This window comes from Gopherus flavomarginatus, chromosome 1 (genome assembly GCF_025201925.1).
Source record: "Gopherus flavomarginatus isolate rGopFla2 chromosome 1, rGopFla2.mat.asm, whole genome shotgun sequence".
NCBI lineage: Eukaryota > Metazoa > Chordata > Testudines > Testudinidae > Gopherus > Gopherus flavomarginatus.
In genome coordinates this window covers 6906411-7141911 of record NC_066617.1, presented here as the reverse complement: position 1 = coordinate 7141911, position 235501 = coordinate 6906411, and the positions used below count along the sequence as shown (strand labels likewise).

Genomic DNA, 235501 nt, shown 5'->3' with positions numbered 1-235501 from the left:
ATGATACTAGGGGCTCTAGGGTGGACAAGTCTCTCCTCGCACTATCCATGGAGGGCACCAAACCTGAGCGGCACTGCAACCCTGTGTGCCCGCTCGAAATAACTCTTGCTCAAATTTGGCCTGGTCACACCGTCATTTGGGAGGGGATCCCTCTGAAATGGGGGGCCCAGGGGAACCTGTTCCTTTTGTTCTCCCAAGCTCCTCCCCCAGGGTGCCCTGGCATTAAGGTCAGAGACAGATGTGTGGTGCCCCTAATTCACTAACCGATGTGCAGGTCCCTCATAGTCTGCAATTTGCCACAGAATTACTCTCCAGAACACAAACTTCCACTGGGAAAAAAATCTCCTGGCTGCAAAGGAAACCTCCCTGCCATGACCCATATGTGAGCGATGCAGGGTTACCTTCTGGAGTTTGCAGGCAGCCTGAAACAATAGAAAGGCTCCACAAGGGTCTCATTTAAGCCCTTCATGAAAGGGAAACAATATGTAGAATCAGCAAGCTTGGGCACCATTGTGCTTTTCAGTTAGGAGGGCTTTGGAGACGTCTGCTTTATAGCTGCTTTATAGGGGCAGGGATGGGCTGCACAAGCCTGCCTTATATGTCAGCCTAATCGTAGGGAAGGAAAAATTGATGTCGTGATTAAGGATGTCACTGAGGCTGAGAACTTAGCAAGAATGAAAGAGGGACTGGGCATTTATATGGCTAGCAAGAACATGCACTTGGGTGGCAGGTATATGAGGCCAGGGGAAGCTAAGCCTCCCCAACCAGGATGTGGTGCACCGCCCTTTGGAGGCGCGCCGGCCTGCCATCTTTGGAGTGATGCCACTGAAAGGGTGCCCAGGCCGTGGCCCTGGCTGCGCCCTGCCCTGAGGCCCTGCTCCTGCTCATCGTCTTCCCCAATGGCCCCGCCCCTGCTGCTCCTCTTCCCGCCCCCGCTCCGCCTCTTTCCCCTGAGACTCCGCCCTCACTCTGTCTCTTGCTGTCCCCACTCCACCTCTTCCGCCGAGGCCCCCGCTGTCCACACCTCTCCGCCCACAGCGGGTGGGTGGAGAAGGCCCTCAGGGAAGGGGACAAAGAGGTGCAAGCAGCAGGCAGGAGGGGCCTCAGGGGAGGGGGCACGATGGGGGTGGAGCTTGGGTGGGGCCTTGGGGGAGGAGGCTGAGCAGGAGCAGGCTTCCCCAAATGCATCAGTCACATGCCGTCTATGAATATGCAGTTAGAATAGTTCGTACTAAAAGGAAGAGTTTATGAAGAGCTATAAAACCTCCTGTTTCTGGGTTTAAACCAGTCACCACTGAAATTAGGCCCTCTGAGTGCAGGTGTGGTGTATTGAAAACTGTTAAAATTACATGCTATCACTTTAATCTCTAGGGGGTTTCCTGGTCCTGCTGGCAGGCTGGGGTGGGCCCTGTAGGGAAGTATATGGCCTGGGTCTGGTTCTTCAGTCAGCCTGAAGAAGAGCCAGACAGGAGCAAAGTGGATTGAGTAGTGCCTCTCAGCCTTGGGAAGCAACCTGCTTTGTCTTTCTCTGCGTTTGGTTGTTGTGTGTTAGAGTGCTAGCTTCTTAGAAACAGTGTCACACTGCAACCTTTTGGGAAAAGTACGTATGTCTTGTTTCTAACTTTCTATGTGGGTGCTGCAATCATAACACAGGGGGGTTTGCACTTTCCCTTGATGCATCTGGAATTTAGCGCCTAAAATCTCCCAGTTTGGCTTCAGTAGCCTCTGGGAGATAGAGCCTGATTCCGGGAGACGCCCGGTGAAACCGGGAGGATTGGCAACCCTATAACTCAATCTGGGGTGATGACTCACAAAGAGACCTGGGCATGGGATATTCTTCATCAGTAATAAGAGCTTCCTAATTGAAAAAAAAGTGTGTTAATATCTAGTGCAAGGCTGAATCCTTTATTTAATGTGACACTGACCCCCATGCATTGGCTTAACCACCTGCCCTCTGCCGCTGTTGTTCATGATGTGTTAGATTAATAGGGATTGTCCCGGATGTGCTCCATGATTTTCATTAGAGCCAGCCATGTTTCTTCAGCTGTTGGGATGATCCGGCTGGCTGGCAGGAGGAAGCCGTAGCGGCCGGTGTCTCGCAGTTCGAAGGTGTAGGAGTACTTGATCCCATTGTCGTAGCTCCAGTCGATAGTGGTGCCATCAGCGTGGTCTGGAAGAAACAGAACCCAGGACATAGCGTTGGAACCAAAATTGACATGTGAACAAAGTGGGAAAATTCAGGCTCTGCTTGCACAAGGTATAAAGGGTTTGCAAGAAATGATTGCTCTGATCCTGCAGCGGTGTGTGCAATGCTTTGCCTTCATCTGCTCACAACAGACCTGGCCTGGCACAGGTATCCACGGTACTTGCGGGTTGCAAGTCTTGGTCTTGGTCTCAGGTCCCCCTGAATATGTGCAATCTACAAACATTCAGTTCCAATGTGAACAGAAAGCCACATGCCTTGGAACTGCTCTGGTTCATTCCCCCCCTCAATGCAGTGTTTTGCAATTGGAAGTCACCTATGTGCACATGGTCCCAGCACTAATTCTGATTCCTGGTGGTTCAGTAGTCCCAGAATTCACGGGTACAACCACAGTTAAGGCATGTGCCGTGGGCAGGCAGTTCACAATAGTTCCATCCGAGGTAACGTTGCTGGGAACCATGCATCATTATTTATTTGGTGACGGAAAGTGAAGAAGAACATGGGTCTTCTTCTGCCCAGCCCTGCCTGAATGACAAACCACTTACAGATGGTGTCGATCGTGCTCCCATAGGTGTATTTAGTCCCATGTAATGCAGCTAAGGCAGCCACTGCCTCTCTGGCTAGATCGTTCTGCAGACAAGAGAGTAAGAGGTGAAAGGCTGGGAGGTTCTTGAATACTTCTCTCCCTTCATGGAATAGCAGCAGTCACACACATTTAGTGAATGAGAATAGTCTATTTAAATCCCCCGCCCCCCAGATGAGGGAGGGGCCACAGAACCCAGAATTGAATTGAATATGGGGACAAAAAATGAACAAACAGGGATGGGGGTGCAGGCCCTAGAGTCAAAACGAGGGACACCGAGCAGGTAACCTCGGACAATGCCCACTGCTCCCAGAAGGAGTCCAGGGAGTCAGTGGATGGCACCCAGAGGAAATCTAGCCCTGAAGACCAAAGTCCTCCATCTGTCCTTAGAAGAGGTGCATCACAGACAGCTTCTCCCACCCTGCCCTGTCCAAGTGGCTCAGACCCAGCTCCACAAAAGTATTTAGGCACCTGATTTCCATTAAGTTAGGAGCCTAAAAACCTTTGTGGATCTGGGCCTGAGTGTCGAGCTGGAGGGGGAGTGGGGTGGGCCACCCCTCTGGCAGAGAGGTAAGCTCAGCCTCCAGGTCCGTTTGTTCTGTTGCCAGGCTGATGAAAGTGCAACCATGCTGGTGCTTTTGATGACAGGGATTCCTGTCCATTAGGAAGAGGCTGAGAGCGTCAACCCATTTCAGAATCAGCTTCCAGACAGCCGCGAGCTTCACTCACCCCCAGGTTCCAGCTTTGAAGCTGGGCGCAATGGGTACGTCTGCACTTCAGCCTGGAGGTGCAATTCCCAGCTTGGGTAGCCGTATGAGTGCTAGCTCTGCTGGGGCCTGGCACCCTAAAAATAGCAGTGTGACAATGGCAGCATAGGCCAGCCCCTGAGTAGATACCTTGGATCTCGGACAGGACCACTGTGGCCACACTGCTGTTTTAACGTGCTTGCTCAATCAAAGTTCACATGTACCTGTCGCCCCAAGATGGGAATTACACCTCCCAACTGCAGTGTAGTTGTACCTTGTATCCATCCAATCCCCGGAGCCACCAGGTCCTAGCACACAGCTGTTTTAGCCCTCTCATTACTTGCTCATGAGAGTTGTTCTTACCAGTTCCTGGTGGTCAGGAACAGGCTTTGTCTTGTAGCCATAGGGGAACAACAACAGCTGGGAATAGCTGTGGATGGAGAGCAAGGCTTTCACATTGCCATGGCTCAGGACAAAGTCCACAATGGATATCACTTCGCTCTCAGAGTGAGGGTAGGGTCCGTGGTACTTTTCTGCACAGGGATTGCTACTGGAAGCAGGTCCTGTGATGAAATACATGTGGTGGCAAATGAAAAGGCAGCAGATCTGTGAAAAATGGGCATTTGCATGAGTTAGTAAAACATTCGTTTTTCTAAGGGGAAAAAAACACCAACAGAATTGAAGATTATTTCCTCAGTAATAAATGGGACAAGTCCCAGGTTTCTAACTGATATTTGCAAACAATCCGGAGTCTGTTTCACTTCCTTAGCCAATGTTCCAGGGTTTTAAAGAGACTGCGCAGTGATGATTCACCTCTAACATAACAGAACTAAACTCCCTTCAGAAAATAGGAATTAATAAGATTATCTGAGTCCTGCAAAATAAAACAATATTGCGTTAGTCACCAGCAGTGGTAGAACTGTGATACTAAAGTAGTGATCTGAGTAAGTCCTATGTAGCATATACTAGTACGTGGCTTTAAGAATAAACTGATTAGAGAACCCATTTTCTAGGGTTGCCAGGTGTCCGGTTTTCTACCAGAAAGTTCGGTCAAAAGGGGACCTGTGCAGTCTCCGGTCTGTACTGCTGACTGGACACCAAAAATCCGGTTACCACAGTAACCTGCCTCCTCCGCCGGGAGGGCAGGAAGAGTACCTGCTGCTGGAGGAGCTCAGCTGATGGAGAGAAGCTTAATCTGAGGAACTGGCTCCCAGCTCCAGTGGAGAGATAGATAGTGGTGCTGCCAGGGGGAGGGATCCTGACAGTGTTTGAGTAGCGGGGCTGGCAGCTGGGCTCAGTGCCCATGATGGTATGGAGGGGCTTCTCAGCCTCCCAGAGCCACAGCTCTTTCCGGCCCCTCGCTCTGGGGATTGACCCCCACACACACTCCTCTGTACCCCAATTGGGTGGGCAGGCTCCTTGTCAGCTCCTCCCAGCTGGGTCTGCAGGTGGCAGGTGAGTCCCGGGGAAGTGGGAAGCAAGGGAGCAATGGGGGAGGGAGGCAGGGAGTGACCGGAGGGACCTGCAGTGACCAGTTTTGAAAAATTGGAAAGTTGGCAATCCTAATTATCAGAGGCGCCATCTTTCTGAGTTGCTGGGGGGTGCTCGAGCCCTGCTCCACCACAGGCCCCACCTCTACTCTATTCCTTTCCTCAGCCCCCCACCCTGCCCCACCTGTCCCCACCCCATTCCCCCCCAGAGTATGCCCCACCCTCACTTCTCCTCCTGCGCCTCCTGCAAGCTGCTGAACAGCTGATCTGCGGCGGGTGGGAGGTGCTGGAAGGTGAGAGAGAGGAGCTGATGTGGGGGGCTGCCGGTGGGAGCTGAGCACCCACTATTTTTTTCCATGGGTGCTCCAGCCCCGCAGCACTCACAGAGTCGGCACCTGTGCTAATAATGACTTCCTGTCAGACAGAAAGCTGAGCAGATGATTCCATTTCCTGAACAGAGCAGAACTTACTACTCCACTGAAACAGAGAATAATAAACACCTATTTCATGTCTTTAATATAAGGAGTCTTGTGAGCTCTAATGATAATCCCAAAGCATGTCCTGCATTGAGTGCAGGGGACTAGACTACAGGACCTCTCAAGGTCCCCTCCTGTCCTATGGTTCTATGACTCTATGTGCTCACAATAAAAAGACAGACATTAGGGATTAATAACTATCTGACGTGCTCATGGCCATTCTGTACCTCCGAAGCCTGCATCCCAGTTCCTGTTGGGGTCCACGCCACGGCAGGAAGATCCAGCATTGATGGACCTGGTCTTCTACCACATGCGGTTCTAAAAGCAAGGGGGACCGTGTGGTTAGATTAATGGAAAGATGCTAACAGTTGGGTCTCAAGTAGAGTGAAAAATTGGAATGAGGGTGGGGGGGTAATAGGAACCTATATAAGAAAAAGACTCCAAAATCGGGACCGTCCCTATAAAATCAGGACATCTGGTCATTCTAGTCTCAAGTCATTTTCACCTTTGCTCAGTTATTACCCAACAGAGGCAGAAGGGTGCAAAGTTTGCCAGTTAAACCAATGGGATGCAGTTTGGACTGTAAAATAGCTACCTCACTGCGGGGCACTAGCCTCAGAGAGGCTGCAGCCAGAGCTCTTTCTGGAGCAGCCCCAAATATTTTTGACTGACATCCCAAATAAACTGGGATCACCCCTTGTTTAAAGCAGGGTTGGGCAAAGCGTAGCCCACAGGCCTAATTTGGCTCAGTTGCTTTTCTGCACAGCCCATGCTCAGACTTCATCTCAACATGCAGAAACCACGGAGAGGGCTGCATGAAGTGGGAAGGAGATACACAGGGCCTGCAGATGGGTCGTTGACTCAGTGCAGTACCACAGAGATGTCCACCCTGCCCAAAAAAACCACAATGCCCCAAGCAGGGTCTGAGATGGCTGGTGCCTGAAAGCAGCCCTGCATGTACTCACCATGCAGACAAGACGTGAGAGCTCCTCTTCCCTCCACTCCTTCCCCTAGAGGCACTCACTGTGCTGTGTGTACAAGCAAACCCGTCAGGACTGGTGACTATCTCGAAGAAGATGTCTACAGTGTCCAGGATGGCAGTCAGCGAGACATCCTTGCCATATTCAGTGGCTATCTGCATAGAGAGAAGGTCTGAATTACCCTGAATTCCCATTTCTCATAGGGTGAAGTCCTAAGAACTAACCGGGGTTGATCTATTGAGGGTAACAGTACAAAACAGAGTGATTATATGAGAGTCGGCATAACATTAGGAGAATGGTGTGACGGTGCACTCTATATGATTTTATGAAAATATGCTAATGTAATTGGAATATGCTTCGTGTAAAAGGTCTCTTGTAAGGTATCATTACAAAGCTTATAATCTGCTGAGTGTGATCATCCCATTTGTATAAATGTACCACGCCTGTATCTGAAACTAGAAATATGAAATATAACTCTGAGGGCCTATTGTAATTAGGCAAAGTTTGGGCCATTAATGGTGGTTTGGATTCTTGATGATTCCCATTAACCAGAACATTTGCCTGCAGATGGCTCTGTTTTACCTGTAAGTCTTCCTGTATATGTGTGTGCTGGCAAGTACATAATGAAGTCTTGCAGTGACATGTGATCATGTCACCTGAACTGGAATCCATCTTTAACCTAGTGCTTTTCCATTGAGAAGGAGAGGGGGCAGGGAACCCAGAGAGGGACAAAGGATTCCCACCTTATGCAGAAGATAAATAAGTGAGTGGAACAGAGAAAAGAGGCAGCCAGCATGAGAAATCCCCTAGCTACCACCTGAGCAGGAACAAGGGCTATACCAGGGGAAAGGATTGAGCCCAGATTAGGAGAGCTTCCAGTCTGTGAAAGAAACATATTGAAACATCTCTGAGGGTGAGATCTTATCAGTAGCCAGTCGTATTACTGTATTAGGCTTAGATTTGAGTGTTTTATTATATTATTTTACTTGGTAATTCACTCTGTTCTGTTTGTTACTACTTGGAACTACTTAAATCCTACTTCCTGTATTTAATAAAATCACTTTTTACTTATTAATTAACTCAGAGTATGTATTAATACCTGGGGGGGGAACAGCTGTGCATATCTCTCTATCAGTGTTATAGAGGGTGAACAATTTATGAGCTTACCCTGTATAAACTTTATACAGGGTAAAATGGAGTTATTTGGGGTTTGGACCCCACTGGGAGTTGGACATCTGAATGTTAAAGACAAGAACACTTCTGTAAGCTGCTTTCAATCAACCCTACAGCTGTTAGGGGACGTGATTCAGACCTGGGTCTGGGTTTGCAGCTAGCAGTGCCAAGCTGGCAGGGCAGGAAAGCATCGGCAGAAGTAGTCTTGGCACATCAGTTGGCAGCTCCCAAGGCGGGTTCTGTGAGCCAACCCATCACAAATGGCAGAACCATTGTCTGGAACTGTTGTCTGGAAGCTGACATAAGAACGGCCATACTGGGTCAGACCAAAGGTCCATCTAGCCCAGTATCCTGTCTTCCGACAGTGGCCAGGCGCCCCGGAAGGAATGAACAGAACAGGGAATCATCCAGTGATCCATCCCCTGTCACTCATTCCCAGCTTCAGACAAATTCACATCAGAAATTAGTCATACATTTTTAACAGTGATGGGGACTAACCACTGGGACAAGCTACCGAGGGAAGTGGTGGATTTTCCGTCTCTTGATATCTTCAGTCAGTACTGGTTGCCTTTGTGGAAGAGACGATTTATCTAAACACGAGTTATGCTTTAGTCCAGCACAAGCTTTTGGACTCAGTACAGGGGCAGCTTTACAGCCTGTGATATACAGGAGGCCAGATGAGATGATCTAATAGTCTCTTCTGGCATTATTCTCTATTAATCTATTAATTAGCTGATGGGTCTCAGTCCACTTTCTAGTGGACAAAGGTCCCCATTGCCAAATCACCAACATGTGCTAATTGACCCATTTGTCTGCCATCTCAGCAAAGAGATCAAGTGGGATATGGAGAGTGAACGAGATGGCAGTTCAGTTATGTCCTCCCACCCCTAGAGATTGGTCCCATACAGCTCTGTCATTGTGAAGAGTTTATGAATCTGCTGTGTTCTCACTGGCCCTCAGACTGACTCTGCCATCTCTCAACTCGTTGGGCATTAGATATATTTAGTATTACTAGTATCCATAATCCCACCGGGTATAAATAATCCTGTCGCTGTGCCAGGGGGCTGTTCTAGATGACCTGTTAAGGTACCTTCCAGCCCTACATGTCTATGGTTCTATGATTACCTTGTTGGCAGTCCACACTCCGGTCGCCTGGGTGATCCACTCTCAAGAGTGAATGCCAGTATCAATCCAGATTGCAAAACGGTTAATGCCTCCTGTGCTGAACTGCAGGAGAAGTCAGCAAACAAAACATGTCTATATTAACCACAGTCTAGGCATCAGCTAGTACGTACACTTATGCATATGTGTTACTTACAGAGTCAGGCATTTGCTCTGATAGTGTATATGGCTATAATTTGATATCTGGCTGGTGAGATTTTATGGAACCAGGTATCAGAGAATCCCTCCCTCTCTGGATTGCTGGTGCAGTTTCTTCTGAGCTCGACTGGATTAATCTCTCAGTAAAAGTCAGCTGTAATTTTAATAACTTTTCCCTAGTCTCCTGATGATTATTAAACCCAGAGATTCTTTTATTGATTCAAGGTCTTAAATCATATCTGACATTGATCACTTTGGTTTTAAGAAAAAGTGCTTCAGCAGCCCGTTATGTCTCTCCATTGCTCCTCATTATATACCATCCATTGCTGCTCCCCCTTACCCTATTAAAGATTTATCCTGTGGACAGACTGCTCCAGAAGGTATGTAAAGTTAACTGTCTGCCCCTGCTAGAAATTCTTAAACTGTGCTAGTGGGATATTTAAGTGAGGGGAAGGATGGATGTACCATCCACTGTGTGGTATGAATACGTTTTCCTGCAGCTATTGGTGCCAATTCAGCAAAGCACTGAACTACGTGCTTAACTTTAAGCAAGTGCATAGGCTCTGTTGACTCATTCTGAGGGGCTTTGTTGTCATACTGAATGATTAACGTTACGTGCACTACCTACCTTTAGCACATAAAGAGGTCGCTTTTCATAGCTCTGCCCAATCTGAATTTTGCTAACCAGGTCTGAATTTTCAGCCACAAGGTTGTCCATCCAGCTGTAGATCTAAAAGGAAGAGTTGTCAGTGCATGCCTGTTAAACTGGTCTTGTGGGTTTCTGTGACAGAATACACCCCTGCATTCACACCTTACACACCACTGCAATTATCTTTGTCTAAGGTATGCCTTGTAAGGTATAATTGGAAAACTCATAATTTGCTGGCCAGTATTATCCTGATAAAATATGTGTGACAATATTGTATGTGACGTTATAAAGATTTCCCTGTATGATGTCCAAAACTCACAGAGCATCAAACTGGTCAAACAGGCCTGTCTTGACCAAAGGAGTGTATGTTTGCCTTAATTTGCATTTAAACAGTAAACAGAATCATCAAGCAGGAAGGAAAAACAAAGGAAGCTCAAACAAGTGGGAAAAAACAGCAGGGAACATCCTTCCACAAGGACTCACTGTCTCCTAGTTCCCAGCTGAAAATGTTTTTCAGGTGTGGGACTGAAACTATAAAAGGAGGGACAAACACCCCGAGACATACCCTCCTCCCTGCCCATCGCATTCTCTTCCCTTGAGAAGGCAAAAGGAAACAGCCTTTGGACTGGGGGCCCTGACCTGAAGAGTTTGGCCAGTAACCTTGCTGGAAGCACTTGGTGAGAATTTTTGCTTGAATCTAACATAGTTTGTTAAATTAGGCACTAGCTAGCGTTTTATCTTTATTTTTCGTGTCACCATTCCTAACTGTTATGCCTCATTACTTGTACTTGTTTAAAATCTATCTCTTTGTATTTAATAAACCTGTTTTACCTAATCCAAGGTGTTTAAGATGAAGTACAATCATAAAATATTATGGTTAGAAGAGACCTGAGGAGGTCATCTAGTCCAACCCCCTACTCAAAGTAGGGCCCATCCCCAGACAGATTTTTAACCTAGCTCCCAAAGTGGCCCCTTCAAGGATTGAACTCACAGCCCTGGGGTTAGTAAACCGCTGCTCAAACCACTGAGCTGTCCAAGTACCTGAGTAAGGCTATGTTTGACAATTTGCTGGTATACTGTGCCCTTAATGGAATAATGGGCTTAAAATATTTCTACTGTGCAGGAGAGGGGTGGGCAATACAGGACATACATTTATGGGCAAAAATCTGGGTCTGGGGATGTGTTGGGGTCATCCTGCAGTATAACGCAGGCTGGTGAGGGCTAAAGTGTGGCTGGCAGGCTGCAGTTGCACATAGACACTCAGGGTGTGACTTCCATGTTGGAAGGCTGTTTGTGAGCAGCCCAGGTGAGAGCTATTTCAGCAAGGCATTGTAAGGCATGCAAGGCTGCAGGGCAGGGGTGACACAGCCCCCCACTGGGTTGAACTGTACCCTGGTATGTCACCGTTTTCATTCTTTGTTCTCAGGAAACACAGGGGTTCTTAGCGTTTGTGTGATGGGCAGCAGGTGGCTACAACCGTTGAGACCCTGGTCTTTTACACATTGAGGGTCTTTCACTAGACTGGATTTGCCTTGCCTCTTATACCTGGATGCCAAAAGCCCCCCTACCCCACTGTGTTAATTCCCCTGGGTCCTCCTACACAGCAACATGGGAGCCCATTTGAAGGATTCCGGGAGGCCTCTGAGGACCACTATATGACAATTGTTGAGAACACCTTATATCACACAAGGTTCCATCAGCCACCATGAAGCTGGTGCTCTAATTACACCTGAACTTTGGATTCACAGATGAGGAGAAATGGGTCTCCCAGCAGAGAAGGTAACTTCTGGGAGAATAAGTAGCTAGATACAAAGGCAGAAAGGAATGATGGTTGGGTCTCCTGGCTGGAAGTTTTGCTTCCAGTCTCGGGAGAAGGGACCTAGAAGAAGAGGATCTCTTCAGGGTAACCCTCCCTGAGAGGATCTCCCAACAAAATTCTTCACTAAATGCTTACAGCAGGATGCCGTATTTATAGTCACAGAACCGGCCACAATATGGCCTGACCATCCGAGCACATTCTCTGAAGGAAGTGAAGAGAACACACTGCAAAGGAAAGTGCCTCTTCAATCGTGTGGTAGGAGGAGAAGCTGAAACTGTTGCTGCTTCTCTCAAACTTCCTGGACACCATCATGGCCTCTTTTTCCTCATCCAGTAATTCCTTTTAAAAAAAACCACAGCCACATACAGAGAAGAGGGGAGCATTTGTATGTTTTTCCAAGAAACATATTATGGCCACATATATACAGGGAACTGAACCTGAGCCCTTCAGCATTAGAGGCACAAACCATTATCAGTTAAGCTCACAGATCATCACCTTGAAGTTTGTCTAGTAAGCTGTTATAGTCAGTGAGGTCAACCACTAGTGGGCGCTATCAGATGCACTAAACTAGTACGTGTATATACAAAGAACAACTTTAAACGTTCAGTTTAAAATTCAGTGTTAAATTGCCCTTCAGATCAAATCTCCGCTCTACAAAAAAGTGTTAGCGAATGTAATGCTCGTGAAAAGTGCTGGAGAATGAAGGCCGCCACATATCAACAGAGCAAGAACAGCAGGGGCAGCAGCTTCCCTCCCAATATCCTGGGGATGTACTCTAGCCTCTGGAACTGGAGGGGCTAGTTTAAGGGCTGAGATGGTAGTTCCTTCTCATTCACTCCTTGTCCTCTTTGCTGAACACCCTCCACTCCCAAAGGGGACACTTCATTCCAGCAGCAGTGAAGTTTTTTTTGTGATGCGGACACCTGTCTAGTGACGAGATTCGGTTTTTCCAACTCATTATTTTTCTTATTCTGTCTGTCTTTCCTCACCTAACTCACACCGAGTTCAGACCCAGGGTGGTGATGTTACTTTCTTGCACATGGCATATATGCTGCCAGAGTCCTCACCTGCATGTCATCTACAGTGATTGTGTACGGAATGGTGTTAGACTCCAGGAAGACTTTGACTGCTTGGAGGTTATGGAAGGGGACTCTCGCATCCACTGGGAGACCAGGCTGGGCAGGACTAAGCCACTAGTCAATCTGATTTAGAAAAGAAAAGCAAAGTTAGCTTCATCCAAGGCTCTGTATTGCTCTACCTAGAGCTCTCCAGACACTGCTGAACAATACAAGTGAATTTAGTTAACACAGCCAGTTATGTTAGTTAATGATACCTTGTATTTATATAGTGCCTTTTATCCTTAAGGATCCCAAAGTGGTGTGTGTGTACACACACACACACACACGAATGACTTCAGCTGCCACTGAGATGCAGCCACCTCTAAGGTGGAACATGGCAGCTTTTTAACAGAACACAGCAACACTATTAGAGCTAGGTGAATTACTGATTGCAAATAACGTATTCATTTACTTTAGCCCTTTTTTTCTAATTGCAAATTGCTCATGAACAGATCAAGATTTTTACAAATTTATTCCTTATTCACTATTATTCGATGGATGTTTTATATAAACATATCTCAGCCTATGAGTCACTTCTGAATCATTTGCTGTGAAGGTTGCTTTGAATAGTTACTATTTGTGACCTAAATTGTTTTGAATGGCCATACAGGCCACGCGGTGTTGTTTCTGTTCCCTGATAGGATTTATTTAACTCTTCAGATCAGGTTTCCAGTGCAAATGCTCATAGTTCCAAATTTAAAACCTGCTTTGTACGAATATTCTGCAATATTTGCTCACAGATTGCTGCTTCAGCCAGTAAATTTTCCACTACAATAGTCTCAGAAAACCAACATGAAAAAGGGTCAACACAGAAGAAGCAAATAGATTCTAAAATTCAGAATAATTTGGGCATCATTAGTCCAGCTCTAAACACTGCACAACAATTGGGGTTTTAAAGTGCAGAAGAATAAATAGCATCAGAGGGGTCGCTGTGTTAGTCTGGATCTGTAAAAGCAGCAAAGAGTCCTGTGGCACCTTATACATTAACAGACGTATTGGAGCATGAGCTTTTGTGGGTGAATACCCACTTCGTAGGATGCATGTAGTGGACTGTACCATCCGACGAAGAATAAATAATATCTCAGTTAAGCGAGGGAATTCGAGATCGCAGAATTGAATTCCCTGATAAAACACTGGTATTAGTTCCCCAGCTCTTGAGAAAAGTGACAACGAGGCTTTAGTAATCACAAATGGCCAGGATCTCCACTTTAAATCTGTAAAACAGCACTTGCTACATCATGTTGTCCTTAATTGTACGCTCAGGCATTGGATTGGGACATTGATAGAGGGGGCAAGGCTGCTGTCTACAGAATCACCAACTTCCAGGAATGCTCTGGCTTTTCTAGGGATGCCTCTTATTCACATATGAGCAAGTTCTGACCCTCCTACCACTTGACAGTATGTAGAAGTAAGATTTTATGTTTGTATTTTATATAATTTAGAAAGAAGGATAAAGAATAATAATGTAACATGTATTAAATATATTGATGTATGGTTTGATTATATCCTGCCAGCCACCCTTTTAGAATAGCAGAAAGGAATGTCCTAATCGGCCATTGGTAGAGATACATCAGCCAGAATCTGTGTCTGTGCAGTGACAAACCTTTGAGGGTCACCAATTTGTTGGAAGTTTAGCATTTTAAAATCAGTAAAAGAATGCCATGATTGTTTTTCTTCTGCATTGCAATTTGATGATCCTGTTCAAAATGTTCTGTGTACATTAATTTTGTTTTGTGTGTGAATGAGGAATGTGTGTGTAAAGAGATAAGTGTGAAGGCCATTGCTGAATCAGATGTACGAGGGAGGAACCAGAGACGAAGGCAAGGGTGCCAGGAGGTTGCCACACCAGCCTATTGAAATGTCAGAGGAGGGCAGATCGACGACTCTAGAGGTGAGACAGGCACCTATCAATGGGGACAAGATAGCTGTGAACAAAATCAGCATGGGGTAACTCCCTGAGGAACTTGATGAAAGGATGAGAAGGACAAATTAAGAAAACAAGGACTCGTCAAACAACAATTGATTATAGTATGATGGTGCAAAACTCATTGGTCCCAATGAAGGAAAATCACTATATAAACAAGGTGCCTTGCCATGAAACTTTGGATTCATCCTGCCAAGACTACCTTGGAACATCGTGTCACGACCGACAGAACCCAGCTCCTCCCCACCCATGATCAATCTAGCTGGCCACTAGGTTGATCCGGACTCTGGACTGGTAACTATAACATCGACTGGCAGGACAGTGTGTGTGTGTGTGTGTGTGTGTGTGTGTGTGTGTGTGTCGTGTGCTTGAATGAATATGCTGATTGCTGTATCTTCAATAAAGGTGACGTATCGCCTTTTCCCCTGAAAAAGATCCCTTGTGCTTCTTATAAGTTCTTACCTGAAGGTCTTCCAGCTCCCCCAGTTCCCTGAATAATGCAATCTGCTCTTCGTTGCTGGCCCTGATGCGGAGAACCTGATCTCTGGTGAAGACAAAGCAACAAAAACAGACAGAAGGTATTTGAGAATGATGACAACGAGCCAGCAACAGATCAGATGGGCTAACAGCAAAGATACCAGAGTGGTGTGCTGAAGTTTACCGTGGAATTTGATGTGAAGAGGTCTGGAGGCTTAGGAGTTAAGGCATGTACAGAAGTTTTAAAATGTTACAAGCAGATTAGGAGTCTGGCATGAGGACCAAGAGGGCTGTGATGGGAAAGAGAACAGTTGCTGGGGGTACCTGTTGTATTAATTTAGATGGAATAAATGGGCCAAAGGTGTTGAAATAACCTCATCACTGTCCAATGTTAACAGTGTTAAACAAAGTTTGAAGTTTGGTATACAGAGACTTCAGTCTGCTTATTACCGGGCAGGCCCGCAGACAGCAATTCTGGGCCCCTGGGGCCAGTGCCAGGGCCATCCTTGGGGGGGGGCTTGGGGCGGAAGTGACGAATCCATCACTTTCGGGAGCAACCGAGCTGTCCAATCGCACTGGCCAACAGGGACCCACAAAGCGCGGGGCCTGGAGCAGACGCATGCGCCTAGGAGCCCTGTGGCCCACCCGGGCCCTTTTAAAATGCCTGGGCCCACGGGCAGTGGACCTGTTACTCAGTAGGCAAACACATAATTAAAAATCCATTTCACCTTGTAATAAAGATACAGAAAATAAGGGAAAACAGTTAAAGCCTTGGAAATGTAAAGTATTAAGTAAGACTTTCATTTTAACAACATCCCTTGTTCCCTTCCCATTTAGCTGGAGAGAGTTTTTAGAAAGAAAATCCCCCTTGTTAGACAGTCTCCTAGATGGTATCAAAGATGATGATAACTGTCCTTTTGAGGAAAGGAGAAGTTAGTTGAGATGGGCTGTGGTTGAGATATTGTTGCTCTTGTTAAAGCCCATTTCATCTCAGGTGGTGTTTGGGATTCAACCAGTAGAGGTGGAGATGTCATCTGGGTCCTCTCTCTGGCCCCAGCTGGTCAGGACATCCCTCAGGATTAGGATGATGAAGGCCCAGGGTCCCAGAGGTTGCAGCCATGATGGTGAAGCTTGCTCCAGTAGCCAATTTTTCTCTCTAAGTCTTTCTTTAAGGTCCCACAAAGGGCATGGTGGGCAGAATAGCTCATCGCCCTCATTGTGTCCATCAATTAGGCCTAGTTTCCAACACAACTATTTTGGTTCGCTGGTATCTGGTCCTACATTTTACTTGTTTACCAAGCAAGATCTTCGCACAGTCCTTGAGTTATATTGGGGGAGGCCTGTTTGTTTGGACTAATTCAGTCTGTCTCCCTTCCATACCTTTTCCCATCAACTTTCTTTGTTACTAGTTATTGTGACATTTATGAACTTACATTCAGTTTTTATAGTTGAGCTCACAATTTGGGTAAATTTCTAAGAAAAGTGATCACAACATACCCTGATGGCCCAGGACTGATACAGTTTGAATGGGCATTGAAATCTTTGCTTTTGTCATGAGACCTTCCCAGAAAGCTAGAAAGTATCTATCAGATGGCTGACGTCTACTAGGATTCAGGGACAACAGAGTTAATCACAAATCAGCCATCGTAACTTTGCTTGCCTAGAATATTTTGAGAGTTATTTCAGATTATCTTTAAAGGGCATGTAGAAAAAACAGGCTGATTCAAAACAGCGAATGAGATCTCATGACGCATAGACGTCATGATAAATTAAACCATGTCTTCCTAATAATCTCCCATGGGAAAGTGATGGAAACCTCATTGTTCCAGATATTTAAAACTGGACTTTGTGAAACACTGGAGATTACATAGAAGGGAATAATTATGCCTCCACCAGGAGATGGACTAGTTTATCTAAGGTTGTTTTCATGGGTCTTTTTCATTTCTAATTTCTATTATCCTAAAAGAAGATATTAGCTCCAAATTGTTCTTAGAGGATCTCAGTTCCAAATTAAATCTGAATGACATGGCCAGGAGACAGGTATTTTAGAAAACACCTCCCCACTCCAGCATTGCGTGTGCAAAACACATAAGAAGAGCCTTTGAGTATGTATACTTTTCTTTACATGAAAATGCAAACCTGGGTATTGCCATCAGAAGAACCATTAGAAGGGTCCTTCAGGCTTCAGAGGCCATGTGGACAGATCTTCGCTTCTTCAGTTTCCCAGAAGTCTGTATTCAGTCCTTACTCATACAATGCTCCCACTGAAGTCCTGAGGTAGGCCTGCCATATTTGGCCAAGAAAAATTAGAGGTGAAAAAGACCTAATGGGTCATCTAATCTATTGCCTATTCAATCTATAGCAAGTACAAAATTGTTCCCTTCATTAAGAGTCAGAAACATTATCTGATAATCCTCCACCCAAAGCCTTTTTCCAGCTCATAACTATCAGAGGGAGGTGTGGGGGAAACTCATGTCATTGTCCTTTTTTAGTGCTGGGGAAAGCTGTCCAATATATATCCCTGGAGATTTCAATTGTCTGTTTACCTCCAGGAAAAATACAGCACAGGCCAGGGGAGTGCAGACATCCATATATTGTTCTGTCAGTATGCTTCAGACAGGACTTGGAGGTTCCATTTCTATGGGGAAAGGATAGTGGATTCTCCATGGTGCCTTCAGTTCTTGGCTTTTTTGATGAGACCAACAGGGCAGTGTGGACACCTGCCCACTAGGAAATAGAGTGAGACCACAAAGACCACGAAGTAGTCATCAGGAAATAAACATTTCCTACACAGGCTGGTTCGGGCATACGGATAAATGCTTCCAAGCTCATAATCAATCCTCTGAACCATCCAGTCCCCTGAGTCCCTCTGTACTCACCCCACAAAGAGCTTTTGGCTGAAGGCAGCAGCAAAAAGAACACCAAAAACCAGAAGCCCCCTCATGATCAGCAATGAAAGATTGTTACTCAGCCCCACTTCCTATATATTGTGGTTTTTCAACTATACTTTCTCAAGGACCCTTCCTTTCAGGGGCTGTTATTCGTGTCCATTCTGAGCACAGAGGCAGAGGTAATGCTGCAAACAAATTAATCAAAACCATTTCCCAGGGACGGATGTGTTTGTTTGTTTGGAGAGGAAAATGAAGCATGTGACTCGCACACCTGAGCCAACAAACACCTTTCTTGGACTTTGTGACAAGCTCTTCTAAAACAAGCTTTGCATGATGTAACTGTTGCATATTCTCTAACCAGTCATCACCGTGGGTATTTACAATGATATTTTTGAGACAGTGCAAGGTCAGTCCATTCCCTGAGGTGCTATTTCTTCTAACTCCCATCAGTAGGGGCAGGACTTCAGGCTGAGTGCCCAGACAGTTCTTCATGCTCAAGAACCGAAGTCTGGTGACTTGAAATTGATGTGATAACAAATCCCTCGCCACCTAAGACTTCATGGGTGTCATTGTGCTGCACACACACTGTAACAACATCACACCCACCTAGAAGTTCATCATTGTCACTGTGGCCACTTGGACCTTCACGGCCAAGGCAGGGATAGAACTCACGTCAAGAGTATCCTGCTCCAAAAAAAAAGGCTCAGGTTGCTGCTACTCAAGGATCTCTGTTAACAGTAGAAGGTTTGTGACACAGAGCTGAACAGTTCAGATTACATTCCCAGAGCAGAGTTTCTCAATGACCCATCTGTGGACCTGTGCTGGTCCCTGAGATCTCCCTGACACAGTTTAGAAAGGTAGCAAGACGGACCCTGGTCAGTGTCTAATTTGTAATGAAAGAGGTGCTGGGCACAAGCAATTTTTTTACATTCAGAACTGATGCAGCAGGCCCAGATGTGCTGGGGCTATGAACTGCCAAGCCTAGAGGTGCCAGCACTCCACCCTGGCAAGCCCTGGCACAAATGAAGCACTGTCCCTCGTATCAAAAAGGATGAGAAACACCTCACAAGAGGGTGGTGGCAAGCGCGCACGTACACACACACACACACACACACACACACACATTCACCAGTCCTTTACAATACTTGTTTACAAGAGTTACTTGGAAGATTTAAAAGTGAAGCTGTTGTGAAAAATGACAGTGTAAAAATGGCACCTTCTTATCACTTGTATTACTGCCACAGTAGGAGCCCAAACATGGACAAGGACCACACTGCTAGGCGCTGTACAAGCACAGGATACACAAGTGGGAGAAGGACAGATACACCTGTGACGTTATTGACATGAACTGTGACCGTATAGATCATTGTTACTACCAGGGTCCTATAGTTGCACCAGACCTTGTACAGAGGAGGTCAAGTGGGGTGTCTGTGGAAAGGTTGTAATTTGCTGGTTATGATTATGCTGTTTGTATGCATCATTTTTGTATTTGAAGTTATGAATATTGGCTAGGTACTGGTATCTCAATGTGTTTGATTCTAAGTAGCCTCAATGAAGCATTTGGTCAGCTTCTTGAGAAAGGACTATTCTCAGTAAGTGCCCAATCAGGATACACTTAATTGACAATGGACTTTGGGAGACACCAATCCAAATCTGAGCTTTCCTGGAAACATTCAAACTAACATGTAAACAATGGCGTCGGCCTACAAAAAGCTGAATCAGTCATAGACATGTGACTTGCCCAGGTGCCTACAAACTCCATCTTGTTGCTGTGACTTTGCACAGAAGAACAAAGGGATTTCTGTGCACAAGAAAGAGTATATAAGAGGCCCTGGAAGCCTCTCCATTTTGACTTCTGCTGGCTCAAGAGATGGCCTCTCCACCCTAAAGAGATGCCTGAAAGAAACTGGAACAAAGGACAGTAACTACAGGGGTGTGAGTGATTGCTGGACCCAGACTAGGAAGGAGTCTAGTCTGTGAAAGAAGCTTATTGGAACATCTCTGAGAGTGAGATTTACCTGTATTCAGTTTCCTACTATAGTAGCCTTCGCCTTGCATGATTTTGTTTTATTTTGCTTAGTAACTTACCTTGTTCTGTCTGTTGTTACTTGGAAACACTTAAATCCTACTTTTTATATATAATAAAATCAATGTTGCTTATTAATTAACCCAAAGTAAGTAATTAATACCTGGGAGAGCAAACAGCTGTGCATATCTCTCTGTCAGTGTTACAGAGAGCGGACAATTTATAAGTTTAATCCGTATAAGATTTATACAGAGTAAAACAGATTTATTTGGGGTTTGGATCCCATTGGGAACTGGGTATCTGGGTGCTGGAGACAGGAGCTTCTTAAGCTGTTTTCAATTATGTGCAGCTTTGGGGCGCATGGCTCAGACCCTGGGTCTGTGTTGGAGCAGACTGGCATGTCTGGCTCAAGCAGTCAGGGTTCTGGAGGCCGAAAATGGCAAAGAAAACAGGCTCAGAGGTAGTCTCAGCACATCAGGTGGCAGTTCCAAGAGGGTCTCTGTGACCCAGCCCATCACAACACCTTAAGAACACAACCAGGCTTGGAGATTGCACTACTAGCCAAGCAGAGAGATGAGCCTAATTTAGCCACAACTTGATGGGCAAAAAATCCTTTACCAATCCAGTAGTGAATCCCTTTATCTGTCTATCTAATGTGCCACCTGATTAATTTCCAGGCACTGGTCTTATGTCCCTTAAGTCTGAATAAATATTACATTCTTCCACAAAACATGAATTTGTCTTCCCAGTCAATGTGGGAAGGGAGTGAGTAACCCACCAGCTGCTAGGAACGTTGGAGGACGCGCAGATAAGCCTGCTACATGTTGATTGACAAATCGTTACACCAGAGGAAGAAAACACTAATCTCTGGTCCTTAATGTGGCTTGGATCCATGACCATGAGCTGCCCTCAGATTGTTCTCAAGCCAGGAGAAATCAGCTTGAATTAAACAGGGCCCCCACCAAGCAACTGCTCCAAATGAGTTTGAGGTGGGAGCAGAGCATGCAGTGTGCCAGTCATATGGCTTAGTTATGTTACTGGTGTCCAGGACAATTTCAGCTCTGATGAAAGGGGTTGCAACTCCACTGACGTCAATGTGGTTGCATGTGCCAAGATCTATCCCTCCATTTTTAGTCCTCCCATTTGGATTGAAGGGACACTGTCATATAACAAACAGATTTCCTTCCCTGCACTACTAACAACACTGGAGAACAATAACACGTAACAAATTTTTAAGAGCTAATTTACTTTTTATCATTTCTGCTCTTTGTTTAGTTGTTACATTTCACTCAAAAACCGATGGATACGTTTCGTTCTCAGACTCTTGTGCACTCGCACAATGCTCCAGTGTAGATAGACACTTACAGTGACACTAAGGCAATTAGCAAGTGGAAGACACTGGAGCTTCAACACAAAATGCACAAGCCCCTCTGGCACTTGAGTTGAAGGAGTAATTCCATTGGTGGTGAAGTAAGAAGCTCTTATTCTTGATGTGTGTTTGCCACTAGAGGGTCACACACACATACACACACACACACTAGTCCAGTGTATTGCATAAGAGTATATATTTATTTTAAAAGAAAACTATTTCCGCTGGATTTTATTTTAAATTTCATTGAAATGTCGCCATTGGCCTTAGGTTTTGTAAAAGCTTGATTTAATATCATCAAAATGCTAAATCGCATTTGGGGAATGTGGCTTTTTATACCCAGTTCTCACCAGAGAGGATAAATTAGGGCATAAGACCATAAACAGAAGATTTCTCATTTGTCTTTCTGATAGGACATAAATCCACCCTGCAACCACATGGAACAGTTAAAGGGCCACTGTTGTGTTCCATAAGAGAACAAATGTTAGCAGCATTGTCTTGTCACATCCCTACAGAGGATATTTACATTCTGGCCTCTTGCAATTTTGGTTGAAGAAGAGTTTGTTTTCCCACTTAAGCTCTTGTGCAGTGTCATTGGAGCTGATAAATGTGTGCATTCTTTCAACCCCAGAACAGCCGTATTTCTTCTTTATATGCATTCTGTAAAGTCTCTGCGGGGGCCCATTTCTTCTAGGTAAGAGGTTACAGAAATATAAGGGATGGTTGTGCAAAAAGGTTTGATTTAACTCTAAATACCTGTAATCACATGGAGAGACCCACACGTCTGGAAGCTTGTATAAGTGTTTATTTTTTCAGTACTGAGTGTGGTGGTATCTCTGCACAGATCTGGGCTTCATCGTGCACTCTGGCTCTTTTCAACTTCTGTAGAGATTTGGGGATTTTTATTTTCTTTGCTTCATTTATTATCTCAGAAGGCTGGGAGAGCTAGCTCCACATTCCTGTCATGATTATAGATGTGAAGGGCTAGATTCTAGGCTGTATTTCTGGAAAGGTGTTGCTCATGAACAGAATGTAAATATACCACCTTTGTACCCTCCGCATTCTGAGCTGCTGACGAGACTAAGTTGTAAGTGAAAGCAAGCGTTTCTGCTTCTCTGACTTACAGCAGCTTCCCCAGGGGTGCCTATGGTCTGCACAGAAACCCGGAATCCCCAGTAGCACTCAGTGATACGGCTACTCCCCCTCTCATCCCTGACACCATCCCCTTGTGCCTCTAACCTGCCCCCGCCCTGGGACTTATGAGGGGGAATAGCATTTCAGTGATGGATAAGTGATATTACCCACACCACATCTTCAAACCTGGTGCCTAAAGTTAGGTCCCCAAATCTAAATGTAGGCCCCTGAATAAGTGGAGGCCAATTATAAGTGCGCAGCAGCACTGAAAATCAGGCAGTGTTTATAACTGGGACCCCAAAGGTAGAAGATACTTTTGAAAATGTGGCCCTTAGCCTTTATGAGCCTCAGTTTCCCAAGTGTAACAAGGGTGTTGTGAGGATTGATTAGATGGTTGCAACGAATAAGTGCTAATCCCTGCTGACATTCAGTTCAAATATAAGGTCCTTGTTAGATCTGTCTGGGATACTAACTGCAGTGCTCGTTTCTGTCTCATAGACAGGATACCAGCAGGACAGATGGTGCCAGGTCTGCAGAATCGCAGTTCTGAACACAGGTGAAGGAAGTTAGTTTTATTTTCATTGCAAAAGAAGAAACTTTGAGGAAAACTAAGAAAGGTCAGGCGAAAAGTACAAACCAGATTGTCAACATGGATAGGAAGGCAGTTTAATACCGGTACCGGGGATTTAGCAATTGGGAGACATGAGCTAAAAATTCAGATACTGGGAATAACTGATAAAGGCTTGGATTGAAGTTGTTTCACACAGAGACAGATTTGCTGGAACCCAGACCAGGATGCTGTGCCACACGCACAGCCCATCGAACATATGTTTCCTCCTCTCCAAGGCAAATAATTCCCATCTTCGCTGAACCCACAAGCAGCCTCCTCCTGCCACATTGTAACTGTCCCACCACACTCCTGTCTCCACCCCAGTGCAGGTCCCCGCACTGGCCTCTTCACCTAGCTGGTAAATGGCCTGTATTTTTGCCTGACTGGGCACAATTACCAATAATTATGGCAGTCACATTTTTTCACCCTATTCTGATGGAACCCTGGGGGAGGTATCGCCTTCCTCTGCAGCATGGGACCTGCGTCACTTGCAGAGTTAAACTAGTGTAAACGGTGGATTCTCTGTAACTTGAAGCCTTTAAACTATGATTTGAGGACATCAGTAACTCAGGCAGAGGTTAGGGGTCTGTTACAGGAGTGGGTGGGCGAGGTTCTACGATGTGCAGGAGGTCAGATGAGATGAACCTAATGGTCCTTTCTGACCTTGAAGTCTACAAGTTTACTCTTGATTTAATCACAGGCTGCTACCTGTGTTTCTTTCTGAAGAACCACAAAAGGGTCTGTACAGAATATTGGCCTGGTCCTAACATTTTGAAACTGTGTAAGAATGGAAAAGCAAAGGCGGGGACAAGAGATGTGCAGCAAGGAACCTTTACAGACAGATGCATCTCACAGTAGTTGGACTGAATATACTACTACATTAGTACAAAGGAATCAGATTTGGGGTTTGTTTCCTAAATTACTGTTGGCTTCATTCTTTTTATACTGTTGATTTGCCTCCCTACTTCTATGACTGATTGTCTCGCACATGCTCCATGATCTTTAGCAGACCTAGCCAGGTCTCTTCTGCAGTAGGGATGATTTGACTAGCTGGCAGAAGGAAGCCATAGCGACCTGTGTCTCGCAACTCAAAGGCAAAGGAGTATTTGATGCCATAATCATAGGACCAGTCAATGCTGCCTCCACTGGCTTGGTCTGAAAAAGAGACAGAAACCACACTGAGTGAGCTGGCTTGTGTCCAGATGCACCAGCGCTGGCTAGTAGATGGAGTCCCCTGGATATGAGCATGCTTAGTATCTTTCAGGATTGGGTCCTATATGAGGAAGTAAAGGAGCTTACTAGGCTGGGTGTGCACTACTCAGATGGCACTGAATTTCTGGGAGTGGGCCCTATTAAGGTAACATTGGTGTGGGTCAGACATTAGCTCAGCCTGTGGGAGATCCGTTGGCAATTAGTGAGGGATCCCATTGACCCATCAGTACAAGGATGGACCTTCTAGTGGGATGAAGTCCCCACCTTGAGGAAGGAGGAGTGGACCCTTCCCTCTCTACAGCCCATCAAACGCAGAACTGCTCAATACTTACAGATAGTTGAGCAAATGGTCCCAACTTTATACGTCGTGCCATACAGTGAAGCCAGAGCACTGGCAGCTGCTTTCCCCACGGTATCCTAGAGGGATCACGGAAGAGTCAGGAAGAAGTCAGATTAGGAAGATTAAACATTCAAACTAAAACGAGAGAGTTTCTACCCCAAGCTTCATTTAAGAAAATATCCAAATTGGTTTAGAGCCGACCCTCACCCACCAAAAATTAGTTGTACTGAATCTATTAATGTCTGAATTGCTGTATAGCTGGACACTAGCTACAGCATCCACTATGTTTACAATATTTTGGGAGGTATCCTGGCTGGCAATGGCCCATACTATGTGCTTTAGAGGAAAGTGCAAGAAAGCCCTGTGGATAATTATAGTATAATCTCCCGACTGGGAAAGTTTCTTCCAAATTCCCATGAGTTAGTGGCTGGTGTATGGTTTGACGCATACGGGGTGTGTAGTTCTTAAAAATATTTATATTGTTATTATTTTATCCTATCTAATGTAATTGTGGATGTTCTCATACTTAAAGAGAACCAGAAAGTTGGGACTAGACCTAATGTGTGTGAGAGTCCTGTGTTGGGAACAGGCTGGTGAGACACCACCTGTTCACACAAGTAGTGATTTCTGTTTTAAAGATATTGTCTTCTTCTTCCTTGCATTAATCCCATCAAATAGAGTCCACTCTATAAGTCCTCTCCCTCCAAAATGATCTGTTCAATGTCCAACGAAAAGCTCATGCTCCAATACGTCTGTTAGTCTATAAGGTGCCACAGGACTCTTTGCTGCTTTTACTGATCCAGACTCTGATACTGTTCAAAGTCCTATCCTTTGTCACACCACCTGCTAACAAATCTTTCTTTATAACATCCCATCACTTCTTGTGTCAGCCTCTCTGTCTTTTTCTTTCAGTCTTGATCTGTTGGGCCTCTCCTACCCAGATTGCTGTCAGGACCAAATCGTCTGAGCCTGATACAATCTGTTTTACAAAACCGGTTTATGTAAAATCGGAATAATCCTGTAGTGTAGATGTACCCTAAGAAAAAGACCCCAAAATCAGGACTGTCTCTATAAAATCGGGACATCTGATCATCCTAGAGATGCCTTTCATATTTTGAGTGTTAGCCAAGTATTAAAATGCCATTTTAAAGACAATAATCATGGGCTAAATTCTCCCCTCACATGGACCAGAGCAACTCCATTAAATTCAATGTGGCTTCTCAAGTGTGATTGAATGAGACTCTGGCCCCCATACACTATCTTTAAAATCTGATCCTTCCCTCCTTCACTGTTTCGCTTATGGTTGTGACTTTGAACACATCTCTAACATGTGCATTCTTCAGGTGGTCTTTCTTGCTTGCACCACTCATCCATCCAGGGGCAGCTCCAGGCACCAGCACGTCAAGCGCGTGCCTGGGGTGGCAAGCCACAGGGAGAGTTCTAACAGTTACCGCAAGGGCAGCACGCAGGTTGCCTTCGGCGGCATGGCTGCGGAGGGTTCGCTGGTCCCACGGCTTCTGCGGACCTCCTGCAGACAAGCAGCCGAAGGCAGCCTGCCTGCCTTGGTTGGGGTGGCAAAATACCTAGAGCCGCCCCTGCATCCTTCTCAACATTCGTATAACAGTGGAACCAATCATTTGCTCATGTTTCTTCTTTGTTGCCCAACACTCAGTGACATACGTTAAAACTGGACGGACCAACGTTTTATAGACTTTGCCTCTTAATCTTACTGGTATCTTCCTGTCATGTACTACACCACTTATCTCTCTCCATTTGATCCTAGCTCTAATTTCATCCTCCATTTCCCCATTTTCCTGGATTCTGGAACCCAGATACTTGAAACTTTGCATTTTTGGTATTGTCTGACCGTCTAGTTTCAAGGATAATTCTTCAGTGTTTACTTGATTGAAATTACATGCCATATACTCCGATTTTCCTCTGCTTGTTTTGAGCCCATGCCTTGCTGTGAGGGAGTGCACGCGGCCACATTAAGCACATTAATTTGGCGGTGTGCGTCCATGGTCCGAGGCTAGCGTCGATTTCCGGAGCATTGCACTGTGGGTAGCTATTCCGTAGCTATCCATAGTTCCCGCAGTCTTCCCCGCCCCTTAGAATTCTGAGTTGAGAGCCCAGTGGCTGATGGGACAAAAATCATTGTCACGGGTGGTTCTGGGTAAATGTCGTCAGTCATTCCTTCCTCCGGGAAAGCAACGGCAGACATTCATTTTGTGCCCTTTTTCCCTGGATTGCCCTGGCAGACGCCATAGCACGGCAACCATGGAGCCCGTTCAGCTTTTTTTTACTGTCACCGTATGTGTACTGGATGCCGCTGACAGAGGCGATACTGCAGCGCTACACAGCAGCATTCATTTGCCTTTGCATGATAGCAGAGACGGTTATCAGTCATTCTGTACTGTCTGCTGCCATTGTAAATTGGCAATGAGATGACGGCTATCTGTCGTTCTGTATCGTCTGCTGCTGTCATGGGTACCCTTGGCTGAGGTCGGCCAGGGGCGCAAAGACAAAAATGGGAATGACCCCCCAGGTCATTCCCTCCTTCATGGTATCTAAAAATAGAGTCAGTCCTGCCTAGAATATGGGGCAAGTGTACTAGAGAACCAGTGTATCAGAGAACCAGAGAGCACAGCCGCTCCGTGTCAGAGCCCGCAGAAATGATGAGCTGCATGCCATTCTAGGGGGTGTCCCTGCAGCAACCCCACCCGTTGCTTCCCTCCTCCCCAAACCTTCCTGGGCTACCGTGGTAGTGTCCCCCCCATTTGTGTCATGAAGTAATAAAGAATGCAGGAATAAGAAACAGTGACTTGTTAGTGAGATAAAATGAGGGGGAGGCAGCCTCCAGCTACTATGACAGTCCAGGCAGGACATTAAGTGGTGCGGGGGAGAAGAGCTCAGCATCCCGCTGCTATAATAGTCCAGGCAGTACAGAATCTTTTCTTTACACATGAAAGTGGGGGGGCTGATGGAGCTCAGCCCCCAGTTGCTATGATGAGGACGGTTACCAGCCGTTCTGTACCATCTACTGGGAATGACCAGAAATCATTCCTATTTTTACCCAGGCGCCCTCCGCTAGCCTCACCTGAGGCTAGCCAGGAGCACTCACGGGCTGATTATGACGACAGATAGCAGTCATATTGTACTGTCTGCAACCGGGCAGTGGAGGGGAGCGGATACTGCTCTTCACTGCCACAGCATCGCATCTATCAGCAGCATTCAGTAGACATAGGGTGACATTGAAAAAAGTCAAGAAACGATTTCTTTCCCTTTTCTTTCGCGTGGTGGGGGGAGGGAGTAAATTGACGAGATATACCCTGAGCCATCCCAGACAATGTGTTTGACCCTACGGGCATTGGGAGCTCAGCCAAGAATGCAAACACTTTTCGGAGACTGCTGGGGACTGTGGGATAGCTGGAGTCATCAGTACCCCCTCCCTCCCTCCATGAGCATCCATTTGATTCTTTGGCTTTCCGTTACACTTGTCACACAGCACTGTGCTGTGAACTCTGTATCATAGCCTGGAGATTTTTTTCAAATGCTTTGTCATTTCGTCTTCTGTAACGGAGCTCTAATAGAACAGATTTGTTTCCCCATACAGCGATCAGATCCAGTATCTCCTGTACGATCCACGCTGGAGCTCTTTTTGGATTTGGGACTGCATGGCCACCCGTGCTGATCAGAGCTCCACGCTGGGCAAACAGGAAATGCAATTCAAAAGTTTGTGGGGCTTTTCCTGTTTACCTGGCCAGTGCATCCGAGTTCAGATTGTTGTCCAGAGCGGTCACAATGGTGCACTGTGGGAGACCGCCCGGAGGTCAATACCATCGATTTGCGGTCACACTAACCCTAATCCAATATGGTAATGCCGATTTTAGCGCTACTCCTCTCGTTGGGGAGGAGTACAGAAACCGATTTAACGAGCCCTTTATATTGATATAAAGGGCCTCGTTGTGTGGATGGGTACAGCGTTAATCGGTTTAACACTGCTAAAATCGGTTTAAACATGTAGTGTAGACCAGGCATCTTATAGGCTCCTGTTATCTCCCACCCCCGTCCCAATTTTTCACATTTGCTGTCTGGTCAACCTAGGCAATTCAGTCAGGACAGAGGAAGGCTTAGGGTCAAGAAGCTGCTATATCTCACCAGCTCATTGTAGTCAGCAGGGTTGGTGCACTTATACCCAAAGGGGAACAACAGAAGCTGAGAGTAGCTGTGAAGGGTGAGGAAGGCCTTGATCTTCCCATGGCTCTTGATAAAGTTTACGACATTTTTTACTTCCACTTCTGAGTTGGCGCTGGGTCCATGGTAAGACTCAGAGCAAGGGTTGGTACTGGCTCCAGGGCCTGTTGGTGCAAGTGAGGATCAAAGGTAAATCTGTAAAACTATAACTCAAGGGAATTCAATGCAGATTGACACAAAGATGAAGATGCCTAATACTGTACAGTGAAAACTCTAGCAACAGATCTTTTCTCAGGGACAAGGCCTGACATACTGATAGATGATAGAAAAGTATTTCAAGAGAGTGAAAATTAGAAAAAGACAGATTGATAGATAACTCATGCCTTCTTTTGCTCCCTGACAATCAGTCAAGAAATTACTCTTATGAAATATGATTACTGTCAGCTTTTACTATTTTATTTCTGAATCTCTTATGATGCTGGCTTCTACATCCATTGGGCCAGATTCTGATCTCGGTAACCCCATTGTAAACCCAGAGTACTTCCACTGGCTTCAGTAGAGTTACCCTGGATTTACATTAGTATAATAGAGATCAGAATCTGATACATTAACTTTTGAGTATATAACATGTGAGCTGATAGACTTTTTTCTTCCAAGCTGATGCAGCAATGTAAGTTAATAATAACATGGGAAATTGAAAATAATTATAGACTCATAGACTTTAGGGTCAGAAGGGACCAATATGATCATCTAGTCTGACCTCCTGCACAAAGCAGGCCACAGAATCCTACCCATCCACTTCTATAACAAACCCCTAACCTATGTCTGAGTTATTGAAGTCTTCAGATTGTGGTTTGAAGACCTCAAGCTGCAGAGAATCCAAGTTGATCTTTTCCATCTTATTTTATTAAAAAAAAAAAAACCATATGGAATTTTTCCAGGCCTTTACCTGACTGTCTAGAGGCCAATAGTAGAGGGAGTCAGTGATTGATGTGACATCCTCAGCAGTGCATGCTGGGAGGGATGTCACATTGATGAAGGAGACATTGATCCAAGCAGAGCTAGACCATATTGAAACCTAAGCAAAAAATCCTTTGAACTAGTAAATGTGTTAGATGCCCTGTTTAGCCTGACATACTCTGGGCATTCAGCCCTATAATGGTGCAGATGCCTATATTTTGCATATCACTTTTAAAAAGTCCTAGATTGTTCCCTTATGACTAGGTACATGCAGGAGCGCTGCCAGCTTTTTTGGCACCCTAGGCGGCGGAAGGTCCCACCCCCGAAATGGTGCCCATGGCAGAGGTGGCAGAAGGTCCTGCCCCCGAAATACCGCCGCCGCCGGGGGCAGCCGAACATCCGGCCGCCATGGTCGCCATCCCCCAAATGTTAGCGCCCTAGGCAACCACCTAGATCGCCTAATGGATTGAGCTGGCCCTGGGTACATGGAAGGGAAACAGCTTCGGTAGTGACAACTGTAGATGAAAACTCTTCTTTTACCTCCAAAGCCTGCATCCCAGTTCCTATTTGGATCAACTCCAATGCACAGGCTCCCAGAATTCTTAGAACGTGTCTTCCGCCACATACGATTCTTAAATAAAGAAACATAATGGGTTCAAAAGGAGGAAAGCTTGGTGATTTCATTAAAGTTTCCAGTCAGAAATCGTTACCATTCATCTATAAGTGAAGCTCAGACTAGATTATGACAATTGGCCCTTCTGACCTTGCAATCTATGAATCCATAAGTGCAAGAGAGAAACCTAATGTGACTTCTGCTAGACTGGCAAGGGGGATGGACCAAGGGAAGCACTGGTGAATATGCAGGAGGGAACAATGATGAATTAGATGGCTCAGTAGGTCTCTGTGGTGACCCTATCCTATTGTGATTTACCTTTACAAGGCTAAATATGTATCAGCTGAATGTGTTTTTCTAAAACAAAACTTTCCATTCTTTGATGGCATGGCAGATCACTGCCCAGCGTCCAGAAGTGGCTGATTCTGTTTGGGAACGTAATCACACCGTGGTTACTCACGTTGGTATGAGTGAATGCATATCCATCAGGGTTTGTGACAACCAGCAGGAAAATGTCCATTCTGTTTAAAAGGGAGGTGATGGATGGATTGTTCCCATACTCAGATGCAATCTAAGCAGAGACAAAATACATTCCAAAATGCTTATTGGAGTCGCTTCTTCTCCAAATGCTCGTACCGTAATAGTTATGTACTGGGGTTGGGGTTAAGCAGGGTTGGGGTGTACAATACAGCTGCATTTCTCTGGTGACTTAGTCATTTTACGCAAAACGTATGCTCTCATTTTAAAATAATTTAATTTTTTGGCCTTTTTGTTGGCAAAGATAACCTTCCCAGTGCGACTCTTTCTTTCCAAGACCGCAGACTGAAACAATAGCTCTGAGGGGTGTGAACCACCCTTATTCATTTCAGTGGAATGTGAGCCCTGAAACTTGATGACAAATAAGATACTTTAAAAGGTCCTGTCTTGTTGGTATGTCATCTATTGTATTGGTGTGACTGTCTCTAAACAATATGTAATTGTACAGGTGTAGGGTAGTGGTGACAGCATAGCATTGGGAGTCATGACTCCTGGATACTATTCTCAGTTCTGTCAGTGATTTCACTGTGAGACCTTGGGCAAGTCATTTAACGTCTCTGTGCCTCAATTTCCCGTTAGTTATGAGACTAGTAAGACTGACCTACCACAAAGAGGAGGTATCAGACTGAATAAATTGCTGTAAAGCCATCTGAGATCTTTAGATAAAAAGTGCTACAGACAAGTAAAGCATTATTAATTGCATAAAAATCAATATAATTGATTCTGGGTTATGTTAGATCATTATAGAATACTTGCCATTGCTAATACTGTACCTAATTCTGGCTGGGTTACAATACATGCTCAAAGTAGAAAGAAAATAAATATTTATCTACAAAAGAACATCTAGGGCCTGATTCTCTCCTGCCTTGCATGCCATGTAATTATTTATTCCTGTGCAAAATGAGTGCAAAATCACTGTAACACACTGAGAAGTCAGAATGGAGAATCAAGCCCTTGATCTGTGTAAAATATACTGCAGATTTATGAATAAGCTGTTTTCTCACAGTAGGTGTTGTTTTTTCTTTCAGAGGCAATAATGAATTAATGTCTCAATGTAGTGACAAGAGTCAGTGTGTTGCTGGAAGTGCAGATGAGACATAAAACTGAATTACTGACATTTGCTGTTAAAGATCCCATGTGACTTTTTGCAAGAGTAGGGCTATTAAATTTGATGTCCTGACCAAATTGCATTTTTCTGACCTAAAATTTCCCTTACAGTTTAATTGTTTGCAGCATTTTTCACTACCTGTTTTAAATTTCAGTGCAGTGTTAAACAGCTGCCACTTTCCACCCAGAAGTGGGTGTATTTCATGGATGGGTGAAGCAATCCCTATAAACCTTGGTTGGCAAAGTATATACAGTAGACCATTCTGGTATCTTTTCATGAAAGGTGCTGTATATAGGCAATGTATTCTTTTAAATGTTTTATCAATCAATAATAGTCAGGAGCCATCCCAGGAGAAAAGAAAGTCAATTCACTAACCTTTTGAGCTGTCCACAATGCAGTTGCCTGGGTGATCCATTCTCGGGAGTGGATACCGGCATCGAGCCAAATGGCAGGACGGTTGGTTCCTCCAGTGCTGAACTGCAAAATGAAAAAAACTTTAAAAACACTCACTAGAGCGAGTTCTCTCACTTCCACTCCCACTCTTTTTTCCATCTGAAATATCGGAAATAATGGGAAAGCAATGGGTCAGAATGGCATAAAACTGGTGTAATGGAGTGGAGAATCAGACCCCGTGATGGGATATTTGCCTTAATGCTGCTGGTAATCCTGCCAGATTTACCAGTTCATTGACCTAACATTGTCATTTGCAGTTTTTGCTACAGCATCTGCTCCCTGTCTCCTCTGTTTCTGATGAGGAAGCCGCTGTGTACACACAACATATCTTCACCAGCCCCCAAATGTGCTCATTTTTCCTATCTGTTATTAAGTTAGCCAGGATTCTCCAAAAATTAAGGGTATGTATCATTATTCTAAATGAGCATCTTTGGCACAGTGCCACCTAAGAGCTAAGTAAGTGACTCAATCTCACCCAAGACAGTGGCTTTCCCATTTGGACCAACGTAAATTGAACAAAGCCAATATCTGGAATGCGTCAGGGTTTTTTTTCTATTTTTGCAAACCAAGGCTCCAGTTTTTCAAAGGTACTGAAGTCCCTGAGGCATAAACACAAGGTTCTGATTATTTGCAGTGATTAAAGATCCCATAATACTTTTTTTGCAAGAATCAGGGTGTTGGCCCAGCGTCCTGGCCAAATTCAAATGTGGATAATTCCATAAAGCTGCTTTCTGCAGTATCACCTTGGCAAAGTTATTTTTAAAAGGGGTTGCTCGGTTCTGCTGAACAGCTGTCCCATTAACGACCGGCGGTGGCGGCAGCTTAGTGGTGGATGGAGTGATTTCTCTCTTTAGATGCTCTGGGATGTTTTGGACAGACAGGTGCTAGAGAAATGTAAAGTTGTTGTTAAATGCACAGGAACAATACCTTGAGAATGTACATGGGTCGCTTTTCATAAGACTTTCCAATCTCCTGTTTGCTCACAAGGCTGGGATACTCAGCTGCAAGATCATCCAATGCTGCATAAATCTAAAATTTAAAATAATGACAGAATTTATATGCTATCAAATATTTTTATGCTAATCCTTGTGTTGATGCGAGAGATTTCTCCTCTGTAATGCTCGCTGCCTGCAGTCTGCCTGTATTTCTCCACCTTACTTTCCATTTACTTTCCACCGTCACAAAACACCTCTCTTCTCTCTTGCCTGTACAGCTTCATTATTCTCTCCTTCAGCTATTATCTATCTCTGATCTGGAATTATCTAATTCTGCAAAGCATTTTGGGGTGCAGTTTATAAAAAAGACCCTACACAAAAACAATTTGGACCATATATTTCTGAGAAGGGGATCCCCTCATTCTTCACCCCTTTACTTCCCAATTTTTGCCCTCAAAAGCTCTGCATAACGGCAGACCTTTCTTAGCTGAGAAGGGCTAGAATTGGTTTCCTCTAAAGCCCCCCAACGTTGCTCTGTGTGTAGGTCAGAAAAGAGGGTTCCCTGTAGGGTATTATTTGATGCCATTCTCCCAAAGCAGGGACCTGAGTCCTCACTCCTTGGTATTGGGATAACACTAGCTCCAGACTGATCGTTAGAGCAACGTGGAAGATGGTCTGGCATCTCTGACACTGAACTCGCACACTATTGGTCACAACCAATGTCACATGGAAGAAAGTTGTATAAAATCACTTTGCTGGTGCACTTAGAGAGTCTATCTCTGTTCTCATTCATGCCAAGGTAAATCTGCAGTTACTCCACAGAAGTCAATAGAGTTACACTGGTAAAAAAAACAAAAAACAAAACAGCGTGAGATCCAAATCAGACATATTTTAATTTGATGAGACCGTACACTAAGCATTTTTATTATCTAAAATAAGTGTGACATTCAATAGCTGTACATCAAGACACAGGAGGCCACATAATGCAGCAAAATAGGACCTGCAAGACATTGCTCCATCTAGTCTGGTACCCCGGTTCCTGTAGCAGCAAAACAGACCATGCATACAACCAGACCTAGCCTAACAATGTGGGAGCCCAGCGCTGGAATGGAGATGCTGCAGGCCTGGATTAAAGTACATTGATTGAGCTATGTGTGGGCCCCAGACTGGAATAACAAGGGTAACAAAATGAGAAGTATTGGCAGACCTGTGTGGAGAGGTTTGTTGAGCACTTGCTTGTAATATTCCTACCTTTTAGCAACTGAAAGTAATCCCTCAGTGTGATGAGTCCTAAATAAACTCATTATAAAACACAACTGACCTACTTGTAATGGTATGAGATATTAAAACCACTGCGGAGAATGCAGAAAGGAAGCCAAGAAGGAATGCAACATACAGTACTTATAAAGAATGTTTGAGTGGAGGTAACATGCAAAAGCAAGACAGAATTAAATAATCTCTCTCCCAAAGAGCTGAATTTGAAATACTTACAGATTCTAAGGGGTGGTAAGCTCCATAGTTGAAATTACTGGTGCCACGTTCCCTTCGTTGATTGTTGACCATCTCTTGTTTTTCTTCCTCTACTATGACCTAAACCAAGCAATTCAAATCTGTGAGGAAGGCCAACTTCTTCGTTAGGATTTTAATCAAGTGTCAGAATTGGGAAATGAAGTGGCGCACCCCACACAAGCTCTGCCCCCAGTGTCAGACTCCAGACTCAACTGCAGAACAGCTGGATGTTTCCACTAAACTCATCGGCAGTGAAATAGGTAACACTGTTGGCATTTAAATGGTCAACATTAAGCTGAATGAGGATAGTGTCAGAATTCCTGAAAAAGGAACAAGGTTGCTACTGCAAAGAGTTAACAGTGATTTAGCTGGTCTGTTGGAAATACTGCTTGTCAAGAGTCCCACAGTTCAATGCCCAAGAGATATGTTTTTCTCACACTGTGATGTAGGGTTCTAGTAACTTGAGGGGAGCCAATGCCGTTCTTGGAAAATGTAGTCAGATTTTTAATAGCTAAATACAGGGTCTACAAAGAATAGTAAAAGGAAGCCTATCCATGTGGAAGGAAGAACTTAAAATAGACCCTGCATCACTGATCTGGTACCTGTTGTGAGATCTGTAGTTGGCTTTCACAAGATTTAGGGAAACCTGCATTGGTACAGGTAGGCTTATGAGAGATAGGAATCTTTAGTGCTGTTTACTACTTCTACTATAAATAACATCAATGAGCATAAATGCAGGGATTAGGGAGGTAAATCACACATCAGTGAAGTACTTTTGTCTACCTGCAGGTCTTCAAGCAGGATAGAGTACTCAATGTGGTGGGACTCCAGGAAGACTTTGACCGATTGGAGACTGGAAAAGGGGACTCGAATATCCACAGGAAGTGCTGGATTTGAGGGGTGTAGCCAGAAATCAAGCTGAAGAGAAGATAAACAATACAGATTAGGGAATCATTTCAGAAAAATGGACTTTGGGGAACATCTCTCAAGAAGCACCGAAAATCTCTAACTCCCCCAAATTGGGATAACGCCTTTGGTTTTGCACCATTTCACACTTTAGCATATTCTATTATCTGAGACTCTCAAATTACTATATAAACAATCATCACTGGGCTTCACAACACCCTTGCAACATACAAGTATTACTGTCCTCACTTCACAAATACGGTAACAGAGGCTCTTGGAAAGACAAAAGCTGGCATTTTCATTGACTGCAACAGCACTTCAGCAGCAGAAGTGACAGGAGATTTAGTACCAAATCTGTTATGACTGTCTTGTATTTTCCCCTTACCAGCTATAGTTTCAAGAAATGCTCCATATATAGATGATTATATGATACTATGTACATTGCTTTTGCTTCTTTTATAGTGTTGCATATTTTATCTTGCATGTATATAATACAAATAAATAAAATAGATTAATTTTAAGAGACGTTCTCATCAATGGTGATAAAATCTATAATGCCTAGTGTTTTACATCACGCTTATCTTCCTCATAAGACAACACATACATTAATTAATTATCATAATGCCAGTAGAAGACCAGTAATAAATATTATCATCCCTGTTTTAAAAGGAAGAAACTGAAACACAGAAGTTTAAAGTGACTTGCTTGGGTCAGGTGCAATCAGACACAGGATTAGAACTCAGGAGTTCCTGTTTCCAGGATGGGGCTAAGACTACTGCATCATGCCTCTTATATTGAGCATGAACCAACAACGTGACACTGTTGTGAAAAAGACTAAATATCATGCTGGGGTAAATTAACAGAAGTATCATATGTAACAATGGGAGGTAATTGTTCCACTCGGCTCAGCACGGTGAGGTCTCAGCTAGAGTGCTGTGTTCAGTTCTGGGCCCCACGCTTTAAAAAAGATGTGAACAAATTGGAGAGAGTCCAGAGGGGAGTGACAAAAAAAGATAAAACCTCACCTATGAGGAAAGGTAAAAAAAAAAACCTGGGCTTTTATTTAGTCTTGAGAAAAGAAGACCGAGTGAGGGGGGGACCTGATTACAGTCTTTAAATATGTGAAGACCTGTTGCAAAGAGGACGGTTATTAATTGTTCTCCATGTCCACTGAAGGTAGGACAGGAAGTAATCAGATTAATCTGCAGGAAGGGAGATTTAGGTTAGATATTACGAAAAACCTTCTAATTATACGAGTAGTTAACACTGGACCAAGGACGGTTGTGGAATCCCGATCATTGGAACTTTTAAAGGATAAGTTAGACAAACACTTGTCAGGGATGTTGGTCCTGCCTCAGTGCAGAGGGCTGGACTACACCTCCCAAGGTCCCCTCCAGCCCTACATTTTTATTATTCTAGCCTATTATTGTTATTATTTATTTATGACAGTTCCCACATTGTGACAAGCAATTTCCAAACCAAAAAAAAGGAGGCACAATCACTGCCCTGGAGAACTCACAATCTGAAAGATTAACAAATGCCTGTAGGAAGTGTAATGACACACCTGAAGATGCTCCAGTGTTTCTAACAGCTGTAGTTTGTTAATCTCTTCTTCACTGTTTGCCTTCACCCGAAGAACCTGGTCACTACCAAAAATGAAATAAATCTTATCAAATGGGTTTATGGAAAATAGATTTTGTCAGATTAATTTGCTGCTATTTTTTGATGAGATTACACATGTGGCTGATAATGGTAATATTGTGTTGAGGTTATATATTTAGATTTCTGTAAGGCATTAGACTTGGCACTGCATGATATTTTGATTAAAAAATTAGCATGATACAAAATCACATATTAAATGGATTAAAAACTGGCTAGCTAATAGGTTTCAAATTGTAACTGTAAACAGGAAATCAACACTGATATTTTAGTGGGGTCCAGCAAGGATCAGTTCTTGGACCCATGGTATTGAATAGTTTTATCAATGACCTGGAAGAAAATATTCATTACTGATAAAGTTTGCAGACGACACAAAGATGTGGGTAGTGGTAAGGTATGAAGAGGACAGGACACTGAAACAAAGCAATCTGGAATGCTTAGTGAGCTGAGGGCAATTAAACAATATATTTGTATTACAGCCAGTTGTAGGTCATATGACTAGGAACAAAGAATGCAGCCCATACTTACAGGATGTGGGATTCTATCCTGGGAAGCAATGACTTTATAACAGATTTGGGGGCCATGATCAGCTAAACATGAGCTCCCAGCATGATGCTAAAAGAGCTGTGATTCTTGACTATATAAACAGGGAACTATTGAGTGGGAATCGGGAGGTTTATATTACCTTTGTATTATTTGGCACTGAAGCGACCGCTACTGGATACTATGTCCAATTCTGGCGTTCACAATTCAAGGAGTTTGAAAAATTGGAAAGGCTTCAAAGATGAGTCATGAGAATGATTAAGGAATTGGAAAACATACCTTACAGTGAAAGACTCCAGGAGTTCAATATATTTAGCTTACCAAATAAAAGATTAAGAAGTGAACTGATCACAGTTTATAAGTACTGACGTGGAGAAGAGACATATGATAACAGAGGGCTCGTCAGTCTAGTATACAAAGGAATAACAATATTGGATGAATGGAAATTGAGTTAGACAAATTCAGACTAGAAGCAAGGTGTAATTGTTTAACAGTGAGAGTATTTAACCCTTGGAGCAACTTACTAAGGGTTGTGGTAGATTCTCCATCAATGGACATTTTAAAATAAAGACTGGACCTTTTTCTAAAATATTTGCTGTACTTCAGTCACAGCTATGTGACTTGAAGCATGAATTAATTGGCCTGTGTTATGCAGGAGAAGAGACTAGATGATCACAATGAAACCTTCTGGCCTTGGAGTCTATGAATCTATTAAATCAACTCTACAGTTTGATGTTACATGTAATGCAGTTCTCCATTCTTGTCTCCAGCGTCAAAAGACAAGCGTCCCAAAGGGCAATAATCTCATAAAAACTCAGTGCTGACAAGGTTCCAGGATGGACCAAAAGAGAGTCATTTTGTATTTATTTTATTTAATCTTTCTGTATCTCCCTTCTCCTCTTTGTATGTAATCTGTCTTCTTAAATTGTAAGATTTTCTGGGGCAAGGATTGTATCTTTGAATGTGTTTTATAACACCCAGAACAATGGGTCTCTGACTGGAGCCACTAGAAGCTACTGTACTATAAATATTAAATCATAATAATAATCATAGAGGCCAGTACACGTTCCCGTGTAGCTCTGCTGTTACATCTGGAAGGTCTGCATCTCTGATAGTGCAAACCTGCCAGCTGAGTTGTGCTCTTATCTTAGCTAGTAATTACTTTTTTCTATTGTCCATTGGCTTCCAGTCATACAGTAGAAGCTTATATAGAACATATACAGCAGGGAAAACAGCTGCGGAGCAAGTTTCCCTTGCTAATATACCTCATTTTAAATCTGTGGGACCACCCTTAATGTGAGAGAGAAGTATCCAGCAATCCTTGGCCATTCTACTTAGACTGTCAAAAAAGTTGCAAATTATGTGTTAATTAAACAGGCTTTTCTGATGTATGGATGTTTGTTCACTGGGATCTGGTGTCTATTTCCCACATTCTAGCAGATATCCATCAGATTTTGTATTGTATTCTAGTCAAGTTCTTATACACTTAATGAGATTAAAAGGCAACAAACTTAAAGCACATATTTTAATGCAATGTGTGAATAAACCTGTTGTAACCTCCCGCTGTAAGATATTATAATACAAATTGCTTAGTAAGGTTCTGAAAAAGATTACACATTTATACCAAAAAAAAGAGAGAGAGAGAGAGAAAAGAATCTGCAGGGACACTACCTCGGATAAAAATTATCAGAGGCTATCAATCTTCATGCTTGAGGAACACAGGTGAAGCTGAGCTGTGCAAAACTTTGGGATTGGAAGGAACAACCTTGCCCAGGATTGGGGTTAAACTCAGACTATTTTGCAAGGTTCATGAACGTTTGGAGCTACTCTTGGTCCACTTTTTAGTGAATTTGGGGCCAGATGAGGGTTTTGAATCAAAACCATGTGAAACTGGGTGGTTTCAACTAAGTTTCACTTTTCATTTTTGGGCTTCCTCAAACTTCAGAGCAAATCTAAAGGGATTGTAAACAAGAGATGGGTTTCAATCAGAACCCTGAATCTCAGAACCCCTGTGCTTTGGGCAAGTTTGGATCTGGAGCCTGATTTTAGTTTTCCTTATGGGAACCAATTTCTATAATGAGCCAAACCAAACTCATGGGTCCAAACATTCTCAAACTTTGTGGTGAGATTCAGATCCACTTCCAGATCCATACTTTTGAGGCTGATCCCTAGCTCTATAAGCTGAAGCAAAATTCCAGGTAAACCTTAATGTTGGGGACATTTGAATCAATCCACACCCCAAACTTTGTAGCATGATCCCAACTCTCTTGTGATCAAGCTAAGGAAATTGTTTCCTCAGACCCCTGAGAACCAAACTGCTGTTCCCTCTACAACGCTAGATGTACTGTATAATTAAGTGCATTACGATTTTAGTCCTTCCTCTGGATCACTGGATGTCAAAACAGCTTCATGATCCCTCTCAATAAAAGATCTGAGATACACAGAAAAAGCCAAGGTGATATTTTGTGAAAACTAATTAGCTAATGAAAAGCAAAGTATGTGCCCAAAACTTTTTAATTAAGGTACTCAGAGATAAAAAGGTTTTAGAATAACATGGTCTTTGAATCAGAGATCTTCTATTAAAATGTAACTCACCCAACAAATGTTTCTAGGCACCAGGAAGCCCCAGCAAGGGCACTGAAGAACAAAATCAGCCTCATGTTTGAAGGGTTAGCCAGAAACAGAAGACCGATGATCTAGCAAGCAAGGCCATATTTATATATGGGGCCTGACATGGCCCCCCTCTTCAACTAGAGTGGTATCTGAATCCCATATGATTGAATTCCCACATATATCAAAACTCTCTAAGTAGTTGGGCAGATAAGGATGTAATTTCTCCTCTAAGGGTACTTTGCACTCTGATGTTGTGATAATTGGGACCTGGCTGGGCCAAATTCAGCAAAGCTAGCACAGGAAGGTGTCAAGTTCAAAGCTTTGCCGGCAACGCTGTATGTGCCCTAGAGAGGAGATTCAGCCCTCAAGAAGGAGATGGTGTTTCCCCCAGTGGTGCTGGAGGCAGCCTTAACGCCTGTTGGAAATGCACAGGAGCTCTACTGCCATATGCTCTGCCCAGTCTGGCCCTACCCCCTTTCACAAGTATGGCTCACTTCTGTATTGCAGTGGCTCTGTTCCTGTAACTACGATTGTTGCCATTTTGCCCTGTCACTCCCTGGTACTCAGCAGAAGTTGCTTGGTTCCTCAATGAATTTGTCCCACTATACTTAAGATGGAGGAACTCCTCTGTTACACCTGCTGTGGAAAGAGATGTCTTCACTAGGCCATGCCAAGGCAATGATATTTATATTTTTAAATAAACACACGCTTATACATACATTAGCCAGCACATTGTGCTGGGTACATTTATTGTCTGTAGCCAAGTTTTATTGAAATGAGTCATTTCCTTGAACCCTCCCACACTGTGTTTTCACACAGGTTCTGTCTACCTAGTGCAGTGGCTTCAAGCAAACGAAAACCCACATATAGCTCAAATGAAGGCAGGTCACGTGGTGGTACCCCTGGAGGAATTCTTTCCTAATGAACTGCTCTTCCCATGAGGAGGTGGCATGGGATTAAAGAAATGCTGGGATAGCCATTTTCTCGTCCTCTTGGCTTTGCAGTGAAGGCAGGGTTGTTCCCTGATCCAGTGGCTCCCTGTATTCCTTTGCTTTAGTAGTTCTGTCTTTCTCTGCTTAAGGCTAGCTGTGGTGGGGATATATTCTGTTTCACCTTCCTTCCCCGAGGATGCCCCTGAATCCAAGTCCTCGGTATTTATGTCTGAGAAGTCACTATCACAGACAGTCTGCTGGCTGAGCTTTGAGACGAACCTTGCTTGCTTGCTTTCTAAGTAGGCCCAGGCTGCGGCCACCTCTGAATAGAAGGCAGGATCAGCAGACTGGCAGGTATGCTTTTTGTTTTGCCCATTGAAGAACTTGCTGAGGAAATCCCAGACGTTGAAGCTGCTGTGACGCATGCAGACAGAGTCCCTGGGAACTAACAGAAGAAAAATAGCTTAGCAGCACTGTAATCCATAGTGATCCTTACTCCCTGGTGGTAGTGCCTTCAGGTTCTCTTTCCTTTGAAGGGCTAGGAAGGCTGATAGAGAGCAGGCAAACCTGATATAAAAATACATCCTCACAGGCAGCAGTGGGAAAAGCTTACATCAGTGGATACAGACCACATCCATATAGCTAAAAAAACCCCAAACATGGTAGGCCATGCCTCCCTTGAGGAACCTCCCTTATGTCTAATCCTAACCTGACCTGCTTTAGTTTAAGGCCACTGCTTCTTGTAATAGGTTCTTAGTCAACTTAGAAAATAGGTCTCCCCTTTATGAGGTTCCCCTTCACTTTCTCAGACAAAGGAGAGCCTAAGGCAGAGATCCTGTCTGTATTCATGTAAACTAGCTGTGCTATACCATCACCTCCACATATCCAAACAGAAGTTTGTAGGACAGCAGCAGTCAAGGACACATAGCAGCATGGCAAGGAAGCATTGTGCAAATACATGGCCAAAACATGGACCGCTTTGGCCTCCAATGGATCATGGGTTATGAGGGCTGAATCCAGTCTGTTCCAGGAGGAGTAAACCCTCCTTCTCTCCCTCCAAAGGATAGGCATCACTAGAGCCTGGAACTCACTAGTGAATTTCCTGTTTCCAAAAGGAGAATACCCTGGGTAGGGGGTAATTTGACCCTTAGGTCATATCCTTTAAGTATTTGTACAGAATTAATAGAATGATCCTACCTTCTCTTCTTACTTTATTCCTTTAAAAACTGGGCAAGAGAACCTGTGGCTCCTTAGAGCAATATTATAGCTCCCGTCATGGCCCATGTTACATACCACATGGATTCAGAGCCTGCTAATCTGTGCTGCCAGACATTAACCAGTCTCACATGGTTGGCAGGCCAGCAACCACTCTCATTTTGTACTGGTGAAGATGTTGTGCATGAACAGAGGAGAAGGCAGGATATCTAATCATTGCATAACACTGGCAGTGACAAAGCAGAGATACGGGGATGATCTTGAAGAGTAACATGGATAGGTAAAAGTAAAGGCTTAGATGCATCTTGTATACCAAATTTGATTAGATTTGTCTCATTCCTCATTTCTTACTTGCCAGGCAGTCTGACTGTGTGTACTCAGGTGGCGCAGTCTATAGTAGCTGGCTACATGTAAACTTGGCAATTCCTGCATCAGGGAAGCATTGTTTAGCATGGAGGGCGGAGTATCATGTAAGTTGAACAACAGCCTATGTGTAATAAAACAATTAATCCTGCACAAGCAGTGTCTGCCTCCCTTTTCCCCAGGGGTTTGACTGCCACATTCACACTAGCCCTGAGTTACAATTATTTAAATCCTTTTACATCAGACCGTCCAATCTGTTGATCATCATTTTTGCATTTATTTATATTCTGTTTTGTCACTATCTTTTTAAATGGTGAGCTACCCAAAGCTGTACACGCTGGATCAAATTCAGCTCTGTTCATGCTGGAGTTCATGTGAAGTTCATACTGTTCAGTGGAGTTATTCTGGATTTACACATATGTAAATGAGAGAATTTTTCACATTATTCTATATGGGGCCTTACTGATGCTTCATACAGAAGAATTATTATCCCCTTACAACTAAAAACGCTTCTTTTTAGAGACCACATTTACTTTTTAATCCTCGGTCCACTCTCTCTCTTTTTAAAACCCCTTTGATAGCCTAACAGAACTCAAATTTACCTTCTGATTTGCTAGTCCCTTTGCCAGAAGGTAGTCCTTTATCTCGGCGTTTCTGGAGAATCTGTGTTTCAAGAAAACATAAATATATATCGTATTGAGTTTGCTATTTAGAAGGATTTTAAATAATTTCTACTCAGTGGATACTGCAACAACGTACAACACTGTTTCTTAAGTGGGCTAGTGAAAGATGTCATCCTGACTGTCCTGGAGAATAAAGTTGACTATTCATATAGAATACATATAGCAATGGCAGCAGCAGGGCAATGTGGAGAAGCTTGCACTGCTGCTGAGCCTCTATACTGACTTGGAAGAAACCTTCCAGTGGTGGGAGGAGTGTTCAGTGTCTTTGGCCTTTGTGCTGAGACTGCCAATAAGTGATAATGAACTTTGTGGTGAGAACATTTGTCCACTGGAAACTGGACTGAAACCCCACATTTATTTCTTATGGGCCACCAGATAGTCTTTGAGTGGCAACATCTTTCACTTGAGTTGGACTTGTACCAATGATGGGGAGGTAAAAGACTCTGTCCATTACCACTCCTCTAAGCCATCCAGTTCAGTCCCTTGTAGCACAATTTATTATTAGTAACTGGTGATTAACAAATAATTATTACAAATAACACACTGGTTTTAAAATAGATAGAGGCATTCTACTGTCCCCAATGCAGCTTTCATTCACCTGCATCTTCTTTGCACAGCCTCTTTGAAAAGTGCTGAGTAAGAATGAGTAGGAACTTCAGGATTTGGCCCATTATATGTAAAGAGTCATCATCAGCACCACTGGAAGAACCCTCATTCTGACCTCATTTGCACCATTTGCTGGGTGCTCGTTTTACACCATTGTAACAACACTGACTTCCAAGGAGATACTTTTGATTTTTACAGAGGGGTAAGCAAAATTAGAATCAGGATCTTCAACTTCCTAGTGGTCCCCTAGTTTATTGTGTGTCTGAAATTATAAGCTCCTTGGAGCAAAGACCATGTTTTCTCTTTGCCTTGGAGGATGCCAAGCACACTGATGGAGCATAGTAATTAATAATAATATCTTTTTACATTGTAAACTCTGTGGACAGGGATAGGGTTTTTTTTTTTTTTTTTTGTTATTTATGCATACAGGGTCTAGCATAATAGGGTCCTGATCCTTGACTGGGGCTTCAAAGCACTGTCAAGGTAAAATCAATTTAAAAAATAATACTCTTACCCAAATATAAGCGTGGTTGATGAGAGTTATAGCCAAAATGCCAATACAGTATGAAAGCAGGATTTGCCCCACAACCCCACAAAAGTCTTCATCATCCCCGTCACACTCCCTGTAATCTGGTTCTTGACTGGCGATAGCCTCTACAGGGCCAGTATGTAAATAAAGCCACCAAAAATAGAGAAAAGGGAATCCCATTGAGTTTAGTTGATTAAGACACAGCATAATGTCGTTTCTCTATTAGGAAATGGGATGAAAGAGATCAGGGTGGATTCAAATGCACCATGTGGTACCTTGGTAACCTATTGTTGACATGTATTTGTTCAAGAGCTATCACAAGAAGTGGTTAGAACATGTTGATGACATCATTCTTGGAACCATAGTAACACGGATGTGTAATCTAAGCACAAAGAAGACCTATTGTATTATGTTGTGAAGTTGCATTTGCTCCAAACTTTATGTGTTTACGTTTTTAGACCTGTTCCTCTGAAGTGCCGGGTGCCTTCAACTCCATTTGAAGTTCATGGGAGCTCAGGAAAATCAGTGCCTTCTAGGATTGGGCCCCTAATGTTGCACGAAAATTCTGTTTCCATTTTTATGTTTCTGTTGCTTTTGTTCTGAAGTTTGGGAAACGGACCAAAGATTGAAGGGCTTCCAGAAAAACTGAAACCCTTTGATCACACACTGGCCTGATGGGCTGGCTCTATAGCTCCATCCTTCACTCCCTTCTTCTCTTTCCTCCCTTCCCCAGGACAATAGTCTTTTCTTACTATGTGCCTGTTGTGGGCACCCACTGCTCCTGTCTTTGGGTGACTGGCACAGCTGCTACTGCTAAATATGTGTCTGAAGGCCAGCTGCAGTTCTGGGTTCCCCCTACACTGTTCCTCTCTCTGTTGCTGCTCCCCTTATGGTCCCAGTCTTCCGCTCCCACCCAGTCTTCTCACCTCAAAATGTTGTTGTGACAGAATCGCCAGGGTGCAACCTGGGACTGTGCCCCCTTAACTCACTAATCCGGGTTGTCCCTGTCAATAACTTACTGGTGACAAGCAGCAAACCCCGCCAGATGCTGTTACCGCTTAGTACAACCACATATGCAGCCCCATACCCAGCCAGATTGTATGAATGCTCCCAGAGCCACTCACAAATCATGCAAAGGCACCAGCCAAATCCTCCCAGCTCCCAGCCTGTACTACCAGTGTCATAAACAGATAGCTAAGGGTTAATGTCTCTTACACCTGGAAAGGAGTAACCTGAAACACCTGACCAGAGAACCAATCAGGAAACAAGACTTTTTCAAATCTGGGTGGAGGTAAGTTTGTGTGTGAGTCCTTTGTTCTGGTCTTGTGCCTGTCTCTATCTCGGCTATGGGAAGGATTTTTCTATCTCCTGCTTTCTAATCTTCTGTTTCCCATTGTAAGTACAAAAGATAAAATAGTGATTTATAGGGTTTTTATTTTTTATTTACATGTGTGTACTTGCTGGAATGTGTTAAATTGTATTCTTTTAAATAAGGCTGTTTATTCAAATTTCTTTTAAGCAATTGACCCTGTATTTGTCACCTTAATACAGAGAGACCATTTTTATGTATTTTTCTTTCTTTTTATATAAAGCTTTCTTTTTAAGACCTGTTGAAGTTTTTCTTTAGTGGGGGACTCCAGGGAATTGAGTTGCAGCTCAGCAGGGAATTGGTGGGAGGAAGAAGTCAGGGGGAAATCTGTGTGTGTTAGATTTACTAGCCTGACTTTGCATTCCCTCTGGGTGAAGAGGGAAGTACTTGTGTTTTCCAGGACTGGAAATAGAGAGGGTGGAATCCCTCTGTTTAGATTCACGGAGCTTGCTTCTGTGTATCTCTCCAGGAACCCAGGGAGGGAACATCTGGAAGGGAGAAGGGAAGGGAAATGGCTTATTCCCCTTTGTTGTGAGACTCAAGGAATTTGGGTCTTGGGGTCCCCAGGGAAGGTTTTTTGGGGGACCAGAGTGCCCCAAAACACTCTAATTTTTTGGGTGGCGGCAGCTTTACCAGGTCCAAGCTAGTAACTAAGCTTGGAGGTTTTCATGCTAACCCCCATATTTTGGACGCTAAGGTCCAAATCTGGGAATAGGTTATGACAACCAGAATATACTATCTTGCAACTCCTCAAGACCCTTTCTTGAGCAATTCAAGTTTATTAATTGATTCATCATTTCATGAATGGAAAGCGGACAAGCACCAGCCTTTGTAACCTGAGCAGATTTACCAAGCACTTCAGTCAACCTACTGATAAGGTTAAACAGTAGAATAAGTTTATTGATTACAGAAGATGGATTTTAAGTGATTATAAATTATAGGCAAAACTCAAGAGTAATTACCAAAGGAAAATAGAAGATAAGCACACAGTCTAAATTCTCAACCTTACTAAACTAGGCAATATCTGAACTAATCTGTTTTTCTCACCCCGCTGGATACTGCAGGTTGGTTACAGTCTTTCATATGCAGGCTCTCCCTGTTAGCCTGGGAACCAGTCTCCTCAGGTCCAGTATTCTCCCATTGCCTTCAGTGTAGGTGGGAGAGGAGAAAGGATAAACTATGCAGCCTCTGTCCCATTTTATATCCTCATTCCATGTGCTTGGAGAACATAAATCCAAGCATATCTAGGCATTGCTGAGCCACCAGACAAGGTTGGGCAATTGCCCTGTTGTGGTCTTGCACAAGTGAGTCACTGAATTGTAACTCCCTTGCTGGACAATGGCTGTTGTTGCTGGTTTGACACCTGCCCAGGTGTGGGTTACTTCCCTTCTTGTTGTCTCTGGGGAGCTAATATCTGAGCGATTCCGCAACTCACAGCATATTTTAGTGACTACCTGTAGCGGGTGATGACTCATCGGCGTGGAGCCTCCTGCTGGTCATCTCAGGAATTAGTTCTTCCTCAGCAGATATCTTCACAGCAGTTGAGTCACTGCAGCAACTAGAGAGGTATCTGATCCTAGAAACTAGAGAAGCCACCAGTAGTCATCACTGTCTGACAGAGCAGAAGGACCTTGAGATGATCGAGAGGGAATTGTGGTGGTGTGTAAATCTAATCTTATTTACAATCCAAGAATGTATGAATTCTGCCTGTAAATAAAAGTGGATACCTGTGGTTTGTATGAAATCTTCCCCTCCCTAGATCAGCACTTAATTGTATGTTAGTGTAAATAGTTAAGTATAATATGTTGAATTGATGAAATGTTATAGGTTATATTAATATATTAAGTGGTTATATTGTCATATGTTATAAAGTCTGTGTCTTTGTTGCGGTGCCACTTCAATCTTTTAATTGTAACTTTTATTATACTTATTTCTATGCTTTCCTGATGTATCTAACATTGTAATTATTTTTCTAAATAAATATTATTTTTGTTTTCAAAGAAATTACTGCTTGTGTGCCTATTCGTGATCGGAGGGCTGTATCCTTGTCCTTTCAAGGGTCAGCAAGACTAGCTTACTCTGGGGCGCCCTCTGCATATCAGAGAGAAGCAACCTGGTAATATCCTGGAAATTTCTTTAGGGCAGACCACAACCTTGGTTATCAGGTTGGATAAATTATAAATTAAGGTTTAAAATCAAAAGCTTTATTTTTAGGTAACATCACTGGCTTAATATAATTAGATCCAAATTTTCTGGTAACACTGTGAGGTGGCAAAATTTAAAGACAATACAAAACTACTCAAGATCATTAAGTCCAAAGCTAATTGCAAAGGGATCTCACAAAACTGGGTGACTCGGTGACAAAATGGCAGATAAAATTCAATGTTGATAAATGCAAAATAATGTACGTTGGAAAACATAATCCCAATTATACATATCAAATGATAGGGTCTAAATTAGCTGTCACTACTCAAGAAAGAGATCTTGGAGTCTTCATGGATAGTTCTTGGAAAAATATCCACTCCATGTGCAGCAGCAGTCAAAAAAGTGAATAGAATGTTAGGAACCATTAGGAAAGGGACAGATAATAAAACAAAAAATATAATGCCACCATATAAATACATGGTACAGGCATACCGTGAGTGTGCAGTTCTGGTCATCTCATCTCAAAAAAGATATATGAGAACAGAACTGAGAAAACTACAAAGAAGGGCAACAAAAATGATTAGAGACATGGAATAGCTTACATACAAGGAAACATTAAAAGGACTGGGACTGTTTAACTTAGGAAAGAGATAACTGGGGTGGGCTGTAAGAGAGGTCTATAAAACCATAAACGGTGAGGAGAAAGTGAATAGGGAAGTGTTATTTACCACTTCACATAACACAAGAACGAGGGGCTCACTCAAGGAAATTAATAGGTAGCAGGATTAAAATAAACATAAGGAAGTACTTCTTCATACAGTGCAGTCAACCTGTGAAACTTCTTGCCCCAGATGTTGTGAAGGCCAAAAGTATAACTGGATTCAAAAAACAATGAGAAGTTCATGGAGGATAGGTCCATCAGTAGCTGCAAGCCAAGATGATGAGGGATGCAACCCCATGCTCTGGGTGTCCCTAACCTCTGACTGCCAGAAGCTGGGACTGGATAGATCACTCAATAACTGCCCCATTCTCTTCATTCCCTCTGAAGCATCTGGCATTGGCCACTGATGGAAGACAGGATGCTGGGCTAGATAGACCATTGCTAAATGACCCAGCATGGCCATTCTTATGTCGTGTTCCTATGCCAGTGCTTCACTAATGTCATGTGGATGTGTCACCATGTGGTATAGGACCATTACAGCCAGGTGCCCAACATATCACTAACATCATGCTGACACGTCACCATGCGGCACTGAACCGTTACAGCCAAGTGCCAATGCGCCACTGTTATGCTGATGTCACCATGTGGTGCTGTTATCGTTATGGTCAGGTGCCAATGTGCCATTGTGACACTGACATATCATCATGCGGCGCGGCATGGTTACGACCTGGTGCCAATGTGCCTCTGTCACGCTGATGTGTCACCTTGTGGCACTGTAAAATTATGGCCAGGTGCCAATGCGCCTCTGTCACACTGATGGGTCACAGTGTGGCGCTGTACCATTATGGCCAGGTGCCAATGGGCCTCTGTCATGCTGACATGTCACCTTCTGGTGCTGTACCATTATGGCCAGGTGGCAATGGGCCTCTGTCACGCTGACGTGTCACCTTCTGGCGCTGTACCATTATGGCCAGGTGGCAATTGGCCTCTGTCACGCTGATGTGTCACCTTTTGGTGCTGTACCATTATGGCCAGGTGGCAATGGGCCTCTGTCATGCTGACGTGTCACCTTCTGGTGCTGTACCATTATGGCCAGGTGCCAATGGGCCTCTGTCATGCTGACGTGTCACCTTCTGGCGCTGTACCATTATGGCCAGGTCAGGTGGCAATGGGCCTCTGTCACGCTGACGTGTCACCATGTGGTGCTGTAGTACAGTTCCAGCCAGGCGCCAATGCTTCAGTCACACTGACGTGTCCCCGGGTGGCACAGTTCTGTTACAGTCACACGCCAATGCCTCGCTGACGTATCACCGTGTGGCACCACACTGTTAGAGCCAGGCACACTGTCACCCTGACGTGTCACCATGCGGCACGTTACCATGACAGCCAGGCACCAATGCACCCGTCATGCTGACGTGTCACTGTCAGGGTTGCCAAGGCTGATTGAAGCTTTTCTGGGAGGGTTTTTTTCCAACGTGCCGTAATGTCATTTGTTTAACTTTCCCGTTAAAATCTCCTGGCCCGCTTCCAACAGTCCCCGGGAGATGGATGCCGATTCCGGGAGGCTCACTCCAGGCCAATCCTGGAGGGTTGGCAACCCTACCGGGCGGGACGCACGCGCCCGCGCCTCCTCCCGCCACAGGATCGGGCATGAGAGGTGGCGGGGGCGCTAGTGGATGGGGGCACTGCCGGCTCGCGCGGCCTCCCCGCCCGCCTCCATCGCGCCTCATACACGCTCCCGCCAAAACCCCACAGCAGAGAGGCAAGGGGGAGGGGAGGAGCAACGGCTGACAGCGCGAGTGCGCCGTCTCCCCGTCCCCATGGCAACAGGCCCCTCCCTCTCCTTTGGGAAGGCTTCGCTTCCGGCCGGCGGCTGCGCGTGGTCGGCGCATGCCCAGTGACAGCCTGATGCCGCCGACTCCTCACGCGGGCGGGGTGAGTGTGGGAATACGGGGGCTCCCGGCCCCCTTCATGCCCCGGGGCGGTGGGGTGCGAGCCCCGCCCGCCTCCTCCGTTGGGGAGCACGAGCCGGCTGCTCACGGAGGGGGAGGGGCTCTGCCCCCCAGTGCCGCCGCGGCTGGGTCGGTTCCGTGCCCCTCCCCCACGGGGAGCGCTGGGTGGGCCCCGCGTGCGGCCCCTCCCGCGCGTGGCGATAGGGGGGGCACCGGCCACGCCCCCTCCAGCGAGTGCGGGTCCGCCAGTGGGGCTGGGTCCGCCCCTCGCGAGGGTCCGTGCCTGGCACTGGTGCCCCTTGGCAGCAGCAGCCGTTAACGTCCCTAGTGTAGACACTGCCTCTGTGCTGGGCACCCCCAGTAAAGTGGGGCTGATCTGCTGCCAAAGGGCACCAGCCGTTAACGTCTCTAGTGTAGACACAGCCTCTGTGCTGGGCACCCCCAGTAAAGTGGGGCTGATCTGCTGCCAAAGGGCACCAGCCGTTAACGTCTCTAGTGTAGACACAGCCTCTGTGCAGGGCACCCCCAGTAAAGTGGGGCTGATCTGCTGCCAAAGGGCACCAGCCGTTAACGTCCCTAGTGTAGACACAGCCTCTGTGCAGGGCACCCCCAGTAAAGTGGGGCTGATCTGCTGCCAAAGGGCACCAGCCGTTAACGTCTCTAGTGTAGACACAGCCTCTGTGCAGGGCACCCCCAGTAAAGTGGGGCTGATCTGCTACCAAAGGGCACCAGCCGTTAACGTCTCTAGTGTAGACACAGCCTCTGTGCTGGGCACCCCCAGTAAAGTGGGGCTGATCTGCTGCCAAAGGGCACCAGCCGTTAACGTCTCTAGTGTAGACACAGCCTCTGTGCAGGGCACCCCCAGTAAAGTGGGGCTGATCTGCTGCCAAAGGGCACCAGCCGTTAACGTCCCTAGTGTAGACACAGCCTCTGTGCAGGGCACCCCCAGTAAAGTGGGGCTGATCTGCTGCCAAAGGGCACCAGCCGTTAACGTCTCTAGTGTAGACACAGCCTCTGTGCAGGGCACCCCCAGTAAAGTGGGGCTGATCTGCTGCCAAAGGGCACCAGCCGTTACCGTCCCTAGTGTAGACACAGCCTCTGTGCAGGGCACCCCCAGTAAAGTGGGGCTGATCTGCTGCCAAAGGGCACCAGCCGTTAACGTCCCTAGTGTAGACACAGCCTCTGTGCAGGGCACCCCCAGTAAAGTGGGGCTGATCTGCTGCCAAAGGGCACCAGCCGTTAACGTCTCTAGTGTAGACACAGCCTCTGTGCTGGGCACCCCCAGTAAAGTGGGGCTGATCTGCTGCCAAAGGGCACCAGCCGTTACCGTCCCTAGTGTAGACACAGCCTCTGTGCAGGGCACCCCCAGTAAAGTGGGGCTGATCTGCTGCCAAAGGGCACCAGCCGTTAACGTCCCTAGTGTAGACACAGCCTCTGTGCAGGGCACCCCCAGTAAAGTGGGGCTGATCTGCTGCCAAAGGGCACCAGCCGTTAACGTCCCTAGTGTAGACACAGCCTCTGTGCTGGGCACCCCCAGTAAAGTGGGGCTGATCTGCTGCCAAAGGGCACCAGCCGTTAACGTCCCTAGTGTAGACACAGCCTCTGTGCAGGGCACCCCCAGTAAAGTGGGGCTGACCTGCTGCCAAAGGGCACCAGCCGTTAACGTCCCTAGTGTAGACACAGCCTCTGCATGCATCCGGCGAAGTGGGTATTCACCCACGAAAGCTCATGCTCCAAAACGTCTGTTAGTCTATAAGGTGCCACAGGACTCTCTGCTGCTTTTACAGATCCAGACTAATACGGCTACCCCTCTGATACTCAATGTCCCTAGTGTAGATACAGCCGTGTAGTACAGAGGGGCCCAATTGATCTGCACATCCCAAGGGTGTCCTGCAGATTGGCCAACTCTGGGAAATGGGAAGCACTGTCCTACAGTTATGTGTATGACTGTAGATAATGTTCAGGAGTTCCAGTCATGGACCAAGGCCCCGTTATGTTAGGTGCTGTGTAAACAGAACAAAAAGACAGTCTCTGCCCCAAAGAATTTACAGTCTAAAGCCTGATCTACACTGAAAACTTAAGTTGACCTAGCTATATTGCTCAAAGAAAATGTAGGTAAACTGACTTAAGTCCTATGGTAGATGCTGCTAGGTTGGCAGAAGATTTGTTCTGTCAACCTAGTTACTGCCTCTCAGTGAAGTGCATTTACTACAGTGATGGAAAAAGCCCTTATGTGGCTGTAGCAAGTGTGTGAGACGAGATAATACATAGATACAGACAGACCGGGGAGTATGAGGAAACAGAGAGTTAGGGGAACACTTAAAAGTTTAGTCAACTGAGCAGCATTGCTCAGAGGTGAAAAATCCACACCCCTGAGCAATGTAGGTAAGCAGACCTAACCACTGGTGTAGACAGTGCTAGGTCAACCTAGCTACTGCCTTTCAGGAAGGGGATTAACTATGGTCATGGGAAAACCCCTCCCGTCACTCTACTGCATGGCTACGCTGAAACTTGTAGTTGTGCTGCTGTAGTGTTTCAAGTGTAGACCAACCCTGAGACAAAATTGGTCAGTGTGATGTACAGTGGCCTCAGCATGGCAGCAGCCTAACTTGTCAAGTGTTTGGTAGGCATCATGGCAAAGGAGAGTTTGAAGGAGAACAATGAAATAGCTTTGAAGACAGGGCCGGTGCAACCATTTAGTGACCTAAGTGATTGCCTAGGGCGCTAGGATTTGGGGGGGGCGCCATTTTCTTCAGCAGCGACTGCGGCGGCCAGATCTTTGGCCGCCCCGGTCACTGACGGCATTTAGGTGGAGGGAGCTGGGACAGGGGGGTGCGGGGAGGGCCGCCTGCAGCAAGTAAGGGGGGGGCAGCATGCAGGGGAACTTCCCGCCCCAGCTCACCCTTGCCCTGCCTCCTCCCCGAGCATGCCGTCGCTGCTTCACTTCTCCCACGTCCCAGGCTTGTCGTGCCTAAGCTGATTGGCGCCGCAAGCCTGGGAGGCAGGAGAAGTGAAGCCGCCATGGTGTGCTTGGGGAGGAGGCAGAGCAGGGGTGAGCTGGGGCGGGGAGGGAGTCTCCGGGTTGAGGGGTGGGGAGCTGCCATAAGGGGGGGGGGCGACTCAGGGCAGGAGTACGGGGGGGAGAGGGCGCAAGGTGGAAGTTTCGCCTAGGGTGCAAAACATCCTTACACCATCCCTGTTTGAGGATGTTTATTCAGAATTCTTCCCAAGCATTAGGGGCAGCATGGGAGAAAGTGTGAAGCTGCTTATCTGAAATGTTCATGTATTTTACCATTAAGATGCAACTAATCTGATTCATTGGTATGTGATAACAGTTCAGTGAATGCATTTGTCCCAGTTTCTACATGTTATATACTCCGTCTTTGAATGGGAGCATAACAAATATTTAAGCAGGCAATTGTAGGAGGGAAGGTTAACTTTAGTGGAGGGTTATGGGTGTTAATTATGCTTAGTTAGATTTTCAAAGTATAGCAGTAATATCATGCGCAGACATAGTGAGCTATGGAGACGGTCAGGGTGGATTTAATTTAAATCATGGAAGACTCGAGTTAATCATGGTTTTCCACATAGAAGTGCATTCTTGTTGGTTGTTATAACCTTAATACATATTCTTCACAACTCAAGATGTGGGCTTCCTTTTAGAAGGTACACGCGATACATTTTTAAACAATGATTTATTTTGAAAACTTTTCAGATTAGTTTTAAAGCTATATCAGAAAATGAATGATTGTTTGGTTATTTCATTTACCAAAGGTAATTGAAGCAGATATTTATGAAGTCATTGGGAGGTGAACTATCTCCAATTTAAGAGATAAATCATTAATATTTGGAGGATTTTTTTGCCATGCTGTATTAGGAGGAGAACATCACCAGACAGACATTTAAATTGTTTTATTTAACTAAAGCAACGTTAAGTATTCTGGATTTTTTTTCTTCAGCAGCAAACATATATTTTAACAAAACAAGCTTATGTCCCTTGCTTCTCACATTTATCTCCAAACCTCTTCTCCTTGTCCAGGTCTATTCTACCCTCAACCATCTTCTATTCATTGAACTTTTTGAAACTTTGCACTTTTAGAGAGAGGTAAGGGATTGACTCTGTGTACACAAATTTGTAGAGGGACAACAGAGTTGAGGTCTGTTATTTCTCACCTCTATATATTATTTTATTTATTTATTTAAAAACATTTTTGCTGTTAACGAGCATGTTGCCTCTGGAGACACAAATCCAGAGTTTGAGAACTGCAAAACTAAGCATCTCTCATGGTATCATAGCATCGAGTCCCATTGGGTAGATAGAAAGATTAACCTAAATAATCTGTACAGAAGCCTGTGGAACCCCATAAAATTGGGTCCCTAATCCGTGAACTACTGAAACTCATTTACAAAACTTTCCTTAAACATGACATGAATATATTGTCTCATACTATAGAATTAGAATGTATAATCCCTATTCCGTGATGAGGTATCTTTGAGCTATAATGTATCTAGATACTTTTTGAGGAAAATAAACCTATTTTATAAAAAAATCCAATTTTAAATAAAAAAAATCAGATCTAAAAAAAAATCATTGATTTTTATCCACCGTGGAGGTGGTATTTTAGCGTACTAGCCAGTTCTCAGTCCAGCAGTGTATGTATAGTAGTACTTATTAAAGTGAAAGGGAAGTGTCCGTACAGGAGGACTGCAGGATCTTACAAAGTCTCTCATCCCTATGACTCTACACAGACTAGAAGAGAAAAAAATCTTGCCTATCACTTACTAAAGGACAGTAGCTTTCAAAAATGTACTGAATGGTTACTTAATCCATGTGACTCCCCCCATCCCCCATGTTTTATCCACAAAAGCTGGGGGTAAAGGTTTTTTTTAAGCATGTCTGTAATGTGAAAAATATGAACTTCCAGGAATTTGATAGTCTGAACTTGATTCTGCTTTGTTACCTAGTACATATTAGGACTAACTCTATTATAAAACTGGAGAGAGATGAGAATCTGGCCCTCCGTCCTGTGTGGGTAGATTTTTCCTTCCCCATGCCCAAATGGTAAAAGTAGCTCAGTGTTAATTATGGTCCTAATGAGTAGAGAATGCTCACAGAAGGAGTTATGTTAAAAAAAAGCTCCCCTCCGCCCTCCACCCCACAAAAAAGGACTGAATGCTATTTACTATTAAATATTAATCTGTAACTAGAAATTAACTCCCTAAATGCAATTTCCTAGGGACTGTTTAACATTTCTTTAGTCTGGTGCTGAAGGAGAGCAACACTATATAAATATCTTCATTCTTGTCTTTCACTATGCTTCTCTCTTTATAGATGATGCAGGGGGAACAGAGTCCAGTTACTTCCCTCATTGATAGAACCATCAAGATGAGGAAAGAGACTGAAGCCAGGAAAGTGGTTTTGGCTTGGGGACTCCTTAATGTGTCAGTTGCAGGCATGATTTATACTGAAATGTAAGTTCCCTAACAGTTTTAAAATGTAATCAATAAAAGGATGTCATTATGTTCCTAGATATTTCCATGTACCGTGGGTCAGAGAGATGCCAACTCAATTTTTTTTCTCTTTCAGGACTGGAAAACTGATAAGTTCATATTATAACATTACATACTGGCCACTGTGGTATATAGGTAAGTGATTGTACTTTGTGATGGTTTACTTATGTGAGGAAAGAGCATCTAAATTCAATCCTTTTGTTTTCTTTATGTCGGTATTTGAAAATTTTTAACCCACTTTTTGATCATACAGAAATCGGACTTGACTTTCCATGTCCAGTTTGGATCTGTCTGGGATTATCTCCTGTGACAAACTTGCAGCAAAAAAGGCTTATCTCTTATCTTAGATCAAGTTGCATGTGTGTTGAGGCTTTATATGGTGCTATAGGTGTGCTTTACATTTCATGTAGTAGTTAGACAAAGCTCTTTTTTTCAAGACACTTACCATCTAAATGAGAGAGGTGAAACTAACAAAGGATGAAAATGAAGGGTGGGAATAGACATGTAAGAGATCAGTGATAGCAAACCTTCGAACAGGCTGGGTTTGAGAGGGGGAGTTATAGGTTGTTCCGAACCTGGGGATGATATGAAAATGAAAGTATGTCGCAGCTTTAGGAGAAATTGCTTCACATTCATTAAACTCAGTGATGTGTCATCATGTCATGCATGTTGATATGTAAATATAACACTATTTAAACTAAACATAAATTAAACTAACTTGAGTATTGACTTCTAGCCCTTTAGGCAAATGGTGGAGTTACACTTGTAACCTTTAGAGATGTCAGCTGGTCTCGATTCCAAAATTTACTTCCTCTAAAGAATGTGAAGCTTATAAAGCAGCCCTTTCTTTGTTTGTGATTTTTTTTTAATTCACTTGTATGATTAAAATATTAGTCTTAAGTATATTAAACCTGTCTCCAGAGTTCTTGCATAATATATGTGCCAGACCATCTTTGCTAATAGCTGTTGATCCTCCATTAACTTATCTAATTTTTTTTAATCCTGTTACACTTTTGGTCTTCACAACATCCTATAGAAACGAGTTACACAAGTTGACTGTGCATTGTGTGAAGAAGTACTTCCTTCTGTTTGTTTTAAACTTGCTGCCTATTAATTTAACTGGGTGACCCTTTATCCTTGCATTATGTGAATGGGTAAATAGCGCTTCCCTGTTCACCTTCTCCATACCATTCATGATTTTACAGTTTTCTATCATATCCCCTCCCCATAGTCGTCTCTTTTCTAAACTGAACAGTCCCAGTCTTTTTAATTTGCCCTCATATGGAAGCTGTTCCATACCCCCTACTCATTTTTGTTGCCTTTCTCTGTACCTTGGCCAATTCTAAAATACATTTTTTGAGATCAGGCAACCAGAACTGCAAGTAGCATTTAAGGAGTGGGTGTATTATGGATTAATATAGTGGCATTATGATGTTTTCTGTTTTATCTGTTCCTTTGCTAATGGTTCCTAACGTTCTGTTAGGGTTTTTTTTGGATGCCATTGCACATTGAGTGGATATTTTCAGAGAACTATCCATGATGACTCCAAGATCTTTCTTGAGCGGTAACAGTTTATTTAGACCTCATCACTTAGGGTTATGTTTTCCAGTGTGCATTACTTTGAACTCATTGACAGTTAATTTCATCCACTGTTTTGTCGCCTAGTCACCCAGTTTAGTTAAAAGTACCCGTTAAAACTATTAAAATTATTTTGGTTAGCCATTTTAATCTTCAAGTTCACAGTCTACGTTTTACATCCCTATTTTGGACTTAACTGTCTTGAGTAGTTTTGTATTGTCTGCAAATTTTGCCACCTCACAGGTCACCCATTTTTCCAGATCATTTACAAATATGTTGAACAGCACAGGATCCTTGGGGGACCCTGCTGCTTACCTCTCTTCATTGTGAAAACTGATTATTTATTACTACCATTTGTTTCCATCTTTTAGCCAGTTACTGGTCTATGAAAGGACCTCCCTTATCCCTTGATTGCTTATTTTGCTTAAAAGCTTTTGGTGAGGGATCTTGTCAGGCTTTATGAAAGTCCATGGACACTATATCCACTAGATCACCCTTGTCCACATGCTTGTTGACCTCCTGAAAGAATTCTAAATAGATTGGGGACGTATGATTTCCCAGTATAAAAGCCCTATTGACTCTTCCCTAGCATATAGTGTTCATCTCTCTGTCAGATCATTTTGTTGTTTGCTATAATTTCAACCAATTTGCCTGGCATAGAGGTTAGGCTTACTGGTCTGTAATTGCCAGGATTGCCTCTGGATCCTTTTTTAAAAATCAGCATTACATGAGCTATCCTCCAGTTATCTGGTACTGAAACTGATTTGAGTGATAGGTTACATACCACAGTAGTAGTTCCGCTATTTCATATTTGAATTCCTTCAGAACTCTTGGGTGATTACCATTGGGTCCTGGTGACTTACTATTGTTTAATTTATCAATTTGTTCCAAACCTCCTCTTCTGACAACTCAGTCTGGGACAGTTCTTCAGTCTTGTCACTTAGTTAGAATGACTTGAATGTGGGGTTCTCCCTCATATCCTCTGCAGTTAGGACTGATGCAAAGAATTAATTTAGCTTCTCAGCAACAGCCTTGTCTTCCATGAGTGCTCCTTTAGCACCTTGATTGTCCAGATTGTCCAGTGCTCCTTTAGCACCTTGATTGTCACCATTTGGCAGGCTTCCTGCTTGTACTTTAGTAAACTTTTTTTTTAATTTAGTTTTGGTGAATAATTCATCTTTCCAAAATGGTACAAAGAATATACAGTAACTTTTACCATGGTATTGTTCATCTCAGCAGAGTGGGAAAACAACATGAGAGTCAAAGAGACATGGTGGAGAGGTAATATCTGGACCTCTGTAAGCTCAAAAGCTTTTATTGGACCAACAGAAATTGGTCCAATAAAAGATATTACCTCACCTTGTCTCTTTAATATCCTGTGACCAACAGGGCTACAACAACACTGCATACAGCATAAGATGTTAACAGTTATTGATTTTTGTAAATGGTGAGCAATTTAAGAACACTCTAAAATATAAAGAACTAACTTGTTAAAATAATGTGTGTTGGGTTTTTTTGTTCTAGAACTTGCACTTGCATCTTTGTTCAGTCTGAATGCCTTATTTGATTTCTGGAGGTATTTCAAATACACAGTTGCACCAACTAGCTTAGTTATGAGTCCTGGACAGCAGACCCTTCTTGGGCTTCAGAATGCATGTAAGTCTGACAATTATCTCTGGCAGCACTCTTTAAAATGGTGTCTACAAATGAGTTTGTAAATATTTAACTTTCTGAACAGATTGTCATAGGTCTCAACCTGGCATGGGCCTCCAAACAAACACAAATGTCTAGAAAAAGAAAAGAGATGCAGTCAATAACTTCTGAAGGGTAGGAGTGTTGATTCAGAGAGCATTTTGATTGACTTCACCTTACTGCTCCCTGCAGATGGGGTAACTAGGTGAAGTGGAATGAAAATTCAGACGATCAAGAAGTTACTTGATTACTGTGTACCAGTAACTTCATGAAAGAAAGTATTGAGTGATAAAGGGCCCTTTACTTCAGCAGAGAAAGGCATAACAAGAACCTATGGTTGGAAGCTGAAGCCAGACAGAGTTAACTTAGAAATAGGGAACACATTTTTAACAGTGAGGGTGACTGACTTTGGAACCAACTAGGAAGTGGTGGATTCTCCCTCTCTTGATGTCTTTAAATCAAGACAGAATGCCTTTCTGGAAGATATTCTTCAGTCAAACACAAGTAGGGGTTCTCAAATGGGGGGTTGTGACCTGTCAGGGTGTCGCAAGGTTATTATATGGAGGGTCACGAGCTGCCAGCCTCCACCCCAAACCCTGTTTCACCTCCAGCATTTATAATAGTGTTAAATATATATATATATTTTTAAAAGTGTTAATTTGTAAGGGGGGGGGTCGCACTCGGAGGCTTGCTGTGTGAAAGGGGTCACGAGTACAAAAGTTTGAGAACCACTGGCATGGGGATACTTGGGTTACATGATACGGCCAGTGTGAGGAGGTCAAACTAGATGATCGCACGTACCCTTCTGTCCTTAATCTATGGATTTGTATCACTGCTTCCAACATCTGAAAATGAATGCATATATCTGAACGGTTCATAATGTCTCTTTCATCTTTGTACCAAATGTGGAATGTCAGTACACTACTATCACACTCAACCAATCTGACCTCTGATTGCAGAAAAATGCCATCAGGGTGGAGGGACTTCATAGGAAAGCATCAATAAAGATCAGGAGCATAGAAGAACATCAGTAACGATTGTGGCATAGTGTGATTGATTTATGTGCAAAGATTAAAACAAGTATGTGTAACTTGACTAAACTATGAAGGGAACGTATCAGTCCGTGAGTATTCAAACTCTTTGGAGATGATATGTATAGGTAGGGTTAATAAAATGAAGTTAAAAAGGGAAACTTGCCCAAAGAACCTGACTGAAGCTCCTTACTAGAGACATTTTATATTAGATATGCCTATAATAGTGCTCTGGGCAAAGCACTCTCTTGCTGTTGTATCTAGGTACAGTACAAGGGTTTTAAAACAGCAGGGTCCATCCATAAGGAACAACCTCATAAAGAGTAGGAAATGTTCCTGCATTGACCGTAGGGAAGGACTGGATGTGACTTAATAGGTCTCTCATTATGTGTGTTACTATTATTTGTGTATACTGCTATGTTTGTAATAGTAAAGTGTCTAGAGGTCCTAGCTGAAATCAGGACCCTGTTGAGCTAGACTGTATATAAACACATAGTAAGATAATCCCTGCCCTGAAGTGGTTTCAGTCCAAATAGGTAGGATAGAGGGTGGAAGAAAGAGAGTATTCTTATTCCCACTTTGCAGATGGAGAACTGAGGCACAGAGGTGTAGTGACTCACCCAAGGTCACACACTGTATCTGTGGCAGAATTTAACCCAAGTCTTCTGAGTGGCAGTGCAGTTCCTGAACCACAAGATCATTCTTTTAGTCTGTCACAGCTCTGATTTCTGTGCTCGTGACTTGGCTGCTGAATTTTATGGCTCTGAGATTTCTTTCAAATCTCCTTTTCTGGTCTCAGTGTAGGATTTTCTTAAGATAGTAAAGAAATAAAATAACAATTAAGAAAAATGATCCAGACTGCTGCTCCTTAAGCCCTAATTCTGCTTTTTTCTTTTTTTTATTTTAATTACAGCAGTACAAACAACTCCACCCCGTGAGCTAGTGACAAAGCAAGTCCCTTCTTCAACACCTTCTCCTCCAATCCTGGGTCAGAGCGTGCTGAGTTACAGCCCATCTCGCTCACCTAATACCAGCCCAAAGTTTGCCTCTGGTTGCATGACTGGGTACAGCCCCCAGCTACAGGCTTTGTCAGGCAGCAGCGGTTCTTATAGCACTGCTGTGACCTACTCACCAAACAGCAACTACAGTAAGGTAATAGCCTTGATAACCCAATGTAACAAGTTGGAATTTGCTTATTAGATTGCTTGTATTGTGCCCTACACTGCAGAACCTGATTCTCCAGTAGTTTGCACCTTGTGTATTTATTTACACTTTTTGCACAGCAGATGTAAAATTTTACCCAACAGGAATTCTCCAATCTCCCACTGGTGATAGATTTTATTCACTTTGCACCACCTGGCGGGTGATGCAGTAGGAATTTAAATAAACCAGCCAGCAACTGAAACATACTAAAGCCAAATTGATGTCTAGTTTAGCAATGCAGTAACAAGTTGGATAAATACATTAATTTTGTTTACAAATTGAACCTAATAAGTAGAATTCCAGCTTTACAAAATAACACAATCCTCACTCTATTCCCCACAGGTATCCAGCTTCAGTCCCTCCCCTGGGGGCTCACCATACCCCACCAGCATTGGACCAGTGGAAAGCAGCGGGCTGAGGTCTCGGTACCGTTCTTCGCCAACTGTGTATAACTCCCCTATTGGCAAAGAAGACTATATGACAGACCTAAAGTCCCTGGACAGCTTCCTTCAAAGTGAAGAAGAGAAGCAACATCGAGTTCAGCTGGGTAAGTAAGTAGCTCTGTTTGGTCTAAAAGTTGTTGGTTTTTTTAAGTGCATTTGTGGGATGGTATTCCAGTTCCTCTCATATAAGTAGACACAGATGTGCCAATCTTAATGAAATGGACTTAAGTCATTTGCACAGTATCCACCCTGTAGAAGGCTGATGCAGAACAAGTTAAGTCTTTTACTGAATAGTCTAAGTGAGATGTCAAGCAGAGCTCCATGATTTCTACAGCCCTTTGCAACACAGAAGCCTTGGGGAAGCTTTCCAGAGAATAAAGCCTTGTGGTATAGATAGAAATGTACCGCTGTTGACACTCTGGAGACAACTCATGAATGTCTATAAATGACAAACTATATCTGTATAGGACTTACTGGCCTACAGTAAAGAGCCAGGGCCTTCATCTTGACGAGGTGTGGCCTGTGGAGAAGGCATCTCTGATCAAGATGCCAAGTAATCTGCAGATGACCTGTGTCCTGAAAAGACACTTTTTATTATTGAGATGACTGTGACTGATGATATTTTACATAGACTGAGTTTGGCATTTGGGTTCATAGCAACTTGTGGATGGCGTCCCTCCTGTCAAAGCGTAAATGCTGTGACTTGTCATCTGTACAGGAACCTTGCACTGCTTAAAAACTGTTTGCAATCAACATGGAGTAATTATTTGTTTACTGAATGGATAATTTCAGGGAGTTCAGATTCCAGCTCTCCTTCCAGCAGTCCGAGTCTTTGGAACTACAGCCGTTCCATGGGAGACTATGCACAGATGCTGAGGAAGTTCCAGTACCAGCTGGCCTGCAGGTCCCAAGCCCCATCAGCACACAAAGATGAAGCTGATCTGAGCTCTAAGCAGGCTGCAGAAGAGGTAAATAGAAAACTCAAGGGAATCGGGACAGAAAAAGATACAGTTGTGAATTTTGCAATCTTTTGCAAGGATTTGGATGTGTCTTCCATTCACATTACTGGAAAGAGCGGATAAATCCCATAGCATTGAATTGCCTTCATATAATTTAGAAAAATATTTTCTTGCTACAAATTTATATTCCAAACTTCAATCTGAACTAGTTTGTTGTACATTACCTTCACCAGTAGAGGGCAATTATAGATTTGTTTGGGGTAAAAAAGTGACTTCTGACCAAACACTTCTGGATATATCTGCTGTATAGAATTTTATAGTTTTAGTATTTATTTTGTGAGCAGTGGTGGGAAACAGTAAACACAGATTTAACCTTTTCCTGTCTTAACCAATTTCTCACAAACACCTTAATTATGTAGTAATATATAACAATTCTAGATAGAGTAGTTCAGTCTGGAGTTCAAAAACTGGTAGTTTGACTGCGTTCTTGGACTTAGTGATGTTGAAAAATCCTCTCTTCTGTCATTTTATACTATGGATAAAGGTGTTTGTAACAGTAACAATTAACTGCATCTAGTGGATTTCAAGCAGCTGAACATATATTGAAAATCCTCCTTTGCGCTTATACATGCTCAGTGGATTTTGTGAGGCACATGGAGAAGAGTACCGCACATCTGACTTTAGTGTGGCCAATAGGAGTAGCTCTTAACTTGCCTGTCTTTTAATTAAATGTTACCCCTTTTCTCTACCCTGCACATTGATTTAGTGTAACTTTCCATTAACTTAAACCTTTTCTAGAAATCCTACTAGCTTAGACCAGTTTTATCCGAATACAAATAGCTATAGGTACCAAAATAGTGCATCTGGACTTGGTGTGTTAAACTAACTGGTATATAGTCCTCATGAAATGCCCTGTGAGAGATGAACATTCTAAAACCTAGCTGGGCCTTATGATGGGCACGCTGTAATTAGTATCCATAAAATGGCTTGGCCTCCAAAAGCCACATTGTGTTCAGCTGGGTTCCTATATCTTTGCAATAAGTCTCTTAAACTACTTAACTTTTTACCTAGGTTTGGTTGAGGGTGATAACGAATCGACAACTACTCAATCATGTGGACTCATGGACAGCTAAGTTCAGAAATGTAAGTCCTATCATTGTTCTTTAGAGTCTAATATTTGAGTATCCTGTCCTTATTTCTGCAGAACTCAGAACTAGAAAATACATGAGTACATCATCATTTGCCTCAGCCTTAATGGAACTGAGTTACGGTATAAACTTGGTAGTGTGTAATACTTCCTTAATGATCTTTGATTTGTAACAGAACTCTTGCTTTTTGATCTAATTGTATTATATTAGAATGGTGGGAGAGGGGAGAAATTGAGTTGCCACATGTGTACCTAAGGTTATAGAAAGAACTACAGAGTGTATTTGAAGATTAGCATATGGCTGTGTAACTAGCAACTAACACAAAGCACGCTCACAAAGGACCATATTAAGTTTACACGTTCAACCTTAACTCGTGCACTTGCTGACTTTTGTGCTATGACATCCTGGAAACTTCAAATTGTAAAGTTCATACCAGTGAAAATGGGTAGACTTGTTTTTCCCTTTTCCGCGACTCAACCCGCTGACTCTGTTTTCCTCAAACATTTCAAAATAACTCACCTGGGCTGAACTGAAGCATGGAAAATCCCATCCACAAGGTTAAAATTTTCCAGAAGGTCTGAACAGCTGAAAAGTTAGAATGAAAATCCTGACGTAAGAACTGTTTGTTGTTTCTGCTATTGCTAATGCAGACCTGACTACACTTCAAGGTAAAAGTATTAGGTAATCAAATAACAAACTACTCCAACACACCGTTTGTTGGAGTTCATGGCGCTCCCCAGGCATGTTTGTTTGTTAAGCCAATAATATCCATGAAAAGCTCAAGTGTTCACAAATAATATATTTCTGTCGGCATCCTTCTTCCTTAAAATAGACTGTGGGAATTATGGACACATGCAAGCATAAATTAACTGTTTGTGGATGACTTACTGCTCTTCATACCATTACTCCCCTCACCATCCAAAAAGTCTGTATCATGGTCTAGAAATGTTGTCTAGAACTCACTCATTGAACTCTTTTAATAGTCATTCAAATGCTACCATAACCTGATAGTCTGTTTACTTAATAACTTTGTATATCTCTTCTGCTTCCTTAAATGTTTGTTGTTCACCTTTTTTACTTCGCAGTCATAACAGTAATTCAGATACTGATTAGGGTATAGTACCACTTCACATAGACTTCCTGTTGCTTCTTATCTTTTTAATTGTCTGCCTTTCTCTGCTCTTCTAGTGGATTAACGAGACTATTTTAGTGCCACTTGTGCAAGAGATTGATTCTGTGAGCACTCAGCTGAGAAGAATGGGGTGTCCAGAGTTGCAGATTGGAGGTACTGTATGGAGATACTGTTATAGATTTAGTTCAGTTCTCATTAGTACCTGTGCTCAGGATGAAAACTTCAAGACAGAAAAGGGTATTCTTTGCAACGTTAAGAACTAGAAACAGGTGTTTTTTTATGAGAGAGAGCTTGGATTATACAGCAACTTCCACACGTTCAGAATTGCAGAAAACACAGGAACCTTGTTACAGCTGCATCAGCGAGAGGACTATGTTCATTCCAGCTGAGCCTCCTGAGGCAAATCCCTTAATAAGACGATAACCTGGTATTTGATCTCTAACTGTTAGACGCTCTTATAGCTGCTAGCCTGGATTCTATCTTCAGTTAAACTAGTGTTTAATCTGAAGTAATTCCACTTATTTGCATTGTTACATCAAACTGAGCGCAGAATTTGGCCTTCTATTTTGTAGGTTGCTTAAGCTTTAATCTCTCCTTAAAACCACTTCTGCTGTGACACGTATGAGAAATTAACCAACTAATAATGGCTAGATGGAGAGGAAGTTAGGAATCTGCTATATACTTAGTCAAATGGAACACTAGAAAGTTTGTCGTATCCCCTTTTTCCACCAGTATAAGTGTCTTTTGTCTCATAGGAGGCAAGGTTTTCAGGACAGGGACTGTCTTCCTGTATGTGTGGTGCCTAGCATGTTTTGTATGCTGTGATGATGTAAATAATACAGGCTCAATCTTTCTCTCAGTGAAGTAAACATAGGAGTAAACTTCTCTAGGATCAGAATTTGGTATTTGGCAACATCAGTAATGATGTAGTGTGCCAACTATTCCTAGGACCCAGCTTCTCAGAGTGCAACAGGCAAGCAAGCTGAACAGAATGTGTCACTTCTTTGTAATAGTCTGTTAATGAGCTTCTGAGTAGGTGAGGATGTTCAATGTTCTGCTATGGCCTTAGATCAGATGTGCTGGTGCTCTTTTGTATTGCAGAAGCCAGTATTAGTAGTCTGAAACAAGCCGCTCTTGTTAAAGCTCCACTCATCCCCACGCTGAACACTATAGTGCAGTACCTGGACCTTACACCGAACCAGGAATATTTGGTTGAAAGGATCAAAGGTAAATGGTCATCATGCACACTTAAAATGTGCTTCATTACAGTTCTCATGTGTCAAGTGTTAGTGATGTTGAACACTGTCAACAAGACCTTTGAACTTGTGTATTTCCACTACTTGAAAAGCAGCCCCTCCTTCATACCTGCAGAGACCCAAGTATTTGTAATTTTCTACTCTTGTTTAAAGTGACTTAATGATGTGGGATCTTAATGTATTTACAGTACTCTTAAAACAAAAGCTTTGTCACCTTTTGAATGTGTTCTGGAAGCTTATTGTTGGATTTAATCAATCTCTTCTCTTACTACTTTATCACTCCCTGATTTAATTCCAAATAAAAATGAGTTTTAGGATTTAAATCTTTTTTTAAATCCTGCTGGTGATTTTTAAAGTTTGCTTTGCAAGTGTTTCTTGCATGCATTTCTCATGTATACAGCACCATAAATATGCATGATGTCTGAAACAGACATAACAGATTTCCTTCTTCCACTTCCATTTCCAACCTTGCCCCAAAATAACTTCATATAAACTCTGTTGCCTTTAGAACTTTCTCAGGGAGGATGCATGAGCTCATTCCGATGGAACAGAGGAGGAGACTTCAAGGGCCGTAAATGGGATACTGATTTGCCCACTGATTCTGCTGTAAGTTTGCATAGTTGTGTTTGATGAGACTTAAAATGCATTATTTTTCAGTGCTAGTAGTAGGATACAGCTTGTGAATCTCTTGAGGAACATGATCCAAATCCTGCATACCTCATTTACCCAAGTAATCCCATTGCACTCAGTGAGATTACTTGATAGAATTATGCAAACCAGATCTAGCCCTATATAGATCACAAAAATAATGTTGTTGTGTATCTTAATCTTATGTCACTCTTATTTAGACATAATTAAAATGCCTCTTTAATAGCTGTAGTGGATGTGGCCTGACTTGCTCTAACCTCTCTACTGAAGTTGTTTTTCTACACTTGGACACAATTAAGTAATCATCTGCATTCAAATGAATCTTTTCTATAAAATAATTCCTAATACAGGAACAAATTATTAAATGACTTCACCTTGATTAAATGTCTAATTTCAGTTCTCCAAAGCAGATTGCAAAGTGAACAGACATGAAAGAATAATAAACATGGATTGAGTGGCCTTGCGCCCATTTAAATGAATATTGTTTGCTGTGAAATCCTAAATGACTAACTCCGAGGAGTAAATAATCTAGTTAGAGAGAGACTTTCAGTGTGGCTCAGCCGAGCAACCTGAGAGACCAGAAGACAAGTGTTTCTCACCAGAAACAGTAACATGTACTTGAAAATAGTGAATTAAAATATTACTTCCGTTGTCAGAAAACTAACACAACATAGATACAAAGAATAAGGACACATAGCTGAGTTAAACAATTCTGAGGATTTATTTTTCTTGCTGTCTCTGCAAGAAAAGATAGCTGAAGTCCTGCCTTGAGTCAAGTGGTAACTTACCAGTTCTTAAGGGAAAGCACTCAGTCATGGGGTAGAACACCACATCTTGTAATTGAGCCTTTTTTCCCCCTCCCACAAACTGCCAGATGAGATGCCATTGGAGACTATATTGAATATCTAAATACTAATAAGACAAGACAACTTCTCACAAATCAGGGGTTAACAGAAGCTTAGGATGAATGAGTTACTAGTTTAAAATGTATTCAATGTACATTGAGGAAATGTTAAAATTGAAAACTTCAGGACAAAAGTCAACAAATGCAAAATTGCAGTTTATGCAATATGAATGTTACAGTAAGAACCTTAATATTGACTATACATTTAACACTAACATACAGTAGGTAGAGTTTCATTTTATCTGCTTGCCACTCTGTACTGGTTCTAGCACTCTTCCCCGTATATAGGGCGTACTTGTTCAGACTGAGAGAGGTGGGCTTAAGTTTTACAAAAACGTCAATGTGTGAGTATACTGTTTGCTAAACCATGGTTGGTTTGAATCTGTCAATCTCAATCAAACCTTTCAAGTTAATGGGGGAGGAGGGAAGGAATTAAAATAAATATTCTGGTTTGGGGCCCATGTTCACTACTAAATTCTGCAACTTTGCTTTGAGTTGCAGAGATAAAAACACTTCATGTCTGAGCCTCGGTATAGCCTATGACATAGAGCCATCTCTGGAAGGGAATGGGTACGCCGCATTGTGGCTGACATCTTTTTGTTCAGCTGACAGATGAGTCTTGACTTGTCAACATCTTACGTAAATATTCTGGCCAATTTCAAGCATTGGGCCACCAAGGAAAGTGGTTAAAGCACTCCACTGCTTTGTCCCTTTTTAAATTTACTGGCGGTCAGTCAAAGCTGCAATAGGTTCACTGTCCCTTGGATTCTGTAACGAGTATCTGAGACAGTTAAAGATTAACCTCTTTATTGTAGCAGTTGGTTCTACAATCTGTCTAATGGGCACTAAATTCTGATTTATTTTTTTCTTCAGATCATTATGCATGTGTTCTGCACTTACCTGGACTCCAGGCTGCCTCCTCACCCAAAGTATCCTGATGGCAAAACATTTACCTCGCAACACTTCATTCAAACACCAGATAAGCCAGGTATTGGCATCCTTGGTCCCTTTGTTTGCTCGGATGGACTGCTTGGCTCATGTCCTTTATGTCCATATTACTACTTAAATTTCTGTTCATAGATGTTTCAAATGAGAATGTGATTTGCATCCACCAGAGCACCATCAACCCTCCCCACTATGAGCTTATCTACCAGTGCCAAGTCTACAATCTACCCAAGGTATGAACATGGTGCTTTTCTTCTGATACCTCAAGAAAGCTACATACATTCTGAAAACTCTGATGTTGATTGGTTAGCTTTTTTGAGCAGTCAGGTTTATTGACTGGGAAATTGTCTTTGAATATAGCAAAGGTCAGTGCAATGTACAAGGCAACATGTTACCTTGATCTAGTCATAGCTCTTGGCATGTAAGTTGCTACTGAATAACACCATTACCATAAAGAGCCTCAGTAGAGTACCGAAGGCAGTATCTTCCCCTTGTTGCATGTTCTTTTGGTAAGTTACTAGTGTTTAAAATAAATAAATGAAGACCCCAGAGGTCTGTGTTAATTCTTCAGTGCCACAGATCTTGTGTCTCTTACCAGCAAAAGTCTGTTGGAAAAATTACCATTCTCAGAATCAAAAGGTTAAATTGATGCTGTTGGATCCCTGGTCAAACCTTGAGCCCTAGTTTCAGAAATGATCGTCAATTCCTCTAATCCTTAAAAGAGCTGGAAGGTCATAATCCAGCCTAACAAATTTTCTCTTTTTTGCATTTGTCCAGCTGGAGGATGTAAGCAGTGTCCCAAAACTAACTTAAGTCCTGGAGGTTCATTATGGTGAAGAAGACCATAATATTATTCCTTTGGTAATGGTTTCTCTTCTATAGCAGTTTTCAGGTCAGCATAGAAACTCCATAATGACATCTTGCTAGTGAGGTGCAGCCACTTCTGGTGTGGAGTATGACAGCTGTTTAACAGTGCAAAGCAACATTACACAAAAACTTCGGACAGAAAGTGAAGGGTTTTCTTTTAAATAAGAAATTATGCAGAACTTTCAGACTGAATATTTTATGTATGTATTAATCTTCACCCTCTTTCCTTCCCGTGCATTCAGGGCAGAAACAACATGTTCCATACCTTGCTTATGTTCCTGTGCATCATAAAGACAAAAGAATCTGGGATGCTCGGGTAGGTATAGAGTGCCATGAATCCCTGCATGTAGTACAGGCTGAGAACAGTAACATTCCCTGTTGTAAATAAGCAGTTTAGCTTCATGTAGACTGATCTTTCTTGGAAGGTGGTAAGATGATAGGGAATAGCCAGCATGGATTTGTAAAGAACAAATCGTGTCAAACCAATCTGATAGCTTTCTTTGATAGGATAACGAGCCTTGTGGATAAGGCAGAAGCGGTGGATGTGATATACCTAGACTTTAGTAAGGCATTTGATACGGTCTCGCATGATATTCTTATAGATACACTAGGAAAGTACAATTTAGATGGGGCTACTATAAGGTGGGTGCATAACTGGCTGGATAACCGTACTCAGAGAGTAGTTATTAATGGCTCCTAATCCTGCTGGAAAGGTATCACAAGTGGGGTTCTGCAGGGGTCTGTTTTGGGACCGGCTCTCTTCAATATCTTCATCAACGACTTAGAAGTTGGCATAGAAAGTACGCTTATTAAGTTTGCAGACGATCCCAAACTGGGAGGGATTGCAACTGCTTTGGAGGACAGGGTCAAAATTCAAAATGATCTGGACAAATTGGAGAAATGGTCTGAGGTAAACCGGATGAAGTTCAATAAAGACAAATGCAAAGTGCTCCACTTAGGAAGGAACAATCAGTTTCACACATACAAAATGGGAAGAGACTGTCTAGGAAGGAGTATGGCAGAAAGAGATCTAGGGGTCATTGTGGACCACAAGCTAAATATGAGTCAACAGTGTGATACTGTTGCAAAAAAAGCAAACGTGATTCTGGGATGCATTAACAGGTGTATTGTAAACAAGACACGAGAAGTCATTCTTCCACTCTACTCTGCGCTGGTTAGGCCTCAACTGGAGTATTGTGTCCAGTTCTGGACACCGCATTTCAAGAAAGATGTGGAGAAATTGGAGAGGGTCCAGAGAAGAGCAACAAGAATGATTAAAGGTCTAGAGAACATGACCTATGAAGGAAGGCTGAAAGAATTGGATTTATTTAGTTTGGAAAAAAGAAGACTGAGAGGGGCCATGATAGCAGTTTTCAGGTATCTAAAAGGGTGTCATCAGGAGGAGGGAGAAAACTTGTTCACCTTAGCCTCCAATGATAGAACAAGAAGCAATGGGCTTAAACTGCAGCAAGGGAGATTTAGGCTGGACATCAGGAAAAAGTTCCTAACTGTCCGGGTAGTTAAACACTGGAATAAATTGCCTAGGGAGGTTGTGGAATCTCCATCTCTGCAGATATTTAAGAGTAGATTAGATAAATGTCTATCAGGGATGGTCTAGACAGTATTTGGTCCTGCCATGAGGGCAGGGGACTGGACTCGATGACCTCTTGAGGTCCCTTCCAGTCCTAGAGTCTATGAATTGTAAATTCCTGTAGAAACCGTCTGTATTCACTATATGGCAATTTCTTGCTGGTCTGCGAACATCCTATTTCTTTCACTCCCCCCAACACTCTCTTTTGGCTGCCTCCTACACTCTTATGTTAAATAACTTAAAACTTGCCATTTGCATTTCTAACAGAAATACAGAACGTTATTCTTTCTCCTCAAGCCCGAGACAGGGACGTGAGGGCCCTTTTCTCCTTATGAACTAAGATATAAATCTGCCTTAAAAAACTGACTCTACTTTCACTTTCCAGTAACAGCGAAAAGTTTTCATTTCAAGATGAGCTCTTCAAACACAAGAGCTTTACTCTGAACTTCCATGGGGAAAATCAAGCTCCTCAGTTCCTAAGAAGACTAATTCAGGGCAGCAAATGTGGACTGACAATTAAATGCACTTAAAAAAAAAAGTACTATGGGGAATCATGCACCCTTATGTCCTACAGAAATCTGGGATAGGGGCACTTAAATTATGGGAGTTCTAAGGAGTATCAAATTGATTAAGCAAAGAAAATTAGAACACTAAAATGAAATGCAAATTTGTTTTTAAAAGCTCCTTGTACTTATATAAGCCTCTAGGTGCATAAAAAGAGTTGAATTTTTTTGCAGGCTGACAATCTTTTGGAGTGCAAACTGTGGAATATTGGCCTCTTTAGTCACTGCCTGGCTAGATCCTAGCTTGAAATCCACTGTCATCGGAAATATAGATATAAGTAGATGCCATCATTAGCCACTAATCTTTGCTTTTGGAGCAGTATAAGAAATTTTGAATATGCGTATTGGGCAACTGTGCCTACATTGGCATAAAAGTGAAGTCCAGACTTTCCCATTTAATTCCTGTGGGATTGTACTCTGTTCATAGTGAAGGACAACTCCTAAATAGAAGGAACCTTTGGCAGGGATTGAAAGAACTGCTGGAGTCAGGGGCTTGCAACCTGACCTGGCAACTTTCTTTTATAACAAAACTTTGCTTTAAATGTAGGTTTGTGCTTATTGTTATTTTATTATTGACTTTGTCTTTGCAGGCGGGTAAATCTTGGCTTATCAGGAGTGAATGTTCTGTGGATCTTGGGAGACTAGTACATCATGGTTCACTGAGGATGGCCTCCACCTTCACATAGTGAGAAACAATTGTGCATCTCTGAGATAACTAAGTAGCTTATTACACTTGTGCCTTGAACATAAACCTACATCAATGTATTAGTGTGATATCCTTGTGAACATAGGATACGTTTACATTCAATACACTGTTTGCATGAGAACATGCTTCCAGCATTGAAATACTCCTATCAACTTTTATTGCGCAAAGACGTCTGTTTACAGCTTCCCACCTTCACATGCCCTACTTTAGAAGCCTTCACCAGTCTTCTGGCTGAGTTGCCCTCCAGAGGCCATCATTGCTGATACTTGAATTAGAAGCAGCTCAATGTTACCCCCACCAGCTTGGGAAATGAATTGTGAACCCATCTCATCTACATGGCAGGGTAGAATACTACAGTGCAACTTGGACTGCCCTCCTAAGGTTGTACACTGCTGCTTGGTACTTATTACTTAAGTGCTGCCACTTGAAAAATCAGTCACTGCAAGTGTGGCCAAGTACAAGATCCACATGCACTAGGAAACGCTGCATAACCAGGTTTCTCTTTGGCTTATGCAGAAAGCTTGTGGCTAACCATCATTGGAGTGCAAGTGTAGTGGGATTTTGTGGCACCACCACACTTTTAAAGTGGCTGCACTGAAGGTGTAAGTGAAAGAAAACTTCAGACCCTACACACCAGTTAGGGTATATTCTTATGGACCTTTTTTAAAAAAACAAAATTACCCAATATCTTTTAAACTTGAGTGTGTTTGGGGCAACAGAACGTTGCTGATGTCTTGACTGCAACTGAAGTCTTGCCCTAATGTCATTTATTTTTTTTTAAAGTTCTAACATTAGTATTTCTGGTATTAATCCCCTATTTTAGAGTTGTTCGAGCTGTAAAAAAATTTACTCTAAAATGGAACATAGCTTCAGTGTTTCTGCATAAGAACAAATTTTACACTTAAATCAGGATGTCCGAGGAGTCCAAAGGGACATCCTCTCCTCCACCTCCATGTAGCCCCATATTGCTGTGAATTTCTTTATAACCAAGGACAAACAGATGCAACTTGACCAGCGTTAGTCATTGGAGGGAGTTGAGGCTCTGCTGTTTTTTCCTGCCTGGGGCAGATAGCAATGACCCAGAAGCAAGAATCAAATGTATGACTTGAACTCCTATCCTCTATGGGAGGCACGTCACTTTAGATCCTCAGACCAGCCAACACTTTATTTTGAGAAGAGACCTGTTCTGCTCTTTACTACAAGTATATATAATGATGGGGTGTCCCTGGATAACCTAACGTGTTTTTTTTACAGTTATATAAGCAATTGCTCTGCAATGTAGACTAGTTGCTCCTTGGAAAAAAATGAGTTACACTTGTTTTAAACAAAATGGATTCCTACATGTATGCCAAGGTTTTTTCCTATAGGGATGAAGGATCCATGGCAAATTGTGGTAACCAGGGAATTTTAAAAATGTGTGTTTATAGGTTCTTTTTTAAAAAAAAAAATATTGTGGGGGCAATTTCAGAAGGGTAATGTTAAGGGTCCTCCTGTTTCTCTGTCTCCTGTCGTAAGGCATGAGGTTAAAGCCGGGTGGCCTACTTAATTTTACCCTTTCAACCCACAATGATCAGAACACTGAGACCTTAATGTCACTGTGTTAAACTGCTAACGATGATGCTCTGTGGAGTCCTGCTAAAAGTATTCCTCCAGGATTCAAAAAAAGAGCTGGCTGGTTAGACTTGTGAAGAATACACGATTTGTATTAGTTTTACAATGACTACACTCTTTCTTTTGTACTGTTTTCAGTTTTTTTACTGAACTGTGGATTGCATACCTAGACAAGAGCAGGTGGGGAGGGGTTTGGAAATGTGTCCTTTTTAATATGCTCAGCACAATTACCATTCATTATCTCAGTTAGACTTTTTTTTAATGAATGAGCTGAACTTACTACCATTGTCTGTCAGAACTGTATCTTATTCAAGATACAACTTCCCCAAGGGGAGGTATGAATTTTTCCTTGAGATCAGGCTGTTAACAATGGTTAATTTGGTGCCTGTATTAAATGGGTTCATTTGGTTAAACATTTGTGTGTGGTTTTGTGCAGTAACAAATGGCATATTTTGTTATCCAAATATCTGTTTACACACGCCATATCATCTAGTTTGAGACTTATTTCCACATTATACAATTCATTGTCAGGTTTGCATGATAGTTCATCTGTAGCAATGAGTAACAGTAATGTGGCATGTTTTGCTTAGGATAGGTGGCAAAGAACTGATAAAATTACTATTTGAGTGGCATTTATTTAAGGTAGGAAGGAAAGTGGTTTAGTCTGGTAACAATCATTCTCATGTTGGTGCTTGCCATTCTCATTGAAGCTCAAGGGTATCTGAAGGCAGACAGTAGATCTGTTTTCCATCCTGAAGACTGCACATATCTCGTGAGACAGCCCAGCAGCAGGAAATTCAACCATTACAGTTCTAAAACCTCTAGTACTAAAATATATCACATGCTTCTTCCTTTCTGATCTTTCAAATTGTTTGGGAATGGAAGAGAGAAATAAACATAATTGCTGATGCTTCTTAAAAAAAAGAAGAAAGCTGCAGAGTTCAAAATTTACTTGGGTTTTTGGTCTGAAATCTGAACAAAGTTAGCTAATAAGTTCTTCAGGAGTAATATCTTATCCAAGGGCTACTCTTTCCTTGAAACCAACATAATATCTAGTATTAAAATTATATATATATGCAAACTCAATATTAGTGATCAGACTATAGAAGAAAGCTCAACCAAATTTTGTTTAATTGTTTGGAGCCTGCCAGTGTTCCACTGAAAGTGCCTACTGTCCTGAGTGCAAATATTATGTAGGCAGCGTAGCCTAGTCCTCTACCCCAGTGGCTCTCAACCTTTCCAGACTACAGTACTCCTTTCAGGAGTCTCATTTGTTTTGTTTACCCCAAGTTTCACTTCACTTAAAAACTAGTTGCTTACAAAAGCATGCGTAAAAATATAAAAGTGTCACAGCGCACTTACTGAAAAATTGCTTACTTTCTCATTTTTACCATATAATTATAAAATAACTCAATTGGAATATAAATATTGTACTCAGTGTATAGTATATAGAGCAGTGTAAACAGGTCAGTGTATGAAATTTTAGTTTGTATTGACTTCGCTGGTGCTTTTTATATAGCCTGTTATAAAACTAGGCAAATAGCTAGATGAGTTGATATACCCCCAGAAGACCTCTGTGTACCCCCAGGAGCATGCATTCCCCTGGTTGAGAACCACTGATCTAGCCAATGGAGGGTTCCAATTAAAAGGTGACGTATGATAGTAAAAAGCTGAGATTGCTAATAAAATTCTGATAGCCTTAATTACAAACATGATCTCAGTTCAGTTCTTAGAGAATGAGTGTTCATGTGACCACTTGTTGGCAACCTCAGAAGAGAGACCAACAAATGAATTGCTATGGAGAGTGAACGCCTCTTACCCCTAAATGAGGTCCCCCTAAAGCAGGATTCACACATGCCGGTGGGGCAGTATGAGGGAAGCTCACTCTGCTTATTTTGTCTCCTGTGTGGCTAAAGAGAGGGCTCAGGCCCCAGTGATCTCAAGCCAACACCTTTCAGCAGCACTAACTTTCCATTATTGCTTTTAAATAATATTTATAATTAAAATAAAGCTCACCTTTACAAAATCTAACTGGAACATAGGCTTTTCTCCAGTAGCTGAAGAGCATTTCTCTTGCTACATGGATGATTCCAATGTCAACTACCTGTTTTGCTTGCTTCTATAGCTGTCCTTTGTGCATTCTTCCCACTGTCCTATGTCAGTGAGGCTCCGCAAGACCATTACCAGGTCATTTACTTCAAGTCACTTCTCAAGACCCACAACTTGATGCCAACAACTAACTGCTAATAATGACTGGTTTGAGACATGAGATGGTTAATACATGTTTCAAGTGCCTTCCTAGAGTGTGAGCTCTTTGGAGAACAGGCACTGTTTCTTGGATGCTTGAAAACCCACCTACCCATCAAATAAGGCATCTCTATTGCTTGCAATGGTGCAAGGTTTTGCATTAAATGTTAGTAATGCCTTCTACTCTTGGAGGAGATACTCAAATTCTCCAAAGGTACTGAGTTTCAACTACTATGTTTCAAAATGTATTTACTTTGTGTCATCATAGTCTGTCAATGATTGTTTTACATTTTAAAAGCATTTTGTTCACTTCTTCCTAAACCTTTCCATAGCCTTTGTTACTGACTTGAGAACGTAAGAATGGCCATAATGGGTCAGACCGATAGTCCATCTGTCCCAGCATCCTGTCTTCTGATGGGTCAATGCCAGATGCTTCAGAGGGACCAGCACAGGCCAATTATCGAGTGATTCATCCCCTGTCGTCCAGTTCCAGTATCTGGCAGTCAGAAGCTTAGGAACACCCAGAGTATAGGGTTGTACCTCTGACCATGTTGACTAATACCCACTGATGGACCTATCACCCATGAATTTCTTATCCTTTTTTGAACCCAGTTATACTTCTGGCCTTTGCAACATCCCTGGCAATGAATTCCAAAGGTTGAATGTGTGTTATACGAAGAACTTATGTTTGTTTTAAACCTGCTCCCTATTAATTTCATTGAGTGACCCCTGGTTCTTGTGTTACGTGAATGGATAAATAACACTTTTTCTCCACACCACTCATGATTTCATAGACCGCTGTCATATTCTCCCTCGGTTGTCTCTTTTCCCAAGCTGAACAGTTCCAGGTTTTTTTAATTTCTCCTCGTATGGAATCTGTTCCGTATCCTTATTTTTATTTCCCTTCTCTGTACCTTTTCCAGTTCTAACACATCTTCTTTTTTGAGATTGGGTGACCGGAACTGCACGTTGTATTCAAAGTGTGAGCATACTATGGATTTATATAATGGCATTATATTTACTGTATCTATCCCTTGCCTAATGGTTCCCAACATTGTTTGCTTTCTTTGCTGCTGCATGTTGAGCAGATGTTTTCAAAGAACTATCCACAGTGACTCCAATATTTTTCTTGAGTGATAACAGCTAAATTAGACCCCATCATTTTGTATTTATAGTTGGGATTATGTTTTCCAATGTGTATTACTCTGTATTTATCAGTATTGAATTTTATCTGCCATTTTGTTGCCCAGTCACCCAGTTTTTATGAGATCCTTTCGTAACTCTTTCCAATCAGCTTTAGACTTAACTATCTTGAGTAATTTTGTATCATCTGCAAACTTTGCCACCTGTTTACCTCTTTTTCCAGATCATTTATGAATATGTTGAACAGCACTGATCCTAGTACAGATCTTTGGAAGACCCTGCTATTTACCTTTCTCTGTTGTGGAAACTGACCATTTATTCCTACCCTTTGTTTCCTGTTTTTTAGCCAGTTACTGTTCCATGAAGAGGACCTTCCCTCTTATCCCATGAGTGCTTACTTTGCTTAAGAGCCTTTGGTGAGGACCTTACCACTGTGGCTTAACCACCATGTAAAAGAAGCAGTGGAAGATAAAAAGGCATCTTTTAAAAAGTAGAAGTCAAATCCTAGTGAGGTAAATAGAAAGGAGCATAAACACTGCCAAATTAAGTGTAAAATGTAGTAAGAAAATCCAAAACAACCAGTGGGGCCCCTGGACAATCGAGCTACAAAAGGAGCATTTAAAGATGATAAAGTCACTGTGGAGAAACTAAATGAATTCTTTGCTTCAGTCTTCACAGCTGAGGATGTTAGGGAGATTCCTAAACCTGAGCCAGCTTTTGTAAGTGACAAATCTGAGGAATTGTCACAGATTCAGGTGTCACTAGAGGAGAATTTGGAATTAATTGATAAACTTAACAGTAACAAGTCACCGGGACCACTGAAAGAACTCAAAAGTGCAATTGCGGAACTACTAACTATGGTTTGTAACCTGTCCTTTAAATCAGCTTCCATACCTTATGACTAGAAGATAGCTAATGTAACACCAGTATTTAAAAAGAGCTCTAGAGGTGATCTCGGCAATTACAGACTGGTAAGTCTAATATTGGTACCAGGCAAATTAGTTGAAACAGTTGTAAAGAATAAAATTCAGACACATAGAAGAACATAAATTGTTGGGCAAAAGTCAACATGGTTTCTGTAAAGGGAAATCATGTCTTACTAATCTCTTAGAGTTCTCTGAAGGGGTCAACAACCATGTGGACAAGGGGGATCCAGTGGACATAGTGTACTTAGATTTCTAGAAAGCCTTTGACAAGGTCCCTTACCAAAGGCTCTTATGTAAATTAAGCTGTCATGGGATAAGAGGGAAGATCCTTTCATGGATTGAGAACTGGTTAAAAGGGAACAAAGGGTAGGAATAAATGGTAAATTTTCAGAATGGAGAGGAGTAACTAGTGGTGTTCCCCAAAGGTCAGTCCTAGGACTAATCCTATTCAACTTCTTAATAAATGATCTGGAGAAAGGGGTAAACAGTGAGGTGGCAAAGTCTGCAGATGATACTAAACTGCTCAAGATAATTAAGACCAAAGCAGACTGTGAAGAACTTCAAAAAGATCTCACAAAACTAAGTGATTGGGCAACAAAATAGCAAATGAAATTTAATGTGGATAAATTTAAAGTAATACACATTGGGGAAAAATAACCAACTATACATACAATATGATGGGGGCTAATTTAGCTGCAACTAATCAGGAAAAAGATCTTGGCATCAGAGGCAGTCCAAAAAGCAAACAGGACGTCAGGAATCATTAAAAAGGGGATAGAGAATAAGATAGAGAATAACTTATTGCCCTTATATAAATAGATGGTATGCCTACATCTGGAATACTGTGTACAGATGTGGTCTCATTTCAAAAAGATATACTGGCACTAGAAAAGGTTCAGAGAAGGGCAACTAAAATGAGCAGGGGTTTGGAACGGGTCCCATATGAGGAGAGATTAAAGAGGCTAGGACTTTTCAGCTTGCAAAAGAGGAGACTAAAGGGGGATATGATAGAGGTGTATAAAATCATGAGTGATGTGGAGAAAGTGGATAAGGAAAAGTTATTTACTTGTTGCCATAATATAAGAACTAGGGGCCATCATATGAAATTAATGGGCAGCAGGTTTAAAACAAAAAGAAGTTCTTATTCACACAGGGCACAGTCAGTTGGTGGAACTGTTTGCCTGAGGAGGTTGTGAAGGCTAGGACTATAACAGGGTTTAAAAGAGAACTGGATAAATTCATGGAGGTTAAGTCCATTAATGGCTATTAGCCAGGATGAATAAGGAATGGTGTCCCTAGCCTCTTGTTTGTCAGAGGGTGGTGATGGACGGCAGGCGAGAGAGATCACTCGATCATTGCCTGTTAGGTTCACTCCCTCTGGGGCACCTGGCATTGGCCACTGTCGGCAGACAAGATACTGGGCTGGATGGACCTTTGGTCTGACCCAGTACGGCCATTCTTATGTTCTGTCAAAGGCTTTCTGAAAATCCAAGTACACTGTATCCACTGGATCAGCCTTGTCCACATACTTGTTGACTCCCTCAAAGAATTCTAATGGATTGGTGAAGTATGATTTCCCTTTACAAAAGCAGTGTTGACTCTTCCAACATATTGCGTTCATCTTCGTGTCTGATAATTCTGTTGACTATAATGTCAACCAGTTTGCCTATTACTGAAATTACGCTTGCCAGCCTGAAATTGCCAGGGTTGCCTCCGGAGCCTTTTTTAAAAAATTGGTGTTACCTTAGCTAGCCTCCAATCATTTGATACAGATGCTGATTTAAGCAATAATTTACATACCACAGTTAAGCCTTGTCTACGCTACAGAGTTTTGTCAACAAAACAGTGGAGGAAAGGTTCCTGGGCACAGAGCTGCTTTGTTCCTTCCCCCAGTGTAGGAAACTTTCCCAAGTCAATTGGCAATCACATGTGCAGTGACTAAAGTGGCACACAGACGACCAGCGTAGGGACCCAGTCTGAAGCCGCACCCATCTAAGAGATGCACTCTTTCATCCTTACCCTCAGGAGTGAGAGATCAGGTATAATGACCCCCGCCTGTTGAAAATGGTGGCAGAATTTGCAATTTTGTCCCTAGCTGCCTGCAACGATCCCCTTAAAAAAACACCTCGACCCATCTTGAGGCCTCCGTAGGCTGAGCTTACCATGTTTAGGGCATTGGCCGAGCTCTGTGCTTGCCACGTGCCATTGAAAAACTGATTCATAAAAAGAGGTGTTACTGTGCTGTGAGTGCCCTAACAATCATGTTTGTTTATTCTTTCTTGTGCTTCTGGAGATGTGGCCTTCGGTGAACCCCTTACACAGTGTTGAAGCACCTCCACCAGATAAGGAAGCGACTGAGGAGGAGCAGAGAGGACATGTTTTGACAGGTGCCCTAATCCTTGGAGAATGATGAACAAGAACTCAGGGCATGGAGAGAGACTTTAAAAAGACAAATATAAAATAGGACAGAAAGGAGAGCTAGGAGTGAATTTTAATAGGCCAGGAGCGGATGATAAAAGTAATGGAAGACCAAATGGAGATGTTGAAGTCCCTAATTACAATGGAGGCTGAATTCATGTGTGCTTACCTCCTCCCCCCTCGCAGCCAATACTGAACTGCTTGCCATGCTCTCCCCAAACTCCTCCCACACATTCCTTCCAGCATCCCAGCCTGTCTTGCTACTTCATTCACTCCAGCCCTTTGGACAGTTTCCAAAATGATAGCTGGACTTACACAAAGCTATGAGAGCCTTCCCTGCCCTTCACTATTATTTCCCTTCCCCCCAAGCATTTAGTGTGTGTTATTATTTTGTATTTAATAAAAACATACTCTCTGAAAGAATCTTTGTCTCCTACACATGGTGGTTGCTGCTTAAATTAATACATAGTGGCAATTGGATCATTTGCAGACTACAGATCACTGTCAGGAATAATTAAAATTGTCATGCAAGGCAGCAAGTTAACAAAGCATGGCAGAGAGCTGTATGACTGGTGTTTATTGTCAAAATGGACCCACAAGGCCTCCCTGATTCAAATAGTCCCACCCCCTTTTGCCCTTCTAAGAGCCCTGGTAACTGGCTCCTCAAAATCAGCTGCTAGGCAATCTGCCTCTGTGTTTCAGGCTGGGGGAAACTTTTCACCCTTAGTTTCACAAATATTGCAGAGCGCATGTGTAGGTCTAACCTGCCATAAAGGCAGCACCAGCATGCTTTTAATCTGCCAAATACACATTCTATGGTCATTTTGCACCTGCTCAGCCTATTGCTGAAGCGTTACTTGCTGCTGTTTAGGTTCCCGGATAAGGTTTCAGGAGCCATGGGAGTAAGGGGTAGGCTGAGTCTCCCAGGATCGCTATGTGCATTTCAACATCTCCCATTGGCATTTTCTGGTCTGGAAAGAAAGTCCCTACTTGCAACTTTCTGTATAGGCCAGTGTTCCTGAAGATGCATGTGTCATGCACCTTCCCTGACCACCTCACGTTGATGTCAGTGAAATGCTCACGGTGATCAACAAGTGCCTGCAATACCATAGAGAAGTACCCCTTTCTTTTTAGATACTCTGTTGCAACACAGTCCAGGGCCAAAATAGGGATATGCATGACATTTGTGCCCCACTGCAGTTAGGGAATCCCATTGCTGCAAAACCATCCACTGTTTCATGGACATTTCCAAGAGTCACAGTCCTTCATGGCAGGATGTGATTAATGGCCCTGCACCCTTGCATTAACGCAGCCCCAGTAGTGGACTTTCATGACTGCAAACTGATTTGTGACTGATCAATAGCAGTCTGGAGTTGCCAGCTTCCACCCGGCAATCACCACATGCTTCTCCACTGAGAGGGCAGCTCTCATTTTGGTGTCCTGCCACAGTGATGTGGCGAGCTCCGCGCACAGTCCCAGGAAGGTGGTTTTCCGCATCTGAAAATTCTGCAGCCACTGATCGTCATCCCAGGACTGCATAACAATGCAATCCAACCACTCAATGCTTGTTTCCCAAGCCCCAAAGTGACAGTTCACTGTGTGCAACTGCTCCATGAATGCCAAAAGTAATCTGGTGGTGTTTCTTTCCGTGGCATGCAGCAGGTCGGGCAGCTCTGATTCCTGTTCATATTGGGTGCTCATGATATGCTGCATGACCAGCTGCAATGTGTTTATAACAGTGACACAACAGTAAAGAGCAGTGCAGGAGCCATCCTTTCAGACAAAGAGGGCGGGCACACCGTAAATGGGCTGTTGAAAAATGCCACCAAACAGTCAGAAACCCATGGAATGATGGGACAGAAAAAGTGGCATCATGGGATATTGAGCCCGCACCCATGATGCGAGTTGCACAGTGGGATAGCTACCCACAGTGCACTGCTCTCACCGTCAGTACTAGAGCACCAACTGTGGACATGCTCCACTGATAGAAGGAACATTGTGTGAACATGCACAAGTGATGTAATTACCCCGCTCTTTGTTCGGCGTAGCTCGCATTGACAAAACTCGGTAGTGTAGACAAGGCCCTAATTGCTTTTTCAAATTCTTTTCTGCCTGCCTAACTATACTTTTACACTGGACTTGCCAGAGTTTATGCTCCTTTCTATTTTCCTCAGCAGGATTTGACTTCCAATTTTTAAAGGATGCCTTTTTGCCTCTAACCGCCTCTTTTACTCTGTTTAGCCATGGTGGCATTTTTTGGTCCTCCTATTTTTTTTTTATTTGAGGCATACATTTAATTTGAGCATCTATTACAGTGTTTTTAAACTGTAACAGGTGTGGGTCCGAGCAGAGCACTGTCACATGCAGTTGCAAACGAGCCCTTCATACACAAATGCCCAGTGTTTTGTGCACACGTGTGACTCAGTCCTTTGCAAGAAGAGAGCTGGGTGGCTGCTAATAATCCATCTGTTTTTACTCCAAATATAGGCTTCCTTTTAAGGATGCAGGGCTGGCTGTATTTTTCACCAGCCAGTTTCTTGTACTACAATTAGAACAGCTCGAGAGTATGCAAACACCTGTGTTCATATTGCATTTCAACCACTAACTTTTTTCAAATAGCTTTCTACTGCTAACCTGCCACTTCATCTCTTTAGCAGTGGTTTTCACACATAGGGTACGTCTACACTACAGGGTAATTTCAAATTAACTTAAACCGGTTTTATAAAACAGATATTATAAAATGGATTGCACGCAGCCACACTAGGCACATTAATTCAGCGGTGTGCGTCCATGGTCCAAGGCTAGCATCGATTTCCGGAGCGTTGCACTGTGGGTAGCTAACCAATAATAACAATAACAATAACTTAATTTGCGGCCACATTAACCCTAAATCGATATGTTAATATCGATTTTAGCGTTACTCCTCTCGTTGGGGAGGATTACAGAAATCGATTTAAAGAGCCCTTTAAATCGATATAAAGTGTATTGTAGTGTGGATGGGTACAGCGTTAAATCGATTTAACGCTGTTAAAATCGGTTTAACTGCTTAGTGTGGACCAGGCCATAGTCTCATTTTAGGATTATAGCTGGAGAGCGGTCTTTATGAAGCTTTAAAATACTTGACCGGGACTTGACTCTTCCTTCTTTAATGTCATATGCTGAGGATTAGTCATTTTCCCCCAGGTGAAGTAACTGATTTCCTTACCCAAGTCTTGCACTAGTCTCGTGAACATTTAGGCCATGTCTACACTAGCAAACCACTGTAAGATTGCGCGTGTAGCCACTCCATGCTGACTGCGGGGAGCTCTCTCACTGCCATCATAAAACCAGATCAACTTGTCTCAATGAGCAGCGGTAGCTATACTGGCGCGAGAAGCTATTTTGGTGGTAGTCTGCACAGTGGCTTTTTTTCACACCTCTGAGCTACTAAGTTTTGCTGATATAAGTGGTAGTGTAGCTCTGGAGTTTTAGGCCATGTCTAGCAACTCTCCTAATCACCATGCTGGAAAAACTAATAACTTGTTCCTCCCAAGCTAGTGGAAGTGTAGGGAGTTTGCAGGACTGACTTTTCATTTACTGACTTGATGTGCGACGATCTTGAATATATTTGCTGCATCCATGTGTATTTTCTGGGTACATTTGGAACTGTCTCATCAACAAAATGCGCGGAATGTCACTTACAGTGGAGTCAGCACAAGCTACAGGGAGCACCTATAATCTAATCTGAATGAATTTATATGAACTAGCTGTGGGCAATAGTAGCATACATCATTTGATGGCTGGCTTAGTGGCGATCTGAACATTGCCAATGGGATGGAATAGCTACCGTAGTCTTCCCTCTCTTAACATCTGATTCCGTGCTCCATCTTGTCCTGTTTAAGAATAAAAAACAAGGTAGGCACTAATTAAAATGCAGTTTGCATAGAGAGCCATTTTTATTGGCCAAGGGTACGTGTTATTCTAGGCTTCTTAGAGCGTTGTTAGTGACACGTGTAACATGGTCACCAAAAGTGCCTGCCATTAGGAGCAAGCCTCTTAGCTGATTGCATGAGTCACCTTTTGGAACCAGTTCTGCTTTCTTAAGAAAAAAGCTTGTGAATTTGGCAGGTTACCGGCTGCTCTAAAGTCTTACTAGCTCAGAGAGATTCAGCTGGGGCTGAAGACTTGCCTGTGGCTCTCAGAGAGTCCACAGGCTGAGTTTATCCATTGACTTTAGGGGCATTATACCAGCGAATTTGGCCCCATCAGTTTGATCTGAACTCTGATCATAGAGAGGGCTGCCGGCAGAAAGGATCCTTCAATGCAGAGGACTTCCTAGCAGTGTAGGGCAAGCTCCCAACTGGTGTTGCAGAGAGCCACAAAATAATCGTGCACTGCCTTAGGCCCGCTACTGCTAACAACTAATGGAGCCTCTCCTTAGCTCAAGTGATAGGCACCTGTGTGTTTGGAACAGGAGCATCTATGTCCTCTCCTTGCAGTCACTGCGACGTTCCAGGTGGCTTAGTGTGCAAAATAAAGAACCGATCATGTCCTTGATGGCCATATGTTCATTAGAGTCCTGATGCCCCTCGCTAAAACCAATTGAGATAAGAATTTCCACTAAATAGACAACTTTGCCTCCAATACATTGATTGCTCTGCTGTCATGTTCTGCCCCTTTCTGTTATCCTTTCTCTTGTCTGTTCAGATTGTAAACTCTTCTGACTGTCTCATTGTGACTGGAAGGATGAATTCAAACTGGAACAGGTACAGAGAAGGGCTGCTAGGATGATCCGAGGAATGGAAAACCTGTCTTATGAAAGGAGATTCAAAGAGCTTGGCTTGTTTAGCCTAACCAGAAGAAGGCTGAAGGGAGATATGATTGCTCTCTATAACTATATCAGAGGGATAAATAGCAGGGAGGGAGAGGAATTATTTAAGCTCAGTACCAATGTGGACATAAGAACAAATGGATATAAACTGGCCACCAGGAAGTCTAGACATGAAATTAGATGAAGATTTCTAACCATCAGAGGAATGAAGTTCTGGAACAGCCTTCCAAGGGGAGTAGTGGGGGCAAAAGACATATCTGGCTTCAAGACTAAGCTTGATAAGTTTATGGAGGGGATGGTATGATGGGATAGACTAATTTGGGCAATTAATTGATCTTTGACTATTAGTGATATATATGCGCAATGGCCTGTGATGGGATGTTAGATGGGGTGGGATCTGAGTTACTACAGAGAATTCTTTCCTAGGTGTCTGGCCGGTGAGTCTTGCCCACATTCTCAGGGTTTAGCTGATCGCCTTATTTGGGGTTGGGAAGGAATTTTCCTTCAGGGCAGATCGGCAGGGGTCCTGGGGGGTTTTCGCCTTCCTCTGCAGTGTGGGGCACGGGTCACTTGCTGGAGGATTCTCTGCACCCTGAAGTCTTTACACCATGATTTGAGGACTTCAATAGCTCAGACATAGGTTAGGGGTTTGATACAGGAGTGGGTGGATGAGATTCTGAGGGCTGCATTGTGCAGGAGGTCAGACTAGATGATCATAATGGTCCCTTCTGACCTTAAAATCTGTGACTCTCTGACAGGGGTCCCGGGGGGCCATGCTGAAATTGCTCAATCAGGGCAAACTGCAAAGAATGGGGCAATCCCCAAAACCGGTGGTGGTTATTCTACTTAGATTCGCCAAACCAGCAACAAAACAGCTTCTACAACACCTTGCTGCTTACCCAGATGCCAAAACACAGTCCCATTCAAGCAATCCAGCCTCAGGCTCCCACCCACCCAGACAGCCAAGACAAATATAAGGATTACTGAAAATCTTCATCATATAAAAAGTTCTACCAATCCCAAAGGATTGGACACATTACCCACCAAATGAAAAAATATTTCAGATTTTACCCAAATACATGCTTCCCAGTGGTGGTGGTGGTGGAGGGGGGGGGTGTTAGCCCCTGCTCCTTCTCTTCCTGCCAGGCCAGAAACTGGAGCTGGCCAGGAGGAAGAGCTGCCCAGGAAGCCCAGGCTGCCCCAGGGACCCTCCACCTGCCCTGGGTGGCATGTCTTGTGGGGCAGAGGTATGGGCCGGCGACTGTTCTCCACCCAGGGCAAGTGGAGAGTGCAGGGCTCCCCCAGCATCCTGGGTGGCTCTGGCTTCCTGGTCTAGCGGGGCGGGGGGGCGGGGGTGTGTGTGTCAGGCAGTAAAGGAGGAGCAGGGGACATGGCCACAGAGAAGGGTGGGACCTATGGGCAGTGGGTGAACCATGGGCTTGGGGAGGCTAGCCCCCACTCCAGCCTGCCCCTTCTGCCCAAGGCCCTTCCCTTCCCACCCGTGCCGAGCTGCCAGAGCACCTCCAGCCCCAGAGCGCTGGGCAGGCAGTGCGGTCCCCTGCCCCGGAGCGCTGCAGCCCCAGTCCCAACCCCCCCAAGCAAAGGGCAGGCAACTGCAGCCACCCCCAAGTCCTGGACCCCAGGCCAGCCAACCTCGCCTGCTTCCCAGGAGAGTAGCCGCCTGCCCGGGCTGGTGCCAAGGGGAAAGCGGCAAGCAGGAGGGGACCTCGGGGTGGAGCGGGGACAGGGTGGGCCATGTGGGGCTGTTTGGGGGGAGACAGCATTCCCCAGCCTATTATACGTGCCACCCATGCATGGGGCTTCTTCACGTGTCCTGCTTTGCTTTCGGAAAAGGTGGTCACTCCATTTCTAAATAAAATTAAGCCTCAGTCATGATCATGAGCAGGGTCGGCTTTATGAAGGGTGCGGCCCGATTTGAATACCCAGTGGCGGCCCAGGACTTCGGCAGCACTTCGGCGGCAGGGGTCCACACCCCTTGCAGCTCTGTGCGCCCAGCCGGAGGGGGGGGGAAGCAGGGTCTGTGCACCCCTTGCACCACCGTGCACCCGGCGGGGGGGGGGGTGCAGGGTAAATACACCCCTTGCAGCACCATGCACCCAGCGGGGGGGGGAGGTGCAGGGTAAATATACCCCTTGCAGCACCGTGCGCCTGGCGGGGGGAGGGTGCAGGATAAATACACCCCTTGCAGCACCATGCGCCTGGCGGGGGGAGGGTGCAGGATAAATACACCCCTTGCAGCACCGTGCGCCTGGCGGGGGGAGGGTGCAGGATAAATACACCCCTTGCAGCACCATGCGCCTGGCGGGGGGGAGGTGCAGGGTAAATACACCTCTTGCCGCACGGTGCATCTGGCGAGGGGGTGTGTGCAGGATAAATACACCCTTGCAGCACCGTGCACCCGGCGGGGGGTGCAGGGTAAATACACCCCTTGCAGCACCGTGCACCTGGCAGGGGGTACAGAGTAAATACACCCCTTGCAGCACCGTGCACCCGGCGGGGGGTGCAGGGTAAATACACCCCTTGCAGCACCGTGCACCCGGCGGGGGGAGGTGCAGGGTAAATACACCCCTTGCAGCACCGTGCACCCGGCGGGGGGGGGGGTGCAGGGTAAATACACCCCTTGCAGCACCGTGCACCCGGCGGGGGGGGACAGGGTCCATGCACCCCTAGGACTCCGCACCTCGGCGGGCCGAGCTGGGTGCAGACATTCCCTCCCCCCACCCCGCTCATTCCGGGGATGGGGGGGCGGTGCCAGGCGCATGCTCCGCGCTGTCCTTTAAATCCCCAGCTGCGGGCCCGGCGGCCGCACGTGCCGATCCCCGCGGGAGCCGCTACAGCTGCTGCCGCCTCCGCCTCCTTCCCGGCGCCCGCGCTGCCATGTCCAGCGGGTCGGACCCCGGCCGCCGCCGGCGCTACACCCACGACACCTTCGGTGAGCGGCGGGGGTTTGGGGGCCAGCCGCGGGGAGCCCCCCGGCTGCAGCCCGCGCTGGGGCGGAGCGAGCCCCGGGCTCCGAGCCGCGCTCAGGTGCCGCGAGTGAGGCTGCCCCCGAGGGGGGGAGCCCGGCCCCCAGCGCACCTGCTGCCTGGGACTCTGCCTCGGCCGCAGGCAGGGGAGCAGCCTCCTGTTCCCGGGTGCGTGCGAACAGGGGTGCTGCAGGCCGGGCCCGGGCGGCTGAGGCCAAGCCAGACTGAATCTTGGCTCCAGTGATGCCGCCCAGACCCTCCCCTGGGCAGAGCAAGGGGGAAAGCAGCTGGCTCTAGTCTCCCCCCCCCCTCCCCCAATTCTCTGGCTTGTTTCTATTTCCTGCCCAGCATCGGTAATGTATAAATAAATCACTGCGCCATAGAAAAGTTACTGATGCTGGATTCACTCAGGTCCCCAATCTACTGAGTGTCTGTGGCTTTACAGACCCTGACACTGAATAACAACCTCTGAAATCCAGTGAGAAGTTCTAGGATGTGTCAATTCCCAGCAGTGTGCTGGATGCTCCTGCTGCCTCCTGCTAGTGTAGGAGAGCCATGAGCTGAGGCTGTTTGTGCAGGGGGTGCATAAGCCTTCCTGGAATATAAAACTTGGGCTAACTCAGCGAGTGTATCTTGCTGTGTGTTTTGAGTGAAACATGTTTGCTTCCGGTAGCATTCCCGCCCCAGGTGCAAGGGCTGGGCCTAGTCCTGGAAAGCTCAGTCTATGGCCTGTCCGCCCTGGTTGGGGAACAACGAACAACTTGGGTGTGCTGCTTGCTGTGAATCTAGTCTAAGCAGAACTGTCTGTAAGAGAAACTTAAATATTCTCCAGTTAGACTTAAGGATGAGTGCAGAAGTATTGCCAACCTAAAACAGCCAACAATCATGGCATTGGCTTAAGAATCCTGAGATTTTTAAAATATTTTGTAGTTATTAAATTACCTTCTGGTTCTCTTGTGTGCCCTGCCCCCCCTAGTCTCTAGGATGCACACGCTCCACATTTGCAAAGTTTTCTCTGCAGCCATAAGGACTAGAAACTTAAATGCAAGCTGATATTTTCATGCAATAGCATGATTCCAGCAGCTGGGCCTTTAAGGAAAAAAATCTAAAAATGGTGAGACTGTCAATAATGTGGTGAGAGTTGGCAATGCTGGTGGAAAAATAAGCTTAGAGTCCTAAAATTCTTTCAGTTCCGTTGTCTAACCCATTCACAAGTAAGCTTTAAATGTGTGGCTTTATCTTGGAAGGGCCCTTCTTTGTCTGGCTAAGCTGTGCTATTGTATTAGTGCCTGAAAGAATCGGTTATAAAGCATGAATAGCTCTGACTCAGAAGACCAGATGTGTAGTCAGATTTTATTAGGCTGAAGGCAGAGGCGGGTATGGCTTAGGGGGACGGATTAGCATGGCACAATATAGTGCTAGGCGCTACGCTACGAAGGCCAGTCACGCAATATTTCTGTGTGTAGAGGTATTCTGGGGTCTCAGGGCAGGTTTAGACATTGCTAACTTTGAGGTCTCCTTTTCTAATATCTAAAGGTAGGTAGGTGGGGTGAATGCTGGAAATGAGCCTGATCTGCCCTTTGACGGCCCTGGAAACTGCTTTTACCTAGCACTTTTCACCAACAAACGGGGTGGGGGAAGGGGAGGAGGATTGATCCCCTAAACAGAAAGGGGAAACGGAAGCAATTTGAAAGCAATATGCTGTTGGAGGTCACCCATGGGTTAAACCAGCTGCAGGCTCTGTCTCTGAAGCCCCAGGACCTTATCCCTCTAACTGGTGTGTAACCTTGATGGTATAATTGATTAGGTTGGTGAAGATCATGTGAAGCCACTTCCCAACCAGCCCTGTGAGCTGTGTTTTGTCATCCTGGCTGTCACCTGATACACTCTCCGCCAACAAACAGTCCCAGTGTGAAACTTTGCTGGAAATTTTGCGTTGCTTGAATCTGTCCTCTGCTCTGGTGGCAGCAAGAGTTGAATTTTCCCCGCCCTAGAACAGATCTATCTAGGCCAAACTTGCCAACGTCTGAAGGAAAACAAGGGGGTGGGGGTTATAACCTCTGTGGGGAGAGGTGGAAAGTGGGGGGGGGGGCTCCCTTTCCTTGCCCAGAGGTAACCTTCTGATTACCCTTGTCTAGAGACAGCCAATCCACCATTGCCTCTAACCCAGCAGGAAGCAAACATTCAGTGCAACGCAAATCCTGCCTCCCACTTGAGTTTTCCTCCTCGATGCATCTATTGGCCGCTATGTAAGTCCACAGAGCTGTAAAAATGGGGTGCCTTCCCCAAGGATGCCCTAAGCAAGATGAGCCAGAGAGGATTCAGCACTGGAAAAAGTCCTCAGGTGTTTGTTGTCATGGAGGAGTTTCTCTATCGTCTCTTCCGATTTGGCCTTTCTTCCCACTCTGTCCATGATTTCTCACCTTCAGCATTTCTCTCCCCACCCTGCCTGGTCCTAATAAATACACTCTGCCATTCTGGCATCCATAACTGCTGCTCCCTCTTACAAGCACTGTGCCCGGATGGCGACTGGCTCCTTCGCTCACTCTCCCTTTACTGTATCTGTTTCAGATTTCCCCAAGGAATTTGAGCACCGGATTGACCCTCATCGGCGAGGGTCGCTGTGTGACCGGCACTGTGCTGCCATTAACAACATCCATGGAGACCTTGGGGACATGCATTCAGGATCCCATCAGCACAGCATTATGACCCCCAGGATACTGCCAGGTAAGCGGAGCTGAAAGGGCCGTCTGGAGTGGTGCTGGGGTTACTTCACCGAGTTGGCCTCTGGGGCAATGGGAAAGGATTCTAGATGGCGCCTTTCTCCTTCAGTCCCTGCGAGGAGAGGATGAGGTGGCTGCTGCTCTGTAGATTAGAAATGCGCTCCAACTGAAACTGCAGATTGCCCTGGGAATGCAAGGGAGATTCCCAAGTGCAAAGGGGTCTGTCTGTGACCATCCTCTCCAGCTCTGGGGTCACACACCAGAACCTTGTGGCACTCAGATCGCACCTTTGGTTGAAGGATCTAAGTGCCTGGTACATACAAGTGATGCCTGCCTCTCAGGGCATGAGGAGAGGCAGTCTGCCCTCTCTTAGAGCAGCAGACCTGGGGCATAGAGTGACTTCCAAGTGGATGGGAGAGCTGGGCACAGAACCCAGGAGTCCTGGGCTCTAACTAATAAATGCTTATTGTATGGGTGGATCCCCTGAAATCCTACTGTGGTAGATGGGTTATATTCGCATGGTGATGCTGAGTATAGCTTATCTGTAATAGCAAGAACTTCAGGTTTTCTAACATCAAAGATCTTGAAATAAAACTTCTTGTAATGTATTCCTCTACTGGCAGGTTAACCTAGCACCTACTGGGGGGAGGAGACTACTGGGGGGAGGAGACTGGTCTCTGGTTGCAAAAAACCCCCAGTGCTTAAATAGTGATTGTGAAGAGTGCGAGGCTGGGCCAGAGCAGACTTCAGACAAGGAGTGCTCTCATGACCTGCATCTAGCTAGACAGGAGGAATAATGCTCTCGCCAGGGGACTGCTGTAGGTGGAACATGGTGGCATTCCCTTGACTTCAGTGAACAACGGGGCGCAGCAACGAAAGGGTTAAACAGTTCTATGTCAAAAGCAGTTATTAGAGGCACAGTCTGTGCCAAGAACACTTGGCCATGGCCGCTTTACCTCTCTTCCGCCATTCCTGTGGCCGTACCGTGGGAATGCTGACCCCATTCACGGGGGTGTTTAGGGTGTGCAATTAGCTAATACTACATCTTGGGTACAATCCCTCGCAGTTCTCTCTTGGTAACTTCCTCTGTGGGGCATATTGAATTTGACAGATGCATCATCAGCTCTTTGTCTCTTGTCTGCTTGGTTTAGTGCTTTTCCTTCTCTCTGGTCACAGCAACATCCCGCAAAGTCCCCAGAGTGGGACTGGGCTGGGCTGTCCCTTCTCGTGCGCTCGTGGTGCTGGCTGGAAGGACTGGTTATGAATAGCTTCTGTTGCATGTTTTCCAAAGCACTTGTGACTGTTGGGAATGTGACTGTGTTGAACTGTTTGCCATGGAGGTCCTCAAACATCACCATAGCAAGGAACTGCCTGTCTGAGAGAGGGCTTAGGGACCCCCTCTTCTGCTAGTTCCAGTGACAACTCTGGCAATTCACAGGAAAGTGTTTTATGGGATCGAATTGGGGGGCCTGGAAAATCTACATCCAGAAATATTAAAGGAACAGGCACATGAAATTGCAGGGTTAGAAGAAAAGTGTTGAGTGTCTACCACACATGGTGCTGCTTCTACTCCCCGATTAGGTGGTAAACTTCTTAAACAGGTGGATAGAATAAACTGTACTTGGTAGGATGCCTTTTTAGACTCTCATGATGTGCTGAGACTTGTGGGTTAGAATCACCCACCCAAATACCCATCAGCCGTCTGCCCGGGGTGAAGAACTAATAATTTGACCCTTCAAATAGCAGCAAGAATTGCTGGCGCATTCTTCTTGCTGAGACTTGCAAATTTATTTTGTCTCCGGGTTTTGTCTGTACAGCATGTGGTAGAATGGGGTCCTGGCCATGGCCCCAAAGGTACTATGGTAATACAAATAAATAATATTGTACCAGCTCTGAGCTCCCTACAGGACGGACATGCCTGATCTCTGCAGGATCCTTCCAGGGCAGATCTTGAGCTTCTCCTCACTGATCTCTTGCACAGTGATCTCCACGCCTCCCTGCTGCCAGCACCTGTCTGACGAGGTGCAAATTTGTGACGGCTGCCTGGTGAAAACCACCATCACAGCAGAAAACGAGGTAGAAGCCAACAAACTCTCCAACAACTACAAGGTTTGTTCTGTGTTGTTTCCTTTGGGGTCATGCTTCGGTGACTGAAAGCCAGAATCTCTGAGTGCTGCAAGTTCTCTGCTGGCACATATGTTCTCAAGCTAGGGTGCTTCAGAAAGTGCCTCTCTCTTCTCAGCTGTGGCTACTGGGCTCTTTCCTTCGCGCAGTGCAGCTGTTTGGATTCCCTACAGAAGTGTGGCCCCTGTGTCAGCTGCTTCTGTGAGGAGCCTAGCCTGTAAAAACCCACCCCTGCAACTAGGATCTGGCCCTGGGGTCAGTTCTCTTACTCTGGTGTCTGAGAGGAAGGGTGGCTCCGTGGTTAAAGCACTAGGCCTGGAGATCTGGTATCAATTCCCTGCTCTGCTACAGACTTCTTGTGACATTGGGCAAGTCACTTAACCTTTGTGCCTAAATTCCCTATCTGCTGGAATTATTAATAATTGAAATTAATATGGGAAATCACCAAACACACTGTAACCATAAATTCCTTTATTAAATCCAAAGGCCAAATGTATGTTCTGCGGGTGTTCTATAAAGCCTAATTATTAGTCAACTTATGACATCCAGACAGTAACAAAACCTATTTATGTGCACTTGATCAAGATATTTACAAATGGGCTAAACCCAGGGTTGTTCTGACCCATATTGGTTGGCTCCAGGGTGGTCAGGCAGGTATTAGCAATGAACCCTTTGAGTTTACTTTTTGTATATCCTTCAACAAACAAGTGATGTCACTGCCAATGACTGACTCCAGCTAAAGACCAATCTGAGACCGTTCAACCTGATTTCCAGTCTTAATCCAGATAAGATTTACAACCTCCTTTCCTCCCAAGGTCTTTCTTCCCCTCCTTGCTGTCCACCAGTTTTCCCACTGCACCTGGTGTCACATGGGCTTTAACACTGGGTGTGTGGGTTGGGGGAGGGCCACGCTGGCTCATTAAGACCGATTCTCTTGGTTTGATTTAAAATCATTTGCTGTTAACCCTGTCAGTCAGAGGCCTTTTTAGAAACTGCCCCTTATCTTATTAGTTATTCTTTGAGCCAGACATCCACCCTACTTCATTCCTTCTGGCTTTATAGCTATTACCAAAGAGCTCCCTGCTATTTGCTAGTCAGTGCCTTTCTTTACAACACACACGTTTCCTTACCAAACTCTAGAGAATTCAAGTTAGCTTATTTTAAACGTCTCATTCCCCATCTGTGAAATGGGGTTAACAGCCCTGCCTCGTCAGGGTGATCTGATGGTTCTAAACCTCTGCTCCCCTTATGCCCATGCTGGTGATCTGACCGTAACCCCCAGGGGCCCCGTCTGGCCGATCTGAGGCTGAAAACTGGCCTCCTGCCTAAGTGTCTCTTCTAAATGTTTCTTCTACTGTTAGTGGCCAGGACCTGCATGTTGGGCCTGCTGCTTTGCTATATACCTTTTCTGACTTGCATCACCTGCCTCTCCCCCATAGATCATGTGTTGCAATTATTACTATTTATGCAGGGTATCACTGCAACACTGATTTAACAATATTTTGTGTTAAATCCAAAGGCCAAAAGGTGTTCATACAGTTGCTCTAAACGTGCCTAACTAATAAGCAATTCACTACATGCAAACAGCAACAGAAGCATTTGATCAAGATACTTACAAATGGGCTCAACCCAGGGGGGCTTAGAAACATTTGGCTACCACTTGGTCAGGTGGGTATTTAGCAATGAACCTTTTAAGAGTTCACTTTTCTGTACCTGTTAACAAGTGATGTCATTGCCAATTATTGGGTCTTAACTAAAGCAAGATGAAGGCATTTCTTATTTGGCCAATTTACTGAACCAGGTACCCAGTTAACCAGGTTTTAGTTCTGTTACCTTAGCCTGAACCTTAAATAAGAGAACTGGTTTTTCTAAGGGTCACTACAAGTGTAACACACCTTCTTTCATGACCTCATTCATTTTGGTCACATGCTTTGGGCCTGTTGCTTATGCCAATATCCCACCTCAATTTAAAACCATAGTTTACCCACATTTAACATGGGCCTATATTCCTATATGGGGGGGCCTCTCAAAAGCAACATGCTACACGGGTCACCTTGTATGTGGAAACTGAAGTTGGAGGCGTGTCCTCCTTTTCAGCCATGGGTTGGATGAGTCGGTCAACCCAGGAGCTGTGCAGGACAGTAGCTTCTCCAGATAGTCAGTAACTAAATTCACTTGTCTAGATCAAGGGTTTAGCTGCCCCCAGGCTAATGGACAGTAGGACCGTGCTGAGAGAAGACCTTGGTGGAGCAGACTCCCTTTGTGGAGTTAGGCGCTTGCTTCCGAGGGAGCGTTCTCATCTAACCACGTTGGTGCCTGGCAGTGAAGCAAAGCAGGTCACTTGGTGAGCAAGAATCAAGGACCTTCTGGGCAAGGACTCGCATGACCAGTCACTTCTCTGTTTGAGCACCCCGAAGAGTGCAGACTCTCCAACGAGGAACTTTGGGTGCCTGGGATGTGTGCAAAGGCGATCTCCTTCACAGTGGTGGGTATGGGGGCCACTCTTTTCCTTCCCAGGCTCAGCAGCAATGGTGCTTTCTCTTCCTGGGTGCAGAGAAAAGCCACCCCATTTGCCAGTAAAATACAAAAATATCCTGTATCTGAATCTGGGAATGGCTCAACTCCTCCCAACCCTGCACTGATCACACAATTCTCCCCCTGGGAGAGAGAATGAACCACACGGGACACACTAGTCCTGTTCAATGCCCTGCTGGTAGCTGCCTGGATGCTGTGGTGGGGCATGGGGGTGTGTGAACCTATGTAGAATAGAACAGAAGGGTAGATGCCCTAGGTGTGGCAAAGGTGAGGATCATCAGGGCAAAGGGGGGGAGAGATAGCTCAGTGGTTTGAGCGTTGGCCTGCTAAACCCAGGGTTGTGAGTTCAGTCATTGAAGGGGCCACTTAGGGGTCTGGGGCAAAAATCAGAACTTGGTCCTGCTAGTGAAGGCAGGGGGCTGGACTCCATGACCTTTCAAGGTCCCTTCCAGTTCTAGAAGATAGGTATATCTCCAATTTTTAAAAAACAAAAACCACTTCTTTCCCCTCCTGTCCCCCACATCTTGATAAATGACATAGCTCTGATCAGAGCCTTAACTTTGGTCAGTTTGCCCTTCCATTGAGGAAGCAGTGATCTCCTGATAAAACCTTCTGACTTGCATTAAATTGCAGAATGGGCGAGTCATGCGCCTGAAAACCAACCATTGTTTGTTCTGTAAAATCGTAATTTTCTCACCCCCTTTTGCTCATTAATCTGGATTAATTTCAGTTGAACATAATCTAGAGGACCTCAGCAAAGTAACCCTGACTGCTGATCCATGCGTGGGTCTGGAGTTGCTGACGCTGCCTCTGCACTGAATGGGTAAGGTTCATCTGGGAGGGTAGCTAGCTGGGAATGACTAATAGGTGTTTCATCAAAAAGCCATGAGTGAAGAATATGCTGCAGGCTCCATAGCAACCAGTCACCAGCTCCAGACTGGATGAGAATAAATCAACACAAGGGCCGGCGCTCCGAAGGCTTGTTCTGGGCAGTCTGTACTTCAGATAGGTGACAATGCTCTGGCCTCAGTCTTACAATGCTAGTGGTGCCAAAGTGTTACAGAAATGAGCTGGCTTCTGAGACACCGTCACCTCACACAGGTCTCTCCCTTTGTACAGAAGTGGTGTTTATAAAACAATAAACGGGGCATGCTTTGTTTATAAAATACGCCTGAATAAATGGGGCGTGCTTAGGGCAGGTCTGCAGTTGCTACAGTGCAGCATTTTATATCGGTGAAGACGTTACTACAGCAACTGGAGAACCTCTCCTGTTGACACAGGTCAGGAGCAGGCAAACTTTTTGGCCTGAGGGCCACATCGGGTTTCCAAAATTGTATGGAGGGCTGGTTAGAGAGGGCTGTGCCTCTCCAAACAGCCAGGTGTGGCCTGGCCCCGACCCTTATACAACCTCCCCCTATTCTTGCCCCCTGACGGCCCCCTCGAGACTCCTGCCCCATCCACCACTCCCTTCTGACTGTCCCCCACTTCTTCATCCAACCTGCCTCTCCTTCCTGACTGCCCTCCGGGACTTCTGCCCCATCCAACCACCCTTTCTCACTGTTCCCTCACTGCCCCCAAACTTCTGCCCCGACTGACCTTTGACCCATCCAGCCACCCCCTAGAACTCCCTGTCCTCTATCGATTCCTCCCTGCCCCCTTACCGCGCCAGTGGCTGGCGGCGCTACAGCCCTGCTGCCCAGAGCACCAGGTCATGCTGCAGCTCTGCAGCTGCACTGCCCGGCCGCCTAGAGATTGTGCCAGCTGTGGAGTGAGCTGAGGCAGCGGCGGGGGGGGGGGGGCAAGCCTCCCAGGCCAGGAGCTCAGGGGCTGGGCAGGAGGGTCCTGCAGGCTGTAATTTGCCCACCTCTGACATAGGTCCTCCAGCCCTTCTTTCCCTCCTGCCCCTGAGTGCTGATAGCTATTTCAACGGGAAACGCTCTCCCATTGCCACAATGCTGTCTACACCTGGTGTTAGGCTGGTATAACTGCATCGCTCCAGCGTGTAGATTATACTTATGTATGTTGCTAATGTAGGCCCAGCCTTACACCATCCATTACTCCCTCACCAGCATATGTTGGCTACAAGCACTTTATGAGATGGCTGTAAGCAACATCATGTTCAGTTTCCATTGGGTTTATAACGTCTCACTCAAAGCTAAGGACCTGCAGGCAACTGAACATCGCTCGTAGTCAGTTGGTTACTGGGGAGCAAAAACTACTGAAGAGTTGGGTGTTCTCACTTGCCTTCATCCCCCTTTTAGCTGAGGGGTCAAGGTCTTGTGTCTTGATGGCTGTAGATGTGGAAGTAACGACAGCTGGAACGAGGGTAGTTTGGGGGGTGCATGAAGTTTAGGAATGGGAAATGCATATAACCTGTGTCTAATACCTGCAGCTGGGGAGAGCACCAGTGTTCCCTGCATGAGGTTTTCTGACCCTGTTACCTTCGTGCCTGAGCACCTCACTGCGTAGCTTATCCTCACAATGCCCCATGAGGTAGGGCAGGGCTCTTGTGCCCCATCTCTCAGATGAGAACTGAGGTACAGAGTAAAGGTCATGCCCAAGGTCACGCAGGGAGTCTGGCGAAGCAGAGAATTAAACCCAGGTCTCAAGTCCTAGGCTTGTTCTCTAGCCACTAGGCCATCCTTCCGCTGTGCTGTGGAGAACTTAGAATTGGAGGGAATTTCAAAAACCTCTCACTGCCTTCACTTACCAAAACACAGTACAGGTAACTCGGGCCACAGAGTCCAAATTGGAACTGAACAAATGATCTGTAGGAGAAAATCATCCCCCCCCTCCCACAAACACCCCTACCCACCAAGCCCTTCTCCAGGGAATTCTGGGGTCTGGATTTTTACCACCTCTCCATCATGTTACAGGAAGGCTAAATGCCTTTCCGTACATCTACACTGCAAAGAAAACCCCCCAGCACCGAATCTGAGCCCAGCTCAGTTGACTTGGCCTCAGACCCTCTTCCCTTCGCCTGGAACATCTGCACTGTTTGTAATCCCACAGCCCAAGCCCCAAAAGTCTGAGTCAGTGGACCCAGGCTCTTGAGACATGGTGCTTCCGGTTTCTTTGCAGCGTAGATATACCCTGTCTGTCCTCGTTAGCGAGGATTAACTGGCTCTGTTATTCTGTTGATGATGCTGTGTGTTGACCACACACAGGATCTTTCACTGCCTTTCTCATCCAGGCTGGGCAGTAAAGCAGTTGATGAGGTTTCTGGGGTGCTATCAGGTGTGTGGGCAGAGGGGAGTTGTCACGATTTATATTGGTGGCTGGTCTCACAGTCTGCTAGTCCTGGACAACTATCTTGATGCTTGATTGCCCTCATGGAAATGAGACCCCAGCCAGAAATCCCTCACCAGCTCTGTATCCTGATCTCTGGAGCCAGCCTGGCATTCTGACTCCCTAGTCAGTCCAAGCAGTGCCAGCTCTGCCTTCTCCCCCACTGCATGGTCCTGTATGAGCACCTTCTGGGGAGCAGGGGAGTTGAACTACTGTCTCAGGTCTCTCCAAACCTCCTGTGGATTAGCAACTGCAATCCTAATGTGGGGCAGCCGCTGCCTCTTGCCCTCCTTCCCCCTCAGTATATCTGCCCATAGCATGTTTTTTATGGCTGCAATGTAATAGCACGTTTCACAGTCATGTGACTGTACACATCCCATGTGTGCTGAGCTTGGGTGGGGGCTGATCAGACACAATAACATGGTCTCCGGTGGCGGAGGGAATAACCTCCTACCAACCAAAGAGCATCTTCTAAAAATCCCTATTGGTAGCTTCCTTGTAAAACAATCTGCAGCACTTCTGACCAACTGGAAGGAGTGGAACGTGCTTTCTGGAATGGCAGCACCAGACAGGTGCAGTCGCCTGGGGTTGGTCTGACTTGTCTCTCTCTGCTTTGCAGTTTGGCTTTAAGAAATGGAAGAGCCACGTGACAGCTAGGCCTTGGGAAGACCGGTCGGAAATCGTGAAAGAGCTCTACTCCGATCTGAACGTTGTGAAAAGTCCCAGAGGTAGGAAATGATGCCCTGCCTGAACTCCCCCTTTCTGGTAAGGGCATCTCAAAATCCCTGCCTCCCTGGCAGCTAGCAGTTCTGAGAGCTCTGTTTTGATCCTATTTATCTGCAAGGCCAGCGGGGGGCATCTGGAATCCATCAGCACTCTAACTTGTCAGCATGTCTGGTAGGTGATGGTAGCAAACTCCTATAGACTGACCCGGCCCTCATGTTTAAAGTGCCACCGTGTGGGGGCCACTGCTTCCAAATCCAGGCCTCTGTGCGTGGCCTCCTTAAGACCACGTCCTGCCAAAGAGGAGCACTTGATGGCCACCGTTGCCTTCTGCTGAGGGCAATCATGTTGGCATTCGTAACGTAACCTGTGCCAGGACTGCCCACCAGACCAACAGCAGGGCGACTGTGGCAGCTGCTGCCCTGTAACTCGGACAGACTCTCACTCTCTGTTGATGAACAATGGTGTCCTGGGCCCCCAAAGGAAATGGTGCATGTCTGTGGCTCTCATAGCAAGTAGAAATGGCACCTCCAAGGACTTAGACAGCAGAAGAACATTTGTACTAAACACGGTGGGATTTCTTCCCTCTCACATCTTCTCTGTGTTGTACGAGCCATTAGTCGGCTGACTAGTTAACATGCTGCATTCCCACTGCTTCCCTGACTGGGCAATGTAACTTTAGGGGAATGTTTGCCCACATCTTGGAAACAGAGGGCATGCTGCCCATTGTGCTCAGTGTTGCTTTAAAGGCTGGGAGCTAGGGCTTTAGCTGTCTGCATCTGGCTCTGAGCTGAGCAGTGCAGGTCAGACCCTGGGTCATATGGATCCTAATGCTTGGAGTAACAGGGTAAGAGCTCTTCAGTTCAGCTAACTCTGTCTACCCAGCCAGAGCATTGGCTCACGTCCATGACCTGAGTTCCTCCTGGTGGTTAAGAACATAAGAACGGCCACACTGGGTCAGACCAGTGGTTCATCTAGCCCAGCATCCAGTCCTCTGACAGTGGCCAGTGCCAGATGCTTTAGAGGGCATGAACAGAACTGATCTAGTGATCTATCCCCTATCATTCAGTTTCAGAATCTGGCAGTCAGAGACTTGGGGCACCCAGAGCATGGGGTTGTATCCCTGATCATCCTGCTAAAAGCCATTGAAGGACCTATTCTCTAGGAACTTCATTCTTTTTTTTAACCCAGTTCTACTTTTGGCCTTCACAACATCCCCTGGCAACAAGTTCCACAGGTTATCGGTGCATTGTGTGGAGAAGTACTTCCTTGTGTTTTGGTTTTAAAGCTGCTGCCTAGTAATTTCACTGGGTGACCCCTGGTTCTTGTGTTAAACAAAGGGGTAAATAACACTTCCTTATACACTTTCTCCATCTCATTCATGGATTTTATAGACCTTAGTCATCTCTCTTCCAAGCTAAACTGTCCCAGTCTTTTTAATCTCTCCTCATAGGGAAGCTGTTCCAGACCCCTACTCACTTTTGTTGCCCTCTTCTGAACCTTTTATGTTTCTAATACAGCGTTTTTTGAGATGGGATGACCAGAACTGCACACCATCTTCAAGATGTGGGCAAAGCATGGATTTATATAGAGGTGTTCTGATATTTTCTGTCTTACATTTCCTAATGGTTCCTAACATTCTGTTAACTTTTTTTGATTGCCGCTGCACATTGAGTGGGTGTTTTCAGAGAACTATCCACAAGGACTCTAAGATCTTTCTTGAGTGGTAACAGCTAAATTAGACCCCATTTCATATGTATATTTGCTATTGTTTTCCAATATGCATTACTTTGCATTTATCAACAGTGAATTTCATCTGCCATCCTTTTGCCCAGTCACCTGGATTTGTGAGATCCCCCTGTAACTCTTCACTGTCTGCTTTGGACTTTACTATCTTAAGTAATTTTGTATTTGCTGCAAACTTTGCCACCTCACTGTTTTTGTTTTTATCCCTTTTACTAGACTATTTATGAATGTTGAACGTCACTGGTCCCAGTACAGGTCTCTGGGGGACCCTACTATTTACCTCTCCATTCTGAAAACTGACCATTTATTCCTACCCTTTTGTTTCCTGTCTCTTAACCAGTTATTGATCCATGAGAGGACCTTCCCTCTTATCCTATGACAGCTTACTTTGCTTAAGAGCTTCTGGTGAGGGGACCTCAAAGTCCAAGTACACTATAACCATTGGATTGCACTTGTGCACATGTTTGACCCTCCCCCTCTCCCCACCGCCAAAGAATTCTAGTAGATTGGTGAGGCATGATTTCCCTTTACAAAAGCCACGTTGACTCTTCCACAATTAATTGTGTTCATCGATGTGTCTGATTAATTCTGTTTTTTTACAATAGTTTCAGCCAGTTTGCCTAGTACTGAAGTTAAGCTTACCGACCTGTTTGCCTGGATCACCTCTGAAGCCTTTTTAAAAATTGGTGTTACATTAGCTGGCTTTTAGTCATCTGGTACAGAGGCAGATTTAAATGATAGGTCTCATACCACAGTTCTTAGTTCTAGGAACTGTCCCAGATTGAAGTGATCGATAGGTTAGTCCCCTAAAAAGCATGGCTCAGGTGTGGGAATCTCCCTCACATCCTCTGCAGTGAAGACAGATGCAAAGAATTCATTTAGCTTCTCCGCAATGGCCTGGTCTTCCTTGAGTGCTCCTTTAGCACCTCCGTTGTCTGGCAGGCTTCCTGCTTCTGATATAATCAATTTTTTTTGCTGTTTGAGTCTTTTGCTAGTTGCTCTTCAACGTTTTTTACCAGCCTAATTATACTTGATTTGCCAGAATTTGTGGTCCTTTCTATTTTCTACAGTAGGGTTTGACTACCAATTTTTAAAGGATGCCTTTTTGCCTCTAATAGCTTCTTTTACTCTGTTTAGCCATGGTGGCATTTCTTGGCCTTTGGTTTTTTAATTTGGGGTATGCGTTTAATTTGATCCTTTCTCATGGTGTTTTTTTTTTAAGTGTCCATGTAGCTTGCAGGTATTTCCCTCTGGTGACTGCTCTTTAATGTCGTGTAACTAGCTTTGACTTCAGAAACAGGAACCCCACGAGTGACAAACAGTGAGCTGGGAACGAGCCTGGTCTCAGTCCCCCTCCTAGTGAATAAGAGTCCCCAAAACTGGTGCTATTTGGCAGGCTCAGCCGAGAAGCCAAGAACAGAATGGGCAGATGGTCACCTCTCCTGTTCTAAGAGAGTTCCCTCTGGGCCAGGGTTGAATACAGTGGCAGGGACTGTTGGGGAGGTGGTATTGCTACCCTTGCTGTACTTTGTGGCTCAGAAGAACTCCCTGGATGCTTACTAGCCTGGGGCTAAGCTCCTTAGCCAGAGGAGGATCCAAAAATGGTAAGAGGGTAGCAGAGATCTGCAGAAATAGAGGTAACTGCCTAGGAGAGACCCCTCTTTCTTCCCCACAAAAGTCCCCCAGCTACAGAGAAAGAGGGGTGCTATTGATGCATCCTAATCGGGGGCTTTCCCTCCCTCATTGCCTGTGGCTATCTGGTGTCTAAAATACAAAGCCTGCCTGGTTTCAGCCTGTGGAACTCATTGCCAGGAGATGTTGTGAAATCCAAAAATGTAACAGGGTTCAAAACATTTGATAAGTTCCTGGAGGATAGGTCCAGCAATGGCTATTAGTGAAGGTGGTCAGGGATGGAACCCGATGCTCTGAGTGTCCCTAGCCTCTGTTTGCCAGAAGCTGGGAGTGGATGGGATCACTCAATTGCCTGTTCTGTTCATTTTCTCTGAAGCACTTGGCACTGGCCACTATGAGAAGATAGGATACTGGGCTAGATGCACCATTGGCCTGATCCAGTATGGTCGTTCTTATGCTGGAAGAGAGCTCTTCCTCTCATCCCAGCTACACTAACTTCCCCTCTCAGCCATGGGGTCGGGGTGGGAGAGAATCCTCCTTACTCATGAACCGCTCCGGCCACTGTCTCTCCCACCTCTTCTTCTCAGTAGCAGAGTGAAATCAACACAACTCTTCCACTGCTGCTTTAAGGGCTCTGGAATAGCAGCAGTGGAAGAGTCCAGTTAGTGTCCTGCTGCTGCTTGGGCAAAGCTGAGCAGCAGCAGAGGTACCACAGAAGTCTGTCTGCAGACTCAGGAAAACTGAACTGCATCACATCACAGTTGCAAGCTTTTAGCTTTGTAGATATGAGCTGAAACATCCAAAAGGGAGTGCTTAAATTTTGCAGACTGGGGGCTTAGCCACCTCATCCGCCAGGCAGCATTCCTCACTTGCTTGTGGGGAGTGAGTGATTTGGATTCCCAAGCCCAGCTGTACACATTTAGCGGATAAGCAGAACTTCAGTCTCTAGGGCTACTAATCCAGCTCCTTTCACCTGGACAAAATTCTGGATATTAGACTTGATGACTCCGAAAGCAACTGGGCCAGCCCTCAGATGGGCTCCTCAAACTTACCTCTTAGTTTCTCCACAGGTCACTCCCTCAATCCTTGTATCTTCTCTTTGCCAGGTTCCACAGTCACATGTGGGAACATCCTCTACCTGCTGCTGTTTGGATGGTGGCTGTCCCTCCTCTATCTCCTGGTCTCTGCCCTGATGTTCCTCACAGTACTGGGAGCTCCATACGGTGTGTTCTGTAGAAACTCTTGAACTGTGACGTGTATTCTCCTAGGCCTGGAGGCAAGGGCCCATTGTGCACCGGACACACACAGTGCAATCCTTGCCAATGATCTGTGCTAGCCGTTTTATTTTAGACTCAGCTTTGTTCTCCTGGAATACTGGGTACAATAAATCGCATGTTACGTTAATAACGTATTGCCGTAGTGCTTAGGAGCCCTTGTCATGGGTCCTGTCATGCCAGCTGCTGTAGAAACACAACGAAATGGGAATTCTTTCCATCCCTTAGAGCGTCAGATCACACCTGTGGGAGGAAAACAGGAGCAACACCAGGTCTAGGGAGGCAACTTTAGACATCCAATAACTTAGATTCCAGGTGACTGAGAACTTGCAGCCCTATAGTACCGTATATACTCGTTCATAAGCCAAATATTTTAGTAAAAAAGGGAAGCACCAGAGAAGGGGGTTGGCTTGTGAACGGGTACAGAGAGGGAGCGGTGGGACACAGCCCCTCCCCACAACAGAGGGAGCAGGGAGAGGCAGCAGAGCCAGAAGGGAAGAGGTGGGGCTAGAGTCTTTCTGCTTCTGGCCACACTGCTCTCCCGCAGCCTCCGAAGCAGCTTCAGCTCCAGGGCTGGCAGGCTGTGTTCCGCCCCCCCAGAGCAGGCTAGCCTCATAGCTAGCAGTGAGTTTCCTTCCCCCCAGCACTTGTCATGGTGACTGAGGGCAGGTCACCTTCCCTTCCACCTGGGCAAGTCCCATCCCCCAGGACACCCTCAGTAAACCACCTCTGGCTCAGAGGGAGCGCCTCGCCGGCCAAAGGGAAACCTCCCAGGAAGCCTTGTCGCAGCTCCGGGGGTGACTGCCGTCTCCTTTCTCCCCACAGGGAAGCTGTGCTGGGACCTCGCGGGGTATTTCCTCTGGCCATTTGGAAAAGTGATTCAGAAGGTAGAGGGGAGCAGCGGGGTGGACAATGAGCGACCTGCTTCATCACTGCTGTCGCTGCCCGGTTCTGAACTGGGGATCCCCAGCCAGCTGGCTGACAAAACTGCAGGAGCATAGACTCTTCCCTGCCCTCCCTCTCTTTCCAGGGAGGGAGCTGGCTTGCTTGCCCGGTACATCCTGGCCAGAAAAGGAGCCAATGTTGGGCATGATTCCCTGCGTAGAAACCTAATCCAGCTCGGGGCATCTGCTCACGTGAGAGAGCAGCGACTGCGTGCTCCGTGGCAGAAGGTGCTGTTCTCTGCCTCTAACGCAGGGGCCCTGACCCCATGTGGAGCAGCAATGAAGTGACCTGCAGAGAACGAATGGAAAATGGCAAAGGGAGCTGGAGCAGGCCCTGAGCCTCAGCCTCCAGTACCTGCCTCTGCACAAGTGAAAGCTGCTCTGCTCATGGCTGAGTCATCTCAGCCTCTCGGGGGAGGTTCCTTTGATATTCCCCCTTGCCCCCCTCCAAGCCCCAAATCTCTGCCCCTCTCTGAAGACCTGCTCTCCTGTCCCCTAGACCAGGACGTACTCTCGAAAGTGCAGCATCAAGTTCAACAAATGTGAAGTCATCTCGGAGGTGAATGAGGCGAAGGAGAACACCCCCCTGCTCAGCTGCCATGAAGCTGAGCCCGGCAGCCACGCGGATGCCACACACTGGGTAAGGCCCCTTCCCCGTGTACCCAGCTCCTGTGTCGCACGGGGCAGGAGGAGGAGTTGGAGATGCTCCATTCCTAGCTGTGCCCTGTGCGTGGACAGCCTGGCACAGACCAGCTCAGCTGTGACTTAGTTGTAAGGCCTCTCCCCAGCAATCGGCCCAGTAGGTGCCCGCCTCTGGTTCCCTCAGCAGGCAGGCCAGAAGGAGCTGGGGTCCCCTTCCTTTTCTGAAGGCCCCCACAACCAGATGGGAGTTAAGCCTGGCCCTTCCTACTCTGGAGCAGCTGTGGCTTGGCTCACCCTGCTGGGTCTATCAGTGCAGTCCTGCGGCACTCTGAATACCCTCTCGGAATGGGGAACCTCTCTGGCTTCTGAATCCCTGGCCCAGATACTCCCCAGGCCAGGAGATAAAGGAACAGGATGCCAGTAGGTCTCCTCCCATTGTACGGTCGCTGTAACCGAAGCATGGGGGTAATGGTCTGCGCTGATGCCCCAGCAGATCTGAGTAACAGCCGGGGAGCCCCGATGGCTCCTGATGGGAAGTGTCTTCCCTTAGCTTGGCACTGCCCTTGGCCGCTAACGCAGCCCTTGCTTCGTTCTTCCCACCAGCGGCGTGTCAGCACTTATATCTGGCTCTTGCTGGGCTACCCAGTCCTCGCTCTTGCCCACGGCCTGGTCTGCTTCGTCGCGTGGCTCCTCGTGTTCATCATCCCCATTGCCAAGATGAACGCTCGGACCGTCGCCGAAGTCCTGCTCCTGGCCCCAGAGCACGTGCACATCCAGCGGATGAGGAAGGTTGGTTCCGCCATGACTGTCATGGGTTTCCAGCCTGCCCCATGGGAGAAGGGTGCCTGGCATCTAGAGTAGCCTGCTCCTTGCTAACACTTCCCATCCCTGTACTGGGGAGGGGTGGATGGGGAAGACTTGGGTGAGGAGAGCAATCTGTCCACAGCACCATCTGCATGGGAGAAGGGTTCATCTTGGCTCAGTGCCCCGCTTCCCAACCTCCTGGATGTAGGAGCGGGCAGAGCAGCTGCGGAAGGGCTGGGCGGGGGTTGGCTGCCTCTCAATCAGAGCTAGGCTGGCCTGGTGGGGAAGCAGCCAGCAGGGCGATCTGGAGGATGGTTGGCTTCAAGCCAACCGCAGCGGTCACCTTCCTGACTCTGGTGCAGGTGAGTGCAGGGCTGAGCCGATTGACGTGACTAGCATGGGCTAGTCCAGACCAACCTGTACCAAAGCTCTGGCTGGCACAGTAGAGCGGCTCTGATAAGACCCTCGCTAAAGGTGCCTCCATCCTGCAAAGGAGGGCAAGGGAGAGCCTCTGAGCCCAGCGGATCCTTTGGCATTTCCCCTTGTCTGAACAATCCTCTCCTCCTTGGGGGATGGGATGAAATGGGACGTCTCTCCCAGCACTGCCGAGAATGGTGAGGTTTGCTGCGGATTAGAAACCACCCTAATGCCTGGGCTCTCTGACCCCGCAGACAGAAGTGCCGCTGGAGGCCGAAGTGGTTCTGTGCTGCTACCGGGCCGTTAATGCCTATTACTACAAATACGCCGTGGATGGGATCAACGTCTTCGCTGTCAGTATCCTTCAGACGGCCGCCTGGCTCCAGTGCCAGCATCTGGTGTTGCTGGGTAACGCATGTTGGGCAGCCCAGGGCTCCCCTGGGGCGGAGAAGGGATATGGAGGCCCTGAGAACGTACAGGAACCTCCTGTGGAGGTGTGCATGCAGCCTCTCTGGTGTTCTCCACGCCTCCCTGATGAGCTCAAGGCAATGCTTCAGCCGGCTCTGAGCAGCTGGCATGGCTAGTATGGGGTTAGGGGGGAAGGACCCTGCCTCGGATGGAGGCTGGCAAAGGTGCAAGCTGCGTGCCATGTGCTCAGCAGACACCTGCGCTCTTGGACAATGAGGCATGGCCAGGTAGTAGGAAAAACATGAGTGGTGGCTTTGTGGCTGAGGACTAAGCCTGGGAGTTAGGAGATCTGGGTTCAGTCCATCTACATGGACTCTCCTGCTCAGGTTATTTAAGCTCCCTCCTGGCATGTGGAGGCTAAGCACATCCCTGGGCGAGGCGCTCTGGCCCTCATGATGGGTGCCCCAACATTGCCAGGAAGTGCCCCTTGACCGGCCGCACCACAGACCTGCTGCCACTCGTGATTGTGACTCTGGTTCTGGGCTACGTGGACAGCCACAACCGTTTCACCAGCTCTCCTGTGAAGTTCACCCTCTCGCTGCTCTCCATCATGCCCCTCTCCTACTACATCGGCATGGCCATTGCCAGGTGAGGACGTGCCTTCTCCCACATCCGGCATGGGGCTGGGGTTCAAAACAATCCGTTGTGTAATCCCCCCCCCGCCCAATTCCGAAGCTGCATCATGCCGTCTCGCTGGCGAACGGCATAACGACACAACATGACTCTTGTTCCGCCACCCCCGATCTCACACCTCCTTGCTGGGAGGAGTCCTGGCTGCTGCTTGGGCAGATCATTCCTGTGACTGGCCGTTGGCTTCTTGTGGCAAAGCAGGCTGTGAAATCCAGCTGAAGGCTTGAGCTCCCTGTGGGATTCCTGGACTCCCGGTGGAGTGTCACTATGCATAGCTGGCTCATCGCTCTGTATCTGGGCACCACCTCTGCTGTCTCTGGGGTGGAATATGCAGCCGTCCTGTGCAGTGGTGGATTAGCCACTGGGCCAACAAGACCCATGCCTGGGGGCCCTGGAAAAATGGGCCCAGACCTGCTCCAGTTGGGGTGCAGGGGCTTGTCACACTCCACCCCCATGCCCAGCACTCCAGGTGGAGTGGGGCAAGCCCCAGCTGGAGCACCAGGCAGAATGGGTGAGGAGGGGCCCCCAGTTGCTCTGGCCCAGGGCCTCATAACACCCTAATCTGCCCCGGCTCCTACACTAACCCTGCAGGCTGCTCTAAAAAGGGAGGCTGCAGGCAGTATCTGTGACAGGAAAGCTTGCCAAGCTGTCCAGCCATGTGTGGGGCGGCACAGCCAGTAGCACCGGGCAGAGGCCTCCAAGTGCTGTCTGCAGAAGTGACCCTGCTTCCAGCAGCTCTTGGCTGATCCTCAAGCTAAATGCTGAAGTGGAAACCTGAAGGTACAGCACAAATGAGTGTCACTGCAGCCCTGCTGGTGGACAGATTTGTAGAGGAGGAGGGTGGCACCCTCCTTTAAAAAAAAAAAAAAAAAAAAAAAAAAAATCGTGTCTCAAAGTCCCTTTATGAGGGCTGGGAGCCAGGTGGCTCCAATATAGAAGGTTGCACCAGTAGCCAGAATTCTCCTGTTTATGTCAAATGATCCATCAGGCTGTCTCCAACCACAGGCTGTCTCGAGCCTCCCTCTGCTAACTAACCCCCTGCCTTCGTGTGCCTTAGTATTTCAGCTCAGAGTAACTTTGCGGTGGGGGCTGTGGTGAATGCCTCCTTTGGCTCCATCATAGAGCTGACCTTCTACATCACGGCGCTGATCAAGGGCTCCCGGGAAGGGAACAAATGTTACGAGGAGATTGTGAAGTCGGCCTTGACGGGGACCCTGCTGGGCTGTGTCCTCCTCGTGCCGGTGAGTCTGGCTGGAGGCTTGTGGCCAGGGGCTGTGCTCCAGGCTCAGCTGTCGGAGCGGGCACTTCTGGTAGTTCTGCCTCTTGGTTCTAAAGTGCTCCGTTCAGACTCGCCCCGGCCAACCTTTTTTCCTCTTCAAACAGGGGTGGCCAAACTCTTTGGCCTGAGGGCCACAGTGGGGTTGCAAAACTGTATGGAGGGCCAGGTAGGGAAGGCTCCCCAAACAGCCTGGCCCTCGCCCCCTCCCACTTCCTGCCCCCTGACTGCCTGCCTCAGAACCTCCTTGGGGGGGTGGGTGTGTGTGTGCACGCACACTCCTTGTCGCCTAACTTCCCCCTCCTAGGACCCCCTGCTCCTCTGGACCCCACCCCCAGCCAACCTCCCTGCTCCCAGTCCCGACTGCCCTGACCACCCTCCAGGACTCCCACACTTATCCAACTTCCCCGTCCCCTGACCCACCACCCCGAACCTCTGCCCTATCCAACTGCTTCCTCTCCTCTGACTGCCCCCCTGGAACCCTCCGCCCCTTATCAGCCCCCCCGCTCCCGCACCACAGCCCACTTACCATGCTGCTCAGAGCAGCATGTCTGGCTGCCACACCGGCTGGAGTTAGACACACTGCCGCTCTGCTCAGCAGGAGTGTGCTGCTCCACTGGGGGTGGGGCATGGCTGTGGGAGTGGGGAGGGGCAGCAGGGGAGGGGCCGGGGGTGAGCCTCCTTGGCTGGGAGCTCAAAGGCCAGGCAGGGTGGTCCTGCAGGCTGGATGTGGTCCACGGGCGGTAGTTTGCCCACCTCTGTCTTAGAAGCTGCCTCTCGTGATGGTGGGCCACACAGCTGAGTGGCCTGCAAACCCCTGGGTGGGGGGCAGTGTTACCTTGCTAGCCATGCTGCTGTTTGAAAGGCACATCAGCTGAGGTGGCCCAAAGCTCAGGGGTGATAACTGAGTGCTTCCTGTTTCTTTCAAGGGCTTGTGCATGGTGATTGGAGGCATTCGCCACCAGGAGCAGAGATTTAACAGCCGATCGGCAGGCGTCAGCTCTGCCCTGCTCTTCCTCTCTGTGGGAGGTAAGCGAGAAACTGGCCGACCGCTGAAGCCGTGAGTACAGGAATGAGCCAAATGCATGGTCCCCTAACCCGGACGTATTGGCCGCACCCCCGACCATGCTGTCGTGCAGGGCCTGTCTGTTACAGGCTGGCACATCTTCCGCTCTCGAGGCCTCTCCAGCGAAGCCTGGCTCTGCTGCAGAGCTCCAGCCTTGAGGGATAAATGTACCTGGTGCACATCCCCTGGGGGTTATGACCTCGTTTCAGGCTAGTTTTGTGAAGTTCCATCTCTGCTCTGTCCCTTCGATTGGCAGCGCCTATTGCAAATATGGGACAGCATCTAGAGTCACGCACTGCTCACAAAATGCAGTGGTCCATCATTGCAGGGAGGTTCCCACAGTTCCAGGGAGCTGGGTGGGACACCCTTCTGTGCATAATACAGCTCCTCGAGCTAGATGTGCGGTGCCCTGAGCAGGACGTCTCGCCCCTCTTACTTCCCCTGGGTACTGGACACCTTGACTCGTAGGGGTGTTACTTCCATCCAGCTGGCTGGCACAAAATGGGTTTGGCTCTGCCTAGGCCCTGGGAGCGGGCAGGTATCCACGTCGAGTGGCCATGCAGTCAGAGTGTGTGGCTTTTTTATCAAAAAGCCGAGGATTGAATGGACACAAACTGTTTCTGTGTAGGGAGTGGGGCCCTCAGGGATCATTCAGAGCACACTGGCAGGGAAGCGTCTCCTATTCCTTGGACAGAAGATGTGTGTTCTTGGGCTCCCTGGTGGGTTGGGAACAACCTATTAAAGGGACTTTGTTATTCCCTAATGGCCCGTCTCCAGGCATGGTGGCAAGATGGAGGGGGGGATAGGTGGGAATTCATCTTAGCCAGCTGCCGGAGAGGAGAACCAGCAATTATTTGGCCCGCAGTGAAGTGGGACTCTGCTCTGCAGCTCATTCAGTCTCTGCAGCCGGGTGTGGCCAAAGTCTTGATCCAGTTCCCAGTGGAAGTGTGGTGTCTCTTGCACCCTTTTCCTCTTGCCCTGGGTCTTGCCGATGGTGTGGTGTGAAACCCCCCCGGATCCTTTCCAACCTCCCCTTTCTTTCCCCTGCCAGGCGTGTTTGCTCCAACTCTGTTCTCCAAAGTCTATGGGAGGCTGGTCTGCGGCGAATGCCAGAACATTACCCAGAGTCCAGAAGGACATTACCTCTGCCAGAACTGCCACTTTGACCTGGTAGGTGGAACGCTGGACACCTAAATGTATTCGCTCTTGTGCAGGTTACATCTCATGGGCCTGGTGACCTGCAGATACCACTGCCCAGCCTTACAGGGGTTCTAGCGCCTGATCCCTGGCCTCTTCAAGTGTGCAGTGCCCATGACTGCTTAGCAGTGCCTGTCTCCTTGATGGGGGCAGGGTGTAGCCGACAAGGGCCAGACTTCTCTGTGAATCAGTGACTCCTCCAAGTGAGATTGGTGGCTGCTGCAACGTGGGTGTTCATGCATTACAAGGGCTTCTGGGTTGGGAACAGGAAGGACCCAGTTGGTGGGTGGGGTGTCCCCTGCTAGACCATGACATTCTGTGATGCCCCATGTACAGTATGTTCTGAATTCAAGTAACTAGCAAAACCTGCGCTCCTGATCAGCAGGCAGCTGCTCAAGAGGAGGAGGAGGGCCTTGCTTTTCTGGACAGCACAAATGCTGTACAAAACTACTGGTCCTATATACTGAAATGCAGCCACCTCTAGGGTGGAGGCATCTCGGAGGTCTGCATCTTTACAGGCCAACTCCTTGTGGTGCATTGGTGGTCACTCCTGACGGACTTTCCTGTGCTTGGTGGTAACTAACCACTGAGGACTGAGCTACGTGTGGAGGGTTTCGTGTGTGCACCTTCAGGACTCAAACACTTTGGTGTGCCAGCCAGAGTTACAGAGCAGATTGTTCTTAGCTTCTGGTAGTTGGCATTTCCAATTCCTCGCTTGCATCCTGCACCTAGCCTGGGGTGAGACGGCTGAGGAAAGAATATACTGAGATCACATGGAATGGGGAGGTCTTTTATTAATCTGATCACTTTTCTCTCCACTGCACACACCCAGACTCCTTGCTTCCTCTTGGGGAGCTAAAAGTGTTCTGTAAGGCTCTGAGGTTCCAGATCAGTATCTCCAGCCTGCCCAGCTTAGGGGAGAATAATCCTTTTGATAACTGCAAACTCAATCCAGCTTGAGTCTCTGATCCCATGTTATTGCCATCTTGTGCCCAATCTCCACAAAGAGGGTCTGAGGACCACAATAGTTCCTCGGATTCATCTGCAACTCCTGCTTCAGGAAGTCCTCAACATGAGCCCCTCTGCATCCGTTCAGACTTCAGCTCCAAGGTCCAAATGTTCAGCCTTTGTCCCGGTGTCCTCCTCCTGCTTCCAGCTGATGGAAGAGTTCCAGGAAGCCCCTGTCTGGGCCGGACAGTCAAGCCCTAAGCCATCGTGTGGCCGAACAGAGGGCTGGGTGGCTGGCTCCCACAGTTCTGGTTCCCAAAGAAAGGTTGAGGACAGTGCTGTACCTCATGCCTCGCAGCAATCTGACCCTGACATTGCGGCTGCAGGACCGGGGTCTGTCCCAGTTGCCTGGAAGATGGATGTAAGCAGTGCCTTTGAATTAGGGCCATCAGCACCTTCGGTGCAGCAGCATCTGTGATGGAGGAAAAAGCCACGTAGGAGCAAGACAGCCAGCGTGAGCTCTGATACATGGGGAGCCACATCTGCTAGCAGATTCCATCCAATTTTTGATAGGGCCACAACAGTTCTGAAGCAGACACTTGTTTCACCTCCAGCTTCAGTAACTGAAGGGAAGAGCTCCCATAGGCCATCAGATCTGACGGTGGCCAAACCTTTGGATCTGCGGCTGCTTCCTGATCCAGTTTGTTGGTTCCACACAGTTAGTTCTCTCTCTGTCTGCTCCGATGCATGCCTTGGATCCTGGTGCAAGGCGTGTGGCTCCTAAAAGCAGGCATATATCCTTGGTTCCAAGATTGTCCTCTTCATCGCTTCCTAGGAAGAGGAGACCAGATCCCACTGGCTCTTCCCTGGACCTTTCTCATCCCTCCTCTCAGGCCTCCTACAGGGCCTCAGCAGAGAGCAGGATCCCCATTCCTCCCTCTGCATCGGTTACTATCCCTGGTTCGCTTTCTCGGGTCCCGACCTGGACCCTCTCCAGGAGGAGAATAGGGGAAGAACTGACCTGCAGCGAGGTTCCCTATTGGCATGTTCCTCACACCCAATAGTAGGGGAAACTTGGCAGTCCTGGGGCCTTAGTGGGGGACCACCCTGGTCTTCTCCAATTTATCCTCCACGTGGATGGAGAGGGGACACTTCATCTGCAAAGAATCTGAAAGCTCAGGGATCCTCAGTTCCTGCTCCCCCAGTTCCATTGACACTACAGTGAGACCTGGAACTCTGAGTCTGAGGGGGATGAAGAGAGAGAGCTGCTCTTTGTACAGGAGCTTTTAGGACCTGATCGTGAGGCTGTGACCTATCACTTGCCACCCCCACATCGGTCATCTGCCTTTTTGCCTTCTGTGGATGCTATGCATTTCTGTGACTTAGAGCATTTGAGGGCGCCCACTCGACTCTCCATGCAGTACTGGAAGAAGAGACTTCTCAGTATCTTACGTCCTCCGTGCCACTGCCAAGAGTAAGATATTGGTGCCCATCCTGGATGAGTTATGGGGGCCGGCCACCTCTGCGTGGCCCACTGACAGCCCATCTCTAAGAAAGTAAATGAACTATACCAGATTCCCTCTGAAGGGAATCTTACTTCCATAGCTGCTTTGTGCTGAATTCATTGTTGGTTGCTGCTGCCAGGAACAGGAGGTCTGGACAGGTACAGTGGGGAAAGAGGGAGAAAGGTGGTATTCTCCTCATCCCTCAGTGTTAGGGTGGCAAATTATCTGACAGTCCTGGCCCATTACCAATTCCATCTATTGGGGGAGGGGGGTGGAGTGTTGCTTTTCTCCAGGCCTTGCCTGATGACATCTACCGGCTGTGTCCTGCCATCTTATTGGAGGGTCAGAATGTAGCTAGACACTCCCTCAGGGCTTCCTTCAATGCTTTGGACTCTGATGTCAGAGCATTGGCATCAGCTGTGACCATCAGGAGCATGCGTGGCTTTGATCCTCCCCTCCTATCTATGGATGCTCAAAGTCAGCTGGGAGAGCTTCCTTCTGGAGCAGAGGGTCTTTTCAGTGAAAAGAGTTGGAAAAACTAAAGGAGACAAGATCAATAGCTCGATCCTTGGGGTCGATGCCATCTACTCGAAGGAGGCTCTCCATTCCTCTTGGTGATATCGGAGGCAGCATTACCCCAACCGTCAGTCATCCAGTCACACATCAACAATGTGCAACCTCCCAGAGCCATTATGGAAAGAGGCCTTTCAAACAAGGTTCCAAATCTAAACCACCTGCGTCCTCATCCCAGACAGGTCCACCCTCTGTTTTGGTGAGATCGTTGAGTCGAGAACCAACCAACTAGCACTCTTCTACCCTTTCCATTGGAGGCAGGCTAGCCCACTCCATCAGCACATGGAAGCAACAGGTCTTGGAGATCATGGAAAAGGGCTGTGCCATACAACTGGATAGACTGCCTCCTCCCAACTCCCCCTACCCATCCCTCTGCAGCAGCCCCTTTCACAAGGCAATCCTTCTCGCAGGTGTGGAGAAGTTGCTTCTGGTGGGAGCTGTCAAGAAGGCTCACGCTTACTAGGGAGGGGTCAAGGTTTTTACTCCAGGTTATCTTTCTGGTGCAAAAGAAGATATTGGAGACTTTGGCAGACATCCCAATTTTAAGAGCATCTGGAATCTTTTGGTTCCGTGTGCTGACTCTGGCCTCTATAATCCGTTCACTGTTGGTCCAGGATTGGCTTGTGATTCTGCATATTTTCAATCATGGGGAGGGATAGCTCAGTGGTTTGAGCATTGGCCTGCTAAACTCAGGGTTGTGAGTTCAATTCTTGAGGGGGCCATTTAGGGATCTGGGGCAAAAAAACAGTACTTGGTTCTGCTAGTGAAGGCAGGGGATTGGACCTGATGATCCTTCAGGGTCCCTTCCAGTTCTATGAGATAGGTGTCTCTCTCATATCATGATTTGACAAAACCATTGGAAGTGTGTTCCATTTGTGATGGCCAGGCACCATTTCCAGTACAGCGTGCTCTCATCTGGCCTTTCTGCAGCACCCAGGGTATTGGCAAAATGCCTGTCTGTGGTGGTAGCACATCTGAGGAATCAGGGTATTTTTGTTTACCTTTTCCTGGAGAGTTGGCTACTGATGGCTCTTGTGCATGCGGGCCCATTGAGCCACATAATCACTGCAAGTGGTCTGCTTTTTTTGTTTTTGATTTTTCCTTTTAGACCTAGAATTTTTTCCTCAACCTCCCAAAGACTATCCTCTGTCTTACACACAGTATTTATTTCTTTTACAGGTGCCATACTGGACTCAGAAGGGAGAGCTTTTCTGAGGACAGATAGACATTTCTCAGAATGAGACAATCCTCTGTGTAGGGCAACTTTGAATCTTTGATAAAGTTCTTCCTGGGTCTCATGGGGGTTTATGGCAGCCACTACCTACAGGATTCCATTTGACTGTCTGAGAATGAGACCTATTCAGCACTGGATGTCCCAGGCCTACAGTTCAAGTCGGAACAGTCTTTAGTTGATCACCATGTCTCTGAATGTCATGGTCTTGCTAGACTGGTGGCTAGCCAGGACAAGCCTGCTCAAGGGTGTGCAGCCCAGTTCTATGGGTCCATCCCAGATGTTGACTCCAGCTGCATCAATGGTCAGGGGTGGGGCACTTGAGTCACTAAAAAAATTGGAGGTCCTGAAAGAACATTGCACATCAGCGTACTGGAACTAAGAGCAGTTCATCTGGCTTGGAATATTCTTCATCTGCAAGGGAAGGCTGTGCAGGCAGTAATGAGCATTACCCTGCCAAGGCAACATCTCAGCAAACAGGGGGTGCTCATTCCACTCCCTTGTGCGCAGAGGTGTTTCTACCTCAACATTTGTCCTGTAGCCCTATATCTGGCTGGGGAGAACAAATGCAGATTGCCTCAGCAGAGACTGCTCCCCAAATGATCCCCTCAAGGATTGAACTCTCAACCCTGGATTTAGCAAGCCAATGCTCAAACCACTGAGCTGTCACTTCCCCCTTCTTGTCAACTGTCTGGAATGGGCCGTCTTGATTATCACTACAAAAGTTTTCTTTTTCTCCTGCAGATAATAGCTCAGCTCATCTTAATTAGCCTCTTAGAATTGGTAGGGCAATTTCCACCTTTTCTGTGTCTGTCTGTTTGTCTTACCATATGTTCCATTCTATGCATCTGATGAAGTGGGCTGTAGCCCACGAAAGCTTATGCCCCAATAACTGTGTTAGTCTCTAAGGTGCCACAAGTACCCCTGTTCTTTTTGCGGATACAGACTAACACAGCTGCTACTCTGAAACCAGTTACAAGTAAGTAACCTTCATTTCTCCTGGTCACTGTATGGGGCTCTGCTCCAGTCTGACAAACGAACTGCTGTTCCCTAGCATCTGTGGGGAGGGAGATCGGGTGAGTGGAGATTATGGCTTCAGTGTATCATCTCGCCATTCATAAACCGTCCTACGCTGAGCACATGAGACTGTCACTGGAACCGACCAAACCATCCTGTGGTTCTTGTTTTTTAGATGGAGAACAATGGCACCCTGTACTACAAACACGTCCAGTAAGTGCCTCACCATCTGTCCTGTTGCTTGGACATAGTGGATCAGCCCTGTCCCCACTAAAGAAGCACGTGGGAGCTATGATCCCTAGTGGGATGCCCAAGCACCTTCCAAGCTGCATTGCTTTCATGCTTCTCTCAATGCTTTGCCTGAAGGTTTAAGCCAGCTTCCCCTATGGGAGCAGGGGCTGATCTGGGCTCTGCCACTGGTTTAGCTCTCTGGTCTGTCTCATCACCTGTAAAATGGGCCTAATACCTGTCTCTTGGGAGGTGGGTTGGGATGACTCTCTCCCCAGTGTCTGGGAACACGTGCTGCTCTCTTAGCTGAACCCCCGGCCCTAAGTCCCATCAGCCATGGACACGACACGGCCCGATTATCTCTGCAGCTCCATTGATGTAGAGCAGCATAGAGATGTTAACGTAATAGCCAAGTCTCTGGTTCCCATCGGATAGTACTCGGGAGGTGCGGCTCTTTACAGGGCACTCAAATCTGCTTTCCCATGTGTTGTGGGAGAGGAAGGTTTAATCCTTCCTAGTCTCCCTCCCCATGGTCAAGCAGCGGCCAACAGCTGAGCTCGCTCTGCCAACTCCTTTGTGTAAAGCACTTGCCACTCTGACCCTGGGTTTCTCCAGCAAGTTGCTTCAGAGTGCAGGGCTCCAGAGTAGGGAGGGTGGGTTTAGCCCCCTTGGGGGGGCCCTTGTGTGAATGAGGTACATCCCCATCTGCTGCATCCCCTTGGGTTGCTGCAAAAGCAAGGCCCGGCATGCAAAGGGTTAGTGGAGAGAAGGGGAGGGAGGGGGAAGGGCTCTGGCTGACATCAGGTGGGAAAAACCCTCTAGCAGCCAACTGGCTTTAGGGGCTGCCAGAGCCCTGAAGATTGAGCACCTTGAGCCTGGCGGTGGGGGGGGAGGCGTGCACAGACAGTAACACCCATCTTAGTTGCGGATGGGTCCTGCTTTGAGCAGGGGATTGGACTAGATGACCTCCTGAGGTCCCTTCCAACCCTGATATTCTGAGAGTCTGTGACCCCCGCCCCCAGTTATCATAGAGTGACCAAAACCAGCCTGGCCAAAGGCAGCAAACCCCTTCCCCCTGCCCCCCTCGGGGAAGGGCCAGAGGTGAATTTCTAGGAGCTGCTGGGAGGGGGGAAACAGGGGGTTCTCCTTCCAGCTCCCTGCAGCTGTGGTGTGTTGCAGGCCCCTGGTGTACACTGTGTCCCTCGTGCTTCCTGCCGCCTACATCATCGGCCTCTTCTTCACCCTGAAGACTCACTCGCACATCTACGACATTCACATCAGCGACTGCCCCAGTAAGTACCTAACGCGGCTGGCCCAGAGCGCTGGGCTGACCTTTCCTCTGGCCCAGTATAGAAAGGACGGGAGAGCGATAGAGGGATTCAGTGCTCTCTGCTGTCCAGAGCAGGGGACTGGGAGCCAGGACTCCTGGGTTCTATTCCTGGCCTTGGTGCTGGTTCTGCGCACAAAGTGGGGGTGGGACCTGGCCCTGGAATGCTGTGGAAGTGCCTGAGTAACGCAGTGGGTGGGTGCAGGGGCTTTAACCCCCAGACCTTGATGGAATACTGGAGACCCCTGGGGAGCAAAGCTGTGTCCACCCAAAGCTTGGGCAGTAATTTCTCCCTTTCCCTGGAGGGACCAACCCAGAGGCAGCTGATCATGTCAAGAGGCTGCAGCAGTTGAGTGGGGATGGGTAGATGGGGCCTGTTCCTATTGCTGAGCCCAGATCTGTGCCTAGGGGGGGTCTCTGCTCACATGCCTCCTTGCTTTTAGTGCCTGGTCACCATCACAGCGCCGTGGTCCACTGGTCCCGCTGCAGGGCCCTGATCATTCTCCTGCTCTCCACTCTGTGCATGTCGGCCTGCGCTGACCTAGCCACGGAGCACATCAGCCCCATCCTCACTAACTCCACCGTGTCTCAGGTAAGGAGCCTTCTGCCTGCCCAGGTCCACGGGCCTGTGGTGCTGCAGCCACCCTGCAGGGAACCACAGCAGAGTGGAGAAGTAGCCCCATAAAGCCTGGATTGGAATACATGGGGATAAACCTAAAACCCAGAGCCCCCCTACCCAGAGCAGGCTTTAGGGCCTGATGCCGATCTCACGATAAATGGCATTACTTTGGGATCCAGCCCGATGGCCCCAGTTTAAGAACTTGCCAGATGCTCAGCCAGTGGGCCATGTAACCATGTTACCATGGTAGGTTTGGATTTGGGACTGCTTAGTGACTAGCAGGAAGAGCCTGGCCTAATACAGGCCTTAACCAACATGTACTCTCTCTGCAGAGAGCTGGACTATGGTGGTTTTCAAGCTCCCTTTCATGAGGTTCAGTCTCTACTCACTTGCAGTGGCCCCTTCCCTGACAGGTGATCCTGGGTTGCTGACACCCGAACTTCTGAAGGGGAAGCCTCTGGCTCAGTCACGGGAGAGTTGAGACAGTTCAGTCACGTGACTGGGTTTGAATGGGGCTAGTGCACCGAATGCTGTGTCAGACTAGGAAGGCTAGTTTGTCATAAGAACAGCCAGACTGGGTCAGACCAATGGTCCGTCTAGCCCCATATCCTGTGTTCTGATAGTGACCAGTGCCAGGTGCCCCAGAGGGAATGAACAGAACAGGTAATCGTCAAGTGATCCATCTCCTGGTATCTACTCCCAGCTTCTGGCAGTCAGAGGCTTAGGACAGTGGCTCTCAACCAGCAGTTCAACTAGATGACCTCCTGAGGTCCCTTCCAACCCTGATATTCTATGGTGGTCAAGCACTGGAATGGGTTATCTAGGGAGGTGGTGGAATCTCCATCCTTAGAGGTTTTTAAGGCTCTGCTTGACAAAACCCTGGCTGGGATTTAGTTGGGGATTGGTCCTGCTTTGAACAGGGGGTTGGACTAGATGACCTCCTGAGGTCCCTTCCAACCTGGATATTCTATTATTCTGGGGGTACACAGAGGTCTTCTGGGGGTACAGCAATTCCTCTAGATCAGTGTTTCTCAACCTGGGGGTTGCAACCCCCAGGCAAGTCAAGGGACAGATTTAGGGGGGTTGCTACTGCAGGGCCAGCCTTAGGGGGTGGCAAGAAGGGCAGTTACCTGGGGCCTCACCACAGAGGGCCCCGCAAAGCTAAGTTACATGCTTCAGCCGCGGGTGATGGGGCTCTGGCTTCCCCCATGGGTGGTGGAGCAACAGTAGTCTGGAAAGGTTGAGAACCACTGGCTTAGACACCCAGAGCCTGTATCCCTGACTATCTTGGCTAGTAGCCATTGATAGACCCATCCTCCATGAATGTCTCGTTCTCTTCTGTACCAGAGTGCCTGCACTGCCAGGTGGGGAAGTAGCCCCTAGAGGGGGCAGTCTGTGCTCTTACCCTGGGGGGGGGCTCAAACCCATCACCATCGTTCATGTAGTATCCCCTCCAGTTGGATGCATTTCTGAAGGGTGCACTTGCCATGTGAGGATGCTCCCTAGAACCCCATGTAGACACGACGTTGTGCCGTGTTCCCCGGGGGACCTCTTGCTTTGGATCTATACCCACTCTAGGATAGCGACTCTCCCAAGGAGCTAATGTTCTGAGAGGCTGTGAAATCGGTCTCTGCAGGAAGGGACAGGTGAGGGATAGTTACAGGTAACAGGAGCTCCCTGCTCCACTGAGCGCAGCCAGCAGCCCTGGCGTGGCTGTGGAGTTAGCTAGCTCTGTGCTGACTCATCTTGCTCTCCTTGGCAGTATTTCATTGGGGTGACCGTGCTGGCTATGGTGCCCGAGCTCCCGGAGATAGTCAATGGAATCCAGTTTGCCCTGCAGAACAACCTGAGCTTGAGGTGAGCGAGTCCCCTGAACCTGGCAGGGCTTCTGCAATAGCCGGCATGAGTTGCTGGAGGCTAGTCCTAGCCCTTGGCTTCCAGTAGAGCAAATGGACAGATGCTGAACTCGTCACCATGTTCCCTAGCAGGAAACTCCCTTTAATGATCTGAGCAGCTGGGACATGCGGCTAGTGCTCTAGCTCACCCAGGAGCTGGACTTGATCATGGGGACCACTTCATCTGACGCACCAAGAGACTCTCCAGCGTTCGCCAGCAGTGGATTTCCATGGGGAGGTGTCAGTGGCTCTCCACTGCTCGCTGTAATAAAGTCTTGGCTTCTAAGGATGGTATCTAGGGGAAGGAGCCATCTGCTCCTTGTCCCAATTATTTAAAGCGGAGAGGGTCCAGTCTTCCTAGAGTCTAAAACGGCCCAGTACAAACTCCAGGGTGAAGTATCTCAGCTCTCTCCCTCCCAGCAACTGGAGATGCACTGAGAAGAGCCAGTCTGAAAGGTGCTGCCACGTATGTGCCAGACCCCAGGGGTGTTTCTTGGTGCACTGCATCTCGTACTGGTCCCTTGGTGGGAAGGTGTCACTGAGTGAGTGTACTAGAATCCATAAGGCAGGATTTACCTGGTCTGCAGCCCATGTTGGAAACGGATCCCCCCAAAATGCCCTTTTCCTATCGAAATCTAACATGCCCCTCCCACTCTGCTCAAGGATACACAGCACTGCCCCTTCCTGAAAGCTGGACCCCCTCAAACTTGTGACCGGTGTTACTGCGTGCAGGCAGAGTGCAATATAATGAAATGGATCCTCCTATTCCACGCTGGGCTCTAAACACTTCTGCGAGAAATTACTTTCAGATCGCACTTCAGCAAAACTTTAATGCTGTGTTTAGAAGCCTCAAGTGCAGGTTAATTTATGGTATCTCTGCTCCTCCTCCATAGTATTGAGATTGGAAGCTGTATTGCTGTCCAGGTCTGCATGTTACAGATACCCATCCTGGTGCTCTTCACGGTCTTCTACGTAAGTAATGGAGCTGGAGCCAGACTTCATGGTTACTGCTGTTTTCTCCACTCTGCTTGTGGCCACTGGGGCTCTGGGGCAGGAGGAAGCACCCCTGGTTGCAGGGGTTTGGGACAGCTGCACACCTAAGAATGTCACTCAGATAGGAACATGTGCTAGTGTTGGCAAAAGGTACTGGAGAAATGGTGTGATTGAGTTGTGCTAGTTTTAAAGCAGGAACGGTGTAGGCAGTTGCAAGGCAGGGTCCCCGCCCCCACCAGCATCTGAGTTTTGGAGAGCCAGTCACTAGTCCGCAGTGGGTTGACGGCACAGTCAAATTAACTCCCCTCACTGTCTAACATGCTCATTAGCTTTTTAAAGGGGAGCAGATGAGAGGGGTGAGATTCTTGCTAATACGCGTGAACCAGAGTGACGAAAAACTGTCTTTCCCCCTGTCCAGCAGGGATTGGGAACGTGGCAGGTTAATACATTTTTCTCCTGATCATTGACTTTAAAATACTAAGCTTCCTGTGAGGGTTTTTGTACTATGTGCATAGCTTGTTTATCCACACTGCTGCAGGTACAGTGTGTAGTAGTGGGTGGAACAATCTTTCAGGAGTCTCTGGGTGAGGAACTAGGACTGTCTTAATGGCAGAACAAGCTTTCTGAAGTCACTGACGGTCCCTGCAGGGCATAATTGTGGCTGAAATGCCCAGGGTTTAAAAGCTGCTCTCTAACTTTCCACAGCCTACAGGTTTCATACTTGTCTTCAGTGACCTCCATGTCTACTCCAGCATGTTCAGCGTGGTTCTCATGAACTACATCTTCATGGATGGCAAGTGCGACTACTTCCAAGGTAACTTCCAAGATTATTTGAGAATTTTTTAATCCTCTCCAGCTCCTCCCATAGCTGCTCACAAACATCCCCATGCTTCCTGAGCAGGCTCCTTCAGGGACAGGGATTGACTGTGTAGAAGGGGTGTCACTGTGTCCCATGTCTGTCTCTGACTCCATATCCGATTTGCTCTAAACTGCAATCCCACCCTGGGAGCAGAGCCAAGAGTGGCCCTTTCCTTTGTGCCAATCTCCTCCAGTAGAAGCTCCAGACCATCTGATCATTCATGATGTGGTGGATGTCCACAATTAACTGGCCTAGTAACTGGAACTTAAATCTGTTGTCCCAGGAGTGGTAGATCCAGGAGTAAAGTGGATTCTTCTAACTGGTAGATGACTCAATCCCCACACGAAGCTGCTCCAAAGAAGGTTTTGTCACGACCTACTGTTATCTGGCTCTCAAATGTGGGCTTAAACAGTCCCTTAACTTTGAGATTACAGTGTAGTTTTACAGCCTGGAGCACTTGTCCCAGTGTGAACTTGCAGATTCTGTCCTGAGCAGACTGGCAGCTGCTCCATCTAGTGCAAAATCCACCTTCCTAAATCTTGTTCACCGCTGAGCCAGCCCTCTAGCTCCTAACCACGGCGGTTCTCACTCCCCCAGGTACAGTGCTGGTGATGGTCTACGTCATCCTCCTAGCTGTGTATTTTTTTGCTCCTTCCCCTGCTGGCTGCTGAGGCCTGACTCCATGGACCTTGTGTTCTCACCTTGGGAGAAGACTCCCCCCAGGGCAGCTTCTGTTAAGAAATGTTGAGTGTTTTTCTCAGGGACTCGGCTGGCCTGGTTTTACTCTAAAACCATTTGTTGCATGAAGCTAAAGAACCTGCTGCTGGAGTTTTGTTTTTCCTTCAACAGCTGTTTGAAAAGATGGGATTGAATTGGGAATTGCTAAGCACTGGAAAAGGGGGGGGGGTGTTTTGCTCATCCGGTCACTCCTTCTGAACCCAAGAAGACACCTTAATGCCAGAATGCTGCCTTGTGTACTAAAGTGCAGCTCGGTCTGGGATTGTGGCTAGAGGGAGATCTGTTGTTGGCAAAGGCTTTTGAGGAACAGAAGAGTTCTCCTTTGACTGGCTTTAGACTCTGAAGGATGCACTGTTCTCCTGCGGCTGCTGGGAAAGGGGTTGCCCTCTCCAAGGTGCTGACTTGAAAAGAGCCATGTCCTGCCCTCCCAGGATAGAAGGTACCTGCTTGTCATGGACATGGCAACTTCCAACTCTGGCTTGTAGAAATAACACAAGTGGTTTTTTGCTGTAACTTGAAATGAACCCTGTTTCTCTTCCTCCCCTACACCCCAACTGTTCTGATTAAAGCAGTTTTGTAGAAACTTGATCTGGTCCTGTATCCAAAGGGGGCAAACAAGGCTCTCTGCAGGCAGCCATATGCAGGGATGTGGGAGATTGTAGCTGACTGACCTACCTGGGTTCTTCACGCCGCTACCCTGCTCAGGGACAATACAGGTTCTTAGACCTGATGTTCAGTTTCTCCATGTAGCACGACCCATGTGAGGTTGCGGAAGCTAACTGGTAAGAGACCCCTTCCTTGGAGTAAATATCCTTCCATCACTCAGGGCCTCTGTCCTCTATTAGGAGTCTATCTTCTGCCTCTGCTAGTACAGACCAGAAGGGAGAATGGGCTAGAACAGATGCTTCTGTCATGTGAGTCCTAGTTAAACTTTGTTGCTGGAGCCAATTGGCCAATCTGCTGCTCCCTACTCTGGTTCAGGGCTTCTCGGTGAGAAGCCATTTCTCAAATCTTCCCTCCCTGCTCTAACAAGGTGGTTATAGCCTGTGCCCCAGCTGCAGCAGCAATGCTTGGGCAGAGCTGTCTGTATTAGCATTAAATCTGTGTGCTGGGGTATAAATAAGCTAGCAGCTGCTGTAGCTCTTTAAGCTTTTGGTGTCTTCTTCGTCGGTTAAGAGCATGCTTGCCACAAGTTGCTCCCTTGTGTTTCAAAACAGTGTGTGCTACAACCTCAAGCCTGTGTTGCTTCAAATCAGGCACCCTAACTTCCACTGTGCCTAATGACCTGGGGGAGGGAGCTTCTCTCCCTACCTCTAGAGGAAGGCTGTGGCAGGATGCTAGACACTGAAACTGAACTAGAGCAGCTGGGGCTAAACTTCCTGGCACTCACAGAGCAAATGAAGCAGGGCTTTGGCCATACTGTGCTAGATATGCTGCAAAGTCAGGCTATTGGGGTCACCGGAGGGTGCCTGCAGTTAATGGACCCTCACAACATTGGCCTTCATGTGCCTGTTCGCTAGCTTTGCCTTGTGGCTAATACCACCTCCCTGGCCTAAGGTGAAGATCACGTGGGGAGCAGTGACAGTGGGGCCAGTGCTGTAGCAACGGGGGAAGGAAATTAGTGCAGTTTTTAGAGAGGGTGGTAAATAAGTCCTGGGCCTGCTCACTGAATGAGGACAAAACACTACCCCTGTGCAGCAGGTGCCAGCCTAGAACCATCAGTGCCTGGGAGTTGAGCTAAGCACAGGCACCCAAAGCTTCCTTCTCTGGGGTACCTGACTTTACATCCCAAATTGCTCCTTAAAAGGATTATTTCCCAAATTGGTTCCCCTGGAGTATCTGAAAAAATCCAGATTAACCCCCCCACTCTACTTCCCCCCCACCCCAATCATCAGGGTTTGTGGGTTTGTACAGGGCTTTACCTGCACAACCCACCCTTACTAACCCTTGCACTAATAGTAATGGTAACAGGAGCAGGTGGTTTAACAGTAATGTGGAGATGCTGATATTCTTCAAGGAGTGATCTAATTGCTACAGGAGACTTGTGCCTCTAGCTCTCTTCCCTCCCCTACTCCCCACAGGCTGTTGCCTCCTTGGCTGATAGCATTGAGCACAGGAGAGACAGTAACTGCTTTCACTTCCTGAGGCCAGGGGGAGAAGCAAATGCAGGGAATGTCTGCAGCCGCCCCCCCCAACCCCACTGCCCTAGGATAGAGCGACTCTAAAGATACAGGGCTTTGATTTGCTGTTACACAGCTGGCTCTTGCCTTCCATGGGCTGCTGTAGGACAAAGCTCCCCTTCCCCTGCTGCTTTCAGCATGGGCTTACAGGGGCATGAACTCTAGCCCCTTTTGAGTGAACTGAAAGTACAGACCAGCAGATGTGAACCACTCCACATCCTGTCAGCTGTTGCCTTAAATAAAAAAACAACCAACCAGAGGCCTGGATTTAGTCTTTCACTTAGCTTGAGTTCTGTGCTTGTCTGTGAATGAGCAAGGTAAAGCTAGGGGCAAATATCTCCCACTAGGGTGACCAACTGTCCTGATTTTATAGGGACAGTCCTGATATTTGGGACTTTTTCTTACATAGGCTCCTATTACTCCCACCCCTGATTTTTCATGCTTGCTGTCTGTCACCTTATCACCCACCCACAAACCAACAGAGGATTTGCCTTCACTATTCCAAAGCTGTGAGCAAGTCTTTTGTTTTTTAAGAGAAAAAGCATCTGCCATGAAACCACATCTCCATCCCAAGGTCTCCTTTCTTCATGGGCCAAGGGCTTTTGCTAAGGACCCTAGCAAGGGAGCCAGGGGATAGTTCAGTGGCATTAACAGGCACTAGAGCCAGCAGTTTCCTAGTACAACCTCCAGCACTAAGTTTGTTTGCAATAAAGCAAATTCCCTACTCCTGCAGTGATACAGATCCATAGCTTACATAAAGGGTGTCTCTGCCATTGCTGCTCTGTCAGGGGGTTAAAGAACCAAGGCACCTGTCAGGCTTGCATGGATTCTGCTTGACAGGTGATCACTAGTGGTGAGAACAGGCACTCCTGCATGAGTGTAACTGGACTTGCAGCAATTTCATTCCACATTGGAGCTCCCCTGGGACAGTGGCCCAGCACAGCAACACACACAGAGGAAGTGCACGTGCAGAAGTGCTGGCAAGGCTTGTGCACTAATGCACCAGTACATGCATGGAAAACTAGGGTGAGCTAGTTTAATGTTGATGAGACTCAGGAAACAAGATACCTGCATTGGCTACTAAAGCATAGGCTTCAGTGACACCATAAGACTGGAAGGGACCCCAAAAGGCCATCTAGTCCAGTTCCCTGCACTCACAGCAGGACTATTTGCTAGACCAGCCCTGACACATTTGTCTAACTTGCTCTTAATCTCCAGTGATGGAGATTCCACAACCTCCCTAGGCAATTTATTCCAGTGCTTAACCATCCTGACAGTTAGGAAGTTTTTCCTAATGTCCAACCTCAACACCACTTGTTGGAATTTAAGCCCCCTGCTGCTTGCCCTAGCTTTAGAAGTTAAGAACAATTTTTCTCCCTCCTTGTAACAACCTTTTATGTAGTTGAAAAGGTATGTTCCCTTCTCAGCCTTTGCTTCTGCTGACTAAACAAACCAAAATTTTTCAATATTCCCTCCTAGGTCATGTTTTCTAGACCTTTAATCATTTTTGTTGCTCTTCCCTGGACTTCCTCCAATTTGTCCACATCTTTCCTGAAATGTGGACCCAGAATTGGATACAATACTCCAGCTGAGGCCTAATCAGCACAGAGTAGTGCAGAATTACTTCTCTTATCTTACAGTACATCCCAGAATGTTTGCTTTTTTGCAACAGCATTACTGTTGACTCATTTAGCCTGTGATCCACTACGACCCCCACATCCCTTCCTGCAGTGCTCCTTCCTAGGCAGTCATCTCTCATTTTGTATGTGTCCAATTGATTGTTCTTTCTTAAGTGGAGTACTTTGCATTTGTGCTTATTGAATTTCATCCTATTTACTTCAGACCGTCTGCCCAGATCATTCTGAATTTTAATCCTGTCCTCCAAACCACTTGCAACCCCTCCCAGCTTGGTATTGTCCACAAACTTTATACACATACTCTGTGCCATTATTTAACTCATGGACAAAGATACTGAACAGAACCAGACCCCACTCGATATGCCCTTCCAGCTTGACTGCGAACCACTGATAACTACTCTCTGGGAAGGAGAGTTCTGCCCTGATAGCTTCTAGATCTCAGCAAGGGTGAGGCCTGGGCTCAGGCCTAGGATTTAAAGACACGAACTCCTCCACTCCCAATTCTGCTTTGACATAGGCTACTTTTCAGCCATACAGGGATAATACGTACCTCACAGGAGCATTCAGAGGGTTAGTTGCAAGGGACTGAGGGTAGAAATGCTATTAATATTTATTAGCAGATGCTAGCATGCAAGACTATGGGATGGAGCAAGACTGCATCAAGACTCAGACTGCTAAGGTTCAAACTGGAAGAAACTTTAAACAATGCAGAATTGTTTCTATCTTGCAACATTACCTTGTGTCCTAGAGGCGTAGTGGATGCTAGTAGCATACTTAATAAAAGGGTGATACCAGGAGGGTTGGGGTCTCAGATTAGGTTTTCAACCAAAGTGGGAAACCAAACTCTGGGGGCATAGAGGAAGCGGCTTTCTGAGCTATCTTTGAGTAACACACTTTAGCCCAGGGGTCCCCAACGTGGCATCCGTGGGAGCATCTTAATGCACCTGTGTCCTGGCCCCCGGGAGAGCACCTGCCAAATTTCAGCAGCATTTCAGCAGGGACGCCTCTGGATGACATTACTTGTCGACAGCAAGCGGCGTCAGCGAGAGGCGTTGCCGTCGAATTTCTGCAGGTGCTCCATCGCCTCAGTGGTCCTTCCTCTGGCGCCTGCCAGAGGAAAAGGTTGGGGACCACTGCTTTAGCCCTACTCTTACAAGCTGTGTGCTTAGAGCCTTGGATAGAAAGTGCTATAAGGCATGTAAAGTCCCCCAGTAAGAATCTACCCTGTCTCCCTCAAGACAGCAACGCCAGGTCCATTGCTGTGAAGCAACTGAGCTGAACGCTGCACCCTTGGCCAGGGTAGAGACTGAGCCAACACAAATGGCAAACACCAGAGGAAAAGGAGAGGCTAAAGGACAAAGCATGTGATTTGGACAGAGGGTTTTTTTAATTGGATCTTTAATTAAAAAAAAAAAACACAACAAAACACTGACAAGGTCCATAAATACAGGCAAGTACATCTCTTAGTCAGCCCTTTGCCCTCCCGCCAACCCAGCACAGCTTCACCCCACGGGATGTTGGCACAGGGAAAGGAGGAGTGACCACCACTTACTGCATGCATAGCAGACTCCCACACGAAACACATGAACAGGACTGGGGTGCACCGACAATGTCAGGCAAACAGAGGCTGGCCAAATGCTCCCCCCAGCCCCCGGAAAGACAGCACTGGTTCATTCCTTAACACCAAATAAAGAAACTGCATTTACACAGCAGACTTTTCCCCCGTTCATCCCCTACAGCTAGGGGAACTTCACACTGGACTCTGCACCCATCCCGAATAGCACGAGAACATTGCGCTCTTGGGTCTCCTAGTGTCTAGAACTGGCTGCCAATGGCTTTTGATTGGGGGGGGGGGCAATGAAGTGGAGGATTAAAAAGCATCAGATCTGATACAAATAAAAAAGTCACAGCAACAGTTCCCTCCTTACCCACGGGGCTCAGTCCCCATGTTAAAGTGGCTATAAATGGAGACGAGCCACAGAGAGGGAGCATGCAATTGCGTTAGTGTTGTGTGATGAGAACATGACATTTCACAGCAACAGCTCTATGGCCAGCACGCGTTGTAAACATGGGGGGAGGAGCACAACTCCTGCATCCTGCGTTGTTCTAGGCTTGGAATATCGGATGCAGGAAAGACGAGCGTTTGGTTTTGTGTAGCAATCCCCTCACAGCTGAACACGTGTTGGCCCAGCGCTCTCAATGCTCTGTTACTCGACAGTTTCTGCCCAAAGACGCAAGTAGAGGCAGAGCCTGCTTGGAGCAGGGCGGTAACTGCTAGTCAACCTGGCACCACGGGAACCACCTACAGATTTGAAGCTGCACACTTGGAATCTAAAGAGATATTGACATGACAGCATCTCTTGTTATTTCCCCAGGAGACCTCCCTTCAGAGGAGCTGTAACATTTTCTCAGAGCCCTGCTGTGAGCCTGTCTTTGGCATACGGTCACTCTAGGACTAGGACTTGGGTTACTTTAGTTACAGGAGACCGAACCCTGCGGTCATTACTCATGGCTTTTTCCCAGAGGAAAAGCCAAGTAAGGACTTCAACCCTGGACCTCTTTTATACTTCAGAGGTGCTGAGCCCCAACGCCCACTCAAGCCGTTAGCTGGGGGAACTCTGCATCACTTGGGGCAGGGAGGGAATAGGCTGCAACACTTGCAACCCTGTTTCTTTAAGCAATGGCAAAGCCCAGGAGTTAGAGGGTTATTCGCCCCTAACATGTAGAAACAGCCTAACCGACTGAATTAGCCAGTGTATCTGCCTCAGCTGGCCTAGCAGCAGTACTGACCTCCTGAAACAAAGCAAACTGGGAAACTCGCCCACCTCCCTGGGAAGGAAGAGCAAGAGCAGTGCTTGGAACTCGTTCTTTACGGAGCTGTGGCAGGAACGTATCCTCCCCTTGTACAATGCCACTAACCCTTTATCAGGCTCCGTAGAACTCCCCCGCAACAGGCCCTGCTCCAGCTGTTCACAGGGTTTGGTACCAGGCTGTTTTCTAATGTGACAAAGTTCATATTGCTTAGAGATAATGACAACTTTTATTACTCAAATCCTCCAGATAAACCAGAAAGGCTGAAAACGAGCAGGAGCTCACAGGGCACCTGCGAGTCTTTAAAGAGGCACAATCGAAAAAGCAAAACAGTCGTCAAAAGTCTGTTTGTCCGTCCCAGAACAGGGTCACCTGTTTCAGGCAGCACAGTGAAGCTGTCAGTTACCACAGGGGAACCAAACTCTGGACAGTGGAAATGCCAGGCAAGAACTACTGACCTGTGATTATAAAACACAAGACCTCTAGTTAAGCCTGCGCAGGCACCCTTTACAGTCTCAGCTGGTTGGTAAAGCTTTGCTTTGCTGTTCGCTTTTAATCGCTTAGGACAATACACAAAACTGCTCCAAACATCTCACCCGTCAGGGCTGCAAATGAGGCTTGGAATCTGGGAAGAGATCCTGTTCTGCTGTTACAGGAGCAGGGAAAGGTGGTTTTCTCTTGACAAATCAGCAGGACCAAGCAAAGGAAGTTAGCAGCAACAGGAGGGAGAGGAAAATGTAGTTGAAACCGTTTGATGTAAAACAGTGTTTCAACCACACTTACTGTACTATGCAGGAAAAATGTTTCTCTGCAGTATGCAGCTAGTTTTGCAGTATTTCAAGTCCTCTTATTCGGCAGATTAAATGGCTCATCTTAACCCCGTCCCTTCACATACCAGCACTATTTTTATATTTGGAAACCCACCCAGCAATACTGGGTATTTCTATTCACATTTCAGAGCTCACTGGAAAGTACAGTGTTAATAAAGGATACAGTTCCCCTATTTCAGCAACTCAGAGGAGACTATTCTTCTCAAGTGGAGAATCGCTGTTGCTTCACTTTATTTTGAGGAAGCGGAAGGAGATGCAGGGAGACCATCAAAGCATTAACAGATCAGACTATCAGTCTGCGATGGAGAGGATGAAACGGGCTCAATCCTTGATGTTCTTCGCACGATCCAATTCCCACAGAAGGCACTGGGAGAGGAGGATCCTCATCTGTAGCCCCAGGAGCTAGTGTAGAAGAGGTAAGTGAACATGACCCGAAGTATCAAGGTGCAGTAGGGACCTATGTTCTAGCTTCACCAAAACACTACATACCACGCGCCATCTGGTTGCATTGACCATATTGCACTTAGAGATCTGTAGTAAAAGTAAGAATCTGCAGTACTGAAAGTCGATTACAAAGACTGCAAGAGGCAGGGGTAAATTTGTGTTGCTGCCAGTGCGTTTTAAGTCAGGAACGGCATCGGCAAGGCACATCACAAACATTCTTCGGAAGGCCAACGTAAAGCAGAGCCCACAAGGCAGCTGACAAGAGCATCTAGAGCAGGAGTGTGCGTGTATATAGATCCACTACATCCCTCTTCACGCTGCCTTCGGAATTGTTGGAGGAATGGAAGAGCACTCAGGCGAAGAAGCACCGGGGATTCGGGAAGAAAGAGCCAGCCCTTGTGCTACATAGCCACTCTAACACGATGCTCTTGATCAAATGGGAGACCCCAAGACTTGGTGTAGACGTGAGATCTTTGCAAGAGAAGACGGGAGCCACCAGAATAAGGCCAAAGGGAAAGTCTCAGGTGGATGGAAGCATTGAGTCAGGCCTTGAGAGCTTTCTGGAAGTGGGGTTAGGAGAATAGTTTCAAACGTCTTAGTGAGCTCTCACACATGGCAGCCTCGGTCACTGAACAGAGACTGGGAGCTCAGGAATTGAGGGCTCACTAGCTCGACATCTTAGGCAATATTACTACAAAACAGCCACCTGCCCATAGAACCTGTACAGCTAGATACCGATGAGCTTATCTGGCTATTAGTCCCCGACATCCAGTTCCATCGGGAGCTCTCCGTTCAGACAGCAGCATGCAGCAATGCCAGTGGGTGGAAGCGTCATCTGTTGTCGCTCAGACTAGTACCCAGAGACAGGACAGAAAGTGAAGTGAAATGCCGTTGCATGCCCTGGACGAACATGTTCTGCCCATGGGGATCCTCCTCTGAAGACTGATGAGACTAGCCAACAAACCTGGGAGGCCGTGAGGCCAAAATGCTGGCCATCAAGTGACACTAGCAGCATCCTACCTGGGTATAAGGAGAAACCACACAGGGGGTCTTAAGCAGGTCTCTGATATTATCATCAGCCATCCTGCAGGCTCAGAAGACATCTAGTTTCTCCTTGCAGCTGACAGAATCCTGCTAAACTGCACTGAAGGGGGCTAAGACAGCACAGTTAACAGCACTGAAAGCGCAGAGCAAACACACAGGGTTTGAATTACAAGGCACTGAAAGATGTTTACATTTGAAAAGCTACCACATCCCTTATTTCGCTGAGCCCATGAAAGGAAGAAGCTAAATTATGGTAAAACACTGACCCAAAATGACAGGGCACGGGAATCTGCAAAGGAAACTTGGGGCACCTTACAGCACAACAGATATTAGGTAGTTACTGAGCAGCAGAGCTGGGAGAACAAAGTAGCTGCAGGGACTCATCAGCCTTCAGATCCATCCTGTGGGGTTTGTTATTGGGATTTATTTAACTACCACAGCCTCTTCAAAGAAAAGCAGAACCTCTAACATTGGCTTTGGACATTGGAGGGGGAGAGTCATTTGGAAAAACTACTAAAAAAGGCACTTAACAAAAATGGTCTCAGAAATACAATTGTTATGTTTAAACCCAATGCCTCCGCCTAGTTCAGCTGCTCCACGTTTGACGGCCAGTTAGGTACATGCTCTGGAGCTGGGTTCACAGTGACATGGAGCACGAAGAGAAAGATGCCCAGGAAATCGACCTCTCTTCCTTTCCCACTTTTGCAGAAAGGCGAACCGCATTCACAGTGACACAAGAGACAAGCTATTCCTCCCCGCATGTTTTTAAAACAACATTGTGGAAAAAATGAGCTGTTCATTTTGCAGCTCCCCGGAAGCAACTGTCCACAGAAGTTAAAAAAAAAAAAAAAGCCCCCCACAAAAGGAATAAAACAAAGCATTGGACAGGCAGCTCAGAGAAAATTCCAATGCTGGAGAGAAAAAAAAAAAACAGGCTACCAGGTTATGCTTGGGTAATGAATGTTGAGTTGGCACAGATGGACTAGCCCCTGAATACAGAGGACATGACATACTTAAGGGTAAAGACAGCTTTAAAATCGATATAGTAAGTTTCCTCAGTTAGCTTTTTCAGAGTGCAGCGTGGGAAGATTCAGCAGAACACACTGCCCCTTCCCACCACCTGTTTAGAGAAAACTACACAGTAGTCTGTAAGCGGCGATTTTTCACCACCCTTCCAGGCAGACTTTCAATATGAAAAGGTGAGGAACAATTACACTGTTGCTTAAAACCACTACACCCTGCACCGAAATTTTAAACTGCGCAGGCCATCTTCGTTTGCTGCTCCCACGTGCCAGCCATCTCCCAGAACACAAAGACGATGATCACATGCAAGTCTTCAGGCAGTGAATGCTATACAGCGGCAGAGCCAGTCTGGGCATTCAGAGGACGGATGCTGCCATGAGCAAATGGGAATTGGACTGTTCATTCAGCATGTGGTTGAATTGCTGCCGTTAGCGGTTCCTACTCAGTTAAATGCATCTTTAGAAACAATAAGTTAAACATCATGTGTAAGCAGGAGCTGTCACAATTTCTAAGACCCTTCCCTGCATTTATTAGGCTGCAGGCATGTGCTAATAGCAGGTTGGTGGCTGTACGTTCTGAACGAGTTCTGAACAGCATCTTCGTTCCCGATGTGTTTCGAGAGATCCATAAATAAAAAAGCGGATTTCCATAAACGCCAGATCAACATTCACAGAAAGGCATCCGATGTATTTGCTGAGTTGGGCGCTGAGAGCAGGGTCCTCCCGTCTCCTTAGCAGCGGCATCCATAAAGGGTTGGGGGAGGGGTCTCTTTAGTGTTTCCAGGGCAGAGTGAGAATGGAGAAGAGCTCTCATTTTAATCGCTCAATGAGTCCCTGTGTGAGGCCAAGGTGCAAAAGCTGCGATCTGGAAAGAGTTGCTAGATGAGGGAAGAATCCCAACAGCTTCTCCCATGACAGTTCCAGGAGGGTGGGGACTACTAGCCACATCTTAAATAAGGAGCCAGTCCGTTTGTTTTCATGGATGTTGACCACCCCTCCGTGGACGTACATGCAGCCAGCCTGGTGGAAACAGGACAACAGGGAAGTTACTCATGTTCTCACACAGATCTAAGCTCACCACGTGTGGGGCTACACTTCTGAGGCTCGTGTGCTTCTCAGAAGAAGCCTGCCATCCACATTTGGAGAGAACCAAGCATTTGGACACACAGCAATGGGCTTACTCTGCAGCAAGGGAGATTTAGGAAAAACTTGTCAACTATCATGTTAGTTAAGCACTGGAGGTTGTGGGATCCCCATCACTGTAGGTTTTTAAGAACAGGTTGGACAAACACCTGTCAGGGATGGTCCTGCCTCAGTGAGAAGATGGACTAGCTGACCTCTTGCGGGCTACTCCAGCCCTACATTTCTATTTCATCTTTAGAACCAAGAAGTCATTCTGATTTCAAGGTAAGTTATAATGTGCTGTGCTACTGATGAGCCGGCAGAGGGAGCACAACTTATACCCTATTCCAGGGATGGGATGGACACCAGTGTTGCTGATATAGAAAAATGATGTAATTTTGAGGGCCATTAGAAGAGACAGCTTGTTAGATTACGTATGGGGGAGCCTGTTGCTGTAACCATTATTCCCAGATGTCCCACTAAAGTCACTCAGATTTATGTCTAAGGGATGAATGACTAGGACAAAGGGAAAGCTTAGAGAGACAAGGTGGGTGAGGTACTATCTTTTATCGGACCAACCTCTATTGGTGAAAGCTAGAAAGGTAAAACCTGTAGAGCAAGGGTCCCCAACGTGGTGCCCGCAGGCACCATGGTGCCCACGGGGGCATCTAAATGTGCCCACGTCCTGGCTGGCAGTCAAGCATCTGCTGAAATGCCACTCTGGATGATGCCGCTTGTTGGCCGCAAGCAGCGTCATCCAGACGCGTCACTGCCAAAATGCCACCCAATTTCAGTGGATGCTTGACCGCCGCCATGGTCCTTCGTCTGGAAAAGGTTGGGGACCACTGCTGTACAGAATCTTACAAATACAATAACATGTATTAATATCACCAGAAGTCCCAAGAGTGACCCTTTAAGACTGTGTCAGTCAGGGCTTTGGAGCGGAGCCTGGAGCTGGAGTGCGGACCAGTAGGTTTTTGCCCGGAGCTGGAGCAGAGCAATTCAAAAATTTGATTGCTCCAAATCCCTGGTCATAGTGAGTCATGTAAAGGATACCAAATCATCTTTATGCAATAGCTAGTTAGGAATGGCTCCTACAGCTGATCCAGGATTGCCGAACAGGTTTGGAGGATGCGTGCTGATGCTTGCCCACTTAATGCTGTGAATGTCCCCTCAAGACACCTGCTCACCTTCAACTCCCTGCAATCCCTCAGTGGGGCAAGCCCACAGCAATGGGTTGGTTTTTATAGACTAGGCGACTGATGTTCGGAGACAAATCATTACTTTGGGCTAACGCAATCTGAAGACTAGAACAACATCGTTGCTTTCTGGAAGCACTGCATGCTGTGTGCCGTGGCAGCCAGAGACCACCCCATTGGGTATACAGTCACGATGACAGGGAATTCCTGGTCAAAAGGCAGGAATTTATCTCTGGCCTTACTCTCTCCTGTATGCTGGATTTTGGTTTAAGTCCACTGAAGATGTTCCTCTTTACTGATGCCAGTGGCTCCATGCCATACATTGTAAAGCTCGAATCCTGGCTGCGGACTGACTTGATTGCAATCTAGAAGTATCTACATGGGAAGCATATTTGATAGCGGGCTCTTCAGTCCAGCGGAGAAAGGCATAACATGAGCCAATGGCTGGAAGATGAAGCTAGACAAATTCAGAGTGGAAATAAAGGTGTGTGTTTTTAACAGTGAGGCTAACTAACCACTGGAACAAGTTACCAGGAGTTGTGGTGGATTCTCCATCACCAGCTATTTTTAAATCAAAACTGGTTATTTTTCTAAAAGCTCTGCTCTAGGAATTTTATCAGGAAAGTTCTCTGGCCTGCGTTATACAGGAAGTCAGACGAGATGATCACAATGGTCCCTTCTGGCCTTGGAATCTATATTCCAGACCCACACAAGTGTCCGAATAAGTAAGTGCATGAATTAAGTAAGCTACATCTAACAAGGCACATAGGGATGAGAGAGACTACAGCCACTTACTGGTGTGACAGCAGCACAGTGAAAATAAACTGGTTCAGGCATGACAGCTGGGAGTTTCACCCACTGGAAAGTTTGAAGATTCAGCTTCCAGACGTCTCCCAATATTACTTCTCCGTTATATCCCCCACAGACAAACACATCTATAGAAAAGGGACAGCCACCGCACAATGCTTAGAGACCAGTCTAGCATGATGATCAGCCATGGCCAATCCATTTAAGAGTTACAGTACACACAGTAATTGATTCTCTAGAAAGAACGACCACTTTACAATCTATGTGAGCAATAAAGAGCTTCTCAGAACAATCACGATAGAGACCAGAGATAACAGATCATGTGGACACCTCCCCTCCCATTCACTTATCCACATACCACCTCCCAGCCCACGTGTGCCCCCAACAGCCAGACGGCAATTACAGCAGTTGCTTACATGGTGAGGTACAAGATAGAATTGCCGCGGCCTGCAAAGTGAGGGCAGCACCCATGCTCAAGGGTTCCTGCTTTAAAAAAAGTCTTAAAATCAATCTGAGATTAGATTAATTGTGTGGTTTGATTAGGCTCCCATTTCTTTTAACATGTAAGCCTCAGTTGAAAGATTTGGAAGTTAAGGGTCACTATTTTAACTTCAATTTCCTCAGAAGCTGCATGAGTTATTACTTTAACAGCTTGCGTGGCTGCTGAACTAGGAGTGCAGAAGTGTTACGTGGAGTGCTGGGGCTACAGAGAGGATCTAAACGTTGTCAGAGGCAATTCACAAGGCTGTAGGCCAACGCTCATTACGAAACAAGTACGTATGGATCTCCTATGCTTGCCCTCCGCCCCCGCCAAGGCTACCTTGCAAACTCTGTACTGGAGCTAAGTAAGATTTGTAGCGAGATCACCTGGAGGGAGTGGGGAGAAGAGAGCAGAAACGTCCACCACCACAGGCCAAGAAAGCTCAATGGGTTTTCTTTGCAAGCTTATAAAATGGCCTCTTTTTTGTTACCGCATGAGCGGTTCCAGGTTCAACTCTGCTACTGTCTGTTAATCTAATCCGTACACCGCACACAGCTTTATAGGCCATCATGAAAAGGCCCTTGTGCCTGATACACCCCAAAATGATTCTATCGCTACAGGATTCCATTTCAAAGTTCTGACTCTGGCTCTTTTCTTGGGGCAGAGAGGTTAATGACAGGTGGGAGGAAGGAGTCTCATTTGTAAGCGTGGATCATGTTATCGGCTATGTTGTAAAGTGCTGTATATATTCAAAGCTACCGTACGTGTTGCTCTATATCAAGGCTGTAATACATTCAAAGACGAATCACCACCTAAGGATAGGTCTACACTATCCGCCAGATCCAGCGGGGGTTGATTTATCGCGTCTAGTCTAGACACAATGAATTGATCCCCGAGCACTCGCCTGCTGACTCCTGTACTCTGCGATAGGCCAAGCAGAGTTGATGGGGGAGCGGCAGCAATCAACTCACCGCAATGAGGATACCATGTAAGTCGATCTAAGTACGTGGACTTCAGCTACATTATTCATGTAGCCGAAGTTGCGTAACTTAGATCGACCCCCCCCCCACCCCCAGTGTAGACCAGGCCTAAAATGGTAGTTTATATGCTGCGCTATAGCTCTGGACTCCTCAGAATCATATTCCTAATATATTAAGTATGTTATATTCCAGAAATTAAATGACCGGAAGTAGTAAGAGACACTCCTTAAGCTGCATCCAGCTGGCTCCACTGAGCACAAGATGTTCACAAAAGAGTTTAGTTACTATGTGTAGTATCGCCTCCTGCTGCTTGCACTTCACTGCCATTGAAAGTTAAGGTTTTTGATAACCTGTAGTCTCTGGTGCTGATCCCATGAGGTGCTGTGTCCTCAACCCCACAGAAGATGGTAAGTACCTTGCTGGACTGGGTGCTTTATTACCACACATAGATCTGAATGTTGCTTTTCTTTGGGTCTCCTGTAGGATCTGAGACAGCATTTCCCATATTACAGAGACCACGCCATCCCATTTCTTACCACTGCTGGGGCAAGTTCTCTTCAAGTGTACATGAAGCATTGAAACAGATCAATTGCTATTCTTACCATTTTTTATTTGTACACAACTGTGGCATCTCCTGGCTGCTGGGAAACCTGCAAAAAGAGCATGGTCATGAATACCAAACTGAGAAATCTAAATGCCACGGAACAGCTCAGCACTGGGTCATACAGATATAAGCCAGTTCCTTCACTTGGGGGAGAAAAAACAAAATCGATTTCCCCCCCCTTCTTTTAAAATGCCCACCGCATGGCTGCCACTTTCATGATTTCCAAATTCTCCACTTTTCAGGTTTCAGCAATAAGTACTCTCCCTCCCCCACAAGGGTCAACATGGTTAATGTGAGTCTAATCCACTTTCCAGGGGCAGAGGAGATCTCACAGCCCCCCACCTCCAGCTGTGATCTCTGGATTGGTATAAGATGACAGGAGTCAGGGATCTGTAAGCTGGGATCATCCCTACTGTTAAATGGGCCGGGAGACTCGGGAAGTTGGGGCAGGGGGGTGACTTTTCTGGCAGAAGCAGGGAAAATGACAAGCCAGTCTGGCTCTGGCTCCAGGGAGGGGTTGACCACACAACTCTACCAGTTTACGACAAGGTTAAAACTGCTAAAAAGACTTCAGAACACTTCGTTCCAGCTGCTGGAGTAATGAAGTGAGCGGAGTTAGGTACAGCAGACCTGTTCGTACATGGCAGCATTACAAAAGGCTTTGAACTTCTGAGTGTCATCTGCTCCTAGGAGGCAATCTCCCTGCCATCCCATTTAGTTAAAAGAGTAAGAAGTCTGCAGTCCCAAAACGTACCTATTTTCTCATGAGGTCTCGTTGCAATTTCCTCCCAGGTGTTTGTTTCAAGGTTGTATGCATGGATCTTAAGAAGGACAAAGGTGACACATTAGCTCATATGGTGCTGTCAGGAAAAAATTAATAGGGAGAGGCAGCTACCGGCACAAGACCCAATCCTGGTCTGGTGCTGAGCACCCTTCAGTCCCATTGCCGTCAGAAAGAACTGAGGGTACGCAACACATTAAAGCATCAGGAAACTATCTTCAACTGCCATACGCAGTGCCAAGAATGGTTTCTCTTTGCCAGCCACTATAAGTAACTTTTACCCTGGTTTTGACACAAAGAGGTATCACAAAACAGTGCCCACAATAAAATCCAGGCAGAAAAGCATCATCACAACACACAAGTTTGACAGTCTGTAATAGTTACATCTAGGTCTGAAAAAAAAAAAAAAAATTCCCACGGTTGAAGGAAAGACACGTCCAGTTTAACTATCAGTCCTACATTTCTCTTGTTTAAGAACATAATTTCCCCTTCTCCCCGCTCCCAGCAGTAGTTAGTTGCATCAAGATATACTCATCTAGCAAGAAAGATACGGAGCACAAAGAACAGGGAGAGGAGGACAAATCATTTGAACTGTGACAAATATGAAGTTTTTTAAAAATGTAGCATCATTTAAAGTCCTCTCCCTGTCCATTAAGTGTCTTGGCATCTAAAACCTATTTCCTCCACAAAAAGAAGATGTGAAAACGAAGTATTTACCATTAGAAATTGAGCACAAGTCGGGGGTGGAGGGGAGGAGGAGTATAGTAGACAGTCAGACACACACCTGACTCCCCATATCATTCTATTCCTTTTAATGCTTCCTATCAAAGCCTCCTTAGTTTGGCACATACAGTACATCTGGAAAGTTGCTCTAGCAGAACATCGTTTTCCTTTAACCATGTCAAGAGATTGATCCTTATCAACAGAACTACAAAGTTACTTTGGGAAACTGTTGCGGTTGTTGAGAATCTACCAAATGACTTCTTAATTTGGGATTCACCACAACAAATTGGTAGTAAACTCATTCCTTCACAATTCAATATTTTTTTAATTACGCAAACATTTATACTCCTGAGGGAATTTGCCACATAAAATTTGCAGAATTTTTCTTTTTCTTTTCTATCTGTCAATAAATAAATGTAGAGTGGGAAGCACAAGAGACTGGCTGCACAGAGGTGGGAGATCACCCTGCAGTTCCATGGACTCAGCAGCGAGGCTGCACCCGACCCTGACACAGCACAAGTGCTGGGCCTGTCCCAGAGGTCCATGTCCAGCATCGAGGCATCCCCTGCAGTGATTTACCTCTCTGTGGGCTGCTCCAGGTGCCCGAGACAATGCGCTTGTGCTGCTGGGGAAGAGCATGTGACTGCTCCTGTGGCTTCCCTTTGCTTCCCCATCAGAAAGTCATTTTTCCGCAGGGAAATAAAGAAATCTGCACAGGACAGAAATTCTGCACGTGCATAGTTGCGCCAAATTTCCCCAGGAGTACATTTATAACAGGTTCTTCTCCCTTCTGGTAATCCCAATTCCTATCCTCTTCCCTAGTGTGAAAATAAGATGGCATGCTGGGGATGAAGAGAGTGTTCTGACTGTGCTCTGCTCTGTCTCAACCCCTCCACTGCCAAATGCCTAGGTCTTTTCATTTATTTATTTTGATCTCTTTACCTTATCCAAGGAATAAGCAGTCCAGGAAGTTCCACCTCCCAAGATATAAATCCTCTGACCATCATGTGCAATTTCATGTCTGTACCTGAGGGTGCAAAGCCAGCATCACAAGAAGTCAATAACTCCCTTGCTGTCCAGAACTGAAAGCTATTCTAAACATGACTAGCTTGAGTGGCTTAGGCTGATACAGCCTAGCTCTGTTGTCCTAAAGCAGTCTCCAGTGGCAGGAGTTTTACTTGGGTGCTTTCACGAGCAACCCAGGCAGCAAATCCAAACCCTGAGAGAAGTAAGGTATTCTTGCAACTGCCCTGCATAAAAATAGCTTGATCATCTTCTGATCTGGCATCACATTACAGGATCAGACAAGAGATGGGTCACATACAGCCTCCTTCCCTCCCCCACAGTTCACCAACCAGCCAGCACAGAACCCTGCAACTGTCCTAGTGTTGTGCAGTCCAGTTTTAGTATCAAGATTGAGGCATTTGCCACTTTCTTCACTGGATCCATTCACCAGAAGTGCAAGTCTTCAGACACACATGACTATTGCTAATAAACGCGTCCATTAGCTCTTTCAATTTTTCCCACTTCAGACAAGTTACAGTGTGTTCCCTAGTCAAGGCCCTCTTGAGATAATGCATTTGCCATTCAAGCAGAGAGTCGTTTTTCATATCAAGTCTATCAAATTTCCTTTCAAAATACGCATCTTGGACCAAACGAAAGCTCGCAGGGAATGTAAAAACGTCAGCGGCTCACCTCTCCTCTGGCATGTCACAGTGCATGTTGTTTGGTTTCAGTTGTATCCATTCCCTAGTGTTAAGGTCTAATTTATGTAGATCTGTGCTATAAATGTAACCAGTTGTTCCTCCAAAAACATACAGGGATCCGTTAATGATAGCCATAGCCTGGAAGATAAGGAAAGAAAGAAGGCAGGCCTGTTAGACGTGAAGTGTTAGTTCAGTGAGTGAAGGAAGGTGAGATGTCCTGTTCTTCATGACCCACGTATACGCTACAAAACTGGCCCTTTATCACCTACAAAAGCACATTTCCAGAAAGGATGCAGCAGAGGAGGGGAAGAGGCAGCCTGGAGCTGCTCACCAGGGCTTAATGGAGTCATTGTAGCTGTGGACAGGTAGCTACTTCCCATAAAATGGGGCTAGGAGAAAAGCAGGTGGGGAAATGAGTGCCCCTTCGTGGAGAAAGAGCCACATCAAAGCCCATAAAGCCAGCAGGTCACTTGCTCAGTACTGGTCAGTCAATGCAGACCGGGGGCCAATGACATCACTTGCATGAAGAGACCCAACAGAGGGAAGGAGAGAAGCTGGTTTAGAACAAGGTTTTTCATTTCAGAATAGCGCTAAGGCCCTCCAGACTGGGCCCTCAGCAGCAGTTTGAGCCCTACCCGGAGGTGCTTACATTTTAAATAGGCAACCCCTACTGCACTAGTTCTACCCTGAAGCGCATTGTAGGGCAAGGTTATCACACGCAGGCTTTATAGCAGGAGGGAGTTTGAAGGGGATTTGGAAGCAGAGGGGCGTGTGGAGGATACAGGGAGTTCTGGGCCTATGGAGTAGCATGGGGGAAGGCAAAGATGAGCGATGGGGAGCGTGAGCCAGGATTCCTGGCAGAGTGGTAAGAAATGGGAGCAGCGATGGAATATGAAGAGGAAGAAGAGTATCACAGATCCACAAGATTGGTGCTCCGGCCCCAACGGTCTCTAGGCAGAACCCCTTGAGTGTGCCAGACCTCCAGGGTCTCAGGCTTGCTCCAGAGCCTCCCTGCCTCCTTAGACTGGACATCGGGGCCATCAGCAGCCCTGCTGCACAGCGGGAGCTCCGTTTACTGAGTCCAGCTGAGGCAGGCTTGTACAATCGTAGGGAGCAAAGCACCTCCTCCACTAACCTGGCACTGTAACACAGATGAGTTTATTAGTTGATGGGAACATGGCACAGGGAAGTCATTGGGTAGCACGGAGAAAAGCAAGTTCCAGCACAGTCTAATTGACCTCTCTGTCCCCAGTTCAGGTGTGTCCCCAGAAGCCCTCAGCAGCCAAGCCGTAACCACCCCCTAGTGCCTTCCCAGTCCTTGCTCTGGAGCTGAGCAAACACTGCTTGGTTTCCTGCAGAGAGATGGGCCATCTAAGGTCGTTGGTTGCTAGGTATCAACGTCCTGATGACTTGATTTGCCAGTCTGCTCAGATACTCCCTTGGAAGCCATTCCAACCTGTCTCTCTGAGCCTCGGGCAGAGAGCAAACCACCCTTTCTACCCCTAGGTAACCCTGCAACGCATAGCGCACGCCGGCTTCAGAAAAAATATTACAGAACATTCCCACTATCACATCGAGAAGCTTAAATTTGATATGAGAGGCAAAATGAAGTATGTGGAAGGATTCAAAGAGGGAAAGCGACAGTCTGAATCGCAAGCAAGGTGCTCGGAGCTGCTGTGTTCTGAATGCACTAAAAAAAATAAAATAGACAGATCAGTGCACTAGGGGCTGTTTGCATGTTCAAGTCCAACCACAATTAACTTTGTGAATCTGTACTGGGCTGACCAGCGACCAGAATGGTGAGCGTTTTATCACAGACATACAATTAGCACATATCAGTGACAAGGATATAAACCCTTTGCATGGCAAACGACACATGCAAGATGGCAGACGAGGCAGCCTTTACAATTCCAGAGTGTTTTAAATGTCCATCCATTTACAGCACTGGGCAAAGGTGCAGTCAAGAAGGAGGCATCACAAATGATCTCAGGCAGTAGCAGAGATGTGGACACTTCTCTGGCACACAGGCAGAGCTGGGGACAGTGAATATGCTTTATACATCCCTCACTTGAGGACAGTACCTAGATGCAAGCGGAGATGACATCTGCTATGTGTGTGCATACGGGGATAGCCTGGTATAGATGAGTACAACCTATTTAACCCAAGACTTATCACGAGTGGTACAAAAGTAAGAATATTAGATGTGTTCTAGAAAGACTTTACTATCTGACATTGCGGTTTGTGAGCATTAAATCTTCTGAAGTTCCCTCACCACAGAAACTGACAAAAAACAGCCACAGAAGCTCACAGAAGCTCCCTTCCATTGGTCAACTTTGATGCACTAACACTGCATCGGCCAATCCACTCCCATTAAAAACTTCTTTTAAAAACTTCCAAGCATCAATTCCTATTGTTCTACCACCGACAAGCCTCTGTTATACTTTTGATCTTTGACAAAGCGTAAGGGCTGGTCAGCATTGGGAACTTACATTGGCATGGCTTTGTAGTTCAGGGGGTGGATTTTTCACACTTTAGAGACATAACCATGCCAACCTAACCCCCGGTGTAGATAACGAGGTCGACAAAAGAATTCTTCTGTCCACCTCACGCCATCTCCTCTTGGGGAGGTGGATTCCCTATGGCAACAGGAGAACCCCTCCTGTTATTATAGTAAGCGTCTACCCTGAAGTGCTGAAATTGTGCTGCTGTAGTGTTTTAAGTGTAGACACACCCTTCCAAGGACAACAGTCCTGGCCACAAGCAGAGGGGAGGGGGAAGGCACTAGACAAAGAACCACTGAACGTCCAATGAACAGGTAGCTTAGCACATGCATATCTTCTAAGCGAAGTGGGGCAGAGTTGCATCCCATCCATTTGGGGCACTAGAAGGCTACTTAATAAGGGCTGCCTTTTGCACTCTGGGTTTCCCTTGGTACCTGTCCATATATTCGATTGGGTTTCTTCCCTCGGCAGCTGAGCAGTGCCCATCGCTTGTACTTCACGTTGCAGACGTGGACATCATTGCCGTTACTCTCCCCAAATGGGATCCCAGTGCCGCCAAATACCAACAGATTGTTCCCGTGCAACACAACTAGGAAAGAGGAGCACAGGTTTGGGTCACACGACGTACTGGGAGAACGGAAAGAGACTGCGCTATTATTGTCTCTGTTGAGAGGACAAAGAGCTAACATTTCAGGCATGTGTGGAGGGAAGGCAGAATTCTCTGCACTCAGTGCTCGTCACCTGCAGATCTTGAAGTGTGGCACAGGAGAAAGGTAAGGAGGCTTTGGTGACAGGGGCCTACAATTTCAAGATAAGCTAGTAATTTGGGAGGTCAATTTTTGGATGCCTTAAGAGAGGGCTGATTTTCAGCAAACACTGGACACCAGTCCTCAAAGTCAGGCCCCGTCAAGTTGTCTCAAGTTGGGCACCCAGAATCGCTCATTTTAGATTTATGGCAGGCACTTTGGGAAACAGGTGGGTGAGATGAAAGAGGGCGACAGTAATAGTGACCTGCCCACACACAGTAAGTCCATGGGAGAGTCAAAACAGAGCACAGCTCTCTCGCGCTCTAGTTATACCATGTTATCTTTACACAGCTAGATCTGCACAGCACTAGGGCATTCCGCTAGAACAGATTTCACAGCCGGTAACTGAATTCCCGTACTCACGTGACATGGATGCTAGTTCTCTAGGCATGTAGCCCTCGGTGCCCATTTGATGCCATGCACCTGTCGCAAAGTTATAGCGCCAAAGTTCCCTGAAGAGAGGGTAGTCTTCATTCTCTGGCCCACCAGACTCATCGTAGTCCGGGTTATACCCGCCGAACACGTACAGGTTAGCGTTATCTGCTACACAACGATGGCCGCTCCTTGCTGGTGGGGCTCGGTGACCTGGAGCAGGAGGAAGTTATTTTTACTAAGCATAGACAGCGTGGAGAAAGCAGGGTCAGTAAGGTTTGGGGAGCCAAGGAAGGAAGGAGCTAGGTTTGCACGTTTTGGGTGGACGCTGCAGTGGATGAAATTTCAGCTTCCAACTGGAACAGCTAGAGTTAAACGGCAATTTTTATTATTTTTTTGTGTGCATACATGTGCTAAGGAGTTGATATTTCCATTATGAGAAGATCCATCCCTCTGCAAAGGTCTTCTCTCAACACCTTGTCTCCAAGGGCCTGAATGTTACACCTCATCCTAGACTACCCTGTTCGTCCAACCAGATCTTGCCTATTCAGATGCTCCGTTATACATTGGACAGCCTCCATGATCTTTCAAATCCTTCCCCGGAGCTCTCTTTTTCAGGTTTCATTCCGGATACTGTCCCAAAGGTTTATATTAAAAATGCTGAGAGAGAACAGTGAACACGCCATGATTTATTCTCACTTCTTCCTTAATTCCTACACTACCCTTTATCATTCGCTCCTGCAGGCCTGTGTCTAAACTGCAAGCTTTCAGGCAGGCACTTGCCGCTTGTGTGTGTCTGCGATGTCACTTGTGTGTGATATGGGACTGAGTTAAACAGTAGCTAATTAAACTTCAGCACAGCAACAATCTCCTGATAGACCAACACAAAGGCCTTAATGATACTGCCTGGAGCACAACAGGGAACCCGAGAGAGAAAACAGGCTACATGAGGGTAGGCAATTGACAGTACCTCCCTAGATGGAAGACCTTTGCATGCCTGCTCCTTCCCTAATGCAGGCTGCCAGTCAAATCCAGGACAACCCCACATACTGAAATTCATGCTGGTGCCAAATAAAATTTGGATCTGCATGCTCTGCGTAGGCCTCATTCCTACTACTAGGCAGTAACAACTCTGCCACCATGGAGCAGAGCTGTCATTAATGCAGGTTCAGATTCACTCTCCTGTGCTTCCTCCTTTGCCCTTGTGCACCACTCCACATTTACACAGAAGGGAACCCCAGCACAGGACAACACACGAATCCCTCTCAGATTAGGGGCTAAAATGTGGGGGTGAGGAGGGATAGTGCCAAACAGAATAAGCTCGGTGGCAGAAACAGCAGCAGCAATTTTACATCTTCCTGATAGATTAAAGATCACAGGCTAAGACCTGGGACAGCTACATTCTTACTGGAGAGCGACACTGGAAATTGTCACTGCCCATGGACAAGTGATCAGAAAATAATGCTCAGCTTGTTTTAGTTCAATACACACGGAGAATCAGGTCCAGTCTTGCAGCTATGACCAGACAGGATGCTTCCTCTTCATGACCTGGAGCCACAGACAATGTGGCTAAAATAGCCAGTTGTGCTTCTCTAACTCCACTGTTTTCCTGAAATGCCCATTGGTAAGCATCACTGTCTGCTGCTTTTAAAATATCCCCAGAGCCACCCCTCTCTAGGAAAGCTAACAGCCGAAGGTCTCTCCCCGCAGGAGCCCCTCTTCCAACATCATTCTGGATAAGCAAAGGGGAAAGGACTTTTAATTGCATGTCTAACTCAGTGGACCAGTTTATTCCAGCAGTCAGATGTTCTGGAGCTGAACATACAAGAACCACACCCATATAAGAGCAAAGCCCCAGCTTGCTGACACTAGTGTAGGTAGTGAAGATAGCATCACTTACAGCTCAGATTGCCTGACACTTTCCTTTATAAATGACCAAAGCCAGGGTCTGATAACTTTACTTAATTTTAGCCATTTGAGTTGAAATTTCCCATGCCAGGTGTTTGCCTCTGGCTTTTCTATATGCAAGTTTCAGCTAGAACAGTTCAGCTGTTTCCAAGAGAGTAGGAGAAGTGTTTGGTCCTTTTAAAAAAAAAAAAAAATTCTTCCAGCCATCGCTGAGAAGCTATAGCACCTCCATGCTTTTGGCACAGGGAGATGATGTTTGGCAGGAGGGTCGCCCTGGGGTCAAGCATGTGTCTTTTTCCATGCCTATGAGAATTTTCCCAAATCTGACCAAGTTAAACTGAAAAAACGTCAGTTCACACGTGCAGAGAGTCAAGAGTTTAGCAGCTAAATTTTTTACTGAGGATGCTCCGTCTATGGGCTGAACTTTCCTAGCAGCTTCTAGGAAATTTTGCAATTTTGGCCTTAATCTCTCTATTTCCCACATGCAGAATGGGAATGCTACCATGTAATCTCACAAGAGTCATGAAGATAACTTCATTAGTGCTTATGAAAGACAAATATCACAGAAATGCCCAAGAAGAAATGATTAATTTTGTATTCAGTGCAGGTTTTGGATAGTGTACAGTAAATGAGACCAGGGGCCTGATACTGAATATGGAGAGAAAGAGAAACACTGAATAACTGCCCATTTGCTGAATGAAGCAGGGGTCTGAAGGCACGTGTACCACTCATCATGAGACCTGCACCTAGCGTGTTTCAATTCTCAGTTTTCTGCACAGGATAGATGGTCCATACAAGGTGATTTAGCAAGAGTACAAAAGTGCTCTTGTTTTGAAGTTGCAATTCACAAAATTCCCCATTTTAGAAAGTCAGATCAGCAAGCAACATACGGTTATGGACCAAGCACACCTTTAAACACCTGTGCTTACACACACCCAAACCACAAGCACTCCTTAAGCAGCATTTGGAAAGTGCAGAATTTAGAAGAGGTTCCCATCACCCACACAGCGATCTGTGATCAGCGCCACCCACCTGCTCTGAAAGACCTCTTACGGACCTTTAGGATGGGACGAGACCGAGGGAAGCGTCTAATTAGGACCAATCGTATTTTCTTCTTAGAGCCTGTTACCACAATTACCAGCAATGAGTCAGATACATACACACAGCAATAACAGTAGCAGCAGCAAGTTAAGCATCAAGAAAAATATAAAGCATTATCACTAAAGATGGTGCAAACTATCAGTCCTGAAAGGTTAACAAGTTTTGTCACCCAAAAGAAGCAGATGTGCTTAAACCGGTTCCCAGTCTGTCAGATTAAGATACAACTATTGTGTACACATGTTCTTATCAAATTCAGTAATCAGTAGTGGAGTGCTGCCACCTTGTGGCTAAAACTCATCAGCTGTTTTATGCTGTTTCTAGGACTCAAAACTGCTTTTCATAGCAGTCATCACGCAGCCAACGAGCAGCAAGTGGGGGATAAAACCCAACAAACTGGTGAAAAATCTTGTCACTAGCTCCATCTGTGGCATGTGTATTTTAAAGTGTGCTTTACACTGATGAGAGAGGTCCCTGTGATACTATTCTGAATCATGTTTTTCAGTTATCTGCATTAATCAATCTCTTCCCCACAGGGAGAAATCACCAGAAATGGACGACAGTTATTGGAACACACAAGTTCACCAGCCCCAACTGTCTTTCCAATGTGTTCATGAATTTGGCAGCAACATGGAAATTAACACAAGATGTGACAGTTTGTTAAAAGATCCATTTGTATCCCTACAGCAAGCCACTGGAATGGTTTGACGCAGGTATGTATTTTTAACACACCCCATGTTACAGTGCCAACAGGATTAACGTGTGACGCTCATCCAGGCCAGCTGGTTAAGTTTGGTTTAGTCAACACAGGTTTAGCAACGTGATCTCAGCGCTGGGGTCAGAATGGCTCAAAGAAAAACTGGGTTTGATCCACGCTTATTATCAGAAGATACCAGTCAAGTCAAATAAACATCAAGCCAAATTCATTCAAATTCTGTTGATACGGACATGGCTCCCATTTTAACCATCTGTCAGATCTCTTTCAGGTATTGAGACCCAAACTTGAGTAAAACAGAACAAATGTGACCAACTTCCCTTTCCAATTCCCCCTCACTATTAACATTTTACTCTGCATTGCTGACACCCTTCTGGAAATGCAAAGAAAGCATTTAAAGTAACTGAAATGCTTTGCAGAGCTGAGTAACACACCAACATGCGGTGAATAAAGAAAGAGGTTTGCATGAGACAGTGGTAAGTTAAAAATTGCATACAGGATGCATTTTGGCCATCATTACCATGAAAAACAATTCCCTACCAGGACTGGCCTCCTCTACAATGCTGCTGTCCTTGTTCAATATAAGGTTATTAGTCAATGAAGAAACTACACCAAATGTTAGTGCACAAACAAGACTCACCCGATACATGTGTGAAGTCAGTAACCAAAAGACTATGGGCCTCAAATCTACATTAATTTATTTAATTAAGATTATCTGATGCTTTAAAGGTGATCTGCAAAGGGACAAACTGAAACAAGGATCCTTTTTGGTTTGCTTATAATGAATACAGTCTAAAGGAGTTTGAGTCATTTGTTTCATGTCAGAAGCATCTTCTCTTCCTTGTTCACTTTTTTGCTGGAGGTTTCTTTAGAGGACAAAGAACTGGAAGGGGAGTTCTCAGCCCTCAACTGGAAGGTTCGGGCATGGAATCTTTTCAACAAAAAAAAAAAAAAAAAAATGTCTTTCAACTGATTGTCAGGCATTGAATTAAATTGATTTTAGAGCTTGAATAAATATCACTTCCCCGGTATTTTTGATATCATAATCCTACCATCTCTCCATTTGTCCATAGAGTCTTCCAGGGAAAAGAAGAAGATATACCACCTGCATTTGTATGTAAAAGACAAGCAGAAAAGAATTTTTTTAAAAATCTCAAAATTTGGAATATCATAAAGCAATCATGAAAAAAAGCAAACATTCTTTGCAGGTCACCTTTAAAGTTAGTAAGATAAAACCCATAATAAAGCTCCAGATTAACTACAGATCAACCAGGAAATCAAGGGAGTGCTTAGATACAAATAGATTGGAGTCCAAATTCCATCCTTGGTTAGGCATACACAGAACCCAATGGAGTTAATGGGAATTCTGCATAAATAAGCAACAGCAGGATTGGATCCATATATCTGTACGAGTCATTCCAAGTGCTCACTCTCATAAAGAGATTAAAAACAGAGAGTGCTTTGCTAAGATAAACAGAAAAAAAAATAAAAGACAACAGAAGTCAACATTACCACCTTGCCAGTTCAGAACCGACAGTTCAATGTCAGACTATACAGCTACTCATTAAACTTTTCATTGGCATCTTTAAATCACCCTGACACCTATCCGCAGTACGCATTGCTAATCTGGGTACCAACGCATTCCCATTCCTATTATCCCTCACCATTGTGGGCAGCATCTACCTGTTTGCTTTGTCTTTTGAAGGAGTTAGAAAGCTCTTTAGGGCAGAGCACTGCCTTTTACTACACTGATGGAGTCCACCACAATGGGGATCTCAATTCAGACTGGTTCCTCCCGGTACTCTAGTAATAGAACTACCACCCTACCAGCTGACAATAATTGAATCTTAGATTAGAGCCACTTCACCACTATCTCCTTTGCTCCTTTTAGCAAATCCTCTTACAGCAGTAGTCTGGAAACTAAAGTACAGGATTTCCACTCTGTGCAAACAGGTAATGCTTGGGGAACCCAGAGCTCGTCTTACTTTGCTTAGAGATATGCTTCACGTATATGAGAAGCCAAAGGCTTCAGAGGGAAGAATGTTCCCCGCTTGGGCTCCTTGGGCAACCAATCCTTCATACTGTACTACCTCTTTCTACTCTCAGAAGTCCGGGAAAAGATGGTATGATATTACAATACAATGGGTTATAAACTGACTCATACCCCTCTGATAAAACACCATTTCTGCTAAGCCTTAGATCAATTCGCACCTGAATATGAGAACTCCAGTACAAGACATTGAATATAAAGTTTCTGATTTTCACCCAGCCACCCGCATTATGCAAGGAGTATATGAAGCATATTGCTAGTTTCAATGCAATGAATATCAGAATAGGAAGTGATTGAAAAGTTATGCACTTGGGGGTGGGGGGGAAGAGTCATTTCCACAAAATGGCTTCAGAGTACAAAATTCTGCACAGCAGAGCAGATTGTCAGTTCTGCTTTCCCAGTTTAAGGCTCCAAAGCTAATTTGGTTGACATAAAACCGAGCATGGCAGCAGGAACTTTCAGGGGAGAAGATTCCAGGCAAACAGCGTGACATTGAAACACCGCCACATGGCCATGCCTCAAAAGGGTTCTAAGATAGGACTAATCAAGTCACTTTTCCATGACGTGACTGCAATCTAAAGTCAACTGGATTTTTTCCCACCCATATTTCAACCGCTCGGTATAATTTCTCTCATATATAATTGAACTGCAAGGCACAAAGAAAGCAACTCAGCCACTGAATACAGGCAGCAAAAATGTATGGTAAGAGGGACTCCAGGCAGAGCAGCAAGACAAGTTTAGTGGACACAGGAATTTGCCTTCCATTTTATTATCTTTTTTATCCAAGAAAAAGAAATGTTGGCATCCTGCCACGGGCCAGACTTATACAATAAAGTAGTAACTGCCACATAAGCTAACAATCTCTCCCTAATTTAGGATTTAGGAAGGGGTACTATATGGTATTTGCCTAATATTCCTTAACTCTTCATTAGGATTTTTATTTTCAAAAGAGAGGCCACTTTAATCTAGTTTCTGAAACCACGGGCCTCAGTGTCCCTTTATCAGGGCTGAGTTGTTAAAGCAGAGCTTAAACTGAAACACAACAATAATCAATCAACTCATCAAATTAAACTTTGCCTAGTGAGTGAAAGGGGCCTAAACCATCAATTTCCGCAGAATTTAAGTTTTTTTGTTCTTAAACTGAATTACTAAGCCTAGTGCCTGGGTAGTTATCATCACAGAGGGAACCGATGCAGTGCTTTCTTCCTAAATCTGTGGAGAGACAACTCCAGATTGCTACTGTGCTTTAGCTGTCCCAAGCAGCAGCAAGAAGCAGACAAGAACCTGGTCAGTTTCACAGCTGCTATTCAGAACCCTGTGGACAGAAATGAAACTGATGTGATTGTTATCAGTTTCCTCACCGTGTTGGAAAGAGCTGGAGGTGCAAGTGGCTGGAGCTATTTGCAGGGGAAGAGGATACACCCCCTTCTCCCCAAAGAGGCATGATGTTGCCAACCCCACACCTAGGATGTGAGGCTTGTGATATGGGAAAAGAATAAAGCTCTTTCTGGCAAGCTCTGTCCAATCCAGAAGTGTTGGCTGGGGATGCATAAGTCACAACTAGCTGCAGCCAGATACAGAAGATGGAGACCCTGAGCAGGGTCCAGGGGACAGCACCTTGATAGGAGTCTCAACACACACTGTCTTCCCAGCAGCCAGAGGGATGAGCTTCTCAGCAGGTTATTACCCAAGCTTCACAGATGGACACTCTACTTGCATCTTACTGCCCTGTAGCTATCAGGTGTCTGGGCAATTTACCAGCCCTGTAAACAGAGAATGAAAAATACTCCCATCAAGAGTCCTGTGGATTAGAAATTAGTCAACAAGCAAACTCTAATGCAGTGTGGTGGACTTTAATCCCAAAATAGGAATAAAAAATAGGCCTACGAGCGATACAAAGGCAGCCATATTATTGCTCTAAATTATCAGGTTTTATTGGAACGTCCAGTAGAACAGACACACAAATGGAACTTCCACAGGTGTCCAATTTTAAAGGAAAGCTGCACTCATTCTGCTCAGCCACGCAGGAGCAGTGTTCACATGGTAAGAACTCCTTGTCATGGCAAATAAAACATTTCAAGGCTTTTCAATACAGTTATTTCTGAGCCTAGAGCTGCAGGCAGGCACGTGGGGCTAAATCAGTTTTTAAACTCACTTTAACAACTAGTAACAATGGTTTAAGCAGTCAGAACTGACTGTTGAAACAGGATGGAGACTGGTTTAATGTCTCTTTCATAGGGCCCGCAGAATGCCAGTCACAGGTGACATTCTTTTCAGCAAGATGGCTGCCTGCAGCTCTAGGCTCAGAAATGCTAAATGCATTTTAAGCACACCTGCTTAAAAATAAAAAAACCCACGCCATAGTAGAAAGGGCTTGTTGCGTGAGCATTCTTACTAGAGGGGTGATCAAAGTAGGGCAGTTTTCCTCTAAACATGGAAGCAAAAATGGAGTGTTTAGATGATTTTTGTTCTCTCTTTTATTTTCACAGGCTTAAACAAAGACGTTTCCCCTGCAAACAAATCACATCCGTTTCATTTCCAACCCCTCCCGTGTGCATTTTAGAATTCTACCTCACTCACCATCTCTAGTTTGATACTCAGTTACTGGCCTAGAAAGGGATGTGGAACAGAAGCAGTGCCCAAAATTGGAATTCTAGTTCTCAACTTTCGACATCCTCTCCCCACAATCCACTGAGTTTATCCAGATGTGTGTACCTGACACAAAATGCTTGTGGTTTGCTTTGATCTATTGCATAGACAGTAGGTTTCGGACAATTCACTTGACAGTTTGTTCATTACACCTTTGAAAGAAGCTACAGTGTGTAAAAAGAAAAGAACAGGAGTGAGAGAAGAGTCAGTAGCAGACAGTAAGGTCTACCTGTTATGGTTAGGCTGAGCAGACATCCCAATATTAGGGGCTTTGTCTTATATAGGTATCTATACTGCCCCCACCCAAAAACAAGTGTCCCCATTTTTCACACTTGCTATCTGGTCACCGTAGTTACAGTCCCAGAAAGACAGAGGGAGATTTTCGAAGTCAATAGCACTTCGGCTTCCAGCTGCCATTTGCGCATTTGAAAAACATCTTTCCCGTTAAGTTGCGTCAAGTTTGGCCACAAGAATTCTCTCTCTCTCTCTACACATGCGACAGACTCCCTCTTAGGGCATGTCTTCACTCACTGCAGTTAACTCAAGTTATTTACGCTCCAGTTCAGGAGTAGGCAACCTATGGCACGTGTGCCGAAGGCGGCACGTGAGCTGATTTTCAGTGGCACTCACACTGCCCGGGTCCGGCCACTGGCCCAGGTGGCTCCGCATTTTAATTTAATGTTAAATGAAGCTTCTTAAACATTTAAAAAGTCTTATTTACTTTACATACAACTATAGTTTAGTTATAGATTATAGACTTATAGAAAGACATATTATAGACTTCTAAAAACGTTAAAATGTATTACTGAACACAAAACCTTAAATTAGAGTGACTAAATGAAGACTCGGCGCACCACTTCTGAAAGGTTGCTGACTTCTGCTCCAGTTACTCCTCTTGATCTTATCTAGCTTGAGTCAGATCAACCCCACTGGTTGCTACAGCACTCAGGTTGCTGCATCTCCACCAGCACTGCACTCCTTCGTGTGTGACACTAAGACTTCTGGGGGCACAATCCCGGGGCTGTGTGTGTTGCAATAAACAGAACTGCTCAATGAATTCTCTCTCAGCAAGTCATGAGAGAACTGCTCTGTCTTTTATGAGCACACAGGGGAAAAAGCGTGGGAAGGCACTGGAGGATAAGCAGCACTTGGGTAGCACTAGCCTGCATCTACACTACAGAGTGGTCATGTTATCAGCTGACAAGTTGTGCTCACTAGTGTTTTAGCCTATCCTCCCTCTCGGGCCAAACCAAGTTAAAAGCACCACCAGGCCTGAGTTAAGGGCTTGTGTGTGTGTAGACAGCACTGCAGTTTGAGGCAACACTAAAATTAACCTTGCAGTGAAGACAAGCCCTAAGAGTGCATCTAACGCAAGCTGTCACTGTCTTTAACTCTCAAGGACAAGCTATGGCCTCATTATCTCTGAGCAAGGTAAGCATTTGAAAGGCATGTTGTACATGTGCAACGTGCTTATTTTCAATTAACTTTTCAAGGCTGAAAGGCTTGAGCAGGCAGAAGTGGGTGCTGTAAATATCATGACTCTTAGAAAGTTAGCACAAAACAGTGCCAGGGTGCAGTATGGACTTGCAAATACTTATGGATTCATTATAGGTAGATAACAAAGCCTCTTCAGCAGGGCCAGCTCCAGGCACCAGCACAGCAAGCAGGTGCCTGGGGCAGGCAATGAAGAGAGGGGCAGCACATGCAGCCATTCAGCGGCAATTCGGTGGCGGGGCCATCACTCCCTCTCGGAACAAAGCGCCTGCCGCCGAATTGCCGCTGTAGAAGCAGCGGCGATAGAGCTGCCGCCAATCACAAACGCAGCTTTTTTTTTTTTTTTTGGGCCACTTGGGGCAGCAAAAACACTAGAGCCGGCCCTGCTCTTCAGGCACGTAAAAAGGCAATCGAGGATTATGACCATGGCAGTTGAAGTTCACAAAAGGCACCTGAACCATTTATTACTGGTGAAATATACTATTTTCCAGATGAGCTGTTCAGAACACTAATCTGTCCCACCAAGCATTGTAAATGGCTTGTTGAAACTGAGCAATGCTTAGGCCAGAAAAACAGTACTGCACCTCTTTATGCAATCGTATCCCAGTGATTGCTATCTGCAGTGACAACACGCAGACAGCTTTCGGCGGATTTCTACCACACGTGTTGCCTGCTTGTGACAAAGACACTAGCATAAATGGACCCAAGGTGCCATCATACTTGTTCCAACTAACATAACATTAAAGTGCTGCGCTATGATGTTCAGTTAGACCAGGTCTAGCTGACTCCTCCACTATTAGGAGATGATGGATTGTTTGATAACTTGCCCCAAAAGTAAAAGATTGGTATATCCAGAGACTGAACTATCAGGAAAGAGAGTTTCTTAGAGCAACTCCATGGTGAAATAGAAGCATGGGAGAGCAGCCACCCAAAAGCTGTAAGAGAAGCAACCCAGATTCAGGCTCACAGTATTGCAGGGATCGGCAACCTTTCAGAAGTGCTGTGCTGAGTCTTCATTTATTTACTCTAATTTAAAGGTTTCACGTGCCAGTAATACATTAACATTTTTAGACAGACAGTCTCTTTCTATAAATCTATAATATATAACTGAACTATTGTTGTATGTAAAGTAAATAAGGTTTATAAAACATTTAAGAAGCTTCATTTAAAATTAAATTAAAATGCAGAGCCCCCTGGACCAGCGGCCAGGACCCAGGCAGTGTGAGTGCCACTGAAAATCAGCTTGTGTGCTGCCTATGGCACACATGCCACAGGTTGCCTACTCCTGCAGTATTGTATAAGCTAGGGAAATTGTAATCAGTTTCAGTTGCTTTAAACAAAGCTACAAATGTTTCCTCACTTTGATGGAATATAAGAGTCCCATGCATTTGAGCTGAAATGGATCAACATTCAGGATTTATTCCAGTTGAAGCATTTAGAGCTGTCAGTGAAATAAAAAGTAAGTTTCACACTTTGCCAGCCTGGAACGGGAAGACTGCCAAAACTGAAATCACAAGAATTCCAAGAGAGACTGCTGGACTCCCAACTAAAGACAGCACACACTGATAAAGAGCATTAAACCCTCACTTTCAGGCTAGTTAGGTGTCACATGATGCAAATGTTTTCAGTATTCACATTCCACTTCATTCCCATTTGCCTAAAGTTGTATCCAACAAACAACTGGATACTGATGAGGAATACGGACATTTAACTGGAGAGTTAAGCTATACTTGAAACATCTGAAGGCTTTCTTGTGAGGGACCAATGTCCAAATATATTTTAAGATAATTCGGATATGGATCCCCAACTGTTATGTCAGTCTACGGTTTCCTATGGATAAACTGTTTCCAAGTACAACCATGTCTCAGATTCATCTGGGGGAATGAGCCTCTAGATCATTTAGCTCCATCTGCCTCCAGCATAGCAGGATTTAATTATTCCTGGAGCATGACAGACCGTTTTCTGGGACTTGCCTCATATAGCTCCAAGGCTGGCAATTCCATTATCTCCCTTCACAACTTGCATCACTACTCAACCTAGTCTTCCAGCTGTAGTATCCTCTTGAAAATGAATTGTAAAGTAAAAATTGTTTGTGCTCTTTACTGCTTCTTGACATTGCATAAACATGCCCTCAATACTCTTTTCCCCACTCACATTTTCAAAATGTGGCATTTCCAACTTTGTTGCTGGAGGACATCAGCAAGATCTTTGGAGTAGGACCCTACAGAGGACCAAACCAAAGTTTTAGCCCTCCCAACCACCAATTAAAGGGCAAATTGATACTGACTTTTAGGTCTCACCTCCACTTTTTAAGGCAGTTTTAGCTTTTCAACAGTGGCCAGACAAACCAAGTTTGAAGCTATTTTAGTTAAAACCCATTCAAGAGAATTCAAACATGTTCAAAAGTCCCATGAAGACTCAACTTCCTCTCCTTCCTGCTTCAATACTTCATCCCTTTAAGAAATTGTAACCGTCTCTTCTGTTTATGGTATTTCTAAGATGTCTATCCTCACTGAATCTGATCAGGCTACAGAAGCAGCACTTCAAGATTTCGTGAACATGCTGTTCCTCAAACTTCTCATCTTCCAAACTTTCCATGACAGCTGGACACCTTGGCAATGTTTAAGTTGTGCAGTTGATCACTCAGTACCTTCTATGATTAGTGAGACAGTTACATGTTTATAGGGGACACAAAATCCCAGCATTAAGAGTAAAGGAAGACTCTGAAAACAACGTTGACTGACTGATCAGCTTGGCCATAAGCCTCACACAAAAGGATCTTTCTAATAGGATATTTAGATCAGAATTCTCATTATGCATGAATTGTGTTTTTTCAGAATACCAGTGCATGAAAGAGGAAAACTTTTCACCCAAAGCTTGTGTTTGTGTTGCTTAAAAAAATGCAACATTGCATAGAATATTTTAAGTTGCTTTCCACAAATTTTATATAATCCCATTCCACCTGCAAACACCCAAACATGGGTCACAAAAAAGAAAAAAGAAAAAAACAAGAAACTTCAGATCATGCAGGTTACTGCTTGCATCCTGTCATAAAGCATGTCAGGCAGTATATGTAGTGCTTAGTTACAAAAAGAATTAGTTACAAGTAAATACAGTAATAAGCAGGACTAAAGTTAGGGTCTAAAAACAGGGAAAGGGAAGAATTTGTATAGTGAACGTTAAACCTGACCTGCAAACAAGTATTTTCCTCCTTCCTTATGCCACATACAGCGAGTCTGAAAGGCTTGACATTTCTTTTTTTAAGACACATTAGAGATTCAGACAGTGTCTGCCACAGAAGACTATGTTGACTACTGAATTAGTGAAGTGTCATCACAAGAAAGTGAAAGCCAAGTCAGTCAGAGGACGGGAAGACATTTTCATCAGGCCATTTAAAACTCTCCTTTGTTAATATCTCAATCTCCCATGCCTAGCAAAAACTTGAATCTTTAATATAGACAATTTTTCTCCACATGCCAAACATTCAATTAAGATGCAAGAACTCAAACTCCCCACCTGCAGCCAAGAAATCCTCCAGGAAAAACAAAACCAAAAGCCACATACACACAAACCCTCACCCCCACCTTTTAAGACCTCAGGCCTTCTTTATATGTCAGAGAAGCAAAAAGGATTAATTTTTCCAGTCAGTTTTAACTGTTAAGGTATGAGAACAGCTTTCTGCAGTTGCTGTATGGACTGAAATATCTGCTCTCCTAACACGGGTCTATGAGCATGACTCTGGCATCAGATTCTGTAGACAGCATGACTCTTTTTACAATCCTTTTACAATAGGTTTTAAAGAGTTTTTACTTTATTACTTCAAAGAGCTTTTCCCTTGTTGAACAAATTACTTTTACAAGTACAATTTTACTCTTCCTCCCCCCAGTCTTTTCCTGAAAGGATCTGAAGAGAGAAAAGCATCCCCATTTTATAGGTGCAGACACTGGCATAAAGGTTAAGACTTTCCATAGGTCACAGTGAGTCAGCAGCAGAGCCAGGAACAGAACATAGCCTAGAGCCCTTTCACTTTTGTTATGTTAGTTTGACGTTCTGCAATTTAGTTCCCTCCCCCAGCAAAAACAATAAAAACCACACACTGTTTGAAATAATACAGAACACAGGGCTTACTGAAGGCGAAGGTATGCAAAGCCATAGCAAACGTGCCACCTTCCACAGGATGCTAAGAGCTCTTTGGCATAAATTCATGTCAATGATCTCTACACAAAAAAGGATCACACCATACTTAATGAAAATCCAGGGCAGTTAAAGCAGGGCGGATGATGTCATGGTAGAGACACGAAGTGGGTATTCACCCACGAAAGCTCATGCGCCAATACGTTTGTTAGTCTATAAGGTGCCACAGGGCTCCGCCGCTCTTATGGTAGAGAGAGAAGATGCAAATTGGGTGGATGGACAAATACCTCACAGCAAATAGTTAAATACCAGCCAACATTTGAGATCTGTGAATGAAAACATTTGATAGGTATCACACTGAGTAGGTTATCACACTTGTCCCCCAAGCCATATCCACAATCACTGGATGTTTCTGCATTAGTGACCAGCCAAGAAAAGTTTGACAGTTGTTACCAATCCTTTTCAGGGTAAATACTGCATTGAGATGAATAAGAATAGTTTACACTTCTCCATAGTGATTGCTTGTCTGTCTACACATTCAGGAAGATAGTTCTCCAACAGTTCACATTCAGGTTTTTTTCAAAACTGTAAAAGCTTAAATTCAGCAGAAATCAATGGGACCATCAGAAGAGTGTAAGTAGAGTGCATTGCCAAGTCAGCTTAACCTGATCTCTGACATTTGGAAAGAAGAGATAGGACTGTAGGAAATAAGCAGTCTTGTTTTTAAAAGACAAGGAATGCCTTTAAAAACAGAGAAAGTCTTTTGAAGTGACGTATGCCCAGATCCACAAAGGTATTTAGGCTCCTAACATCCACTGAAATCAATAAAAACAACAAGGAGTCCAGTGGCACCTTAAAGACTAACAGATTTATTTGGGAATAAGCTTTTAGGGCTTTTTACCCATGAAATCTTATGCCTAAATAAATCTGTTAGTTTTTAAAGTGCCACCAGACTCCTGGTTGTTTTTGTGGATACAGCTACCCTCTGATACTGAAATCAATGGAAGTGAGTGGTTTCGTACTAGGCAAAACTGGTTTCAACTGAAAGACACAAGTATATTAGCTCTCCTTTTTCCTAAAGGGAACCAAATTTATGTGATTTTCTTATAAGACAAACTTGGTACAGCTGATTTTGAAGTTTTATAAAATATTTATGAAAAAATAAGAGCTGGCCTTTTAGATGGTAGTACATGTGAAGGTATTAGCAGCAGTTTTACTCATCCTTTGGTAGATGCAACCTCCTTTATATGTAAATTTGCAGCTCACACAACCCTGTCACAGTGTTACCATTGTATATTGCTGGTATCAGAAAGAGATCATCAAAATCAGTGTCAGTTACGTTGACAACAAATACAATGGAAGAATGATCTTGCAGCCAAAGACAGAGCAGTCTGAAAGTCAGGGCTGACAGCTTCTGCTTCCAGCTGTGCAGATTCAGCGTCTGGCTTTCTAACCAGATAGGTCCCTTCATCCTCCACTGCAGTAGCGAAGCACCTTCGAGATCACACACTCTGTTCACAGCTTGTGCAATTAAAGGGCTTGACTCGGTCCCCAGGGTTTGTTTTTATGATTCTGTGAGAGACCCTGGGCAAGAGACTGGACCTCTCAGTACTTCCCTGGACCCGGCTGTGAAACCGGGACCCCCACAGCGCCCAGGGGAGAGGATGTGAGGCCTGTGTCCGCTGAAGGATGGAGGGACCCAGGCGTGCAGCACGCTCAGCCCCGCCCCGTTTCAAGCCGATCGCGCCCCAGCGTGACCCCGTTTTCAGGGCAGCAGGGACACCCCCCCCCCGGGGCGGGGCAGTTCCATGGCACTGGAGCGCCCCCTCCCCATTATCGGGGACCCCCAGATGGGGTCCCGGGCCCCACGCTTAGAGGTCTCCCCCTTTCAGGGCTGCTCGGGGGGGGGTTATGGAGCTGCCCCATGGAGCGGACTCACCTGCCAGGTGGGGCCTGCTCGGCAGCTGGACGAAGCGGTTGAGGAGCCCCCCGGCCGGCACCGCCCCGGGCCCGTCCCCGCTGCACCCTCCGCCCGAGCCGCGGCCTCCAGCGCCCCCCCGCCGCCGATTCCCGTCCCAGCCGCCCTCCGCCGCCGACATGGCCCGACCGGCTCCGCCCCGCCCCCCAGGGCCCCGGCCCGCTCCCTCCTCCGCCGGGGGAGTGTGGAAGGGCTTCGCTCGCTTGTGCCCACGGGGATGCCAATCAGCAGCGGCCTTCAATAGCCAGAGCCAATAGGAGACAGGATTCTTGGCAGGTGGACGAGAAAGAGGGAAACGTCACCAAAGAGAGGGGCAGAGACAGACATGAGGAACTGATACCAGAGGTTCTCGAACCGCCCCGCTCGACTCTTTCTGGTCCTCCGGGCTCCACAACGGAATCAGGCAGGAGCAATCGGCAGCCGACTCCAGAACTCTCACCAACCATAGAACGTTTTGTTCAGCTGTGAGGCTGGTGTCTAGCTAGGGGGTTAAGGCGTGGGGCGTGTCCCATACTAGCCTCTGCTAGAGCAGCGTTCCTGGGGTCCCCGCCTGCCTTCTGGTAGCTGTTGAGCACAGGGAATTCACCATACCACTGGTGGTTGTTATTCATATAGAACAGGGGTCCTCAAACGGGGGCTAGTGACCCCGGGGGGGGGGGGTCATGAGCTGTCAGCCTCCAACCCAAACCCTGCTTTGCCTCCAGCATTTATAATGGTGTTACATATATAAAAAAGTGTTTTTAATTTATAAGGGGGGGTGTCACACTCAGAGGCTTCCTATGCAAAAGGGGTCACCAGTACAAAAGCTTGAGAACCACTGGTATAAAAGAAGGATTGGCAGAGACCTCAGGAGTTATCTAGTCCAACCCCTGCTCAAAGCAGGACCAACCCCAACTAAAAGCAGCAAAGAATCCTGTGGCACCTTGTAGACTAACAGACGTTTTGGAGCATGAGCTTTCGTGGGTGAAAAAGCAGCAAACAGGATTCTTTGCTGCTTTTACAGATCCAGACTAACACGGCTATCCCTCTGATACTTAACCCCAACTAAATCACCCCAGCCAGGGCTTTGTCAAGCCTGACCTTAAAAACCTCTAAGGATGGAGATTCCACCACCTCCCTAGGTAACCCATTCCAGCGCTTCACCACCCTCCTAGTGAAATAGTGTTTCCTAATATCCAACCTAGACCTCCCCCACTGCAGCTTGAGACCATTGTTTCTGTGCATACTGTGTAGGCCATAATATAGATCTGACCATAGCAGCAGCCTGACCAATCTTTTTGTTGAGTTTGTACAGTGCCTAGCACAATGAGGCCCTCATCCATGACTGGAGCTCCTAGGGGCTACAACAATGCAAATAATAAAAACTAAAATAATTATTAATAGCAGTTGCCATATTAGAACTGATCGAATGATGGAAAAATTATTCACTAATAATTATTTGTGGGAGAGGGAAAAGAAAAAAATTGCAAATACCTGCAATACATTAGTCACCGAGTTCTATCTGGTCTCCTGTCTCCCATAGCAGCCAGCGTCAGATGCTCTAGAGGAAAGTGTAAACCCCCTATAATTGACCTTTAAGCAGTCAAATGCCCATACTGGAAGCTTCTTCCTAATCTTTTCATTAGTGGTTGACTTATGCCACAAAGATTCAGTGCTCACATCCTTTATACACTGTTATACTTTCTTACATAACTGTGATGTTATTCTGATGCTTTTCTGAATCCTACAAGTTTCTTAGCCTCAATGAGCAGTGAGTTACCGCAGATACAAGATTCTAATCCTACCATTGGTCTTTTCCTAGAAAATGAAACCCTGGGGCAGTAATGGCTGTGATGCTAGCAGTGAACAGACCTTGGGATTTGAAAGCATCAGCATTTGACAGTATCTCTCCTCCTTCCTTGCCTGCCTAGCAGTGCAGCACTCATTGTCATAGACGCTCAACACCTGTATCCATCAGCTGCCTCTGTTTGATGGCCACATTGCTGTATTATCTATCTTTATAGTCCCTGACCCTGTAGGATCTCCATGCTGGTAGACCCATGCCCCTACACAATGCCCCATTGAAGTCACAGGGGTTCCATGTGCATGTCAGAAGTCATAAGAACATAAGAATGGTCATACTGGGTCAGACCAAAAGTCCATCCAGCCCAGTATCCTGTCTACCAGCAGTGACCAATGCCAGATGTCCCAGAGGGAGTGAACCTAACAGGTAATGATCGAGTGATCTCTCTCCTGCCATCCATCTCCATCCTCTGACAAACAGAGGCTAGGGACACCATTCCTTACCCATCCTGGCTAATAGGCATTGATGGACTTAACCTCCATGAATCTAGCTCTCTTTTAAACCCAGTTATAGTCCTAGCCTTCACAACCTCCTCAGGCAATTAATGTGGAAGTGTTGTGCAGAGCAGGTCAGCAGACTGTGGAATCAGTAATTAGAGATGGCTACAGTGGTTTGGGCCTGTCACCAGGTTCCCCAGGGACAAAAGTTCCAGGTACATCTTAGATTGGATCCCATCTGGAGGGAAGAGAAGGCATGGAGGACACGGGATGACCTATCAAGAAGGATGCGGCTGTCATGGAGACAATTTATGATGGAGGCAGACATCTTGCTCTGGACAGACAGCAGTGGGAGAAATGAGTTGCCTCCTGTGCCTCTAGGCACAGGAGACTCTAAGGCCTGGTCTACATCTGAAACTCAAGTCGACCTAGCTACATTGCTCAGAGCTGTGAAACATCTCACGCCCTGTGCGGCATAGTTAGGTTGACCTAAAACAATTGTATACACAACTAGGTTTAATGGAAGAATTCTTCCACTGATCTATCTACCACCTCTCGGGGTGGACGTGCTGCAGCAATGGAAAAACTCGTTTTCCTTTGCCATCGTGCCTACACTACAGCACTGCAGCAGGGGGAGAGGAGTAGCTCAGTGGTTTGAGCAGGGCCGGCTCCAGGCCCCAGTGCGCCAAGCGTGTGCTTGGGGCGGCATGCCATGGGGGGCGCTCTGCTGGTTGCCGGGAGGGCGGCAGGCGGCTCCGGTGGACCTCCCACAGGCGTGCCTGCGGAGGGTCCGCTGGTCCCGCGGCTCCGGTGGAGCATCCACAGGCACGTCTGCGGGAGGTCCACCAGAGCCGCGGACCAGCGGATGCTCCGCAGGGACACCTGTGGAAGGTCTACTGGAGCCGCGGGACCGGCGAGTGGCAGAGCGTCCCCTGCGGCGTGCTGCCATGCTTGGGGCAGCGAAATGGCTAGAGCCGGCCCTGGGTTTGAGCATTGGCCTGCTGAACCCAGGGTTGTGAGTTCAATCCTTGAGGGGGCCATTTGGGGAAGTGGGGTAAACAATCTGAGGACTAGGTCCTGCTTTGAGCAGGGGGTTGGACTTGATGGTCCTTTCCAACCCTGAGGTCCTTTCCAACCCTAATATTCTATGACATCTATGAGTGCAGCTGCAGCTGTGACCCTGTAGTGCTGGTAACCCTTGCTCCCTGCTGTAGTGCCGGCAGTGGAGACACACCCTCAGTAACCCCCGCTGTAGCACAGGTGCAGTGTAGACGCTCATCCTTCTCTTCACTCCCGTTATGCTCCTCCCAAGCCCTGTCTCCTTGTCAGGGAGGCTCCCTGTACTAGGGATGGATTTGGAGGCTTCCCCCTATGGCAAGGGGGAGGGAGGATCTCGCTCAGTCCCCCCTGGGAGGCTACTCCCCTTAATCCGGGGGTGGGGCTGGAGATGAGAGGGCCCTGGCGCGCCCTCCGTGTGGGGCCGGAACGGTGGTTCCCCGGGTCCTTGTTTCCCTCCTCGGCGGGGGGAAGGTTACGCAGTGCGGGACCAAGATGGCGGCGCCCAGCGCAGCCGCCCCGGAGAGCGAGGAGGGCCCGGGGGGTAAAGCGAAGTCCCCAGCCGTCACCCCGCAGAAGATCCGGGAGCTGATCGACGAGGGCATCGCCCCGGAGGAGGCCGGGCTGGAGGGGTGAGCGGGGATCTGTGGGGGGACGTAACAGCTGCTCCCTGGTCACCCCCCTCGGGCCCAGTGGCGGGGGGGCTGCAGCCCCACGCGGGGTCAGCCATGCCCCCAGCCTGGGCGCCGTTACGGCCGCGTGGGCCCAGGCAGGCGAGGTGCCCCTCTCAAGCCGGGCTGGAGCGAGGGCCCCCGGGTGGCCCGCGGGGAGGGCGATGAACCTGGCAGAGGCTTTGTATTCTGAGGCCTCTCGTTTGCCTGGCCAGAGGCGGGCGTCTGCCCCTTCAGCCCTGGCATCTCGGAGGAGGCCGGTGTTTGCCGTGCGATAAGCCCTATTGTAGCTGCCACGTTGTCAGCACAGCCCCGTGGTTGGGTCCAGTTTGCAAAAGGCTTTGTGTTTACAGCAGCTGACTCTCAAGTGGATTTATTTTCCCATTGGGACCCAGAATTGACTCCCTGTGTGGCTGGACTTAAGCACAGCCCTGGCTGTGAGTGGTGAAGAAGTGTAGGAGCTGAAGATGGCCCCCAAGTTTTTTGGCTGGGGTGACATGGAGGGTTGTGGTATTTTTTAAAGGTGACCACGAATGGGTGGAGTGGGGAAGGTTTCAGAGAGGATATTACAAGTTCAGGTTTGGCCAAAAGTTTAATTTAAAATAGACAGCAACGTATCAAGGAGGTGAAGTGTATGTACCAGGTTCTGATGTGGAATTGGATGGAGGCCCACAAATGAAGGATAAAGGTTTGTAATTCGTCAGTGAAAAGTTGGTGGTTGAAGCCATCTAGCAAGAAGATCTAAAGGGAGAAGAGGACAAGACAAGAGGGGACTCTCTCATGGAAAGGGGGGGAGGAAGACCTACCAAAGGAGATGTCGAAAGGAAAAAATAGAGCAATAGGAGGCGAACCAGGAGAGGACAGATTTACAGAAGCTAAGGGAGCACAAGATTTTAAGGAGGGTGTTATTGGTGGTGTCAGAAGTAACACAGGCTCAATCAAGTCCTCTGGATGTTACCATAAGGAAATATTAAATAAGAAATTCACACTTTTTCTTTAACAGTGCTTCACAGTCTTTTTCACCCTAGAAGCTTGTGACAAACTGGAGATGTTCTTAATGTTTTCTCTGAATACTGTGTTGGTGCCTCAGTGTACCCTAGGCAGTTCTTAAGTATCTGGCAGAGCAAAGGGCCAGTGCACCTAAATGCCTGACACTCTGTCTCCTAGCAACTGATGGCCTGGGCCCCTCCTCTGCAAAGGTGCCAGCTGAAGGTGTTGGAGACAAAGGGATCAGGTGACCTCCTGGCCCTGGAAAGGAGCTGAGCAGAGAGGAGGGGCTGGGAGGGGTTGTTAGTCTGGAGTTGGCTGGGGACGAGGAGTGAAGTGCAGACGGGGTGGGGGGTGGGGGTGGTGAAGTGCAGACGGGGGGAGGGGGTCTGGCTCACTGCCCCCCCAGAATGGACCCGGCCGAGGGGTCCGGTTCGTGGTACCTACAAGCTCTGTTTTAGACCATGTTCCTGTCATCGAATAAACCTCTGTGTTACTGGCTGGCTGAGAGTCACGTCTAACTGTGAAGAGGGGGGTGCAGGACCCTGTTTCTTCCGCAGGACCCCGCCTGGGTGGGCTCGCTGTGGGAAGTGCATGGAGGGGCAGAGGACGCTGAATGCTCCAAGGAGAGACCCAGGAGGTGAAGACGTGTGAGCTTCTTGCCCTGAACAAGTCTGCTCCAAGGGAGAGGAGGCTCCCCAAAGTCCTGACTGGCTTGGTGGGGAGCAGTTCCAGAGCATCGCCCGGGGACTCCGTGACAGAGCTAATGTAGCCTCGAGATGGGAAGAGAACCAAAGTCGTCTTGCTCCCAGTCTTGTACCCTGTCATAGAACTGTATGACTGGAAGGGACGTTGAGAGGTCATCTAGTCCAGTCCCCTGCACTCAAGGCAGGACTACATAGTAGCTAGACCAGGGGTTCTCAAACTGGGGATCGGGACTCCTCAGGGGGTCATGAGGTTAGTACATGAGGTTTTGTGAGATGTCAGCCTCCACTCCAAACCCCACTTTTCCTCCAGCATTTATAATGGTGTTATAAATTAAAAAACACTTTTTTATATATTTAAGGGGGAGTTGCGCTCAGAAGCTTGCTGTGTGAAAGGGGTCATCAGTACAAAAGTTTGAGAACCACTGAGCTAGACCATTCCTGACAGGTGTTTGTCTAACCTGTTCTTAAAAATCTCTTAATGATGGAGATTCCCCAGTCTCCCTAGGCAATTTGTGCCAGTGCTTAACTATCCCGATAATTAGAAAGTTTTTCCTAATGTCCAACCTAAACCTCCCTTGCTGCAATTTAAGCCACTGAATCATGCTGCTTCATTGCAAAGTTCTCAGATTTAGTATCAGTTTTCCATATTACTTCACCAGATTTGGAAAAGAGGTGGGGGAACCCTCGTGGCAAATGTATATCACCAGCTGTTACTGATCAGTGTCAGGAGATTGTGCACTGATGTTTAGTGTACATCTTTATTCCATTTTTCTCTTAATTGGCCTTTGTTTTGTTAACACTTCTTAGAATCTGAGGTTTGCAGGGCTTTTGGGAAAAAAAATGTTTTGAGGTTAATCTTGAAGGGTGAGATTGGTAGAGGCGTTGTGGACTCGTTGCTGTAATATGCATTTTTCTAGAACATTAATGAAATCTTAACATAGAGGACCAAGGGACTTTGCTTGCTGACCTGTTGCTTTATTTTAGAAAGGACACATCTGCCTTGTCAGAATCAACTAATGGATCTTCACAAACAGATGCTTTTCCTTTCGAGACAACTAGTAAAGAAGCCTTCTTCAGCAGAGTAGAAACGTTTACTATATCCTTTTTGGTGTTGGGCTGTCTGTATCAAAAGCTGACCTACCCCTACACTCCCACCAAAAACCAACTCAGAATTTCTCATGGTAGTCAGCCCCCACGTGTGTCTGTTCACCCAGCCACTCCGTTTCCTGAAAGGTGGAAAAGATATCCTTCAATAAAGACCCAGGTGAATTGTTTGGTTGGCCCAAGTATTTAGCTGAATACAGTTGTGATGTCTCTGTATTGTTGTCCTTAACATGAGCACTCTTTGAAGTGGGCAGGCAAACCTCATGAGCTTTCTCCCCTGATATGTGCCAAATATGGATGGACCAATATAGAGAGTGACATGCTGAAGTGCTCCAGCTGCCAGGCCTTCCTCTGTGCAAGTTTGCAGCTGGCATTTGACTTCAACAAGTGTACGTACAACAGTCTCTCCATACGGCCGATCGTTTAGTTCCTAATCTGGAAATAGAACTAAAGATTTCACATCAAAGGGCCTAGAGCAAGCACCTAAATTCATACTGGGGCATTTATATTTGGTATTTTCTCTGGAAGCTGGGGCATCTCTGAAAATGGAGCTGCTTGTTTAGCATATTTAAGTTCATGCATCCAAGTTTAAAAACCCTTGGGTTTTAAAGATCATAAAACCTCCTGCTTGAGGGTATCGACTGAGCTCTACTACCAGGGGCTGGGAAGAGATTTCCTGGGGGGAGAGGGGGGCAGGTTTTTCCACTGCAGGGTTTCTTGCACCATCTCCTGAAGCAGCTGGTACTGACCACTGCAGGGACTATCTTTTCATTCTGTGCTTGGATAGCGCCTAGCACAAAGGTATCCTGGTCCTTGTGTCAGGCTCCTACATGCCGTGGCAATACAGATAATAAGAGGCCACTGCTCTGAGCGTCTGGCATTTCCTTTGTAATAAAGCATTTATGGGGAATTGTTAGCAGTTAAGCTCTCTCTCCCTGTTCTGTTCACTTTATGTTGTTTTTTCTAGTCTAGCAACCATTCTCAAGTTTTCCCCTTAGCCTTGGAGTACGATGGTTTCACCACCCTTTCACTTGGTCTCCTTCCCTGCCCATTCCTTTGCCTGGAGACCATATTAACCCACACCCACAATTGAAACTAGTGCTTTCTGCTTCTTTTGGTCAAGCAAACGCTTCCAGCCAGTGAGTGTCTCTTCCCTTTGTGTCTACTATGGAGACGAATACGTCAGCGTGTGATAAATAACAATAACTTGTCCATTCGTATCACTTTGCTTTAAATAAGTAACTGATCTTGTTATTTGCATGTCCAGTGGGGGCATATAATTGTTTGCATAACACATAACAACACTTAGATTAATAACAATCTCTGACTGAGGCAACTTGTGGTTGGGTTTTATCATGCGTCTCTTTTCGGCCCTTTTTTTTTTTCAGTTTCATTCAGACTGTTGACCCTTTGTTAATTAAATAGTCAGTTTAAGTAGCTACTGGTCAAATTAGTGTATTGATAATAGTACCTACTTAGAATTAAGTATTCTTTGTATTACTATAGTGTCTCTAACAGTGCTGGGTGCGGTACAAATACAGAATAAACAGATGGTCCCTGCCCCACAGAGTTTACAATCTAAGTAACTTAAGATGATCAAAGCACAGGGTAGAATTTTTTCATTTTATTAGTAAATGATTTGGGGCGGAGGGGGAGGTGGTGTTGATCAACTTTAAAAGCAGAATTAAATTTATCCTTAGCCAAGTTCTTAATTTCCAACCCCCCAACACGTGGACTTTGGCAAACTCCTACGGTTTCATGATGACCGCGTGGGGACAATGTGCCACGGGAGAGGGAGGGTTTGTGGCTGCAGGGGGTAGAATAGATTTTGCCTGGCTGAGAATGTCCCCTTCTTTCCCTCGTAACCTGCCCTGCTCCCCACTGCTGCTGGTTCCTGACTGCTCCTTCAGAGCATGAACCAGTGTGGGAAGAGAGAGCAAGGATGAAGGTAAGACAAGGCAGGGAGAAATGAGTATGGGGCCTAACAGAGTTATCTGCAGGGAAGACGAGCTGGTGGGGCAGAGAGTATGAGGCAGTCTGCCCCCAACGGGATGGGGTTCTGCTATAGGACAAGGGGAAAGGAAGGTGGTTTAAGATGAGACGTTAAATCTGCAGTCAGTAACATTTCAGGGTTCCTGCAGGGCAGATTTGTATGCATCCATCCATGCAAATATCAGACAAAATGACACCACCTTAAGCGTTAGAGCAGGGGTAGGCAACCTATGGCACACATGCCGAAGGAGGCACACAAGCTGATTTTCAGTGGTACTCACACTGCTCAGGTCCTGGCCACCAGTCCGGGGGGCTCTGTATTTTAATTTAATTTTAAATGAAGCTTCTTAAACATTTTGAAAACTTTATTTACTTTACATACAACGATAGTTTAGTTATATATTATAGGCTGATAGAGACCTTCTAAAAAACATTAAAATGTATTACCGGCATGCGAAAACTTAAATCAGAGTGAATAAATGAAGACTCAGCACAGCACTTCTGAAAGGTTGCCGACCCCTGCATTAGAGCTGTTAAACACCCTGTTAGCTCTCCTCCAGTCATCCCTCTGCTAGTGCGGTGTCTTCTCCTGAGCTTTGTCCGACTAGATTGAAATGTCCCACACACTTCCCGTGGAAGATAATTCCGCAACGATCTCGATTTCAGTGCTGTTTGCCTTTCAGACAAGGAGAGGTGTGCGGAGCTGAAGAAAGCTTTGTGTACTGCCCATGAGAAGTTCTGTTTCTGGCCTGACAGCCCCTGTCCAGGTAGGTGTCACTAAGTCCAACCTGGGCAACAGTCCAAGAACATGCTCCCTTTCTAGTTTACTCCCCTCTCTCCTTTTGTATTGGCCTTCTCATAGCATTGCCTTCAATAGCGCCTTCCTACAAGGTTGTTACAGTTCCTTTTGGCAGAGAGAGATGACTGTTAAAACCTATGCTTGGGCTGCGGAGGGGATTGCATGACTCAGGGCATTTGTAAAGGGCTAGAGAATTTATCTTTTCTCCAGCCCTCACATCGCTAGGAAGTTGTCACATTTCACCAATGGATCAGGCTTAAAGGTGACCTGAAAAAGAACAAAACAGTAGGTCCAGGCTCCTTTTTGTGCTTGGCCTTTCAATGGCAGGAAGACCCTTGTTTTTAATTTGGCATCACTGATTCCTGTTCTCTCTCTCTCTGTGAAATAACAGAAGGGCAGGGATCTGCACTGAAACTGAAGCCTCCTGCTTTTTCTTCCTAATAGATCGCTTTGCCGTTTTACTGGTTGGCGAGCCAATAGCCCTTGTCAGTGACTTCCTGGATCGCTTTCAAAGCCTATGTCAACTAGAACTTCAGCTGCCCTCTCTGAAACCAGAGGATCTGAAAAATATGGTGAGTTTGTGCTCACCATTGGGAGGAGTTGGGAGGGTCAGATGAAGGTGCCTGGCATGCTGGCACTGTCTAAACCCATATAAAAATGACAGTAAGTTTGAGATGTCAGAAGCCAAGAAAGGCTGAAGTGAGAGTTGCCTGGGTAACCTTAGGTTTGCCCCTCGCACATGCATCAGCATACAGGTTTAATAGTCTGCATGGGTAATCTGAGGTGCTCACTGATGTTTGAGCACTTAATTTTACAACCGCAACATTCTCCTAACAGAGGTTTTGGTGTGGAATTTCCTAAGGTTTTTTTTTAAAGGTGGTTTTCAAAATTGTGTCCAGTAATTGCACAGTTTGGGGAGGCAGCTCCTGAAAGTGGGTTTATGTGTCCTAATGTTGCATATGTGCATAAAGATGTCAGCAGCCTCAGGTTCCCACTGCTTCACGTGGAAACGCTTCATGGGAAGGAGACAGTGGACTCCTTTTTTTAGCTGCAGAGGGAAGGAGGCCAGGCCTACCAGCAGACCCTCACCTCAGTAACAGTTACTCACATTAATCAGTGAGGGGTCCTGAGCAGGAAGTAGCCACCAGCCTTGTCTCATTAGCTGCACGGTGATTGTAAGATAGAGCAACCAGAAAGTAGCAGCCTGTAAACTCTCATCTTCTAATGGTTGCCCAGAGCATTGGGTCTAGTGCCCATCAGTCATGTACGAAGGCCTGTTGCTATAATTAGGTGTTTGGTTGTCTCTCAGTATGACACCAGAGTGGAACTTATTTGCTGGAACCAAGGGTTCATCAGTTGGTTGGAAAGGAATAACAGTGGAGATGGTTGGCTTAGCTACCTCCATGGATAGCATTTATATTGTCATAGTTTTAAAAGCCATAAGGGGCATTGGCAATAGGTGTTGCCAAGGCAATGGGCCCTGAACACATTTCTGTATCCCATCTGTGTCCTTCCTAATGTTCCGTTCTGAAAAGGGCCTCCCCGACAATGGGACCCTGGGGCTCCTTCCTAATTGTGTCTCAGCGATTTCCCCATCAATATACTCAGTTTACACACACACACACACTGCCCCCACCCTTTGAGATCTGAGAGTCAAGCTGGGTTCATTCTGGCTCCTGCACCATCACCAGTAATGAAGATTCTGCGGGCCACATTCCACTTTCCATTTCACCTGGGCGGCCTTCTGGGGGGTGGAGGTTAGTCCGGCAATGAGAACTTAGTTGATGATTCTGTTGCTCGTGCATGAGGCAGGATAGAATCCATCCCCCTCTCTGTGTTGGTTCTGAAGAACTAACAGGAGTAGACCCCTACAACGGTCGCTAACATCAGCAGCCCTGATTCTGAAAACACCCAGGGAACCCATCTGAGGAGTAAGGAGGTGACACTTTTTCCACAGCCACTTTCCTGATTGCAACAGTGTAATCATGTATTTGTAGTACTGAGATCAGAGCCCCAAATAGAGACAGTCTTTGCTCCAAGTGTGCCCCGTGTATTGGAACTCCGTTTGAGGGAGCACAAGCATGGCTCCTGACCCTCCCAGACCATGACTGAGTCATGTGTCCTCTGCAGTCCTTGACGGAAGATAAAATCAGCCTTCTACTGTATCTGATCGAGGAGGAACTCGAATGCAAAACCGAAGAGGAGAAAACACCAGTGAAATTGGGCTCTGACCTCTTTCAAGTACATGTCCCCGCCTGCATCCTGGCCCTCTGTGGCTGGGCTTACAGGTCAGTAGGTGACTAATCTCTGATGGTGAAAGCTAAAATGCTGTTTGTAAATATCCTACACACGCTTCAAAATGTAGGTAGCACTTTGCTGTAATTTGCTATGAAACTCTTCAGAAGCCGAGGAGGCTGGAGCAAAAAGGACTGTCCTCTCCAGGGCCCGAGGTTCCATTGTTTAAAAAGCGTCAACCTGTAGCTCAGAGGTGGGCGACATCCAGCCAACGGGCCACGTCCTGCCCGGCCCCTGAGCTCCCTGCCAGGGAGGCTTATCCCTGGCCCCTCCCCTACTGTTCCTCCTCTCCCGCAGAGCCGCAGAGCCACAGCGCCGTGTGGGCAGTGCTCTGGGCTCCAGCCGGGCGGCGGGGCTGCCAGACATGTTTCTCTGAACAGCATAGTAAGAGGGCTGGGGCCAAGGGGTTGGATAAGGGGTGGAGGGTCCCCAGGGGTGGTCAGGGGACAGGGAGCAGGGGGTGGTTGGATGGGGCGGAGGTTCTGGGGGGCGGTCAGGGAACAGATGGGGGGTTGGATAAGCGTGGGAGTCCCAGAGGGCGAGGGTTTGGATAAGGGTCAGGGGACGGGTAACAGAGGGGGTTGGATAGGTGTGCGGTCTCGGGGGGGGGCTGTCAGCAGGTGTGGGTGTGGATAGGGGTCCGGGTAGTCAGGGGACTGAGAGCAGGGGTTGGATGGGGGTGGAGTCCCGGGGAGGGTGGTTAAGGGTAGGGGGTTCCAGGAGGGGGCTGTCAGGGGACAAATAGTGGGGGTTTGGATATGTCGGGGATCTGAGGGGAGCAGTCGGGATGGGAAGTGGGAGGGGGCAGATAGGAGGCAGGGGCCAGGCTGTTTGGGGAGGCACAGCCTTCCTTACCCAGTCCTCCATACAGTTTTGCAACCCCAGTGTGGCCCTCGGGCCAAAAAGTTTGCCCACCCCTGCTCTAGCTGCTATGGTTGCAAAGAAAACCTCCAAAACCATGAAGTGAAGTAACTGATGCAGAGATAGACAGCTGCCTGAGTTTGCAGAGAGCCTGAAACAATAGCTCTGAGCTGTCAACTGCCCCATTAACTTAGATGCCAATGATGCTGACTTAAATGCCAGTGATGCTATTTCAAATAAACGTCAACACTGTTGATTATTTCGCTGCTCATCAAAGCATGAAAGGAAGGACCATGCAAAGAGCTAACTAAGGTGTGTGTGCAGGATAGTGTATAGACTTTTAATGTGTAAACTTTTAACAGCAAATGGCGAGGGGTGTGTGATTTATTTCCCAGAAGTAGGAGCTCAGCTTTCAGAAGTTTGGGGAATGCTGAACTAAATGTTTAGTCTGTCAAATACATCTGTTTGTTCTAAAAGTCGGGATCAGTTTTGAGGAAGTGCTAGATATGTTCCTGACTTTCTCTCCTCACTCCACTCTACCGTGCCTCCAACACACAGCCCTACATCGGTGTCCATGCACCTCCCGGTGATCACGTGTTCCCGCTGCATGAGGAAGGTGGGGCTGTGGGGTTTCCATCAGATTGAGTCTTCCATGCTCGAGTTGGACTCTTCCTTTGGACTGGGCAGCACTCCCACCACGCCCACAGAGGCACGCTCGGACCGAACCCCACTGGTGCCCACGTCTCCCCGCAGGATGATCACAAGGAGCCAGGACACGACCTTTCCTCCAGGCTCGGAGCAGGTACGCATGCCTCCCTTGGTCGGAGAGGTCCCTCCACGTTTCTTTGGAGAGAGATGGAGACACCTAGCAAAGCTATGCGCGCTGAAGCCCTGTGGCCTTGTGAAAAGGCCTGTAATTGTGATGTGTGTGGAAGGCCTTCACGGCAGTGTATTTACTGTCCCAGCTTCAGACATGCTGTTTGTATGGAGTTAGATGTATGTCCTAGGGAAGGAGAAATGTCTGGGCCAGCATGATGGTCCAGGGACTGCCCCCTGTGTTGCCACTCATGGGATCTTGATTTGGGTTGCTGAGCCAGGTGGGTTAGGAGTGTTGCGGCAGAAAAGACGAGTGCACTTATCACAGTCTAGTGACACCCCCTCCCCCCTTCTTTGGCCAACTGAAACCACATCTGCCCTCCAGCAGCGCGTTGGTTTGCTAGGGTGGAGCTCCCTGTGTAGATCTGAAATTAGAACGTCTCTCGTGGGAGTGTTAAAGCAACATGATCAGGTAGTTTAAGGCCAGGCAGGGACTTACCTTAGCACTGTCGTAATCCTGCTGGAAAGCAGCCTCCAAGTGCCAGCTGATGGGGGGAGGCTGTGGGAATCAAGCATTTTGTTGAGAGGTTAAATCCCCCAAATGCCCACTGTCCTGGCCCGTGTGCTTGACAAGAGGCTGGGCTCGGTTGTGGTGAACGTGCCGGGGGCTCTTTATTTAGGCCATTGAACATAGACAAAACCCAGTGGTTTTCTCTGGCTCCCAACTCCAGAAACTAAACGTAGCCTGTGCTGCCTGATCCCATGGGGTCTCCCTAAATTCTGGCCTGGACTCTGCAAGTAGGGAAGTGGCTGTTGACTATATTACGGCACTGTGCGCTGCGACTCCTCCAGATTTGCACCATTCTAACTGGGATCAGGATCTGGTCCCAGGTGGGTACTTGTGGATTTCTGATTTACAACACAGTAGCTGGCAGCATCCTTTTGCCATTGCTCCCAAGTGAAGATGGCTCCTTGTTTGATCCAGATCTGCAAACATGAGCATTCTTTCCAGTGGAACCTGGTTTTGATGCCCAAGCACCGATTCTCAAGTATCTCTTTAAGCTGGTTATTGAGAGCTTTCCGCTGGTGCTTATGCACTCAAGGCAGCTTTCCCCCAACCCGGGCTCTGTCGCGTTGCCATGTTTCCAATCTCGCCGCTTTTATGGGATGACCCCCTGCAGGCCCTCCTTTCATCTCTCTCTTGTGGGATGGCATGAAAGGGAGCTTTGGTGCCATTATCAAGGCCAGGTTCACAGCGCAGCCCCAGCTTTGTTGCTGCAGAGTAACGGGGATGAAGCTGCAAAAACAGCAAGACTGAAGGATTTCATTATAAATCAGGGAGCATCATGTGCTGTGAGCACCGATTCCTCTCACCCGTGCAGATTTCCGAAGCCAGGTCCCTGGGACAGACCATTGGGGAAGAGGAGGAAGGGGTTACTTCTGCCCCTTTTGAAAGGAGACACTGTGCCGGTGGGAGGTGCCTGACTGGGGGCCCCACAGGCTGGAATTTTCTCTACAGCCCAAACTTTCCAAAGTAGCCATCGATTGCCTGCATTTTAGACCAGGTTTGCCGAAGTGCTGAGCACCCGCAGCTCTCAGTGACTTAGGGCTGGTCTACGCTACGGGGGAAAATCGATTTTAGATACGCAACTTCAGCTACATGAATAACGTAGCTGAAGTTGAAGTATCTAAGATCAAATTACTCATCGTCCTCAGGGCACTGGATCGATATCCGCAGCTCCCCCTGTCAATTCCGCAACTCCGTTCGGGTTGGTGGAGTTACGGAATTGATATAAGCGCGTTCGGGGATCGATATATTGCGTCTAGATGAGACGTAATATATCGATCCCTGAGCAATCGATTGCTACCCGCCGATACGGCAGGTAGTGAAGACGTACCCTTAGAGCTGTAGGTGCTCAGTGCCAATGGGAATCCGCCCCCAGGGGTCTCCGAAGTCCAGACACCTCCATCGATGCAGCTTTTGAAAATGTTGGCCTCTGACTATTTTTATTTATGGACACCTCTGGGGTGGTCAAGATCCCGCTGTGAGTCACGGGGAAAAGTGCCCCCAACTCCTCAACGTGCGCTCGGTCCGTCATCCCAGAGCTACCCCTGAAAATTCAGCGCGCAGGCTAGTTCTGGGAGTGTCTAGTGGAACAGCAGTGTACTGCCCGTGGGGGCAAGGTCTGGGATGAAACCTAAGTCTCACTCTTCCCTAGATTCCCTGGGCAGAAGCGACCATTGTTACCCTCCGGTCTGACCTCCTGTATAACACAGGCCAGAGAATGTCCCTAAACTAATTCCTAGAGCAGATCTCATAGAAAAACATCCCATCTTGATTTTAAAATTGTCAGTGATGGCGAATCCACCATGACAAGTTATTCCAATGGTTAATTACCCTCTCTGTCAAAAATGTCCCTTCTTTAGCTTCAGCATCCAGGCATGTAATCTCTGTGATGGGGGGATATCTCACACTGCTTTGGACTTGAGCGACCCCTCTGCCCGCTTTGGGAATAGCACTGAAGTTGTATCCAGGCTATTGGCGAGGTAGCTGTGGCAAAGCCTAGAGGGTGGGGAGAATCCCCTTTGTTGGAGAGCCCCAGCGGGTTTTTTGAGGAGTGGGGATGCGATATACTGTCGTTTGCTCAGGGAGTCTGAAGGCTAGCGGCGTTCAGATACCTGGGGATGAGCGTGGAATAAATCTCAGGGTGTTCTGTAGCACCCATGTAAACGCTTATTTCCTGGCTGGGTGGTGGTTGGACTTTGATGTATTTTGACAGTTGCATGCCCTAGGTTCAGTCACTCACATCACTGCAAAGTAATTGGGTGTTGACGCTGCAGAAAGTGCTAAAACCCTTATCCTGGGCACAGTACCACCTCCCAAGGAGGAGGAAGTATGACAGGTAGGATCAGTGCAGCTCTTCCACCTCTCCTGCAATGGTGCTGGCACCAGAGGTCAGGAAGCCTCAGCGGGGCCTTGCAGATGGCAGGCTTGGGGCAGCAAGCGGCATTTGTTATGGGCAGTGGCCTGTGCCGTCTTTTGTCCCTCACACATGAGAATTTTCAGGCTGGTTGTCTGGGGCCGGCCCTGGGAACGTGCTCTCAGAACAAAGGTCTCCCCAAAAGCTTGGGTAGGGCTGGCTGTATATGGATCAGTTGGACTGAGGGAGAGAGGTAAGTGATGTGCCAGCCACTCGGATCTGCTCCCTACAGCGCCTACCCAGGCTTTCGAGCTGGGGTGAGTAGTAATAGTCATGAGGCTCTGCTGTGCTTCGGATGCAGGTCCTTTCCTCCAGCAGCTGAGGAAGTGCTGGTCACCATAGGAACTCTGCTATCTAGTGCTGTCCATCAGGAGCTAACTTTCCCCACCCTCTCCTTCCCACTGGTAGCACGAGAAGAGCCCGTCTCCCGTGACAGCCCGTATGCGGAGCTGGGATGGCTCAAGCCCAATGGACCGGGCCGAGCCGGAGGCATCAAGCCCGTTGACGAGGAGCCGCCCGGTAACCCGCAGCATGGGGCAGGGGGACAGTGTGGAGGTGCCATCCAGCCCTCACAGGAGAGCCAAGCGGGCGCGCCTCTGCTCTTCCAGTAGTTCGGTGAGTGCCTGGCCACACGCCAAGGAGAACGAACGAGAGAATTTGCCATTCTCTCAAGAACCCAGGTCAGCTTTTCCCTGCTGCTGGCAAAGTCTTTGCAACTTGCTTCCTCGTCCTTGTGTTGCTCTGTCCTGGCTGCATCCCCTGAAGCGAAGAGAACATCACACACGCACGCATCCCTCCAGTTAGGTTCCGTCTTTCTATCCAGCTTGGGGAAATTAGACCTTCTGCCTCTTCTCAGATCTGGCAAAGTCAGATCTTTTTGCAGGCCCAGGAGGGATCAGGAGGAAGGTAATGGGATGTGGGGCCTTTCACACCCCTAGGTTGTGGGTTTTAATCCAGATGGGCCTGGTTGTGATGGGAAGTTGCTTCCCTCTGGTGGCTGCTTGATGGCCTTCAGGTATTGAATCAGGGTCATGGAGTGGTGTCCTTGGTGGTGGGACAAGAGTCACCTTATCAAAGCGCCATCATTGCGGTGAATTTGCTCCTTGAAGCCTCAACAGAGGGTCCACGGAAACACTCTGAAGTTGGCCCCTCCAGCTCAGGGCTCAGGTGAACTAATGGGAGATTTGAAAGGGCTACTGCAGGGTCCAGTGAACTGGCTTCTTTCACTGGCAGTTGTCAGATACTTTCCTCTGGGACGGTCCCAGGCTGCAGGATGGAACCTACCCTTCCCCAGACAGCCCTGGAGATGAATGACACCCATGTCCTGGGTGGTGGTGCTCTGCTGTTCTCTGCTGCCCTGGAGAGGGTTCCCAGCGTGGCTTTGGAGGCTGGAGTCGGGGGTGATTTTAAATCAGTGTCTGACTGTACTATTAATAACGTCTCTTTAAAACAAGTCGTCACGCCCCTCCCTGGTGTAGACCCATTCTCCTCTCCTCTCCCTGCAGGACACTTCCACCAGAAGCTTCTTTGATCCCAGCTCTCAGCACCGCGACTGGTGCCCTTGGGTCAACCCAGTGCAGGAGAAGGCCATCTCAGAGGACACTGGCGACCAATCGGAGCTGACATCTGTGAAGGCGGAGCCTGGCTGGCGGGTGGTGCTGAATGTCCTCCTGGCCGCCAGGAAATCAAACAGAGCAGCTGACGCAGAGCTTGTGGTGAGAGCTCTAGCAATTGAGATCCCAAAACTGAAACCTACCTTAATCTTTGAAACCCCCGAACTCCCAAAGGCCTATTCCAGTTTGCTTTAAACTTGGCATTAAAATTCTACCTTGGGCCGAGATCCTACATGCAAAATTGGGGGCAGCTTGGTTCTGATCCGCCAGAAAGGGTTTTGATCGCTAGTAGCCCTGACTGATGCACGCTGCCCATTCAGAAACAGCTGGAGCGTCATCCACTTTCCAGCTCCACAAACTCACTGACTCAAACTGCCCCAGCTCTGTAAGGGGAAAATTAGCTGGAGCCTGAAGCTGCTAGTCACATACACAGATGGAGTCTGGTGAGTCTGTCTATCCAGGGGGAAAGTGAAGGTGAAAGCAGAGCCTGGACAGCGAAGAAGGTGCTGAAGATATTTATAGCAACCCCGTATGCAGCACACATGCATAACTAAATACACCATGTTAGAGAGGGACTATCAGCATAGCCATGGAGAGATGCTAGTCCCTATAGAGAAGGTTGAACCTGGCTTCCCATTATAAGCTTGATTTTGACATCACTACCTCTATCTTAGCCAAAACTGGCCCGAGCTACCCCGAAAGAGAGGCGCTGTTTGTCAGTTTTACTCGCTCAGACCTCTTGTGTTGGAGAATGACCTTTGTTCTAACTTGGGAGGGCTGAGGGAGTTGAGTTTTCAGCATTTGGCTTTGAAGATTCAAGCAATTTGTATCACGGACAAGATAGCTGGGTGTCTGTCCCAGATGTGCCATGTACAGCTGCCATCTGGGCAAGCCTCGGAAAGCTGGTAGAGTTTGACAGATAATTTATCAGGATGATAGAACAAGCATAGGCTGGAGATTAGAGCCAGGCCTGGGAATCAGGAGATCTCAATTCTATTCCTGGCTCTCACTGTCACTGCCCCATTCTGTGCCTCAGTTTCCCCTTCAGTAAAATGGGATTATGTAAAAAGGGCTAGTGTCTGTAAAGCAAGTGTGACCCTTGGATGAACGTGCCAGTGGTTCTGTCTTGTTGCAGTTTGTCTGTCCTCTCTCCTGGGGCTTTTGAGGGAACCCCCCAGCTGGGCCATTGAGGGTGGAGGGGAGAGAGCCCAGTGGTTTGAGCATTGGCCTGCTAAACTCAGGGTTGCGAGTTCAATCCTTGAGGCCATTTGGGGATTTAGTTGGGGTTGGCACTGCCTTGAGCAGGGGGTGGGACTAGATGACCTCCTGAGGTCCCTTCCAACCCTGATATTCTATGATTGGGGTGTAACTCCCTGCTGGAGTGACTTGACCTCTGATTGTCCCCTTGTTTCCTTCTTGTTGCAGAGCCTCTCAGTAAAATCCTGCAAGGTGTTCCGGATATTCCGGCAGTGGGAAGCTATGTGCTCCTCCTGAAGACGCTTGGCCCCAGCCAGGGAACGCCTGCCGAGCGGGTTGCAAGGGACATTGGGTCGGGTTAGAGAGCTGCTTTGCAGTTCCTTGCCAGGCCGCTCCTGGAGACGATCCTCCAGGCTCAGCGAGCAATGGGAGCCCTTTCCCAGGGGATGCAGGTAATTTGGGGGTGCCCAAAGCACAGTGTGAAGGCCACACTCAGCCCTGGCTGTAAACAGCAGCCCATGGCTGTTTGATTTGAAACAGGGTGAGGGTGAGCATACGGGCACATTTGGCAAAGCCTGCACCCTCCTTGCAAGCTACCACTGCATTTCTCGGAGCCGGCAGCCCCCCGCCAGCTCTGCATTTCCCCCACCTCCAACCAGAACAGGCTCCATGCAGGAAGGATCTTTTTCTGCCAAGGAACTACATCCATTTCGTAGGTTAGTGCAGCAGACGGGCCAAGGCCTGTGCCACACTGCACACCATACAGGGGCCTATGAGCCAGGGCCCCACTGGCTTGGGGATTGATGAGAGGTAGTAATAAAATCTTTCCCTGTTTTTTTTTCTTAGCTGTCTCTTGCTCCTTCCTTCATGGGTGGGGCTGACCGGTGACACGCAGCCTTAGGCCTGGCAGTCATACATAGATGTGTTCTGCTGGGGTCCCTGCTCACCACACAGGGGCACAGCACCTCCCCCGATTCCCTGCCAGCAGACCCATAGTGGGTGCAGTTCCCCAAGTACCTTTCCTACCCCACCGCCAGGCTTGGGGTGTCTCACTAGAAGCTCTGGCACCTCGGAAAGAGCCAGGCTGGCTTTGTCTGCAGGTCAGGGGGCCTCCAGGCAGGCACGAGGGAGCTTTGAGGAGGGGGAGGATCCAATCGCAGCTGCAGGGCCTCCCATGGGTCACTCTCTACAAGGCCCCACAGAACCTGTGATGCCTTGTCCGCACTTCTGCTGAGACTGAACATCCCAGGCCATGCTCACGGTGACCCAGGAATCAGACCATGAACTTCCAGCCCAGTTTGGCCAACCCAAGAAATCTGAAGAAGCATCTGAGCATGCAGGAACTTGCCCAAGCCCTGCTGGGTTCACCCCTCTCCAGCAGGTTAATGCAGAGAAAGAGGAGGCCCTTCTGTAGCCAGAACTGGCTCCCTAAATCTACCCCCACCAGTGTCTCTTCTCCCCACTCCTTTCTCCCTGGGAAGTAGTAATACTTCTGAATTCATATGGTGCCACTCATCCCACAGATCCTAGGATGCTTCACATGTTATACCCCCGGCATCACTAAAATGCAGCTACCTCTGGTGTGGAGCACGGCCGTGAGCCAGTGCAATGCACAACACTGGCAGAAGCTGTTCAAGGACACTGAGCAAACCCTCTTGAGAAGGAAGTTGCACGGCTCTCTAATAGCCACACGGCACAAATTGGACCTCTGCAGATTTCATGTTTGCCCTGCATAGAACTCTGCCTTGGAGGGCGACAAGCTGAGCTGAGCTGTCCCTGCTGGGATTCAAACTCCTGCTTCTAGGGAATCTGGGCATGTCCAACAGTCTTGAAAGCCTTTTATAGCCTAGTCCATTGACAAGCCCCTTTTGGCCAAGGATAGATGTGCCCTAGATGTATCTCCTGCCTGCCCCGGGTGCTGCCTGCAGCTATCGTGTCTGCTTTTTAGTCCATCCAGCTGTGGATCAATCAGAATATGTCTCAGGTGCCAAGGTGATGTGGGGTCAAATGGTGGCACGAGAGCCCCCAAGCCCCACAAAATATGCAATGGAAACTACCTTTGTTTGAGCCCCTGAATGCAGCCAACCGAGAATCCTAAGAGCTGGCCAAGTAAAAACCCCCGCCGGGAAACTTCCACAAGAAGGGTTGTGGTTACAGACAGACCTGGCTCCGGCTGATTCATGATCAAACAGCCGGCTCACCGGTAGTGCAGGGGTAGGTGTCATGTGGCCACTCCAGCCAGAGGCTTTGCAATCAGTGCAGGATTGGTGCTTGCTAGCACCACCTACTGTCACTGTCGCAGCATGTGGGTCCCTTCCAGGGGATCCCCCCAGGCTGTGCTCCCTCTCGTTTCTATCGGGGGGGGGGGTGTTCCTCTCCTTTCACCCAAATTGGACTCTGTCACCTACATTTTTTTCTCAGCTACAAGCTGAGGTTTAATATTCCACCTCCAGCCTCTTTACCAACATGGATTAAAACCCATATTGCCCCTATCAGGTAGGTCATATTATATTATCCCCCTTTTACAGTTGTGGAAATTGAGCCAGAGAAATTAAGATTTGCCCAGAGACCTAAAACAAATCACCATGAGCTGGGCATAGAAGCAGGCCTTAGCAGCTCCCTGCTTTAACCTTCCCAGAACTGGGCGTAGAACCCAGAAGTCCTGATTCCCAGCTACCTGATCCAACCACTCAATGAGATGGATTCAAACTAATATTGTGTTTCCCTCTGCATTTGAAGCACCTACTTTAAAAAAACAAACAAACTTGTTATTGGGGTAAAGTTACAATAAAATGTTTAACAAACTCCATGAGATGTTACTTACTCAGGATCAGAAGTTTGGGCTGAGCAGAAAAGAAGAGTTGAACTTTAACCTACTGTCCCTCTGGAGACTCCGCTCGCTGCTGCGTTTGTTAATTTTAGGTCTCTGGCCTTTGCAGTTGGCAGCATCTCCCCTTGCTCCTTGCTGGAGTCTAAGGCTCTAGCTTCACTTGGGTGATACAAAATTCAACTCACTTTCCTGGGGCTGGGCTCACCCGGCACCCTCCTGACTTCGAAAGCTGAGCGGGTTCGCTCTACAGTGAGTGGGTGTGTCTGACCTTTCGAAGCCTGATACCTTAGCAGCAAGGGCTCTGCCTTCCAGTGAGAAATCAGCCGGGGGAAGGGAGCTCAGCTTTAGATTTTGCCAAAACCACAAACACCAAGCAAACCAGCTGTTTTATTGAAAAGAACCTCCAGCAAATTCATAGGCTGTGGGCTCTGTCCACAGTGAGCTGTTGCTCCAACGCTTGGCATGTCACTGTTCCCCAGGCACTTCTCCTTAGGGGACGCTTCCTTCCACTCATCATCCTCTGAGCCAAGGAGATGGGAGCAGGACCATAATGTGTAACTGATTGTTAACAGTGAACTCTCGGCTAAGCTGCGCTCCCCAGCCCATGCCTCTCTTGCAGGGGGTGAACCGCTCAACCTCAGTGTTAAATCACTCACAGCATCTTTCCATGGTGGGATGAGTACGGCTTGGATCCCATCCCAGGCCCCACTGGGGTGTTCGCTAGCAGAGCCAACAGCAGGATCATGGCCTGGAGCTGGAAGACAAGTAGCCGGGTCTTCCTGTCACTACCTGGGTCCTTCCATGCTGCCTCCGGTGCTAGATTGGAGCATCCTCCCCACGATGGATCTGCTGAGCCTCCAGCCCCTCTTTAAAGGGTGGCTCTGCCCTGAGGCGAGTCTGTGTCCATGTTTGTCTCCAATACTCACTTGACAAGTCAAAAGATTCTTTTCCTAATCCATCCCGCTCCCTGAAACTGAGAGCCAAGCTGGGCTCTTTCCTTCTCACATCATCCCCAGGAATCAAGTTGCTGCACCCCAAATGTTGCCTTTCCTGATGGGATCACAGCAAGCGAGTGAGCTGCTGATGTGCCAGGAGGCAGAGAATCCCGCTGGCTTTTCTGTAGCTGGGGTGGCTTGAGGGGAGCTAAATGCTGGGACGTCATCTCCCTACGTTGTCTATTCAGACTGTTTGAGCCTATGCCCGATCCCCTTGCTCCCCATGAGTCATGCCTTTCTCCTGCAGTAGTCCCATTGATTTCTGACCCTGAGCTCCTTGGAGCAGGGACCTAGAGGCCCCACCCAGGCTCAGCGCCCCCTTGGGTTGGGTATTGTACAGTGCCGCTCCGAAGAGCTCCCCAGCTGAACAGAGGACAGACATGGTGGGAGTGTAGACAGGTGCGGGGGGTGGGGGGATGTCTTCCCCAGGATCACACAGCAGATCTGTGCCCATGCAGGGAAGAGAGCCCAGGTCTCTGCTGGGTCCCAATCCTGTTCTCTGCTTGCCCCATTGTCTGTGATGTGCCAGCCCGCTCGTGGTCCTATATAAACATGAGCTCTTTTTTTGTGTACGTGCTGAAAGCTATGGAAAGGCGCAGCCCAGGCCAGAGAGCCAATGAGCCGGTAAATACCCACTCCAGGGATTTACTGACCCTGCTGCTTGTCACCCTTTCGTTTTCATTGCCACGCTGCTAGGGCTGCGGGTATCCCATTGTCCTTCGAGGCCCTGCCCAACAGGAATCCGAGTTAGAGCAGGGTTTGAGTAACGCCCTAGCCTAGGCTCCTCTGGGGGCCGGGCCACTGGCAGGTGATCTCCCATAGCCTATGCATGTGGTTCCACGGATGGGTGGTCTCTCCTTGGCCAGGGAGAGGAGTGATCCATGCAGGCAGTGTGGCCTAGTAGCTGGAGCACTGCTGTGGGCTGCTGGAAACCTGCATTCTAGTCCTGGATCTGTCACTGCCCTACTGGGCGATCTTGGGCAAGTCACCTTGTCTCTCTGTGCCTCAGTTTCCCCTTCTGTAAAATGGGGATAATGAGCCTGACATCCTTTATAAAATGCTTTCTGATCTGTCTGTCTTTTATGGGAGTCCTCTGCTGCGGAGGCCCTGAAGCTCCATCTGGTCTCCCATTCAGCATCTAAGGGAGGCTACTAGGAGTGGGTGCATTGGTCGAGGGCGGGAGTCGCAGGCTGAGACAGCAGTGAGGGGAGTCTGTCAGTATATAGGCCTGTTTGTTAGCCTGAGATAGAATTTTGGGTTTAATTTTTGATACTCTTATAGCCTTACTAATGTGTGAACAAAGACGCTGTGTGTTGCTTCTGCCCAGCCAGATGGATTTGTTAATATAATGAGAAAAAAAATAAGACACAGACCTGAAGTGTTTCTGGGTATGGTGGGAGCGTAATATACGAGCGTACACTGGAAGGCTGCCTGGCTCCTTTCTCAAGCCAAGGTCAAGCAACCAGCTAGGAGGGGCCAGGGGGAGGCATAAGAAACACTCAAAGCCCCTGCCTGAAACACACCCTCACTCCTTATCCCTCCCATGGGATACAAAAGAGGTGGCACCGAAGCTCCCAGACTCACAACCCCCCAAAACGGAGCATGGCCATAAATTGTAAGGGGTGGGGCCAAGGGCAGGCACTTCTGGGATAATTATGCCTGCTAAGAAGGGGAGACTGGGACACGGGAAACAAGGCTCTGTGGTGTCAGAGCTCTGGATATGCTTGCTTAAAACTAACCCCAGTAAACATGGCTTTGCCTGCACTTTGGACATCTAGTCCTCTGTTTTCTGGCTGCATGACAAGAACCAGGGGAGGGGATGAAGGGAGAGCCCCCTAACAGGGTCATGGGGCACAAGTAAAGTGAATTAGCAGAGCTGGGTGGGGGAACATTGCCCGGCACCTGCCCTCCTTGGAAGACGGCTGGTGATCTCGAGATGGAACTGCGTGATGGCGCAGCTCCTTTTCTCTTTGGAGCACAGCTGACTGCCCCTTGGCTCAGCAGTGTGGGGACGGACCCCTGGAGAAGACAAGGTGCAGGCTGGGGAGTCAAATCCCAATGCAACCCCCCTTCCAAGGCCGTGCAGGGACATGTATAAGTGGGAGCCCCCTGCCTCGGTGGCAGCTGAGCCCCCGCCAGACTGGGCTGCTGGGTATTAGCATGTTCTGGGGGCCAGATGAGCGCGAGCAACCTGGCAAACCTACAGGGAAGTTTTCTTTGTGCAGATTGTGGTGGTAGATCCAGCACAGACGCCTGGGCAGCCACACCCCGGGGCTTGGAGCATGTGTGGCTTTTGAACCCAGGCCCTTTGGATCTACCAGTATGAACTGCTGCTGCCCGAGCGAAAGATCACAGGCCACCAATGGGCTCATAAACCTCTATATGTTGTCTAACCACTAGAGCGGGACAGAGACCTGCCCCTGCGTGACAGAGAGAACAGTCTGTATAAGCAGGACCAGAGCAGCCTGCCACACAGTAGAAATCCTGGTCCCGCGTCCTGGCTTCTCTTTAGCACTAGGCCACATGGAAGTGTGGATGGGGAATAAATCCCAGGAGGGAGAAACTATGTTACCAATTCCTCCAGGAGAGGGAATGGGGGCTGGTGGTTAGAGTGTGGGCATAGCAGTCAGGACTCCTGGGTTCTTTTTCTGGCTCTGATGATGGGGTAGGGGTCTAGTGGTTAGAGCTAGGAGAAGTCACAACTCCTGTTCCTTGTTCTGCAGTTCACTCACTGATCTTGGGCAAGTTCCTTCAAATCCCCGTGAGAGGCAGCTGAGAGAGGGAGCTCCTGGGCTGAAAGGAGCTACAAAGCGTTACTGGTCTGCAGGAACTGGCCCCCCCAACCCCTCCCCCTAGAGTCCAGCTCAGATCCACTGAATCCAGCTCTGCAGCAGACAGGCTGGCTGCAGCCTGGACTGGGCCAGCTCTAATTTGGTTTGTAGCAAAGTGATTGATGGCTTCCCCCCACCCCCATGCACCCCTCTCTCCCCCACACAAAGCACCCTGCCCTCCCCCAAGTTCCTGCACTGACAGGCCACCGGAGAGGCCCTTTCATCTACTTTCCAGCAGGCCAGGCCCATGCAGCCGAATGGCATTGCCCACTGCCTCTGCCTCTGTTCCCATTCCTGGAACACGCTCCAATGCAATGTTTCTCAAATGCGGCCGCTGTGGCCGCGTGCTGCCACCCACCACCAGGTGGGTTTTGTGCCATCCGACAGCTTTCTGGGCTATGACAGAGGCCCTCCCCAACCCTCCCTGTTGCTCCTGGATGTGGCCCCTGCACGGCTCTGGAGAGAGGTGGGGCACAGCACTGCACGAGCAAGGCGAGTTCTTGACCCACCTTGGGGGAGGGGGTTGGGCGGCAGGCTCCAGCAGCGGGACGTCAGGAACTTGGCCGTGCGGCCCCAGGCTCGGACCGTGGGGCTGTGGGTACTGACCCCCTCCCCCGCCCCCAGCTCTGGCCACACGGCCCTGGCCTCCAGCAGCGGGACTTCAGCCTCCGGCCGCTGGTTCCAGCTGGGTGGCAGCAGGAGCTGGCGCCAGTCCCGAGCCTGGGCCACGCAGCGGCAGGTGCTGGCCCCAGGTGCCGACTTCCAGCCCCAGCCGCAGGGCAGCGGGCTCCAACCACGGGGCTTTGTGCTGACCCCTGGCTCTGGCCGCGGAGCTTCGGTCAGCCTCTGGCCCCCAGCTCCGGTCATGCGGCCCTAACCCCTGGCGCTGATCCCCTCCCTCAGCTGCATGGCAGGCGGCAGGCATCAACCCATAGCTCTGTTCCCAGGCTCCGACCACACGGATGGGCCTGTGCCTTTGATAGCCAAGCTTCACCCATAGACTCTTGCCAAGGGGCTGTGAAGCTCTTGTTACGTGCAGCCGGTTGGAACCAGCCACAGAATAAAGCAGATCCCTTGCAAGCTTCTTAAGCACCAAGAGTACGTTTATAATGCAATAAAAGAACATGTGGCAGCGAGTCTTGGAACTCGGATCAGTTGATGTGGGCTTATGGGGCTTGGGCTGCAGGGCTAAAAATAGCAGGGTAGCCATTTGGGCTTCAGCCCAAGCATTTGCGTGTCTATTTTACAGCCCGGCAGCCCGAGCCCCGCAAGCCGTGTCAGCTGACCCGGGCCAGCCACTGGTCTTTTACTGCAGCACAGACATATCCTGGAATTCATTGTCAGGGGATGGTGTGAAGGCCAAAAGTATAACTGAGTTCAAAAAAGAATGAGATAAGTTCATGGAGGATGGAGTCCATCAATGGTTATTAGCCAAGATGCTCAGGGATGCAACAACACGGGATGGATCACTCGATAACTGCCCTGTTCTGTTCATTCCCTCTGAAGCACCTAGCATTGGCCAGCGTTGGAGACAGGATGCTGGGCTAGATGGACCATTGTTCTGACCCAGTATGGCCGCTCTTATGTTCACTGAACATCAAAGCTCCATAGTAATCTAACCACCCCCCAGTCATACCTCATTTGTCTATCTTAGAGCTGACCTCTATCACCATCATCTCTGAGGGCCTCTCCCTCTTTAGCGCAACCTGAGACAAAACAGCCTCAGTGATGTGTCCACAGGCATACCAGGCATCTGCGGTGGAGCAGACCCTTGGGCCCAGATCTCCCAAGCACCCTAATCATTAGACCAGCCCTCCTCTCCACCCTGAGCATAGGAGAATGTCACATCTTTAAGCGTCTCCACCTTTCTGATGCACCCAGATGGGAGCTGGATTCTCCACCTCCACATTATGCTGCCCTGTGGTGTCCCGCCAGCTGCTTGTTAATCATTCTCCACGATATTTCACTTTTTGAATGGGCTAATCTTCTTGTTTTGCAGTCAGATGTAGGGATCGGCTACTCTGACCTGTCAATATTGTTTGCACTGAACTTAGGAGAACGTCCGCAGTCATGTGGATTGCACCAAGTTAGCCTTGCTGAACCTTTGAAACAAGGGGACGCTAACCTATGCCCAGATCTGATACTCTCTCTAGATGAGGACATTGATGTGTCTTTCACAAACATGTTAGTTAAGCGTGTTAATTAACGCAAGGGCTGGTGTTTCAACAACAGAGGTTGTTATAAGGAGGAGGGAGAAAAATTTTCTTCTTAACCTCTGAGGATAGGCCGAGAAGCAATGGGCTTAAATTGCAGCAAGGCAGGTTTAGGTTGGACATGAGGAAAAATTTCCTAACTGTCAGAGTGATTAAGCACAGGAATAAATTGCCTGGGGAGGTTGTGGAATCTCCATCACTGGAGATTTTTAAGAGTAGGTTAGACAAGTACCTGTCAGGGATTGTCTATATAATACTTAGTCCTGCCTTGAGTGCAGGGGACTGGACTAGATGACCTCTCGAGGTCCCTTCCAGTTCTCTGTTTCTATGATTTCAAAATAAACAAACAAAAAAATAATTTCATTTGCCTTCTTTCACCTGAATTCTTTGGGTTTTTTTTTCAATAAAATGACAAATTTCCAGTTTTTCATAGAAAACTTTCATAACTGGAAGGAACCTCTAGAGGTCATCTGGTCCATCCCTCCATGCTAAGGCCAGACTGAGTCCACCTAGATCACCCCGATGCGTATTTGTTTAAAGTAATCTTAAAAACCTCCAGTGATGGGGATTCCACAACGTTTCTTTCCCCTCCTTTCATTTTCTTGTTCCCCTTCCCAACCCCTGGGAAAAGCAGGGAAATCCTCCAAACTCCAGAACATTTGGCTGCCCAAACCTGTTTTTTTTTTAGAACCAAAACGTTTTGCTCAAAATGAAAAATTTCATTGAAAATATTTGGTTTGGGTTAAAGAGCCCCCCTCCTTTTTTTTTATTAGACCAAAATTATTTGGCCTGTTGCTCCCCATGCAGACACAGCAGCGGGGCTCCAAAACCTGTTTGCTGGTCCTGGTGAGTCCGAGGAGAGAGTGCTTGGAAACCATCACTGGTGCAAACCTTCTCTGCTGAGACGGGGAAGTTCTCGCTAATGTGCAACTTCTCCTGTGGTACCACCTGGCCGCCCCAGTCAGGGATTAGAGGGGCCCATCGTGCTGCGCAAACACAGAACAAAATGATACCGCCCCTGTCCCAAAGAGCTCCCATGGTTTGTCATCTCTGCAGAATTAGCGCTTACCTGGGGGAGTGCCCTGCCACCCATACATGAGACCCTCTCTCCTGAGTTTAGTGGTGCTTTCAAACCAGGCTAGCTGGCCCAGGTGGGGCTGGGTTAGAGCCTGGGCATGGCTTTCACTTGGATGGGTAACCCACCCACTTTGCAATGAGGGCAAAGGTCAACCATGCCAGTGCTGAGGTCCTCCGGCGCCCTCCCACAATGCCTCCTGCATGCCCAGCATGACGAGCAAGTTGTCACGCAATTCACTGGGGGTCAAAATCATAGAGCAGCTCAGCTCACAGCGGCACAAAGAGCCAGACGATGTGCCTGCAGAAGACCTAGCGATGCCCAGGGGAGAGCGCCACACTAGTGTGAGGGCACAGTCGGGCGTGAAGTGTCTTGGTGCCGTCGGAAGGGGCGAGAAACCGTGCTCTCGCGGAGAGGTGGAACGTCTCCTGGGGACTGGCTTCCTGCTGATGCTGCGATTCGGCTAGAGTGAGAAGGTGGAATGTGCACACCAGCAGGTTTGGGCCGAGTCCGATCTCCACTCGCGAGGAATCCCCTCCTTGCTTCCACCTTTGGCAAGGTGACCAGCTGCTGAACACCCCTGTTCCCCATATCTAGGGTTCTATCTGCATTGCCCCGGCCCCATGGAGGATGAGATGAGCGCTGAGGTAGCCAGGTCTTGATCCATTAGGGCCTTTGAACCCAGAGCACTGAATTCAACCTGCAGTCAAGCTGACATGGGAGATAGTGATGTCGGCCTTTGGTTCTTCTGAGGAATGGTGCTGAGGTTCTGCCACAGTTTCACCTGGAGCAGGTGCACTCAGCAAACAGGGGGGGTTGTCATGCCTAACCCTGGTGGTGGTAGAAACGTGGGTCCGAGTTGCTAGGTGTTTTCATAGAGAAAAGGCACTGGTCTTCTGGGCAGGTGCATACAGAAGGCGTTCCTCACCCCAGGACAAAGTGAACACTCAGATGCAGCAAGGAACCCAGCAGGACTCCAGAGCTTTGCATTATTGTGACTCACCTGAGTCTGAGGCCCTCGATCCTGGCTGAGGTTTGAGTATAGGCAACTTTCTCTTTCTCCTAGGTGCTCTTGGGGGACTGCGGGGGGCTCATGCACTGAAGAGAGGAGGGCTTAAGAAGGATCCTGCATTAATGTCGCAGCCTGTGTTCTCTCAGCATCCAGTGGGGAGATTTCTACCTACTGTGGTTAATTTCAGAATCCAGCGCCACTGCTAATGGGAGAAGCAAACAGCTCATTCGTTAGCTGAACACTGCTAATTAAAATATGCTGCAGCCCTTGGCCCTCCCCAAGATCCCTTGAATTTCCTGGCATGTGAGTCACACACAGGTTTGTTTTAAAGCCCTCGGTATGACATTCCAAGGTGCAATCCAGACCAGTGGGGAGCTGTGTCACCCTGCCCTGCAATCTGGGGTGCCGCACAATGCTTTGCTGCTATAGCTCCCAACCTGGGCTCCACACAACCAGCCAAACAGCATCCAGGTCACACCCTGAGTGTCTGTGTCTGGCCACGGTCCTGGTCCAGCAACTCTGACCCCAGCCACCTGCCAGCAAACACCAGCCTGGGTTACTACCTGAAGGTGGCCCCAACACACTCCCAGTCCCGGATTTTCCCCAAAAAGTGTGTTCTGCACTGACCAGCCCTCTCCTAGACAGTCCAGATATAGTAGGTCTGTTGCCCCTCTATGGAGATGAAGATACAACCGTCTGCCACCCCTAAATGAGCTAACCACACAGTTCACAACGCTGGATTAGTTTGGGTGAAAGAATAAAACAAGTTGATTTAACTACAGAGAGAGAAGTTTTAAGTGAGCATAAGCATTAAGGCATGAAAGTCAGAAATGGTCACAAGAAAAATAAAGAGAAAAAGCTTCCTAATACTAAGCTTAACAACCTAGACTTGGTTCAAGATGAAATTCCTACCACAGGTTCCTAAGAACATTCCTGACTACGTGTTAGGCCAGAATCAGCTCCCAAAGTCTATAGGCTGTTTCTTTTGTCCTGAATGAGAGAGATGGATAGGGAGAGATCCCTTGGGGGGCTTGCCCCTCCCTTTTATAGTTCAGGCCCCCTTTGAAATGCATTTTCCTGAGGTTTCCCCCTAGATCAAGTTCCTTCCCGCTGGGAGAGCAGAGACAAAAAGTCTGGTGGTGATAAAAGTTCCATGCTGTTGTTTGCTAAGATGCAGACCAATTTGTTCCTGCCCCACTTCCTTGCCGAAGAATGGCCACTTGGTAGGTGACAGCCCAGCCTCTTTGAGGGCACCTGGCTAGAGGCGTCAGCGTGGCGTCTGTCTTTGAGAAACAGGTTCACCTCTCTCCCCAGACTTGTCCGGTAAACACACTTCAGTGGTGATTTCAGCTTCTGTTCATAGCTTTACACGCAATGTTGCTAAACACATTACAGCATGATATTATTGCCCAGCAAGTTGTTGGTTTTCAAATGATACCTCCCAAAGCATATTTTGCACAAAGATTATTTACAGCCGTGTGCAGGGTGCGAATACAGAGGTGCATTCACTCACGCTGGGCTAAGTGGGTTGTGTCTGGGCGTGGTGTCGATGCCAGGGCCGCACTTGTGCAAGCTTGGGTGAATCACATTGCCTTTCTGTACCTCAGTTTCCCCACTTGCAAAATGGGGTGGTACCGAACTATGTAAGTCTTACTAAAGTAGCCTGGGTGCATACCAGCTGGGAGGCGCTGTAGGTGCAATTAGCCCCAGGTGGCCAGAGTCACAGATCGTAACAGGCTACAGAGCCTTTTAAATGCCAGATGGCCTGTGGTGCTCATTTACCAAGAGTTGTTCCCAGCTAGTGGGAGGCAGGAGGGGTTTTGCAGTGACTGCAGTGGTGAATGGAGAGAAGGTCCAGTGGGCAGATGCTTGGGTACAATTCCCTGCTCTGGCCCAAGCATCCTATGTGATAGCTGCCAAGTTACTTCACCTACCCCGCTGCTCCGTTCTTAGAGCTGGGAGCTGTGGGATAAAATCCAGGAGTGCACATGAGTCGGTCAAACACTGTGTGATCGAGGCCAGCTGGACCAAAGAGGAGTTTCCTTTCTAGAAGACCTGCAGGGTTAACCTCAGTGTCCTGGCCAAATTCCCATGAGGCTAAGTATATTCTACTTCCCTAAAAGTCTCCATGTGTTTCAGCTGCATACGGGAGTGAGGCGTTCTTAACATCCTGTCCTAAACTTCAGTGCAGTGTTGCTGTGCGCTGGTTCCCCCGTCGCTGCATTCCACCCCAGAGGTGGCTGCATTTTGGAGGCGGGTGAAGAGGTAGCTTGGAAAGGTCTTGGGGATCCTGAGGAGAGGGGCTGTTTATGATGGCTGATGATGTGATTATTCTGTGGCCCATGAAGCGCTCGTCAAGTCTATGGGGTGAGATGAAGGTCTGAGCCTCTGCCTGTGTGGCTGCCGCACAGCTCCTGCCAGGAAGCTGTTACTCAGCAGCAGCAGCTCCCCAGCTGCAGCTGCTGCTTGTCCCAAACACCTCTCGCGTCTCGCAATATCCCACATGACCACGCCGCATCACTTGTACACCTTCAGCACATGGCTGCCTGTGCATTTACCCGGCAGCAAATACAGCCCCAAACCAAATTACATTAAAAGAACATTAAGGTTGCAAAATCAAGCACTCAAAAGTTAGGATATGCCAGTATCAAGGGTGCCCAGGCTTCCCTGTGTGTACACATTATGATACAGCCTTTAATTACATGATCACGGGGTAATTTTTCCACAGGACCCCTGCCTCCTTCAGTGCCCAGGATGGACAGTGCTCACAGAATGAGCCTTCATTCAATCTTTCTTTATATCATTCTCATTCAGCGTGTGGCCCAATCTGTTATTTTCTGCTCATTGTCCAAACCCTGCTCTGAATAAAGGATTATTAATCCCCCTTGGGCTTCTTGGTGATGCTGGCAGCGTATTGTGTCAGTTCTTGGCAGACACTGATGAATGCATCTGTTGAGGTGAGGGGGTGTTACCCACATTTCACGCAAAGGGAACGGAGGCGCAGAGGTTATTCCCCAAATGGTCAAAAATGTCAGCTCATTTTGGGTGACTGGGAAAGAAAGGGTGTGAGAGAGCTGCCTGGAAGGAAGCCTGGAGCTGGCTTAAATAAGCCAACCAGAAACACCTGGTGCGGGGAGGGCACCTCAGGTGCTGGTCATGGGTGGCAGGTGTCATTGGCCAGGGCAGGCTAAGCCTCCCATGACCGAGGCCGTGGCCCCGCCCATGTTGCAACCTGAGGCCGCACTCTCCCTCTCTACCTGGAGCTGAAGGGCCACCAGGAACTCAGCTCCAGCTGGCCCTCCTGAGCTCGGGCCCACTGATGGTCAGGGGCAGCTTGGGGCAGTACTGGGGCCAGCCCAGTGCTCAGGGGGGCTGGCAGGGCAGGTGGATGAGTCGGGGCTCCTCTGGCTGAGAGTGGGGGCGCTCGGGGCTCTGGTAGGGCCTCAGGCAGAAGGGACGGTGTGGTGGGCTAGCCTCTCTGAAGGGGGGGTTCACCCACCACCCCCAAGCAGCTCATTCCTTATAAGATAGCTGAAGCAGTGCTTGGAGGCAGCTGACTCTGGGAAGCTTGTGAGAAAGGCAGCTGCTAGCCAACCCCCAGAACAGGACACCTCCTAGGAGCTGATAAAGGATGCTGTTGAGGAACCCTTGTGCTCACCCAGGCTCTGAGGTAAGAGCCGTGCCCTGGGACAGGCTTTTGGGACTTTGTGGTTTACATCTGAATTCATCATGTTTGAATAAACCTAGCTCCCGCAAGGATGGTGATTGGATGAGCAAATGGGTGGAATATGTTTTTAAGGGCCGGGAAGAGGAAGGATAAGGAGCAGGTGGCCAGGGTGGGTGGGGAGTGGCCTCCTCATTGACTGGGCCCAGTTGGAGTCCCCCTGTGCCTGTGTTTTTCAGAGCACTTAGCACTTTATGCATTCAAGCACAGCACCCGCGGAGTTCCATTGCCACTGTCAGTGCTCAGCGCTTCTGCAGATCAGACCCTGAGCAGCTCAAGTCGGGCACCCAGGAAATGAGGATCACCTGAGAAAACTTGGGTTTAAGAGACTCTCCCAGTATCACCTAGGAACTCTGTGGCAGAGGCAGGGATAGAATCCAGTATCAGAGGGTAGCCGTGTTAGTCTGGATCTGTAAAAGCAGCAAAGAATCCTGTGGCACCTTATAGACTAACAGACGTTTTGGAGCATGAGCTTTCGTGGGTGAATACCCACTTCCTCAGATGCATGCATAGAATCCAGTTCTTCATGGCTGCCTTCAACTGCCTTAAGCATGAGACCATCCTTCCTCTTCCTGTAGTCCCCTGCCTCTTTATCGGCAGAGCTTCCAACTTCTGCAACAAAGGAGGCTGGGGTCCCACAGACAACAGCTTCATTCACTACACAACCCTGATTCATTCACAGAGTAGGTTCATCCTATGCACTGAAGGAGGCAGGGAAGGAAATGTGATTATGTGATTAAAGATGGTCATAAGGTATATGTGCAAAGAGGGCAGAGTTAAGGTTGAACTGGCAACCTTAATTCTGCCACTTCCTAGCTTCAGCGGGCTTGACTTTGCAACCTTAATGTTCCTTTTAACATGCTTTTTTACATGTAATGTCTGTTGTCAGATGCTACCGGTGTGGTGCTCTGCTCTTTTCAATGTTGATATCACTCGGCTGTGTGTGTGTGTTCCCTCTGTGTGCTGTCCCAGCTCTGCGCAGATAGCTGACACAGCCCACCCAAAAGGAACCCCCAATGACCACAGAGTCTAGTCAGGTACGAAGGCACGTCGGCCAGCTTCATTTCCGTACTGGACACAATAGTAGTTCCCTGTAGATTTTTACTCTAGCTCAGGGCATGCTACAAGAAAGTGCCCTTTGGCAAAGGACTCGGCTCAGTCAGTGGCGGGACTTTCCACTGCCCCCTAGGCCGGACAAAGACACCGCCCCAGGGATGCATTCTTATACACAGGTACAAACAAGTTACACATCCCTCCTGACGTATTGAGGTGCAACCCCTCTACGCAGCAAGGTACAACCCCTCTACGTAGTAAGGTGCTGCCTCTCACCTTGTACCTGTTGGTTCGAACAAAACAATTCTATCCATCATATTACCCTTTTGCCCCTGTCATTGGGATGGGTCAGTCTGTTCCTTGTTATCTGTGTGGAATGTACAAGTATGCGAATGTTCTGATATCTAGCGTTCAGTGTCTTTTAGGTCCGTGTCTTCTTGCAGCATCAGCCCTTTCCTTGCCAGCTTCCGTGAGCAGGGCCTGCCTCTGGCTCACAGCTTAACTTTGCTTTATGTTAGCAAAGTCTTGACCATTACCTTAGTTCAGGCCTCAGGCCTCATACCGGGCCTCTGATACCAAGGTTTATATCTTAGGGCCTCCTTTTACTACATTCCCCCACTTTTTGTCTTTTTATGGGAAGGATGTTTACACATCGTCCCGGAAAAGCATAATGTATGAACTAAAGATAACCCAGTGGGCTAAACACTGTTATGTGGTTATCTTACTTTACCATCCATACACTCATGCCCCATCTGTCTTTGTAGTCTGCACATTCCCTCGTACGACTGAGAGACAGATGTAATTGTCCAATTCGTTAAGGTCCCTTATGGTGGGCCTGGGAATGTTAGGCCCGGGACCATGACTGAGGAATGTAATATTATGATTGAGCCTTAGAGGCACTCCCAAATAATTAATATATATGAATTATATGGATATGGCATATATATTTGTAGTTTGTATGGGCATGTATGTGTACATATGACATCAACTTATATCCATGTTTTTCCAGGCTGCTGGTGTACTCTGGCCCTTTTACTTTGGTGACACAGATAGAAACACACTCTTATTAGGGCAATTCCAGTGACCACCCCTCTCATTATTAGTAGTAGGCTGAATGTGTTAAAATACTGGGATAGGGATTGTTACAATGTGTCCTACAGTGTATATGAGAAGTAAAACAGAAATTTGGAGTAGTGACACTACCACTGAGGCCTTTATATATAAATATATTGTAATTAGTTACTACACAGTACTGTCCATTCATGTTATAGGTTACCCTTGCTGCTGGTTGTCACCCTTGGATAAGCTTTACTGGGCAGGAAACAGAAGTGGGTAGCTTCTCTGTTCCATTGGTTGATGTAGATTCAGTTGTTTTTTATGGCCGCTGTCTTCCAGATAACCTACTGAACAGACAGTAACCAATTTATCAAATATTGCTGTGTCAGGATTTAATATTGGTACCCAGACACTGAACAAGATTGTTTTGAATAACATGTGCCTCAGTTAGGATGCAGTGTCACTGACCCAAATTATGACTGGTACTAACAGGGAATTTGTTTACCCAATTTATAGTTACTATGTAACAATTTCTTTACCAATTTGTTTTTTCCTTGCCTTTATGTTGTTTGCTGCCATTCGTTGGTTGATTTTTACCTGTGTGTTGGTTAAACGGTTTAGCAAGGCTATGCACATTGTACCTGTTGTACAGCAATAATACAATACAGCAATAATACAGCAGTACAATGATAATACAGTAACACAGCAAGAATACAGTTGTTTTTACGCAGTAGCCAAGTTGAAATTAAATGACAGTTTTTCTGGTCCACCTAGTGGTTTTTAGCTAATTGTTAGCTTAATTGTCCACATATGGTAAGTAGAGGTGTATTTGACCAGTATCTTATTTATAAAGCACTTCATTTTTCTTTTCTTGATGCTTGGGGGTTTCTTCACTATATACTGAGTCTTCGGGGTGTGATATTTTCTGGTGTCTGGTCTGCGGAATGCAACTTAAACAACTTTTGTTAGTTAACATTGTAAATTTTTTGTTCGTTTGTTTTCAGCAACCCAAACTTAATACACAGTTTTAACTTTGTTCCTATTTCATTGTAAACAAACTATGTAATAGGGACCAAGTCTTTTATAACACAAGCTATACTTTTGCAATTGTTGTCTAGACAATCATTTTCATTTGGGGTGCATTACTAATATTTCACAGGAAACGTAATGCTTAACGGCTAAAATAAATGCTCACAATCTTCCATGAGAAGGTGTATTGCTTTCCCTTGCTGAACGCTTAGTTTCAGCAAAAGAGTTAGTAACATAATTTTAAGAAGCTTTTTAGAGTTAATTTGGTTGTGATACCAACTTTACTTTTGTTAACTGTTTAGAAGCACAAACCTTAACAACCACTGCTTCCCATTAACATAACATAACAAAAGAAAAGCATATAAAAGTAAACCAACTATAAAATTAAACCAAAATAAATTTTAAATACAGATACATGCAAATACTTTGAGGGTATTTGAGGGTATATTTTCATGATGCTTTGTTATATTTGGGAGCCAGAGGTGGAAACCTGTTGAAATTGTTTGGTTAGCTTTATGCATAAATTGTTATTTGAAAACATTTTGGTTATGACATTCTTTTAACTATATTTAAAAGTGCAAACAAGTTTATAAAAAGCCCAAACAAGAAATTGACTTTTTGTTAATATTATTTTTACCTTAATGTTGAGGTTTCCCCTCATGTTTTTTCTTTGAATAACAATTTAAAAAAAAACTTAAAAAGCAAAACTGCAATTAATAAAAGAATTTTTTTTGTTTGTAATTGCATTATTTGTTGAGGTAGAAATATATGTACCTATATTTGTAACTGAAACCTTTTTGAACTTTGCACAAAAATTGGTGTTAATAATACTATGATTATACCCCAAACATGATTTTAAAATAGTGTGGTATCACATCTACATATTTTTAAAGGGTATAAAATTGACTTTTGTTGCAACAAAATAAAAATAATTTTAAAAAAATAGTCACATGACACACACAACATAGACACAAGACACACACATGACATACAGGACAAACTTACAATTAAAAACAAATGGCTCCAGAATTCTATCCACAACTATACAAAATAACACCACCAAAAATAAAAAGTAAAAAGGGTTAAACATTTGAATAAACAAATTATTACCTTATGTAAAACTTGTAACATAAATTGATAAAAGTATATTAATATTTGCCAAATGTATTGTATTAATTTGGTAACAAGGAATTTTGCAATATTTAAATTTAACATTATTTTAAAACTCTGCTATATGGAAATAAGAAAAGCCCATGTTTCAAATATTAGTTAGTGGTTAGGATTAGAAGCAGAGAGTGCATTTCTGTTGCTTGGCAACCATATCTTCCAGAAAGTTAGGAATAATTCCAGCTGTTGCATTCCTGAAGGGTTAAAATAATTAATTTACTGTTTACCTTGTTTTCTTTTTGTTTCTTGTTTTGTTCTGTTTTCAATTGCTTTATCTTTTGGAGGATTCTGTAAAAACTATGACTTTTAACTTTTAAAACAAAGAGAGAGCAGAAGTGAGGAGAGGAGGGGGAAAAGGGAGGGTGAAGAGCAACCTAGGAAGGTAGCGAGACCTGAGCCAAGAGAGATTAAATCTATCAAGGTATTTGAAAGTAGGGGCAGCAGCAGCAAGTTTAGCAAACTGAGAAAACATATAAAGGACAAAACTTAACTGCTATGTAAAAATATATGAGAAAGAAGGTTAACTTTTCAGATATGAGCACGGAGTGTGGTTCTATGGGTCAAAGCAATTGGGAACCTGCACAGTTGGGAATTGCGCCCCTGGTTTTTATCCTGGCTCTGAGAGGAGATTGGGGGTAGTTACCTGCTCTTGTAAAACCTGAATTTGTTCCCCCAGTGTCTGTTACTTTTGTGTGCATGCCAGATGGATAGTGGGAGTGCTCTTTTTTGCTGCAGTTAACTGTTTCTGGACAGCTTCATGTGTTAATGAATCAGTAATAGGTGTTAACCCGCTTAATTTCAGTTTTTTACTTGGCAATTCTTTTTTATTTACTCCCCTGCGATCGAGTCGCAGCTCCTGTCTCCTAATGTGCTCTGTGAACTGTTCCATTTTTTCCTTATTTTGATTTACCAATTCAGTGAGAGTATTGGGTGCTACTCTTTCCTTCTGTGCACTTACTTGTCCCGTTCTGACAGGCACCAGTCTAGGTTCTGGTTTAAGTTTAACTGGAACCTGGTTTTTATCATAAGGTGATGGTTGCAATGCAGTGGATCCCATTTCATCTTTTAATTTTACTAGGACCACCTTTTTCCACTTCTGTCCCCGTTCTTCAGGCACAGTAACAGCACCTGAAGTGCGTTGAACACCAGAGGATGGCACTTTTTGCTTCTGCAGGTTTTCTACAGCTGTCTCCAATTTTTATTTTCCTGCTTTACTTGCTCGAGCCTATCATGAGTCTGGACTGCCTGTTGCCCTGCTAAAAGAGCTTGGGCTTTCCAGTGCTTAACTGCCAGGGTTGCCTCTTCTACTTCTCTTGTTTTTTTTGTTACTTGTTTGGCCAGCATGCCAGCATGCTGTCTAAGCCATCTCACTGCCATAGACATTAATTGCAAAATTCTTGCTTTTTTACTTTTATTACTATTTCTCAGAGCTTCGGTTTCTACCATTGCTCTACATATGCCAGTCCATGTTTCCCCACCCTCTTTTTAAAATTCATATGGACCCCCTTTACTGGCAATCCAGCGGGTCCATGAGTTATCAAACTCTGTGGGGATCAAAAGGGAGGGGATCAGGGGGTTCCCTAGCTCGAGGTTTTCTGCCATGTTAGATCACGATTCCTACAGCGGACAGCTCGCTTACTCACCAGATCAGCGGTCGGGGTCACCAGTGTTGTCAGATGCTGCCGATGTGGTGCTCTGCTCTTTTCAAAGTTGATATCACTCGGCTGCTTGTGTGTGTTCCCTCTGTGTGCTGCCCCAGCTCTGCGCAGATAGCTGACACAGCAGACCCGAAAGGAACCCCCAATGACCACAGAGTCTAGTCAGGTACGAAGGCACGTCGGCCAGCTTCATTGCCGTATTGGACACAATAGTAGTTCCCTGTAGATTTTTACTCTAGCTCAGGGCATGCTACAAGAAAGTGCCCTTTGGCAATGGACTCGGCTCAGTCAGTGGCGGGACTTTCCACTGCCCCCTCGGCCGGACAAAGACACCACCCCAGGGATGCATTCTTATACACAGGTACAAACAAGTTACACATCCCTCCTGACGTATGAGGTGCAACCCCTCTACCTAGCAAGGTACAACCCCTCTATGTATTAAGGTGTCGCCTCTCACATTGTACCTGTTGCTTCGAACAAAAGAACTCTAGCCATCATATTACCCTTTTGCCCCTGTCATCGGGATGGGTTAATCTGTTCCGTGTTATCTGTGTGGAGTGTACAAGTATGTGAATGTTCTGATCCCTAATGTTCAGTACCTTTTAGGTCCGTATCTTCTTGCAGCATCAGCCCTTTCCTTGCCAGCTTCTGTGAGCAGGGCCTGCCTCTGGCTCACAGCTTCACTTTGCTTTATGTTAGCGAAGTCTTGACCATTACTTTAATTCAGGCCTCAGGCCTCAAACCTGGCCTCTGATACCAAGGTTTATATCTTAGGGCCTCCTCTTACTACAATGTCCTAATATTGAAAAAAAATACGCATTTTAAAAACAGAAATTTTATCATGTAGAGCTATAGTGACCCCACATGGGGCATCAGCAGGACTGGGGCCTTCAGACCTACAGCACAGTCCTCCACCACTTCAGCTAAGCTGTATAGTCAATTGCTTGACTGCACTTTGGTTTGTTCTGATGTATGTGCAAGAGCCCTGTCATAAACAGATAGCTAAGGGTTAATGTCTCTTTCACCTGAAGCACCTGACCAGAGGACCAATCAGGAAACCGGATTTTTTCAACTCTGGGTGGAGGGAATTGTGTGTCTGAGTCTTTTGTCTGCCTGCCTGCTTTCTCTGAGCTTTGGAGAAGTAGTTTCTACTTTCTAGTCTTCTGTTTCTAAGTGTAAGAACAAAGAGATCAGATAGTAAGTTATATGGTTTCTTTTCTTTGGTATTTGCATGAATATAAGTGCTGGAGTGCTTTGATTTGTATTCTTTTTGAATAAGGCTGTTTATTCAATATTCTTTTAAGCAATTGACCCTGTGTTGTATCATCTTAATACAGAGAGCCCATTTGTATGTATTTTTCTTTCTTTTTATATAAAGCTTTCTTTTAAGACCGGTTGGAGTTTTTCTTTACTTCAGGGAAATTGAGTCTGTACTCACCAGGGAATTGGTGGGAGGAAGAAATCAAGGGGAGATCTGTGTGTTGGATTGCTAGCCTGATTTTGCATTCCCTCTGGGGGAATAGGAAAGTACTTTTTGTTTCCAGGATTGGGAACAGAGAGGGGGAGTCTCTCTGTGTAGTTTCACAGAGCTTGTGTCTGTGTATCTCTCCAGGAGCACCTGGAGGGGGGAAGGGAAAAAGGATTATTTCCCTTTGTTGTGAGACTCAAGGGATTTGGGTCTTGGGGTCCCAGGGAAGGTTTTTCAGGGGGACCAGAGTGCCCCAAAACACTCTAATTTTTTGGGTGGTGGCAGCAGGTACCAGGTCCAAGCTGGTAACTAAGCTTGGAGGTTTTCATGCTAACCCCCATATTTTGGATGCTAAGGTCCAAATGTGGGACTAAGGTTATGATATGGTGTAGCAGCGGGTGGGATATAGACAGAATCCAGAAGCCAGTAGGAATATTATATTTTTCTTTTCTCTGCTAAGGGCTTTTTAGCAGAGAGAAACAGTTGGTTTTAAAAGGGAACCAGAGAGAATTTTTTTTTCTGCTCTCTCTGGCAGTTTGTGGCTTGCATGTTAAGCAAGAAGCCATTACCAGACTGTTAAGGGTCGTTTGTCATGCAATAGCCCTCCCATTAGGAGGCAAGTTCCAGCACTATATGAATGCAAATAAAGTGGTTTTTCAGGTTTACTTAACATTGAAAATTAGCTAAAGGCACTGTTGCTAGGCAGACTTCAGGAGGCAACAGAGAACCTGCAGTTCAGAAGATAAACACCGGAGGGCACCCCAACACAAGAAAACAGGAACCATGACTTCTAAGGCAAAAATTGAGGCCGAAGAACAAATCAAAGAAGCTGAACACAGGCGACAACTGGAAATAAACAAAAAGAGATGGAGATGAAAGAAAGAGAAGAACAAATCAAACAGGCAGCACACAAAAGAAAACTAGAAGAAGAAGAGTTCGCCCACCGAAGGAAACAAGAAGAAGAAGAGTTGGCCCACCGCCGAGATATGGAAAAGCAACAAAAAGAGAATGAAGAGAAGGAAAAACAGAGAAAACATGAACTGGAGTTGGCAAAAGCTGGGCTGCATGTGCCAGCCAACCCTAACAACCCGGCGCAAATTATTGCTCCACAGCACAGGAAATTTCCCACCTACAAGGCAGGTGATGACACCGAGGCCTTCTTGGAAAATTTTGAAAGAGCCTGTCTTGGGTACAGCATTCCCGAAGACCAGTACATGGTAGAATTGAGGTCACAGCTCAGTGGACCTTTAGCAGAGGTGGCAGCTGAAATGCCTAAGCAGCAAATGAATGACTATAAACTCTTTCAAACCAAGGCCAGATACAGGATGGGGATAACCCCAGATCATGCCCGTCGGCGATTCAGAACCCAAAAGTGGAAACCAGAGGTGTCATTTCCCAAACACGCCTACTACATTGCAAAAAACTATGAGGCCTGGATAACAGGAAACAACATTCAAACCTTGGAAGAACTGCACCTCCTCATACAAATGGAGCAGTTCTTGGATGGTGTTCCTGAAGACATCACACGGTACATACAAGATGGAAATCCCAAAGATATCGCTGAGGCGGGGGAGATTGGAGCCAAATGGATGGAACTGGCAGAAAGCAAGAAAGCTACTGTCAAGGGGAACGATTACCCCAGGGGGCACACAGACCATAAACCCTACAACCGAGGACAGCCGAAGACCCCACATACCACCCAAGTAAAGCCACAGATACCCTACCCTTCAACCTCACCAGTCAACTCACCTCGGCCCAGTGACCCATCAGATGGAAGATGCTTTAAGTGTAATGAACTGGGACATATCAAGGCCAACTGTCCCAAGAACACCATGCGAGTGCAATTCATTACACCACCATCACACCAAAGATCCCCAGGCCCGGATGCCTCTCAAATACCCTTGGAGCGAAGGTTATGATAAGCCCAAATAGCCAAAATCAGTCAGGTTCATTGCTATAGCCTAATGATAACACACTGTGACAGAGTGCAGAGAGTGAGTAGCTGAGCCTGCACTCTGATCACTTACAGCTGGGGTTCTCAAATGGGAGGTCATGACCCCTCAAGGGGTCACAAGGTTATTACATGGGGGTTGCGAGCTGTGAGCATCCACCCCCACACCCTGTTTCGCCTCTGGCATTTATAATAGTGTTAAATGTAAAAAAAGTGGTTTTAATTTGTAAGAGGCTTGCTGTGTGAAAGGGGTCACCAGTACAAAAGCCTGAGAACCACTGACCTAGTGGGTTGATTAGGGCTCTGGAAGAAGCGGACTGGGGTAATTATCTGATCGGGCTGGGTGGGGTAAACATTCAATTGGCCCCATCACACCAGTTCCAAGAAGCCATCTCGTGGCTTGTTGTTACATCCATCTTATGCAGAAGGTGGGTGCCCAGAGTTAGACCCCTAAAATCAACTTTTTATATCTAACCTGTTCACAAGTAAAAGGTACAGTGTATATCATCTGAATCAGATTCAGCCAATCAGCTTTCTACTTTGTTTTTCTGGGACCTTGGTGTACCCTCTTATCTCTTAGTTTGGAACCCATGCATTCCAGGTTCCAAGGGGCGTGAAGGCACCTCCTAGGTCTGTACGGGAGTAGAACAATCATAACCTTATCCTTTTCCTTCGGGACATTCCAGCACAGACCTATGAGAATAACTCGCTTGCTGTTACTATGGCAAAGCACTCATCTGTCCTCATCCTGACAGCTTTGCTGTAGCCAAAACTTACTTCAGTGAGGGCAAAGGATACTTAGCAAAAGTGTGCAGGGTTATTTTAAAAGCACTGCTATTCTGTTTTTATTATGTGTTTAATACATACTCATACATATATGGTGCGGATAATACATATTGGTAACATGATATAAGAAGATAAGAACAGCCATACTGGGTCAGATCAAAGGTCCATCTAGCCCAGTATACTGTCTTCTGACAGTGGCCAGTGCTGGTGCCCCAGAGGGAATGAACAGAACAGGTAATCATCAAGTGACCCAGCCCCTGTCGTCCTTTCCCAGCTTCTGGCAAACAGAGGCTAAGGACACCATCTCTGCCCATCCTGGCTAATAGCCATTGATGGATCTATCCTCCATGAACTTATCTAGTTCTTTTTTGAACCCTGTTATAGTCTTGGCCTTCACAACACCCTCTGGCACAGAGTTCCACAGGTTGACTGCGTTGTGTGAAGAAATGCTTCCTTTTGTTTTTTTTCAAACCTGCTGCCTACTAATTTCATTTCATTACCCCTAGTTCTTGTGTTATGAGAAGAAGTAAAAATAATACTCCTTTATTAACTTTCTCTGCACCAGTCATAATTTTATAGACCTCAGTCATATTCCCTCTTATTTGTTTCTTTTCCAAGCTGAAAAGTCCCAGTCTTATTAATCTCTCCTCATGTGGAAGCCGTTCTAGATCCCTCATAATTTTTGTTGCCCTTTTCTGAACTTTTTCCAATTCTTATCTTTTCTGAGATGGGGTGACCAGCTCTGCACACGATATTCAAGATGTGAGTGTACCGTGGATTTATATAGAGGCAATATGATATTTTCTGTCTTATTGTCTATCCCTTTCTTAATGATGCCCAACATTCTGTTCGCTGTTCTGGCTGCCGCTGCACATTGAGTGGATGTTTACGGAGAACTCTCCACTGTGACTCCAAGATCTTTCTCTAGTGGTCACAGCTAACTTAGACCCCATCATTTTATATGTATAGTTGGGATTATGTTTTGCAGTACTTTGCATTTATCAACGTTGTATTTCATCTGTCTTTTTGTTGCCCAGTCACCTAGTGTTCAGAGATCCTCTTGTAGCTCTTCGCAGTCTGCCTGGGACTTAACTATTTTGAGTAGTTTTGTATCATTTGCAAATTTTACCACCTTTTTCTAGATCATTTATGAATATGTTGAATAGGACTGGTCCCAGAACAGACCCCTGGGGGACACCACTATTTACTTTTCTCCATTCTTAAAATTGACCATTTATTTCTACCCTTTGTTTCCTGTCTTTTAACCAGTTACTAGACCATGAGAGGACCTTCCATCTTATCCCATGACAGCTTACTTTGCATAAGAGCCTTTGATGAGGGACCTTGTCAAAGGCTTTCTGAAAATCTAAGTACGCTATATCCACTAGATCCCCCTTGTCCACATGCTTGTTGACCCCCATCAAAGAATTCTAGTAGATTGATGAAGCATGATTTCCCTTTACAAAAAAACATGTTGACTCTTCCCCAGCAAATTACATTCATCTATGTGTCTGACAGTTTTGTTCTTTACTATAGTTTCAACCAGTTTGCCCAGTACTGAAGTCAGGCTTACTGGCCTGTAAGTGCCGGGATCAGCTCTGGAGCCTTTTTAAAATTTGGCATCACTTTAGCTATCCTCCGGTCATTTGGTACAGAAGCTGATTTAAATGATAGGTTACAAAATACAGTTAGTAATTCTGCAATTTCACATTTGAGTTTCTTCAGAACTCTTGGGTGAATCCCATCTGGTCCTGGTGACTTTTTATTGTTTAATTTATCAATTACTGTTTAGTTTATTCATTTATTCCAAAACCTCCTCTAATGACACCTCAATTTGGGACAATTCCTCAGATTTGTCCCCTAAAAAGAATGGCTCAGGTTTGGGAATCTCCCTCACATCCTCAGCTGTGAAAATAATGCAAAGAATTCATTTTGTTTCTCGGCAATGGCCATATATATGGTAGCTCACTACATATTAGTCAACACAAGGGAGCTGGTAGCAGTAGAAGGTTGTTATCTTCCATGTGGCCCTGCCACTAAAGGGCAATGGTGATACATACTTTGCCAGTGGGTTTCACATCTATTTACTAGAGCAGAGGACTGGGGAGGCTCAGGAATAAAGAGTTCAGGTTCTGCACAGAAGTATTCTCTAGTGGTTAAACCCTTCTGACCTGTCCCCGCAACTTCTGCTCATTCTCCCAGACTGACTCCTGCCTACGTGTCCCTCCTGCTCCTATCATCTCTCCCAGCACCTTCCATTGTCCCCATCTCCCTCTCTGCTCCTACTCTCCCTAGCTCTGGTCCCTGCTCCTCCCCGCATCCCTGCTCCCCCCACCTTGTATCTCTTCCCTCTTTCCCCCATTTCTTGCCCCTCTGCATTCAAGTCAAGCCACTTCTGCAATCTCCTTCATGCTGCCAGGGCACTGGCAAGGGGAGCATTGAGAGACCATTTCCCAGCTCTCTGGTCAGGGGACCAGCAGCTCCCAGGAGCAGCAATTGCCAGGAGAGTCCTGCTCAGCTGCAGCCCTGGGCCGGAGCACACTCTACGCAGATGGAATCTTTGGCGAACGCTGCTGAATGGCAACAGAGATTTTCAGTGGCTCACAAAAATGAGGTCAAATTTGGGCAGATTTTCATGGTGACGACAAAATGCACCTCCCTGGCCCCAGCCACACAGCGAAACCATTTCAGCTGAAATTTTCGCAAAGCATTCAGTCTGAGGGAGACACCTGGCTGGGGAAATTTCGGCTAGAACAGAGTAAGTTTGGCAACGTAATATGCAACTGGGGTCTTAGAATGGAAAATGTCAGGTAACCTTAACTAAAGGAGTTGTTACCTGCTCTGCCTGTAATAAGACGTTTATGAAGCACATAAAAGCTCATCTAGGGGGTTAGCTTAACGATGTTTCCCTGCCTTTCGCCATGCGCCACAATCTCCAGAATCTAACTGAAAAGTCACTGAAGCATGTTCCCGGCGAAGAAGGATCATCTTGTGATTAAGAGCCTGGCCCAAGACTCAAGAGACTGGGATTCATTTCCTGGCCACACCAAAGACTCCCTGTGTGACCTGGGGCAACTCACAGTATCTGTGTGCCTCAGTTTCCCCATCTATAAAATGGGCTTTTAAGTGCTCCCTTTCTTGTCTATTTAGACTGTGAACTCTTCAGGAGAGGGATGTCTCTTTCTCAGTGTTTGTACAGCACCTTGCACACTGGGGATCCTGATTTTGGTTGGGACCTGTGGGTGCCACCATAATGCACATAATTCATACAGCAGACGTCTAAAGAACCTTTAGCCCCTTTCCTCGTTGGAGCCGCAACAATGTCTTGTACTGGGAGCCAGGACTCGTCAGTTCTATTCCCAGCTGTGCCCCTGACTCCCTTTGTGACCCTGCCCAAGTCACTTAATTCTAGTGCCTTGGTTTCCCCATCTGTAAAATGGAGAGAACACTGACCTAGCTCCCCAGGTGGGAGTGTGAGAATTAATGAGTGTTCAGCCAGTGCTTCGAGATATTTAGAGGAAAGGATCAGTCCAACTTCATTACCCATTTCCAGGGAGAGCACCCCCCGACTTTCCTGCATCACCTGAAAGTGTCACACAGGTCTCCCATGCCAGCAGTGAGTGCTTAGCATGGCAGAGCAGGTAAGAATACAGAGAAAGGTCTTTCCCTTTGACTTCCAACTGTGCCTCTATCCCAGGCCACAGTGTTCAGCCAACCAGACGCAGTACCCCAGACGTGGCCCCTTTGGCACTAGGACTGCATCAAGGTGATGGAGAAGTGCCCACAGCACAGTGACAGTTGCAGAACCAGCTGCATTCGGGGCAGCCCAGTGCTGCTGAGCCAGAATCACGTCGTGTGGGGCTGTTTGGGTGGCCTTTCTTGTCCCAGGGACAGTTATCATCAGATAATCGGGGCCACTTTCCCCGTTGCTACTGAGTTGTGGAGCTCATCCAGGCCCAGATGGCTCCTGGTGCTGACTGCGCCTCGGCTGACTCACCCACCCTAGCAAGTCCTGGTAAGATCGGCCCCTCTCAATGTGCTCCAGGGCCACAAGCTGTGGCGTCCCTAGTGGGGACCAGATCAGAGACTGAATGGATTAAGCAAGAGGTAGCCTGAGGTCCTGATTCTCACTGGAGTTTAGGGTCAGCAGACCACAGATCTCCCAGCAAAAAGAGATCACTCCTTATTTTGGCCCCACTAATAGCTCCTTGAGGGATAGCTCAGTGGTTTGAGCATAGGCCTCCAAAACCCAGGTTGTGAGTTCAGCCCTTGAGGGGACCACTTAGAGATCTGGGGAAAAAATCAGTACTTGGTCCTGTTAGTGAAGGCAGGGGGTTAGACTCAATGATCTTTCAAAGTCCCTTCCAGTTCTAGGAGATTAGTATATCTCCACTTCTTATTTATTATACAATGTAAACCCCAAATCAGATCCCAGCACATTTTGGCCTTTTGCTACATCCTGCCCTTCTCAGCCGCATTTGGGCTCCCGTGGAAGCTCGACTGCAGCTTTGTGGCCCCAGGGGAGACCTTCCGGCTCCTTATGCCTCCGTTTTCCCCTCTGCAAAAGGAGCAGGATGATCTGGACTGACTCCTGAGGGCTGGGAGGTTCCACTCCCTGATTGTGCAGTGCATGGAGAGGGTTGGCTAATGGATGCCAGAGAGGGGCAGAAAGGGGGTCAGGAGACAGGGGCACTGCTTGAAAAGAGTTGGGGGTAACCCTGGCATCCTGAAGCAGGTTGTGGTAGCCGTGGCCTGGGGGAGAGGGTGCAGAGCAAGTCTGTGCTGCCTTTGGCACAGCTCTGTGGTGTGGGGTTGTGCAGAGACTATGGGGCAGGGCCGTGGGTCTGGACTGTGAGATAGCCATGGGGCAGGTCTGTGAGGTGGCCACGGGGGGGGGGCCATGGGATAGGTCTGGGTAGCGGTCGTGGGGCAGGTCTGCGCAGTGGCTGTGGCGTGAGGCCATGGGACAGGGCTGTGAGTTGGCCAGGCAGTGTGGCCATGAGGCAGGACTGTGGGATGGCCACAGTGTGGGGCCATGGTCTGGTCTGCATGTCAGCTGTGAGGCAGATCTGTGCGGTGGCCACGGGGTGGAGCCACGGGGCAGGGCTGCGAGGTGGCCATAGGGCAGTGGGGAAGGCCTGCACGGTGGCTGTGGGGTGGATCTGTGGACTGGCCGTGGCGTTGGCAACAAGATCCTGAGTGGCTCCCGCAGACAGAGCGGGTGCAAAACCTGCCGTCTATTTGCCCTCTCCGCACACTGGCATGTCTGGGTGTGAGAGTGCACTCTGCCCTCTTCTGTACGGCATGGTGGGGCAGAGATTGGGGCCAGCTGGCACAGCAGGTCCACACACCCGTGGGTGTGGGCCATGGAATTTGCAGGGGCCAGCTGGGCTGGAGCTGTACTGGTGCCACTGCTGCAGATGCCAGCTCCTCCCCAAATCCACCTCCCATCTGCCCACCCACACTACAGTGTATTCAGGCTCCAGCCCTGCAGAGGGTCCCTCAGGTTCAGGGCTGCGGCCTGGAGCCAGAGCCAGGGCATCATTGCAGGTGGTGAGGGAACAAGGGCCTGCCTCAGGCCAGCAGCACTGTTTAGAGCCCAGTCAGCCTAGGGGCACAACTCCCCCATGCCCTGGAGGAGGCCGGTCAGGCAGCGCTGGGAAGGGGTTGATAGCGAGAGCTGGGCAGTCTGGCAGTAGAGGGAACTGGGCGCATCTTTTGTTTCATGTGTGACTGGGAGGACAAAGGGCGGGGAGGGGGAGTCCAGACAGGCGTCCACGTGGGCGAGAGCTGGGGCTGATTTTGTCAGCACAAGCTGACACAAGGCCCCATATACGCCTCCCTTGGTGACAGCTTAATATCAGGGCCTAGCGCCAGGGTAATTACAGGCAGCGCCGCCACGCGCTGCTCTCCATTAGAAGGGTGTGGACACTTGGTATGTGTACATATATAGGTGACCACAACCCAGACCCACTCTCACACAGCAAGCACACCCCCACCCATGCCTGTCGGGGGTGTCTCTCTCCCTCACATGCCTGTCGGGGGTGGTCTCTCTCTCTTACACGCCTGTCGGGGGTGGTCTCTCTCTCCCTCACATGCCTGTCGGGGGTGGTCTCTCTCTCTCTCACGCCTGTTGGCAATAGTATCTCACTCTTACATGCCTGTTGGCAATGGTCTCTCTCTCTCTCACGCCTTTCAGCGATGGTCTCTCTCTCTCACACACCTGTCGTTGGTAGTCTCTCTTTCTTTCACGTCTGTTGGCGATTATCACTCGCACGCACACATGTCTATCGGTGGTGCTTGCTCTTTCTCTCACATGCACATATGAATGTCAGTTGTGGTCTCACACACGCATATGTGAGAGGTGTTCTTTCTCTTGCACACATGTATGTCAGTGGTGATTGCTCTCACACACACGTGTGTTGGTGGTGCACCATCTCTATTTCAGACACACACGTATGTTGCTGGTGATTGCTCTCACATACCTGTGCATGTTGGTGGTGCACATTCTCTCTCTCAGACACGCATGTATGTTGGTGATGATTGCTCTCTCTCACACACACACACACACACATATGTTGGTGGTTCACATTCTCTTTCTCAGACACATGTACGTCGGTGGTGATTGCTCTCTCACACACACATGTATGTTGGTGGTGCACGTTCTCTCTCTCAAACACACATGTATGTCAGTGGGGCACCTTCTTTATCTCAGACATGTATGTCGGTGGTGATTGCTCTCGCTCTCTCTCTCACACACACACACACACACGTATGTTGGTAGTGCGCATTCTCTCTCAGCCACACGTATGTCAGTGGTGATTGCTCTCTCTCTCTCTCTCATACATGCACACACGTATGTCGGTGGTGCACATTCTCTCTTTCTGACACATATGTCGGTGGTGATTGCTCTCACCCACACATGCGTATGTTGGTGGTGCACATTGTCTCAGATATACATGTATGTCAGTGGTGATTGCTCACACACACACACACGTATGCTGGTGGTGCACATTCTCTCTCTCAGACACACACGTATGTCAATAGTCCACCTTCTCTATTTCAGACACACACATATGTTGGTGGTGATTGCTCTCTCACACACACACACACGTATGTCGGCTATGCGCCTTCTCTATCTCAGACACACACGTATGTCGGTGGTGATTGCTCGCAGACACACACGCGTATGTTGGTAGTGCACATTCTCTCTCAGACACATATATATGTCGGTGGTGATTGCTCACACACCCACACACATGTATGTCGGTAGTGCATGTTCTCTAAGACACACACATATGTCCGTGGTGGTCTCACACACATGGCACAGCGGTCTCTTTCTCTCATTCCCCCACACTCATGTAGGCAGGGCCATCCTGGCGGGGGGTGTGCGGAGCCCAGGACAAATCAGCCTGTGTGGGCCCCCCTTAACATTTTTTATACAGGTGAAATCTGGTGTGGGGAGGGGACACCAGTGCTGAGGGGGCAAGGGACGATGGAGAGTCATAGGGTGGTATCTGTGCTAGGGGTGAGGGGTCCCCCTGTTGGTCTGAGGTGGAGGGGCAATGAATGGGGTCAGCCTGGCATTGGGGTGTTCTGGCGGTGCTAGGACGTTGGTGCGGTGGCAGACGAGCAAGAAAAAGAAATACAACGCGTGCTTCCCACCAGTGAGTGCGGGCCAGACCCTGCTACCGGCACAAGGCCCCCCGCTAACCCCTTGGGCCGGCCTGGCCCCCTGAACCCCAACCCCACCTCCTTGGGATGGCCTAGTGCCCCCCGCATGACACACGCCCATTGAAGCGCCGGGGCCCCGAAAGCACGGGGCCAAGAGCGGTCGCCCCGATTCACCATACCCAAGGGACAGTTCTGCATGTAGGTGTGGGTCTTTCTCTCACACACCCACGTATGTTGGCATGTGATGGGGTGTCCCAGCCCCAAACTGGGGAACAGAGGGTTGTGGAGCAGCTCTGGGCTCGGGAGGCTCTGCCTGGCCATGCTCACAGTGGAGGGGGAGCTGGAAGTGGCAAGGCACAGCGTGGTCAGGGTGGGCAGTGCCAGGGAGCAGAGCTGTGCAGGTAGCTCAGCTCTGGGCAGGAGTCTCTCACTGCCCAGAGCAGACCCCAAGAGGGAGCTGGGGAGCGGTGGTTCATGCAGAGCAGCCAGACCCACTCTGGGCCTCTGGAGAGGCAAGGGTGTGTGTGGTAGGAAGCGACCTGGGAAGCAGGCAGGAGGACACCATTGTCCCTGGAGACATATCTGAACTGTCAGCCTCAGGGCCCTGAGCTGGAACCCGGAGCAGTGGAAGGATCTGGGTTCCTCTACTGCTCACCCACAGGCGTGGGCCACTAGGCGCTACTGCCAGACCACGGAGTGCAGCCACCAGAGGGAGAGTGAGCCAGTGCTCTGATCACTAGGAGCCACTCCCCTCACACATGTGTGCAGGTGGCGGTCTCTCGCACACACACACACAACTGTAGCAGCGGCTTAACAATACTCCAGTTCCTGGTGCACACCGGCCCGGAATACAACCCAGTTAGAGGAGAGGATCTTCGCTCTCCGGCAACGGGCCTGGCAGATCTCACCAGCTGGGCAGTGCTGAGCCTGGGAGGCCTGGAAGGAGAAGCCAGGTGGTACGGGAAGGCGAGGGTTGTGCGTTTTCCTGAAATCAGCTTTGCCTCCCTCTAGCACCTTCTGCCCAAGGATCCCAAAGCACTTTGAGGCCAGAGGCCAATTCAATGTCTCCCACAACCCCCAGCAGGTACATCAGCATTATGATTCCCATATTACAGATAGAGAAACTGAGCTTCCCCCAGAGCTCTCTTGATGTCTCTCAATCCCAACCCAAAGCCCTCCTCCCTGTTCCCCAGTTATTCCAGTTCTGGGCTTTCCCCACACACAGCTCTGCTGATGCCCCTCAATCTTGACCCGCATCCCCCCTGCTGTTCTAGTCCTGGGCTTCCCCCCGCCCCCTGGCCCAGTTCTGTCAATGCCAGGCTGAGTGAAATGCAGACAGCAGTGATTTGACCCAACTAGTTGGAGATGCAGCATGAGTCATCTTCTCAGAGGGACCCTGACTCATGCTGCCCTTTCAGGCCGGGAGTGGGGTTTCAAAGAGGAAAAGACCCGTGTCAAGGACTGAAGACCCTGACAGATTTTCCACTCAAAACCCTCCCACCTGTGCCCACCAGGGTTTATGGGGCAGGTGACATCCCCATCACCAGAGCCAACCGAACCTCCCTCATCCTCTCCGTTTGTCCCCAGCCCAGCCACATGGCAGGATGTGACATGCTTGCCTGGCCTGCTTTTCAGCCTGTGCCAGCTGGGTGGAGTTTCCAGCCCGGTTGGTGACTCATTTGGGTCTGACACTGTGAAAGTTACCTGGTGCTGGGACAGGGAGAAATACAGGAAATACAGGAGCTTAGACAGGAAACTGGCTGCAACCAAATCCCTGGCTTCAAATCTCCTTGGGCTTTGGGTCGTTTGGAGCCAGAGCTGGTCCCGATCCAAACTTTATGGGATGGACCCATCGGTGGGTTAGAGTGAGCTCCCGGAGGAGAGAACGCAGTATGGAACAAACACCCTGCATGGGAGGAAGTATGGTCTAGTGATTAGAGCAGCTGAGTGGCTGTCGGGACTCCTGTGATCCACTCCCAGCTCTTTCACTGACTCACTGTGTAACCTTGAGTAAGAAACGTCACCGCTCCCTGCCTCGGTTTCCCCATCTGTAAAGGAGGGGTAATTACACTGATCTAACTCCCAGGGGAGTTTTGAAACGTGGTGAATGTTTGCCAAGTGCTGGGGCACCCTCAGCTGTCTGGTAGTGAGAACTAGGCCAGAGAGAGGGAAAGGGCTTTGCCGGCCAAAGCGGACACTCAGAACAGGGCCAGCTGGAGAAGCCATTCTCCTATATCCCCCTCCAAGGAGAAGTAGCCAGGGCTGCCCAGGGAGGGAAAGTGGAGCAATTTGCCCCGGGCCCTGCAGGGGCCCCGCGAGCCCTGGCCCGGCGGCGGTCCTGGTCTTCAGCGGCATTTCGGCGGCGGGGGGCCCTTCAGTGCTGCCGAAGACCCGGACCACCACCAGGTTAGAACAAGTGCCACAGCTTCCCCGCTTTGCCCCAGGCCCCCTGAATCCTCTGGGCAGCCCTGTGTAGCTCAGGGGATTGGGTGTTGCCTCTGAAGCCACCACAGGCCTTTAAATCATAAGTTTGATCCCTAGAAAGGCACCCTCATTGCTATGGAGATAGACTGGCTTCCACTCAGTTTAATGTATTTGTTACGTGAGGCTTTAAAAACACAGCCATGTCCACTCTGTAAGAATGTTAAGGATCCCTGGGCTTCTCTTTATAAGGGATTTGCTCCACTGTTCTTGGCTAAAATTCTCCTTCCCTCCCCCAACGCTTGTGCTCTGCATTGGCTACAGCACTCCACCCCAGAAGTGGCTGCATTTCAAGGGTGTTCGGCTACTGTCGTGATTGAGGTGATGTAAGTACCTAAATAAATAGGTCAAAATCCAACCAGGCTGTGATTCTGCGTGGTGCTGAATGCTCCTAATGCTCAAACCCTTTGCTTGTGAGACACCTGAGGGCCCCAGCGAGATAAACATGGGCTTATGTGAAGCAGCTTCTGCTGTCATACCTTACTGCTAGTAAGACTGCTGCTCAAAGGATTTCCTGTGGGGCACTCCCAGCAGAAAGTCACTGTGACTGTAACTAGAATGACACCAGCACCACCCAATATTTACTGCTTGGGACATGGAGGGTCTGGTATGTGGAGCAATGAGCTGGGAGCCAACATAGCAGGGTTTTTGTGCTGGCTCTGGGATCGGAATGTATGTCTAGTGGTTAGAGCAGGGGGCTGGGAGCCTGGGCTCCTGGGTTCTGTTTTAGACTCTGCCACTGGCCTGTTGGGAGACCTGGCGCAAGTTGCTTCCCTTATCTGCGCCTCAGTTTCCCCACCTGTAAAGTAGGGGATGGTTTTACATCTCCCAACTTGCCAGAGTGCTTTGAGATCCTTTGAGAAGGGGCCTCGAGAAGAGCAAACACTGTTCTAACCCGTCTGCCCGATCTGTCCGGGCCAAGACCCCAATCCATGTGATCTGCCTTCTTTTACTGTGCTCCACATGGAGGCTAAGGTGTCTTTCAAAGCTCCTTAGAGACCTGCCTAGTTTCCCACCTTTGCTCCTGGTGTGTGAGCATCCCTGCAAACTGTGCTTGGAGGAGCACCCAGTGCCTGGCTCCTTCCCCATGCCTGCTGCCTGAGATCCCAAAGCTGGGCAGAATAACTCAGTCCCTGCATCTGGGGCCAGATGTTTCCCCAGAGCTTTGGACCCTAGCTCTGAGCTTCCCCATGGGTTGCCAAGGGACGGTGGGCATGTCTGGGGGTTGCAGCTTTCTCTGAAAAGTTTCCAGGCTCTGCAGCAGATCGCTGCGCAGGGGTGACTCATTTCCCCCCCAGGAAAGGGAAGGAGAAGATGAGCAAGTGCTGGAGCTGTGTCTATGACTCATCCTGTTCCTGCCTCTCTTGGGGCGGGAGCGGGGGTCCCGCCTGGGACAGCGCATCTTGCCACGGGGATGACCTGCCACATAGCGAGTCCCCGGTGTTCGTGGCGCAGCAAGGCGTCCCCACATGAGGGGGCTGAGCTGGCTCAGGACGCAGTGCCAGGCTCTGGAGGGGCAGGTGGCTGGGTCTGCTGGTGGCTGGGGGCACCTTCTCCCAGCAGAGATTCCTATGGGTATTGTGTCTCAGGTAGGCCCCAGGTCCAGAGGTCCCTGTTACACTCTATTACAGGGTAAAGTCTGCATTTCCTCCCGCTGCTGGCTGATATCTCCTCCCTTGCTGGGGGCTGGAGGCCTTCCCCGCTTCCCTCCCTAGCACCATTGCCAGTCCCAGACTGGAGCAGACCTGGTGCTCCGAGAGCAGGGAAACTGGCCCTTGTTCAGAGGCCCGAGGGGGAGTGAAAGGTGCTTGCTCTTCTGTCAGCTACATGGCTTCTCCAAGGTGTGCCACAGAGCAGGCGGGAGTCAGGCGTGCTGCTCCCAGCCATTCCTATCCACTCTGCAGGGCAGGGATGGCTAGGGGACGTGCTTTTTCAAAAGCGGTCCCTCCCCTCCTACTCTTTTCCTGCCTAGGGGACAGAGGTGACTCCCTGGAGGTGGGAATCGTCTGTTTCTAGGGCCCATCAGTGCAGTGCCTATGCGCTGCCTGTGGATCTCAGCTGCCTTTCCCAATGGCTTTTCCTGCTCTGATCTGCCCTCCACAATGTCTGGGGCAGGGGTATTGCAGTAAAGGGGCTATCGATACCAAATGCAGTGCAGTTTCTAGAGGACCGCCACCAGGGACATCCCTGAGACTGCTGACAACGAAAGATCCAACAGAGCGACTAGAACCCCGTGAAACCAGGGGCCCTTCAGTCCTTTCCTCTTACAAGGGCATGTGGGGCAATACGGGGCCTCAGAGCCCATCACTTCAGTGCTCTATTCCTTCCATTGGTTCCCAGCCGGCTTCTCTAGTCAGTACCAGGTTCTACTCTGCAAAGCCTTGAGTGTGGCAGAAACCAACGTACAGCAGCATTTCCACTCACGGCCTGCTGTGCTCCTCCAGGCCAGAGCAAAGCATGCAGGAGGTGGAGATGAAGTGCAGCCCACAGGCCAGGGTATGTTAGGGATCCCCCTCTGAGCCCGAGCCATCAAGGATCTGAGTCTGGTACTGCCCCAGCTGTGGAGGCTGTCTCTTTAGCTCAGGTCGGGTTTGCTGGCTCTGCAAAGACTGGTGCTTTTACCTCTGGAACTACCTGGTTCTATCCCCAGCATCAGTCAAGCTGGTGGCCACAACTGATGCCAGGTTAGGGAATTCAGCTGAGCAATAAGTTTCCAGAGGAGGTTAGTCCAGGGTCAGAATCCCTTTAGGTCCCATGGCCAAGACCTTCCTCTTTGCCAAAGCCTTTTTCACCCTGGCAGGAATAATTTGTAATTACCCTGATATTTATACACACTCCAAGCAGAGCTGCTTCTAAGCAGGGAAGGGAGGAGAGCTGAGACTTCAGCGGATCCACCAGGGACCTAATTATAGGCCAGTCTGGTAGCACAGCCTATTATTAAGATGCCTAACACTTCTCATTATAAGACTCTGTTTTCATTTATGTATAACTTTACCAAACTTTAGCCCACTGGTCTGAAATTTGCCACCCCAGGTGTCTGCCTTGGGCTGAAATTTGTGGAAAATTTCAGCCACAATGGTTCCGCCACTTCTGAGAACAAGGCTAGGGGAAAACAAACTTTATGACCTGTGTTAAAAAATTCTGGTGACCTTTTCTTTGAAAAGCTCTAGCGCCCCCATGCTCTGGAGCAGGGCATTGACATTTGGCAAGAGAGGGACCTTTGGGTGAGGGATGTGCCTTGTGCCATCCCCATGAAAATCTGGCCAAGTTAGAGGCCTTTGAAAAACTGCAGTTTACATGTGCTCAGCAGAGATTACTTAGACCGATAAAACAGTAATATGTCACCAGGACCAGATGCTACCCACCCAAGAGTTCTGAAGGAACTAGAGAGACCAGATGTTTCAATTTTATAGGGACAGTCCTGATATTTGGGGTTTTATCATATAAGTGCCTATTACCCTCACCCCCATCCCAATTTTTCACACCTGCTGTTTGATCACCCTAGAAGGATCTCCAATATGAAATTGCAGAACTACTAACTGTGGTATGTAACCTATCACTCAAATCAGTTTCTGTACCAGGTGACTGGAGGATAGCGACTGTAATGCCTATTTTTAAAAAAGACTCCAGAGACCATCCTGGCAATTACAGGCCGGTAAGCCTAACTTCAGTGCCAGACAAATTTGTTGAAACTCTAGTAAAGAACGGAATTATCAGACACATCGAGGAAAACGATTTGTTGGGGGAAGAGTCAACGTGGTTTTTGTAAAGGGAAATCATGCCTCACCAATCTACTAGAATTCTTTGAGGGGGTCAACAAGCATGTGGACAAGGGTGATCCAGTGGATATAGTGTAGTTGGGTGTAAGCCTTGCATGAACAATGAAAGGAAAGAGAGGTTAACAATGGACAAAGCATGAATTCACGGGTGGCCTTGTAAATAATATGCTGTTAGAAGATAAAGAAATAGTAATCAGAGCAGTGTGTGCTAAACTTACAGCAGCAGTTTTGTTTACTGACACACTTTGTAACATGTTGACAGCTCATGATCCATACAGGGATTTTTTACAAACTTAGTAAACCAATCATAAAGGGTGTCATACAATATAGGACAGGGGTCGGCAACCTTTCAGCAGTGGTGTGCCGAGTCTTCATTTATTCACTCTAATTTAAGGTTTCCTGTGCCAGTAATATATTTTAATGTTTTTAGAAGGTCTCTTTCTATAAGTCTATAACATATAACTAAATGATTGTTGTATGTAAAGTAAATAAGGTTTTTAAAATGTTTAAGAAGCTTCATTTAAAATTAAATTAAAATGCAGAGCCCCTTGGACCAGTGGCCAGGACCTGGGCAATGCGAGTGCCACTGAAAACAGCGAAGGTCCTCTCATGGATCAATAACCGCTTAAAAGATAGGAAGCAAGAATAGGAATAGATAGTCTGTTTTCACAATGGAGAGAGGTAAATTGTGGGGTCCCCCAGGGATCTGTACTGTACCTCACTAGGGCTGGACCACATAGGGGGTGACAACTGCTGTCACTTACTCCAGTAGCTTAAGTGACAGAGGTCCGTGTGGTGGATCTAAAGTTTCCAACCCTGTTGATGACCCACGTGGGTGCCAGGGTGGTGCCACATGATGAAATTTCTGATTTTTCAGTTTGCTTTTTTAAATAATGTAGGAAATTACACCCCAGACCCTATGTCCTTTTAACATCATTGAGGTTGCAAAGTCTAGCACTCAAATTAGGAAATGCCAGAATTAATGTTGTCTGAGCAACCTTAATTTGCCCGCCCCCCAAGTGCAGATGCATTATGATACTTTAATTCCATGATCACATGCTAGTTTTTCCACAGCCTGGAATCTACTGCCTTTGATACGGACAATTCACGCTGTGATCCTTCTGGACCTCTTCTAGCCTTATTGTTATGTGTTTATACTGGGAAAGGAAAACAATTACATTAAAAGCACTGAAAAACACAAAAACCTCTTGCAAGATTAGAGATGAGATGAGTCAAAATCAGACTCACCGTTGTGTGGGGGAGATGCTTTCAAACTAAAAAGGGCTTTAGATCCCTTCAGAAATGTAGGCAAACAGGAGACCTTTCTTGGAACATGGGCATGGCCAGACTGGATGCACCCCATGGGATGTCTAGTCCAGTGTCTCACAGGGGCCAGCATAAGAAGCCCCACTATGGACAGTTATGATCCAGAGGCCTGGGACTGCAGGGGGTGAGATATCTGCTGTCTGTTTTAGGTATTTTGGTGACCCCTATTACCATAGGATCTGAGAGCTGTACAGTATACAAGTGATTTAGCTGCACAACACCTTTGTGATATGCAGTGTTGTTATAGTTGTGTCAGAACCAGGATATTAGAGGCCAAAGGGGGTGATATAATATCTTCTATTGGTGAGAGAGACAAGCTTTCAAGCTTACACAGAGCTCTTCTGCAGGCTGGACTGTTATCCTCACTGTACAAATGGGGAATGGAGACACAGAGAACATGTGATTTGCCCAAGGTCACCCAGGGGGTCTGTGGTGGGATTGAACCCCGGTCTCCTAACTCCTTACCTAATGCCCTAACCACTGGACAATGCTGCCTCTCCACATAGGCCCCTAGTGCCTCTCCAAACCCTCCAGACCAAAAGCCCTGCTCACTCTGGCCCCGGGAGAGGTCAAGACGGCTCTGGGACTAGTTGAGGGCCTGAAGCTGAGAGAGGTGCAGCACTTAGGAGCCAGATGATTCAGAATTAGACAAACAGAAGCACAGGGGCCTGGCTGGCTCAGGGAGCGACACAGGCTTCTTTGCCTTGAACCTAGGCTGACAGTGACGGGGCGCTGGTTCCCTCTGATGGCTCTGTGGTGGCCCATGTGAAACTGGGTGGTGAATCTCAGCCCAGATCCCAGGGGGACTTGAATTAGGGTGACCAGACAGCAAATGTGAAAAATCGGGACAGGGGGTGGGGGGTAATAGGAGCCTAGATGTAAGCAGAGTCAGGATAAGCTCTACCCTGACATCTGGTGGAAAGAATTTCAGAGAGTGTATTTGCATAGGCACGCCTACCCTATCCCAGACTGCCGAGCTGTGGGACTGCTTGGTGACAAATGACTCACCCTCAGTTGGGTGGTACTTGCTAGACAAGGGACATGGGTTCCAAAACCCAGTGAAGAGAGAGAGGCTGGGGACAGGTATCTGTGCCTGGTGGTGCAGTCTCCTTGTGGAGCCAGAAGCACCAGTTCCATCCCCTCCTCTCTCCACTGTGGAATGTCAGAGTTGATTTTTTTTATTCCCTCAAGAATCTAAATACAGGTTACTGAGCTGAACGCACTTTGGGCTAATGGTGCACTAGCACTGGGGCTCCCCTACTAAGAGCTGAGATCACTAAGAGTTGAAATCACTAAAGAGCTGAAATTACTGAGCTGAGAGCACTGAGTACTGTGCTAACTAGTGGGGGAGCCTGAAGCTATACTGTGGAACAGAGCAGCTGGCGGAGCGGAGCAGTTGTGGGGACGGCTGGAGCGGATCACGGGACAGCTGGTGGCAGCGGAGCGGCTGGCACAGCGGAGTAGCTGTGGGACGGGTGGAGCGGCCCACAGAGCGAGCGGAGCCGAGCAGTTTGCAGAGAGAACTGGAGCAGGTCATGGAGCAGAGCAGCTGGTGGAGCGGAGCAGTTTCTGAGGATGGCTGGAGGAGCAGCGTGGAGCGGCTGGTAAAGCAGAGCAGTTCGTGGAGAAGGCGGAAGCAGAACCCACGGAGAGGCAGGGCAGTTGGCCCTGGACAACGTAAGGTGCCCCTTTCTACCCAGGCTGGGGGGAGGGACCTCTACAGATAAACTCTCGAACTCTGGGGTGGCATTGACCAGAGACTTTTGGGTTGTTGGACTTTGGGGTGATTGGACTTAAAACCCTAAGGGGAAAAAGGACAGTGCCAAACGTACTTGGAGGTGGGTTTTTGTTTATGGTTTGTGTTATAACCCTGTTTGTGGTGTTTCTTCAATAGGATGCCGCATTGATTCCTTCCTTTATTAAAAAGATTTTGCTACACTCAGACTCCGTGCTTGCGAGAGGGGAAGTATTGCCTCCTAGAGGCGCCCAGGGGGGTGTGGTATGTGAGTGTCCCAGGTCACTGGGTGGGGGCTCGAGCCGGTTATGCATTGTGTTACTGAAACGGAACCCCTGGATACTGAACCCGGCCCTTGTTGCTGCCAACTCAGAGGGGCAGAAGGGTTACATATATAAGAAAAAGATCCAAAAATCGGGACTGTCCCTATAAAATCAGGACATCTGGTCACCCTAACCTGAGTCCACCTCACAAAAAGCACCAGCACAATTGGCTCCCTTTGTCGGCAGCCTCAGCAGAGAGGCCAAAGGCTGCATGGGCCTCAAGAGATCTCCTCCTCTCTTTGTCGTGCCTGGCCAGGAGTGGGGGCTGCCCAAGGGCGGCTTGCTTTGCTGCTATCAGCCCCGTGTCTGGGAGAAGAATTGCCTTCCCACATGGACCACTGCTCTGACTCAGGACAGCAATTACTCCAGACCAGTAGTTCTCAACCTGTGGCCCGTGGGCCACTTGCGGCCTAATCAGCACACAGCTATGACCCATGTGATCATCCTCAGGGCCATACAGGTAGTATTGGATGCGGCCCACAATGGTAAATAGGTTGAGAACCACTGCTCCAGACCAATCAGGCCCAGCCCAGCGCCTTCTGTGGATCAACTGCTGTCAGCAGGGACAGATTTTCCTTTGTGGTGAGGTGGGGGGCGGCGACTGGCAACCTGCTTTTATCCTGCACCGCACCAGACGAAAGAAACAGCTGGAGGCCGCACTCTGGATTGTGCTGCTGCATCTCTCCGGAAGGCTCTGGCTCTCTTAATTAGAGGAAGGGCTTCATTAGCGGATGTTTGTACAGATGAGCTTCGGTGGTGATTATTCCTCCCTTCCTCCGAGCTACTGACTCACTTCTCCTGCTCCCTTTCTTCACAGCTCACCTCGAAACCTGCCTTTGCTCCGCAGCTCGAATCGTCTCCTTCTTCCTCCTCTGCTCTCTGTGATACTTAGCAACTAGGATGTTGGAGACTAGAAAGGGCCTGTTAGCTCATTCAAGCTGTCCTCCTCTCACGGGGGAAGAGGACCCTGGCCCCCACCCTGACGGCTCATTAGGATTAGCTCCTTGCAGATCAGAAGGATTCTTTGTGCTCAGATGAAGTGGGGAGAGAAGAGAGAAAGCAAGAAACATGAGTGAGAGTGCCTGAGATCACCCCAGCCTGAAGCAATTGTGGGTAATCGTTAGCGGTATTGGGGACTGGGCAGTGGATTGGAAGACTAGGACCCCAGGCTTCTACCCCCAGCTTTGCCACTCATGGGCTGGGTGACTTTGGGCAAGTCGCTTCACCTCTGTGTGCTGCTGCTTTCCTGCTCGCTCTGTGTCAGTCTTGTCTATGAGCCCTTTGGGGCAGGGACAACCTCCCTTGCTCTGTGTTTGTACTGCACCTCGCACAATGGGGCCCTGAACTCAGCTGGGCCCTGTAGAGCAGTGGTGGGTGACCTGCGGCCCCTCAGAGTAATCCACTGGCAGGGAGCGAGACAGTGTTTATATTGACCGTCTGCAGGCACGACCTCCCACAGCTCCCAGTGGTCACGGTTTGCCGTTCCTAGCCAATGGGAACTGTGGGCGGCCAGGCCTGCGGATGGTCAATGTAAACAAACTGCCTCACGGCCCGCCAGCGGATTACCCTGACAGGCTGCATGTGGGCCTCAAGTTGCCCACCACGGCTCTAGGGGTTACAACTGTAAATAATGACAGTGGGGGGGGGGGGGTCAGGGGATCTCATGTAGGAGGCAGGGAATGTCAGAGGCCATGGGGGAGCAGAGAGCAGGATCATACCATAGAGCCAGAGATGGTAGCCCCATATGGCCCTAACCCAACCCCACTGTTGGAGGGGACCAGGACTGGAGGATCCATGCCATGGTAAATGCTTTGGCCTCAGGCCACCAGTGCACTGCCCCCCTGTTCAGTGCTGGACAGGGACTCCTCCCTGGAGCTGCAGAATATCCAGTTCTGGTGCTTTGGGGTCAGTGAGATGGCAGGAGGGTGGGGGTGGGACTAATCCTGCAGTTTTCACACACACAGATGCCACAGAAGTCAGCGGGCTGCAGGTTCAGGTGCCAGGACAACTAGCACAATTACTGCTCTCAGGTGATGAGTTAGCGCAAGGGTAGGCAACCTATGGCACCTGTGCCGAAGGCAGCATGCGAGCTCATTTTCAGTGGCACTCACACTGCCCGGATCCTGGCCATTGGTCCGGGGGGCTCTGCATTTTAATTTAATTTTAAATTAAGCTTCCTAAACATTTAAAAAATCTTATTTACTTTACATACAGCAATAGTTTAGTTATATATTATAGACTTATAGAAAGAGACCTTCCAAAAACATTAAATGTATTACTGGCACGCAAAACTTTAAATTAGAGTGAAAAAATGAAGACTCAGCACAGCACTTCTGAAATATTGCCGACCCCTGAGTTAGTGGATCCATCAGCAGCCTGAGGCAGGATGAAGTTCTTGGAACCACAACCCCAACATTTATACTCTGCTGTGGCCTCTTCATGGCGCTGCCTCGCAGAAGAACAGCAGTGGTCTGGGAATAGAATTTTAGAAAGCCTTTGCCAAGGTCCCTTGCTAAAGGCTTTTAAGCAGTCATGGGATAAGAGGGAAGGTCCTCTCATGGATCAGTAGCTGGTTAAATGACAGGAAACAAAGGGTAGGAATAAATGGTCAATTTTCAGAATGGAAAGAGGTAAATAGTGATATTCCCCAGGGGTCAGTACTGGGACCAGTGCTGTTATATTCATTAATGATCTGGAAAATGGGGTAAACAGTGAGGTGGCAAAATGTGCAGACAATACAAAACTACTCAAGCTAGTTAAGTCCAAAGCTGCCTGTGAAGAGTTACAAAGGGATCTCACCAAACTGGGTGACTAGGAACAAAATGGCAGCTGAAATTCAATGCTGATAAATGCAAAGTACTGCACATTGGAAAACATAATCCTAACGATACATACAAACTGATGGGGTCTAAATGAGCGGTTACCACTCAAGAAAGAGATCTTGGAGTCATTGCGGAGAGTTCTCTGAAAACATCCACTCAATGTGCAACGGCAGCCAGAACAGCGAACAAAATGTTAGGAACCATTAGGAAAGGATTAGATAATAAGAGAGAAAATATCATATTGCCTCTATATAAATCAATGGTACGCTCCCATCTTGAATACTGCGTGCAGATCTGGTCGCCCCATCTCGAAAAGATATATTGGAATTGGAAAAGGTACAGAGAAGGGCAACAAAAATGAGTAGGGGCTCTGGAACGGCTTCCGTCTGAGGAGAGATTAAAAAGACTGGGACTGTTCAGCTTGGAATAGAGACGACTACGAGGGGATATGATAGAAGGTCTATAAAATCTTGACTGGTGTGGAAAAAGTGAATAAGTGTCTTAAAGAGCCTCCTTTAGTGTATCCGACGAAGTGGGTATTGACCCACGAAAGCTCATGCTCCATCCAATGTGTCTGTTAGTCTATAAGGTGCCACAGGACTCTTTGCTGCTTCAATTAGTGTAATTACTGATTTAGGGCATAAAGGGAATGCTGGAGGTGACATCTGGGTTTCCACCAGGCAGCCCATGCAGAGCCACAGGGGACTTGGATAAACACTGGATGAATGGCAGAGCACGGATGAGAATTAAGGACCTGAGTCTCCTCTCACTTCTGCTGGTGAAAATCAGCAGTAACACCTCTGAAATCAGTGGGGCCCTGCCAGCGTCACACTGGGGTGAATGAGAGCAGATCCGACCTAGCAGAATAATTATTCACAGCTCACTGGCCACATGAGGAACAGTATAGAGCAGGGGGATGCAGCGGGTAATAGTGAGATCCACATTCTTTAGGGGCACCATCCAAAGCCCACCTAAGTCAATGTCAAGCCTCTAATTGACTTCCAGGGCCTCTGGATTCCACTCTAAGCAGGGAGGAAGGGATGTGATTAAAGTATCCAGCTCCTGGCTCTGTCACTGATGCTCTGCGATGTTGGGTCCAATCCTGCAAGGTTGGGTCCAATCCTGCACACCCTCAACACCCACTGACATCCACGGAAGTGGGGGGCGCTCAGTACCTCACAAGCAGTGTCAGGGCCTCCATCTTGGGATTGGTCCTGTTTTGAGCAGGGGGTTGGACTAGATGACCTCCTGAGGTCCCTTCCAACCCTGATATTCTATGATGCTATGATCTCTCTGTGCCTTGGTTTATTCATCTGGAAAATGGAGATAATGTGACCGGCTATACTCCAGAGGCAGACGGTGAGTTGAACTGAATGATTATTTGTCCCTGAGGTCCACAGGGGAAGGCGCCAGGACGAGTGTCAAAGTTTTATACTGAGTTGCTGCTAATCAAAACTAGAGCTTATCCTGAGCTGTCTAGAGCATGGGTGAGCCAATTTTCCAGTGACTCCAAAGCTGGAGGAGAAAGAGATGTGAAGGGGCAGGGCAGGTGTAAACCATAGAGGGATGTGGGGGATGAAACCAGTGGATGCCATCTGGGACAGGAGGAAAGTGGACATGACACGGCAAGGAGACCCTGCACTCATCAAGTGGGGGCTTTGGTGGCATGGCCACATGGAGCTGGGGGGGTGGGGGAAGTGACCAGAGGACAGGGAGTGACTCCCAGAAACATATGGGCTGGTAGCTGTGAACTAAGGCTCCCTCCCTACCTCCCCCCTTTACCTCTACCCTGAAGGTCCCTGGGGTTCCCTCCTGAGAGTTCTGTGGGGGGGGGGGTGTTGGAATTCTTCCGTAGAGCTTGAGGCTGTCTTGACTTGCCTGCCCCTCTCTCCTTTTGGGGGGGCAGATCTGGGGGAAGCTGTGGTAAGGAGAGCCCCTGGAAGCATGAATGTGCTGACCAGTCCAGAGGGGAGGAGGGGCGCGGCACCAGTGGATCCAGGTGGCAGAGCAGAGGCAAAGGGCATCTGAGCACATCCTCCGCTCTATGTCCTGAAATCTGGGTGGATCAGCAGATGAAGGGGGCACAGCCCCCAGCTTCTTGGGCAGGGAGATCAAATCCTCCCCTCGCCATGGACAAACTGGAAGGAAACTCCATGTGCTCTGCTCCCCTGCCCAGGCTTCTCCTGCAGAGGGGCCTGTGAGTGTGACTCACAGGAGAGGCAGAGAGGGTGAATCTGACTAGGAACCCACAGCGTGATTCTGTCGGTAAGAAGCCAGGGCTGCTCTCTGGGACAAATCGCCTGGAACAAACTCGAGGCAGGTAGTAATCCTAGTGCAGCCACATATGGCATTTCCCACGGCCAGACTGGCTCCCCGTCACCTTGGGGGCCTATTGAGACCATGCAAAGAAAAGCAGCAGAAGCAATTCATGGAGGGGAAGAAGAGCTGTGGAGCCACGAAGGCAGCTAAAAATATAGTCGTGTCTCTGCAGGGGAGGTCATGAGAGTCTATAAATACCAAGAAGATAACAATATCAATAACGAGAGGAGGGAATAAGACATAGTCTTAGAGGATGAAAAGCAAAGGAGAGGAAAGCTTAGCCAAGACTCCAGAAGGCAGATCCTCGTAGGAGGAAGCGTTCTCCAAAGGTTAGTGCAGATGACTGTGCCCTAGGACTCCTGGGTTCTATTCCTGGCTGTGCCACTGACTCATTGGTGACTTGGGCCAAGTTACTTCACTTCCCTGTGCCTGATTTGTTCCATCTGTAATTTTCACTGCACCTGGGGTGGGGAGGGAGGATAGAAGGGGTCAATTCATATTTGTAAAGCAGCCTAGCCAAATCTTCATGAACATCCTTACAATACTGAGGATGATCATGGAAAAAAAAAGCATCATATTCTGCTTGCTTGTTGGGTAAACATAATCATCTGACCACCCTCAGGTTAATGTGACTTTACAGGGCTGCTGTAGAGCCTTCTCCAAGCAGCACTAGTAATGTTTTATTGTTATCACTATTTTATAATATACTGAAATCTATATTAAGGTTGCATAGTTAAATACACAAAAGTTAGGAAATGCCAAGTTAAGGTGTCCCACATAACCTTAACTCTGCCCTCTTATATGTGTCCACTACACTACAGTCTGCAATTATGTGATCACAAACTGGACTAGATCTTCATTCCACCTACTTTGCCTTTCTGTGGCACAAAGCTACCAGAAAACCAGTGGAGTTGGCCAGCTCAGGATTCCCTCCTGCCACCAGACAGCATTGAGCCAGTAGCCAGCTCTATATCCCCACCTCCATGCCTCCAGCACAGGAGATGTGGCTAGGTGGATGGGGAGTGGCCAGCATGAGGGTTTTCTCTGGTGTAATTGCATCAATGCAGTACAACTGGTGAGAATTTTCCCATTGTAGACAGGAACCATAACTGCTTCCTCCTAGTGCATAAGTGGATGAGTGGGTAAATGACAAGGGGATCAGAGAATGAGAAAAATAGCAAAGACAATGGAAAAAAGGAAGGTATGGGGAGAAGCAAAATTAAGCAGAGAGCAAAAGATAAGGTCCTTGTGGTTAAGGAATTAGACAATGGGGGTTCTATTCTGAGTTCTGTCACAGACCCACTGTGTGACTTTCTGCAAGTTATTTGGAGTGCAAATCCACTCTGAAAAGTGACTCTCTCAAAAGGATGTTGAGGCTCCTGTGTTTATTGTCTCCAGAACAAATGCACTGTTTTGGATAGTTTATTGTTCTTAGCTGCCAGCTCAGCAACCCCCACATGGGATCTGAGACTCAAGCTGGGTTTTAGTTCCTGCGTGTGTTATAATTGCAGTTGCTCAGACACTACAGGAAGGCACAACCTGAAGGACCGTGGCAAGATGTGCTAGATGCTGTGACTCGGTCTCATGCCCACACCGGTGCAGAAGCTGGTGCAGAGATGGAGGTGGATAGCCAGGGGCCAGTTTGGCAGACTTACATGATGCATAGGCCTTCTGCTGGACCTCTGCATGGGATGGATTCCCACAGCGACTGGTGTGTGAGTGTCTGCAGGATGGGAGGCCTGAATGTTACCAGCAGCTGGCCCTGAGTGCTAGAAGCAGTTACAAAAATGTTGGGTGGGATTTTCCAAAGTACTTAGTCTTGACCTAATTCTGCTCCCAAGGGAGTTAATGGCAAAACTACTTAAGTACGTCTACACTGGAGCTAGGAGCAAGCCGTCCAGCCCTGGTTAACAGACTTGTGCTTGTGTGGATATTGCAGCCCTGGCGGAGGCTGGGGCTAGCAAACTTACCCCAAAGGGTGGGCTAGGCTTGAGCCCAGATGGCTAGCCCAAGCCTCTGGCTGGTGCTACAACGTCCACACAGGCTTACACAAGCTCTGCTAGCACAAGTCTGTCTACCCAGGCTCACTCTAGTTGCAGTGTAGACTTACCCATTACGACTTCAATAGGAAGATCAGCATCTGGAGATGCTGGATGCTGTAGATTTCTCCCAGCTGCTGAAGAGTGTACGGGAATCTTCCCGAGATGACTTGGATTTGACACATACCAAGCCAAGGAAGCTCGGCAAAGCAAACACTGCACAGCAAAGCCAAGGTCTGTGGAGTAGGCAGTAAATGTTTTGTGGTGACTACTTTATGGCAGCAACGTCACAAGGTATTTTAACAAATCTGTGGTCTCTTTGTGGACCTTCATGCGTTTCACCATCTGCTCAGCGGCGGCTCCAGGCACCAGCGCTCCAAGCGCGTGCCTCGGGCAGCAAGCCGCGGGGGGCGCCCTGCTGGTCCCTGCTAGGGTGGCAGTCAGGCAGCCTTCGACGTCTTGCCTGTGGGAGGTCCGCTGGTCCCACGGATTCAGCAACAATTCAGCGGCGGGGACACTGAAGCTGCGGGACTGGTGGACGTCCTGCAGGCAAGCCGTCGAATCCGCAGGACCAGGGACCTCCCGCAGGTATGCCGCCGAAAGCCGCCTGCCTGCCGTGCTTGGGGTGGCAAAAAAGCTAGAGCCGCCCCTGCATGTGCTGCACACCAGGCCCTCTCAGAGGTCCAGAGAGGCCTGAGCCACTTCCAGCTTTTGAGGTCCCTAGCCATAATAAAAATAAAACATGACGACACATGAAAACAAAATAAGGCACCAAAGAGTGAGACATAATTTGATATTTTTTTATTTAACAAATGCTTTTCTAGCCTTTTTCTGTGCAAATGCACTAATTATTGAAGAAAAATCTAGCGTTCACGCAATGTCACAGTTGATATTAAGCATGGTGAGTCCATTCAAACACTCTTCTCCAACAGTTGAATGGTAATAGTTCTTTACCTGCTTCAACATGTTGAAAGTGCGTTCACCTGAAGCCACTGATGAGGCAAACTGACAAAAATACGCAATGCAACTGTGGTATTAGGAAACACCCCAGAGAGTACAAATTTGAGTATTTCTTGAAGCAGTGCCTTTGGCTTGCAATCCAATTTAAAGTTCATGGAATATATTCGTTTGAGGAAGATGACTTTATCGCTGAGATCTTTTGAGATTTCTTTGTTGTACTGTTGCTGAAATTGTTCAGCTGCAGAAAGTAGATCTTCATCACTCAGTCTGTTGAACTGCCAAAGAAACCCCAAAAGTGCACAATTTAATCGCAGTGACTCAAATTGACGTGTAAGATCTGATTGAATAGAGTCAACGATGACAAGGAAGACATTGACCCTGTAATGCTGCTCAGCATCGGACTCAGTAGGTAAGTTGCGATTGGTGGAGAACTCAGATGAAATGCCAATATTCTGTGCTACTAATTTGGACTCAGTCAGGATCGCATCCCATTGTTCATGAATCTGTTGAACATCATTGATAGGACTTTCAGTGTTATTCCTCTTAACATCAAGTGTAGCATTGCATGCTTCAATTACCAGATTAGTTCAGTGGATCATTGTAAGTAGCTTCATCGACAAAGATGACATCGGAATGCATTCAAATTTGGACATGTGCTTCTGAATAGACTGAAGTTCAGTTCAAGCCTGTGCAGTGAGATTGAGAGATTCAAGCTCATTTAAATCCTTTCCCACTGAATTCAAATGCTGCGGAACTGGTTGAACACCATCAATCCGTGCAGACCATCTAGTTTTGGACATCCTGTGTAGTAAAACAGGAAGATATTGCTTCAGAATGTCCCACCTTTGTGGACTGCTACTGAGTAGGGTTGTGCATTTGCTGAGCAATTCCAAAGTAAGTAATTGCCTCCTTGTGTGATTCAGCACAGTCAACACCTACAAGGTTGAGTGTGTGGTTCCTACAGCTGGAGAAAATGCAGTTTGAATGATGCTCAAGCAGAACTTCTTGTACACCTTTGTACTTCCCATCCATATTAGATCCATTGTCATAGGCTTGACCAATGCAGACTTGAAAATCTAACTTAAAACCTTCTAGAATTGCTAGTACTCGAGCAGCAATTTCTTTTCCAGTTTTTCTTGTAAAATTATCAAATAAAATAAACCTTTCTTCAACTGAAAATATCAAATAACCAGAGTAGTCTGTTCCTTATGAGAACTATCTGGAGTGGCATCAACAATGATTGAAAAATAGTTGGCATTTCGAATCTCATCAAGAATTGTGTGTACGAATGACCCACACAGCTCAGTAAACTCGTTTTGCATGCGTGTGGAGAGATAATGGACTTGCATGCGCTTTTAACTCTCTCATGTTTAACATGCTCTGATAAAAGTGGGTCATATTTGCTGAGGAGCTCAATTATGCCTAGAAAGTTTCCATTTGCACAATCACCAGTACGTTGACCAGAACCGAAGATAGCCAATCCCCGCTCAGAAAGAAAAGGGATGACATTCAGGATGCGCTCAAGACATTTTTTCCAGTTATCAGTTTCTGTAGAGAGTTCAGTCGAGAGTAAATTCTCAACTGAACTTTCAGTTGATGCTGCCCTACTGACTGATTTCCATGCAACATAGTTTTCTTTGTGTGACATTGAACTCTCATGGGATGGTATTTGGTCTTTCAACTTCCTCCAACCTCTGTTGATGCTCCATCCTGATTGATCAGAGAGAACTGATGTGTTTGCAGCACTTTTGTTCAAAACGAGGCAGGGTGCACAGTACAGAGATTGTTTTTTCCGTACTCCAGCATAACCAGTCTCTTGTGCAGGTCTCACCATTTGGAAGAGGTTTTGTCAGCAGACGAGTAGGGAAAGTGGGATTACTAGGAATTTCAAAACAGCTAATTTGAAGAAAAGATTGCATTTAGGCAGCATTGCTCTTGTCAATAATTCCAATGTCAGTCACAGTCAAACCTTCAGCACTCATGAATTGCTCTTGCTGAGTAAGATCTACACGTTCCTGTTGCTGCTGAGTTTCTTGAACGTACACAGGATCTTCTGCTGCATCTGTTACTGTTGGCACACCTCCTTCTTGACTACTGTCCTCATGATCAGGTATTGGCATTGAAATATCACCTGTCACAGTTGCAGAGTTTTCATTATCTGTAGCATTGTTTGTTGAGTAAGGTGTGTTTTCCAGTGGTTTGAGAAATGAAGTTATTGGCTTTGAGCTCTTAGCCGTTGCTTCACTCAAGTGTTTTCGCCGTCTCTTGCTTGCACCACTTTCAAATCTCCTCTTCATAGCGATCTATCCGGTCAACATGTAGCCTATCCACACTTGAAATATTCCGCTGTAAATAAGTAGCTTATCTACACTTGAAATTTCACTGTAAACATGCACGCAAATGCTGAATGGCACAGAACTGCTGAAAAGACTTAAAACGAAGGAATACTAATTAAGAACACAAAATGAAACAGTCAGGTTATTATCCTTATCACTGAATCAAAACTCAAGAATATAACAGGCCGAACTAAAGACAAAGGCATGACATATATACAGTAAACACAGACACGGATACAGACAGAGGGATAATGTCCAAAAATTTCAAACGTATATCCTCAGAAAACTCACTGTACAAGATTGCCCTCACCTTGAATCTGGGCCTATAGACTACGAAAGCCTATGATGATGACCAAGCTACCAAGCTAGGGCTCAACCAACCAATCAGTCACCTCTTTTAGCTACCATATGAAGATAATAATGAGGAAGTCTTACACATAAATAATTCCTTAGTCAACTAGATGTAAAACTATAAAGACACTAAAATGTAACAATTCTCTGTCTTTCAACATGCACTTGACCCAGCACCAGCCACTAGTAATGGTTTGTTTATATAATCAACTGATCTGAGAGGACATGTTCATCACGGTCTAACTTTGTGCCATCAGAACCAATATATTTTTATTAATATTTAGGAACATTTTTAACTCTTTAATAT

General features: G+C 47.0%; 6 protein-coding genes and 1 pseudogene across 11 annotated transcripts; 3 read left to right on the top strand and 4 right to left on the bottom strand.

Annotated features, from left to right (window-relative positions):
• Window positions 1–1982: 1982 nt before the first annotated feature.
• Window positions 1983–17902, bottom strand: LOC127043159 (carboxypeptidase A1-like; annotated as a pseudogene).
• A 6053-nt stretch (window positions 17903–23955) lies between these two features.
• LOC127040050 (carboxypeptidase A2-like) lies at window positions 23956–40617 on the bottom strand. Its single transcript, XM_050933813.1, has 11 exons — window positions 40553–40617; window positions 37320–37401; window positions 35633–35767; window positions 34832–34930; window positions 33333–33434; window positions 32328–32429; window positions 30768–30878; window positions 30235–30325; window positions 28699–28898; window positions 24533–24617; window positions 23956–24143 (listed from the first exon to the last, which is right to left on the bottom strand). Exons 1-11 carry the CDS (start codon window positions 40615–40617, stop codon window positions 23956–23958), a joined length of 1260 nt encoding a protein of 419 aa, XP_050789770.1.
• Window positions 40618–41456: 839 nt separating this feature from the next.
• Window positions 41457–45078, bottom strand: SSMEM1 (serine rich single-pass membrane protein 1). Its single transcript, XM_050933801.1, has 3 exons — window positions 44884–45078; window positions 43683–43743; window positions 41457–41947 (listed from the first exon to the last, which is right to left on the bottom strand). The coding sequence occupies exons 1-3, from the start codon at window positions 45076–45078 to the stop codon at window positions 41457–41459; spliced, it is 747 nt and encodes a 248-aa protein (XP_050789758.1).
• Window positions 45079–50923: 5845 nt separating this feature from the next.
• TMEM209 (transmembrane protein 209) lies at window positions 50924–75226 on the top strand. 3 transcript variants are annotated; one of them, XM_050936919.1, is made up of 15 exons: window positions 50924–51008; window positions 56358–56497; window positions 56613–56671; window positions 59639–59770; window positions 61751–61989; window positions 62383–62587; window positions 63276–63451; window positions 64514–64585; window positions 65779–65875; window positions 66824–66949; window positions 67487–67584; window positions 69404–69518; window positions 69611–69708; window positions 70585–70658; window positions 73087–75226. In XM_050936919.1, the coding sequence occupies exons 1-15, from the start codon at window positions 50964–50966 to the stop codon at window positions 73139–73141; spliced, it is 1731 nt and encodes a 576-aa protein (XP_050792876.1). In that variant the 5' UTR covers window positions 50924–50963; the 3' UTR covers window positions 73142–75226. The 3 variants fall into 3 exon arrangements, with proteins under 3 accessions (XP_050792876.1, XP_050792874.1, XP_050792875.1); XM_050936917.1 differs by lacking the exon at window positions 59639–59770 and having other exon boundaries at window positions 50948–51008; XM_050936918.1 differs by lacking the exon at window positions 73087–75226 and having other exon boundaries at window positions 50948–51008; window positions 69646–69708.
• Window positions 75227–89226: 14000 nt separating this feature from the next.
• On the top strand, window positions 89227–125329 carry LOC127043118 (uncharacterized). 2 transcript variants are annotated; one of them, XM_050936874.1, is made up of 20 exons: window positions 89227–89310; window positions 91916–92071; window positions 94049–94176; window positions 100634–100742; window positions 105222–105338; window positions 106215–106276; window positions 106833–106973; window positions 107579–107764; window positions 108451–108553; window positions 109111–109252; window positions 110352–110535; window positions 111500–111599; window positions 112688–112806; window positions 118283–118320; window positions 119515–119627; window positions 120106–120254; window positions 122044–122138; window positions 123070–123148; window positions 123875–123983; window positions 124626–125329. In XM_050936874.1, the coding sequence occupies exons 1-20, from the start codon at window positions 89256–89258 to the stop codon at window positions 124697–124699; spliced, it is 2259 nt and encodes a 752-aa protein (XP_050792831.1). In that variant the 5' UTR covers window positions 89227–89255; the 3' UTR covers window positions 124700–125329. The 2 variants fall into 2 exon arrangements, with proteins under 2 accessions (XP_050792831.1, XP_050792832.1); XM_050936875.1 differs by lacking the exon at window positions 124626–125329 and having other exon boundaries at window positions 123070–123319; window positions 123875–123964.
• Window positions 125330–129948: 4619 nt separating this feature from the next.
• KLHDC10 (kelch domain containing 10) lies at window positions 129949–162963 on the bottom strand. 3 transcript variants are annotated; one of them, XM_050936941.1, is made up of 12 exons: window positions 162804–162848; window positions 154205–154350; window positions 151590–151642; window positions 149757–149846; window positions 146808–147029; window positions 146073–146227; window positions 143127–143275; window positions 142374–142458; window positions 140682–140748; window positions 139926–139973; window positions 137851–137990; window positions 129949–135754 (listed from the first exon to the last, which is right to left on the bottom strand). In XM_050936941.1, the coding sequence occupies exons 3-12, from the start codon at window positions 151606–151608 to the stop codon at window positions 135545–135547; spliced, it is 1185 nt and encodes a 394-aa protein (XP_050792898.1). In that variant the 5' UTR covers window positions 151609–151642; window positions 154205–154350; window positions 162804–162848; the 3' UTR covers window positions 129949–135544. The 3 variants fall into 3 exon arrangements, with proteins under 3 accessions (XP_050792898.1, XP_050792896.1, XP_050792897.1); XM_050936939.1 differs by lacking the exons at window positions 151590–151642; window positions 154205–154350 and having other exon boundaries at window positions 162804–162963; XM_050936940.1 differs by lacking the exons at window positions 149757–149846; window positions 151590–151642; window positions 154205–154350 and having other exon boundaries at window positions 162804–162963.
• A 3704-nt stretch (window positions 162964–166667) lies between these two features.
• ZC3HC1 (zinc finger C3HC-type containing 1) lies at window positions 166668–183046 on the top strand. The gene is made up of 10 exons (XM_050937045.1): window positions 166668–166810; window positions 169528–169639; window positions 169886–170036; window positions 172323–172406; window positions 172883–173010; window positions 174569–174726; window positions 176153–176396; window positions 179800–180006; window positions 180897–181106; window positions 182430–183046. The coding sequence occupies exons 1-10, from the start codon at window positions 166674–166676 to the stop codon at window positions 182496–182498; spliced, it is 1500 nt and encodes a 499-aa protein (XP_050793002.1). The 5' UTR covers window positions 166668–166673; the 3' UTR covers window positions 182499–183046.
• Window positions 183047–235501: the final 52455 nt, after the last annotated feature.

Coding starts and splice junctions, on each gene's coding strand:
- LOC127040050 (XM_050933813.1), bottom strand. CDS start 40,617: ATGAGGCTGATTTTGTTCTTCAGTGCCCTTGCTGGGGCTTCCTGGTGC. Junction 32,430..33,332: donor GACCCATGTACATTCTCAAG/GTATTGTTCCTG, acceptor TTCATTTTGCAG/TTCAGCACTGGAGGAACCAA. Junction 24,144..24,532: donor GACCATTTGCTCAACTATCT/GTAAGTATTGAG, acceptor TCTCTTTTTCAG/ACCAAGCCAGTGGAGGCAGC.
- SSMEM1 (XM_050933801.1), bottom strand. CDS start 45,078: ATGGGATTCCCTTTTCTCTATTTTTGGTGGCTTTATTTACATACTGGC. Junction 43,744..44,883: donor TCAACCACGCTTATATTTGG/GTAAGAGTATTA, acceptor CTTGAAACACAG/ATTCTCCAGAAACGCCGAGA. Junction 41,948..43,682: donor AGGGACTAGCAAATCAGAAG/GTAAATTTGAGT, acceptor TTCTTCTGTTAG/TTCCCAGGGACTCTGTCTGC.
- TMEM209 (XM_050936919.1), top strand. CDS start 50,964: ATGCCCAGTGACAGCCTGATGCCGCCGACTCCTCACGCGGGCGGG. Junction 62,588..63,275: donor GCAACATCGAGTTCAGCTGG/GTAAGTAAGTAG, acceptor GGATAATTTCAG/GGAGTTCAGATTCCAGCTCT. Junction 66,950..67,486: donor TTTGGTTGAAAGGATCAAAG/GTAAATGGTCAT, acceptor TGTTGCCTTTAG/AACTTTCTCAGGGAGGATGC.
- LOC127043118 (XM_050936874.1), top strand. CDS start 89,256: ATGTCCAGCGGGTCGGACCCCGGCCGCCGCCGGCGCTACACCCACGAC. Junction 110,536..111,499: donor GCTGTGTCCTCCTCGTGCCG/GTGAGTCTGGCT, acceptor GTTTCTTTCAAG/GGCTTGTGCATGGTGATTGG. Junction 120,255..122,043: donor CTAACTCCACCGTGTCTCAG/GTAAGGAGCCTT, acceptor TCTCCTTGGCAG/TATTTCATTGGGGTGACCGT.
- KLHDC10 (XM_050936939.1), bottom strand. CDS start 162,963: ATGTCGGCGGCGGAGGGCGGCTGGGACGGGAATCGGCGGCGGGGGGGC. Junction 149,847..162,803: donor GAGCAGGCCCCACCTGGCAG/GTGAGTCCGCTC, acceptor TTGTGGTAACAG/GCTCTAAGAAGAAAATACGA. Junction 142,459..143,126: donor TGTGACATGCCAGAGGAGAG/GTGAGCCGCTGA, acceptor TTGCACCCTCAG/GTACAGACATGAAATTGCAC.
- ZC3HC1 (XM_050937045.1), top strand. CDS start 166,674: ATGGCGGCGCCCAGCGCAGCCGCCCCGGAGAGCGAGGAGGGCCCGGGG. Junction 166,811..169,527: donor GAGGAGGCCGGGCTGGAGGG/GTGAGCGGGGAT, acceptor GCTTTATTTTAG/AAAGGACACATCTGCCTTGT. Junction 180,007..180,896: donor TCTGCTCTTCCAGTAGTTCG/GTGAGTGCCTGG, acceptor CTCTCCCTGCAG/GACACTTCCACCAGAAGCTT.